We start from the raw sequence: 243,793 nt of genomic DNA on the forward strand, positions 1-243,793 counted from the left end.
ACATAGAACACTAAACCATCACATGAAGGGCATCACACATGACACACTGATTTTTCATGTGGAAACCCAACTAGGAAAAACCATGGTGGGGATGAGTACCCACAAGCTATTCTTGAACTCTTTTGAAGTCTGCTTTGTTAGGAGCCTAGTTCGGTTAGAGACTTTTACAATAGGTTCTGCTAGGAACCGATCCTGCTAGGGATCACCCAATTAAGGGATGGCTAAATACCCGATTAAAGGTTAGAACCCCGTTAAAGGTTACCTCACAAGAGGATTTGAAGAACTCATTAAGTTCAGTCACCCTATTAAAGGATTTACACAAAAGCTTGTTAAAGCTACCCGGTTAAGGGATTTTCCAATTGCTGAAATGGTTAGAAGTCAACAAGTAATACACCAATCTAATAACAGCACTCAATGCCAAGGCAGATCCACTTAAGCTCCTCTTCTTCTGCAATCACACTCTACAAGTATCAACACACTTCTCCGGTTTGACAAGAATCAAGTATCACTCACTAGGATACACACATACCATTTGCCAACAACTTCAAAATGAAAAACATCATCGACCTTATAGGAAATAGATAGGTCGGTAGCATAAACCCTAAACATTTAGGTTTTACAATCCAGTCGATTCAATTCTAACTGTTAATCACACTGCATTGAATACAACAGTCTTGAACAGATCTCAAGACGTTCTCCAATGTTCATTCTTTGCTGCTTAAAGAAGTTGATAACCCATCATGCGCTATCCACTGTTTACAGAGACTTCGCACATTCTCGAGGTAGATAGGATCAATCTCCATGCAAGATTCTCAAGGAAATCCTTCATGCGCATAAGGATGACGTGGCAACACTTATCTAATCTTTATTACAATGCTAACTCATCACAAGATGTCATCAATTCAATTGCACAATCTTGGAATACATCAACTGGAAACCCAGAAGCTGAGACTACCAACCGGTAGTCATGCCAAATGAAACCCTAATGCAAAACTTCCATTTACCAGTTCTCATACCAACATGCCGGTTCACTTTGAACAAACATACCGCTTTACTTTTTCACAAATACCGGTTTACATCATCATACCGGTTCTCTTGCCAGTTTGCGTACTACACCATACCAGTTCATACTTCAACATATTGACATCAATGACAACATACAATATCATCATGTCATCATACTCTACACATATGCTAATAAAGACAAGCTGGTACGTTTGCCATTCCAAGCCTTCTCGCAACATTATGAGCCCTATACTAGAACTCACCTATGCATGAGGTACATTATCTTAATTAATATTTATTCTACCCACCCCCTAATCAATTATTAGGTTATCACATTTTAACTTACTTTTGAGGGGTTATCGTGCCATCCACTTCGAGTGCGGCCCCTGCTTGAAAGCCACTCTCTCTCATAGGACACTAATAGGAAAGGTCTCTCTACGAGAACTCTATGGCGAAATAGACAACCATAACTAATCCTGACAAACCACAGGTGAAGGATACACAATTACTAACCCAAGATTGACCATTTGGAACAAAACACACAATGGCTCACATCAACAGGGTTAGACAACAACACCTGACCAAGGAGATATAACAACATATGACATAATGACAACTCAATCAAAATTGCAACGAAGTTAAGCTTGACTGCAAATACCATTTACATAAGATCCTAATACGTGCAATGTTTTCTTACAACAGCCAAAAGCATAAATAACTTGCAAATAAAGATTTTCCAGATAATAAGAAATTACAACTATTATAATACAAAGAAATCAATCTTGTCATTTGTCCAATAAGGTTAAAATCAATCACACAAAAATTAATCTCCTAATGTGTTTCCAAACATAAAATGTAAGGACTCGCTTGTCCTAACCCTAGTTAAACCAAACTTAAACTCACTGTTTTAATTAATTATTAAATTAACCATTATTACACATGCAAAAGCAATAATTATTAACATGCAAGTAATAGATAAGTAACTGAACAACCATGCAACTCATAAATAACATGTAGGAATTAAATGTGCATGCGAACAATAACAATCTAAAATTACGTATGAGGTCCAATAGAATGCAAACCATAATTAGTTATGATGTCGAGTTACGTGTGCACATGAGTAGCGTAAATCATATGCATGAAATTATTACGAATTAAATTAACATACAAAAACTCATAATTAAATAATCTACCAGATAATTAAATATGCGTGCATGCGTAAATGAAAACTAATCTAAGAAAGTAAATCATGCATGTTAGTGGGTTAGTATGTTAGTAGCCCTTTTTCTTCTTTTTTATTTGTCAGTTACATTGCATGGCGACTTCTTGTCGCTTTACATCATGTGACCTTTATAGGTCCTTTTTCATAACCTCTACATGTGACCATTCTGGTCTTTACAATGAAATAAAATATACATCTTTAATTATTACATAAAATTTTATCTAGAATCTCTGACTTCCTTTGTCTCCGAATGTGTCGCCTCCGTTTGACCTGGATAACCTCCTCTCGCAAACCGGATGATGGACATATGACCCAGGCATTTTATCCGCCCAACCAAATGAAGCATAAGCTTCCCAGTGCTCTTGATAAGCTCCTGTCCCTCACGACGGAGTATCCTAGCAAGCCGGTACCAACTGGTAGTAAAGGAATCCTATGCAATCATGTAGAACTAACAACCCATCTTGGTTGAACTAACTACATGTGTTATGGCAGGGAGAAAAATAAATAAATAAATATGATGGCCATCATTACCCTATTGGGGAGGTGAAGAAAATCACCCTTCCCTGGTTAGCCCATAAACAAGCACTCTCGTTCCATAATCATCCCTCATAGATAGAAAAATAATTAACCCTCCGCGGATTAATGTCAGAATAATATTATTATATGTTTTCTTTATAGATTTTTATAAATTTTCCCTTTATAATATAATTTCCTCAAATAAAAATTAAATTTTAATATTTTCAATAATTCTAAATTAAGAATCTCTATTTAAGTTAGAATTTATCACTATCAAGACTTTCCAAATACATTCGTAATGTTTCAGTATTTTCTTAAAAACTAAATCTTTAACAAATTGTAATTTAATAAAATCAATTAACTATTTTGTGAGTTCTAATTTTAATAATTAGTTTTATTTTAAGAATTTAATCATGCAAACAATTAAATTTTATTTTTAGAGAATTCAATGTTTATAAATATAGGAATAAGCCTGTTATTTGATCATTCCAATTCTTTTTGAGCTTCTTGATTCGTGTGATTGCTGTGAAGTCGACAAGGTAGATTGAAGAGATTGTTTAAAATTTGGGAAATGCCTGCGATTCTTCTTTCTTACAGCCAGGTTCATTTATTTTACATATTTTATTGAGTCTTTATTTGATCTTTTTCTTTTAAAATTGGGTATTGTGGATTTAATGCTAGTTTGTTTGATGTGTCAGTTGTGTTGTCAACACCTTCTTCTCGATTTATCATAAAAAGTAGAAACTAGGTTTTTAGGAAAGTTACTGGGTTTTTGTGTTTCCAATATTTTTAGTTACTGTGAAACCCAAACTTTAAATTAAATATATATATATATATACATTATATATTTCAACTCATAAATTAATTTTCATAGTATTAAAATAATACTAAAATAACATAATACCCATAATAAAATAAACCTAAATATGAATATATATATATATATATATATATATATATATATAATTTAATTTAAAAATTAACTTTTAACAACCCTGCACGGAAATCCGAAATATTAAATTTCGATCTGCACAAGAAAACCCAGGGAATAAATTACACACGGTAGCCCATGCTATGCACAGTAGTCTATGCTACTGCCAGTAGCAGTTGCTACCGTAGGTAGCATACTACCATTGGTAGTGCTACTACCGTACAGTAGTCGTACTACCGTCGGTAGTGACTACGGAGGTATATATATTTTTTATATTATTTTTTTATTTTTATTTTTATTTTTTTATCATTTTTTTTTTAATTATTGTTTTTAAAATACATTAACCTAAAACTAGTATATTCTAATTTCAACCAAAAATTTATTTCTAATTACATTATTTACAGGGAATTAATTAATACATATTTTCTTTCCAAAATAATGTAATAAAACAATTTCCCTTAACTTTTAATATCCTAATAAATCTATCTAATGATTAAATTTATTTCTATAATAACTAATAATATCACAAAGATACACAAATATTAAAAAGGACTGCCATAGCCAAATATCAAAACAAAAATCAAACAAGAGGAAATGATTTCTCTGGTAAATCCCATTCTTCCCAAATCTTGCAATTTTCATGCACAATAAAAATCTCGGCAAAATTTGTCATAATAAATTTTCCCAATCTTCTCAAAATTTTAATCTAAAAACACCCAGAAAATAACTTCTTTCCATAAACCAAAAATTAACTTCAGGAATAGACTTTAGCCAAGAACAAGAATTAATCAAACAGGATATGACAAACATCTTAACACACACATTATTTAGAAGACAGAAGAAATAAAAATATTTTCTTTAAAACAAACAATCAACAGAAGCCACCCAACTTGGCATAGCTTTTTTGGAAGAAACTTGTAGAAGAGCACCAACCCTTCAACAAGCTTTCAAATAAATTTCTTCACCTAAATCCCTAACCTATTTTCTGTGTCTCCCTAAAATAAAGACCTATTCCCCTTTTTAAAGTAAAATTCTAGGTTGAATATCTTTTTCCCCAAAAACCTAAATTTAGTAATAAAACCAATTTTCTTTTCTTTTCTAATTTTCTAACAAAGGGATAAGTTAACATGCAATAATTAAAAAAAAAAATTCTTTTTTTTTTCTTTTCTCATGCAACTCTAATTAATTTTCTAAATAAAGAAATTAAAGCAATGCTATAATTTTAATGAATTCTTTTATTCATTTATTTATTCTTTTATTCTATTATTTATTTAAAATTCTAGGAAACAATAAATGCAATTAATCTAATTTATTTTTCCACTAAAATTTAAATAAAATATATTTCTAATATCATGCAGCTTGCGACTTAATTTAACAACTTCTTTTAATTAATTAAATTTATTATCTCAATGCATACATAGTTCAACTATGAGATAACTTGTTAAACTTAATTAATTAACTAAATCCACTAAAACACACAAACTGAACAAACCTCAAGCAAATACTCATAAAAAGATCAAACGACAAAATACGAAGGTCGATCAACTGACAGGATGACCAACTGACGAGACTCACATGAGTGTAACTGAGTAAAAATAGGGTAAACTACTATCTCCTTCACTTCCATCGAAAAATATAAGGCACGCTCAGACCTATGAAGCTAGGTGGAGATGATGCCCCGTAGCTACCTGGTACTTGTACCTGCAATATCCTGCATCACCGAACCACACATGCATATATACAATAGAGAAAACACGGCATACACACTGATGAAGGAGAATCGCAATGTTTCCTGTCTCACCGAAATGAGTGAAGGAAAATCGTCCCCTTGCATCCAATACACTCATAGACACACAACATATAATTCTACATTGCATAGATAAAGTAAAGTGTTAGTACATAGCAATAATCCATAAAATGACATAAATCACAAGTACTAATATACTGTAAATAAATTATGCATCTCATATCCAGATAAAGCATGAAATAATGTTATATAAGTCTGAATAACACATCATGGTAATGTATCCACTGAAAGTAAATAATAATAAAATATGAGTCTAATGAGTTCAAACGAGTAGGGGTACTACATTCTTCCCCCAAAAACTAGGCTTACTCCTAGAAGCCTAAAACAAATAAGAATACAGCTCTCTCATTTTCACTGCATTCTCCCAAGTCACCGAGGTCTCATCATTTGGGTCCCATAGGACCCTTACCTAGTCGATGGTGCGACCCCTGAGGATCAAATCTTGACACTAAAGAATGTGCACAGGCTCCATGGAAAGTTGCCCATCCTCAACCTACAAAGAGTTCCAATCAAGAACACGTGTCACATCAGGATGATAAGGTCAAAGAGCTGAAACATGAAAGACATCGTGGATATGGGATAGACTTAGTGGCAAGGCAAGACGGTAGGAAACAGGTCCTATCCTCTTAAGGATCTCAAAAGGTCCAACAAACCGAGGTGCCAACTTAGAACCCTTTCCTTAACAGATTGGACTCTTCCGCAGATGCACTCTCAAAAACATAGTTGCCAACAGAAAACTGACGATCTATCCTATGAGCATCTGTATACTTCATCTACTTATCTTGTGCAGCTACCAAGTGCTCACAAATCTGCTCTACCTACTGCTCCATCTCCTGAAGAATATCCAGTCCTATAAGCACACTATCCTCTAGCCGATCCCAACTCAAAGGAGTGCGGCAAGGACAACCATACAATCCCTGAAAGGGGGACATACCTATGGAGCTAAGATATCCATTTTTACAAGAAAACTCGACTAGATAGATATAGTCCTCCCAGCGCGACTGTTGGTCCATCACATACATGTGAAGCATGTCCTCTAACACCTGATTCACTCATTCTATCTGACCATCTATCTTTGGGTGATAAGCTGAACTAAAATTCAATTGAGTCCCCAAAGCATGCTGAACTGAGGTCCACAATGCTGAGGTAAAAACAAGATCTCTATAAAATATGATTCGCCTCAGAATCCCATGCAATCTCACTACATCTTCCAAGAAGATGCGTGCCACCACTGCTGCCATATAGGAAGCTCGAATAGGAAAAAAATGAGCAACCTTAGTCAATCTTCAACAATAACCATGATAGCATCATGATGACGCGAAGAGATAGGCAAACAAACAATGAAATCCATGGAAATGATATCCCATTTCCAATCCGGCACCAAATTAGGTTGTAAAAGTTTTGTTAGGTGTAGATGCTCCGCCTTCACCCGCTCGCACTCTAAACACTTCGACACACAATCAGCAATGTCGCGTTTCACACTAGCCCAATGATAAATCTGTCTAAGATCTATGTGCATCTTCTTGACACCTAGATGTGCCGAATAAGGTGCATGGTGGGCCTCAGTCATGATCAAAACATGAAGACCCTCCAAAGGAGGTACATAAATCCATCCAAGGTGACAAAGAAGTCCATCTGCCTCAAGGTTATATCCATAAAATCTACTCTCTAAAGGCCTTCTGGACTCTATCATGGCTCTAACATCTTGATACCAAGTATCCTGAGGAAGAACTCCTAGAATCCTCTCTCTCAAGTCTACTCCAAGGGACAATGCTAAAACTTCATACTGCCTACGACTCAAAGCATCTGCCACTACGTTCTCTTTCCCCTGAATATAATGAACCTCAAAATCATACTTGCAGAAGAATTCCATCCATCTCCATTGTCGAGCATTCAAGTTCAGCTGCGTGAATATATAGTGCAGACTATGGTGATCACTATGCAGCTCAAACTGACTTCCTAACAGGAAATGCCGCCATCTAACTAAAGCATGAACTACAGTTGCCAACTCTAAATCATGAACTGGATAGTTCAACTCATGGTTCTTGAGTTTGCGAGATGCATAAGCAACCACACGTCCATCCTGCATAAGCACTGCACCTATACCTTCCAAAGAGGCATCTATGCATACCATAAAATCTCTAGATGGATTAGGAACTGCCAAAATTGGAGCACTGACAAGGAGTTCCTTCAAGGTCCTAAAAGTTATCTCACACTATTCTAACCAAACAAACTTCTTCCCTTTCCTTTGAAGAGAAGTAATCGGGTGTCCTATCCGGGAAAAGCCTTCAACAAAGTGACGGTAATATCCGGCCAAACCCATAAAACTCCTAACTTTTGAAATGTTGGTCGGCACAGGGCAATCAAAAATGGCTTGGATCTTTGAAGGATCCATGGATATACCTTCTCTCGAAACCACATGTCCAAGATAGTTCACCTTAGACTGGAAGAAGTCACACTTCACCAAATTGGCATAAAGTTGATTCTCCCTCAAGCACTACAATACCTTATGTAAGTGACCCTCATGCTCTTCCATAGATCTAGAATAAATCAGAATGTTGTCCAAGAATACAATGACGAAATGATCAAGATAGGTGTGAAAACCCCCATTCATGAGGCTCATGAAAACTGAAGGCACGTTCGTCAACCCAAATGGCACCACTATGAACTCATAGTGACCATAATGAGTACGAAATGTTGTCTTATGAATGTCTACATCCTGAATATGCAACTAATGGTATCCTGATTTCAAGTCAATCTTAGAGAACACCTTAGCTCCTTTAACCTGATAAAAAAGGTCATCTATACAAGGCAATGGATATCTATTCCGGATGGTTACCTTATTTAGTTGTCAATAATCAATGCATAACCGAAGAGAACCATCTTTCTTCTTAATGAAGATAGCAGGCGCACCCAAAGGAGAAACACTAGGATGAATGAATCCCTTGGCCAACAATTCTTCTATCTGCAATTTCAACTCACTCAACTCCTAAGTTGTCATCCAATATAGAGCTCTTGAAATAGGTTCTGCACCAAGAACCAAATCGACACGAAAGTCTATGTCTCGCTTTAGATGCATACCAAGAATATCCAATGGAAACACATTAGCATACTCTCTAAAAAGAGGGTGACTATCAAGAGTGATTTCTTGACTCTATGACTCATCCAAATCCTCAAGAGTAACTGCAAAAAGCTGACACCCTCTACGCATGCACCGCTTAAGTTGCATAGCGGAGATCATACGCAGGGATATCGACCTCTAGACTCCAACAATCTCCACTTCCCTGCCAAGGTTGACTAAACACTCCACTGTCTTCTTGCGATAGTCCACATGAGCACTGTGAGATGATAGCTAATCCATCCCCAACACCACTCCATAAGAACCCAAAGGAATGACTCGAAGGTCAACTGAAGTAACTATGGCTCCTAGGTTCAACTCACAACTCAGAATAAAGGCATCTACAGAGACACGGACACCTGTAGCCAACTCTACTTGCCACCTCTACTAGCTTTCCTAGCCATGACCTGGTACCATAAAAGAGAAATGGTTTAGATCTACAGCAGGGATAAGACAAGAGAGATACAAACATTAAGACCTAAGCAAGATGGTCAACTGAAAGGCACACTACAAACCCAGAGTACCCAGTGTTGAAACTTGGGCTCTGATACCAAATGTAATGCCCCACCAGGAACCCTAAAGGAAAACAACACAACTAAGCAACTAAAGGGTGAAATTTTTTTTTTTAAAGATTAAGTGCATTAATTATAGCAATTGCACATTTAATAATACAGCGGAAGCCTAACACATGATTTCCTAAGGGTTACCAACAAAGATTAATTCACAAATTATATTAACACTACGGTTAATCCAATTGTCCATTTAATTAGGTAAATTAAATGCTTATGATTAAAACTACACATACATCTAAATTCCAAAATGAAAGAATCAAAGTATTCCATGCATTCAATTTATCCATAAATCATTTATACATAAGATGAAAGCAACTGAATTAACATATATTCTACTGACATAATATTACAATATCCATAAATACATGGCTTCCAATAATACCATGGATTACAAAGTTACAATATCAAGGTTACATAAAAGTTTGATGCAATGACCACAAGGTCTCAACTAAATAATGATCACGAACATGAGCTGGTACATGAACCACGAACCAAGAAACACCAGCGAAGCCTTTCCTCACCTGAAGATACAATCAGGAAAATCCGATGGGAAGTGGCACTAACACCCGGTCATGTGATCTCGAAATGGAACCACCCCACCATGCTAGGAGATAGTAGAAAACCCTCAAGCAAGCAAAATAAGACAAGTATGAAAGAACTACATGACTCCGCAAACATCCATGTGACTCAACTCACAAACACTAGTGACTCTAAGGAGATAGTGTTATCGCATAGCTTACAGTGGTTACCATGGTAGGCATCCATAGGTCCCGGCCCCCATCCTGGGTTATCTTAGTAACCTCTCCCAAACCTCCGGCTCCATTCAAGTCTCATGCGGACCCTACCAATCCTTTCATGAAGACAAGCTGGTAAGTTTGCCATTCTAATCCTTCTTGCAAAATTATGAGCCCTGTAATAGCACTCACCTATGCACGAGGTACATTATCTTAATTAATATTTATTCTACCCACCCCCTAATCAATTATTAGGTTATCACTTTTTAACTGACTTTCGAGGGGTAATCCTACCATCCACTTCGGGCGCGGCCCCTGCTCGAAAGCCAGTCTCTCATAGGACACTAATAGGAAAGGCCTCTCTACGAGAACTCTATGGAGAAACAGACAGCCATAACTAATCCTGACAAACCACAAGTGAAGGATACACAATCACTAACCCAGGATTGACCATTTGGAACAAAACATACAATGGCTCACATCAATAGGGTTATACAACAACACCTGACCAAGGAGATATAACAACATATGACATAATTACAACTCAATAAAAAATACAACGAAATTAAGCTTGACTACAAATACCATTTACACAAGATCCTAATATAGGCAATATTTTCTTACAATAGCCAAAAGCATAAATAACTTGCAAATAAAGATTTTCTAGATAATAAGAAATTACAACTATTATAATACAAAGAAATCAATCTTGTCATTTGTCCAATAAAGTTTAAATCAATCACACAAAAATTAATCTCCCAATGTGTTTCCAAACATAAATTTAAAATCTAACAATTACAAGTTTTTTTCTGAAAACACCCAAACTTTAAATTAAATATATATATACATTATATATGTCAACTCATAAATTAATTTTCATAGTATTAAAATAATACTAAAATAACATAATACCCATAATAAAATAAATTCAAATATGAATATATATATATAATCATATATATTATTTAATTTAAAAATCAACTTTTAACAACCCTGCACGGAAATCCAAAATATTAAGTTTCGGTCTGCATGAGAAAACCCAGGGAAGAAATTACACGCGGTAGCCCATGCTACGCACAGTAGCCTATGCTACCGCTGATAGCACTGCTACCGTAGGTAGCATACTACCATCGGTAGTACTGCTATCATATGATAGTCATACTACCGTCAGTAGTGACTACCGAGGTATATATATATATATATATATATATATTTTTTTTAATATTTTTTTTATTTTTTATTTATTTTATTTTATTTTTTATTTATTTAAATTCTTTTTTTTGGTTTTTTAAATTATTATTTTTTTAAATACATTAACCTAAAACTAGTATATTCTAATTTCAACCAAAAATTCATTTCTAATTACATTATTTACAGGGAATTAATTAATACATATTTTCTTTCCAAAATAATGTAATAAAACAATTTCCCTTAACTTTTAATATCCTAATAAATTTATTTAATGATTAAATTTATTTCTATAATAACTAATAATATCACAAAGATACAAAAATATTAAAAAGGACTGTCATAGCCAAATATCAAAACAAAAATCAAACAAGAGGAAATGATTTCTCTGGTAAATCTCATTCCTCCCAAATCTTGCAATTTTCATGCACAATAAAAATCTTGGCAAAATTTGTTATAATAACTTTTCCCAATCTTCTCAAAATTTTAATCTAACAACACCCAAAAAATAACTTCTTTCCATAAACCAAAAATTAACTTCAGGAATGGACTTTAGCCAAGAACAAGAATTAATCAGACAGGATATGACAAACATCTTAACACACACATCCTTCAGAAGATAGAAGAAATAGCAATATTTTCTTTAAAACAAACAATCAATAGAAGCCGCATAGCTTTCCTAAAAGAAATTTGTAGAAGAGCACCAATCCTTCAACAAGCTTCCAAATAAATTTCTTCACCTAAATCCTTGACCTGTTTCCTGTGTCTCCCTAAAATAAAGACCTATTCTCCTTTTTAAAGTAAAATTCTAGGTTGAATATCTTTTTCCCCAAAAACCTAAATTTAGTAATAAAAGCAATTTTTTTTTATTTTCTAATTTTCTAACAAAAAGATAAGTTAACATGCAATAATTAAAAATTATTTTTCTTTTTCTTTTCTCATGCAACTCTAATTAATTTTCTAAATAAAGAAATTAAAGCAATGCTATAATTTTAATGAATTCTTATTCATTTATTTATTCTTTTATTCTTTTATTTATTTAAAATTCTAGGAAACAATAAATGCAATTAATCTAATTTATTTTTCCACTAAAATTTAAATAAAATATATTTCTAATATCATGCAGCTTGCGACTTAATTTAACAACTTCTTTTAATTGATTAAATTTATTATCTCAATGCATACATAATTCAACTATGAGATAACTCCAAAAACTTAATTAATTAATTAAATCCACTAAAACACACCAACTAAACAAACCTCAAGCAAATACTCATAAAAAATATCAAACAACAAAATACGAAGGCCGAACAAACTGACAAGACGACCAATTGACGGCAGTCACATGAGTGTAACTGAGTAAAAATAGGGTCAACTACTATCTCCTCCACTTTCATTGGAAAATATAAGGCACGCTCAGACCTATGAAACTAGGTGGAGAAGATACCTCGTACCTACCCAGTACTTGTACCTGCAATATCCTGCATCACCAAACCACACATGCATATATACAATATAGAAAACACGGCATACACATCGATGAAGGAGAATCGCGATGTTCCCTATCTCACCGAAATGAGTGAAGGAAAATCATCCCCTTGCATCCAATACACTCGAAGACACACAACATATAATTCCACATTGCATAGATAAAGTAAAATGTCAGTACATAGCAATAATCCATAAAATGCCATAAATCACAAATACTGATATAATACAAATAAATTATGCATCTCATATCCAGATAAAGCATGAAATAATGTCATATAAGTTGAATAACACATCATGGTAATGTATCCACTGAAAGTAAACAATAATAAAATATGATTCTAATGAGTTCAAACGAGTAGGGGTACTACAATGACACCATATGGTGTCCTAAGGGGTCATATGGTGTCTTAAGGGTTCATAGGACACCATATGACCCCTTAGGAGACCATATGACCTATAACAACATAATATGGTGTCCTAGAGGGTCATAGAACACCATATGACCCCTTATAACACCATACGACCCATAACGACACCATGTGGTGTCCTAAGGGGTCATAAGACACAATATGACCACTTAGGACATAATATGACCCCTAACAATGTCATATAGTGTCCTAAGGGGTCATACAAAACCATATGGCCCCATAGAACACCATATGATCACTTAAAACACCATACAACCTTTTACGACACCATATGGTGTCCTAAGGTGTCATAGGATACCATATGACCCCTTAACACACCATACGACCCCTAACGACACCATATGACCCCTTAGGACACCATAAGACTTATAACAAAATCATATGGTGTCATATGGTTTCCTAAAGGTTCATGAGACACCATATGACCCTTTAGGACACCATACGATGCATAATGACACCATATGGTGTCCTAAGGGGTCATATGGTGTCCTAATGGGTCATAGGACATCATATGACCCTTAGGAGACCATACGACCCATAACAACATAATATGGTATCTTAAGGGGTCATAGAACACCATATGACCCCTTAGAACACCACACGGCCCATAATGACACCATGTGGTGTCCTAAGAGGTTATAAGATACAATATGACCCCTTAGAACATAATATGACCCCTAATTACATCATATAGTGTCCTAAGGGGTCATAAGATACCATATAACCCCATAGGACACAATACGACCCCTTAGGACATAAAATAAACCCCAATGACACCTAAGGGGTCATAGGACACCATATGACTCCTTAGCACACCATACGACCCCTAATGACACCATAAGGTGTCCTAAGGGGTCATATGGTATCCTAAGGGGTCATAGAACATCATATGACCCCTTAAGACACCATACAACATATAACAATGCCAAATGGTGTCCTAAGGGGTCATAGGACACTTTATGACCACTTAAGACATTATATGATCCATAACACCATATAGTGTCCCAAGGGGTCATATGGTATCCTAAGGGGTCATAGGACACCATATGACCCATTAGAACACAATACGACCCCTGATGACACCTAAGGGGTCATATAGTACCCTAAGGGGTCATAGGACACCATATGAAACCTTAGGACACCATACAACCCCTTATGACACCATATGGTGTCCTAAGGGGTCATATGGTATCCTAAGGGGTCATATAACACTATATGACCCCTTAGAACACAAGAAGACCCATAACAACACGATATGGTGTCTTAAGAGATCACAAGGTGTCACGAGCCACCATATGACCCCTTAGGACACAATATGACCCCTAACAATACCTAAGGGATCATATGGTGTCTGAAGGGGTTATATGATGTCCTAGGAACCTTTAGGACACAATATGACCCCTTAGCACACCATACAACCCCTAACAACACCATATGGTGTCCTAAGGGGTCGTAGGACACCATATGATCCGTTAGGACACAATATGACCCCTAACAAGACCGAAGGGGCCATATTGTGTCTTATGGGGTCATAGGACACCATATGACCCCCAACGACACAAAATGATGCCTAACGATACCTAACGGGTCATGGGGTGTTCTAAGGGGTTATAGGACACCATATGACCCCTTATCACATCATATGACCCCTATGGGCATCATATGGTGTCCTAAGGGGTCATAGAACACCATATGACCTCTTAGGACACCATACAACGCATAATGACACCATATGGTGTCCTAAGGGGTCATATGTTGTCTTAAGGGGTCATAGGACACCATATCACCCCTTAGGAAACCATAAGACCCATAACAACATAATATGGTGTCCTAAGGGGTCATAGAATGCCATAGGACCCCTTAGAACACCATACAACCCATAACGACACCATGTGGTGTCCTAAGGGGTGGTAAGAAACAATATAACCCCTTAGGACATAATATGACCCATAACGATGTCATATAGTGTCCTAGGGGGTCATAGGACACCATATGACCCCTTAGGACACAATACGACCCCTTAGGACACAAAATAAACCCTAACAAAACCTAAGGGGAAATATAGTTTCCTAAGGGGTCATAGGACACCATATTACTCCTTAGCACACTATACAACCCCTAACGACACCAAATGGTGTCCTAAGGGATCATATAACACCATATGACCCCTTAGGACACCATTCCACACATAACAACACCAAATGGTGTCCTAAGAGGTCATATGGTGTCCTAAGGGGTCATAGGACACCATTTGACCCCTTAGGACATAATACAACCCCTTAGGACACAAAATAAACCCTAATGACACCTTAGGAGCATATAGTTTCCTAAGTGGGGCATATAGTTTCCTAAGGGGCCATAGGACACCATATGACTTCTTAGCACACCATACAACCCCTAATGACACCATATGGTGTCCTAATGGGTCATATGGTGTCCTAAGGGGTCATACAACACCATATGACCCCTGAGGACACTATACAACACATAACAACACCAAATGGTGTCCTAAGGGGTCATATGGTGTCTTAAGGGGTCATAGGACACCATATGACCCCTTAGGATACCATATGACCCATAACAACACCATATGGTGTCCTAAGGGGCTATAGAACACCATATGACCCCTTAGGAAACCCAGAACAATACCATATGGTGTCCTAAGGGATCATAAGACACCATATGACCCCTTAGAACACAATATGACCCCTAACAACATCATATGGTGTCCTAAGGGGTTATATAACACCATATGACTCTTTAGGACACCATAACAACACCATATGATGTCCTAAGGGGTCATATGGTGTCCTAAAGGGTCACGGGACACCATATGACCTCTTAGGACATAGTATGACCCCTAACAAAACCTAATGGATCATATGGTGTCTAAGGGGTCATATAATGTCTTGTGACCCCTTAGGACACAATATGACCCCTTAGCACACCATACAACCCCCAACGACACCATATGGTGTACTAAGGCATCATAGGACACCATATGACTCGTTCGGACACAATATGACCCCTAACAGTACCTAAGGGGTCATAGGATATCATATGACCCCTTAACACACCATACGACCCATAACAACACCATATGGTGTCCTAAAGGCTCATAGAACACCATATGATCCCTTAGGATACCATAAGACTTATAACAATATCATATGGTGTCCTAAGGTGTCATATGGTGTCCTAAAGGTTCATGAGACACCATATGACCCTTTAGGAAATAATATGACCCCTAACAACACCTGAGGGGTCATATGGTGTCCTAATGATTCATATGATTTCCTATGGCCCTTTAAGATATAATATGACCCCTTCGCGCACCATATAACCCCTAACAATGCCATATGGTATCCTAAGGGGTTATAAGATGCCATATGGTATCCTAAGGTGTTATAAGATACCATATGACCCGTTAGGACACAATATGACCCCTAACAACACCTAAGGGGTCATAGGACACCATATGAACCCTTAGGACACAATATAACCCCTAACGACACCTAATGGGTCATATGGTGTCCTAAGTGGTCATATGACATTCTATGACCCCTTAGCACACCATACAACCCCTAACGAGACCATATGGTGTCCTAAGGGGTCATAGGACACCATATGACATGTTAGGACATAATATGACCCCAAATGACACCTAAAGGATCATATGTTATCTTAAGGGGTCATAAGACACCATATGACCCCTTAGGACACCATACAATCCATGATGATACCATATGGTGTCCTAAGGGGTCATATGACACCATACATGACCCCTTAGGACACAATATGACCCCTAACGACACCTTAGGGGTCATATGGTGTCCTTAGTGGTCATATGATATCTTATGACCCCTTAGCACACCATACAAACCCTAACGACACCATATGGTGTCCTAAGGGGTCATAGGATACCATATGACCCCTTAGGACACCATACGACCCATAACAACACCATATAGTGTTTTAAGGAGTCATATGGTGTCCTAAGAGGTCGTAGGACACCATATGGCCCTTTAAGACACAATATGAACCCTTAGCACACCATATGACCCCTAACAACATCATATGGTATCCTAAGGGTTCATAGGATATCATATGACTGATTACGACACAATATGAACTGTAACGACACCTAAGGGGTCATATGGTAAAGTTAGAGGTAAGGATAGGTGTGACAGAGAGATGACATTTGGGGAAGAGAGAATTAGAGAGAGTTGGGGGTAATTGGGCATTGGGAGGAGAGGGAGGATGGGAAAGTATCAACAAAGGGAGAGAGGGAGAGATAAAGAGAGAGAGGTTAAAAGAGATAAGTCTAGAGAGAAGGTAATTACGGGAAGGGGAGCGGGGAGAGAGAAGGAGGGAGTATCAACAAAGGAAGAGGGGGAGAGATGGGGAGAGAGCCCCCTGATTACCCTCTCTCTAGTCCATCTCTTTGTTAATACTTCCCTCTTCCCCTCTGCTCACACTAATTATCATCTCTCTATCACTCTCTTCACCTCTATCCACATCTCTCCCTCTCTCCTTTTGTTGATACTTACTCTTCTCCCTCTCTTTTTATCTGATAATTACACCCAATTCTCGCTCGCATTATTTATTTCCCTCAATTACCCTCGATCACCTCTCTCCTCCTATGGGTTTATAGATAATTCCCTCTCCCCCTCTCCCCACTCCCTAATTACTCTTTGTCTCTCTTCACATTTGTCCCCATCTCTCTTCTCTCTTTGTTGATACTTTGCCCTCTCCCCCTCTCCTCCTACCCCTTAATAATCTCAAACTCTCCCTCTCATTCTCTCATCACCCCAATCATCCCCTCCCTCTCTCACTTCACCTTCCACCTAATTACCTATAGCTCTCTCTCAAACTATCTCTTCCCCACAATTAATCTCTCCTTCTCACCTCTCCCCCCTCTCCTTTTTTTGATACTTCCCTATGTCTCTCCTTGTCCCCTCTGAATTTTGTTGCTAGAGATGAGAAGAAAATGCAGAGAGACTAGTCTAGATCTTAGGGAAGAGAGAGTGACATAGAGGAGGAAATTATGAAGAGGTAGAAATATAATCACCTTGTAGAGCTTGAGAGATTGAATGACGTATTCATTAATAGTTAGAGATATAGGTCTAGAGAGAGATGTATAAATATGGACAAAAGAGAGGGAGGGAGAAACAAATAGGTGGAGTGATAGGTTTAGGAGAGAGAGGTGGAGAAAGGAACAAACATAGATAACATGGTTTATCAAAATTTATCGAACTTAATAAAATTCATTTATAAATTTTCTATTATTAATTAATTACTTATTTAGTTTATTTTGAGATGATTGTTACAAAAATTCCTGCAATAGGGAAATCATATGAAAAAGTTATGAGTTTTTTATGTTTTAAAAATCAAGGATGAATTTAAATGAATTATAATTATTTTTTTAAACAAATAATTGAAAATATACTTATTCCATAGCATAGAGCTCTTAATTACCTTTCCAATGCCTGTAAAAAATCAAAATTTTGATATAAAACACAAAAGTTATGCCCAATTTACTAAAATTTATTTTTTTATTTTTTCAAAAACGGATATCCGATTTTAAAACATATTTTTTTCCCTCCATCTTTTGGTTCGGGTTTGCTTTGGGATTTGGCTTGGAAGTGACAAGCCTGAAAAGTCAACTGAAAATATGTGTTTTTCAGTATTCCTTGATTTTCCAGACTTTACACTAGTGGTTGACGACTTTTTTTATAGCCAAAATTGATAAAACAAAAATAGTTTTTTAAGGACGTTCTCATATTTCCAACAATGTAAGGCTTGTCTTATTTCGACTTTAATAAATAATTATTATTTATTTTCTAATTGAATTCTGACAAAAGTCATGATTGATAGACTGATTGAAAAATACTCATAACTTTCAAACCACATAACATTTTTTGAATCTGAAACATGTGTCACATCCTATGCTTCGTCTAATATAAAGAAAAAATTTTAAAAATTGAATTTCATAAGGTTTTGACCAAGTTAAGGTGGTCAGACGTAGGAGTTTCTGAATTTCTTAAAAGTTGTAGTAAAAAATTCATAAATAATTATTTACTTTATAAAAATTATAAAAAAATATGTGTCACATCCAGACATGAGTCTAATACTTATATTATAAATCTTATAAAAAAATATTATGATTTGATTGTGATTAGGGTGGTCATACATACACCTACTTCTTATTTTTTTCCTGAAATTTTTGTACCATTGCATTGAAATTTGAAATTTGAAATTTTCATCAAATAGGATTTTTTTTTCAAAAAACAACTAGTAGCTTAGAAACTGCATTCAATTTTCTATAGATTCTCTTCTTACATATTTTAAAAATAATGTTCATAACTTATTCAATTTTTCATGTCAAGTTGCATAACTCTAATTTTTTTAAATTTCATTGTCACTTAAGGGCCTGTTTTGGCACACCATGATCCTATACATACCTTGTGGGTCAGTGCAACAAGATGAGTCCACTTTTTGGCCAAAAAGTGGAAGTGTTTTCCCTGTTTTTCAGATTTTGTCTCACTTGAGCTTAAATTTTGAAACACTTAGAGATTGAATCTTGGAAAAAGTCAGTAATATAAAAGATAGCTCTCTGAGTGTACTTTTCAAATATGTAATTTATTTTAATACCCACATAATAAAAAATAACTTTTTGAATGAAGTTCTAAAAACTATGTTTTAAAAATGCATGTTTCAGGACCATACCATGCATGTGTACAACCCACACTTTTTGACACAATTAAAATTATTTTCTCAAACCGTTTTGGGAAATGGTTTGTAACACACTGAAGATTGATGAGCATATTTTTCTGTATTTTTTTTTCAAATATTTTTTTTTTAATTAATTTTTTAATGGCCGTAATTATCTTTTTAAAAATTTGACGTGTACGACCCACATAATTTGACATAAACTTAGTATTTTTTGAATTTTTTTTTTTTAAATTGAAAATAATTTTGTGTAGATTGATGACATATAATTTTTTTTTCAAAATTCATTAAAATAAATAAGTTATTAAATTAAGAAAATTAGTTAATATTTCAAATTTATGACCCTGATTTAGTATAAATTAAATGAAAAATAGTTAAAATAATCAATTTTTAAATCAATTTACATATTTAGAATCTAGACAGTATAATCTGAAATGGGTTTCAATTCCGTATAAAAATTCTTTGATTAGAGGCACGTAAACTATTTCATTTCATCATATTTGTGCTTTCATTCATGGAGCTTTGAATTTGCAAGTTCATGTCTCAGGTGTGGCCATCCCAGGCCTATCCCGGGCCTAATCCCGAGGCAAGTGGCGGGTTGTGAATTCAAATTTTTCATAACGGGCCCCCATTTTATAAACGGGGGCCCGTTTCATTTTTTGCCCGTTGGATTTAACAACGGGCCCCCGTTTTTAAAACGGGGGCCCGTTATTTAAATAACGGGCCCCCGTTATTAAAATGGGGGCCCGTTGTTAAAATAACGGGCCCCCATTTCTAAATAACCGTTACTGTAAAAAAAAAACAGATTGCATCAATTTACCACACTATCATTGAAATCCGTACTGACAAAGATTTTTTACATCATTTGGCAGTACTTTTTAATATTTTTTACACGATTTTTTGAAGACAAGTTTGTAAAAATGGGTTCTAAGCAACGTCAAAAGAAAAAAAAGAGGACAATGACAGTGGATGAAATTCAAGCACAAAGAGAGAAGGAGGCAAAACGCCAAAGAGATCGAAGATCACAACAACGGCAATTGAATAACACTTCTGAAGCATCTAGTTCAGTGCCCGTTGTAGATGAGACCATTGAAGACATCATGATGGATGCAAGAAATGTAGAACCACACACGGGTATGACTGTTGATGCAAATGTTGATGTGGATGTGAATCCTAGTATGTTTTTAAATCCTGATGACTATGATGCCAATCAAATTGCTGATTTAAATGAAGCTGGATATAAATTTCATACACCAATACGAAAAGAAATAAAAATTGAAAATATTACACCACCATCTCTAAAAGAAAATGAATGTAATTTTTTTACTATTGATAGCAATGTACTAGATAATCTTAATGGGTTAGTTTCTTGGAGACAAATCAGAACACATGCAAACAGATTATATAAACAATTTTTCTATAATAAAAAGTTAGGATTCCAATGTCAATTAATGCTACAATTAATAAAAATGTTAAAAATGCGTAAAGTCATGAAAAAAATAGGTATTTATGCAAAACCAAAAAGAAAAGATGAATCATATAAGCAAGTTGTATCTACTGTTGCCAGTGCCATCGATTCTATAAGAAAAACAAGTCAATCTAAAGATAAGAATGCAGCACGTAGAGTTATAACGACTGCTATAGTTGACAAAATGATTGTTAATAAAAGAATGTTAAGTGATATAAGTGGCTATTTGAACTTACATCGTAGAACCTTGTCAAGAGTGGCCAAAAGAAGAGACACAATTGAAATTGATCCACTAAACCATTGTTGGAGTTTTAGTGGTAGACTTCAAAGGTCAGACATGAAATTAAATGATGAAACTAAACAATTAATTACAAAATTTTGGCATGATAACACTAGAGTTTCATCAAATGTTAGAGATGTTTTAAAGTTAAGGGTGGGATCAAAAATTCGTGATCCTCATCCAAAACATCTTCTTGACATGACTCAAACTGAATTCTTTAAAAAATTTAGTGATGAATCTGTGTTAATGAATTTACGAATTAGTCAAAGATCATTTGAAAAATGCAAACCCTGGTATGTTAAAATCAATAAACAAAGAATATCTTGTTGTTGTAAAACTCATGTCCAGTTTCGTTACTATTATGATGTTTTTTGATATATTCGTTGTATGTTGCATGGTAATGATCTTGTGCAGGATTGTGGTGTTTATGTTCCACCTGAAACTATAAAAGATTTTATTGGAAGTATTTTGTAAACCACCTAATGAACAATTATTTCTTTCCAGTTCATGCATTTATGGTCTTTGCAATTTATGTGGGAACTATTCTTCGATAGGTGAATGTTTGCATGAACATGTTTCATCTGAGTTTGGACAAAAAATGGTTGATGTTAGGAGATTTAAAAATATAGAATACCCTCTAAAGGATGGAAAGATGGGGAAACGTTTAGAATTGATTACAGAACAGAATAGTGTGAATGCATTTATTAGTGAGTTTAAAACTCATATTGTTCCAAAATATGTGAAACATTCCCAACATGCCCAATGGCTTGATGGACAGTTTCGCATATGCAAGAACACATTTCCAATTGGAACAATAGTATCAGTTGTGGATTTTGCAGAAAATTATACTCTAAAACCACAAGAGGAAACTCAATCACAATACTACAACTCAATGCAAGTGGCCATATTTGTGCACATTATATATAGACATGACCATGACAGTACAGAAGATAACAGAAATTTTTTGAGGGAGTATCATTTCTATGTTAGTGATAATCGATTACACTCTTCAGAGTTTATCCAACATTACTTTGAGGTATTTTATGATAATCTTAAGGAAAGAGAAATTGACATGAAACAACATATGATATGGTCAGATAACTGCACTGGACAATTAAAAAATGCAAGAATGTTTTATTGGCTATGCAAAGTTCACAAGATAACCAATGTCCAACATTTATGGAGTTTTTTTGAAGCGGGACATGGTAAGGGGGAACACGATGGAGCCGGTGCCTGTATAAAAAGAGCTCTTGCTAGAGAACAATTGAAATTTGAGGATGCAGTGAAATTCAGAGATGCTCGTGCAGTTGTAGATTGGTGCAATTCAAAGTTGTCAAAAGGATCAACTGAAAACTCTGCAATTCGACGTTTCTTCTGGTTGATAGAGGAAGATAGTATTCCTATTCGGCATGATTGTAATACCATCATTGGATCAGCTAAATGGCATTCGTTTAAGAGTTCTAATTCAAACGCATGGACTATATTCACAAGGCAACTTGCTTGCTTTTGTCAGTTTTGTGTTTTCGGAGATTGGGAATTTTGTGAGAATAAAGAATGGGTTGAAGAATGGCAACAAAGATCATTGACACCCATAGATGCAAATGATCCGCATGAAAGAACTGATGAAGATATGGATCAAATGTTTGCATCAAATGACTATGATCGCATTTCAGATCTTATACAACGAGGTAAAATTATTTTTGAAATTTGTTTTGATTTATTAAATTGTACATAAATTTATGAAATCTTACAGTGTATATTTTTGTTTTTATTTCTCATTAAATATTAAAATAAAATTGTTTTGTGCATAGGACATGTCTATGTTGTTGTTGCACCAGAGGACAATGAAGAGGGGACAGAGTATTGGTTGGCTCGATGTGTAGAGCCAAAACATAAGCTAACTACTCCTCGAGTAGATGATGATGGTTATGACTATCCAACAGGATCTGTGGTTGTTGTTGGCTCTTGGCTACGCAAATATCTAACAAGAAAGAATGGATTGCCCGCATTTGAAGATTATGAATTAGAGAAAAAGATTATACATTACTCGCATTTGGTAGTGGCAACTAATATAAAATTGGATAGATATCATGGCAGGCCTGCTAATAAACAATTATGGACTCTCTCTATGGAAGAGCACGAGACAATTATAGATGCTTTGCAAAAGAGAGAGGATGTAGATGGTATAACGGAATGAATCTAGTAAAATTTTGTTTCAGGTCTACCACAAGTAGAAGGCATCAATGAAAACAAAGTTATTTAAATAGACTGTTTATTTTATTTTAGATATGTCTTCTTGATTACATTTTGTGTACAATATACATAAATGAGAGACTACTGGTCAAATTTATGAATGAGATAATTATGTTTTAATCAAGTTCTATTCATTATATTTGTTAAATGATACTTTTTAATTTAGAATATGTTATAATTATAAGATATGTTTTAATACTTAGTTCATGATGTATGCACATGTAGTTTATCTAATCACAAGAACTATTTAAATGAAATTCCAAAAATAAAATTACAAGTCCACATAATGCCTATAAAGTTGTTTAAGCACAACTTCCATAAATAAAATTTCAAGTCCACATAATATATAAAGTATGCGCAAAATTTCAAGTCCACATAATTTCAAGTCAATATATATGATCTAATGTGCACATAATTTCAAGTCCACATAATATCTAATGTGCACAATACACATAAAGTATGCACATAATATATATGATCTAATCCTATTATGAAACTATCCATATATATAAAGTATGTGTGTGCACGTGTAAACAAATATGTAAAGCCCGTAAAATAGTACATATCAGAGCCAAATAAACAGTAAAATTTCAAGTCCACATAATCCATATAATATCTAATCCATATATATGTCTAGATGGTAACATGATGTTCACTCCACATAATATCTAACGTGAACAAAATATATAAAGTATGCACAAAATATATATGATCTAATCCTATTATGCAACTATCCATATATATAAAGTATGTGCACATGTAAACAAATGTGTAAAGTCCATAAAAAAGTACATATCAAAGCCAAATAAATAGTAAAATCTAAGTGCTATCATCAATAACATCTCGTGGTCTCTTGTCCCCAGGACGTGGTCTATGAAATTGATCTAATTGAGAATCAACAGATCTAACTGACTCGACAACAGTTTGCATTGATTTTGCAAACTCTACAAGATGGGGTGGCGTGACTTGCTCATTTTGGATAGCAGCAATGTTTTGTTCAATCACTTGTAGGTTTTCATTAATTCGTTCTCTTAAACGAATTTCATCCAATCTAGGGGGTTGTGGTGGTGGTGGTGGTGGTGGTGGTGGTGGAGGTGGAGGAGGAGGAGGAGGGGGTTGTGGTGGGGGATTTTCACCTAATAGTTCATCTATGTCAAAGACATCCATGATAGCAAAGAACTCCTGCATATATAAAGATATACATGAATTATATACAACTCTATGTCAACGAAGAATCTATTTTACTAAATTAAAAAAAAACATTTATAAATAGTGACATTTCTATGTTGTTGAATGAGATACACATGAAATATATAATATAATATTGAACTTAAAAAAATATACATGTACATACTATTGAATCTTGAAATATAAAATTTGCGCACAAAACTTAATAAAAACTTTCAATGAAACATCATAAATCTATTATATATTCAATTTAATAAATTCATTTCTTGTAAAATGCATCAACTATTAAAATCAATATAAAATATTTCATACATAAGATCAATAAAGAAGTGAGAAATAAGATGATCCTCCTTCTAGTGTAAGAATATATAGCATGGAAACAATATTACTAAGACAACATAATATTTTGTTAACTTTAACTTAAAGTTATTTTGAAAAATGCACGTGTGTGTTTGGATGCTCCATATTTCTAGTGTTTTAGTGTACACATGATAATTTATTAGAATTCAATTACATAGTTTTGAGATAATTGCCATCAATTCATATTACATTGATTAGTCTTCAGACAATCTTAAAAAAAAACTAATCTCCCATGACTATAAATGACATACTTAAAACATATTATATTCTAAGTGGTTGTCATGTAAAGACAAAACATCAAAACTTTTGAAGAGTTAAGCATATTTCACCATTAAATTTCTCCCATAATCAAATCTACACAAGATTATAATTTACAAAACCTTCAAAAAATATTATTTCCTATAAATCATTTATTATAAAACTCCGCAATCATTTGTTTTCATATATAATCTTTCTATAAAATTTAAGATATCAATCCATACACAAATTCTCTTACAAAGTTGAATAAGAAATGAAGGATAGAGGATTAAATACTAAGATTGTTTTGAGAGATCAATGGAGTAGATTGATTGAAAGGATTGTGTGCATTAGAAGCTTCCAAGTGGTAACTTAAATGTTTGGTGCACATGAGGAGTTCATGATCCAAGAAATTTTTGAGGAAAAGGTCTTCTTAGGGGCGTATACACCAAGATGTTGTAAAAAAAGGTAGCCAAATGACCAAAAAAAGATAAACACGAGTGCGTTATTGGGAAATTCATTTAACGCATTTGAGGTCTTTTTTGTAGTGTTTTTTTCTTACACTATCCTAGGCTTGTTTACACTATCGTAGGTTCATTAGGACTATCCTAGGTTCATTAGGATTGTCCCAAGTTCATTATTGCTTTCTTAGGCTCATTAGGACTTTCTTAGGTTCACTAAGACTGCCCTACATTCATTAGGATCATTTGAGGCTCATTGGGACTATCATATGTTCATTGTGATTGTCCTAGGTTCATTAATTTAATTCATGTGTTCATTAGGACTATCTCACGTTCTAAAATAGCTTCAACTAATATCTTAAATTAACTATTTTTAAAAAAAATAGCTCCTTAACAATTTAATAATATATACAATCGAATATGATTTCAACTTCAAACCTTGTGCACCTTTTAAAACCAAAAGATGTTGTTAAAACCATTCTTCTAATATTAGCTTAATCATAACATAATCTAATAAATCTTCCTCAAAATATCTACCAACTTCAAATCATATATTAAATCTTTTATAATATAAATTACATTCTAGATATACCAATATACTTCTAAAGATATTCAAAATACTTCTTGGGAATTATATTTTTCAAATCTTTCGGATGTATATATAATTAGCACCCCATTTAGAAAACTCATTATCAATCAACATTATAAATCAAGAATATTTTTTATTTTGTATTAATGAATTATATATTTGGCATATTAGCTTCCTTTATGAACCTATGTAAACCAAACTCCAATTTTAGTAACTTATCTAGTTTTGCTCTAAAATTGTGTCCATAATTGATCCTTTTATACCATCATATGACATAATAGGACCATAATAGGACCTTTATGCCTAGGCCTAAACTTTCATATCTAAAATTTGAAGAACTTAATGTTAATTACTTTTAAGGTTATACTAATTTAGTAGTAACTTTTGTATTGCCTAATGAGGATTAAGAACAATTTAGGTACATATGTTCGGTTTTATTTCAATTTCATTTTCGAACGTTTTTGTTTTTGTTTCCATTTCATTTTCGGTTTTTTGTTTGTGTCGATTTCATTTTCAAACGTTTTTGTTTTTGTTTCTATTTCATTTTCGGTTTTTTGTTTGTGTCGATTTCATTTTCGAACGTTTTTGTTTTTGTTTCCATTTCATTTTCGGTTTTTTGTTTGTGTCGATTTCATTTTCGAACGTTTTTGTTTTTGTTTCCATTTCATTTTTCGGTTTTTTGTTTGTGTCGATTTCATTTTGTTAATTATCTAGGTTTGGTTTTGGTTTCTAAATTTGTTGATTACGGTTTAGGGTTAACTGTTCAAAAATATTTTAGATCAAAATCAAGAATTTACAAATATAAAAAATAATTTATTTATATGCTACTATTAAAAAAAACTAAAATAATAAAAAAAAACTAAATAATATACAAAAAAAAAATATATATATACAAGAAAATTATGAAATGTGAAAATAGATGACTGAATGTGTACCTGGGATAGTGGTGGAGGCTTGAAGTGGAAACCACAGCACGGGGGCCCGTTTTTGATCTCCTCTTGTCAACTAACTGTAACGGTGAAAATGAAAAATTATCCAAAAAAAATGATAAAAATAGCATTTCAAAACAGGCCCCCGTTTTGTCCATAAACGAGGGCCCGTTTTATTTGGCTTTGGCACCCCGTGACCTTTCGGCTCGAGAGGCCGAACCATTAACGGGCCCTCATTTTTTATAACGGGCCCCGTTTTTTAAAAATGGGGGCCGTTTTGTGGAGCGCATTTTCCAATGCATAGACTTCCGCAAATTTGTGACTCATTAGCTTGCACATACCCCTGTACTATAGTCTCAACACAACTTGCATATCATTCAAACACAACTCTTCTTCACTTCTTACACTTCCCCTGATCTTCTTACACATTCGCTCTACTTCCTCTCATCACTTCTCTTCACCACTCTACTCTCACACAATTCACTCATACACATTTCTTATATACAAGATAGATCATCAAAACTTGAACCAAGTCAACCTGAACCAAAATATACCTTCTGAACCAAAAATACACACATTGATCCACTCCAGGAGAAAAAGGGGACCAAAACACATCTTCCAACGATCAATTCAGTGATCCGCAATCATCAGAACATAACCAACAACATATTCATACACTAGCATCCATATAAGCAATTAACGGTCAAAACATACTCTCCAATGCAAATAAATCAAATCCGATCTCCACACTATGGGGTGAGATCCTTAACACATCAAACAAACTCCCACAAATCATATCTAAACCTAACAATAGGTCTAACATAGAATATCACAACCAACAACGAAAAATGCCACAACACCAGAAGAACACAAAGATGTTTCTGGACCACAGAACTATCATATCCATGATACCAAAACTATGTCCATTGAAGATAACAATAATAATTAACATCAGCAACACTTTCGAGACCAAAACACTTCTGGAACAACCGATAGAACAATTGCATCACCAAAACAACAAGATAACTTTGCATCATAGACATTTCAGACCAATCCGGAACAACAAATTTGACATCAATGACAAACACAACAACACATATTGCCAACAATTGATAATGCAAATTGTTCTTGTTAAATACCATATACATATTCAAAATGCAGGTACATTCTCGTTCTTGTTAAATACCAAATACATATTTCAAATGCAAGTAATTAATAGAATCAATTGATTTATTAGAGCCATTTCGGACAACAAAGTAATAAAAGACAATAATAAAAGGAGCAAGGGCAAAACATCGTCTAGCATAACTTCTTCAAAATTAATAGCTTACTACAACACTCCGTCCAAGTTTATATGCACTAGTTGAAGCATTAGTGGCAAATATAGCAACAACATAGATAACAATTTAAAATATGGTCAATGACTTCATGCCTTATCTTGGTTGTGTCAAACCACTACTACGCTCAATTTGTCTAAATATCAAAAAATAAAACCATCCTACCAGCATTTGACAGGAACTTTTCAACAACATGACCTTGTTTAAATATGAACACCTAAAAAACTGCAATATTTTTTTATAAAAATAAAAAATATATTTTTAATATAATTAACTATTATAATAATATTTCCAAACTTAACAAAAATTATTTAAAATTATATATATTTCCATACTCTATATAATGAAATATAAATGTCCTTGCCACTATAAACTTTTTGTAGAGAGAGCAGACAAGGGAATCTATTAGAAGGGGAGAAGCCTGTATTGTACCATAAAAACATAAAAACTCAATTGGGATTCAACTTTGTTTTGTGTTGCACGGTTTTCTCTAGGTAAATTAAATCGGTTGTTTCATGGATTGTTTCATCTTAAATGATATCAAAGATATGATATAACAGAAGTTGGGCTTCTTTGCTGAGAAGAAGACTATGTAAAATTTTGCAAACCTGCGAACATTGAACAAATGTACTTAAGGATCTAGCTAGAAAATAAGAAAAGAAAACTTGCAGATAATAGTACACAAGAAGAAAATCAAAACTACAATGGATGAAAACCTTGTGTTAACCATTCATTTACAATATGTCAAAGCATTATTTATACAAATAGTAACCACCGTTTTCAAGGAAGAGAATACGATGGAAACAAATGCAGATGTGAAGAACCATAAGCGGCAACAACAATTCTCTTTAGTTAGCTTACATTCATGTTGTTTGCATGAATTACAAATTAGTTACTCTAGGAGAGAACAAAGGAGATCGATTATTCACGGAGAAAACGAATAGAGGATCATGCAAGTTGATAGTAAACTGACATGCAAACTAGCGCTAACACCCCCCCCCTCCCCCAAAAGTCTAACTAAGGAGACAAGCCTAATTAAAGGAAAGAGGAAAGAGGGAAAACCTAGTGGGAATCAAACCCCCCCTCAAAATTTACACTAACTCTGCATGACACTTAATATGGTATAGTGTTCTTCACCCAAGAAGATTTCATAGAAAGTGAAAATGAAAAGATATGTGGCATGGATGTACCAAGTATCCCCCCACAATATGCAAACAATGGTAGATGCTCGAATGCTCGAAACTTGGATGCAAATGATGGTCCCCGATTGTTGAACAACATTCCTCCCCTCAGGAAGAAACAAAACCAAAAATGTATGAATGGAGTCTCCCAAATCCTGAAAGGAATATGTTGATGTCTCTGAAGACCAATGTAGATCATATTCCAAAGACAATGATGATCCCTTGAAATGTTGCTCAAATGTCTTTAAGCCAATGCCAAAGTGTTACAAATGCTAATAAGATAAACCAGGTACCACAAAAGATTCAAGTACAGTGACCATGGATGTATGGTGATAGTTGGACCAATGCGAATCAGGTACTGCCACGATATAAGCAAATATAGGCAAAGAGAGAGAAAAAGGGTCTAAATATGTGCCCATATCATCAGTAGAAGATGAATCAACTCCATAAGAGCTATCAGAAAAGAGGATCTGAAGATCCACAATAGTGTCCTCCAAATCGACAATGTGGGATTCTACAAATAAGAAAGAAATGTCTGGTAGGCTTATATCTCACTCATCATGAGGACAAGAATTAACTTGCTAAAGAGAATCTGAAGGGGCATTCGAAGAAGCCAAGATCTCTGTCAAACTCGCAGGTGAAGATGAAGGTACATCAACTGTTTTCATAGGTGGAGAAGGAGCAGCTTGAGATTCTGATGCATTCCTATAAAAGAGTTGAAAGGCATTATGTGAGAAATGAGGACACCATTCATGCCCGTGTTGATTGCTCCCACAATACCTACATTTGCAACCCTTATACATATACATGATTCACTCTAAAATATATCTCCAAAACAGTACAAAAACAAAACCTTTCAATACAATGAATATTTCACTCTAAAACAGCTCAATCTTCAGTGCCTACCAATAAAAGTATTTTGATTTTTCTTCCTAACAACCTGCTTTGATACCATGTAAAATTTTACAAACATGCAAACAGAGTACAGATCTGCACAAGGATCTAGCTAGACAAGAAGAAAAGCAAACTTGCAGATAATAGCACACAAGAAGAAAATCAGAACTGCAAAGGATGAAAATCTTGTATTAACCATTCATTTACAATATGTCAAAAGTATTATTTATACAAATAGTAAACAAATGCAGATGTGAAGAACCATAAGCGCTAACAGCATTTCTTTTTAGTTAGCTTACATTCATGCTGTTTGCATGAATTACAAATTAGTTACTCTCGGAGAGAACAGAGGAGATCGATTATTCACGGAGAAAACGAATAGAGGATCATGCAAGCTGATAGCAAACTGACATGCAAACCAGCGCTAACAGACTTTACTCTTGAAATATTTTACAGGAAAGAAAAATACTCTTGAAATAATTTTCAGGAAAGAAAAATATGAAACCTTCTGGTTTGGCGTGAGGATTATTCTAATCATTAAAATCTTACTTGACGTTGAGTTGAAAACTAACAAATAAATTAAAAAGGAAAATAAATGAAAACAGCTGCAGAAAAAAAGAATGGTTGGTAATGGCATTAAAAAGATGGGTGTAGCAATTTGTTGATTGCAGGGTAGAGTATGATTTGATTTGGGATTCTTGTTTTGTTATAAATTGTAAGTTAAAGTTGTTCCTTCAAATTAATTGGGAAGTTGAATTATTGACTGAGATTAGACATATAGTTTGTTTTTAGTGTAATATTAATTTTTGGTTTTAATAAATCATCTTCAGTTTTTATGGTTAATGGGAATTTCTATAATATTGTAGATTGCTTAGCTAAATAGATATGTTTAAATGAAAAGTAAATGTATTTTATAATTTTGAAATTTGATCTCTTTTACTTAGATTTTGCTGTTAGGATTCAGCTGATAAAAAAATATGTATCCACTCTAATATGATGGCAAATGTCAAAGATCTACTAAATCCCACCTATCGTTTCCATAAAGCATTTTCTTAGCAATAAAGGTAGCCTCTAATAGTTAGTCTTAGTCAACTCTCTGTCAAAAAGAGTTCCGCTTTACAGTGTTCCCTGATTGCTTATCAATTCTATTTGTTTGAGAGATCTACTTTCTTGTACCCATTCCATGTTTTGGCTCATTCCTTGTAATAATCAGTCAATTATAGTTCTTATAGTGTCCATTTGCTAAACACTTGATTTTATGCCTATTTATGTTGTAGCTTGAGAATGAATGCTTAAGCATCAATCCTGTTTAATGTACAGAAAATTAGTAGTGTGTTTATTAGTTCCTGCCCTGCATGGAACTATTGTGGAGGGGCTGTCTTAAACAGTAATTAATCTGTGCCCAAACAACCAATCAAGAGTCATATTTGTTTCCCTTTGCTATTGCACTAAGTTAAAGCTGCACATTTTTTATGGAAATTTTTGTTGCATTCTTTTTTGGCACTCCCTCATTCGGTTTTCAGCTACTCCATAGATTACAAGACAAGAGAAGGTGTAAACATAGAGGTGTGGTACCAGATTGTCAGATAGTAATGCAGTAGGCACAGATAATTAGGACATAATTAGCCGATATACTGTGGGCATTTCCCACCTGAATTCAGTAGTCTCACGCCGGTTTTTTTCGTCGACAAATATTCCCGTCCAAAATGCGCATATAAGATCTGCCACGAATATGTCTGTCAATTGAATCAAGCGTTGGACGGAGCGTCAGAGTGGGTCCATGAGGGTGTTTTCCCTCCCACACTTTCCTGCCCGGCTAAGAGTACCGCCACTCAAGCAAGTGCATTAAAGAATACGAATTCATCGCCATCAGCATTGAATGCGAAACCTTTCTACAGCAGAACTAATAAAAATAATGATTGTTGTGAAATCAGAAGGACCATGAGATCTTCCACATTTGTTGCGTATCCATTCTCAATCAACTAAATCTGCAGTGCTGCCTTCTACTCCTGTCACTCACATACCCTTATAATTGCCTTGGTTATTGGTAGCGTATCGTATGTCCAGACTTGGTAGCACGTTGAATATACTATCAGAAACATTCAAATTTACTGTTTAGTGACCAAATTGTTCACCCAGCGATCTAATAATAGTGAGGACTTAGTAGAAGAAATATACAAAAGAAAGATAACATTTATCATATAACCTAATTGTAGAAGGTAACCAAATTTGTGTTTTAGTTTGACTAATGTTTAAATGGTTATTTAAATTATTGTTTTAATTTATAATACTCTAATTAATCATATATTTTGGTCTTGAGCATTGTTACACAAACATGGTGTTATGTTGTATACATACTTTAAAGTTCATGAAGACATCGATTACTCTCATTGTGGATGACCAGATTTTTGAATATGTCACAGATAGGTTGTCCATCAATAGACTTATTATGGATTATTGTGAAACATTTGATCAACATCTTGAAATGGAAAAACCAAAAATATTTTGGAGGACAAGAGAAAGAATGGTTAAGTCTACATATTGTTGAAGTTAATTGTACATTTAATTTTGTGTGTTTTTAAATTGTGAGGGTTGTAAAGAAAATATGTTAGCAATCAACAACAATGTATTAAATGTAATCAATTTTTTAAGTTAATTTTTTTTATAGAATGTAAAAAACATTTTGTATAACTTAGAGTTTTAAATTATTTAGCATTCATTTGTATTTAGTTTCTTACATTTTAAAATCAATTCCTTTATATTATAAATAATTATCACTAATAAAAAAAAATTACTTTTGTAATTTTTGTATTCTCTCATATATTATTCAAAGTATATTATATTATAGACTTAACCATTGCACCTTTTTTTTATTCAAGTGCTAGAATAAATCAGTGGACAACAAGTATTTTTTACACAAATCTGGGGGTCATTCAGGCACTGTCTGGTTAGCTCACTGATACATCTCTACAATCCATTATTGAATTTCAATTGGGACCAATGAACATAAAATGAATATAGTAATCGTTTGAGTCACAATCTGGTTGATCTTCCTTGATTTGTCATGAATTTATTTGCCACGTCTCAATCAGAATGAACACGAATGTATAACATTTTTCGGAAGATGTTGTTGTTTATAGCGGATAGGAACTATGCATCCAAATTGGTCTTCTTTTTCTAGTGATCAGGCATGTAGCTGGGTATAATCCTTGTGCAAGCTTCTACAACAACAAATGATTGGAAAGAGCGAGTAATAAAATATAGATCAATAAAAATTTGACCCAAAACAATGAATTTCAATGAGAAAAATCTATGGCAACGTCATTTTCCTACAACTATGCATGAGAAGTTTCTAGAAACCCTAGTAGATTGAATGGTTTCCCATCACTATCTTTGGCTCCCACATCCATATATTTACGCAGTCCATTTTGTCTATCCCAAACTAAGACGAAATTAGTATGTTGTGGGAAAAGTCTTTGAATAGTTTTTATGATGAATAGTGAGTACTTTTTTGGATTTTTTAATTTTCATTTATATATTTATATTTAAATATTTTTATATGTATTTTTGTATATGCATATATTTAAGGTTGAAATAAGAGAGAACCATTATTTATTGGAAAACAATTAAATTTTTATATTGTAGATTGCATTTAGCCTGAACATGCAATGCTCCCATCTAGAAAATTCTATGATCAGTAATTTTTACTTTAGTAGATTACTTCATAGTATGACAGAGTTTGAAAGAATTTTCGGGTTCTGCTGCATCAGAATGATACAATAGATATATGGTAAAGCTCTACTTTGGAATTTGTATGTACAAGTTTAATCAGCAGTCAATGTTAGTCCAACAATGTTTCCTTCTAAATTTGGCCCTAAACCTATATTTATTACAATGTCTTGCACTCGGATTGTTATAATTTACTACATTTTTATCTGAATAATTGTTTTATTTCTTTTGACTTCATCATTCTTGCGCCCTTCCTTTCCACTTTGGCTCTACTTTTGGTAGCATTCCCATCTAGCTAATCATCCAAGGATAGTAGAGTACACCACTACAAGGTGCACGTCTTGTCCATAAACATTTCAATTGAATAGAACCAATCTACAACCAATTTTGCAGCACTGGGTAGGAATTATGCTGCCCTGCACCCCTTGTTTCATTATGCCAATCTAATAGTATGCTTATTTCATTGAATCTATAGAATAGTATATTTGTATTTGTGTTGTATTTGTGTTCTGAGTATTGTAATATAATTCTAGAGTGATGTGAATTTTTAAAATATGTACTATTGTTAATGAAGGAACAAAATTAAATTGAAGAGTTTAATTACAATTATGTCCTTCTTTCTTATTGCAGTGAAAAATAGTTACAAGAATAAATTCAGCCATAGTTTTAATACTCAGATTCACCATGGGCTTGGCAAACCAAAAATTGGATTTGGACTCGGACTCGAACTCGAACTCGGACTCATGAAAGACTCGTGAAAGGATTTGACAAAAAAAAAAAAAACCGTAGTTTTACAAAAGAAACATAAAGAAACTAATGCATTTAGAGAACATAAGAGCCATAATTGCAACATTAGACATGCCATATGATCTTCAAACACTCAATATTTAAAATTTCATCATTCATACTCATAGTTTCAAACTCTAAAATGTATCATAGTAGCATAAGTTTATAAATGTTTACAAAATTACATATAATGATATGTCCAAATGTGAAAAACAACAATGAACAAACTAAAGAGAAGAGTACATCTTCCTCTTTGCACTTCTCCTAATATAGCTCAATTTTTCAGGCCTTGAGCTAGAAGTAGTAGCAGTAGGTGTTGAGGTATCTAAATGGTGAGATGATTCTTTTGTAATGTCCCCTTCTCAGTGATGAGAAGTTCAGTTGACTAGTAGTCTATTTTGGAGACCCGTAGGCTAACTAGAAGTAGAAATTAGGGTTTCCAACTTTTGTGGAGGTCTATGTGAGTTGTTTGACGATTGACTTGTTGGAATTCTACAATTCAAACTTTGGATTCCTTCTAGGTTTTCTGAGAGCTTCACAAATGTGTGGCATGCATTCAGTTCAAGGAAGTTTTCAAAACTTCCTTGAATTTTTAGTAAGTTGTTGGCAGTCGTCAGGGTTTCTAGGTTTTTTGAGCTAATCCATAGGGTTCGAAAAGCAATCTTTTTGGAGTTATTTTCAGAACTTACTATTTTTAGTAAGTGTTATTTCAGGTAGTGATATTTTTAGTAGTTCGGTGCAGAGCTCCAACCCAGTTCATTTTTGATGCTTTTCAGCACTTCAATTTCCGACTCAGTTTGGCATTAATCAGTTTTTGAATTAAAGGTGATTTATTATATATTAATACCTTAGCTTAAGGTTTTAATATTTAATTTTATTTCCGTAAGTCAGGTGGCGCCAAGAATGAAAAGTACTTCATGTTTTATAATGTTATTATGTTGCAACTTGTTGACCATAGAAAAGTTCGACTAGGGGACTTGAAGAGGGGATGTCAAGCCTTGAGGGTGTCATGTAATTAAATACAAATGAAATGAGAGAATTTTGGCACCATGTCAATTGGAATTTGAATATCTTGAGTCTATAAATAAGAGTGTTGGGTTCATGTTTTTCTTATGCTTGATGAATGATGATGTTATGCTACTGGAATGGTGCTAGATTGAGCTTTGAAGTTGAGAGCTTCCTAGCAACCATCAATTACATACTTGAAAGATAGCACCTAGCTAGTTTATTATGACTATCTTTCATCCAGAGAGATATTGTGCTATTAGAAGGGATTGTGAGATTTTCAATATTGTGTGTGTTGGGTGTGTTTCCAATTTGCTAGTTTTTGGAGTGGCTATAGGTGATTTTCAATCATAACTTTCTGCTCGAGTATCTGATTTTCCTAAGTAGTAGCTCATTGGAAGCCTCTTTGTTGGGTGATTATTCATCTAGAGGCTTGTGTCAAGTGGTTTTGTGTGTATTTTTTCCTTGCTGGCTGTACATTTTCAACCAACCCTTGGGCAGAGTGCAACACTTTCAGTGAAGTTTTGATGGGGTTGTTGAGTTGGGGGTTCAATTGCCTATCCCTTAGCTTTCTTTTACCGTCGGTTTGGAGCTGTTTGGTAGATTTTTGAGTGAGTTGTGATCATTTCTTTGCTATCGGTATGTTTTGGTGTTGTTGATAACTTCATTTCAGTTTTGGTTAAGTGTGTATTTGGTTGGAAATCTCAGTGTTATCTATTGAAATCCCTAGGAGAATTTTTCTTTAATTAGAATTTTTCTTTTACCATCGGTTTGGAGCTGTTTGGTAGATTTTTGAGTGAGTTGTGACCATTTCTTTGCTATCGGTATGTTTTGGTGTTGTTGATAACTTCATTTCAGTTTTGGTTAAGTGTGTATTTGGTTGGAAATCTCAGTGTTATCTATTGAAATCCCTAGGAGAATTTTTCTTTAATTAGAGTTTGAAAATCTCTTGTTCTGACAGTAGTTGCAAGTTAAATTATTGTAAGATTGTTTCAGTAGTATTGAACAATCCACTTCTCTGCAATTTATTTGTATCACCCATTGCATAAGTGGAAGAGGCTAGTCATGCCGCCTATCATTTGTTTGTAATATTTTCCTCTCGTTGAATAATTAGTTGAGTGATTGTAATTCAGTTTCTTAGCTTGTCCTTGGCCATTTTACTGCCAAGTGATTTTTAGTGTTTTTCAATATCCCGATGAATAAGCGGAAAGGGTTGGCTTGCTGCCCAAGCATTGTAATAATTTCCAGTGATTTGAAGCTAACAATCACCTCAACACTGTATGCTCTCACCTTCCCATATTGGGCGCTTGGTGATTAGAAAGTGGAAGGGTTGCATTTTCAGTATTGTTGTATTTTCATTTGCTAACCTTAACAGGTTCTTGTTGTGTTGTAAATTAAAAAAAAATTATGGAGATATTTCATCTTCTTCTAAATCAAAGTCCTTACCTGGATCTCTTTTGCTGATTTAATCTTGTTTCCTCTCCTCCTTCAATTCTTACAAACCTGTTTTGACCAAACAACAAACCCAAATGAATGAAAAAAGTTTTTAAAAAACACTTTATTAGCTTGTTGGGCGTGTTTTCTAGGTCACGCAAGTCCAATAAAAAAAATCGTGAGTCCAAGCAAAAGACTCCCGCGAATCCATGGGAAAGACTCATGAGTCTTGGGAAGGACTCGTCAAGACTCGTGAGCCCTTGGCGAGTCAACTCGGCCCGCCAAGGGATTGGCAAGTCCACGAGTTTTAAAACTATGAATCCAACAATATCTCAACATCTTTAAATTTGATAGATTTTAACCCTTAGCAATATCAGATTGAATTTGAAAAAGATTAAAAGTAAGTGCTAATATTAAGTTTATCTCAATGTTCAATTTTTTTTGCCATAGTCAATATAGATAGAATATAGATCTTTTAAAAAACAAGAACTTGCATTCACAAATAAGAAAAATAATAGAATATAATTTTCAATACTATCTCTAAAATTTCCTAAAGACAAATGTAATAGAATATAATTTTCAATACTATCTCTAAAATTAGAAAATGGATGTGATTCTTAAAAAATTGTCTAGACCAAAATCACCATATAATTCTCACTAATTAATTGTTAATTTTTTTTTTGTTTTTGCTAGCTTTCATTGGTTTGATTTGTATTTAAATGTGCTTTCAAGTTGAATGTCATATTAGACCGAGTTGAAGAAAATGCATTCAATTTTAACACACCTAAAAGTGTCAATATGCTAAGTTGGTAACGGTATGGAAGCAAAAAAGCAAAAATTGTAATGTTGTAGAGTTTGATGAACAATTGTACAAATTTGAAATGGATGTGAGTTTTGCATAATTGCATGTGTTTGTCGCTGTAATCTAATAGGTTAACCATGCAAATACTTATGCTTGCCCATGTATGGGTACACATGAAAATGTGTGGGTGTAGATGCATTCAAAAACAACCGCAAGCTCTGTATGTATACCAGAGATTCAGTAGGAAAATCTGTTCTGTATTTTTCAGTTCCGTTTTCCGTGATCATTTGTGGACACTAAAATCTTACAAAATCATGAAACAAAAGTGTTTTCAGTAATTACATATAGGGCAGAAGAAAATCTGAGCTCTAAGAAGAAAATTTATTCACAACACTCATCAATAAACTATCACATAACAAACATTCACATAAGAGCTTTCAGTTGTTCGGAGAGGTTTGGATTCAAATAGTCTTGGCTATTGTTTTGGCTGTCTCCCTGCTGTAGTTTTGCTTAAAAAATTATTATTTAATACAATAAAACACCAAACATAATAACCAACAATTGTATGCCTACTCTCAGGTTTCTAAATTAACTGACATCATAATCACTCGTAGATGTAGGATATGGTGAAGGTCAATTATAGAAATTGTATGTGAGTCGATATATAAGGGTGCAACTATACTGCATTAAATGTAGTCACTATGAGATGTAGGTCCCAAGTAGGGACAAGGTCTCCATATTTTGTTCTTGAGTTCAGTATTCATCAGCCATCTCCTAAAGGCTGGTGGATCATTGATGGAGTCATCTCTTCATTTTCAGGTGAGAACAATTCAGCAGGCAGCATTTTTTCTGTGCTTTTCCGCTGTGGTGTTATTGCAATTGATGCGCTTTCAGAATCTTGAGCAGCCAAATGGTTGTTGTACTGCCAATCTGTGATGTAACCAGGGCGAGAAGCAACAGGAATTTCCTCTACATCACCAGTCAGCATTGCGACCACTCGAGACATTGACGGGCGCATTGCAGGCAAGGCTTGTGTACAGAGAAGAGCTACTGCAATTACTCTAATGACTTCTTCTTCTACGTATGTTGTTCTCAGTTGAGGATCCATCAATTCCAGCAGTCTCTTTTGCTCATGCAGTTGCCAAGCCTGTGATTTGACCAGTAGGTGGTGGCCATTACTAATGGTTATGCAGCATGCTAGACTTAAATCAAAATTACTGCGTAATTGAGGAAACTTTACTACACTAGTACATACCCATTCCAGAAGATAGACACTCTCTTGTGGCAAGGTTGTCTCTGTATTACTCCTACCGCTCACCACTTCTAAAGCAACAACCCCAAAGCTGAAAACATCAGCTTTTTCTGTAAGGTGACCTCGCATTGCATACTCCGGAGCCAGATATCCTCTTCAGACACAAACACTTCCAATTAGATCATGCAAAAATATGCAGGTAAGTTCTAACTCTTTTTCAAAAGCTTCAAAATGTACAGTAGTTTTATTAATCAGACCCACAAAACAAAATTGCATTCATACATGTACAAGGAAAAGAAGATATTTATGAACAGATGAATAAGAAAAGCTTGTTCATATAGGATCTTACAACATTAGAACAATATATTGTTTTTCAACGTGTAAGGAAACTTCATCTCTGAAACGTTTCAGAAAATTGAAATCAAATACTTAAAAGTGATCTTACATCGTGCCAGCAACTCTGGTACTGATATGAGTTTTGGTATCGTCAAATAGCTTAGCCATCCCAAAATCTGCAATCTTAGGGTTCAAAGAATTATCCAGCAGGATGTTACTGGCTTTGATGTCTCGATGCACTATTCGCACACTGGATTCCTCATGAAGATAAGCAAGCCCACGTGCAGTTCCAATGCAGATGTTGTGCCGAGTAGGCCAGTCAAGTTGGATGTCAGATTTTGTATTGCCTGCGAGTTTCCATTGATATGATGTGAATAGGTACAAAACAATTCTTACAAATCAAGGTAAGTAGGGTGGCCATATATTGTTACCAAATAAAGCTTGTGCAAGACTGTTATTTTCCAGACATTCATAGACCAAAATACGATGATCTCCTTCCACACAGCATCCATGCAATTTAACAAGGTTCCTGTGTTGCACTGCAGATATTGCAGCTACTTCATTTATAAACTCGCGCTTTCCTTGCTTAGATTCAGATGACAGTTGCTTCACTGCTATTAATTTACCATCTGGAAGAATACCCTGTTATAATGCCATAGTCAAGCACAAGAAAAATCAGATAAACTTAAGGATAGAGAATGGTTTGTAATTGGCATGAACTATGAGAAAAATTTAGTAGAAAAGATAAATTATGGAAATGTTACGTCTGCTCTCTAGAATTTATTTATATGCACAAATCTAAAACAAGTAAATACAAAGACTGGAACGCATATTAACATACCTTATGAACTGTACCAAATCCTCCCTGGCCTAGCTTGTTTTCTTCATGAAAATCACTTGTTGCACTCTTCATGTCGGCATAGCTGAAAATGTTAGGTTTTGTGTGGATTCCTTTGAGTGCTGATAAAGAAGCAAGGTGTGATGGGTATCAATACCATTACCAAATTCCGCCCAATTAAAGTCAACCCAATTGGAAGAAAGGCATAACTGTAATTAATGAAATTTCCATTACCTTCTTGTTCCTGACTGCGTGCTTCTAAGGACTTTCTGACTTTCCTCCGCCAGAAAATGAAAAAACCAAGACATGTCAAAACAGCAACTATTCCACCAAAAACAATTCCGATTACTGCTCCACTCTTGTTTTTCTTTGAAGGGGAGTTAGAAAGTGGCTTATTCGAAACAGTAGGTTTGAACTCTACGCAAATAATAGAAAATTAGCACTAAAGATGTCTAGGTTTTCCACTGCAATGTTGTAAATTATGTAAATAAATTTGCAGATAACTGCTAAAGAATGCATTGTAGGAGTACGATGCTTGGTTTTATGTACTGTTTATATTTTCTTAGTTCTATAAGTTGAATAAAGTAAAGCTAAAAGTCCCAACATTTTCTTTACCAGGTGTAACACTAATAGCTGATATTAAAGGTCCATAGGTTCCTTGTTTTGTAATACAGCATGTTCCCTTCCCAGTCCAGAAAAAATGAATTTCAAGGAAATTTTCAGTCACGTTTGTGCTGAAATTACGATCAACTGCTATAAATGAACCTCCTGCTTCCTTTTTGATGTTGAAATTCGTTAATACTTTATTCCCCTACAGCATCAGAGGACAAAAAGTTGAAGTTGTGAGGTGCAATGCACTATGCAGAACTAGTATTTACCCAATGAGAAAATTAAAAATCCAAATGAGATTGCATGGAATGTGATTGCCAGACTAATGTTTTTGACGTTATTCACACTGATCATTTGCTAAAAGCGAAGGACCATGAAAGGGAAGAATGCGGAAAACAATCTTTAATCCCCTATCCACGAATCGAAAGAGGAAATAAATGAACACTCTTTTTAAGAGAAAAGAAATCAAACCATTAGAAAAGTGGGTTACACTTACCTGAACATAAACATCAAAAATGCGTTTTCCAACACTCTTCCAGCTTTCTGTGCCTAGAATATCTATTTCAGCAAATTGTACTTTTACTGTATATGGTCCATTTTCAAGCCCTAAACCATAGTACCTTAGTGAACTGGGAGATAAGCGTGCTGTTTGGTAGAGTTCGGTATCCAATGTATTTGTAAATTGAGATTGACTGGATTGTGTAAAACTATGTGCGGAATTGTCCGGAAAATTTCCAGTATTGCTGACTCCCCATTTTTGCGTATCACTCACATAAAATGAGGCAGCATCAAGCGTTTCGTTCTCACGTTCATAATCAATTCCTAGCTGGGAAGTCTTTTGTGAGCCACCACAGTTTATTGCGAATTGAGAATCTGAAAATTTAGAAGTCAAAATGTAAAATCAACAATATGTTCCAGCACTTTTTGGACAAGGAAGCAAAAGGCTATTGTTTCTTTCTTATAAGGAACAAACTTTATTACAATACCAAACTAAACTAAATTCTTACAGCTTCATTTACAGGAAGAAGAAACAAACTTTATTACAATACCAAACTAAACTAAATTCTTACAGCTTCATTTACAGGAAGCAACAGCACCATTGTCATCTTTTGAATTGTTCTTGATCATTCAGAAACGGTTGATTTTTATTTTGTTTCCCGGAAAGAACTTGCCAATTTCATCGTCAAATGTTTCTTTTTCTTCCTCCTATCCAGTCCTCTGGATAAGGAAGCAGTTGAAGAAAAGATGAAGATTTAAAGTGCATTTTCATTTTCTTTTGCCATCAAAAAATAAGTAATTGATCCTTGTGGTCACAAGCCTGAAGAGTTTGGCAGTATTATGCCCTATTTACTTGTAGTCTGTAGAAATCTGAAACATGAAGCCTCCATAGTATTACACTAACATACCCTGTTTCAGTCCTTGTAAGAATGAAATCCTAGCATGAGACCTAAAGTGTTCTCCAAAGAGAATTCTCTGGATAATTTTGCTGTTCACTGGTTCCAATCAGCAACGTTTTAGCCAAATGAAGAGGATGAGGAAAATGACAAAAATTAGAATAGCTTTAAATAAAAGTGTTCAGAACCCTTTTTGACGAGCTGTAGAATCATCAGGCTGAAATGAAAATGGATTTGTATATTATAAGGGTTTTTTACTCAGATATGACAAGTGAATTTGAAGACCTTTATGGTTTTATGACAAACATTGAGGAAGAAGTCCCTTGGACTGCCTCTCCATGTGTAAATTCTAATAACTCAGAAGACGCATTTGGGAATCTCAGCAACTTGTCCCAGTTTTCAGTTGAAGGAAAAGATGGAGTTTGGCAGGCATTATGCAGACTCAGACTTGTAATTGCATATGAAATTCTGAAAATAGCTTGTTTGTCCCTCTTGATAATCAAAATGAAAAATTCAAAGCAGCAGAAGATTGGAATGAGAGAATTTCATTCAATTCAAAGCAAAAGGAATGCAGAGCAACACTAATACACTCATGCTCGACCAAATATATAATATATTCTTCCAATATCTTCTATCGGGAACCCCTTCCCTGTTCCTACTTTTCTTTCTCTAAAAACTACCCTGAATAACCTACGATTACCTTTGTATCCCCTATTCTATCATGATCAGCCTTCACTTATTTTCTAAACCCAAAATAGAAATAACTGATCACTGTCCTTTGATTCCTCCACCAAAAAAACAGTGTAGTTGAACAAACTGATAAAATTTGTAAAACTAATTACTAAAAAGATTGAGCAGCCAACAAACGTGGAGGGGGTATTCAAGGCAGATGCTTTGCATCAAAGGGTTTTAGAGATGGGAATGAAAGACCATATAGAATCAAAATAATGTTTGTTCAGCTACAGTGGCAGTTCTTGATCTCCCCATACTTCAACTATAAATGGACCTTGGGTACTGGCTGTACAGTCTTCTAGGCACCCATCACTATTCTTCTTTCCAGTAACTTCATCGTTGCCAACAGCACATGTTTCAACTGCATGCCAAACAACTTCTTCTTAGCCTACTTCGAAATCTGATCCTTGCCTCAATGCTCGGAATTGTTTCTAGGGATGACAACTAAACATAGAGAAGATATATCTTGGTAGTCACTGCTAAAATTTGATATTTCAAGTTTTAGCTAGATATAATGAATAATGTATTTGTGATAATGAGGGAAATGCTCAGGAAACAGCTGGAGAGCCTTTAAAATGGTCTGGCATCCATAATGTCCCGGAAGATTTTCAAGATGTTTCTAGGCACGTCCTAATATTTCAGGGCACTTCTAAACAGTTTCCTTTGTCTTTGGAATATTACAATGGTGAAATGTGGACCCACAATGACATCTCTGCAAATTAGACGAAAAGATTTTAATGGAGAAGCACCGCACCATATTTTGGACCTCATGAGGTGCCAATTGTGTTAATTGGTTATTGAAGGATACTGATACACACAAATGAATTAAATATGTTCCAGATGCTGCACCCACATAATAAGATATATATATACAAAAGACTAGGAGCTTTTTCACCCAAACATCTTTGTACTTGCCTCAACAATTTTCTAACCTTGAGGAATACCCTTTCACATAAGATGAATTAAAAGCATTTTTTTAATGAGTAGAAAAGTAAAATCTTCCAAACATATTGACTTCATTGAGATATCAGACCTAATTTTTCTTGGGATATTTTGGAAGGATGTGTAGGGGGTTGTAGCAATTTTATAACCAATAGAAGTAATTTTGAGGATGGTTTATGGACAAAAATGGCAATTAGTTATTTATTGTTGCCTTTAGTCCATCTTCATTGGTAAATTAGTCATGTTTCAAAACCCATGTCGGTCCGTGAAGAGGTTCTTGCAACCCAACCAGCCCCCGACAAGGTACCTTGTTGGAACCCAATAGTACCATTGCAACCTCTTTGGTTTTAGAAATGGCAAAATTTGTGTCAAAGTTTGTCTAAGTTCTAAGATTTGTGTCAAATGCCAATGAAGTATTTTTTAACTCCTTTGAAGATAAGAAAGCTTTTTGAGGATGATATCAGCAATAACTGGTTTCAAAACTCATGTTAGCATCCAATGAGGTCGTCACAACCTTGTCAATACCTGACAAGATTTCCACAACCATGCTAGAATTCAAAGCACTATTTAGGATCTCTAAGAACGTAGCAGTATGAAGAATTTTGTGTTTGATCACAAAGATGTATGACTCGTCCTACTTGGAAAATGAAAAGATAAGTATTCAAAAAGATGTTTTGGCTCTCTCGAATAGTTCCAAAACTCACGTCGGCATCCAAAGAGGATGTCACAACCTTGTCGAAAGCTAACAAGCTATTCGTAACCATTACCAAGACAAGTGAAAGTTTCTAATGATAGCCCATGGATTATGTAAGAAGCAATTTTAAAAGGGAAAATCGACCCTGTTGGTTTCAAAAATTGTTTTTAAAACCATTGTTGGAGAACGACAAAGTTCTAGAAACCCTTTAAACTTCTAATGAGAAAATTGAAAGAGCCTTCATTTCAAATGGAACTAAAACTTGAATCGGTGGGACTTCACACACACGAACATTAAAAGAACCATTAATGCACTCTTGAAGCTAATGGAAATCAAATGTAGGCCAATATAAGACCATTGTAAAGCACAAACAAAGAATTTTAACAAGCAATTTTCAAAGAGTGGATGAAAAAAAGCAAGAGTGAGGTGCGGATTGCATCTAGAAGGTTGTGCAGAAAGGATTCCAAAGGCACTATACCATGAAGAGATTTTCAAATATAAAGGTACATAGTTACTCTTTGCTCCCATAGCTTGTGGAAGAAGGAATATTCAGTTATTAAAGTTAATTTCATGAAAACTTGCCTATTGCGAAATTGCTTGCTCAAAATCAAGATTTCTCTAGATTTGCTTGACTACATGTCGAAAGATTTAATTTGCCTCCTCTATAACTTGATTTTGGCATGAGTTTGGAGAACCCATTTCCCGAAATTGGAGACACAAAATTAGGGAACATAAATCTCAACGATTACTATAGGAGAATGGGTGACGAAAATAGGTCTCCATTCACACTGAAATTGGTGGATAGTGGACTATTGCAAACTACTAGATTTCCCATGGCTATGCAATTGCGTAGAACTAGTTCTAAAATGTATCAACCATTACAATCCCTAGACTTGAGAGGTGAAAACAACACATAACAGAATAATTGCTAAATTGGATGGGGAATCTTTTAGCACACTCCTCAAGTTACCTCAAAGGGAAGTCTTGCAAACATTGATACTATGGCATCTTATCAACATTTAATTGAGAAGAAAAGAACATGGTGCAACACCATTGCAAGGCATTGGTTGGCTATCTCTAAAAAGGGGAAATTGCAGCTACCAAACAATTTGCACATGTCACACTTTGTCGATGACATCTCAAACATCATTGTGCTTCTACAAAGAGTAATCAGAAATGAGGATGCCCACAATTTTGAAGAATGGACATATCTATTTATCATTATCATCATTCGTGGAGAACAATTCATAGACTAGGGTAGCATAATCAGCAATAAAATCCACAAGAAGATCACCCAATTCCAATTTAACAAATCCTTTTATATGTCCTCGTATCTATTCTACACCATTGTTAGTATGAGGGCTTGGTAGGGGATAGATGCTATTTGCAATTTTGATGAGGTAACTCAGATTTATGATCACTACCCACAACTCCAATTGGAGCATAGTTAGAAAAGCCCAAAAAGAATAAATGATGCATTGACAATTTATGTGGTCTAATAAATCCAAGGTGATATGAGTATGAAAATATCTTGAGAATCTATCTAGTTGCTCAAAACATATGGGAGCTACTTCATCTAATTCCAAGGGTTCACCTACATCACAATTGGATATTTTGATGGGCTTCCATACAAATTTCTTAGTTATTTAAGTAGCAAATTCATTCTAATTGAAACATTTACGCAATTAGGTGAAATGAGAAAAAGATGCAAATAAAGGAAGAAGGCACCAGTTCCTTTTCCTATTGGGCTAGCTCACTACCAATGCAAAACATTGCCTAATGCACTAAATATAGAAAAAGTCTTGGTACAATTCACCATGCATTTCTTTACCATAAGGTTACCATTTGACAACAAAGACTATGTCATAAAATAGTTTCATCTTGGACCTAGTTTTCACCACCTCCTTGGAATAAAAGATTATTGGGTTGACTATGACAATGACTATGAGGTTAGGAGGAGGCACTGGATAAGGTTGTCTTATTGATAAATTGAAGCTTTCAAATGAATTCGGGATATTCAAAGTTTAGAATATGATGAATCTGATTTAGTGGATCCCATATACTTTGATCACATCTAAACTTAGCCCATACGGCCTATCAACTGGGATGTTAGAGAGGTGAGGACTCTAGAAGAAATAACCGTCGTCACATGAAATTAGTATATCATTCCAAGACACAATGGAAACAACCTCAAAGTGTGGGACCTTTGCAAGATGAGGTTGAATCTTCGAAGAAGGCTAACTTGCTTTCTAATCTAAATGCACCAATGTTGGTCCAACCCATCACTATATAACCTATGAACAATCCTATTCTAATGATTCTAGGGAAAAGGGGAAGAAAATATGTATAAACTGGAAATGGATGGTGATGCACCTAAATTAGAATGTGGTTCTTCCTATCCAGTGTTGCACAAAATATCAACAAAGCTACTGAGAGACATACAAAACCCTTCCATTCCACTTATCAAAACATCAATATTTCATAGAGAGATTTTAAATCTTCACAATTTTAGAAGGAAAGAGTTTTTCCACATCTACAAAACTATTCAAACCAGAAACATGGTCTATAACCTGAATTGAATGTATGCGTTTTTTGTTTGAAGGTGCTAAGATATGGGACATATTACAAGGATCTATGCTTACATCACAAGATGATGCATCAAGCACTAATTATGCACACAACTGGACAAAAAACTAATAGAGAAAAGGTAAAGAACAAAAAAAATAATTGATAAAGAGGCATAGGCCAAGTTACAATAACAGAGTTGCAAAATACGTGAATCTCTATAGAGAACAAAAAGAAGAACCAACCCTTTACAATGAGTCTTAATAGCCTATTTAACATTTACCAAGATTAAGATAAGGCTAGAGCATGCAACAAACAAGAAACCTTAGCTCCACATACTCAAGGATGTCTAACAAAACCCTCCAACAAATCCAATTTTGAGTGACCAAAGCTACCTGAAAGGACATGTCTGCAACTCAACCGTGCCCTAGCATTGATGACTTTTGAGTTTGAGTGCAAGGCAAAAGAGAAAATTGCCCACAAAACCTAATCTGGGGAGGTTCGAGGCAACACAGACATCTGCAAGTATTGAGAGAGCATGGGTTTCATCTCCTTTTTGAATCCGTGTTAGAATGCATCAAGACATTCTTGCAACTCATAGGACTCAAGAAATGCTGGTTGGAGAAGTTGTTGGCCCTCAATGGTGATCAATGTTCTTTGAAAATGATATCGGGCTTATTTCTACAAACAACAGGTGTAATGTCCCCATTATTGAGGTAGAATAATTAATTAATTTAATTAATTAAATTTTCCCAATTAATTATATTTCTTAAGGATAGCTTAATTGATTATTTTAATTAAAAAGTATTAAGTTAATTATTTATAAATTTATCAAATAAATAAAAATTAAGAGGTAACTTTATATTTAATTAATTTAATAAAATGACTTAAATTAATATTATATCATAAAAGTCACTTAAGTGAAATAATATTATTTCTAGAAGCTTCTTGAAAGGTTGGAAAAAAAGTATAAAAGAAGGTCCAGTTAAGCTTCTAATTCATTCAAGATTTGATACTTGATTTGGAGTTCTTGTATGGAGAAGGAACCAGTTTGGGTTTTTGCCATTTTTGAGCCTTTGGGAATGGAAACTCTCATAGGTTAAGAAATTTTGTGGCTATGAAACTATCAGCTGAGATTATTGCAGCGATTGTGGTGGGAGATACTTCAGTCTTTCACATTGGGCATATTGAGATTTGCTTCACTCTTCATGGAGGTCAAATTAGGAGAACGCTTTAGATTCATGATCTTTGATATCCACATTCTAACCAGGAGTTAGGCAATTTCTTGGAGGTGTTTTTTGGTGGTGATTTGGAGGAGTTTGCAGTTGTTTTTCAGTCCCAATCGTGGTCTACCATGGAGGTCGATCAGACCTACTGCGCCACACATTTTCACTCATTACTCATTGCTGGTTGCTCAGAATTTTGTGGGTAATTGTTCATTCAATTTGCCTAGCATCGACAATCATTCCAATCATTACTTGGTGAGGAGAAAGTGCTGCATTTATTTGTTATTCATCGGCAACTCAAGGGTTTTTGGCACCATACTCCAAGTGGGGCGATTTCACTATTGGAGCCTTCAAAATTCATGTGACAGCTCCTACATGGTCGCTGGGATTTAGCCTTCCTTGTGGCATCAAATAACCAGGTTTTTGATCAGTATTTGCTATTGTAATGTCTAATTTTTTGAGGACTAGTATGCATAAATTGGAAGTCAACCATTAGAGTTCCTCAATAACATCTTGTACCTGCATAAATAATAGTTATTGTTTATTTATGAAGTCTGAAATAAGATCAGAAATTAGTTGCAGCAGTAGTATACTTAAAATTCATTATTTCTGAAGTTTGCATGTCAAGTGTTTGTGAAAATGTCTCTTGGCTGTAGGTACACATTTATCTTTTCAAATTCATATATGTGCCTTGGATAGATCAAAAGAATTCATTTATGCATTGAGTCTATAGTTTAGATATTATAGAAATCTTTTGAAAATGCATTCCTTGGTGTTAGTAACATGCAAAGTTATGCAAAGCCTTTTCTATATCAATAACACGCAAGGTTATCAGTCTGAAACTCAGAACAACAAGCCTAATGTTTGTATGTGAATTGTTTGATATAATACCTTGAGCCATAAAAAACAATCAGATTTTAGTAACAGCTGGTTTAAGGGTTGAAGGACAACTGTTTGACAATATTCCTTGAGCCTATTAATCAGCGAGGGATATTACAAAAGGATTGAAAGTAACCATTTTCTGACTTTGAATGTGGGTTGTCGATCTACATCTGGTGCAAGGGATCAACAGTGATCTTTCCTTGACTAGATTCAAATATTTTGGCTCAAAGAGTATGCTACGTCAATATTTATTGTCCAGTGGGGCCTACCATGAAGAAGTCGACTTTACACATCATCAAATAGGGCTCGCACAACAAGCAATCCTTTCTAAGAAATACATATATGTGTCACAATTGGATATTGTCGCAACCTTGACCTAACCCGACCCATTGCCCTCCACAGGGGTGTGCAAAGACACCATGTGGATCATACTATCACATCCACTTTGAATGAGTCTAGACATGTTTGTGGGCTTGAGACATGTGTCGCTATTTCATAGAAGTGTGGCCTTGAGGTAGGCCATCCTTTGAAGTCTTGTGGATGAATGCTAAAGCGCCATGTGGAAACTATTAGCAACGTCAATGTCTAAGGGAAGTGGATATAAATGGCGGGTCCAAATATGTGTCCTTGTACTACAACTTTGCAACTTGATGGTGGGCTGTCCTTTTCAGTCTCACAAGCATGTGGTGAGGTGGACAAGTGGGACTATTGTCAAGGGTGATCATGTGTAAATGCCAACAAGCAATCACTAGGGAAATGGGATCAATCACTCAACAAACATAAAGGACTTAACTTGTAACTTAGTGACTAGGAATGAATGACAAGAAGTCAACATCAAATTAGAACATAAGAGATGGGGCCAAAGGGATTTAGAACTTTGGCTAGCTTAAGGACATGAAACCCTCTTGTTAAGGATGACAAACCCTAGCTATGCAAGATTTTAGGTTAGGTGACATGAAATGCCAACAAGAACAATACTAATGCTTAGAATAATTTAAAAATGGTAATGAAGAAGACTATTGAAAAATCAAGTAAAAAGGCTTTAGAGGAAAAAGAAACTATAGAAAAAAGAGAAGAATGGCAAGAAATTCCTTCCTCCTCCCATCTGTTGATGTGTTTTTTATGCACTACACAACACGGAATAAAATACCAAAGGCGCTTTATCCTCTCTTGATCAAAATATCCTCGGATGCTAAATTATGTGATCAACTGAGAAGATTCCAAGGTTTCTATTGTTAGGTCTTGACGTGTGGATAGCTCAATGGTTGATATGATTTGTTGGAATCACAAGGGCGACTTACGTTGACACTTGAACTTTTGCTTGAATGCTACTAGAACTTGGATTCTAACTACTTGCTTGGAAAATAAAAGTCCAAAAGAGGTAGGGTTTTAGGGAATCTAATCTAATCCTAAGAATGTAGGAACTGATTGTTGATTAGGTGTGACCATACCAAGTTGTGTCTCACCATCAAGGAATGACTACACAAAACCGGTGCAATCTCCTAAGGATAAACGAAATATTTTCATAACATCAATGCACATCAACTACATGAACAATGAGCATGAAGTAATAGAAGTTAAGCTTTCACACAAGTTCAATCGACTACGCACTGCAATTTGTAATCAACAAATTACAAGTAGTATGAACATTAGGTACACCTTTTATCAACAATAATATCTTCCATTTATCTAATCAAATTTAAAGCAAATGAGAAGTAGAAACCATGCAACATGTTAAATTATCATAGAGAATTCACCATAACTTCAATGAAAACAATATGTCTCTTACAACAGGATCTTGGCAACAATCTTTGCATTCTCTTTTACTCTACTTTAATAGATAACTATTGATTGTTTCTGCTACTAACTATTATTTGTTCTCTATTTCTCTATTGTTGTTCACGCTTACAAATGAGAAAAATGAGCCTTATATAGATAGCTCTTCACAACGAATGACTCAAATTGATTCACAATCAATGGTCGAGATTGAAACCCTAATTAGGGTTTGTAACAACAAATCCCTTTGGCCAATGAGAAAATTTCATTTGATTTGACATGTGTCACACATTGAATGTGAACCAATAGAAAATGAATTTAGACATCTCAAAATTTGTGCCTCCATGGGTGAGTTAGGTGCATTGTATTTGGACATCTTGACTTGGAACCCTCCAATTGGTTGATTGATGACTGGGATGCCACCCTAGCTTGCATTGTAAACTTGATATTTCATCACAAGAAAGTTTGATGTAGAGAAACATCTCTTGATATTCAACATTTCCTAAGCTTGGTGTGATGACAATGAAGGCATCATGATGATTAAGCTTTCTAGCTTTGAATTCTTGAGGTTGTAGAATTATCTCCATGGGTGATTATAACCTTGAGGTTATGATGCTCAAGTCTCTATCTTGTCATTGATCCCCCTTTCTATGACTTAGCTTCTTCACGTTTTTGGATTATTCTTCATGCTATGATATCTTGATCTCTTTCTGCTATTGTAGAGTTCATTACCTTGTTAAATTCTGTTGGCATTTTTGATGATTATGTTGTGATTGTCATTGATGGACACACACTTGCATTGAGATCCTCTTTATATGTATGAGTTAGAGCACAACCGGTATTTGTTCCAACCGGTATGTTGTATTATAGTCTTTAGACTATTGATGTTTTGCAGAATGTGTTTCCCGGTCTGAAGCGGCATGTTGACCTCAAGCGGTATGAGGGATTAAAGTGGCATAACACATTTCTACCAGTCTTCATTTTTGTCAAACCAGCAACCGGCATTTTGTATGAACCGGTAATACTTTGTGATGAGTTACCACCCACCGATTGTTTGACAGTGTCGACACTGTAGCGATGCTTTTTGTGATGTATTACCTAGTATGTCTAGGTTCATTGAACCTAGGAAATTGTAATGTAATCCTATTGGACCGACATGAAATCAGTTTCCTTTATAAGGACATCATGTCTAGGGTTTTAGGTTGTTGTTGTTATTGTTGTTGCGATAGTTGATATTGTGGCTAGGGTTTAAGGTGGTTGAGGAGTTGGAGAGATTATGAATGTGTAGAAGACTGAAGTAATGCAATAGTGCATTAAGAACGAGCTATCAAGGATCTAACCGAGCAGTTTGTGCTATTAGCTAGATCAAACACTTGTTGATTACTCACATCTTTGACAAGTCTGTAGCCCTTAACCGGGTAGGCCCAAAAGCCTCTTGTAAATCCTCTAACAAGGTGGTTCACATATGTGGATCTAAAATCCTCTAGCAAGGTAGTCTTTAATCGGACTTATCTCCTAACAGAGATTGAGATTCCTAATAGGATCTGTTTTGGTAAAGAACATTGTAAGATCTTAACCGGTCTGACCTTAGCCGGTCTAGTTCTTATTCTGCAGATAGTTGCTTGTGAGTTCCATCTCACTATGGTTTTTCCCATTTGGGTTTCCACATCAAAATGTCTTGTGTTATGGTGTTTGTGCTGCTGTGGGTGAATGCATTATTAGCTATTTGGTTTGCATGTTTGTTAACCGGTTTGTCTATTAAACTGTTTTACCGGTTTACTGCTAGTGTTGCAAAGTGTTTAAGTGCAAAGTTTTTTGGCATACTAATTCACCCCCCCCCCTCTTAGTATTCATCAAATTCTTCATCTTTCTTTCCATCTCCCTTTATACGTAACTTCTTAAAAGAAGATTTTAAGCAGCATCATCAATGATTTGTAGATCTACCATTTGCTTCCTTCATGCTGCATGACTTGATCCTTGCAATCACCCCTTGGATGTCTTGATGAAGTGAAGATCTTGGTGATGTAAGTCCTGATGTGATGCACCTTTGAACTTATCTTTCAAGTTGTGAAATTCCTATTTCCATTCCTTGCACAATCTAAGCTTTATCATTTTGTAAAGCAATCCTTGAATTCTTCTTGATGTTGCAATGTTTGATGGTGTGAACCATGGATGTTTTTCTCCTCCTAGCTTATATAAGTGTTCATATTTCATGCCTCAGACCTGAAAAACAAAAGGATTTGAAATTATATCACATAGTTTAGATATCAATAAAGACAAAACCCTGACAAATATAGAATGCTAAGTTATATAGTTTAGATATCAATAAAGACAAAACCCTGACAAACACAAAATGTTAAGTTTGATTCTATATCTTCCCAAGGTCTGATCCTCAAATGATCTTGTCTTTGATGTTTCTATAGGTCTTATGTGTATGAAAAATCGCACAAGTTTTCCTAGATTTCCTTCCAAAGAGTGAGTAAAAAATATTTCCGGGTCGAGCTCAAGCCTTCTTAAACACAATCACTCCCCCTTGAGGTAAATTTTGATCAATAATTGATCAAGCTTTGCGACAAAAAATCATTGCCTTTAGCGTATTTCGTTCTACTTTTAGGTCTTAATCAGAATTGCTTTGCTTAACTTGTGCTTGATTGGGATGAAACACCCTCTCTTATAGGTGTGGTTGTGTGGAGTTGTGTCCCTTCATTCCCTAGCCGACTTGCTTAGGGAGCTATACTTTTAAAATTCAAAAGAAAGTTGTTCGAATAAGTTGATAACTTCTCCAACTGTTAGTTACATTTGTCGTTACAAATTGGGCATTTCAAGGTCATTGTAATATAAAATCAGTGGCAACAAATTTGTTAACCAACAATTATGAAGGGATGATATTGTGTAGGACTCTACTAAAAGTGAATATAAAGATGATGAATCCAAGTACATGTCATTTGGAACATCATTGACACGAGGTTCCATAGAGAATATTGCATGTTATCATGTACCACCTAAACCCATCTTTCACTTATGATGATCATTTTCAATCAATTCAAAGGTTCAAGGTCAAGGATTGCCTCTTTTAATTTATAGATTTTGCATAGATAAATTGATAATGCTGTGTGAAATCAAATAATTGAACTAGTGTAATTGTAGAAGGGGGCAATTGATTGAGATAAGGAATTCAATATCGTTAGGTTCTACTTATTTTACTGAATTAATGATTCTATATTATGTATTATGATTTATTTTCAATTTTGTCTTTATTATTTGAATTTTGAATTTGATAGCTTCTCATACTTCTTATAACATATTATGTTTGGTGCATATTGGGATGATTGTGGCACTCAAATAAATCTTCATTGGGTGAACATTTGAATTTTGACCTTGGAGTGCTTCCACTTATGAGCACCTTTGAAGTATGCTAAAACACATACACAGCAAGAAATACAACCTGTTACAATAAAAACATGGAATGATCTTGTTTTTGTGCACCACAACCTTTATCTCCATATAAAGAACTGAAAGCCTAAATTCATTTTTTTACTTTTTAGTGACTCCGATAGTTTTGATTTCTGTGCATTTGAATTTTATTTTCAATTTCTATCTAGATTTTAATGCAAACCTAAGGCAAATGAGCCTGAGGAAAATCCCTCCTATTCATGGGCCATCTATCTAGCACACGCTCTCATTTATTCATTCATTGGCTTGTGGAGTGCTTGAATGGAACTACTGCTTGAACTTGATCCAAGTCATTAATCCATAGATAAGAGTGCTTCTTGAAGCTCCACCACCTTTCTTCCAATTGTTAGCTCGGGGAAAAAAGACCAAGTGGTGCCATAAGCCCCCTTGATTCCGAGCCCCTCTTTCCCACTAGGCTATGTCAATGATGATCATGTGATTTGCCTCACTAGTATTGTTCCCAACTCAATTTAGATCTCTAAGAGGGAGAAAGCCTATGTTTTTGGAGGATTTTGTATCATTTGGGCGAGGAAATGATGTAAGTGAAGGGTCAAGATGCAGGAGCTTAATTTTCATATAACCAAGGCTAACAACATTATTTGAATTTGAATATACTTTGTGTAACTTTTACTTAATAGTTTTTTAGTGTTATCGGCACTCTAGCTTCTAGAGAATGCAGATATTTGATAGACTTTGGGAACTCTTTATAAAATTTGCAAATTGGTATTTTATGGAATTGAACCATTCATTGGCATGTTAATAATAAATTTTATCATTTTACTGTCCTTACATGTTCTATATTTGTTTTAATGTCTATGAAGTTATGAACTATATTCAGTATGAAATAACAAGATCTAATTTAAAGACTCAGTTTTCACAATCCATGGTATTAGTCATAAGGCTTTGCGAAAAACTTACAAAATGTATATTAAAAACATCAACATCTCAGACCACAATGTTGAGGGTATGAAATGTCAGTGAGATGGGGATCCAAATTGTTGTGGTTTAGAAAATCAATTCTTTTTCTGGGCATCCTTCTACTAATATCTATCTTTTGTAACAAAAGCTTTATTTTGAAAATTGCCAAAAAAATTCCAAGTACTCGTAAAACTTATTCTTATTCTAATCGTTAGTTTATGTGGTTATAAGGGAAGTAAGGAATTCTCAATGTATATTTGAGAGCAAGTGTTGAGGCTGTTTGATAAGATATTGGAAACAGATGCATGGACAAGCTTACTGTTAGAAATAGAATAACTTTTAGTTCAAATAAGAGTTTAGCTTACTGTTGGAAGGATTCACTTTTTTTAACAATCAAGTGTTAATGTATTTTCATTTTCTCTTCATTGTGTCGTATTTGCTTTACATTCTAAGGCAAACAGTATTTTATGCTTGATACCATCCTTCCAAGTGCATTAAAAATCATCAAGTTTAAGTGCTTACTAATTTAGTTAGTACTTACAAGTTTACCAATCAAAGGAAATTCAAAGATTTTCTAGTCTGTTGTAGTGGTCTTGTTTTTTCAAGAGATGAGAAGTTTTACTTTCTAATATGTTTTCTCTTTGGCCACGTATTTGGTTTGATTGAATTGTGATATCTGCTCTGCATTTTGTCTTTTGGGCCTTTGATCATATGTTCTCCAAGGAATGGTTTAAAGTCTGATATTATCGTCTTTTACTTACCACAGTACTTTAGCTCTCATTAATAGTAATTTTCTTACTGTTAATATTAAATCCTACTTTGAAAACTAATACCTCCACCTGGTAGTTGTAAGGTTCTATTTACCTCCTGAATTCAGTTGGCTGTACTTAAAATAAAACAAAATGAAAAACTTACAGAGTGGAGCTCCTCTATTGCAAGGAAAAGTCCGTTGGAGGCAAGCCAGTCTGCTTGAGGCAAGTCTGCAGTCAATAACATTTCCATTGACTTGAATGCATGGTGCTGCTTCATGCTAGTTTAAAGGAACAGTTTATACCTAGGAATATACTAGACAGATGCAGGCTTAAGCTTTAACTGCAACTGTTTTTGGATTCATATACAACATAACTTAATATATCAGATTAAAGAAGAACAAAGTAGCAATTTTCCTTTTATGGGTAGAATGTGAACTAGTGTGATTGTAATGTTTGCTCGATATTTCCTTCATCTTTTTTCTTTAATAAAAAATGACTAAAAAGAGGATATTCTTACCCATCATTTGTCTCATTTATGTCCAAGTAATTTCCAACCAGATTTCTGCACATGTAGAAAATTAAATTTCATATGTTCTACGATGAAACTGATAGAAAGAATACTGTTGAATATAGTTCCCAACAATAGATACATTTACTCAGCAAAATAAGCTGCATATATTAAACAAAGGTGATAGTAAAGAACTATATAATTAGAGGAGAAAAGGCAGAATAGTAGAGTTTTATTAAATCCATTTTTGAATATCTTTAAAAGTCCAATGATGACTTGGCTTCAATAGAGCTATTCACTCCCTCTTGACTTACGCTTTCAAAGTTGTGCCATTGAACCAAGTTGGAAGAGTTCCATTGAATTGATTATAAGATAGATCTCTGTGACATAGAACATCAAAATCATATTAAGTCAAAATTATAGGTAAAATTCAAAACTTAGATTCACAAAATGAAGGAACTCAGATGGTTTGAGATTTCTGCTCACACAAGCCCAATTTCGTTATAAATAGAGAAAATTCTCAGGTACATTGATATTCACTCAATGATCTAATTTCAAAACATAAAAATTAACAATTACCGATAGGAATAGAACAAAGCAGCAGATACATCTTCTATGAAAGCATAAAATATGAAAGAAAAGGTGTTTGACTGATTAATATATTGAAAATGTGAGGAAGAGCTCCTGATGCAAGATATGATGCTTTCAATAAAGGAAACAATTGCTATCAGAGGACTTAAATAGATTCGCACCAATATTAGTGAGTAGCCTTAACGTTACATAATAAAAAAATTTTATACATCATATGCTAGTTATATATTCTAAGAATAATCTATGATAGTTTTCATACAAAGACATGTTACTTATATTGGAGGTTTTATATAACTTTAAAATAATTTATGGTGATTTTCACCAAAAATCACGTTTCTTCCATTGGAGGTTTATATGTTTGATTTGAAATTTAAATAAGCATAGTACAGCCTAAATAGCTTGAGCATGGAGAATTTTCCATAGATAGAAATGGTGACAATTGACAAATAAATATGTTATTAAATGAGTCAATGGTGAAGGCTTTTACAAGCTCTAGTTAACACCTAAAACAATTCTATAAGAGTGTCAATGTCTTATTTTCTAGGAAATCGTTCCTAGTCCTTTTATTTTGTGGGTTTTAGTGTGTGTTTTGTCTCAATTTGTGAGTATTTATGATAGTGTGTGTGCTAATGTGTGTGAGAGAAGATGTCTTCAAGAAGGAAGATTGGAATGATCTTGAGAAAGATCATAAGATTTTTACTTATGGAGTAGAGAGAAAGGGTTTTAGAAGAAAGAAGTTGGAAAAGGATGGAAAGCGGGTGAGTAGAAATAGTTGGCAATGTTGGATGTTTTGAAGAAACAGAGCAAAAATTAGTAAGTGAAGAAAAGAAGAAAAGGAGATGGAGATGACGAAGCCCATGATTTATCTGATATTGTTGCTTTTACAGGTAGTGAGAAAGATGAAGTAGAGTGTCATGTAGGTGGCATAGGAGAAAATGAAGAGAGAGGTTGTACCAAAGGAGAAGGATGTAGTAGCATCAATGGTTTGTCATGTGGAGAACATAGAGATGGAGTTGATGCAAATAGCTATTGGTGAGAAAGGAGTGGATGTAAATGCATAATATGTGGAGTACGTTGATGAGGTACCGAGTGAAGAAGAAGAGGAAGATGAAAAGGCGGGATGTGTAGAGGGATAAGTTGTAGATTTTGAATTGAAATGTTTGTAGATGAGCGAGTTGGTGAGATGGATGAAGTAGCAGTGAGTGAGGAATGGTGTGACTTTAGGTGGAGATGGACATATAGTAGTGATTATTGGTGGGTTTAAATTTTAAATACATGAGAGGAGAAAGAAAATGGATTATTTTTTTTGGAGTAGGAGGTTAGGCTATGGTGGAGAGAGATCTGCAAGAGAAATAAAAAAGGAAAATCTTGGTGGAGGGGAATAAGACTTGTCACAGTCAAATGCTGAAAGAAGCAAAGGAATAAATCTTCCAATGTGCTATCACAAAAGTGGAAGTGGAGCATGCTAATGAATGTGCCTTTCTAAAAGGGTGGGTCTACTACTTTATATTTTGTGAGAATCATGTTCACAAAATTTAATATCCAATGTGTTTAATGCAGAAGCATTTCAGTCCATGAGGGTGAAATTTCAAAGCTATGCCCAACTCCAAGCCAACTTATTAGCACAAATGAACTTAAGTGTTTCTATTTCAATGTCAATTTTGGTTAACAATATGTTCTAAATGGATTCATTCTAGCTAAATTAAGTTTGGGCCACAAGTTTCTCAACTAGAAGTGTTCACTACATGTGCATGTGTAACATCACTTTGAGTCCAATTTATCAAAAAAATAAAAGTATTTAAAAAAATGTCTCACAACTAATACTCACACAAATAAAATTTTAAAATAATTTTGTAAATACCCATTTGTAGACCTATAAGTGTAGTTCCTAAAAATATATATTTAAATATTTAAATTAATTTTTTCTTTTATATTCACTAAAAGTATGTTATCAGCATCAAAATATGAGGTTGACTGGCTTCTCAAGGAAAAACAATAATTTTTTGTGAAAAATTAGATGCACTAGATGAGAGGTTCCATGTTGAGATAATATATTTTGTTTTCTATTTTAGATAAACAATTAAGACAAAACGTTACATTCTATCAAACATGTTGATAAGAATCTGGCTCAAGGTTGAATTCAACTACTATCCTAAAATATTCCACTTGGGTTGAACTTGTTGTTGAGAATAGGTATCAAGTTTGTTAAGTTCAACCTATGTGAAGGTTTACAATGATGTACATGAGATTAAATATGTTCATCCTAATGAGATGGTTGATGCTGGTAAAAACTAAATGCCCATTATGATGATCCATACTTATGGTTTGAAGATTGCCAACTATGTCATGAAGAGTTTTCCACAAAGATTACTTGGAAGAAGAGAGTCCTTTTTATGATATGGTCTAGCATTGTTTGTGTCTAATTTCGCACATGAAACTATTGACTAGTTTGATTGCAACAATGTTTCATAAATAGTTAGTTGCAATAGTAATGATTATGAAATAGAGAGGTAGATTAAAGAATTATAAGTGTCAATTTTTTTTACTTTTGTTTTAATAACTCTACTATATGTAGTGAAGATTTTTCTTGTCTAGATAACATGGGGACTCAAAATGAAGGAACTCATGCAAATAATCTAATTGTATCATGTTAACTTTATCATTATAACAAAAGTATCTTATATATAAGAATTCCTATCCAAATATACCTTATTGCATAATGACTATCAATATTACCAATTCAATCTTTATACAATATATTGATCATATACCAATCCATTACATTAAACGTATTACACTTTTTGTCATGTAAATAACTTTCACCATTATAAATAGAATAATGACCAAACCAATGGATGCTTGGTACTTCCATGGTAAATAAGAGCATCATAGTCAATATGTAACTAAAAAATTAGACCTATCAAAACGTAGGAACATATTACACATTTACAAGAATTCATAGCTCAAACTTGCTCATAGTATAGATAGGAACCTAAGTTCTCTTCAAGGATTTTCTATTAGTAAAACATTATCAAAGCTAATCAACAACCCCACATATTTCTTAAATAAATTTGTCTATAATGTCCCCTTTCTAGCACATATCGTATGATGTTGTTGTTAGCCTATTTCTCCTTGGTCTTGAAGGCTAACCAAGACATTTAAGGATTTTGAGGATATTTGGTCTAGACAGTTTCAGTTGTACGGGATTTTGAGGTGTTTTGGTGTGTTTTGGGGAAACTTACTATTTATAATAAGTCAGTTGGGCCAAGTTAGGATCACCAATGATTCATGGATAATATCCTATCGATGATAATTGTTGATATCAACTAGAGATTTTAATAATCATTTGTGATTATTAATTTATTTATCAATAAAGTTAACTTATAAAGTTAAAAGTAAAGTATTTAACATTATTGATATGGGGACTTAAGGGAAAGTTATTTAGATATTAAAAAGTTCCCCTTCATTAAAGGTAATTGGAGACTTAAATATTAAAAGGGAAGTATTTCTATGTATCCCACATTGGCTGGAAAAGTGTGTGGGCTCTCTTGGGAATGTTATAAAAGACTCTTAAGAGTTCATTTTTGGGCATGCTTGGTTGGAGATTTTTAGAGTTTGTTTGTTGGAAATTATTTCTTTGAAGTTTGTGAGGACAAAAACCCTTATAAGCAACATTCTTCATGCTGTTGCAAGATATAGTTTGAAGAATCACTTGGAGTTTTCACACAAGAAGATCAATTTGGATTAGCAAAGATTTATATTAATAGAGGAGTTGCAAATTACTGAAGAATTTGGAGTACAGATTTAGAGGAGGAACAAAGTGTTTTGTTTGTTGATTTGCTACCATTTGATGAAGCATCCCCTTTCAAGCTGGATATTCCTTTCTATGCTAGCCATCCCTTTCTAATTTGCTCATTTGGACTTCTAGAGGTGTGAAGCTGTTGCTGTTACTGTTTTCTAAGGCATTTAGGAGAAGAATGAATTATCTTCACCTTTCATTCATTTCTAATCAAGTTAGCTTTCTGTGGAGTTGGATGCCTAGGGTTTTGAGCTTGAAAAATGCAGATTTTGTGAACAAGGACATTTTTAGTGCTGCATTTTGTGGGTATGTAAGATTTAGATAATAAATGAAATATTATGATCTGGGTTATAATTACTTAGAAAAAAAATGAATATTTAAGTCTAAGTTTTAATGTGGAATTTTTAGCAGTGTTATTTTTGAAGTTTCTCCTTTCTAGTATATTTCATTCAATATAAATATAGCAATATTATCTTTGAAACCTACAATTTATTTGGCATAGTGGAAAATGTAAAAACAACAAACAAACTCCAAAAAAAATCAGACTGCAAATAGGGCTACATATTACGATGGTATCAAAGAACAAATCATCCTGCTAGCTTGTGGAGTTTAGTTGAAGTGTGCATTAGATTTTATGAAATTCACAAAGTTTAACTTAGAAAAAAAAAATGAAGCCAAGAGTAGATCATAAAAGTGATCTTTCTCATAAGAATTCAAGGATACATTTAATGGTGATGGGATTTGTAGGAAGAAAAGGAAGTGGGAAGTTGGCTATATACAATTGGATTAGAATTGGAGTCTTCGAAACTTTCAGATGATGTTCTCTCTATGTTGGAGGAATTAGACTCATATTTGTCCAAGGTAGACCAATCAGATTGGAGGATTTTAAATTGGGCTTTGAAGCCATCAATGCTTGCTTTGGTCCAACATAGGTTATTGGAACATCCTTCTGAAGAAGTGAGACTTGCAATTGATTCTTGTCACAATGAGATCATAAGAATAATAACTCTTGTAGCACCTTGTAATGATGATATATTAAGAAGGGTTCTACAACTAATTGTGGAGAGTCTTCATGGGTTATATGATATATCAAAGCCCCTACTTTTGGTAAGACGGCTAAGATCTTAGAAATTATGGCAAGAGCTAGATCATTTTTCATTATGTTGGATCTCAATTGTGATAAATTAATTCTTCAAATGTTTCAATGTTTTTTAATCCAAGTTAGAAAACAACATTCAAACAGTGCTTTTGCTTAGGATAAACAGGTTTTGAGGGGACCAGAAACCCCATACAACAGGTTTTGAAGGGACCTAAAACCCTCGGATTTTTGATGGATCCAGAACCAACAAAGTGATGTTGCATAAAAATAAATCAAAGACAACCAACAACACAACCACACACATACAAGAAGGATCAAAGATTACAAAACATGCGGCACTAGAAGCTGCAAAAAAGCAGAGCAACCTCAACCAAACCAACGCCAACCAATCCACAAAAGTGATCCAATACCAACCAGGCTGGCAAAAACAGTAGATCTAAACCAACTTTAAGATCTGAAAGACCAAAAACAAGGGTTTGTCAGGAACCCTTAGCCAAACAAAAGGGTTTTCCCAGGCCCCCTTAACCTGTAACAGAATCTATAAGACACCAAAAGCAAGACTTGAACCTAACCAAAAACAAAATCTAGCCAAACTGGGCCCTTGAAAATTGCCAATATCCAGCCTATCCATAACAAGGGCAAAAAACCTAGCATTATACTAGGCAATCACAACCATGAAAGTGGGTTTTAAAAGGCTCCCACAACCTAACAGGGTTTTAGCAAGGCACCCAGAACCTTCAGCAAAAGCACCCATGATAATATTAGGCTTCCAATTATAATTATCAGCATCTGACTCCACCTCAATAGGAGATTGGACTCCTCCAGCCACCTCCATCTCCACCTCCATAGAAGACAAGACCACCTCAATATGAATAACCAGAGAAACCCCAAGATGCAAATAAGGGAACATAAAAAACCAAGCCATGGAACCAAGAAAGATAAGGATAGTGAGGCCCTCATCAAAAAGGGATCTCAGAATAACCAGACAAAAACAAGGAAGATCAGATCCCAAGAGAATACAAAGAAATTTAAACGGGCTCCCTTAACCTTCAACTCGAACAAAATAGGGGTTACCATAAAGATCGTAAGGCCAAAATATCCACCCCATAGAGTTTTAGTAGGCTCCCCAAACCCAAATTTGTGGTTTTTAACATGGCTCCCAAAACCATGAAAGAAAAAAACCAAAGAGGTCAACGAAGGAAAGAAGCCATCCAATACATCTCCCTGCATCCACTCATGGGAGGAAAAGCAAGAGACAACTCCACCTCAATAGGTGTTGGGATCACCTCAATAGATACAAACACCCCATGAGAAAGAAAACAGAGAGAGAGGTTAGGAAAGCAAACAAACCCCTGAACAATCTTAGTCGAAGAAAAGACAAAACCACGAGGAGCACATTCATCCAACTCACCCACAAACAACCACGGCCCAGGCTGAACAAACACCTCAAAAAAGATGCATCCATCCAGAGAAAGGCTAGAGCCACCCAGCAAAACCTTCAGCTGGAACCCACAATGAAAGCCTAGTGCCAAACCCTCGCCAAGAGAAGCCAAGGACAGAGAAAAGAGGGGAGAGAAGGAGAAACCATCCTCCCCGAGGCAAACCGGAGCCACCAAACCCAAGGAGCTGCCAACAGGGCCCAAGATCTTCCAACAAACATCGTCCACCCCTCCACTTCCAACCCAAGCATACGCTAAACCTCAAACTGCGTGAAAAGTAGAGACAAAACACAAGTGAAAAAGATGAGACCCATGCCCACACCATCTACGTCACCGTTGTCCTCATCTTCGCCCAAGTCATCTGTCGTCAAAACCCTAATAGTATTGCATCCTCTCGCTCGCCCGTTCGCCTACATTCTCCCGCTCGAAAATAGATTTAACATTCAGATAGTGTTAAAGCAAGTATGCAAACTATAATGTGGTAACACAATCCTTTGATAGACATTAAAAAATTGTCATCTTTTACTTCTAAAGTCTCTAATGCATTTTTGACTAAGAGAGTTGAAAAATAAATCAGGGTGATAACTTCACTTCAACTCCATTTTCTAGTTTAACATAAAGAGGGGGAATGATTCTAGCTCCTTCATAGAACTATCCATTAAAGTATTTTTGGAGGAGCTGAATTAATGTGGGTTATAATTGAAATAAGATGACCAAACATTTTTCATCTAAAAGCCTAGAAAATTAGAATTGCTTCATTGGGAAATAAGGGACATTGTGGCTAGTAACTTAAAGTTGTTAAGGGCAGAATAATCAGATCTTTATACGTGTATATCCCTCAAAATTTAATATTTTTTAGGTATAGAAGTTGATGGATTACTTAATCACCCTATATTGTTTGCACTAGGTGTTGGACTATTATCACTACTAATGTAGAATTTGGTAAGGGCAACATAAGCAGGGCTTAATATGTTGTTATATCCCTCAATATTTATGTTGTTCATGTAGAGGGGCTAATGGAGTACTCGAATCCCTCAAATTGCTTGTGTCATGTGTTGAATTTCTATCCTTTCACATTTGCCTCTATTTTTTTCATCTCTCAAACTTTGTTGTTGAATTTTTTCTTCCTCACTCCTTCCTTTCTTCCATTGCCTTTTAAGCTTCTGCTCTTTCCTCATCTTTTTTATAATTTGATAGATTTTTTCAGCTCCGCCTACCATTTTTTCTTTGCTTTTCGTTCTTCAAGTTCTTTTTTCTATGCTTCTAATTGCTCATGCTAGAGTATAGAATCATTTGTGATAAGAATTTGAGATTGCCTACCCAATCTAAGTGAATTATCATCCAAGGTAGTGGGCCTCTTTCATGTAATGTTCCCTCTCTAGGCCTAGACAATTGGCAACTATTAGCCTATCCTTCCAATTCTCGTAGGCTAATGTGTTTGGTTAAGCAAAACCCTTGGGTTCTGGGAGCCATTGCAGTTATGTTCCTTCAACAATTTTAAGGTTGTTTTTGAGCTTGTACTTCAGTTTGTATCATGGTGATGCTTTCAGATGTGTTTTTAGACACCCTGCGCTCCATATTTCTTTGAGCTCATGTTTATTTATAGTATTTTCTAGTTTTTTGATTTTTTTTTTTTTTTAATATAACAAAGATCTAACATATCTCAGATATAGCATTCAAAAGGGCATAATAGACCCGTCTTGCTATAAAATCCTAATGGCCCTCCTTCTAGAGTTGATTATTTTGATGGCAAAAAGAGCTCTGCGCTTTTGGTCAACATAGAATAGAATGTCGAGTGTATCCTATTCTCTTTTGAATAAGGAAATCCCTAGTGTTGTTCAAACTGATCATAGGGGATAACCTCAAGGTTCCAACTATCAGGTCTTGACTAGCTAAGGATAACTCAATGTTGATGTGATTTTGTTGGTAAACACAAGGGAACTTATGTATTTTACAAGCTGGTTTGCATTTGCTATGGCTATCTAGTGATTCTTCAATTCTCAAACTGGGCGAAATAAATAACAAAAGGATTAGGGTTTAGAGATCCTAAGGACAATGATAGTAATAGTTGGTGCTATAGGTAGACAGATTTCAAATAGCTAATTCCTGGTTAGCCAAAGATAAAATCATAGCTCCATAGGAATAGTGCAAGCTCCAAGGGAATAAAAGGATTTTCAAACAATGGATATTCATTCAGATACCCAATTCTAGCGCAATATGAGACAAAAAATCACAATTGAACTAAGAGCATTAGTAGGCTCAGACTAACCATGCATAGAGACCTATAGTCAGCAAACCTCCAATGGTATGAACTTGAAATCAAATAAAATACCCTCACACTTCACCACTAAGATCGCTAAACTTTAACTAACTAGAAGAAGAGAAACCATGCAAACAAATTAGGGCAAATGGAAAAACACCATAATTCAATGCTTTATTTATTTGTTCTAACTACTATTACAACAACTTTTTTCCAACAATCCTACTCTATTCTACTTCTAACTGCTAATTGCAGCTACTTCTAAAATGCTAGCCTCCTAAAATCCTATCTCTCCAACCTCTTAGAATGAGAGAGGTATTGGTCTTTTATAGATTTAACATTTTGAATTAGTGGCCAGGATTCTATCAATCCAATGGCTTTGATTTTCCTTTTAGAAGTCCTGATAGCTTTCTGGTTAATGACCTCAACAACCATCAACCATCTTTTTCAATTACCTACAACTATTTTCAATTAATCCTAGTAGAAGAAAAAATTTCATTGGGCTTGAGCCTCAAAAAGGGGTAAATCGGATAGCTAGGAAATAATTGACTTGTGGCCCTCTTTTGAATTGCATTAAACTAATCCCACAAGCAGTCATCTTACAGTAAAGCAATTGCTTTTACAATAAATTCATTTTCTATTATCTCCAGTTGTTCATTTTCTATTTCTGCCTACTCCTGTAGGATTTTGTGCGTTCTGACAATACCTTCCAAAATTTTAGAGACATCACCAATTGGCTCTGCAACACATAGCTCTGTGATTCCTCCTTCAATCCCTCGCTTTGGCTTTCAACTTGTAGCCATGTTGATGGTGGTCCTTGCTTATCCAACCCTTCTTGCTTTGTCTTTTTCTCCACTCGCTGATTCTTTAGGATGCTGGCATGGAATTCTCTCTCCGGCTTTATCTTGGGAATCCTCCGAAGGGTAGTGCCACCTCCACATAACCTCCTTTGAATCTTCTACCCTGCATGAACACATAGTCAAAGATCGATCATCATTTCACACTTCACTCATTCCCTAAAGGATCTAAACATTATTGTGCTTGAAATGATCTTTTGGCTTTGAAGACGTGATGAACTTCATAAGCTTGGGATGGATGACAGAAACACTTCAGGAATGAAGACTATCCCTTATTTTGAGCTTCAATCATCACTAGTCTTGGAATGCTACTTAGTTTGTCTAGAAAAGGCCTTTGATGCCTCACAATCTCACCTTTGTTGCTGCAAAATCCAGCCTTGAGATGCCTGCTTGGATATGGACCTTAATATTTGAGGGATTGCTAAAGACGTCACCAAATGTTGGCCCAAACTATGAAAGTTTGGCCTTAATCTCGGCCTAGGAAGGATCATTGAAACAATGCTTACTCTCACCCCTTTACAAACACCAAAAGTTTGAACGATATGTACAAAAATTGGCCTTAACTTTGGCATTTACCTCAGCATTTTCCGACCTAAAGTTCAGAAAAGATCGAAATCCTTTATGCCTTAGTGAATTTTGGTGTTTTCTTCAGGATTTTCTAAGGGGTTTGTAGGTGAAAGGTTTCAAAATGCCAAACTTTCTTCAAATTTTGACCAACTTTGATATAAAGTTCAGGTTTGGCAAGTGTTTTGGAATGTTTTTGGTCTAGAAAACTCTAAACTTTCTTCAAACATTGGTCAATTTAGGTGCAAGTTTGGTGTTATTGTCCTCATTTTTGTTTTCAAAAAATGATGAACCATTACATAAAAATTTTGTCAGGAAAATAAAAATTTTACTTTGTGGCACACTTCCCGGGGCATAATTTCACCTTACCCTTTGACTAGACTAATCCTCAGTCCATCTACAAACCACGTTTCAAATTTCATCGCATTCTGGTTTCGTTTGCTATGTCAATTTCGGGTTTTTCCTCCTTGACTATAGGTGGGAAATTTTCCTTAAGTTGCAAGTTTTATGTTTTCCTTTGCTTTAGTCTTTGTAGGGAAAATTTTAGTTAATTACAAGTTCACTTTATGAAAAAAGAACTTGAAACCTACTTTTTATTTCCTCGATGCTTTTTGGCTTTTTCAAGTTATAATAGGAACTTTTTGGACATATTACAAGTTAATTTTAATAATTATAAATTTAAAAGAACTTGTAATTTTTTTTTAAAGTTCCTATTTAAGTGATTTTACTTGTAATAGGGATTTTATTTCCCTATTACATATTTTATTTTCAAGTCACTTGTAAAGGGAATTTTATTTCCCCATTACAAGTTCTTTTTAAGTTAAGTTATTAAAACTTGTTAAGGGGATTTTATTTTCCCCTTACAAGTTATTGTGACTTGTAAATCTCTCTCAAAAACCCGATTTGCCTTATGAATGAAAATAAAGGCATTTTAAACTTGCTAAAGGGTTTTAGAAACCTGATTGCATGTGTTTGGAGACATTTTTGAACTTGTTACTCCTTTCCAAGAACCCAACCACGTATTTTTTTCCTCTCCTAAATGGATTTTGCCACAAATTCTTCCCGATTTTTGTGCAGAAATTCATGGATCAAGGAGGCGATATGATAGCAAGGCGGTTTTTATGAGTTTGGGAACACATTGTCATTGATCTGGTAGCCATTTCATGCTCCATTAAACTGCATTTTACCTCTTCAAAGACGTTTTTGCATGCCACGATTTGGGGTTTGCTTGCAACGATTTCACTCCATGATTGGGCGTTTGGCATTGTTGTTCTCCTACGTGGTATTTCCTTTAATATTTGACCCATTCTACTTGCATTTTGTAACACGTTTTTTCCATTTATTTTTCAAATCTGAGTTTGGAAAAAACGTGGCAAGGATTTGATGTCTATTTCTATTTAAGAGATTGATTCTTCCTTCCAAAGATTGTTTCATCTCTTGATGAGGCATCTTGGTTAAGCAAGGTAAGATTTATTTTGCTTTTGCTTTCAATTTTCTTCTTGCTTTGTTTATCTTCTCTTCTTGTTTGATCTTTCTTTCTAGTTGTATATGTTGGAATAGAAGGAATTCAAGAACACTGAGAGGGAGGGGGGGCAGGGAGGGGGTGAATCAGTGTTCTGCCGGTGTTATAAGATTTTACCTTATTATAATATACACATAAACCGGTAAATGAAGAAACATATAACATGAAGTAAATAAACCAACCACATGAATGAACACCATAACACACATAATTTTTATACGTGAAAAACGTCAAAAAGGAAAAACCACAGTGGGATTTGTGACCCACAATATCAATTCACTGGCCGTATGAAAGATATTACATAGCATGGGGGCTGGCACATGTAGGAAGGCACATTTCCTAGAGCACACTGCTGAACACAAAAAGTCTCACTGACTACAAGCTTCTATTGAGATAAAACAATAATGGTGAACTCACAAAATGCATCTATAATGCCAAAAAGAGTTCAGGTTATAGCTTTGTTCTGTACCAGTTCATAAACCCTAAACCCTTTTATCGGTATCTCCTTTACTCTAAGAATGCTTTACAAACCGTCTACTGACCATTGCATGATATTACGACGTTACCCGGGGATGCATCCCCGACCTGAAAACCCCCGTCCCCATCCCGGGGATGTTTCGGGGAATTGGGGACGGCTAGGGGACGCTTCCCCTCGTCCCCAAATTGTCCTGCATTTTGAGGGGACGTCCCCGAAATGAGGGATGCCTGTCCTAGCTCTGGGGGATGTCCGTACATCTCGAGGATGGCTGGGGATGGCTGGAACGTCCCCAATCCATCCCAAGGATGGCCAGATGTCCCCCATATCTAAGGCCATTAAAAAATATTTAAAAAATAAAAAAAGTTGTATTTTCAAATTTTTTTAAAATTTTCTAATATAGGCCCCTTATTAATTCAAATTGTTATTAAAAATAAAAAAATTAAAAGATAACATTAATTAAATTTTAAATTTATTAATTTAATTCATAATTTTGACAATGAAACTATATGGCAGTAGTATAGCCTTTGGGCATTTTGACACAGAGATTAGAAAATCGCTCAAAAATTGCCATACTCAGCGAGTCAATAGAAAAATAACACCCAACGCTTTTATTAAAGAATAAGTTTTTTTGGCCTCACGGGGCATTGCCCCTCAAACCTGCCCTGTATCGCGATAGGGAGTGCACAAGGGGCAATGCTCCTTGACCCCACCTTGGGGGAGCTGCCCCCAAACCCCCGTTGAAAAATATGGGGGGAAATTGCATCAATAGAAGTAGGGAAAATTTAACCTCTTTGTTTTGACATTTTGTATGTTATTTCTTTAATATCTATTATGATATGCATATTGACATTGTGAATGCATTGAAATTCTGATTTATGAATGCATAATTGCATATTGTCTATTGAGTATTAACAGTGTTGTATGTTCAGAATTTACATTCTAAAATGTTTTCAACTTTTCATAGTATCATACACACGCTATATCCATGTTTTATTGTTTTCATATAAATATAATGTATGTATGCATGCTTTATCCATGTTTTCATATGAACATTTAGAATTTTGAAATTTTCCTATATATTTTAAATTTTTCCTATATTTTATATAGCCGTCCCCTTTGCCATCCCCCGCCGTCCCCAAATTTGGCCAAAAAATTTGCCGTCCCAGAAACGCCTCCCGCTGTCCCCTACTGTCCCTGTCCCAAAAACTCAGGGTAATGTAGTGATATTACCTTCACATACAAATGATCTACATACATATCCTTCGCATCATTTTTTTTCTCCACATTCATTATATATCAAATTGACCTAATAAACTGACTTATATACCCTTTACAAACAATATGCCTTATGTCGGCTTAAAACACGTTACAAAAGATATTCAATGTCGGCTCTATACAATAATTACAAAATGATTTTACAAATAAAACCTTTCCGGATCCCAGACTGATGTCGGCTTCACTGAAGCATTGGATGTCGATGTCGGTGCCAGTTATGACCCTAATTACTCCAATGCGGGTATCTATTGGTATCTGCCGGTTATAGAATATTGTTGCCAACAATGACAACATATGAATCCAATGAGTGTCAATTGCCAACAATCTCCCCCTTTGGCATTGATGGCAACACTCATGTGAAAAATGGATTCCTTGCCGGTTCAACTGAAACTGAAACATGCTCCCCTTGAGCTAATTGACTATGATTGCATTTATCTCCTCCTTTGATTCGTATACTCTTTGTCTGATACCCTCCCCCTAGGATTATATTTCATTGACTTTACCCATCATTAAGCTTATTTGTCAGGGTTTGCTACTAAAGATTGTTCCATTTTCAACTTCTATATATCTTTTCATTTCCTCATTAGTTATAGAACCACAAATGCTTTAAAGTTCAACTTCTTTAATCTCTCTATCCCTCTTGACTGCATCTAATCTCCTTGCATCCAACTTATTATACAAAGATAAAGGAATTTCCTTCAAAATTTCTACCAAAGCCTTCTTATATATGTCTAAATATAACAAAATTGCTTCTTCCATTTCATTTTGTTCATTGTCATCTAAATGCTCATAAAAATTTGACACATTCTTCAAAATTCCATCTTTAGTTATCTCATCAACTAATTCTGGACAAGTCATTGGGGGGATGATGGTAACATTACCAGATTCAATTGCTTCATCTATCTCACTCTTTTTCTTCTTCTTGCCGGGGGTTGTAGGGGTGGATGGAGCTGGCTTCCTCTTCTAGGTAGGTTTCCTTGCTGGAGGTGTGACTGTTGTTGTCACCTTTCTTACTAGCTTCCTCCTTGGTTCTATCTTCTTCTCTTCTACCGAAGGCTTGTCAACTTTCTTCCTCTGTACCCTTCTAAACGCAAGAGGTTGATTATCCTCTATATTAGAGTCAGAAGTGATAGGAGATATGAAGGTTTCTGGCTTCTTTACCTCTGGAGCACTTGTCACTTCAGTGGCTGTAGCTACCATTGCCAGTTGATCTACCAATTTAGATCCAGAACCTAGTTCTGTATCTATCTTGTGAATTAAATTCTTAGCGAAAGCAGACATTTTGTCTATTTTCTTTTCCCTCCTTTTCTTATTGAAGCCAATTTTAACTTCAAGTGCCTTCTCCTTTGCAGTACCAAAGTGTTTAGCCTTATCATCTAAAGGAGCATCAAGCAGCATTTTTGCATATAGTTTTAGAATGTTGTCATCAACTTCATAACCCAATTTAGTGACCCATATTGTTCTAGGTTCCACCGCTTCCATGAGAGTCTCATCTATTTTCACCATGAAGCAGATTTCTGTGGAGTATTTCTTCACAATGTGTTTGGAGATTCTCTCCTTTAGTCTCATTTTCTTTTGGAAAGATTTAAAGAAACCCCATAACTTCTCATCCCTGTTGCTGCCAAGACCGGTGATTGCATCTCTAATCTACCTGCCTACTAGAATGTCTCTTTCTTAACAGCTTTGATTTTTCCTAGATTTATCATCAATTCACTTCTTAACCATTCACACAAATCGTATTTTCCATCATTCTTTATCATTTGATATGCAGCATGGATATAGGAACTAGCAATAGAGTTTAATCGATTTGATTGTGCTACCTTGTAATTGATGATCATGCTGGCAAATTTTACATTTGAGTCCTTAATGGTGCTTATCCTCATCGACCTTCCATCATGGGTTGCACTAGTGAGCTTTTCCACCTCAGTGTTGGAGATCTTCTTGCCGGGTTCCTGCCCGACTTTGGGTAATTTGATGACCGCCTGAATTGCTTCTTTGGTGATCATATGAGGTCAATCCAGCTAGATGAATTCATTATGGACCTTGCTCAAAACATATCTAATCATTCCGTCCTCGAATTCCGGTATATACAGGATTCCGGATAACCCTAGGTATTCAATGATTTGGTATTTCGGCTTGATTGTTCCGGAGCTGCCCAGTATCACAGATTGATACATTCCCCTAATTTCCTGAGTGCCTAATTCCTCCAAGGTGCAGTGAATATAAGCTCTGACATCTTCCACATATACTATGCCATCGGGAACCCTTGAAAATGGGCCAATAGAGTCTTCATTGGTACTTGAGGAACTTCTTTGAAAACAGGTCTAAGCCTATCCTTAACCTCGACTACCGTGGCATTCACAATGAAAGTAGGAGTAGAGGATGATTCGGATGCCATTTCAAAGAAATACCTAGATAACAATTGCCATTTGAAAGATCTTGATGACTTCTAGAAATCTCTTTAGAATGCCTTTGCTCGCTTTTGATTGCCTATGATTCGCCTTTGCTTCTCTCTGGTTTTCTCGAGTGCTAGGCGAGTGAAAATGAGTCGATTTTCCCTTTTTATCAACAAGTAAACCCTAATTCTCCATTGTCATAAATGCTTACCAGTGTGCCCTACCGGATGCTGGTTTCACAGTTTTATGCCGGATAACCTCCATTATTGATCAATACAACTCTTTAGATCTCTTTCCAGATCTCTTTCGGGGAATATGCAAGATTTGTAATGAATTTGCCAACCCCTAAGGCGTCTGCCTCAGTTATTGGTTGAATTTCATGTTAGAGCAGGAATGCTCTGTTCTATCGGTGGAGTTACTGGTGCAGTTACCAGTGTAGTTGCATCTCCACTTGGTTCTTCAAACTTTCTAACCCATCTCTTGGTGTGATCTTGTTGTAATTCATCTACCTTCTGCTTTGCTTTCTCATTTGCTCTATCATTGCTAACCTATTTAGTCTTGCTTCTGCAGTACTTAGCAATATGACCTATTTTGTTGCATGCATAACATGTAACATTGTTCTTTTGAATTTCTTTGCCCTATCTGGTGTCATTCCTTGATCTGCATTGGTTAGCCAAATGTCCAAACTTTCCACATGCATGACACTTAACATTCATTCTACAATCTTCTGACTTACGACCATATTTCTTGCAATTTGTGCATTGACCGGGAACTGAATTGTAGTTTTGATTTGCCCTATTTCTACATTGTTTAGTGATATGGCCAAATTTATTAAAAACAAAGCATCTACCATTGAATTTGTAAGCATTAGATTGCCTTACCGGTTTCCTCTGGTGTCGGTCGTCTGATGGGTTCTACATATTGGTTGTCTGACCTTCATTTGCAGTACTGGAGCTTTCACCTTGCTCAAATCCAAGTCCTCTAGAATCTTCATTCTGCCTTTGTCTTTTCAATAAATCATCCAGCTGTGCAGCACTAATCCTGAATTTTTTTTATACTCACTTGCAGTAGTCAGATCATTTCTCAGAACCATTATTTGTCTTTCAAGCTCTTGTTCATTATTCTGTGATTGTACCAAATCAGTTTTCAACATATCATTCTCATAAGCCAATCTACCACATTCTTCAAAAAAATTCTTTAGAGATACAACAAGATTTTCTTCCTTCTTTTTTCTATCCTCAGTATTGTTTGACATCCTCATAGTCAGGTCTTGCATTTCATTCTTCATGAGCATGTTTTGTTGACTCAGTTTCTGACATTGTTCCTTAAGTGCATTTTTCTCTTCATCATCCTGGTTTTGCAAAAGTTCCTTCCTCCTAGCTTGAGCAGATGATAACCTTTCTTGTAGAACAAGAATGAATTCGTTAGTAGAATTCAATTCATCTTTCAGCTTTAAGTTCTTCAACCTTTCAGCATCATAATCCTCAAGTGCCATCTCAAGTTGCTTCTCTATAGCCATATTCAATGAATCCGATTTCAAGATCTTCCTCAAGTTGTTAAACTTCCTCCGAGGCACCAGGCTCTGATACCAATTGTTGGAATAGAAGGAATCCAAGAACACTGAGAGGGGGGGTGAATCAGTGTCCTGCTGATGTTATAAGATTTTACCTTATTATAACTGTTAAGGCCCAAAAGTGCACCTGATAACTAAGCTATTAAAACCTAGCACTTTGGGTTAACATGGGAACAATCACGAGTCTGTGGGTAAACTATTATTATGATTGAACCTCCGGATAGGCCGGTTCCTGAAAATGATGGATCACTTACTCTAACAAGACCTTAAGAAAAACCTTTAAGGAAAAGGGAGAGGGAATAAGAAAAAAGATGAAAGAACTGCTAACAACATAAATAGGGTGATACACCATATGATCTGAAAGATAACAGAAAAAATCTTCTAAATCAACCTGTTTTACACATATAACATATCTGAATTCATATCACAAAAAGTGTTTCATGCAAAGGATCATTGCTCAGAAAATTTGAAAGGAAATGACTCTCACAAACAATTAAATTGATAAACCACAATACATGACCTATGATTCATGCGTGAGATAGAAACTTCAAAGAAGGTTATTTGATAAATAACACAAAAATGAAAAATTACTCTCAATCACACAATGAAAAATAACTCAAAAATGAGAAGGCATAAACTGATATCTTTATTGAAATTTACTGTCAGAACTGCAAATTGGTTACAAGAAAGAAAACTCAGCTAGGCTTGAGAACAAATCTAGAACCCCCACCAATTGAAATCCTTCCTTCCTTTATACAAAAAGCCTTCCAAAGGCAAGGATAAGATGACTAGTGCTCAACTGAAAGTCTCCTTGAGTGATCTCCAAGTAAAAAATATCTCCAAATCCGAGTAGGGAAAGAAACCCCCACAAAAAGCCTTCAAACTCTACATAATTGTGTGAAAATAGGTGTAAAATCTTGGTCAACTGAAGGTTGACCCATGAAATACTCAAAATCAGGCTCTAACTGCTAGAGAACTAGCCCAAACTCATGAATAACTGTATTTCAAGCTCAAATTTGACCACAAATTCTTAAGATAACTTCCCTCTTTAGGATTCAATATTTTCCCTCTATACGCATATTGGGAATAATTTTAACAACAAATATTAATTGGATTTATAGATTACCCAATTAAAATATTCATTTTACATTTTCATGTGTATATGGAAGAAAGGTATTGAATCCTAAATTTAAAAGATGCAAAAAATTTCAATTTCCTTTTTTAGGATATTGCTAGGAAATTTAACATGTGCAAAATAATTAAGTTGAATATTTATTAATTATGTTAATGTTGCTAGGAAATTTTTTTTTTTTTCAACATTAATATAATGAATAAATATTCAAATTAATTTACATCCTTTAAATTTTATAAGTCTTTGAAAGACTTAAGGGTTTTAAAGCCTCCCCACGGCTAGGCAAAGTCATTATCTAACATATGAGTGGGAGTTTACAACTTGACCACCATATATTAAATTCCTTGTTTTTTTACAAAATGCAATCCCATTAAAATGGGGAAAAGAGAGATGAAGAAAGAATAAAGCGATGAAAACCTAAACATAATATTCATTTTTCATTGCACGTTTCCACCGCTGAAGAGATATTCCGCCGAGCTCCTAGGTTTTGGACAGGGAGATGTGGAATGTGGACTACGAATTGACTCTGCTCAATACATCAGTTATCTGGGACATAACTAGTCTGCTCCATGCATTGGAAATTATAGGGTTTACATCATACCACAGCATCACTCCATTTTTAAAGAAAATGAGGTATTTTCGAAGTTCTTTTTGCTGAAAAGATAGTTCGAAAACTCTCTGCATTTTTCTATACTCCGACTGTGAACTCGACATTTGTGTTTGGCATGAGCTCTGATAGTGGAATTTTCATTTGTATTTTCTGGAAAAATCTCTGCATACTTCTATAATTCTTCCTGGGTTATCTGCATTTCGAAAAGAATTTGGAGCCTTTTTTGGTATTTAATAGAAGAAAATCTTTCTGCAACCCTTTACGCACAGAATTCCTTGCAAATTTAAGAGGCACAAAAAAAACGTTGATGGTTTTTATTGTCTGTTCTTTCCGCACTTTTCTAAAAATGACATTCTGCAAATTTCTCTGTATCTCTGCTTTTTCGAAAAGGAAATTGTGGTTTTCCATTTTCTATGGAATTTCAAGAGAGAATATTTGTATTTTGATGTTTTGGGTTCATTGCATTTTGAAAAGAAAATTTGGGGTTTTTTCCTTGAGCTTGCATTTTAGCAAATTCTGCATTTGTACAAACTTCATGTGTGTCAATCTGTAGTTCATATTGGAGTAAGTACCCTTCAGGAACTATGTAAAAATTGCCACCCTCTTAGAATCATTTATGCCAGGGCATATGCCAACTTCCATGTTAGAAGTACCACATCTTGATAAAGACTGAGAATATTGGTGCTTCCTAGACAAAATGAATCTTACAGTGTGCAAACTCCATCTAATCTTTTCACCAACCAAGGCATGACTTATTGTATTTTGAAAATCTAACACATTGGTTTCCATTCCCATCTTTTACATATTTGAAACCACTAGTTGACAGCCTCCTTGAAGTGAATTTTTTTTTTGGGGTGCTGGTCATACACCTAGTATGCAAAGTGTCACTATTGCAATTACATCTTGTGAAACATTATCTTTATCCTCCCTTTTCCCTTTCTCTACTGCAGCAGTTGTCATAGTACTTTCTTCATTATCCTTTTCACAGTGTTTATCAATAAACTGATTCCATTTCAAGTTAGATCCTCCAAGACTTGAAACCGCTTGAGCGATGCAAAGAGGACCCATCAATTGATCTTGAGTAATGAGCTTGTTTGTTTTGAAAGCAATGTAACTTCCAGAATAACTATGGTTTTCTTTCCATTTACAATATTGATATTTTCATGGCATATCCCTTTAGACTCCAAAAACTTGGGCTCTCTTTTTCCCCTTTCTCTACTTGCATCTTCATGGCTGCTTTTACACCATCTTATGCTTCCTGTATATACTTGCAAGTACCCTTTGAACAATCACATGGTTTCTATGAGTTTGGCTCAGCCCTTGTGAGAGCCTCATTTAAGCTCACTCATAATAAATCCTCTGAAATTTGCAATTCTTTACTTGTCTCTGCACATTAAACAAATAGTCAGAAAACACTAATTCTCCAAGCAATGAAGATGACCTTTTCTTATTTGCCTTCCAAGATGTTTATTTTTTTTGTCAAGGGGATCTTGATTAAATGATGCAAATGTATAGGTAAGATCAGTAGGCATTTAGTCATTGCTTAGATCTTTTGATCTAACCCACTTCACCTTTTGACTTTTTCAGGACAAGGGGGAGACTAGAAGAGATCGGATTTAAAAAATGCAGACCTACGACTTCGAAAGCAGACTTATGCCAGCCATAAACCCCCAGGCAATGGCTGGTTCCTTTCTTATCTCATCTATGCATTTGCTTTGTTTAATTCAGTTCTTCTCCTTTGCATAGGAAAATAAGGATCACTCTCACGGTCTTGTGTGAGAGGAAATTAATTTGTAGATTACTTCTCGTAATCCTTTCTTTTGTTCTGTAGATTACTTCTCGTAATCCTTTCAGGTGTATAAAATATAATGAATTAAATAACAATAGAAAGATTTCACTTATGTGATTGTAATCTTTGCCTAGGTACTTAAATTTTCCATTGAATTGTAAATATCATGAAAGTTTCTATAACAATAACATACACATATAAACCGGTAAATGAAGAAAAATATAACATGAGGTAAATAAACCATCCACATGAATGAACACCATAACACACAAAAGCTTTATACGTGGAAAACCTCAAAGAGGAAAAACCACGGTGGGATTTGTGACCCACAATATCAAGTCATTGGCCATATGAAAGATATTACATAGCATGGGGGCCTACACATGTAGGAAGGCACACTTCCTAGAGCACAATGCTCAACACAAAAAGTCTCACTGACTACAAGCTTCTACTGAGATGAAACAATAATGGTGAACTCACAAAATGCATCTGTAATGCCAAAAAGAGGTCCGGTTATAGCTATGTTTTGTACTTGTTCATAAACCCTAAACCCTTTTACCAGTATCTCCTTTACTCTAAGAATGCTTTACAAACCGTCTACTAACCATTGCATGATATTACCTTCGCATACAAATGATCTACATACATATCCTTCGCATCTTTTTTTTTCTCCACATTCGTTATATATCAAACTAACCTAATAAACTCACTTATATACCCTTTACAAACAATATGCCTTATGTCAGCTTACAACACGTTACAAAAGATATTCAATGTTGGCTCCATACAATAATTACAAAATGATTTGACAAATAAAACCTTTCCCGGATCCCAAACTGATGTCGGCTTCACTGAAGTGTTGGATGTTGGTGTCAGTTATGACCCTAATTACTCCAATGATAGTATCTATCGATATCTTTTGGTATCTGCCTTCTACAGAATCTTGTTGCCATCAATGACAACATATGAATCCAATGAGTTTGAATTACCAACAGTATATATGTTTATTTTGATAGTTCTTGCCTAAAACGGTTTTGTGAGAGAAATTTTCTCCTTTGCAAAGCAATTTGTAAATTGCATTGATCTTCCCCATTTTCCCTCTTTACTTGCATTCGGGATTTTAAATCCCGATTGCAAGTAAGATGAAAACAATTGATCCACCCCTTTGGCTGGAAAATTTTAACCATCTTTTGGTGAAATTCCAAATTTGTAAGTTGAAAAATACCCATTCTTTCAAAATCGGGTTTTTAAAACTGGATTACATGTTGAAAAGTTCTTCCCATTTTCTTGAAAGTGATCTTCCCAAAATCCTTCCATTTTTGTTGATACTCATTGCCTTTATCCATACATATCATTCCCATCATTTCCCGCATTTCAAAATCTCATTTTCCACCCATTTCTCCATTTTCCTTTTTACAAGTATACTTGCATTCGGGTTTCAAAAATCCGATTGCATGTTTGTCCTTCCCCATACTTGTAAAACGTTCCCCAAGATCCAAAATTGGTCAAAGTCAAGTTTCAAATATCCCTTTTTATTTCCCATCTTCCTCTCACAAAATTGTGAAGTGCAAGGGTTAGAGTTTTTCCCAAAGATGATAGTTGCAGTTGATCTTGATGTTGCTTTGATACTTTTAAGTCTTCATCGTAGCATACCAGATTGTTCTTCAATGTCAGGTTTACCATCATCTTCCATTCCAAAGAAGATGAAATATAAATATGACGAATACCAGAATGAGGTTTCTCCTACACAAGTTTCCTCTCCTATGGATCATATCAAGGATACAAAAATTGGGCATGTTGACATGTCAGAATTCATCAAAAGGGTGGAGGATCTGTAGGATAGTAATATGTAGCATTTTTTGGACAACCACATTCATCATGCATCTTCTTTTCCAGTGGCTTCCCTAGAACCTAAATTTGTTCTTGTTTGCGCTCACCATTTCGACAAGGAGACAAGAACCATTAGAAATGATGATGTAGAGGCAATAATCCGCCTTGATGCGGATACTATTGAGAAAGTCTTCAGAATACCGTCAGCATCTATGTATATGGATATTTCCAAGGATAGTGCAGCTGAGTACTATGTCAAGAGGGAAAAGGACTGCAAATGTCACATTAACAGATGGATCTATGAGCCATGAGCCGCTTTTACAAGGTGGGCTAAGTTATATCATTGTGACTTCAAGTGGGAAATTGGAGACATTATTACTCTCCTTAGCAGAATGTTAGGTCTTGAGCATTCTAATGTTTTTGAGCCTTGGATGTATCAGTTTATCATGTTCATAAGGCAGTCCCATCACATCTCATGGAGAGAAATTATTAGTGATGCTTTGTGTGAACAACTTGCAGCAGTCCCTACCACTATGACATTTTACATAAACTCATACTTAGTGTATTTTGCAGCGTCACTTAGACAATTCCCTTGTCTTTCTACGAAGGGTGATCGCTCGCTTATACCAGTGTGGGAGTACTAGGATCAGCTGCCCTTGATACCCAGCAGATTACATTTCAGAAGGGTTCAAGATGCATTCTTTGGTTATTTCATGTGTCAGTTTGACAAGACTCTAAAGAATAGAATAATATTTGATGAGGCATGGGAAAGGGTGAATGAGTATGGTTGCTTGTTCCTTCAATTCCCGACTTTCACTTATATGAGAGTTGGACATTATAATGGGCAGCCATACATGCTCCCTCGATACTCAACTGATAAGATTATTCTTATGGAGTTGGGAAGAAAAATCATGGCGGTTCATGCACGTCAATCTATCAAGCATAAGGTTGGAATGGGGATTTCTACAACTAACCCATTGAAGATTGGTCGATACTCTCTCATCACATCCACCAAAGCCAAATCTATGGAGACTGAGATGCAGGAAATAAAACTCAAAAGGTTTAAGTCAAGGGAAGATTTTGATTACCGAGGTATGAAGGAGAGAATCAAAAAGTCCTTCATACATGTGCATCACATAGAGGATATCTGGGTGGATCTCCGTACAGAAAAGAAGGTTCTTAAGATCGACTATTGTCAGCTTACCCTTGAGATGATTATTGATTTGAACCTGGTGGAAATTCCGCAAGGGATGATTGATGATGGGATTGTGCTTGATCCAGAGTATATCTCACGGAGGGTTGATGAAGCCCCACTTCCTTTAATCCAGTGGTCACATAAAGAATGCACTTCCATTCTTGAAAGATTTCGGCCTATCCTAGCTAACACCAACACTTGGCTCAAAGGTAATGGTGTTAGACTCATCAAGATCAAGGTTGGAAAAGAAGATGATTGTACGGGGCCTCTTGGATATAAGTCTGAGATTGAGATTGACAACAAGGAAGGTGCATCATCTTCAGGCACAAAGATCAAATTGCAGGTTAGTCGGGCAATGGTGCTTCCTACTGAGGAGGCAACAGTTCGTGGGAAAGAAAAGTCCTAGATTCACATTCATGTGATTGATCCTGATGATCCGGAGGAAGGACAACAATCAGAGGATGCTCCTAAGTCACTGGCTTCGAAGTCACCTCATGAGATTCTTCCCTTAGTTTTCATGGAGTTGCCTCTATCTCCTCCTAACACAGTAGTGGATGAGTCTCCTCAGAATGTCGTTCCCATTTCAGCTGTTGAGCCACCTCTTGATCATCAACAAAAGAGTTTGTTGGAAATCTTCGAGGATACTCCTACATGTATTCATTTGTCAGAGATTGATACCTATACTTCCAACTCTGAGGAGTTTATGAAACAATCTTCATTCCCTTTGGTTATTGAACAAGCCATAGTTGCCATCCAAACAGATACTTCCCCCAGGTTGACCACAGTTGTTCAAACAAAAATTGCTTCTCCTTTGCTTTCAGCTGCTATTGAAGGAGTACTAGTCGTTTTACCTACATGGCTTAGTTCTTTCACTCCCAAGAGGAAGAAGCAGGAAATTTCTCCTGATGTCTTTGATTATCAGCAGCTTAAGCAAAGGTTGCTAAAAGAGCCAAGACGATCTCAAGGGTACCAATTGAGAGCAGCAAGATGAAAGTGGCAGAAATTGTTGAACCCCTTGTAGATAAGCCACACGTGGAAATGCAAACTTCTGATTATAGGGTCACAAGGATAGAATTGGGTAAACAAACGCATGAAGTGGTCAATCATGATGCCTAGCAATCCGTAGCTTCAGTAGTACAGTTGTATGATGAACATCTAGCAAAGAAAGACAAGCTAGAAGAGGAGAATAGGCAACTTGTTGCAGTTGTTCATAAAATCACAAAACTTGTTGGTGAAGGGAGTAATCCTTCAAGTTCTTCTGGTTCACAAGAATCAATTCAAGAAGTTGAAAGAGCTTCTCAGAAGGTATAAGCATTGGACTCTTGGGTGGATCAGCTTCATGATTTGTGTGCGCAAGTGCTGAAAGACATATTCTGAGTGATGGTTAAGTTGGAGACCATTGAAGAAAACTTGAATCATACCTCTGAGACTTTCAAATAAAACTTGGAAGGGGTTGAAGGTAGCCTGATGGTTTGGTGCAAGATGCCTCAAAAATAGTTGAATGTTCTTCAGGAGCATGACATTATTTCTTCCAGGGTCATCTATCTAGAATTTGAAGAGCTTCTAGAGAACAAAGCCCTCGTTCTCAAATCCCTCATTGAAGAGATTGATGACGCAATGAGATTGCGAGTTGAAGTATTCCAAGGTGTTGTTTCTCACTGTAAGAAGGCCTCTTGCAATATCATGGGTCAGAATGGGGAGTTGATACTAGAAGAAGAAGTTCTCACAGATCCACAAACGAAGATTCATAATGAGTCGAGCAGTGAGCAATTTTCAGCTGCCTCAATTCAAGTTTTAATGAAACATCAAATCTTCTTGCAGGAAATCCAATTTACTTTGGATAAGAACAATTCTATGCTTCTTCAATATCATGATACCATTGTGAAGACCATGATTGTTGCCAAGAACACCCACGAGCCAAATCCCACTGAGCTATGAACGATCATCCAGAAGTTCGAAGGATTCATGTCTTCACATGCTGCAACTTAAGTGTTTTTCAACACTTAGTTGCATTTTTCAGAATTGTAATCTCTTAGTTGTAGTTTTTCTTTTGACAAGTTTATTTGTAAAAACATTTTGTAAATTGCAAGTCAATTCATTACTTGCACTTTTGTAAGTACAAGTAGACGAGTAACAAGTCAATTTAGAATAGGACTTGTAACTTTGAGTAAGTCATAGTTAGTTATTGAATAAGTCTTGGTGGTTGAGAGAATTTCTCCAGTTAGTTAGAATCCTCCCACCTTTTTTTCAAAACTCCTCTCCTATAAATACTTGAGAGGGTCTATTGTAATCGATATCTTTTGTAAAGCAAGCAAAAACTCTGCCAAATTTGTAGCAAAGAAGACTTTGCACTTTTATGTGTAAATTGAAGAATTGAAAGGAATAGAAGAAAATTACTCAAGTATTGATACTTTGTGCTATATTCTTGAGTTTATATTCAATATTACCTTTCTTGCAAGTGTTTCTTAAAGGGCTTAATCAAATTTGATTTGCAGACTTTGTGTTGCAAGCAAAGAAACGGGACTCAAACTCGGCTCGGACTTGGCAAGGCCGAATCGGACTCAGACTCAGGACTCGGAGTCAGACTTAGCTTCAAACTCGGCTGGACTCGAGAAAGTGAAAAACTCAAGAAATTTAGAGATTTTTAAAGATTTAAAACTTGTTTCAGGCACCCTTTATTGAATACACCTTAAAGACACAATAACATCATCAAAGTTGGCTCATTTGATTACATACACAAGTATACATCAATCACATAAGCATAAACGCAAATTGTAGCTGAAGGAAATAACAAACATAGATATATAAATATTGTCAAATGTATACAATATTACAAAACTCATGGAATAAAAAATCCATGTCATCATCAAATGTTTCATACAAATACCAAAGGTAAATACAACTACAAGCCTATGGCTCAGAGGAGCTAGCATGGCTGCTCCCTCCGGCCCTGGCCCCCTGCGAAGGCGTCTAAGGTAGGTCCTGGATGATTTGACAGCCATAGCCGCTCCTTGTGATACCATGCCATGCTCACCAACATCAGGAACATCCGTGTCACTATCTGCCTCTGAATATCCTATCTGTGCTCGTGCTCTTCGCTCCTCCTCTGCCATGGCTACAATCTTAGGCTCTATATCTACCTAGTCGATCCAATCAATGTCAGACTTGGAAGTTAAATTTTCCCTACTTCTATTGACGCAGTTTGCCTCGATAGTTTTGTGTAGAAAGAAATAAGTTATTTTAGACTTTGTGCTGTCATAATTTGTTCTTGACATCATTAGAATAGAAAAGGGTAGATAGGACTTCACATGGTCAATGCTTTGAGCTTGGTATTGCTGTCCCGTCCCGAAGGGAGTGATGGAAGTCTTTGAACTTTCAAGAAACTTTATTTCTTTTCTCTCATTTCATTTCAAAAAGTTGTTATTGTTGTTTTATGTTAAATTGCTATCATTTTTCTATGAAGAGAAAAGGATATTGGTTTTCTTGAAAAAAGAAGAAAGACTGTTTGTTCCATCCTATTTTAGTTTTAGTATTAGATAGATAGGGGGAGCCTTCCCTTAATTAGGAGATTTTTACTCACACACTATGGTTGAAACCACAATTTTGTATATTTTCCCAAGTGTACAAAATTTTCAACCAAGAGGTATTTTCAAGTGCTTTGGAATTTGCAAGGTTTAGGGAATAAAGTTGGCTCTTTTGCAAACACCATAGCTTGGTATTCATTTCAGATCTACTCCTTGTTCTTATTTTACCTCTTAGCCTCCTAAACACATGGATCTTGTGCTACAATTCCTTTTCCCATGCTCATGAGAGGTGTTTAATGCCCTTGTCTGAAACTAGGTTGCATAAAATGACTGAAATCCATCTCTTTTCACTGCAAACCAATGAATTTGGAGGAAACCATGACCTCTAGCCCAAACTTCAGCCTTAACTTCATACTTTTCAGTCCAAAGAGTCTGCAAACACCAAAACCTTGTCATGAATAGTATGAACTTTGGTTATTTTTTTGGCATTTTCCAAGGGATCTTCAAGTAGAAAGTTCTGAAAATGATGAAATTTCAGAGGCAAAAAACTTCGAACTTGTCCCAAGTTAGCTATAAACTTTGGTCAATTTCAGTGTTTGTTTAGGCATTTTCTAGGGAGCTTGAAAAAGAAGAAATCAGACCTTTCCTTTGCATAAACCAAACTTTGAAGAGCTTTATAATGAATCTTGGTCATTGAGTAGGTATCTTTGAGAAACCCTTTGGGGAGCAGACCTAAGACAACCTTGGATGGTGGGAAAGACAAAAAGGGATAAGGCCTATTCCCATCCTTGATTGAAAATATCAAATCTAGGAGGTGTGAAGCTAGACACTAGGATTGACATTAGGATTTTCAATCTTTTCCCCCATAGTTTACTTAGTCTCTCACATGCTCAGACCGCATCTTCATTTTGGCACACCAAGCTCTTTGTCTCTCTCTCTCTCCCACACACAATTAGCAAGGCAATCAAGGAACCCCTATCCGAGACGGGGACTGTGTGCACAACACAACACAACCATTAGACCAACCTGCTTTGTTCCCATTGAAGATATAATATTACACATATGCCTATGGTACTTTTCTTAAAATTCCATTATTGACCTTCTTGAGACATGTATATCAATCAACAATGAGAAGATCTAAGATATTTATTTGGGTTTGGGCTTAGGCATAGGTTTAAAGTTTGGGTATGCAATACAATGAATTTTTTCCCCAAGTTCATGAACAGGTTTGTGTACACACACTCACACTCATGACTAAATGAATGAAAAATGGCAGCTCAAAGACAATTAGATTTTTGGTCTATTATATTTGTGAAATGAGTGCAACTTGAGGAGCTAAGGGATACACACACACACACACACACACACATAGAGAGAGATAAGTTACAATGAATGAAAAATAGTATAGAGAGAGATAAGTTACAATGAATGAAAAATAGTATCTTGAAGGTAAATAATATTTTGATCTATTCTATTTTTGAAATACGTGTAATTTGAGTGACTGTGAAATTAGGGTTAATTAAATATTTTTTGTTTTAATTTTAAGAAAGGTTTAAAATCATATATTTTATATAGAGAGAGATAAGTTACAATGAATGAAAAATAGTATCTTGAAGGTAAATAATATTTTGATCTATTCTATTTTTGAAATATGTGTAATTTGAGTGACTGTGAAATTAGGGTTAATTAAATATTTTTTGTTTTAATTTTAAGAAAGGTTTAAAATCATATATTTTATTTTAGGTTTGTCAAGGTCTAGCCTAGGTTCACCTAGGGTTATTCTTGAGCATCGTGGATATGTTGTAGATCCTTCTATACTTAGGTTGTTCAAAAAGAACCTTAGGCAAACCCAAACTAGACTTTTTATTTATTTTATAACAAAAAGAAACAAAAACAAACCCCTAAGCAAAACACAAGGCCTACCCTAGGTTGTCTTTTCCTAGAACTAGAACCCAATGGTATGCATGCATATTATATGCTCTAATTTACATTTATACTAGGTATCCATGTGCATATCTATGTATTTTTGTGTTTGTGTGTGGGAGAGAGGGAGAGAGAGAATATGTGTGTGTGTGCATTAGAGAGAGAGAGAGAGAGAGAGAGAGATCTTACATATATCTAAGGGATGAACTAATTTGCAAAGGAAGCATCCCAAATAGACTATTATTTGCAAGAAACCTGCAATTGGTGTAATACAAGTTGTGTTCAAATAGAACCACATTATCAACTACCTTAATGAGATCAGTAACATAATTTTGGAATAACAATTCTTGAGAATATATATTTGTGATTCAAACAAATATAGTGTTTTTAGGCAAGTCACTTACAAGAATACCAAAGAGCTCAAGTTTTGAAGTGAAGTAGGAAACTCCCCTGTAAAATTATTAAAACTCAAGTCCCTAACACAACAAATAGTTCAAAATAAGTATATAGACAAATAAAATCACTTAAGACACATCAAGCATGTGCCATAAACTAAACTATTTTTTCTTTAAATTTGTAGCCCTTGAAGTCTTGCATAAGAACACTATTGTTTATTAAAAATTGTAAACTCAATCCCTATAATTCTTGTTATGATGGCCATGTGAAGTTTTAGTCAATTAGTTGTAGGATATCCTAACTGGAAGTTGGCATGCATCATGAAATGCTAAAATTGCCAAAAGAATCTATCACAACCATAAATGGTAAGCAACTAACATATAGATCAAGAGAAGAGAATTCTTTTAATAACTAAGGAGATACATACAAACGAACTTCTTAATAAAAAGAACAACTGGAATCAATTCTCTAATTACAAGTTAGATACAATAATCTTATATAATTGACCATAAGAATTTCAAGTTATTTGAAATTTCAAACCATCCAGAACACACAATTTGATGGATTAAGTTATTTTTGCATATGTTTTATATCACTGTAAATGAATAACGTGGAAATAAAAATAAGCATAAGAGAGGATTTTTGGTAGTGCAATAATATCCTAAAAGTTACTTCAGATATATTTTTTTTATCATTTAGTGGGATTTCTTTTCAGACCCTTACACTTGAATTAAGAGCTTGTTCGTAGATCCACATCCAATACAACTCATTTGTGGAGATAATACTTTAACTGACACTCTACTAACAAGGATATACTTCAATAACACTTCAACCATCTCGTCTTGTAGGGAACAAATTCAATGTTGTCTTCCTGCAAACCACTAGTGTGCTTCTCTTGCTTGAATGCCTCACATCCTACCTACTTCAAGGAAACTTCTAGAGTGTGTATTTCACCATTAGTTTCCTCTTGCAAGGAACCTTCTCTTATCCCTCCATTCCTCAAACACACTCCACTAACATCATTTTTGAGAGTACCTCTCTATCAATCAATTGAAGCAAGACTACTGCTATGTTGTGATGTTTCCACACATCGCCCCGTTGCAAATGGGGACGCCTCTTTTCACTAGCTAGGTTAGGTGTTTTGTTAGTCTAGTATTCACTTGGAAACATTTTTGTGGCCTTTAGCCATAGAATGAGAGGGTTTCATCTTGACAAGTCCAAGAGTGAGTACAAGATTGAGAGAAAGGTCTTGAAAGATGAGGTTGCAAGATTTATTTCTTTAGTTATTACAAGGGTGGAATTGTAAGGTCTCCTTGCAATTTTGCCCAAATACTACATTTAACCTTTGTATCCCTGAGTTGCATTGCATAGTTGCTTAAAATCCTGAATGTCCAAACTGGTGAAGTGATGAAAATTGTGCATGAGCACTACACAAACTCGCCATCTCTACATGAGCATAATAAAATCCCCATTTCTTACATGAGAACCTCCAAACTCAAATTTCTTACATGGCAATGATGGAAACCCGAATTCTTTTATACAATGTCTAGAGGTCTGACTTTGTGCATATTGAGCTTGCAATTGCGATTTTGATGAATCAGTGGCTTGAGACCCCAAAACCTTGTACATATGCCTTATAGTTTTCAAATGATTGGATCAAAATATTTAAGTTTTCAAAGTGAGTTGAAGGAATGATCACAATCAACAATCCAACAATCAATGCATGATCAATCATGAAACCTGATTTCTTGCACAAACTCTTGAAAAATCTGCAATCCTACATAGCGTTTAGGGTTAGCAGTATTTTTGAGAAGAGGTTAGTGGTCCTATTCACTAAAGGACTTGAAGAACCTTTGAAAGGATGGGTTAAAGCCTTTGATTTGCCCACCTTGGCTGAAGCAACCAGGAAATGTTGGAGCATGGAGTTGGCTGCCTCTAAGTCTAAATTTCAGTCCAAGCCTTTCCCCTATTGAAAGGACAAGAAGAAATTTTCCAATCAGTCCAAGAAGTTTCCTCCTCGGATGGATGATGAGCTCTGCCAAGAGGTCCGAAGGAAGAACTTATGTTACTCCTGCAAAGAACCATGGGACCCGGGTCATAGGTGTTATGGAAAGGGCAATGCACGTTGGCTGGAAGCCTATTGTGCTGATGGATCAGATTCTGAATCTGAACAACGGAATGACATGGAGGAGAGTGAGTATGAAAAGGTTCCAGAAGGGCCTGAAAGTGATCAAGATAATGGGGGTATAGTAGTCCAACTCTCAATCTTTCTCAAGAATGAATCATTCAAAGTTCAAGGAGTTTTGGAACAGCATTGATTGGTTGCTCTAATTGACATTGAAGCAACTCACAACTTCATCGATGCTAGAATTTTTGCAAAGAGAGGCCTTGTCACTAGTGAAGTTGAAGACTTCAAGCTCATGGTGGCTGATGGGTCAACCATTTGTTGTAAATGGATGGTTTCCAATATGTCTACAAGGCTGGGTAACTATGAAGTCAAGGATAACTTCTATGTTGTTAACATTGGAGGAACAAATGATGTGGTTCTTGGCATATAGTGGCTGCGATCTCTTGGAGAGATCACTCTTATCTTGCAAACCATGGAGTTGAAATTCATATTTGAAGGAAAGAAGGTAGTATTGAGAGGGATGTCAAATGGAGGCCCTTGTATTGTGTCACTAAAAAGGATGGAAAAGCTGATTTTCCATGGACAAGTTGAGTGGGCAGCAAAGTGCATGATTATGCCATCCGATCCTGTTGAAGTAAAGAGGCAATATCCTTTAGATATTCAGGAGTTAATCACAACAATGAACAAAGTCTTTGAGGACTCACCACCTGGGAGACCTCCAGATAGAGGATTTGAACACATCATTGACTTGGAGGAAGGAGCAAAACCGGTTATTACCACTCCATATCAATATCCTAAGAAGCATAAAGATGAGATAGAGAAGGCCATCAAGGAACTCTTGGACATGGCGTTCATCCATCCAAGTAAGAGCCCATTTGCTTCAGCGGTGGTTTTGGTCAGGAAGAAAGATGGGACTATGCGTATGTGTGTGGATTACTGAGAACTAAAACAAAAAACTATCAAGAATCGGTACCCCATTCCCCAGATTGATGAGATCATTGATGAGCTACATGGAGTAGTTTTCTTCTCAAAAATTGATCTCAGATCGAGTTACTATCAGATTTGCATGAGGGAGTCAGATATTGAGAAGACTGCATCCAGGTGCCACTTTGGGCATTTTGAATTTCTAGTCATGCCCTTTGGCTTGACTAATGCTACTGCAACATTCCATTCTTGCATGAATAAGATCTTCCAAAATAGCTAATGAAGTTTGTGCTGATATTTTTTGATGACATCCTCATCTTCAGTAAGTCTTGGGAAGAGCACTTGCAACACTTAGATGAAGTGCTCAATATACTGGAGTCAAAACCCCTGTTTGCTAAGGAGTTCAAATGTGAATTTGGAATGAAAGAACTACTTTACCTTGGCCACATCATTAGTGCAGAGGGGGTCAAGGTTGACCTTGAAAAGATTAAGGCTATTGTTGATTGGCCTTCACCTGAGAACTTGACACATTTGAAGGGGTTCTTGGGTCTATGCGGGTTCTATAGGAGGTTTGTGAAGGGTTACTCACAACTTGCTTCTCCCCTCACCAATCTCACTAAAAAGGGGGCTTTCAGTTGGTCAGAAAAGGCACAAGGAGTGTTTGGTAAGTTTAAGGAGATTATGAGTACGTGCCCTATTTTGGCTATACCCGACTTCTCCAAACCTTTTGAGTTACAATGTGATGCATGAGGAGAAGGAGTTGGTGCTGTCTTGATGCAACAAAAACACCCAATAGTATTCGAGAGTAGGAAGTTAAGAGAAGCTGAAAGGACTTATTCCATCTATGACAAAGAGATGCTTGCAATTATGCAAGCATTAGCCAAGTTTAGACAATACTTGGTGGGGAGCAAATTTGTTGTCAAGACGGATCACAATAGCCTCAAGCACTTCATCCATCAAAAAGATTTGAATGAGAGACAACATGTTGATGTGTCTGAAATCGCATTGCTACAAACTCCATACGGCCAACGCAGAATAGAATAGCCGACTGATTATCCTACTCTCTCTTGAGATAAGGAAGTCTCTAATGCTGTTTTCTAAGTTTGATCAAAGGAGACAACCTCAAGGTTTCTTTTGTCAGGTCTTGACTGTGGGATCTCTCAGTGGCTTGATGTGTTTTTGCTGGAAACACAAGGGGACTTATGATTGACTAGCGATTCCATGGATAAGTTCCCTGGTACCTTTTACGATCTCTCCATCAGATGATATTGGTTAATTTGAAGTTGTTTTAGCAAGACTGCAGATTTTCCGAATAGATAAAAAGGGGAGAAAAGAAAGGAAGGATAGGGAGAGAGAGAGAGACATGAACTGTAAATTCTAACTAAGACAGCAGATTCAATCAAGCAGACAGACACCTCCAGGAAACTAGATTAGGCATCATCAGCCATTTAGACACAATGCTTGCATAAACTTAGTGCAATCTTCAAAGGAGAAACCAGATTTTCATATTACCAAATACAATATTAGAATTTCTACATTCATGATATATATTTGATAATCGAACTGAGCATGAAATGGTCCAGATCAACCATGTGGAAAGAAAAGCAATCAGCTATTCTCTAATGGTATGGACTATGAAGACTCTATTAGATGCTTGATTAAAAACTGCTATGTAAAATGAATAGACATAATTAAAAGCTTTCAAAATTAAGTGAAGAAGGAGACCATGCACTCACAAGGAAACTTGAAAATAGTCTTAATCCATTGTATTTATTCCTGCAAATTCCTTTAGAGCTTTCGCAACAATCCAAGAACTTCTTACAAAATGAGGGAAAACCAGTCCCTTAAATAGGCCTCAAAAAAGATGAATGGCCTAGATTAAATCTAAATAAGTGGCCCAGATTCATCCATAAAGCAGTGCTGCCCATACCCATAAATGGGAGGCAAATATCAACAACTACTCCAAAATGGGTAATAACTACCCAAAAAGGGATAATTACAACAATTTGGAATAATCCAAAAAGGTGTATAAAAAAGTTTTACAATTTGTTGACCAAAAGTCAACTATCACCCTTTTGGGACAAAAGTGCACTTTAAGATTTGGAGGGAAAAAAGCACTTTTGAGAAACTACTTTCTCTATTTCGGTTTCACACTCTTTCTTTAGAAACTAGTCCTCGCCATGCAGGTATTCCCGCCATAAATCATGACCTGCTGCTCGTTCCTTGCGAATGTATTCCTGAAATTTGATACATAACTGGAAGAGGAGACTGAAAGATGGCATGGGAGGGTGGCGAATTTTGCACTGCATGCCCTCGAGATATTGGTCTAGGTGCTTTAAACCGTCCTTCCAGCTGGAGCGATTACGCTCGAAGCACAATATGTCTAAATGGAACTGACCAGCAAAACTCAAGTCTCCAACGGAATAAGAAACCTTATCTGCTCCCAACCTTTCTTCCCAGTCTGGCCGGATTACACTGTCGGATAGGTCATTTATCCATCCTGAAACCATTGATCGGAGGATGGTCTTACCTAGTTCTTGCATGTTCCCGAGAATTACCTCACATGCGTCGCTTTCTTTGTCAATAATTTCCTGGGCGTCGTTCTTCATGGTGATGGTCCAGTACCATTCCTTGAGAACACTGATGCCATGGGGATCTAGGATGTCAGATAGTGTGGGAATTTGCGCATGTGTCCAGAAAAGAGCTCTCATGAGGGGAAGGGTAGAGGCCGCCACTTCGTGCATGTGAAGGGATTCCCTCTTTACCTCCAACAGCCTGACTAGAGTGAGCTCTCGATGGAGAGCCATTTCTTTCACCTCCCTAAGGATCTGTTCTCCCTTTTTCTTGATGTCCTGTATCCATTCCTTGATGGCCTTTGCGGTATCCCGAATTCCTTCAAATTCAGTCGTGGTCCTTTGTGCCAATGCCATTGGGGGAATGTGGGATTCAGAGGGGTTGTGCAATGGCCGTAGGAGCTTATCGATGTATCCCTCGGCCTGTTTAGCACGGGCCCGATACATATCCTTTTCCTCTGTGATCTCCTCAAGTTGTCTGAGTATGTTCTGCACTGAATTCTTAAATTCTTCCTTTTCCTGCTCTTTTGTAGCTCGTCCGATGGGGACAGTTGTAATGCTATAATCTGCCAGTGTTATCTGATCTGCTGGCTTGTCTACGGGCGAGGTGGCAATATGAAGAGTGCGGTTCCTTTGTTCGTCCCTGGTTACTTTAGAATATGCCCTTGGTTTCTTCTTCCCTTTAGCTTTTGCTTGATCCATTCATGAGAAGATATCCTCTAGATCGATGGGTGCTTTGGTGGCGGCCCTACGCTGAGCTCTGGCGATCAGCCACTCTTGAGGCACTGTTTGGGTCGATGATAGGGTCAAGTTAGCACCTTGTTCTCCTACGCTCTCAACTGGCTAACCACAAATTCGCAGCTGCCCCGCCATCGGAGGAGTGAAAGAGGGAGGAAGCTCCCTACTTGCAGCTGAGTTCTCCCCTATTTCGCTGAACAATTGTCTGACATCCTCCTATGAAGGTTGCTCCTTGGTTCTCTCGGGCTCATGAATTTCGTCTATCCTTTGTTCTCCTTCGACGGTCAAGTCATCCTTGGCTGTATTAAGGAGTAGCAATTCGTGACGGCTCTGTTGGGTAGGTTCATGCACTTCGACCCCCTGGGTGGATGGGATTTCTCCTCCTTTTATTTGGTCACCCAGTTTGGTCAACTCGGGGCCTTTTGGCTCAGTGTCTAGTACATCAGGTGCAGGAGGATCATTGGCCTCGAATGCATTGATGTCGCTCTGGGAAGGCGGAGCAGGGTACGCAATCCAACTCTATGGCATCATCGGACGAACTGGGGTCTTTTGAAGATGAAGTGGCCTCTGGCCTCTTTATGGGAATCTTCTCCCTTCTTGTTCTTTTGGACGTCTGAGTTCCTCTGCAAGCCTTAGCTTTCTTTCTTTTCTCTGGTTTCTCAGTGGATGTCCCTTCATCTTCGGAAGACTGAGAGTCAAGACTGCCCATCAAATGGTAAGTGAACTGGACCCCTTCATGGACTAGCGTCTCGATCTGATGATGTAACCATTGATCTGTGTATCTTGCTGGGGCTACCATAACTGCTTCGAAATCCATGATTGGGTCCTAAGACCAATCAACGCCTGGCAAGAGGTGTCTTACTGCTTTGAATTCTTGGACTTGGAGGCAATTTCCTGAGTCCGTGATCTGATCTGGGACCTGACGGTATTCAAAGAGTCGCATCTGCTGCACACTCAACCTAGAATATTCCCATCGCCTGACTTCGTAGTCATCGGAGCAATTTTTCCAATAGTCTTCAATTGACTCCTTTGCTCTGTATCTTCGACCATAGGCCCTTTTTGCCAAATTATCATGATCGAAGTATTTTCTTGGGAAATGGTCTTGGAGGCCATAAGAGGCCAGCTCTGCAAGGGACTCCTCTGCTAGGGTGGGGGTTCTCAATTGGACATCATGGTTGCCTATGATCATAGGAAATGTGAATCTAGCCTGCTTGCTCTCTCGAAGTAAGATGTCGGCGAGGCGTGATTGTCTTGCCACCTCCATAAGGATTACTTTATCGGTTGGGTACCGTGGAAGTCGAAGGGGGGCACCATTGAAGCCAACTATTCGGATGTAGGAAAACCTTGGGAATTGAATGAACCAGGCTCCATACCTCTACACTAAAGTGGTAGCTTGCTCCGAGAGCCTTATGTGTAACCCTCCCTGCATTAGCTCGACCAAGCGCATTGTGAAGGCGTCATTGATGCGGTCATACTGACCAACCGCATAAGCTGGGCTGTTCTTTTCCCTTTGAGCTATATCCTGGTAGTGTAGCTGCGGGTAGCAATCATAGACTTTCACCTGACCGGGCCCATTCCCGATCTCACCTTTCATTATCAATCCTGGCAGTGGCTGGTTCTTTGTGAATATATAGACCAAATAGGAGGTCATGGTGAAGTACTTCTTTGTTTCGAGCTCAATCAGCTAAGCGTGGATGTTATCGCTTATGATCTGGGCCCAGTCAAACTTAGACTTTCCGGCGAAGACCTGCTCTGTAAAATAGAACATCCACTCTTCAAAGTAGCTGGACTTAGGAAGTCCCATGACTCGGCTGAGTAAGGTGACCATATCCCCATGTTCATTATGAAAATCACTTTTGGGAGTCTTTTTCACAATCCTGGTGTTCAGAGGCCTTTTCTCCTTGAACCATTCTTCGTTAATCAGTGCCCTACATCAGGCCAGATTCATATCATATGCCCCTTGTGCTTCGTCTATGGTTGTAGCTGTGGGATTATTTGGAAAGGGGATATCAAATGCATCACTGATAGCCTCAGGGGAGAAGTCGGCGATAGTCATATTTTCCAGAAGCACTAATCTGGACTTTGGTTCGTAATGCCGAGCAGCCCCTACTACTAATTCATAGTTCTGGATTGCTGGAGGAAAACCTGCCGCTTGGGCGATGCCACTTTCCACCATCTGCCTAGGCCTGCCATATGCGTTGGGTGAGAAGACCCGATTCCTAAAGTCCTGAATATCAATATGGCCAAGGTCGGTGTCACCAATGTTGTCCCAGACGCTTTGAACCTTCGACTCCCTTAATCCTCCCCTTTGATATTGATACTTCATCCTTTCAACCTTACACGGGATGTCTGATTTGGATGCTCGTGAGGTTTCAGCTGCAGCGGGTGTTTTTGATGATTCCACCACCGATTTAGGCATCTATCCTGCACAGTCAGACGCGGATTACAAGGTGATACAAGAACGGTAATGCGGGTTAGATAACAAAAGAAGTGCTCCAACAGGCCGGGATTAATTTAGAGTTTAGTCTGGGCATGGAGCAATATCATTTTAGCTAACAACTTGATTATCTTTAACCGCAGCATATTCTTGAAGATTTGTGACTATGCATCTATACTTATCACTTTCGGATTTTGGATTAATTTTTAACAGAGGCAAAACATGGAAATTTTCTTGAGTTTGAAAAGAGATGCAATTTCTGGCTAAACCTTGGGAGTGAATTCTAAATTTCGAATGCATTAAACAATGCTTTATGAAAAAGAGATGCAGACTTCAAGAATTCAAGCATTGTGATCAAATTTCATGCATTTGTCTACTTGATTTAAGCATTTTCAAATGATCATACGCAATAAAGCGTACTTACCTGATGGGAGCGAATGGCGAGAGATTACCCGACCTTGTCACGTGAAGTGAACGGACGATCCTGCAAAGTTTGAATCCCAACGGTTATCCCTTTGATTTAAATTTTCGCGGTTTGGCGGATGAAAGAGAATTTATCAATTTTAAATGGTTTTACCCTTGGCAATCTGAATTTAAATGGTCGAGGGGGGGTTGATGCAGCGTCTTACCTTCCTATTTTTAGACCTTGGAGAGTTCTTTCAAATTTTGAATTGCATTTTCTCTCCAACTTTGGATTTTTGACGAATTTGGAGGTTTCGGAATTTAAACTTGGCTTCACCCAGCCTGCACGAAATTCAGAGCTTGAACGTTATTTGCAAACTTGGAGATTCTCAACCCGTTGGCAAATTTCGGAAGTCCCTAGGGTTTTAGGCGAGTTGGAGACGTTTTCGGAGCTCTTCAAAAACCTCAGACCTGAGCGCCCTTTTCGCATGCTCTCGCAACTTTGGAACTTCGGAGCTGGAGGCGGATTACAAACTTCGGCAAACCCTGGAGTCACGATGCCTGTTCAAACTTCGGCGTTCTGAGAAAAACTTCGGAGGACTCGCCGCCTACGTTGGGTGCTTTCGAAACCTCGGAAAGTTTTTAAAACATCTCACACTTCAATTTCACGATTTCGGACCTAGGGTCCGAAAATAGCATTTTGCGATTTAAACTTCGGACCTGAGGTCCGAAAATAAGCTTTGCATTTTACTTTTCTTCTTCTCAAGGGTCCGAAATTCGGACTTAAGTGTTATCGGGCTTTCGGACCGCAATGCGTTTTTAAAAGATTTCACGATTTAAACTTCGGACCTGGGGTCCGAAAATAACACTTTGCTTCGTTTTATCCTCAGGGGTCCAAAAAGAAGGATTTAAGTGATTTCGGGGGTTGGAGGCGCTTTCGAACCAAGGAGAGCTTTCTTTTTTAACTTCGCGTTTCACTTTTCCCAGGGGTCTGAAAATGGACTTTTCACGATTTAATCTTCGGAGCTGGAGGCACTTTTAAAAGATTTCGCACTTTAAACCTTATCCCCAGGGGTCCGAAAATCGGGACCTAAGTGCCTTTTTGGACTTTCAGACCTAGTGCGTCTGTTTTAAACTTTTTGCCTTTTATTTAAGCTTTTCTTCGGGGGTCCGAAAATCGTTTCTTTTTTTGCGTTTTAAACTTCGGACCTTAGGTGCGTTTTTAAAAGATTTCACAATTTAAACTTCGGACTTGGGGTCTGAAAATCGCACTTAAGTGATTTTCGGACTTTCGGACCTCATGCGTCCATTTTAAACTTTATGCTTTTCTTCTCTTTTGTGTTTTCCTTTTGACGTCTCTTACCCCAGGGGTCCGAAAATAACACTTTTGCCATATTAAGAAGACCTCGAACCATTTGGACGTTTTAGCGAAATCGAGGCACTTCCAAATTTCAGAATAGGGGTCCGAAAATGGACTTTTGAGTGATTTTCTGGTTTGAAGCGCTATCTTCGCAACATTTTAAAAGAACTTTGTATTGCTTTCGAACCGAGCAGGGAGCATCTGCTTTGAAATTTTCGCTCCAGGGCCCAAAATCTGCCCCTTAGACAATTTTGGAAACTTGCACGGAACATCGGACCTCCCACTAGCTTTGCCAGGTTCCACAAATCTAGATTTGGGAGGCATCAGAATACTAAGGCACTCGGCCGGGCAATTCGATCTTTCATCAGCAGGCGAAAATCATCTGTCGCCCAAACCTTGCAAAGGTTGGGTGACAAACTTCATGCAATCGGCCTCATAGCTCTGGCTTGGCGGGATTCATCAATTCCTACCATCTTACACCTATCCAAGGCGATTTTCAAAATTTTGGAACAAAGCTCTTAGCGTTCATGCTCGAGAGCTAGACTAGTCAGGAGGACTCATCGGCTCATTACTTCAACATCAATCAGTTTACGGATTGGTCATGAACTCGCTTGAAGAGACATGAGAAACTCTGCTTGGAACCTCAGGACAACGATTGAAAGCTCAAAACAGGAAAGGGGACCCTGTTGGTGACAGGGAGTGTGTGCAACGCACAACACAACAGAAGTGGGTAAGTAAGCTATAGGCTTACGACTTTGACATCGAGTATGTTAAAGGGAAAAATAACATTGTGGCTGATGCTCTTTCCAGAAGACCTCATTTGAACTCATTGTGTGAGCTTATGGATGATTTGAGGGACTTGTTGCTTGCTGATTATGCTAAAAATCAGTTTGCAACCAGCATCATAGAGTGTACTTTTCATGATGAAAAGTACAAATTGGTGGATGGGCTGATTTTGTACAAGGGACGAATTCTTCTAGTGCTCGAATCCAAGTTGAAAGGGAAGATTTAACAAACTTTTCATGACATTCCTCTTATTGGTCACCAAGGTTTTTTCAAGACATATAGGCAGATCCAAGAAAGATTCTCTTGGAAAACGTTGAAAAATGATGTCTTGAGAAACATCAAGGAGTGTCACACTTGCTAGATGAACAAGGATGAGCATACTACACCAATTGGTTTGTTGCAACTCCTACCTATTCCCAATCAGAAATGGGAAAGTATTTCCATGGACTTCATCACCGGGTTGCCCAAAGCCAATGGCAAGGATTGTATCTATGTGGTGGTGGACAGATTGACTAAATTTGCTCATTTCTTTGTCATTACCAACTCATTTACAACAGCTCAGGTTGTTGATGTGTTTTTCATGAGGTGTTTAGATTGCATGGGCTACCTAAAAACATTGTGAGTGATAGGGACAACAAGTTCCTAAGCACTTTTTGGCAGGAAATCTTTAGATTGTGTGGCACAGTTCTTACTCCAAGCATGAGTTATCACCCACAGACTGATGGGAAAATGAAAATTGTGAACAAATGGTTGGAAGGCTATCTCAAAAATTATGTCTTGGAGCAGCAAAAAGTATGGGTGAGGTGGCTACATTTGGGGAAATATTGCTACAATTCCTCCTATCATATGTCCATCAGGATATCCCCTTTCATGATGTTGTATGGTTACGAGGCTCCCAACTTTGCTGATTTGATATTTAGTGATAGCAAAGCCCCTCAAGGTAGGGACATGGTGCAACAGTCTCAAGATATTTTGAAGGCTTTGAAGAACAACTTCCAAATTGCATAGAATCAACAAAAGATGTACGCTGATCAACAATGTGTAGAGCGTTCATTTGAGGTTGGAGACATGGTCTATCGTAGACTTCAGCCTTTTAGATAGTCCACTCTCAAGTAGAGTGGAGCAGAGAAGCTTAAGCCGTGGTTCTATGGGCCATTCAGAGTCATCAAGAGAGTTGGAATAGTGGCTTATGAGTTAGAACTTCCGACAAGTAGCAAGGTGCATAATGTCTTCCATGTGTCTTGCCTCAACAAGGCACTTGGGAACAATGTTGTGGTCTCTTCAGATTTGCCTCCCTTGGATGAGGAAGGACAGTTGGTGTTGATTCCAGAAGAGATTATTGATTTTAGAGAGCACTCCTTGAGAAGATGGACAATCAAGGAGTATTTGTTGAAGTGGAAGAATTTACCTTTAGAGGATGCCACTTGGGACAATGAGGAGATTCTACAACATCCGAGCTTGTGATTGCTTGTGGCCAAGCAATCTTGGGGAGGGAAGATTGTAATGTGCCCTTCTCAGTGATGAGAAGTCCAGTTGACCATTAGCCTATTCCAGAGACCCCTAGGCCAACTGGAAGCAGAAATTAGGGTTTCCAACTTTTGTGGAGGTCTGCATGAGCTGTTTGATGATTGACTAGTTGGAATTCTACAATTCAAACTGTGGATTCCTTCTGAGTATTCTGAGAGCTTCGCAAAGGTGTGACATGTATTCAGTTCTGGGAAGTTTTCAAAACTTACTATTTTTAGTAAGCTGATGGCAACCATCAGGGTTTCTAGGTTTTTCTAGGTTTTCTGAGTTCATCCATGGATTTGCAGGGCAAACTTTTTGGAGTTGTTTTCAGGACTTACTAGTTTTCGTAAGTGCTATTTCAGGTAGTACTATTTTTAGCAGTTCAGTGCAGAGTTCCAACCCAGTTCTGTCTTGATGGTTTTCAGTACTTCAACTTCTGACTCAATTTGGCATTAATTAGTTTTTGAATTGAAGGTGATTTATTATATATTAAAACCGCATCCTAAGGTTTTAATATTTAATTTTATGGTGGACAACTTAGGAAGGGGAAAAACATTTTTTTGTTCAAAAGTCTTATTAATTCTCCTACGTCACATGGCGCCAAGGATGAAAAGTATTTCATGTTTATAATGTTTTTATGTTGTAACTGTTATCACTTGAACCTGCACCCCTATTTGGTAAGCTATCACCTCAGTGGGCTTGTGACACATGGGAACACTCCTATGCTTGTGGGTTGCCTAAAACTTGGAGTGAGCCTCTAGAGAAAGTTGGTTCTTAACTAGTTATCACCTAATTTTAACTATCCTAATGATTGCTGAGAAAAGAGAAGAAGAAAAACATAAACTGGAAATACTATCTAACAGGTGATGCACCAAATTGATAATTTGAAAATTTGGACAACTGATTAACACACAAGATGACCAGTTACAAAAGGAACTCTTGCACAACTCAAAAATCATAACCTTTGCATTCATACTTCATAAGAAGGCTAAAACATAAGAAGGCTAAAACATAAGAATCTCAATAGGAGAAAATATGCTTTCTCACAACTCGAGACTACTCTTATAATTGGCACAACCTATGACCTCCAAATAATTAGAAATTCTTGCATAAAGGTGCTGATAAAAGCACAATCACAAGGACAAAAGACATCACATGAAACTACATCAACACTCAGTACACAATATCAATAAATCTAAGCAGGCAAAATGTTTTATTACTATCAAAAGGTGTTACAAATCTGTCAAACTCTCTGAAAACTGAGTTACAAACTCCTTCCTTCTGCAAAAGAACTTAGACAATTACAGTCTTCCAAAAATAAACAAGAACCTGTTGATGTGTCTTCTGTACACAACCAAACACAGAATAAAATACCAAAAGGTACCTTATCCTCTCTTGAACAAAGTTTCCCGACTGCTGAAGATCACGCCGAAGGATCAGTCATAGTAACTCCAAGGTTCCTGTATGTAGGATCTCTACTTGTGGATAAGCTCTTTGCGGTACGATGTGATTTTGTTGGAATCACAAGGGGACTTACACTCGATGATTTGAATGTCTGATTTGCTTTAAATATTACTGGAACATAGGATTTCACTAGCATAGATTTTTGAGAAAAGGAAAAAAAGATGAGGGCGAGGGAAGGATCTAATTCTAACACTAAGAATGTAGGAGAAATGAATGACCTTTGATGAAATTCTAACTAAGTCTTGTTTTGACATCCCAGGACCATCTCCACAAGGTTAGTGCGATCTTGGGAGGAAAGGTTTATGATGTTCAGATCATTGCTACAGGCATAGACACCATCAGGCTGATGCATATCAGTGAAGAAGCGACAATTGAAGTTAGACTTAATATGAATGATTCCAGTTGACTACACAAGGCAAGTCTGCAATCAACAAACTGCTAGTAGTATGGATATACAAATTTCACCATCAATCGAACACATTTCTTCCACTCATCTAATAACATGAAATCAAATCTGAGAAGTATAGAGACCATGCAAATTGTTGAATCGACCCATAGATTTCACCATTTCTTCAATAAAGTTTATAAATCTTTTACAACAACATCTTGGCAACAATCTTTGCCTTCTCTTTCTATTCTACTCTAACTACTATTCTTTTTGCTATTAATCATTAGCTATTCTAACCTCTATGAACTAACTATTAACCTTCACAAATGAGGAGCTAGGGCTTATATAGTGCTCTCAATACAATTCAATAGCTTAGATCAATTTGAGCTCAATGGCCGAGATTTTACAATGAAAATCCTAATTAGGGTTTGTTACAACAAACTCAATTCTAGCCAATGAAATAATTGAATTATTTGGACACATGTCTTCTCTGGAATATTTGACCAATGGATAACCGGGGTAGGTACATTGAAGTTTGTGTCATCTTTGATGAGTTAGGTACATTGAATCTAGACACGTTGTGGTGGACCAATCCGACTGGAAGAGTGATGACTAGGATGCCACCTTGTCTGATCCTTGTAACTTGGTAGATGTTCAATTTGATGATGCTGAGAAGCTAACTTTAATTAACTCTTCTAAAACTATTGGCTTCTTCAACGGACCCTTGCTTTAACCTCCTTTGTCTTTGATGTGCAGGATGGATGGTGTACTTTTCCTTGAAATGCTGGACTGGAAGAGGTCGTCCTTGATGATGCTGGACTGGAGGAGGTCATCCTTGATCTGGCCTGGTCTTCTTTCATCTAACCAAAAGATGATTAAGGTCATATAATGAATTCATTTCAACATAGCATATTCTACCTTAAATCATCAACAAGAAGATATCAAAATGAAGCTTGCTCAAGATTCTTTCCAGGGACAAGCTCTATAAGAATTTCGCCCTAGACCCTTTGGAAGGGTCAAGAGAAAATTTTGCAATCCTATCTCAAATTCTTCTCTTTGTGACCGTACTTTCTTAGATACATGCCTAAGGATGCCCTCATTCTCAACCAACACCAAGCTTGATGTAAATTTGGGGCAAAATAGAGGTTTTAAGAATTTTGCTCTGGACCCTTTGGAAGGGTCAGGAGCGAAATTTGTATTTAAGGACAAAATCCATTATGTCTCTACTCCAAAATGCCTTCCAAGGAAAGCATACACTAGCCTTCTCTCCACCAAGGCCTGGGAATCCATCTTTTGATCTTCATCATGAGCAATTTAGGTGAAATTGGGAATTTCGCTCTGGACCCTTTGGAAGGGTCAAGAGCGAAATTCAAGTTTTGCTTGTTCTCCTTCACCAAGGTTTATCTTTTTCACTTTCTATACTTGGACTTTCATCCTTGGATCCCTCTCCCACACTTGCAACATTTTGCTTGACTTCAAAATGACCAAAAAAGAGGATTTCGCTAGAAATCATGGCCAGGGACAGGACTTATAATGGATTTCATCCTGGACCCTTTGGAAGGGTCAGGAGCGAATTTCTTCCTCTAGCCCAAAATCATCATTTTTGGAGACAACAATCAGGGCAATCTCAAGGGCATCCCTCACCTTGGTCTAGGCATGGCTTGGCACAAATTTTGGAGAAAATGATGGGTTTTAGGATTTTCGCTTTGGACCCTTTGGAAGGGTTAGGAGCAAAAATATTGTTTTAGGCTTCTTCCTCCATCCTTTCAACTTGAATCAACCTCAAAAGGCAAGAAAATGCTCCTACTCACTCATCCAAGCTATAAAAACCAAAAGCTTGATTTGATCCAAGGGGAAAATGACGGATTTGAAGATTTTCTCTCTGGACTCTTTGGAAGGGTCAGGAGAGAATTTATAGATTTGAGCTTACTCCTCCATCTTTCAACCTCAATCAACTTCAAAAGGGAAAGAACACCTCTCCTTACCTTCAACCATGCCATAGGTATCAAATTTTTAGCTTCACTCAAGGAGGAAAAGGGTGGTTTGAAGAATTTTGCTCTGGACCCTTTGGAAGGGTCAGGAGCAAAATTCTTTTTTAGCTCAAAATTTGCATTTTTAGTGATCAAAAATCTTTCCAAGGCATTCCAAATGGTTTCTCTCACCCTAGTCTAGGCCTGACTTCACTCAAAATTTGGAGAGAAGGATGGGTTTTAAAAATTTCGCTCTGGACCCTTTGGAAGGGTCAGGAGCGAATTTCTCTTTTTGAGCTTGTTCCTTCATATTTGATGACTCTTTGAAATTCAAAGACATACCTAAGGACACCTCTAATCTTGACCCACACTATACTTGGCATAAATATGAGGGAAAAGATAGGCTTTGCACAATTTCGCTCTGGACCCTTTGGAAGGGTCAAGAGCAATTTTCAAGTTTTTGAGCATGTTCCTCCATCCCTTCAACTTCAATTCACCTCCAAGACTAAGGACACATCTCCTCACTCCTATCTAGGCCATAAAAATCAAAATTTTAACTTGTCTTGCAAAGGAAGTAGGTGATCCTGGGATTTTCCCTCTGGACCCTTTAGAAGGGTCAGGAGCGAAATCCTTAATTTGGCTTAATTCCTTCAATTTCAATGATTTCTAGCAACTTGAAGTCACTCTTAGGGGCATCTCCTTCTTGATTTTACCTTAGCGAACACTTGATCTAGCACAAAGTTGAGAGCAAAGAGAGGTTTTGAGAAAATTTGCTCTGGAACCTTTGGAAGGGTCGGGAGTGAAAATCTCATTCTTGACTTGATATTTCATCTCTTCAACTCCAATCCTCTCTAGAAGGCAACTAAACATCATTCTTCACCCAAGTGACAAGGTCTTAAGCCTAAACAAGGTCAAAAGAATAGGTTTGCAATGAATTTTGCCCTGGGCCCTTTGGAAGGGTTAGGAGCGAAAATCCCTTTTTTGGTTAAAACCCTCATTCTCGAACGCTTTGAAACATCCCTAAGGGAAACAATATGTCCATTCTCTCTTTCAACATTCCTTGGACATCAAAATTTGGTCAAACTAGGGAGGAAATGAGTCTTAGGTAGATTTTCGCTCTGGACCCTTTGGAAGGGTTAGGAGCGAAAATCTTGATTTAGGCTATGATTGCTCATTTTTGAACTTCAATCTTCTCTGGGAGGCAAACATAGACTACTCTCCATCCATTTCCAGCTTGGTCTTGACTTTAGCTAAAGGAAAAATGAGTGTTTTCAAGAATTTCGCTCTGGACCCTTTGGAAGTGTCAGGAGCGAAATCCTTAATTTAGGCTAGAATTTGTTAGGTCCCGGAGACAACTCAGAGGGGGGTGTGAATCAGTTGTCTAATAAATTCAAACCAAAAACAACTCAACCAACTTAATGCTTGATACTGGTAAACCAGTTAAGTATGCCAGTAGACAGTGTTAACAGTTAATTGCTATATCGGTAAAGATTAATGCATGAAACATAAACATAAAGTCATCCACAACACATAACACCAATATTTGTACGTGGAAACCCTGTAAGGGGAAAAACCACGATGGGAAACCTTACCCACAATCAGATGATACTACTACAGATAGTAAGTGTACATAAATGGGGTCTGCACATGCAGAAAGGCCAACAGCCTGGAGCTCACTGCTCAATCATAAAAAGGGAGTCACACTGACTACAGTTGGATGGTTAATTCCAATAAGAATGTACTGCACAAAATAGCATCTTCATATGCTGGATTCAGTACCAGTGTAATGCTGATATGCTTCCACAAAAACCTAACTTCACCTTGAAATGATGTCTTCATGTATAGCTCTGCTTAATCTCGCATATACCTTCTCTCAATTCTTTTTTGCATTCCACATTCAATCTTACAAATAAGATCTTACATTTATACCATAACCTAAGACCAATTTTAGTAGGTCGGCTCTACAAGATATTACAATAAAAACATTTTACAAGCAATATAATATCCGATGCAATAACCGATTAAACATGTTGGCTTAATGCATTTACAACAATAATAAATCATCTCCATAGCGTGCCATGCTGATCTGGAAAAGATAAACCTGCCGGTGTAACCCTAGGTAACCCTGGACCTATTTGCCAGTAAAAGCAAATATGCAAATATGATTATACCAATGATTAGTTCTTCAAAACAAAGTGTCCACACGATGTCTTCGACATTACCAAGTGTCTTCCATATCATTCCAAGTGTCGGTGATCATTATATCCTGTCGGTGAACCATATACCAGTAACTGTGCAATAGTTACTTGCTTGCCGGTGAATGCTGCTGGATCTCCAGAGTGCTAATGCTTTAGTAGGTGTTGACATCAATGACAAAACCATACCAAAATACCAACAATCTCTCCCTTTGGCATTGATGGCAACACAAGATGGAAAAACCATCAAAGTGTCAAAACAAAAATGCCAAAAACCAAAAACCAACAATCTCTCAAAAAAGATCATAACCAGAATACAGAGAGTAATAGTCTCTCTCAAACAACAATCTTTCCCCCTGGGAGCAACATGTGTTATCCAAAGTTCTCTTAAAAGATAATGTGTTTTTCCATAGATATCTCTTCCCCTTTGACATCAAATGCCAAAGTTATAATAATAAAACGAAGTTCATATAAAAAATACCAATCAATTCAATATACCAACTACTCCCCCTGAGAAGTAGCTTCCTCATCAAAGACCGGAGTAAAAAGATTTGTCTTTTAATTCTGCTAGTTGATGACAATCATCAACTATCTAAGTCTCTACCGGTGGTGGTATGACTCCAAGATGATCTCTGAGATATTCAAAAGTCTCCTTAGGCAAAGGTTTTGTGAAAATATTTGCAAGCTGTTCTTTAGTATTCACATAAACCAGTTTTATCTCCTTTTCTTCAACTTTTTCCCTTAGAAAATTCAGTTTGATAGAAACATGTTTTGTTTTAGAATGTAATACCGGATTCTTAGATATATCAATTGCTGCAGTGTTATCACAATATATAGTAATAGGTTCCTTGCATTTTATCTTTATGTCTTTCAACATTTGCTTAAGCCATAGTACTTGTGTACAGTTAGTTGCTATTGCAACATATTCTGATTCTGCTATTGATAAAGATGTACAACTCTGTTTCTTACTCAACCAAGAAACTAATCTCTTTCCAAGAAAGAATGCTCCGCCGGTGGTACTTTTTCTATCATCTACATCTCCTGCCCAATTTGCATCTGTGTATGCACATAGATCAAAATTTTCATCTCTAGGATACCATAATCCAAGATTTGCAGTGCCTTGTAAGTACCGGAAAATCTTTTTTGCTGCTGATTCATGATTTTCTCTAGGATTACTTTGAAATCTAGAAACAATGCATACTGCATTCATAATATTAGGTCTGGTTTGTGTCAAATACAGTAAACCTCCTATCATAGATTTGTATCTAGTTGGATTAACAGGTGTAGATTCATCCCTTGGAGATAATTTGTCATTTGTAGTCATAGGTGTGCTTACCGGTTTAGAGTTCTCCATCCCAAATTTCTTTAGTAACTCTTTCAAGTACTTGGATTGACTCAAAAATATACCTTTGTCAGTCTGTGAAATCTGCAATCCTAAAAAGAATTTTATTTCTCCAATCATAGATATTTCAAATTCTTGTTGCATTTTAATAGAAAATTCTTTACATAATCCATCTTCTCCTCCAAAGATTATATCATCAACGAATACTTCTATAATCAAGATATCATCATTAGTTATTTTGTAATATAAATTGTTGTCTGCATTTCCTTTAGTAAAACCAATCTTTAAAAGATACTTATCCAATCTTGCATACCAAGCTCTTGGGGATTGTTTCAATCCATACAGAGCTTTTCTTAACCTACAAAACATATTATTGTCATCTGTCAAAGAAAATCCATCAGGTTGTTCAATATAGACTTCCTCTTCAAGATCTCCATTCAAGAATGCACATTTAATATCCATTTGATAAACTTTGTAGTTCTTGTGAGCTATAAAAGCCAAGAATAATCTGACTGCCTCAATTCTAGCTACCGGTGCAAAGGTCTCATTGTAATCAACTCCTTCTTTCTGAGAATATCCCTTACATACTAGTCTTGCTTTATTTCTGACAACCTTACCATCTTCATTAAGTTTGTTTCTAAATACCCATTTGGTTCTTGTTATCACTTGAACCTGCACCCTTGTTTGTTAAGCTATCAACTCAGCAGGCTTGTGACACATGGGAACCCTCCTAGGCCTGTGGGTTGCCTAAAACTTGGAGTGAACCTCCAGAGAAAGCTGGTTCTTAACTGGCTATCACCTAATTCTGACTACCTTGATGATTTTGTTGAGAAAAGAGAAGGAAAACATAAAAATGAACCTAATGTCTAATAGGTGATGCACCAAACTGAATATCTTGAGAAAGAACAGCACATAATAAAGAATATGACAATAACAATACTCACTTACACAACCCAGTTGATCATAACCCTTGCATAAATAATTTATAAGGTTGAAATCATAGTCCTTAGAAGAGAAAAACACTTCTCACAACTTAAGACTGTTATTTCACTCACAACTTATAACCTGCAAATAATTATGCTTTTGCATAAGGTACCCTCATGAAAATACAGTTTAAAGGACAAGACTATCACAAAAACCTGCATAAACACCAAGTACTCATAATGACAGAAGAATATGGGAATGCATGGACTGCTTGTCACTGCTCAAAGTTATTACAATGCTCTGTTATTCCTGAAAATGTGTTACAAAAACATTCCTTCTTGCAGATAGAACTCAGAAATTACAGTCTGCTAAAAAGATGAATGAAGAACCCCTACAAAAGTGAAGGAAGGTAGAATATATGATTTCCAAAAAGCAGATAATGAATAAAATATTCCACCTCCTCTTGGGCGAGCAGAACCTAAAAATCCACTTTTCAGGCCCTCAAACAGGTCTGAAATGGAACACATTTGAACCAAAGTCAAGACAACCCATACTTCAACCATAAAAGCCACTAAATGCATCATAAATGGTCTTAAAATATCTCCTGACAGGCCTACAAGCCTTCATTAATTGCAAAAATATCTCTTTGACTTCTTAAAAATAAAAATACATCTCATAAAGTGACCTTTTTAAATTTATTATTTAATTAAATATTTAGTTTTATTTTAGTTTTATATTTTAAACGCAAAATGCTAATAAATGAAATAATGATAAAAATATTAACAAAGTGACCGATTTCACTTTAATAACATTTTATTATTATTTTATTTGTTATTATTTTGATTTTAATTATATAAACTAAATTAAACAAATTATTTAATTAATAATAAAATTTTAGAAAATCACTTTAATTAAAATGTATTTTTTTAATTATGCTTATATAGAAGTCTTTACATACTTATTAAGTGATTTATAATATCACTTAATAAGATATTTAGATTGAAATAAAATATTAAGTGATATTATAAATCACTTAATAAGTATTAACAATGCAAATATTACATTTAATCGACCCCTTGGCAAAACATGAAAGGAAAATAAGGTAAGACAAAGGGTCTTAACCTATCGATACATATTAGGGAGAAAGAAAAACCCTAAGAGCTCATTTCACTTTTGACTTTGGCACTCGATAATCTCATTCCCTGCTGCCACTGGAAATGAAACTACAGTGCCACCATGGGGGTTTGGAGGTCGAAATGAAGGGCATTAGACGACTTTCTGTGTGTGTTGGGTGCCGAATTTGCGAATTTCTTCGCATCCCTTTGGCATTTGAGACTCCATCTTTCTGCTGTGATGCGAAGGAATTGCCGTGAAGGATTTTTGCAAGGCTTTTTCTTTGTACATTCTTTGCATCTTCTGAAAACTGGGCGTGGTTTTTTCTTTTTGCGAGTTGGGTGTATTGTGGCCGCCATGAGCTTTCGCAGGGGCTGCGAAATCTAAGCATTTGCCACAAGTCTCTTTGCATGAAATGCGAGGTAAGCTACAAAACTGGAAACCGACCCCATTTTTTGCAAATAGAAAGAGATTTCGGGCTATCTTTTGGTCACAACCTTGACTGGTTTTATGCATATTTCCACTTCTGTTTACATAGCGATTTGATTTTTTTGAACAATTAAATGGACTCAAAAATTGCAAGAAGTTGTAAACCCTCTTTTTGCTTCTTCCAAATTTGTACTATGCTGGCACGTTAAAAGATACACCTTTCTGAAAACTATAGATGCATTTTTTTGGGTTTGGATACTGAAAATCATGTTTGGGCTCAAATCCTGACTTCTTCTCCAACCTTTCCTTATCAAAACAAGAATTTTGCTTTCAAAAATGCCTGGGACAAGGATTAGTTCATAGTTTTGGGCAAGGTAGAATGCCTTATGGAAAAATTCACTCTAGACCCTTTGGAATTGTCAGGAGCGAAATTTCTCTTCTAGGCTCAGTTCACCTCAAATTGGACTTGGCTTTGCCTTAGACTTGATCCTAGATCCATTTCTTTCATATCTTAGCCAAACTTGCTCAACCACTCTCTGACTTCCTCGAACTCAAACGGGACACCACTAGCAAACTAAGCCTAAGGAAGACCTTGAAGGAAACCCTAACCCGGAGCATCCATTGACTCATCCTAGCTCAAGCAGAGCCTGCTATCCAGCGATACCCTTGACAACACTCAAAATGCAAAGGCTAACAAACAAAACCCTAGAAACCCAAAAAACAAACCTTAAAAAGCAAAAAGCAGGGGTCCCCATTTGCAATGGGGCGATGTGTGAATACGCCACAACAAAACCCCCCTCCAATAATTAAACTTGGAGATATATATGCTTTTACAAAAGCAGACAATGAATAAAATATCCCCACCTCCTCTTGGGCGAGTAGAAACAAAAATCCCACTTTTCAGGCCTAAAACCTAGATGAAAGGGAATACACTTGAGCAAAAGTCAAGTCAGCCCATGCCTTACCATAAAAGCTCTTAAATGCCCCAATAAATGACCCCTAAATATCCTGAGACAGGCCTTCAAGCCTCATCATTGCAAAAAATATCTTTGACTTGCCTATTAAATGAATAAAAAAAAAATCTCATATAGTGATTTGAAATTTATTAGTTAATTAAACATTTGTTTTATTTCATTTTTACATTTAAAGTCAAGATACTAATAAATGTAATAAGAAAACATATTTAATAAAGTGACTTATTATTATCACTTTAATAATCATTTTTATTACTCCATTTATTAGTATTTTGACTTTAAATGAAAAGATGAAATAAAACAAAGTTATATAATAAAGTGATATTAATAAGTCACTTTAATAAATGTGTTCTCTTATTTCATTTAAAAAAAACCTATGCTTTAATCTTCATAAAAAACATATTTATTAAGTGATTTATTAATATATCACTTAATAAATATTTATTACATTGAAAATCAATTATTAAGTGATATATTAATAAATCACTTAATAAATATGACAAAGGGATGTAACTATAGAATATCGCCCCCCTTAGGCATTTTCACGGGGCATGAAGTTTGAGGAGAAAAAAAAAATCAAAGGCCAAAAAAAAAGCCTTAGCAATTTGATGGATATTTTAGGGAAAGAAAACCCTAAAATGCTTCATTTCACTTTCATCGATATTTTTCATTCCTCTTTTGGTGGGAAGAGGTTGCCGCCATGAGGGTTTTCATGATCTTTTGGAAAAAATCCGAAATGTTGCCATGGTTAGATCTTTGAATCCTGAAGGTTTGTATTAGTTGGAAATGATTGAATAGACGTATTTTTGACGGCTTCCTGTACTGAGTGCTTCCATGAGAGTTTCTCTTCCTGAGGGTTCAAATTCTGGAAATGATATGCAGATATCTTGACCCCATTGTAGACCGTTTTAGGTGTGCATTCCCTTTACACAAAGCAAATTGAGTTTTCCATTTTGCTTGGAAAAAAAAATTGTGAATGATATGGCATCGCTATATGGTGTTTTTCCCTTGCATTTATTTGAATTTCTTGTATGGTATTCTAAAACATCTTAGCAAAAAACAAACAACAAACATGCACCCCTTAAAACTATAAAACTTAACCAGCTCCATGTGATTGAGCTCGAAAATAAAAATGGGTAACATTTCTGGCGACATCTATGTGGTGCTTGCATACTAAGTACCTAGACCAGCTGCCTAAAGCTATCTATTGGGCAGAGTCATTCAAACTAACAAAAACCTCTGAAACACATCAACTTGCACTGCTGAAACTCAAATTTACGCTCCTGTAACCTCTTATCCATTAGATATATGTGCATGGTTTGTAATAGTGAGTCTACGGACTTACTGTTATGAATGATAGATATCTATCTAATGAATTCCAAGAGGTTAACAACAGGAACACCTAAGAGAAATGTCGTAATTTATTACTGTTTTATGAGGCAGACATGCATGATGTGTGATAGTGAATTCATGATTCACTCTTTCATATGATGGGTGTCTACTTCAGAGAATTGTAGTACCTTAAAACAATTACAACCCTCCGGAAAACCAGAAACAACTAACAACTAACTAAGTTGTGCACAAAGCACTTAGGGAAAAGAAAACAACAACTAATCTATTGTGTGGTAGCACTTATTTAGAATAAAGAAAACCTACTCTAGTATATACAGGGTTGTTGATCATACCTCAAAAGCAATGCTTGAGGTGAATCCCATTGATTGGGATTGGCTCCATATTGCCATCCAACTTGTAGAGCTATAATGCGTTGTGTTGTTTACATTCAGAAATGATGTAAGGCCCACTCCAAAATGCATCGAATTTGGAATACTTTCCAGGCCTGCTTTTAAGAGTGTCCCACTTCAGCACTATGTCTCCTTCTTGGAAACCTCTTGGAGATGCCTTTTTGTCAAAAGATCTCTCCATTTGAGCTTGATGTTGTTCTATCTTCCTCATAGTATCATTCTTGGTTTCCTCTAGTTCAACTAACTGAGCTAATCTTATTATCAAAGGGCCTTCTTCTAGTGTGTCTAGTTGATTGAATAAATCAAGTGCTAGAAGCTCAAATGAGATAGGAAGCCTTGCTTTTTTACCATATACCAACATGGAAGGTGATTGCCCTATGGACCTTTTGGGAGTGATCCTATCATCCCATAAGGCTGATTTCAACTGAGTATGCCAAATCCTCTAATTACCTTCTATAGTCTTTTTAATGATTCTGATTAGATTTTTATTTGTAGACTCTACTTGGCCATTGCCTTGCAGATAATAATTGGAAGATGTACTCAAATAGATCCCCTTCTTGACAACCCATTCCGATATTCTAAAATAGACAAAAGCGAGGCCATTATCGGAAATGATTGACTCAGGGACCCCAAATCTAGCAATTAGATCTTCATAAAAGTTCAAAACAACAAACTCAGTGGCCTCTTTAACTGTCACTACTTCAATCCATTTGGTGAAATAGTCTGTGGCTGTGAGAACCCACTTATGGCCACCACTCGATGAGGGATTGATCACCCCAATAAAGTCCAAACCCCACTTCATAAAGGGTTGTTCAACTTGAATTGGCTACAAAGGTAAATCTGCCAACTTTCTTTTCCAACAAACAAGACACATTCTCTGCACTTCCTAATCCATAAGTGTGCATCTCTAAAAAGACTGGGCCAATAATAGCCACCCTTCATCACCTTAAGAGTTGTCTCCCTTGGTGAGAAGTGACCTTCAGCTGACCCCTCATATGCAGCACTTTCTCAACTTGGTTAGGCCCAATACACCTCAGTAATATGCCATTGAAATCTTTACGAAAAAGGACACCATTAAGAAGAGCATAAGGTATGGACTGCAATCTGAAATACCTCCTTTTAGCTCTGTCCAAAACCTTAGTACACTCACCAGTTTGCAGAAAATGAACCATTTCTTGCACCCAATCAGCAGTAGGGGCAAAAACATGTGTTTGCTCCTCATCTTGCAATGTTAGAACAACCTCTTGCTCATGCTCTATAGTGCTGGTAACACCATCAGCAAGTTGTTCGCACAGACCTTTGCCCCTAACCAACTTGGTAACCTGGATCTTGACATCATATTCCATTACCTTGGTTACCCAGCCAACTCTCTTATTATTGAGATCCTTACTTAATAGAAATTCTTTCACGCTCGGATGAGCAACCATTAGATTAATCCTATTCTTAGACAACATGTGCTTAAATTTCTTTAAGCTCCTGATAACAGCAAGTACATGTTTCTCTACAAAAGTGTACCTTAGCTCATAATCCTTCAATGCTTGACTGAAAAAAAGATAAAGACTTCTCCAAGCCCTCATCATTCTGCTGTACCAACATAGCAGAAATAGAATCAATATTACTGTAGGCATACAAAGTGAAATCCTTAGAAAAATCAGGATTCAAAAGTGTAGGAGTAGCAACCAATGCTTCTTTAATCAGCTCAAAGCTCCTCTTCCCCTCCTTAGTCCAGCTAAAAGACATGTTCTTCCTCAACATAGCAATTAGAGGATTTAACAAATCTGCAATGTCAGGGATAAATCTCTTGACAAAATTGATCCTTCCGATGAAACTTTGCAAACCTTTCTTGTGCTTTGGCAAGGGGATAGCTAAAATCGCATTGATTCTCTCAGGGTCAATGGTGATACCCTGTTTTGATACTATGTAACCAAGTAATGTGCCCTCATGGACATCAAATACACATTTTTTGGGGTTAAGTGATATGCCAAACTCTCTACATCTTTCAAGAATCTATCTCAAGTGGTTTAGATGATCCTTAGCCTCCCTGGAAAAAACAGTGATGTCATTAAGGTATACTAAGACAAACTTGTACATTAAGCCTTGAAGGGCCATATCCATGGCTTTCTGAAAGGTTTCTCTAGCGTTAGACAAACCGAAGGGCATCTTTTGGTAGGCCATGGTTCCCCATTTTGTAGTGAAAGCTGTCTTAAACTGATCTTCCTCCTTAACTAATATCTGGTTGTAACTAGAATAACCATCTAGCAAGGAAAACCTTTTTGATCTTGAAACTACTTGAAGTATCTCCTCCATGGAGGGAAAAGGATGACGGTCTTTCAAAGAAGCTCTATTGAGGTCACGAAATCTACGCATAGCCTAATCTCTCGATTTTTCTTCCTAACTGGCACAAGGTTGGAAACCCATGAGGTATGCTTAATAAGAAATATTATGCTACTCTCAATTAGTTTGTTCAGCTCTTTCATCATAAGAGGCTTTAACTTAGGATTCAATGGCATTTGCTTCTGCCTAACAAGTTTGGCATTAGGCTCAAGCTCTATAGTGTGTTGGGCAAGCTGAGGGTCAAATCCTTTTAAATCGCTCTATTCCCATGCAAAAACATCACTAAAATCTTGAAAAAGCTGAATAAATGCTTGTTGTTCTTTTGTTGTACATACCTTGCCCAGCTTAAGTAGCTTACCCTTGAAGATCTCACTCTCTTCATAATGATCTTGCTGAACTTGTATGTTGGCCTTAGGTTTTCTGGCTTCATCATCAGTATTGAAAATAGACTCTAAGGTGACCAAACCCTTTGGCATCTTGTTGTTCTTGAGCTGAATGATCTGCTCATTGTACTAGTGTTGTAGCCTCTCTTGGTTACCATGAGAGAATTCATCTTATTCTCTCAAGAAGTTTGCAATCTTTTGGTCACTTTCAAACACCTGCCAATGAATATTGTTATCTGGTACAGCAGGCCTAATAATAACCTTAACATGCTAATGGCTACTATTAGTACCAATTTCCTTGGGAATATCAAACTCAGCTCCTATAGTAGCTAACCTATCAGCATGTTTATTCTGATTTCTAGGTACGGATATCAAATTAAAAGCATCAAATCCCTCCAAGAGGTCCCATACCCTATGCTTATAAGATTTAAGCAAATCATTCTTTGTAACACAAATGTTTCTCACCTGATTAGCGACTAACTCACTTCCCCATATACCTTTAGACAGTTAATACCCCTCTTCTGTAATATTCCCACTTTTTTTTTTTGGATTTCAAGCACAACAACATTACAATGCACCCGTTAAAGTTAGGAAATATAATTCCAATGTCACTGAAAGGTAACCCTTCCACTTTCTGATCACCAAGAGCCCAGTGTGGGAAGGTGAGAGCATACAGTGATAAGGGGTTCATTAGTTTTTTAATCCACTGGAAATTATAATGCAATTACAAAACAGGGCGGAAAGCCAACCCCTTCCACTTTTTAGCAGGATGAAGAACACAAACTTGGCAGTAAACTAGCCAAGGCAACAAAGCATAATAGAACCAAATCACTCTACAACTTATGCAGTGGGAGGACTTTTAAATGAAACTATCACTCAACCGCATATCTTAGCAGGAGGACAATATCACTCAACCACTTGCTCAGTGGGAGGAAAAAACTGAATTACGAACATACAGGCGGCTAAGCCATCCTCTTCCACTTGTTCAGCGAGAAATACATCATAGAATGAATTGGTCAGTACTACTGGAGCAATTCTTACAATGATAGAAATGTGAAAGGAGATAGAGTGAAGTACATATCTTATGAATTCACTAACACATTCTAACCAATAATACTACTTGCTGTTCTGAAATCAAATACAAGGAAAACGCAGAACCAGCCATCCCGAAACCCACTAAATTGCTTGTAACTCACTCAAAACCCCATAGAATCATGCCAAATCAGAAGCAAATGAAGCGTATGACATAAGAAAACAAAACAATACCTCAAAACTGCAACTGAAGAGAAGCAACAGCAATGCATGCATCCCAATGCAATTCTGAAAATAGCCTTTTTGCTGAATAGTTCAATTTGCAACTAAAAATTGGAGAGTTCTCCAAATGCCACGCCAATATAGGAGACTTATCATCTCTCTGGTATGCTTCCAATGAGCCCTTACCCAGAATGATGCATTCAACACACAAGTAGCTACGAGCAAAATACACTTTCAACCAGCACACACCAGCAACACCAGAAAACCAGCAGCACACAAATCTTCACCAACACACCCAAAAATCACCAAAAAGCTCACAACTATGCACCGCAGCTAGGAGTGATGTCTCACACTCGAAACCGGAAGGAAGGATCTACGAGGTATTCACCCTCGAAGAATGTCTCAAGTCATTCCGACAGCATAACGATATATTTTCTCTGGATCCCAAAATGAGAGCCCAAGTCACTTATTTATAACTTTTTGCCAACCAAATTCAAATTCAAATGCACTCCAAATACACCCAAACCAAATGTCATTCCATTTCATCCACATTTAGCATTGCATTTCATTTCATTTCCTTGCACAAGTTCGCCCAAATAGACTTAGGATAAAATTAATATTTTCTCCCTTCCTAAGTCGTCCATCCATAAAATAATCAAATATTAATACCTCATGCCTAAGGTATTAATATATTAAAATACCTTCTCCTCAAATATTGATTATTGCCAAATTGAGCCGGAGACTGAAGTGCTGGAAATCACCAAAACTGAACCGAGTTGGGGCTCTGAACTGAACTGCCAAAAATAGTCATTTGAGCTGAGCTGCAGAATCCTTGCCAAGAATAGCACCAAAAAATGCTGGAAGACCAATTGCTCAAATTGACCTGTCGAAAATAGCCATTTGAATAGGCCAACTGACATCCTGCTAAAAATAGAACTGCTAAAAATAGTACTTACTAAAAATAGCATACTACTAAAAATAGTAAGTGTTTCTAAAGTGATTTTAACCACATTCTGAGCAGTCGTTGCACTTATTAAATATAGTAAGTCAGGAAAAAGTCACCCGATGCAGATACATGTCGAACCATCTTGAAGCTCTCTGAAAACCCAGAAGGAATCCAAAATCCAAATCATCAAACTCCCACATATACCCCCTGAAAACACCAAAGAATCCTCCTAAAAAATAGGAAACCCTAATTCTCCTTTCCAAATAGCCTACGAGTCTCTGGAATAGGCCAACAGACCACTGAATGCACATCACTGAGAAAGGGACATTACATCTTCCTTGCCCATTCCAAGCCATGGATAAGAGCCTTATATTTAGCAACATTGTTAGTACAGCTGAAACATAATCTAAAAGCTGAACAGTACCTCTCACCCTTCGGAGAAATAAGCATGCATCCACCATCGGCACCAATTCTACTCTTTGAGCCATTAAAATGCAACTCCCACAGCTCATTATCTTGCTATGCACACTGCTGTTCTGCACTCTTTTCAAGGTTAGGTAGAAATGAATCAGATTCATGCATTAAGTACACCCCCAAATTAGGCTCCTTCTATTGCTCACATGAACCAACCATATGAAACTGAGTTGCCCACTCATCAAGGAGGACATCTGTGATACTTTCAGTGGGTGTATTACCTTCTTGAACAACAGGTTGTTCCTCTTTTTCACTTGCAACCAAATTGACATTAATAGAGGGTCGATTATAAGGTTCTATGTGATCTTTGGCTATAGGTTCTAATCTTGCAATGCCCTTTGTGCCATACCTGGTCCTAAACAACATATGAGACCAGTTTGAGGACAAGTAACCTCCTATTTTTGTAGTAAAATCTCTCAATAAGAATATAGCGAAATAAGGAGGCAACTCTATAACATAGATGTCTTATGGGATAGAGAAGTTTGGGCAAGCATGAAGAGTTAACCTCAAGTTCTTAATAACTCCTACCATATTAACAACAGTCCCATCCAGATGAACAACTCCCTTCTCTAATGACTCATATTCAATCCCCAACTTATCTACAATCTGCTTAGGCATGACTGAACTACTAGCACCTGAGTCAATCATGCAGTTATGGACTAACTGATCCCCTATGATTAAAGATACATAAAAGGGTGGGGGCTTAACTTTTGAAGCTTGCTGTTCTTTATCATTCACAGTAGTGTTGGTCAACACAGTCTTGGCTTTATCTCTATTAAGCTCATTAGACATGCCTAAATTTGACAAGGCTGATTGGAGTAAGTCTTTTTGGCTAGGGATACTCAAAGAATCCCACATAGACATAGGTACACTTGCTTTCTTCATATGATCAAGAATGTTAAAAGGGGATGTTCCTGACTTAACTTGAACTTTAGGGGCAGCAACATCACCTTGAATAGCAGTTGTTTGAACTGATGCATTAAGTTGCTCCTTGCCTACCAAAGGCTGACTTGTTGGCAAAATTCTGACATTTCCAGCAGTTGATGGGCCAACAACACTCTGATCCAAGTTCGACACTCGATGCACCTGTGTTTGAATCTTATCAAACTTCTGCGCTTCATCTATGGCTCTTTTCTTGGACCCTGTGTAGACCATAGCTGTTGAATCAACTTGGTTGACACCATAATTTTTTCATCCTTGCCAATGAAGAAGAGTTGTCTCGGGTTGTTGACCCTCTTGCTGCTGCATAGAAACTTCAGAAGGTACATCTGACTGCACACTTGAACTATTTTGGACCATTAAAGCTTGGTTAATCACCCCATTTGCATAAGTACTTTGGTTATGGGGTTGATTATAGGGAAAATGCCAGTCAAAGTCCTGAACCATATTGTTCTGAGTGGGTACAAGCTCCTTCAAAGAGTTGGCAGCATTGGGGTTATAAGCTTGATAAGGTTTAGGATTGTAGGCTTGCCTTGGGCCTTGATTATTTGGCTGATAAGGTGGCCTGTTTGGCTGGTTCTACTGATAATTAGATTGAAATGGGGGCTGATAAGGCCTAAAACCTTGATTTTGCTACCTCTTCTAGTTTAAAATCTTGCTGCCAAACGTTTGCAGCAATCCCTTAATCTCTTGTAAATCATTGGACTGTGCTAGAAAGATAATCTCTTGTCTAGCAGACTAAAAATTTGGTGTTGGCAGTGCTAGTGCAGTTGGAATAAAAACTAAAGGAGGTACTTGCATTGGTATGGGTGGTTGAATAGAAGGAAAAATTGGTAGAATAGGTCTTGGGACAATTTTACCAGCCTGTATAAGGTTGTTCTTAACTTTAACAACTATAAAATAAGCTCGAGGTAAAGAAGTTCCTCTCGTGGATTGCACCATAACAAAAATGTCACTATTTAAAGCTCTCAAAGTATAAGAAAGCATGATCAGCAGTAGGCCTTATTATTTGTGGGATTCTATCCCAAGTCTTCTGAAAACGGTGGTTGAAATTTGACATAACCTCGTGAGGGGCCCTCTTTATTGTAGACAACTGCTCTATTAGTGACAAATGGTTTGATTTGTCCTCAAATAAATTGCACAACTCTTCTCCTAAACGATCCAATGAGTCTATGGAATTAACTGCTAGGCTTCCGAACTACTGCAAAGCCTTCCCTTTGAGGGAAGTTGCTAACAATCTAATCGCAACATTTTCTTCTATCACATGATGAACAACACACAGGTTTTCAACATCCTTTATATGTTCAGCTAGAGTAGTCTGATCTTCTCCATGAAAATATGGTAAACTCTTCAAGGCACCTATCGGAATGGCATCATATTGAGTTATATTCAATGGGCTGTCTTGCTTGAATGCCACAAATGGCTGATTTCTTCCTGCTGGAATCATTATCATTGGGATTCTTGGTAACACGATATGAGTCCTAACAGCAGGAGGAGTAGACTTGGATCTCCTGGAATAAACATAATTTTCCTTGGGTTTCTCAGCTACTCTCCCTCTTCCCCTAGGTGGGGATAACTGCAAATATTCAAAGGCTGAGGAAATACTTCTGGTTTGTATCCTTCTCATAAGTAAAAATGAACTGATTTTACTAAACCAAAGCTCAGAGTCACCAGGTATGCTGTAAAAATGTCTCTAAAAGACTAAAAATACTGCTACACACATCAAACAGTAGCATAAAAATTCTGATTTAGATTGAAATTCAACTCTCAGTCCCACTGGGCATGCCAAAAACTATTATCACTTGAACCTACACCCCTATTTGCTAAGTTATCAACTCAGTAGGCTTGTGACACATGGGAACACTCCTAGGCCTATGGGTTGCCTAAAACTTGGAGTGAGCCTCCAGATAAAGTTGGTTCTTAACTGGTTATCACCTAATTTTAACTATCCTAATGACTTTGCTGAGAAAAGAGAAGGAAAACATAAACTGAAAATACTATCCAATAGATGATGCACCAAACTGATAATCTGAAAATTTGGACAACTAATTAACACAGAAGATGACCAATAACAAATGGAACTCTTACGTAGAACAAAAATTCATAACCTGTGCATTAATACTTCATAAGAAGGCTAAAACATAAGAATCTCAATAGGAGAAAAGATGCTTTCTCACAACTTGAGGCTACTCTTATAGCTGACACAACCTATGACTTGCAAATAATCATAAATTCTTGCATAAATGTGCTAATAGAAGCACAATCACAAGAACAAAAGACATCACATGAAACTGCATCAACACTCAGTACACAATATCAAGAAATCTGAGCAGGCAAAATGTTCTATTATTGTCAAAAGGTGTTACAAAGATGTCAAACTCTTTGAAAACTGAGTTACAAACTCCTTCCTTCTGCAAAAGAACTCAAAAAATTAGAATTTGTTAGAAATGAACAAGTAAGAATCCCCCTCCAATTATGAAACTTGGAGATATATATGCTTTTACAAATGCAGTCAATGAATAAAATATCCCCATCTCCTCTTGAGCGACCAGAAACAAAAAACCCACTTTTCAGGGCCTAAAACCTGGATGAAAGGGAATACACTTGAGCAAAAGTCAAGTCAGCCCATGCCTGGCCTTAAAAGCTCTTAAATGCTTGAATAAATGACCCCTAAATATCCTCAGACAGGCCTGTAAGCCTCATCATTGCAAAAAATATCTTTGACTTGCCTATTAAATGAATTAAAAAAAATCTCATAAAGTGATTTGAAATTTATCACTTAATTAAATAGTTTTTTTATTTCATTTTTACATTTAAAGTGAAGATACTAATAAATGTAATAAGAAAACATATTTAATAAAGTGACTTATTATTATATCTTTAATAAACATTTTTATTACTCCATTTATTAGTATTTTTACTTTAAATGAAAAGATGAAATAAAACAAAGTTATTTAATAAAGTGATATTAATAAGTCACTTTAATAAATATGTTCTCTTATTTCATTTAAAAAACCCTATGCTTTAATCTTCATAAAAAACATATTTATTGAGTGATTTATTAATATATCACTTAATAAATATTTATTACATTGAAAATCAATTATTAAGTGATATATTAATAAATCACTTAATAAATATGACAAGGGAATGTAACTATAGAATATTGACCCCCTTAGGCATTTTCATGGGGCATGAAGCTTGAGGAGAAAAAATAAAAATCAAAGGCAAAAAAATGCGTTAGCAATTCGAAGGATATGTTAGGGAAAGAAAACCCTAAAATGCTTCATTTCACTTTTATCGATATTTTTTCATTCCTCTTTTGCTGGGAAGAGGTTGCCGCCATGAGGGTTTTCATGATCTTTTGGAAAAAATACGAAATGTTGCCATGGTTAGATCTTCAAATCCTAAAGGTTTGTATGAGTTGGAAATGATTGAAGGGCATATTTTGACTACTTCCTGTGTGCTGGGTGCTGCCATGAGAGTTTCTCCTCCTGAGGGTTCAAATTATGGAAATGATATGCAGATATCTTGACCCCATTGTAGGTCATTTCAGGCGTGCATTCCCTTTACACAAAGCAAATTGAGTTTTGCATTTTGTTTGGAAAAAAATCTGTGAATGATATGGCATCACTGTATGGTGTTTTTCTGAAATATCCCTAGCCAATTTTTTTTGAAATTTTTGATCAACTTAATTACAACAACTATATGAGTGATCAATTAGTTCTGAGAAAAAGTATTTGATTTGCTGAAACAACTCTAACCAGAATGGCACCGTGTGGATGAGCATTGGTCAGAGGATCTTAGTTGCTTATGAAAAGAACTCTAACCAGTATGGCGCCGGGATGGCGAGCATTGGTCAGAGGATCTTAAAACAGATGCTTATGCAGAAAACTCTAACCAGCATGGCGCCGAGATGGCGAGCATTGGTCAGAGGATCCCCTATTCTAAAACTGGAATGGGAACTCTACGCCAAGTATGTCCACTCCAAACGGACAGGGGCGACCATATGACGGAGTGAAAACTAAAATGCTTGATTGATTAGTAATGCAGAAACTGAAAACACTCAACACCCGGAATGTGCTTTCCGACCCAAGAAGGGAGAGTAGCTACCATAGGGTGGAGGATTAACTTATTACAACAACTTAAATGAGTTTGAGAACTACAACTAGAAATGAAGCATGATACCAAGACTGCCAGTACTACTGTCAGCCTTTACAAAGAGTGGATTCTTCTTGTTCAAATCTTGTAGAATTTATAAGGGATCACATTACATTATGGAGAGCCATTATGAACTTAAGTGGCAATACAAAATCCAATAGCTTCAAAGATCAATATACTGGATCTTCCGATTCCTGTTACAAATCTGCACATTAAATTCATAAACAGCAGTCTATAGGACTACTTCACATGCTCATATTCTTCTCATATAACCTCCAAATGACCAGAAATCAGATGCAATAACCCTTATTAATGGAGATGCTTAAGACAAGACAAAGAAACCAACCCAAAAACCATGCATACAACCTGCACTAATTCCAATGCACTCCCAAATGGTACGGTATAGCAGAAAGGTACGATTTGCTCTCAAAAATTAATGCAAGCTTCTAAAATGCTACAAACTTAGGAAATGCAACGCCTAGGACTAACAAATGCAATGGGCTGATACCCAGAATGATATTTTTGGTGTTTTCTGTTTTATGAATGAAAACATGCAGTCGCGGATTCCTGGATGCAGAAGACTGAATACACTACAATGCTTAAATGATTAATAATGCAATATTCTGAAGATAAACCACTATCAAATGCAATACATAGAGATTAAATCACCACTAGTTGTTGTCTTTCAAACAAGAAGCGATGCCTGTGCTAGAAGGCCTTCATTCCTTGAAGCAAATCCCAGAGCCAGACGGCAGCCAGACAAAATTCTGCAAAAAGATCCCTCCATGATGCACAAGACTCCAATATATAGATTCCTTGAACTCCACGAAACCCTAAATGCAACTTCCTCAAACCCTAATCTCACTTCAACATGGCGTCCCATCTTTCCTAGCGCAAAAGTCAAGGTATTTAATAAAGTCTTCACCTTGGTAAGTCACGCCTTGGTTTTGACTTTGGCTTAGGACAAAAAAGTATTAAATCTACTCCATGGAAGCGCCACCCTTAGAAACCCCCTTTTAAGTTGTCATTAAGTCATTTGACTAGGCCAAGGGGTAAAATAACATTATAATTATAATGTTATTTAAAATTGCAATTACTTGACTTCTCCACCTTGCATTCTGGAGCTCGAATCTGTCTACGCCCTTTTGAGTCGACTGAACAAGAAAAGGAGATTGTCTGATGTCACCTGGATACTGCCAAAAATAGAACTTACTAAAAATAGTAAATTCTAAGAATTGCCTCGAAAGCAGAAATGAATATACTGTTGCGAAGCTCTCTGAGCAACCAGAAAGAAGCCGCCAAGGAAAACACCCAACATGAACAAAGTCCTCCTCAAAAATAGGAAACCCTAGTTATACCTTCCGACTGGCCTCCGAGTTTCCAAACAAAAGACCAACGGTCGCAGAGAAAATCAGGTCCAAGAAGGGGACATTACAGTCCGCCCTCCCCAAGATTGCTTGTCCCCAAGCAATCGCAACCCAGGATGCTGCAATATCTCATCACTTTCCCAAGTTGCATCCTCCAAAGGCAGGTTCTTCCACTTCACTAAATATTCTCTGATGGTTCTTTTCCTCAAAGACCGTTCTCTGACATCAAGTATTTCCTCGGGAATTAAAACCAATTGTCCCTCTTCATCCAGGGGGGGTAATTGTGACGAAGGTACCACATTATGTCCAAGAGCCTTCTTGAGACGAGATACATGGAAGACATTATGGACTCTACTATTAGAAGGTAGCTCCAATTCATAAGCTACTGCCCCAATCTTTCTGATGACCTTGAATGGCCCATAGAAGCGAGGTTTGAGCTTCTCAGCTCCATTTTTTTTGAGAGTAGACTGTCTATAAGGCTGCAATCGCAGATAGACCATATCCCCAACTTCGAATGAGCGCTCACTACGCCTCTGATCAGCATACAACTTCTGCTGATTTTGGGCAATCTGCAAATTTTCTTTCAAAGATTTCATTATGTCTTGATTTTTCTGCAACATATCCTTGGCTAAGGGTGCTTTGCTATCACCAAAAACCAAATCAGCAAAACTAGGAGCTTCATATCCATAAAGTGCCAAGAAAGGAGACATCTTTATCGACATATGGAACGAGGAATTGTAGCAGTACTCCCCTAGGTGCAGCCACTTGACCCATGCTCTTTGCTGTTCTGACACATAATTTCTTAAGTAGCCTTCCAACCACTTGTTCACTACTTCAGTCTGACCATCTGTTTGGGGGTGATAACTAGTGCTTGGAGTGAGCACAGTACCACTCATTCTGAAAACTTCTTGCCAAAAAGTACTTAAGAACTTGCTGTCCCTATCACTTACAATGTTTTTGGGTACCCCATGCAGCCTAAACACTTCCCGAAAGAACAGGTCTGCAACTTGTGCTGCAGAAAAAGTACTGGTAATGGCGAAGAAATGAGCAAATTTGGTAAGCCTATCCACCACTACATAAATACAGTCCTTCCCTTGGGATTTGGGCAACCCGGTGATGAAATCCATCGAGATACTTTCCCATTTTTGATTAGGAATGGGGAGGGGTTGCAGCAACCCGGCAGGTAAAGTATTCTCATTCTTATTTACTTGACAAACAGGACATTCCTGGATGTAGCGTTGTACTTCGCCCTTCAACCCTTTCCAAGAAAACCTTTCTCGGATCTGCCTATATGTCTTGAAAAACCCTTGGTGACCAGCAACCGGAATATCATGAAAAGTCAGAAGAATCTTCTTCTTCAATTTAGAATCAGACACCAAAAAGATCCTTCCCTTGTAATGGATCAATCCCTCAACCACCCGATACTTCTCATCATGGAAGGTACCTTCTAAAATGCTGGTTGCAAACTGATTTTTAGCATAATCAGCAAGCAACATGTCTCTCCAATCTGCAGTAAGCTCACACAATGAGCTAAGATGAGGCCGTCGGGAGAGAGCATCGGCCACGACATTATTTTTCCCTTTGACATATTCAATGTCAAAGTCGTAAGCTTGCAGCTTACTCACCCATTTCTGTTGCCTCTCATTTAAATCCTTCTGGTGCATAAAATGCTTGAGGCTATTGTGGTCTGTTTTTACCACGAACTTGTTTCCCACCAAGTACTGCCTGAACTTGGCTAATGCATGCATAATGGCAAGCATTTCTTTGTCATAAATTGAATAGGATCTCTCCACACCCCTCAATTTTCTGCTCTCAAACACGATAGGGTGTTTGTCTTGCATCAGGACAGCGCCAACTCCTTCACCTGATGCGTCACACTGCAACTCAAATGGTTTGGAAAAGTCTGGAATGGCTAGAACTGGACACGAGCTCATGATTTTCTTAAATTTATCAAACACCTCTTGAGCTCTTTCGGACCAAACAAAGGCCCCCTTTTTGGTGAGATCAGTAAGGGGAGCTGCATTTTGTGAATACCCCTTAACAAACCTCCGGTAAAACCCACACAGACCTAAAAACCCTTTCAATTGAGTTAAATTCTCAGGGGGTGGCCAATCCATGACTGCTTTTATCTTTTCCGGGTCCACCTTCACTCCTCCAGCACTGATTATGTGACCCAGGTACAATAACTCCTCCATTCCAAATTCACATTTGGAAGCTTTAGCGAACAAACTCTCAGACTCCAAGATATTAAGCACTCCTTCCAAGTGCTTGAGATGATCATCCCAAGTCTTGCTGTAAATCAGAATATCATCAAAAAATATCAATACAAATTTCCTTAGCTGATTCTGAAAAACACGGTTCATGCAAGACTGAAAGGTGGCTGGAGCATTAGTCAACCCAAAGGGCATGACTAGGAATTCAAAATGACCATAGTGGCATCTGAAAGCTGTCTTTTCAACGTCAGACCCCCTCATCCGAATCTGATGGTAGCCCGACCTCAGATCGATCTTCGAGAAGAACTTGGCCCCATGTAACTCATCAATAAGTTCATCAATTCTGGGAATGGGGTATCTATTTTTGATGGTGCTTTGATTCAAAGCACGATAGTCCACGCACATGCGCATGGTCCCATCCTTCTTCTTCACCAAAACCACTGCAGAAGCGAAGGGACTCTTGCTTGGGCGAATGAAACCCATCTCCAAGAGTTCTTGAATATTCCTCTCTATTTCATCTTTCTGCCTCTTCGGATACCGATATGGAGTTGTGATCACCGGTTTAGCTCCTTCCTTAAGCTCTATAATGTGTTCTGAACCCCGTTCAGGTGGAGGTCCAGGAGGCAAGTCGGCAAAAACCGCACTTTTCTTTGTGAGAAGAGACTGGATGTCAGGAGGTTGATCACGCTTAGCCTCAATGGGACTTGCAGGGAGGATCATACATTCGGCAACCCATTCAACTTGATCATGATGGATCAGTCTTGCCATTCTTTTGAATGACACCACTCGCGGACCTCCATTAGACATTCCTCTTAGAACTATCTTCTTCCCATCTGATTGAAACTTCAACTCCATAGTCTGCAGATTCAAGGCAATCTCCCCAAGAGAACGCAGCCATTGAATACCAAGGACAGCATCAGTATCCCCAATGTGTACTACGTAGAAGTCATCCTTAACTTCGTAGTTTCCCAACTGCATGGTCATGTTTGAAATCTTCTTGGTGCAAGAGATATGGAATCCATCGGCAACCATGACCTTAAACCCTTCAAACTCTTCAGTTTGCAGCCCCTTCTTGGCTACCACAACTTCATCAATGAAGTTATGTGTTGCTCCAGTGTCGATCAAGGCTACAATTCGCTGCCCTTTGATCATCCCACGAACCTTGAATGATTCGTTTCTTTGAAAACTAGAGAGTTGGGCCAAGACTCCCCCACACTCCTTTTCATCTCCAGATTCTTCTGGGGCTCTATCTCCTTCACTTTCTTCAAAATCAGATTGCTGATCGGACAATTCAGAATCACTCTCACCAGCAGAATAATATTCAATCTGATTGAACTTAACCCCCTTTTGGCAAACATGATCTTGTGACCATTTTTCCCTACATCGGAAACATAACCCTTTCCTTCTAAGTTCATTCAGGGTTTCTGGATCCAACCTGGTAACATTTGGATTGCGGTTCTTGAACTCTTGGTGTTGAGGTCTCAAGGGTGGTCTATGCTGAGGCCTTTTTCCCTTATCCCTTTTCTGAAAGGGAGAATTTGACTGAAACTTGGCCTTAGGAGCAGCCCACTCCATGTTCCTTGCCTTTTTCATGGCTTCTTGCAGTGATGGAGGGTCAAAGGCTTTGATCCAACCTTTGAGAGGTTCTGTCAACCCTTCACTAAACAAAATCACCAGTCTCCTTTCCGTGATTCCAGTCACCATGACTGAGAGCCTTTGAAACTCTGCAATGTAAGCCTCTACCGTACTATATTGTCTCAGTTGAGCAAGCTCTCTGAAATGGATTTCAGGATCCTTCTTCTCAAACCTCTCGATGAGCCTAGTGGTGAACTCATCATACGTTGTGATAGATCGATGACCAAGAGTAATGAGGCCATGGTACCACCACTCGTGCGCTACTCCGTCCAGGTGCAGCGTAGCGAACTTAATCGCTTCTTCCTCTGCCATTGGCCTAAGAGCTAGATAGTTATCCAGCTTCTGAATCCAAGCTCGGGCTGAATTAGTCTCACTTCCGTCAAAGTGTGGAAGGATAACTTTGTTGACAGCTTGGTACAAATCCCCTTGATTGAATGATCTCCTTTGGTCATAATACCTCCCTTGTCCTTTGTTTTTCCTTTTATGATCCATAAAATCATTATAGGACATATCCATTTTGATGTCATCAGGCAGAGAATCATACTCTGCTCTACCGAGTCTCAACTGCTCCACAAATGAAGCATTCTCCTCGGGATCTGGCTGGTTGATTGTAGGTGCCAGGAAAGTGGGTTTAAAGGGCCTGGAAGATATGTTGGTATTATTAGGTACTACCCGGCCTGCATGTTCATCTTGGGGTTTGGAGGCACTATATTCTCCTCTATGGCCTGAGTTATTCTGAGGAGTGGTGTTCTGACCCACTCTTCCCATCATGAGGGATACCATGTCCATTAAAGCATCCATCTTCCTTTCAAATCTCTTCCCAGGACTCAAAGATCTTTCTCTTTCCTTTCCACTATCATCTCTGTTGCGGGTGAACCCCTCATTTCCCCCGATTGACCTTTCTCCTTCAGCCATGTTAGATTCCCCGGAAGATTCCCAGTGAGCCCTTAAGACTTCTGAGGCTGTCTGACCCTCAGGAGGTTGATGAAACTGGAATTGTTTCCCAACCTTCTTATCTTCTCTTGCCCAGTATCTTTTTTCTCTGTCACTCATATACAGACTTGCTCACAGGATGGCAGGATATTGGCTCTGATACCACTGAAATATCCCTAGCCAATTTTTTTTGAAATTTTTGATCAACTTAATTACAACAACTATATGAGTGATCAATTAGTTCTGAGAAAAAGTATTTGATTTGCTGAAACAACTCTAACCAGAATGGCACCGTGTGGATGAGCATTGGTCAGAGGATCTTAGTTGCTTATGAAAAGAACTCTAACCAGTATGGCGCCGGGATGGCGAGCATTGGTCAGAGGATCTTAAAACAGATGCTTATGCAGAAAACTCTAACCAGCATGGCGCCGAGATGGCGAGCATTGGTCAGAGGATCCCCTATTCTAAAACTGGAATGGGAACTCTACGCCAAGTATGTCCACTCCAAACGGACAGGGGCGACCATATGACGGAGTGAAAACTAAAATGCTTGATTGATTAGTAATGCAGAAACTGAAAACACTCAACACCCGGAATGTGCTTTCCGACCCAAGAAGGGAGAGTAGCTACCATAGGGTGGAGGATTAACTTATTACAACAACTTAAATGAGTTTGAGAACTACAACTAGAAATGAAGCATGATACCAAGACTGCCAGTACTACTGTCAGCCTTTACAAAGAGTGGATTCTTCTTGTTCAAATCTTGTAGAATTTATAAGGGATCACATTACATTATGGAGAGCCATTATGAACTTAAGTGGCAATACAAAATCCAATAGCTTCAAAGATCAATATACTGGATCTTCCGATTCCTGTTACAAATCTGCACATTAAATTCATAAACAGCAGTCTATAGGACTACTTCACATGCTCATATTCTTCTCATATAACCTCCAAATGACCAGAAATCAGATGCAATAACCCTTATTAATGGAGATGCTTAAGACAAGACAAAGAAACCAACCCAAAAACCATGCATACAACCTGCACTAATTCCAATGCACTCCCAAATGGTACGGTATAGCAGAAAGGTACGATTTGCTCTCAAAAATTAATGCAAGCTTCTAAAATGCTACAAACTTAGGAAATGCAACGCCTAGGACTAACAAATGCAATGGGCTGATACCCAGAATGATATTTTTGGTGTTTTCTGTTTTATGAATGAAAACATGCAGTCGCGGATTCCTGGATGCAGAAGACTGAATACACTACAATGCTTAAATGATTAATAATGCAATATTCTGAAGATAAACCACTATCAAATGCAATACATAGAGATTAAATCACCACTAGTTGTTGTCTTTCAAACAAGAAGCGATGCCTGTGCTAGAAGGCCTTCATTCCTTGAAGCAAATCCCAGAGCCAGACGGCAGCCAGACAAAATTCTGCAAAAAGATCCCTCCATGATGCACAAGACTCCAATATATAGATTCCTTGAACTCCACGAAACCCTAAATGCAACTTCCTCAAACCCTAATCTCACTTCAACATGGCGTCCCATCTTTCCTAGCGCAAAAGTCAAGGTATTTAATAAAGTCTTCACCTTGGTAAGTCACGCCTTGGTTTTGACTTTGGCTTAGGACAAAAAAGTATTAAATCTACTCCATGGAAGCGCCACCCTTAGAAACCCCCTTTTAAGTTGTCATTAAGTCATTTGACTAGGCCAAGGGGTAAAATAACATTATAATTATAATGTTATTTAAAATTGCAATTACTTGACTTCTCCACCTTGCATTCTGGAGCTCGAATCTGTCTACGCCCTTTTGAGTCGACTGAACAAGAAAAGGAGATTGTCTGATGTCACCTGGATACTGCCAAAAATAGAACTTACTAAAAATAGTAAATTCTAAGAATTGCCTCGAAAGCAGAAATGAATATACTGTTGCGAAGCTCTCTGAGCAACCAGAAAGAAGCCGCCAAGGAAAACACCCAACATGAACAAAGTCCTCCTCAAAAATAGGAAACCCTAGTTATACCTTCCGACTGGCCTCCGAGTTTCCAAACAAAAGACCAACGGTCGCAGAGAAAATCAGGTCCAAGAAGGGGACATTACATTTTCCTTGCATTTCTCTGAATTTCTTGTATGGTATTCTAGAATATCTTGGCAAAAAAGAAACAACAGACATGCACCCCTTAAAACTATAAAATTTAACCAGCTCCTTGTGATTGACCTGGAAAATAAAAATTGGTAACAGTAACATGTTGACCAAGGAAAAGTTTGACTAGAGGACTTAAGGAGGGGACGCCAAGTCTTGGAGTGCCATGAAATGAAATTCAAATGAAAAAAAGATTCTTTGGGCGTCATGTGAATTTGAATTTGAGCCTCTTGAGTTTATAAATATGAGTGTTGGGCTTCTCATTTTTCATCCATGGATAAATTATTACGAAGTGCTACCAAAATTTAGAATGAAGCTTCGAGGAATGCATACCTCCTAGCTACCGCTTGATTTCTTGCTTGCAATACAACAACTAGTTGATCTTGTGACCTCTCTTCATTCAGAGGAGTGGATTGAAGAACAATGTTGTAGATTTATGAATCAATTTCAGATGTTTGGAGTGTTTTTTGAGCATTCATGTTGTTGGTTTTTGTGTGTTCTTTAGTAGAAATCTATTTGTGGGTCTCCGTGTGTTCGCCAAAACATTCTGGGATTGGCTTTGATTATTTCTACCCCCTAGGAGATGGAGTCTACCAATTTCCAGATCTTAATTTGCACCCTTGAATTTAATAATGCAAATCAAACTTTCTTGCTGGGTCGTACCACTTCATGGCTGCCTTGGGATGCGTGCTGAAAGTATTTGGCATCTACATTGCAGGTTTGAGGTTCTAGTCTTGTCTCCTCTATCATATCTTTCATTCACTTCTATTCTTGTGTCATTCAATGGTGTTTTGGGCGAGTTGTGAGCATTTCAATGGTTTATGTGGTGGTTGTTTTCTGCATGTTATGCGTATTGAAAATTACTTTTTCAAAATAGGAGTCAATGGTGTGGTATTTTTCTATGGGTGTGTTTGAGTTTGTTAAGTGTGTTGATCTTGGAAGTATTGATCTGTAGTGTACAGTATCATCTCTCTATTCTAAGATTCATATCTCATCATTGTAAGGCTGGATAGTAGTACTATCAGCCATTTCTGGATTGTGAAGAAAATCCCGCTAAAAAGTGGAAGAGGTTGGCTTACCACCTACATTTGGATTTTGTAATGTTGTCCACTCGTTGCACAAGCGGTAGAGTGATTGGTAATTTCATCCCTGTCTTCCCGCTGGATAAGCGGTTGAGTGATTACTATTTTCAATTTCTTGGCTTGTCCTTGGTTGGTTTACCGCCAAGTGATTTTCAGTGTATAAGCGGAAGGGGATAGCTAGCGACCCAAGCATTGTAATAATTTTCAGTATTTTGCAACTAACGATCCCCTCAACATTGTATGCTCTCACCTTCCCAGATTGGGCACTTGGTGATCAGAAAGTGGAAGGGTTGCAGTTTTCTGAATTATTATATTTTCATTGCTAACCCTAATGGGTCCTTGTTGTGTTGTAAAATGCAAAATTTCAAAAAACAATTGTGGGAATATAGCACATTTCCTCTCTATTCGATATTTTTCATTTGCTAGAAACTTCTGCCTAGGCGCCGCCATGGGGTTTGGAAGTGATTCGAATCTGCAGATTTGTTGCTTGAGAGTCTCCATGGTTGGACTTTTGGAAAATTCAAAAGCATTCACAGCAAGGTGAAGGGAAGATTTTGACGTTTTCCCACGTGTTGAGTGCTGCCATGAGGAATTTTGTTCCTATGAAGGCTTGAATGGAGGTTTCTAGAAACAGTTCTGCAGATTTCTGGAAAAGTTTCAAGCCCATACGAAAGTTGTCATGGTGAAGTTCCATGGATTTTGTTTTTGAAGGGTTTTGGGAAGATTTTTTTTGGTGATCTTTGCTCCATTATCGACCACTTCAGGTGTGCATTTCCTGACTGAAAAAAATGTGAATGAACAGTGCTCTCTGTTTTTTATTTATTTATGTCTATCTCTACTCAACTCGAGCTCCATTTGACTGAAAAGAATTGATTGAAAATTATAAATGTTTGTGCGCTTTCATCTGAATTAATGTCGCTCTTAAAAAAAGTGTTCTGTGGCAACTTCATGGACTAAAATCCCTACTCTTTAACTCAGTTTTGACTATTATGATTTGCTTTTCGATAGTCGTTGGCAATCTTTTATACATTTTATCTTTGTACTTGATGAAGAACTTTAAAGATTTTGTCTGTTATTTCAGGATCCAGTCTTATGATAGCATTCCCATCTTCATCTCTGATTGTTCTTGTTTCTCGGTCAACGAGAGAAGCACATGTGAGAACAAACTCAGTTTGTAAGGCAGCCACTAGATGGATATGACTATTTGGGAGCAGCTACATCCCATGTGTTGGCAAACACTCAATTCTTTCCAAAAACTTAGACATGTCAACATGTTCGATCTCTGTATCTTGAATCTCATCAATTAGAGAGAACACCTGTGTGGGAGCAACCTCGTTCTGATATTTATCATACTTGTATTTCATCTTCTTGTTTGGTGGTGAAGATGGCTCTCCTAACATTGAACAAGAATCTGCAACACTATGATGAAAACTGAAAAGGGTAAGAACACCTTCAGCTGCAACCGGTGATTCCATAGCTTTCAAACTTTGAAAACCAAAACCCATACAAGAACCTGGGAGGGATAAAACTACTTGAAACTGACTCAACAATGCTTTATAGATGAGTTTGGACAGAGATGGTAGGAAAATCGGATATCATGAAGGTGTTTGCAAGTGGAAACCTTTCACTTTTGCACTTGTAGCTGGGTCTCCAAGACCCGACTGCAAGTATGGAAGTAGAGACTTGGAATGTTTGGAAATAATGAAATGGAAGGTTCAAAATCCGATTGCACATGGATGACAAAAGTGAGGAATATGGAAAGCATTGTGGAGCAGCTGCAAGTAGTATAAACTCATAAAAAATGGGGGAACCTGATTGCAAGTAAGCATTTACTTGTAATGTTGAAACTTGCAATGTCATGCTGCAAACCCGACCCGAGGGCAGTATTCCACTTGTAGCTTGGTTTTACAACCCTTACTACAAGTTAACAAATATGTGAATGCAAAGGATCATGCAAAGGGATTGTTAACTCTTGAAATGTTGGCTAAACATGGGAAAACCAACATTACTTACTTGTAGTCGGGTCTGAAAGACCCGAATGCAAGTAAGAATGTTTTACTTGCACTTGAGAAACTTGTAATAACATATGTGGAATCCAACTTGAATAAAGGACATTTCGCATATGATCACTTGTAGTCGAGTCTTAAAGACCCGATTGCAAGTAACCATATGCGAAATAAAACTTGCAATCAATGCTCAAAGATCCGATATAACTTGTAAGGCTAGGTAGAAGCTCATTCACTATTGACTTGTACTCGGGTTTCTAAAACCCAACTACAAGCAAATGTGAATAAACTTGCATTTGTAAACTTAAAACCCGGCTAAGCATTTAAATAACAAATTACAACTTGTAGTCAGGTCATCAAATCCCGACTACAAGCAACTAAAGCTTGCAAATAACAGCACAAGACTTGACTTAGAAATGGGTAAAAGACAAGGGAAAAACGCTTGTAATCTTGTGCATTGCAGATTATGATGCATCACACGACTACAAGCAAACTTTATTGGAAGGGATTCAAGGATGGGGTCCTTTGCTATATTACAAAGTGTCTGATCTGCCAACAAGACAAGAATGAGCACACTTTTCCAGCTGGTTTGTTGCAGCCTCTACCCATTCCCAATCAAAAATGGGAAAGTATATCAATGGATTTCATCATTGGGTTGCCAAGAATGCAAGGGAAAGATTGCATATATGTTTTTGTGGATAGATTGACTAAGTTTACACATTTCTTTCCCATTACTAGCTCATTTACAACGGCTTAGGTTTTTGATCTCCTCTTTAGAGAAGTGTTTAGATTGTATGGTTTGCCATAAACCATTGTGAGTGATAGGGACAACAAGTTCCTAAGCATCTTCTAGTAGGATATTTTTAGATTGAGTGGCATAGTACTCACTCGTAGAACCAGTTATCAGCCTCAGATTGATGGACAAACTGAGGTTGTGAACAAGTAGTTAGAAGGTTATCTTAGAAATTATGTGTCAGGGTAGTAGAAGGCTTGGGTGGGATGGCTTCATTTGGGAGAGTATTGTTACAACTATTCCTATCACATGTCGATTGAGATGTCTCCTTTCATAGCCCTGTATGGATATGAGGCACCTAGCTTTGTTGATATGACTTTCGGAGATAGAAGAGTCCCTCAAGTGAGGAATATGTTGCAGCAAAGTCAAGCCATTCTAAGATCTTTGAAGGACAACCTTCAAAATGCACAGAATCAACAGAAGATATATGCTGATTGGTAGTGAGTAAAGCGCACTTTTGAGGTTGGAGATATGGTCTACTTGAGGCTCCAGCCTTACCGACAGTTCACTCTCAATAATAGTGGAGCAGAGACGCTCAAGACCCATTTTTATGGACCATTCAAAGTCACTAGGAGGGTCGGGGAAGTGGTTTACAAGTTGGAGTTACCTGAGAATAGTAAGGTACACAATGTTTTCCATGTGTCATGCCTCAAGAAGGCACTTAAGAACAATGTGGTAGCTTCATCAAATTTACCTCCTTTGGATGAGGAGGGACAGTTGGTTATGATTCCATAGGACATCATTGACTCCAGGGAACGCTATTTGAGGAGGACTCTTAAAGAGTACTTGTTTAAATGGATTAGATTTTGTAGCATCCAGCCTTGCAATTTATTGAGGACAAGCAATCCTGGGGAGGGCGGACTGTAATGTCCCCTTTTTAGCTCTAGATTGTTAGATGGATCTTTAGCCTATTCTAGAAACCCGTAGGCTAATCAGAGACTAAATTAGGGTTTCCATCTTCTAGGTGGATTTCAGAGGGGTGTTTGTAGGAGTTTGACAGTTTGTTTTCTGGATTTTTCCAGGTTTCTTGAGAGCTTTAGAGTGGTATGATATGCATTTCCATCAGAGATGATTTTTAAACTTACTATTTTTAGTAATTTTTGACGGTTTCCTGGATTGTGCTTAAAAAGTGTTTAAGTCACTTACTATTTTTATCAGTACAATACAACACTTGGTTTCTATTTCTGCAAGTCTGGTCTGAGGGGTGGCTTATTTGGTTCTCTTCGAGTCCATTTTTGGAAGGTAATATCTAAAATGATTTTATAAAGTTTTTTTTTGACCCCCATGCCTAGGCTCAATGAATTTAAGTTGTTTTTAAATGATGTTCTCATGTGGTCCTCCAAGTTGGGAATTATTAATATTTTTTATTGTTATTGGTACACATGAAAAGGGAAATAAAATAAAGTTCAAACTTTTAATCCCACATGGCCTAAAGAAGAGGGTTGATTCCTTAAGAAAAGCTATAAAAGAAAGTTTGAGAGGCTCTTTTGGGCATGCTATTATTTTGATAATGAATTCCAAGACTCAGATTCAGCACGGACTCAGCAAGGATGACTGACTCAAGACTCAGCAAAAAATTGGGAAAAACTTGGTAGGACTTGACAAACAACCAATTTCTAGTGAGTCTTGCCTAGAGCGATTTCTTGGAGAGTTCTGAGTCCCTAAGACTCGGCTAGGATCACTTAGCTCAGAACTCGGAGAGTCTTGGCGAGTCCTGGAAATATGATTTTTAGAGACTCTTGCTTTGGGGTTGTGTGCCACCTAGCTTCTTCCAGTTTTGAGTTTGAAAGATAACTCCTAGCTAATTGCGGTGCAACTTCATCTAGAGGTTGCCAAGGTATTCCAATGGAGATTTCAGTTTTGAGTGGCTTTGATGTTTTCTAGTTGGTGTGTGAGTGGTGTTTGTTTTTGGAGTGTAAAAACCCTAGTTGTTGATTCAAGTTTATACTCATACTGTCTAGAGGTTTGGTCTGATTTTTGTGGGTATTAGCTCATTGTCTTCCAAATATTTGGGCACTCCTACGCCCAAGGTTTCATGATTTTTTATGAGGACATTGATTTTTGCTACTAGTCATACCTTTAGTTGGCTATACCATCTTACTTGGTCTGCATTGGGATTCATGCCATCTCCCTAGTTGTTGGTTGGAACTTGGGATTGGATGGAGGTTGGACGCCTAGCCTTTATGGTGTCTTTGCTTTCAGTTTGGGCTATTTTAGAGAAGAATTGAGAGAGATATGATCATTTGAAGCTTTCTTGGGTTTCTGGTTGAAAAAATCAGTTTGCAGCTGTTACATATTGGATTGGGTATCGCTGTCCTAAACTCCTGTTTTTCATCATAATTTATCAACATTGAGTTTGGATTTGTCTCTCTAACTTCTTGAATCATAGTAATAGTGTTTTCTCATGATGCTTCAATGTTCGCCTTATTGTAATTCGTTGATTTAGTAGTACTAAACAACATTCTTTAATTTTCAGATTTTGAAACTAATCTTGTTACTCACTAAACAAGTGGAAGGAACAGGTTCACTGCCAATTTCTTATTTCATTACTTTCCAAAATTTGATATTAGCACTCCCACTGAATAAGGGGTTGAGTTTAGTTTTTGTTTTGCCCACTAAGAAGTGGAAGTGGCTAGTTACACTATCAAGTTTTTCTTTCAATAAGCCTTCAGTTAATCTTTGTAATCTCCATTGAATAAGTGGAAGTGGTTGCTCATACCACCAAAATGTAGTGTTCTTTCCATGTTATATCATATCCTCCCACTGCACAAGTGGTCGAGATGGTTTACTTTTCTTATTGCTAACGCTAATGGATGATAATGTTGTGTTCAAAAATAGAAAAAACTAAGGGGGGTTATTTCAATCTATGATTGGGTTCCCAGCCTCCTTGCATGTGAAGCATAGTTTCTTCTTAGTTCTTGTCAAGTTGCTTTGTCTAGCTGGTTTCTTCTAGAGATTTCCCTTTGGAATGGTGTGTTGAGTTTCTCCTTGGGCTTTGGAATCTCCTTGTAGGGTTTCTTGCTTTTGTTTATTCCAAGGTCCATGTTCCTAGATTTATTTATTGCCTCTTGTAGGGTACTAGGACTGAGGGCCTTCATCCATCCTCTAAGTGGATCCATCAGTCCATCCATGAATAGGACTATGAGGCTCCTTTTGGAGATGTTGATGACAAGGACTGGCACCCTTTGGAACTCCATTATGTAATCATCTATGGATCCCTTTTGTTTGAGTTGTGCCAATTCTTTAAAATGCAGTTCGGGATCTTTTCTATCAAATCTTTCGATGAGTCTTTCCATAAACTCCATATAAGAGGTAATTCTTGCATGACCCATGGTGGTCATTCCATGGTACAACCATTCATGTGCTACTCCATCTAGGTGTAGGGCTGCATACTTGATGGCTTCTTCTTCTGTCATTGGATTTAGTTGGAAGCAGGTATCTAGTTTTTGTACCCATGCCTTGGCTATAGCATTCCCATCATAATATGGGATTTTGAGTTTTGCTACATTCCTCTTTAATTCAGAATAGTTGTCCCAATTGCCTTTCCTTGGTAAATGCCTTATCATCAAATCCATATAATATTTTAATGACATTTTTCTTTGGATCCCTCCGTCTACCCAATCTTGTTGGGATTGATCTTGGAGATCTACTAATGAAGGTCCATCTTCTTCTTGCAGTTCAACACTTGGTGTAAAGGTTGGTAAGATGGGTTGGTAACTCTTCATGGTTGTCCTATGGTTTGGGCTTCCAATGTTTGATTGTCCTTGGATCCCTCGTTGGTTATTACTATTATCATTATTATTTGTTGAGACACTGATAACTATTTGTGTGAGCATGTAAAGTACTTGGGCCATCCTTTGTTGAGTATTTCTATGTTTGATAAAGAATTGATCAATCTTCCTACCAAGATCTTCGTCACCCATGCTTGCTCCTTCTTGTTGTTTGTTTTTGTTGTCTTGGCCTAACTTCTTACGTTGATAAGTTTTTAATTCTTCCATTGAGGATTGGCTGGTATTCTCTTATCACATCTATCAAAGCCAAAGCAATGGAAACTGAAATGCAGGAGGTTAAGCTCAAAAGAATTAAGTCCAGGGCAAATCTTGATTACCGGGGTATGAAGGAAAAGATCAAAAATTCCTTCATACATGTGCATCGTATTGAGGATATATGGGTAGATTTACGTACAGAATTGGAGGTTCTCAAGATGGACTACTATAGGCTTACTGTTGAGCAGGTTATTGATTTGAACTTGGTGGACATTCCACAAGGGATGATTGATGATGGGAATGTGCTTGATCCAGAGTATATTGCACGAAGGGTTGAGGAAGCTCCACTTCCTTTAATCCAATGGTCACACAAAGAGTGCACTTCCATTCTCGAAAGGTTTCAACCTATCTTAGCTAACACCAACACTTGGCTTAAAGGTAATGGTGTTAGACTAACCAAAATCAAGGTTGGAAAAGAAGATGACTCTATGAGGCCTCTTGGACGTAAGTCTGAGATTCAGGTTGACAACAAGGAAGGTGCATCATCTTTAGGCACTAGGATCAAATTGCGGGTTAGTCGGGCGATAGTACTTCCTCCTGAGGAAGCGACAGTTTGTGGGAAAGAGAAGTCTTGACTTCACATTCATGTGATTGATCTTGATGATCCAGAAGAAGGACAACAATCAGACAATGCTCCTAGATCACTAGCTTCAGAGTCACCTTATGAGATTCCCTCCTCAGTTTCTATGGAGTTGCCTTTATCTCCTCCTGACATAGTGGTGGAGGAGTCTCCTTAGAATGTCATCCCCATTTCAATGGTTGAGCCTCCTATTGCTCATCAACAAGAGAGTCTGCTAGAAATCCTCGAGGATACTCCTGCATGCATTCATCTATCAAAGATTGATACCTCTACTTCCAGCTTTGAGCAGTTTATGAAACAAACTTCATGTCCTTTGGTTACTGAGCAAACCATGGTTGCTATCCAGACAGATACTTCCCCTAGGGTGACTATGGTTGTTCAAACAAAAACTACTTCTCCTTTGCTCACAGCTGCTACTGAAGGAGAGTTGATGGCTTTACGTCCATGGCTTAGTTCTTTTACCCAAAAAGGAAGAAGCAAGAAATCTCACCTGATGCCTTTGATTATCAACAACTTAAACAATCTAGGCCCAAGGTTGCTAAAAAGGCCAAGACTATCTCAAGAGTAACTGTTGACAACAACAAGATGAAGGTGGTTGAAATTGTTGAACCTCTTGCAGATAAGCCACTTGATTAAATGTCAGCTGCTGATTACAAAGTCACAAGGGTAGAATTGGGTAAACAAACGCATGAAGTGGTCAAACATGATACCCAGTATTCTGTAGCCTCACTAGTGCAACGGTATGACGAACTTATAGCAAGGAAAGAAAAGATAGAAGAGGAGAACCGACAACTTGTTGCAGCTGTTCATAAAATTACAAAACCTGCTGGTGAAGGGAGTAATCCTACAAGTTCTTCTAGTTCCCAAGAATATATTCTTGGAGTTGAAAGAGCTGCCCAAAAAGTACAAGCATTGGATTCTTGGGTGGATCAACTTCATGATCTATGTGCACAAGTGCTGAAAGACATTTTTCAAATGATGTCTAAGTTGGAGACCATTGAAGAGAAATTGAATCATACCTCCAACACTTTCAAACAGAATCTGGAAAGGGTTGAAGGTAGTTTAACAATCTGGCACACCATGCCCCAACAACAGTTGAGTGTTCTCTAGGAGCATGCCATTATTTCTTCCAGGGTCATGTACTTGGAATTTGAAAAACTTTTGGAGAATAAAGCCCTTGTTCTCAAATCTCTCATTGAGGAGATTGATGATGCAATGAGATTGTGGGGTGAAGTATTCCAAGGTATTGTTTCTCATTGTGAGAAGGCCTCTTGCAACATAATGAGTCAAAATGGAGAGCTGATACCAGAAGAAGAAGTTCTTGCAGATCTACAGATGAGGATTCATAATGAATGGAGGAGCGAACAATTCTCAGCTGCTTCAATTCAGGTTTTGATGAAACATCAAATCTTTTTGCACAAAATCCAGTCCATCTTGGAGAAGAAGGACTCTATGCTTCTCCGATGCCATGATACCATCGTGAAGACCATGATTGTTGCCAAGAACACCCACGAACTGAATCCCGTTGAGCTACGAATGATCATCTAGAAGTTCTAAGGATTCATATCTTCACGTGCTGCAGTAAGTGTTTCTCAACACTTAGTTGCATTTTTCCAGATTTGTAATCTCTTAGTTGTAGTTTTTCTTTTGACAAGTTACATGTAAAAACCTTTTTGTAAATTGCAAGTTAAGTCATTACTTGCACTTTTGTAATTACATGTAAGACAACTACAAGTTGTGTTCAGTTAAGATTGTACTTGGAATAAGTCATAGTTAGTTATTGAATAAGTCTTGGTGGTTGAGAGAATTTCTCAAGTTAGTTGGGATCCTCCCACCTTTTTCTCAAGGCTCCTCTCCTATAAATACTTGAGGGGTTTATTGTAATTTTTATCTTTTAGAAAGCAAGCAAAAACTCAGCTAAATTTGCAGCAAAGAAGTCTTTGAGCTTTTAAGTGTAAATTGAAGAATTGAAAGGAATAGAAGAAAATTGCTCAAGCTTTGAGTCTTTGTGCTACATTCTTGAGTTTGTGTTCCATATTACCTTTCGTGCAAGTGTTTCTTGAGAGCTTAATCGAATCTGATTTGCAGTCTTTGAGCTGCATGTATTGGAGATTAATTTATTTAAAGTGGAAGTTCTATTGAGAAAAACTGTAAGACTTTGTGTTTGCACTTATTCTTAAGAGAGTTTAGAAGTAGATTTTGTGAGATATAGTTGTGAGTCTTTGAGCTCACACTTGTTCTTGCTGTCTTGTGTAGAAAGAATAAGATATTTCAATCTTTGTGTTGTTATAATTTGTTCTTGAAAGCGTTAGTATAGAAAAGGGTAGATAGGACTTCACATAATCAAGACTTTGAGCTTGATATTGTTGTCCCATCCCGAAAGAAGTGATGGAAGTCTTTGAGCTTTCAAGAAATTTTATTTCCTTCCTCTCATTTCATTTCAAAAAGTTGTTACTACTGTTTTATATCAAATTGCTATCACTTTTCTGTGACGAGAAAAGGATATTGGCTTTCTTGAAAGAAGAAAGATTTATGTCCCATCCCATTTTATTTTTAAAGTTGTAGTTAGATAGGGGGAGCCTTCCCTTAATTAGGAGAGTTTTACTCACACACTGTGGTTGAAACCACAATTTTGTATATTTCCCCGAGTGTACAAAATTTTCAACCAACATGCTTCTTATTATGATGATACGCTTCCTTTGTGGATGATCTGCTCATGACCCAATCATCTTATGCATTGTTCTTTCAGAATTTATGTATAGAATGGTATGATTGTGAGCAGGTGTATAGATGGTTGTGGTCATCATACTTGGCAACTATAGAGAATGTGTATCTTCTCTTTTGATGGAAGATCACTTGCTTACTTCAAGGATGCTTGCAAATCTTTATTGTTTATGGTAGATGCTAACTAATTTATTGCAGGTATACAATGAACCATCAGTGAAGCTTTTCTCTTTGGAGGTAATCAATGCTAACATTCTTCTTGCCTATTATTTTGTTTCAATAGATAAGGAGGTTAATGATAAGGAAACCATCTTATTTATAAGACTTCATGGTTTCTAATCTTTATTAAACTATAACTACATAAGGGTTCAGGATTGTCAGCCCTGAACATATATTCATTAAAGGTTAGCTTATTAAGATGGAGACATCACAAAGGGGCATTATCATGTTGATATTCAAGATTTCAAAGGCAAGTATGAGAGTGTTGATGGATCAAAGGTACACAAAAGGTTTGACATTCCTAATGGATTTTCTAATTCTTGCTTCATGGAGACATTGCTATTTGTTGTCATATTGGAAGGCACACCCTTGAGATGGTTGTCATTCATTAATAGTCAGCGATTAAGTCTATCATATCCCTAGTTTTCTGAGTTGGCATAATTCCATCAATTTGCAGCAAGCGGGAGAATTTCCAGATTTGGTTCAAAGGTTTTCATCCTACACATTAATGAATAGTGACTGTTCTATGATGCTGATCATAGAATTATCAGATCTTGTATTGAAGACTGCAGCTGATTGCATGTGTTTGTGTGCACTGGATTGTCACACTAGCACTTGGAGGATGAGGGGAAACCTTGGAAATGTCCCTAAGCCAAACCTTTGCCCTAAAAACTCTTACAAAAGATTCAAGAAATGGTTTGTAAATAAACAAGAAATGTTGACAAAATTAAGTCATCCTTGGGATGGGCGGTCATACCCACTTGAAAAAAGTGAAAAATAAAAAATAAAAAACTCACATCCCTGTGATAAAATAATAAATTAAGACAGCTAGGGAACCCACAACACCCCCACATGCCTCCAATTGGAAATTACTTGTTTAGATTAATGGCATGCATCTAAAACAAAGGACGCGTCAATGTTAAGGCAGCTAGATTTTTTGGTATTTTTATCAGTCATTTTTTGACCAATCAGAACTATTAATAGAGGAATGCCTTTTTGAAAGGATGTCTTTATAAAAGAAAAATAATAATTGCTCTTTATAGGTTCAAACTGAGGCTGAAAGAAAAATAAAACAAAAAAAAATCAGTTCTAAAGTGTGAGCAGCTATTTTTAAAAAAACAGTGCCTAAAATTGGAAGCTTTTTTCCCTTTTAAAATAGTGTTTGTTGTTTATTATTCCAGGAGGATTTTTGGAGATATGATGATGTCTTTTCAAAAGAAGGTACAATGAAATTTTAGAGTAGAAACAATATTCTGAAGAAAGGATTTTTGCAGAATTTCAACTCAAAACAGCAGAATTCCATCATTTATAGCAAGCATGGAGTATCAATATCATAAAATTATGTTTTTTGGAGGCCTCTGTCAGCATGAACATTAGCTAAAAGAACTTGATCTCTCTCAGGATTCACAAAAATCAATTGGAACAAGGCAGAAATTGTCTTAAATCAGCATGTAACACATGCCTTTATCTTGTCCTTACCAAGCTGTTGGAAACATTCTTTTTGTCATATTATCCTTTCTTCCTTTGCTTTATTATACTATGGCGAATTGGTCTTATTGTGCTTTCAAAATGTGGCTTTTCTCCTTATTTGGAATCCAATGTGGACTCACTCTTTACCATATATGTTGTTGCATTTCTGCACTATTGATTTTTACATTATTATTGTAAATGACAGATTTCTTTGTAAACCATGAAAAATGTAGTTATTCTACCAGGTTAACCCTATAGGTAGAAACATTAAAATTTTTTGGTGTCTTATGGCATAAGCCAGTCTGTCTCAGCGATTTACTTATGTAGGTAGCTGAGTATATGTAGTAATTTTTTCCCTACCCCAGGTATACTGTAAGAAATCAGTCTAAATGTTCTTTTGAATGTAATGAAACTAAAGTTACTGTGTCTGAATTTTCAGATTATCAGTGAGAAAAAATGACCATGCTAAATAAAGGATAAAAAGAAAGAACAAATAAAACAATGTGGCATAATGCAACATTCGCTTACAAGTATGTCAATTTACTCAATTCTGCAACATATGAAGGGATTTCGCCAGAAATCTTGTTGTTTCTAAGGACTCTGCACAACAATAATATGTTAGCAAATACTATGTAATAAACAAATAGCAAAAAAAACAAAACTTTCCATTCAGGTGCGAGTTATTTTACTTACAGATCAGTTAAATCCTCTAAGCCTTTTAAGAATGTCAATGATGTGACACCTGAAGTTAAGTCACTTATTCTCCTGCTAGAATAAAAATACACAAAACGGCTTAAAAAAATGGAGTTATGAGTCCAATTCATGATTTTATTTACTTGTTGCATTTTAATATCAAGTAAACAAAGATAGGATGAGCACAAACACCAAAAATTAGACAAACCAACACATACAGCTTTTGCAAAGAGGTTAAGTTGGAGAAGCTTGAAGGAATTGGACCCTCAAGAGCAGTTCCCTGAAACTTCCTGTATAGATAATTGGTCAACATATTTACGCAAATCAATAGAATAGAAACAGATTGGACATTAAAAGAGTAGCCCCATCAAAATCCAAATGAAGTTGAGAACAGTTTCTTTTGTGCCCTCTTATGAAGCCTTCATTTCAAAATGCAATCCTCAGTATAATGCAAGGCAATTTTCTCATTCAGTTATATTATTACCTCAATGACAGGAAATTAATCTACAATCAAGTTCTTCCATAAATTAAAGGTTCTAAATTAGATTGGCAATTAAAATTTTAGTTAGGTTGTCACTAGATACAGACAAAATGTTAGGGTACAATGTACCAACAAATCACCATTTGAATTGCTAATACTTCCATAACAATTTTTTTCTAATCAAAGTAAGAAGTAGATAAATTTAAAGTCCCTTAAGCTAAATTGAAGAACAACACCAAGAAACCTTGTCTTCAAATGGGCAGAGGGTATACTTGCAAAAGGTATGTTTTTACTATTTAAGTTAAATTAAGAATAATATGTGCTCATTTTGTGGCATATTCACAAGTGAATGAGAAAACATGGTATTTTAAAAAATTTGGCACTCACTACCAGTTTGACATTATAGTAATTTTGTAGTTGGATCGCACAGCAGAAAACAAGGTTCACAATTACCGCAGAAAAATTGAGTCTAGGAGAACTCTAATATCTATAAACAAATGTTGATGAAGTTGTCACATCAAGGAAATAGTGTGTAATGTCCCCTTCCTTGTGATGTTGCATTTAGTGGTGCGTTGGCCTATCCCGGAGACCCATAGGCTATGTGGAAAGGTGAATTAAGGATGGGTTAGCCGCCTGTATGTTTGTAATTCAGTTTTGTCCTCCTACTGAGCAAGTGGTTGAGTGATATTGTCCTCCCGCTGAGATATGCGGTTGAGTGATAGTTTATTTAAAAGTCCTCTCGCTGCATAAGTAGTAGAGTGATTTGGTTCTAATATGCTTTGGTGCCTTGGTTGGTTTACCGCCAAGTTTGTGTTCTTCATCCCGCTGAAAAGTGGAAGGGGCTGGCTTGCCGCCCAATTTTGTAATTGCATTGTAATTTCCAGTGGATTAGAAAGCTAACGAACCCCTTATCACCGTATGCTCTCACCTTCCCACATTGGGCTCTTGGTGATTAGAAAGTGGAAGGGTTACCTTTCAGTGGCATTGGAATTATATTTCCTAACTTTAACGGATGCATTGTAGTGTTGTTATGCTTGAAATCCAAAAAAAAAAAGAGGGAATTTTACAATGGTATCATAGTTGGTTTATCTTGCCAGCCTATGAAGTTAAGGTAAACAGAGTTCTCCATGAGTGACAGAGACATCCGCTACTACAAGAAAGAACAAAGACGCCAACAGTATCAGATTCCTGCAATGCCTCCTGAAGAGACTTTTTCAGAAGTCTTGAGAAACGGAGATAAGGAAGTTGATTCAGTGGACTCAGCAGTTTCAATGGGGGAAGAATTTTTGGACAGAGTGAAACAGCTATGGCTGTAAAGAAAATAGAGAAGAAATTTGACACCAAATGATAGCCACCTTTAGGCAGAGTGCTGGAGGAGGGCATAATCAAGATCCAAATCAGAATATGAGTGGTAATAATGGTAGTACTTCCAGCAACTCCGGTGGTAATGGAAATGGTAGCAACAATGGCAGCCATGGTAATGGAATGCCTGTTGGATCGGTGACTAGACCATTGCAACTTGTTTTCCATCCAAGGGAAACACCGCCTCCTGAAGTAGAAGTTCCTGTAGCTGAGGAGATTCGGGCCAGCTTTGTGGAGTATGCAGCATTTCCCCAAGAGATTCGAAATGATATGTCTCTTGACCAATACATGAATCAAAAGAAGAGAAGGGAAGGGAGATATGATAATCGTTACTCCACTCCCAGGGATTTTCAACAGGCCCTTGGGAAGGTCACTCTAGCACACTTCGATGGAAGCAATGTGAGCACGGCTAGATCTTGGGTGCAGAATTTGGACAACTACTTGTCCTTGAGACCCATGCCCGAAGAAGAGGCCATCAAGTTCGCCACCTTGCACCTAGATGGAGTTGCTCATGAATGGCGGTATCATGGGTTGATCACCCTTGGTCACAACTTGATCCATACCTATGCTGAATTCACCGACAAGCTGATAGAAAGATTTGATACCAAGGATCTGGAGGCGAAGTTTAGAGAGCTATCACAACTCAAACAGCAGGGTTCTATGGACACCTTCATAACTAAATTTCAGAATCTTTCAGTTATGGTTAGTAGTATCTCAAAGAAAAGAATGGTGGTCCTGTTCACTGAAGGACTTGAAGAACCATTGAGAGGTTGGGTAAAAGCCTTTGACCCGCCCACCTTGGCTGATGCAATCAAGAAGGCTAGAAGCATGGAGTTGGCTGCCCCTAAGTCTAAATTTTAGTCAAAGCCTTTCCCATTTCATAAAGACAAGAAGAAATTTTCTAATTAGCCTAAGAAGTTCCCTCCCTAGATGGATGATGAGCTCCGTCAAGAACTTCGGAGGAAGAATTTGTGTTACTCATGTAAGGAACCTTAGGTTCCGGGTCATAGATGCCATGGAAAGGGTAATACTCGGCAAATGGAAGCATGTTCAGTTGATGGATCAGATTCTGAAAATTTAGAACAGCAGCTTGATTCAGAGGAAAGTGAGTATGAAGAGGCTCCAGAAGGACCTGGAAGTGATCAAGATGATAAGGGTATAGTTGCCCAACTCTCTAGCTTCCACAAGAATGAATCATTCGGAGTTCAAGGAGCATTGGGAGAGCATCGACTTGTTGCGCTAATTGATACAAGAGCAACTCACAACTTCATTGATGCTACGATTGTTGCCAAGAGAGGTCTTATCACGAATGATGTTGAAGACTTCAAGGTCATGGTGGCTGATGGATCAACAATTTGTTGTAAACGGATGGTGTTGAACATGTCAATGAAGCTTGGTAATTATGAAGTCAAGGATGACTTCTATGTTGTCAATATTGGAGGGACCGATGATGTGGTCCTAGGCACTCAGTGGCTGCGATCTCTTGGTGAGATCACTCTTAACTTGCAAACCATGGAGTTAAAGTTCATGGTTGAAGGGAAGAAGGTGGTTTTGCGAGGAATGTCTAATGGGGGTCCTTGGATTGTATCCTTGAAGAGGATGGAGAGGCTGATCCGTCATAACAAAGTAGAGTGGGCAGCAGAATGTGTGTTAATGCCATCAAACCCATTAGAAGACAAGGGCAGCTACACTACTAATATTCAAACTCTAATCACAGACAAGAGCAAGGTCTTTGGAAATCCACCACTTAAAAGATCTCCTGAGTATATGGTCATGCCATCCCACTAATCTGAAGAAAGGAGAAGCTATCCTTAAGACATTCAGGCTTTGATTTCAAAGAGGAGCATGGTGTTTGAGACTCCACCCTCAGGTAGGCCACCTGAGCGCGGTATTGAACACATCATTGAGTTGGAAGACGGTACTAAGCCTATCATGATTACTCCTTACCATTATCCAAAGAAGCAGAAGGATGAGATTGAGAAAGCCATTAAAGAGCTCCTAGACATGGGTTACATTAGGCCAAGCAAGAGCCCCTTTGCTTCAGCTGTTGTATTGGTGAAGAAGGATGGGACCATGCGTATGTGTGTGGATTACCGAGCCTTAAATCAGAAAACCATCAAGAATAGGTACCCCATTTCAAGGATTGATGATCTCATTGATGAGCTGCATGGTGTCGTGTACTTCTCCAAGCTAGATCTCAGATCGGGCTACCATCAAATGAGAATGAGGGCTTCTAATGTGGAGAAGACTGCTTTCACATGCCACTTTGGGCATTTCGAATTTCTAGTCATGCCTTTTGGTTTGACTAATGCTCCAACCACATTTCAGTCCTGCATGAACAGAATCTTTCAGAAGTAGTTGAGGAAGTTTGTGCTCATATTCTTCGATGACATTCTCATCTTCAGTAAGTCTTGGAAGGAGCACTTCCAACACTTAGATGAAATTCTTAGCATTCTGGAGTTTGAATCATTGTTTGCCAAAGAATCTAAGTGTGAGTTTGGAATGAGGGAGTTGCTCTACTTGGGGCACATCATCAGTGCAAAGGGTGTGAAGGTGGATCCCAAAAAGATTAGAGCTATCCTTGATTGGCCACCACCTAAGAACATAACTCATTTGAAAGGATTCTTGGGTCTATGCGGTTTTTACAGGAGGTTTGTTAAGGGTTATTCTTAGTTGGGTGCCCCCCTCACAGATCTCACTAAGAAAGGAGCCTTTGAGTGGTCTGCAAAGGCACAAATAGTGTTTGATCAGTTTAAGGAAATCATGAGCTCATGCTCGGTTTTGGCCTTACCAAATTTCACAAAGCCTTTTGAACTGCAATGTGATGCGTCAGGGGAAGGTGTTGGTGCAGTTTTTATGCAAGACAAGCACCCTATTGTCTTTGAAAGTAGAAAGCTGACAGGGCCTGAAAGACTATATTCAATCTATGACAAGGAGATTGTTGCCATAATGCATGCCCTTGCGAAATTCAAGCAGTACCTGGTGGGAAGTAGGTTCGTTGTTAAGATTGATCATAACAATCTTAAGCATTTCATGCACCAGAAAGATTTGAATGAAAGGCAACAGAAGTGGGTTAGTAAGCTTCAGGTTTATGACTTCAACATTGAGTATGTGAAAGGGAAGAACAACATAGTGGTAGATGCCCTTTCATAGAGACCCCACCTAAGCTCTATATGTGAGCTTACTGCTGATTGGAGGGACCTATTGCTTGCTAATTATGCCAAAAATCAGTTTGCAACCAGCATTGTTGAAGGCACTTTTCATGATGAAAAGTACAGTTTTGTTGATGGATTGATTTTGTATAAGGGAAGGATCCTTTTTCTACCTGAATCGAAGTTGAAGGAGAAGGTCTTGCAGACGTTTCACAACATTCCCCTTGCTGGCCACCAAGAGTTTTTCAAGATTTACAAGCAGATCTGAGAGAGATTCTCTTGGAAAGGGTTGAAGAGAGATGTCTTGAAGTGCCTTAGGGAATACCATACTTGTCAGAAGAATAAAGATGAACAAACAGCACCCACTGGTTTATTGCAACCATTGCCAATTCCCAGTCAAAAATGGGAAAGTGTCTCTATGGATTTCATCACTGGGTTGCCAAAGGCTAGTGGGAAGCATTATATTGTGAGTGATAGAGAAAACAAGTTTCTAAGCTCCTTCTGGCAAGAGATTTTCAGATTATGTGGTACTGTGCTAACCCCAAGCACGAGTTACCATCCCCAGACAGATGGACAAACAGAGATAGTAAATAAGTGGTTAGAGGGTTACTTGAGGAACTACGTTTCAGATTAGTAGAAGGCTTGGGTAAGATGGCTACATCTTGGTGAATACTGCTACAATTCCACTTATCACATGTCCATTAGGATGCCTCCTTTCATGGCAATTTACGGTTATGAGGCCCCTAGATTTGCTGATTTGGTGTTTGGACTGCATAGTTCCGTGACTCGCCATGACTCTCCAAAACTCGGCGAGTCACAGGCCGAGTCACCCTCGGCGAGTCCTAGGTGGCTCGGACTCAGCAAGCCTGACTCGAGACTCGCTCTAGGCAAAAACCACTAGAAATTGGTTTCCTTGCCGAGTTCTGCTGAGTTTTTGCCGAGTTGTGTCGATTTTTTGTCGAGTCCCGAGTCGGGTCAGCCTTGCCGAGTCCACGCCGAGTCTGAGTCTCGTTTCTTTGGTTTGGAGATAGTAGAGCACCTCAAGCTAGGGATATGGTTCAGCAGTGTCAGGACATTTTTAAGACATTGAAGGACAACCTCCAGATTGCACAGAATCGGTAGAAATTGAATGCTGATCAGCAGCATATTGAGCTCTCATTTGAGCATTTGAGGTATGGTCTACCTAATACTTCAGCCCTTCAGACAGTCTACTCTCAAGAGGAGTGGAGCGGAAAAACTCAAGCCACGTTTTTATGGTCCATTCAGGGTCATTAGGAGAGTGGGAGTTGTGTCTTACGAGTTGGAGCTACCAGTGAGTAGCCGAGTACATAATGTCTTCCACGTGTCACGCCTCAAAAAGGCGCTTGGGAACAATGTGATAGTCTCTCTTGATTTGCCTCCTTTGGATGAAGAGGGAGAATTGGTGTTAGTTCCCGAGGCCATCCTTGATGTTAGGGAACGATTGTTGAGGAGGAGAACCATCTGAGAGTATTTGGTTAAGTGGAAGGACTTACCGGTGGAGGATGCTACTTGGGAGAATGAGGAGGTTTTACAGCATCTTGTCTTGCGATTGATTGAGGACAAGCAATTTTGGCAAGGGCGGATTGTAATGTCCCCTTCCTTGTGATGTTGCATTCAGTGGTCCATTGGCCTATCCCGAAGACCCATAGGCTATGTGGAAAGGTGAATTAAGGGTTCCCATGTTCCTTGGAGTTCCGACCAGACTTGTTAGGGGTGGAATGTGAACTTACTATTTTTAGTAAGTTAGGGTTTGGCTGTCAGGATGGTACAGAGTTGCTAAGCTTGCCAGGCTCTTTCTCTGGTTGTGAAGAAAACTGTAATGTCCCCTTCTCATTGATGACTTTCCAGTGGTCCATTAGCCTATTCTGGATACCCATAGGCTAGGTGTAATGAAGAATGAGGGTCCAACATTGATGAGACGAGGACTTACTATTTTTAGTAAGTCAGGGAATGGCTATTTTAGTGATACTGTCCTACTGAGCTCTCCATGCTCTGTCACTGGGCACAATGATCATGCTTTTCAGAGCCTTAGTTTTTGACTTACTATTTTTAATAAGTGGCAGTGTGGCATAATTCTATTTCTGGCAGGGGACAAGGTCCTAATCCTGCAGCAGTTCAGTGGTCTTCCTGACTCAGTTTCATCCTAGTTTTGGCAGTAATCAGTATAGGAGTCATATGTGACACAATTAAATATTATTTCCTTATCCTAAGGTTTAATATTTAATTAATCTGATTAATTGCTACTGATTTATTGAATTTGGGATTAATGCCTATTTTATCCTAAGTATTTGGTGAAATTCATGTGTAATAAGGGATGTCGAAATTATCTAGAGGAATATTATTTTATATTGTATCTCTATTATTTGCCAAGTGATTAACCTAGCTCCATGCCTTTTTGGCATGAGGTTTGACTTAGGAGAATGGCGCTACACATGGGTCCACATGAGGTGAAATGAAATGCAAATGGAGGAACTGGTGTTTGGGGGAATTTGCATTTGAATTTGGTTGATGAGAAGTTATTAAAAAGAGCCTTGGGTTCTCATTTGAGACATCTTGAAAAATTGTAATGTTATGCTGCTGGTTTGGCGACCGAACTTGAGGCTTCGGAGTGCATCTCCCTAGTGCTTCCCGGTTTCGTACTTGAAACATAGTACCTAGCTACATGCTGTATTCTACTACATTCGCAGAGTTTGCTTAGACATTTTTGGTGTTGAAGTGATGCTGGAGACTTGCTGGTTTGCCTATGGCTGAAGTACCTGTTTAATCATACCTCTCTATTGAAGCGACTGACGATTATGGGTATCATCTCATTCTTCCTTCCCAGCACTGGCAATAAAATTTGTGAGTTTATAGCATGTTTGTTTGAGTTTTGAATTTATTATGCTAAATCGAAATTCCCAGGTATAGCATGGTTTTTTGTTTTGCATTGGGATGCATGCAAAATTAATAAGGGGTTGTTTGGGTTGTGGCTTTGATTGATTGTAGTTGCAAGTGAAATATTGTGGGTTTGGGACTGGTTTGAATTGATTTGAATGTATATTGAGGGAGTTATGAGCTTTTTAGTATTTTCATAGGCTGCTGATTTGTAATTCCAGCCTGCATATTGGATATAGCAGAAATTCATTGTTCTTAGTGTTATAATCTACGTTACTCCCCTTCTCTTATCTCTATTATTGTAAGGTTAAGTAGTAGTACTACTAACCAGTTCTGTTTGTAACTCTCATCCCACTGAAAAAGTGGAAGAGGCTGGCTTGTTGCCTAATATCAAGCAACTTGTAATTTTCAGTCCTCCCACTGCATAAGTGGTCGAGTGATAGCTATGTGTAATGGTCATCCCACTGCATAAGCAGTCGAGTTGAGGTTATTATATGATTGCAGTCCTCCCGCTGAAATATTGCGGTTGAGTGATTCTTATTTTGTGTATCTTACTTGGCTGGTTCACCGCCAAGTTTCCATGTTCTCCCACTGGATAAGCGGAAGGGGCTAGCTTGCCGCCCAAGCATTGCATTGTGTTTCATTTTTCTTAAGCTAATGATCCCCTCAACACCGTATGCTCTCACCTTCCCACATTGGGCACTTGGTGATCAGAAAGTGGAAGGGTTACTTTCCAGTATAGTTTCAATTATGTTTTCTAACCTTAACAGGTTAATTTCTTGTTGATGTTATTGCTAGCCTTAAAATAAAAAATAAAAAACTGGGATATTACAGTGGTATCAAAGCTGGTTTTCCTATCAGCTTGTGAGTTTCAGTGGGTTCTGAAGTCTCCATGAGTGATAGAGACATCAAATACTACAACAGAGAGCAGAAGAGACAACAGTTTCAGATTCCGATAGTGCCGGAAGAGGACACTTTCTCAAAAGTACTGAGAAACAGAGGAAAAGATCTAGATACTTCAGATTCAGTTAATTCAATGGAAGATAAGACCACAAAACCGAATGAGGCACCTGATAAGAGGGCAGAGAGACAATTCAGTGCCATGATGGACATGATGTCTCTACTGCTAGCCAAGCTTAACCAGAGCATTGTTGGGACCCCTAATCAACCCAACAATGGATCGGAAGCAAGCACCTCTAACGCTCCTATAGGAAATGGAAATGGGAGTAACAATGGAGGTTCAGCCCCAAGGCCTTTACAACCTGTATTTTTGCCATGAGAAGTACAACAAGCTAAAACAGAGATACCCACAGCTGAAATAAGAAACAGCTACATGGAGTATGCTTCCCTTCCTGGTGAGATCCGAGATATCCTAACTCTGGATCAGTTTATGAATCAGAAAATGAAGAGAGGGAGGAGGAATGACTACAAGTCTGCTGCCCCAAGAGATTATTAGCAAGCTCTTGGAAGAGTGACCTTAGCACACTTTGATGGAAGCGCTAAGAGTATAGCTAGAGCATAGGTACAGAAGTTGGACAATTACATGTCCTTGAGACCTATGCCGGAGGAGGATGCCATCTAGTTTGCTACCTTGCACTTGGATGGAGTGGCCCACGAATGGTGGTACCATGGGTTGGTCACCCTTGGTCACAATTTAATCACCACCTATGCTGATTTCACCAACAAGCAGATCAAGAGATTCGACACCAGGGATCCAAAGGTGAAGTTTAGAGAACTTGCACAACTTAGGCAGCAAGGTTCATTGGACACTTATGTGATTGAATTCCAAAACTTGTCAGTCATGGTGAGTAGCATCTCAGAGAAGCGGTTGGTTGTCCTTTTCACTGAAGGACTTGAAGAACCTTTGAGAGGTTGGGTCAAAGCTTTTGATCCACCCACCTTGGCAGAAGCTATCAAAAAATCTCGAAGCATGGAGTTGGCTGCCCCAAAGAGTAAAACTCAGTCCAAGCCTTTCCCTTTCAAAAAGGATAAGAAGAAGTTCACGAATCAGACCAAGAGGTTCCCTCCGTGTATGGATGATGAGCTCTGTCAAGAGCTTCGGAGAAAGAATCTATGTTATTCTTGTAGAGAACCTTGGGTTCCCGGACATAAGTGCCATGGAAAAGGGAATTTGCATCAAATGGAGTGCTATTCAGCAAATGGATCAGATTCTGAAATTTCAGAACAACAAACTAAAGTTGAGGACAGCGACTATGAAGAGGCTCCTGAAGGGCCTGAATTTGGGTCAGAAGATAGAGGGGTGGTTGCTCAACTCTTGAGCATTCATAAAAATGAATCCTTCAGAGTTCGGGGTGTGATTGGAGAGCATCATGTCATTTCTCTCATTGACACAGGTGCAACACACAATTTCATTGATGAGAGGAATGTTGCAAAAAAGGGACTAGTGGCGGAGGAAGTTGAGGGCTTCAAAGTCATGGTAGCAGATGGCTCCACTATATCTTGTAACCGAATGATTTCCAACATGTCTCTGAAGTTGGGGAATCATGAAATCAGAGATGATTTCTTTGTGGTGAGCATTGGAGGGACTGATGATGCAGTCCTCGGGATTCAATGGCTGAGATCTCTTGGTGAGATCACACTAAACCTACAAACCATGGAGTTGAAATTCATGTCAGAAGGGAAGAAGGTAGTGTTGAGAGGAATGTTGCATGGGGGACTTAAAGTGGTATCCTTGAAAAGAATGGAAAGGCTGATCTGCCATAATCAGGTGGAGTGGGCACCAGAGTGTTTGATAATGCCTTTCAATCCTTTGGTAGATAAGGGCAGCTATTCCTCAGATATTCCAGCAATGATCAAGGATAGAAGCAAGATCACGGTCATGCCCTTAGAGCCACAAAAAGAGCATAGGAACTATCCTGAAGATATTCAAGCTTTGATAACCAAGAGAAGCAAGGTGTTCGAAAACCCACCTCCTGGCAAACCTCTTGAAAGAGGTGCCGAACACATTATTGAGCTTGAAGAAGGAGCTAAGCCAGTCATGACTACTCCTTACCGATATCCTAAGAAGCAAAAGGATGAGATTGAGAAAGCAATTCAGGAATTGCTTGACATGGGTTACATACGGCCTAGCAAAAGCCCCTTTGCTTCGGCTATTGTTTTGGTGAGAAAGAAGGATGGGACCATGCGCATGTGTGTGGATTACAGAGCCCTGAATCAGAAAACCATCAAGAATCGGTATCCTATTCCGAGGATTGATGAGCTCATTAACGAGCTACATGGGGCAGTGTTCTTTTCCAAGATTGACCTTAGGTCGGGGTACTATCAGATTAGAATGAGAGCATCAGATGTGGAGAAGACCGCTTTCAAATAACACTTTGGGCATTTTGAGTTCCTAGTCATGCCCTTTGGCTTGACTAATGCACCTGCTACATTTCAGTCATGCACGAACAGAATCTTCCAAGAACAGCTAAGGAAGTTTGTTTTGATATTCTTTGATGACATACTTATATTCAACAAATCTTGGAAATAACATTTACAGTAATTGGATGAAGTGTTGAGCATATTAGAATCCGAATCCCTGTTTGCCAAGGAGTCCAAATGTGAGTTTGGGATGGAAGAGTTTCTCTACCTTGGTCACATTATCAGTGCAGGTGGTGTGAAGGTGGATCCTGAAAAGATTAGAGCCATCATTGATTGGCCTACTCCCGAAAACATAACACATTTGAGGGGATTTTTAGGATTGTGTGGATTTTATTGGAGGTTTGTGAAAGGATATTCTCAGTTGGCTGCCCCTCTCACAGATCTTACAAAGAAATGTGCTTTTGAATGGTTCGAAAAGGTATAGACAGTATTTGAGCAGTTTAAAAGGATCACAAGTTCCTGCCCTATTTTAGCATTGCCTGATTTCACCAAGCCATTTGAGCTATAGTGTGATGCATCTGGAGAAGGTGTTGGTGCAGTCCTCATGCAGGATAAGCATCCTATAGTCTTTGAGAGTCAGAAATTGAGAGGTCCTGAGAGACTGTATTCAATTTATGACAAGGAAATGCTTGCCATAATGCATGCTCTTGCGAAGTTCAGGCAGTATCTGGTGGGAAGTAAATTCATTGTTAAGACTGATCACAATAGTCTTAAACACTTCATGCATCTGAAAGATTTGAATGAGAGACAACAGAAATGGGTGAGTAAGCTGCAGGCTTATGATTTCGATATTGAGTATGTTAAGGGTAAAAACAATGTTGTGGCAGATGCCTTATCCAGAAGACCCCATTTAAGCTCACTTTGCGAGCTTATTGCTGATTAGAGAGAGTTGTTGCTTGCTGATTATGCCAAAAATCAGTTTGCAACCAGCCTTATAGAAGGTACTTTTCATGATGAAAGGTACAAATTGGTTGAGGGATTGATACTGTACAAGGGAAGAATCTTCATAGTGGCTGAATCTAAGTTGAAAGAGAAGATTTTGAAGACTTTCCACGACATCCCCCTTGCTGGTCACCAAGGTTATTTCAAAACATACAGGTAGATCCGGGAGAGGTTCTCTTAGAAGGGACTTAAAAGTGATGTTTTGAAGTATATTAAGGAGTGTCATACATGTCAGAGGAACAAAGATGAGCACACTCTACCAGCTGGTTTGTTACAACCCTTGCCTATTCCTGATAAAAAATGGGAAAGTATTTCCATGGATTTCATCATGGGGTTGCCTCAGGCTCAAGGGAAGGATAGTATCTGTGTGGCGGTGGACAAACTTACAAAGTTTGCTCATTTCTTTGCCATCACTAGCTCTTTTACAACAGCACAAGTTGCTGAAGTGTTCTTCCAGGAGGTGTTCAGATTACATGGGTTACCAAAGAACATTGTGAGTGATAGGGACAACAAATTCCTAAGTGCTTTTTGGCAGGAGATTTTTAGATTGTGTGGTCTTGGGCTCACTCCAAGCACCAGTTACCACCCTCAACCTGATGGGCAGATCAAGATAGTGAATAAGTGGTTGGAAGGTTATCTTAGAAACTATGTCTCAAAGTAGCAAAATACATGGGTGAGATGGCTTCACCTAGGGGAATATTGTTACAATTCCTCCTATCAAATGTCCATTTGGATGTCACCATTCATGGCACTATATGGTTATGAAGCTCCTAGCTTCGCGACTTGGTATTTGGTGATAGCAGAACCCCTCAGGCAAAAGATATGATGCAGCAAAGTCAAGATATTCTGGGGATTCTAAGGGACAAGCTCCAGTATGCACAGAATCAGCAGAAGTTATATGCTGATCAGCAGTGAATTGAGTGCACCTTTGAGGTGGGCGACATGGTTTATTCGAGGCTTCAACCCTACAGACAATCTACTCTCAAGAAGAGTGGGGTTGAGAAATTGAAGCCATGATTCTATAGGCCTTTCAGAGTCAGCAGAAGGGTTGGAGAAGTGGCGTATGAGTTGGAATTGTCAGCAAGCAACAGGATCCATAATGTATTTCATGTGTCTCGCCTCAAGAAGGCTCTAGGACATAATTTTGTTGCTTTAGCTGAGTTACCTCTACTTGATGAGGAGGGAGAGTTGGTTTTGGTTCTTGAAGCTCTCCTTGAATTCAGGGAATGATCTTTGAGGAGAAGAGTGATCAGGGAATACTTGATCAAATGGAAGAGTCTACCAGCAGAGGATGCTACGTGGGAAAATGAGGAGATTTTACTACATCCAACCTTACAGTTGCTTGAGGACAAACAATTTTGGGGAGGCCAGAATGTAATGTCCCCTTCTCATTGATGACTTTCCAGTGGTCCATTAGCCTATTCCGGATACCCGTAGGCTAGGTGTAATGAAGAATGAGGGTCCAACATTGATGAGACGAGGACTTACTATTTTTAGTAAGTCAGGGAATGGCTATTTTAGTGATACTGTCCTACTGAGCTCTCCATGCTCTGTCACTGGGCACAATGATCATGCTTTTCAGAGCCTTAGTTTTTGACTTACTATTTTTAATAAGTGGCAGTGTGGCATAATTCTATTTCTGGCAGGGGACAAGGTCCTAATCCTGCAGCAGTTCAGTGGTCTTCCTGACTCAGTTTCATCCTGGTTTTGGTAGTAATCAGTACAGGAGTCATATGTGACACAATTAAATATTATTTCCTTATCCTAAGGTTTAATATTTAATTAATCTGATTAATTGCTACTGATTTATTGAATTTGGGATTAATGCCTATTTTATCCTAAGTATTTGGCGAAATTCATGTGTAATAAGGGATGTCGAAATTATCTAGAGGAATATTATTTTATATTGTATCTCTATTATTTGCCAAGTGATTAACCTAGCTCCATGCCTTTTTGGCGTGAGGTTTGACTTAGGAGAATGGCGCTACACATGGGTCCACATGAGGTGAAATGAAATGCAAATGGAGGAACTGGTGTTTGGGGGAATTTGCATTTGAATTTGGTTGATGAGAAGTTATAAATAAGAGCCTTGGGTTCTCATTTGAGGCATCTCGAAAAATTGTAATGTTATGCTACCGGTTTGGCGACAAAACTTGAGGCTTCGGAGTGCGTCTCCCTAGTGCTTCCCGGTTTCGTACTTGAAACATAGTACCTAGTTGCGTGTTGTATTCTACTACATTCTCAGAGTTTTCTTAGACATTTTTGGTGTTGAAGTGATGTTGGAGACTTGCTGGTTTGCCTATGGCTGAAGTACCTTTTTGATCATACCTCTCTGCTGAAGCGACTGACGATTATGGGTATCATCTCATTCTTCCTTCCCAGCACTGGCGATAAACTTTGTGAGTTAATAGCATGTTTGTTTGAGTTTTGAATTTATTATGCTAAATCAAAATTCCCAAGTATAGCGTGGTTTTTTGTTTTGCATTGGGATGCGTGCAAAATTAATAAGGGGTTGTTTGGATTGTGGCTTTGATTGGTTGTAGTTGCAAGTGAAATATTGTGGGTTTGGGACTGGTTTGAATTGATTTGGATGTATATTGAGGGAGTTATGAGCTTTTTAGCATTTTCATAGGCTGCTGATTTGTAATTCCAGCCTGCAGATTGGATATAGCAGAAATTCATTGTTCTTAATGTTATAATCTGCATTACTTCTCTTCTCTTATCTCTATTATTGTAAGGTTAAGTAGTAGTACTACTAACTAGTTTTGTTTGTAACTCTCATCCCACTGAAAAAGTGGAAGAGGCTGGCTTGCCGCCTAATATTAAGCAACTTGTAATTTTCAGTCCTCCCACTGCATAAGTGGTCGAGTCATAGCTATGTGTAATGGTCCTCCCGCTGCATAAGCGGTCGAGTTGAGGTTATTATGTGATTGCAGTCCTCCTGCTGAAATATTGCGGTTGAGTGATTCTTATTTTGTGTATCTTACTTGGCTGGTTCACCACCAAGTTTTCTTGTTCTCCCGCTGGATAAGTAGAAGGGGCTGGGTTGCCGCCCAAGCATTGCATTGTGTTTCAGTTTTCTTAAGCTAATGATCCCCTCAACACCGTATGCTCTCACCTTCCCACATTGGGCACTTGGTGATCAGAAAGTAGAAGGGTTACTTTCCAGTATGGTTTCAGTTATGTTTTCTAACCTTAATAGGTTAATTTCTTGTTGATGTTATTGTTGGCCTTAAAATTTTAAAAAAATAACTGGTATATTACAAAAATGATTTTTGGAGCATTATTTCATGACTTACTAGTTTTAGTAAGTAGCAGTTTGGGGCATTCTATTTTTGGCAGTCTTGGATTTGGTCCTGTCCCAGCACAATTCAGTGATCCTCATTGCTCAGCCTCATCTGGATTCCATTAATAATCAATACTGGAACTATAAGCAATTTAATTAAATATTATTCCTTATCCTAAGGTTATTATTTAATTATTTAATTACTTATTGATACTATGGGAAATTGCGCAAAATATGAAATTTTTCCTAAGTCATGCCTGGGCGATTTATTTGGAGATTAAACAGAGACTTCATTCTTTATATTTAAAAAAAAATTATAATGCCAAAAATCGTGGCCCCTCTCCTTGGCATGATTTTGACTTAGGAAAGTGGGCACCACTTTGGGTCCACCATGAAATGAAATGCAATTTGAATAAGGCGAAAATGGGAGGCAGTTTCATTTGAATTTCAGATTGGAAAAGCTATATAAATAGAGGTTGGGCTCCTCATTTGGGTATCTAGAGAAAATATATCACTATGTTGTCGGAATGACTCCAGACATTCTTCGAGGGTGAATACCTCCTAGATCCTTCCTTCTGGTTTCGAGTGTGAGACATCACTCTTAGATGTGGTGCGTAGTTGTGAGCTTTTTGGTGATTTTTGGGTGTGTTGGTGAAGATTTGTGTGCTGCTGGTTTTCTGGTGTTGCTGGTGTGTGCCGGCTAAAAGTGTATTTTGCTCGTAGCTGCCTGTGTGTTGAATGCATCATTCTGGGTGAGGGCTCGTTTGAAGCGTACCATAGAGACAATAAGTCTCCTATATTGGTGTGGCATTTGGAGAAATCTCTAATTTTTAGTTGCAAATCGAACTATTTAGCAAAAATGCCATTTCCAGAATTGCATTGGGATGTGTGCATTGTTGTTGGTGCTCTTATGTTGCATTTCCGAGATATTGTTTTGTTTTCTTATGTCATATGCTTCATTTTCTTCTGATTTTGCATGATTCTATTGGGTTTTGTGTGAGTTACAAGCAATTTAGTGGGTTTCGGGATGGCTAGTTCTGCATTTTCCTTGTATTTGATTTCAGAACAGCAAGTAGTATTATTGGTTAGAATGTGTTAGTGAATTCATAAGATATGTGCTTCACTCTATCTCCTTTCACATTTCTATCATTGTAAGAATTGCTTCAGTAGTACTGACCAATTCATTCTATGTTGTATTTCCCGCTGATCAAGTGGAAGAGGATGGCTTAGCCGCCTCTATGTTTGTAATTCAGTTTTGTCCTCCCACTGAGCAAGTGGTTGAGTGATATTGTCCTCCCACTGAAATATGCGGTTGAGTGATAGTTCATTTAAAAGTCCTCCCGCTGCATAAGCAGTAGAGTGATTTGGTTCTATTATGCTTTGTTGCCTTGGCTGGTTTACCGCCAAGTTTGTGTTCTTCATCCTGCTGAAAAGTGGAAGGGGCTAGCTTGCCACCCAGTTTTGTAATTGCATTGTAATTTCCAGCAGATTAGAAAGCTAATGAACCCCTTGTCACCGTATGCTCTCAACTTCCCACATTGGGCTCTTGGTGATCAGAAAGTGGAAGGGTTACCTTTCAGTGGCATTGGAATTATATTTCCTAACTTTAACAGGTGCATTGTAATGTTGTTGTGTTTGAAATCCAAAAAAAAAATAAGAGGGAATTTTACATAGTGTCTACAATCACACACAAACAGATGCATATATATGTCTTTCTCTTTCCTTTTATGTATGTGTCATTGTATTGTATATATGTATCATACATTAATAATTTTCTTCTACAAGGTAAAGGTTGTAACTTCTATCCTTTTCCAACATAGATATAATGTCAATTTGATGTATATGGTAATTAAATCCAGACAATTGTGAGCACACACATGTTGACACACATACATATATTAAATGACAGTATAAACCAATAAGTGTACACTGGGCTGTATTAGACTGATTTCCAAATGATTTTACATATGCTTGAACCATAAATTCTAAATTGTGCTGAAAAAATATCTTACAATTCAATTAGATCAGTCCAGTTTCCAATGAAATCAGGTATTGCGCCTGTAAATAGATTGTCAGAAGCCCATCTGCAAGCCAAAACAAAAATAAGGACATCTACCCTCCTAACAGGTGGAACATAATAATAAAGATTGTAAATCTAACATAAAGAACATTGGCTGTGAAGAATTAGAGCAGAATCTTACACATTCTTCAATTTCCGTAGATTTTTGAAAGTGCTTGGAATCTCTCCAGTTACTCCAGCACTATCAATATACCTTTTCAATCAACAAGAGTAATAATTATTCTTGTAATCAAACAAAATTTGCCACATGATCAATAAATTCCTGCTAGAATATGGTAGACAAAATGTAGGAATTAATTATAAAAGATATTTTTCCCTAAGAGGTATGAGTGGAGAAATGTTATCATCAATCAAGATTCAATTTTCAGCACACATTTATATAGGAAACAAGGGGAACAAATTTAGAGACATTTCTCAACTGATAGCAAGTTGTTGTTTTGCTCAAAGAAAAAGGATGATGCTTCATTCAAATTTGTTATGAGGAATGAATATTGTACTTTCCATACAAAAACCTTTTTTGTAATTTTCTATGATAACAAATATATTAGAGAGAAGATTTATTGTTCTCTTCGTTGATGGATTATCAAATTATTTGAAAGGGTGGATAAAGGCATTAGATTCATCTACTTTACAAGATGCTATAAAAGGGCTAAGACATGGACTCCTCAACAATGAACAAAAATTGCAATACAAAGGTTTCCCTCAGAAGAGAGACAAAGACGAGAAATCATTCCTAAAAGATGGGCCACAAAAAAACAAGTCGGATAATGATGTTCACAGCGAACTTCGTAGGATGCAACTTTGTTTTAGTTGCAGAGAACCATGGGAGCCAGGCCATAGGTTCTTGGGAAAAGGAAAGATTCACTACATGAGGTTTTATCAGACAGTGAAGAGGAAGAAGACATAGAGAAAGGTCAAGACAGTAATCCTTGTGAGTTAGATGAGGAGAAATCACCGCCTATTGAAAAAAAAGGTGGAACCTATAATGTCCCTTCCTTAGGCCTCTTAGATTTTTGGTGGAGGTTGACCTATTATTGGGGTCTCGTAGGTCAACAGAGTGGTTTGGGACCCAGCCCAAGGTTGTGGGATCTAGTTTGGGAGTTTCACGGGTCTTCTAGTTTGGTATTTGGAAGTTATATCTATGATTAAAATTAAAATTCCAATGTTGGCCTTATGTGAATAGTGAAAAGTGAATAGTAACTAAAAAACATAAAGATGAATAGTGAAAAGTGCACCCCATCCTAGCAATTCAAGTTGTTTTTAAAAGGCGGCCAAATTTTCAATGAGGAAATAGACCCTCAAGGTTATTTTAGGTTTTAAAAGGCCAAATAGTAACTCCCAAATAGGGAAAACTTCTTGGGAGCTCATAAAAAACAATTTTCATATCATTTGCTCTCATTCTTACATCTCCATTTTCAGATCAGCAGCTTGCATGAGGGTTTCAACAGCTTTGGGCTTCCAGGAACACCAACTTTTGGAAGAATTGGGGGATTTGGATGAAAACCCGCCTCTACAAGTGTCAGTTTCCGTCGGAATTCAGCTTCAATGTGCATATGGCAGCCTTCTTTGGGAATTTTTGAGCAGATCTATCAGTTTGAGGGCAAGTTTTCTACAATTGGTTGCAAGTCAGACCTTCTAAAAGTCATTCCCATCTATTTCCAACTCTATTTCAGTCAGCTACTCCATTTTGGGAAGAAGGATTTCAGACTCTTGAGTGTATTTAGGGTTTTAATATTAATTGGAGCTGATTTCTATATTTCTATTGGCTGGAAATTTATTTCAGACCTATGAGTTCATGTCAATGGTATGTACATTGCTCTTTTAAGCAAATGAAAGTTTCTTGATTATATTCCTTATGTGTTATGCATCTTATTACATTAAATCAACAATCTCTTTACATAATATTCAAGAATCTTGCATAAAACTTCAAAACCAATCAAAAAAAAAAAAAAAGTCAAACCTCATCCAAATATACGCTGGCCAAAGACTTTATCAGCAAAACAAACAGTTGGTTTGGACTAGATTTGGTCAGAATTGGGTCGGGGATCTATCAGTGGTATCAGAGCCTTGATTCTGTCAGCCTGAGGGTAGAAATCAATTTACTTTAGTTGCTGATTACATCAATGGCCAGAATTAAGGATGGAAGATTATTACCTACCTTCCTTCCTGCTTCATCAGTGAAGGAAAAGGTAACTAGCTGGGAGAAAATAACGAAGGGCCCTGCAAAGTTAATAGAAAAACAACAACAAAACAATCAAGCACTGCAACATTTTTATGATTCACATTCAAGGAAATTTGGGTATTTGAAGGTTTCATCTCCATCTGCAAGGACAATTAAGAAACCTCATTCTATGGCAAAAAATGACAGAATTATGAGCAGCTACCATTAGTATTTCTCCCTTCCTAAGAAGATACGTGACCTCCTTTCTTTCACATTGTTCTAGGTTTACCAGATGAGAATGAAGATGGCTTGACTATTTCAAGTCCATATACAACAGCAAAGGATGAAAAATTATCAAAAGATAGTAAAAAAGCCATTGGAAAAAGTGAAGAGTATAATGTGCACAAACAAGGAAAGGAAGAAGTGTTGTGACGTTTTCACACATCGCCCCATTGCAAATGGGGACCCCCTTCTTTTTAGGCCCTCCCAATTTTTTGGCTTGCGTTTTTGTCGTCTTTTCGCAGCAATCTCTTCAATCTCTCCGCGTTATGGATGTTTGGGAGTCAGTTAAGGTTAATCTGCTTCTCTGTCAAGCAAATTCTATGAGGTCTAGGGCCTGTTTTGTCTTTTTTCTAGGGTTTTGCCTTTTGTCCTAGATTTTAGGGGTTCCTGTTAGGGTTTCGGGAAAACTAAGCATACGACTGGAATCAAGTCCCTTCAAGGGACCTCCCAGTGAAATTTGAGCCCAAACGGAGCAACTTTCTATTTTTAGAAAGTCCCTATTTTTTAGGGATTTTTTCGAGTCCTAGAATGTCACCATTTTGCCAAAAGTCAAACTTACTATTTTTAGTAATTTCTATTTTTAGTAAGTTTCTATTTATAGTAAGTCATTTCTTGCGTCCTGATCTGGGCTCTAACTCTGACATTTTGGAAAGTTTCCATTTCGGGAAAGTCTATTTGTGGCAGGATCAGGCTAGCAGACAGCGGAGAATCAACATGCACAATCACTTCTAAATCTGGAAAGTTGAAAGCAGACAGGCAGGGGTCTAAAATGGCTAAATGTGAGAATCATCCCTGAAGTGGAAGGTCAAAATGTTCTAAGTCTAGAAGCCCTTCACAAGTGCAAAAATCCACCTCTCCATGGACATGGCCAAAATGCGCTCCAGGAATGGGCTAGGGCGCTGAATTCATGAAGTCATTCACAAGTGCAAATATCCACCTCTCCATGGACATGTTGAAAATGCACCCAGGTCAGGGCTGGGGCACTGAATTCATGAAGTCGTTCACAAGTGCAAAAATCGACCTCTCCATGGACATCTCCAAAATGTGCCCAGGTCAGGGCTGGGGCGCCAAAACCAGAAATGCATTCACAAGTGGAAAATTCCACCTCTCCATGGACATGTTAAAAATGTGCCCAGGTCTGGGCTGGGGCACTGAATTGAGAAAGCCATTCACAGAAGGAAAATTCATGAATCCTTGGCGTGGTAAAAAGAAAATTTCACTCAAGCAAAAAAAATTTTGAAATTTTGCCTAAGGCACAGAATCCAAGGAGTCAAGGAGGAATAAAATGAAGAATTTCCCCTCGGGCGAATTTTCAGACATCAAATCCCGACCAAATATGGAAATTCCTTCCTTCAGGACATAATTCCAGGAAAGGTGAAAAATTGACTAAGTGTTGGAAATTCCTTCCTTCATGACAGAGTTCCTGAAAAAGGTGAATATTTGGCTAAGTGTTGGAATTCCTTCCTTCACGACGAAATTCTTGGAAATGTGAAAATTTGGCTAAGTGTTGGAAATTCCTTCCTTCAGGACAGAATTTCACGGAAGATGAAAATTTGGCTAAGTATTGGAAATTCCTTCCTTCGAGACAAAATTCCAAGCAAGGAAGAAATACACCCAAGGATGAATTGAACATAAAATTTCTAAGGCAAGAAAGGAATCAGGGATGAACTGAACAAGAAATTTCCCCTCCAGGGAAAAATTTGAAAAATCCATTCTCGAGCGTCAAATCACATCCAAATTTCAAAAGTTTTACAAATTTGGATTCGTAGGAGAATTTTCTCTCTCCTGGACCATGGAACCCTAATTTGGAAATGTTCCTAAAAAATAGGAAATGTGGAGAATTGATAAAAACCTTCTTCAAGCAAGGAAAGTTGAGGAGACTTCAAAAAAATTGTTCCTGAAATGAATTTTCCCCCTCCAACAATTCCAAATGTGCAGGAGCAGATATACGATGGCAGAGTCCATTTGCATGGCGAGGATCTATTGAACACATGGCAGTATGGTGGCGAATTCATTGCTGGAATATTTGACCAAATGGCAACTTGGTCATTGCATGTTGAATTTATGGCAGATTCCTTTTGCATGCAGCCGCCGCTTGTGGAAATGATGGAGCATTTATGACATAATGGGGTGATTTTTGCATGGATGAATATTCAACGCATGTTGGGCGAATTTGAAGGAGGTGGTGCATTTAATGTGTAGTGGATGCTATTTTGGGTACTTTTGAATATTGTATATGGACATGATGGGTTATTAATTGGAGATTCCCACCTTGTTGCATCGTGTGTGGAGAATCTTTTAGGGAAAACCCTAATTAGGGTTTGCATGTAATCATGGCCCGAGGCCTATATAAAGGGGTGACCCCCTCATTTGTAAGGGGGAAGCTTTGCATGAAATTGTTGCGATAAGTTTTTGAGAAAATAATAGTGAAACATTGTTCTCTGATGGTGTCCACTTAGGTTATTTTTTCAAAACTTGCATGGTTTCACCTTCCTCGCTTAGATTAGAAGTAGGAAAGTGCTTTGATTTCAATGGAGAATGTAATGGTGTCTGATGAATTTCCATGGTTCATACTTTTTGTATCTTGCTGATTGTAAGTTGCAGTGTAAAGTTAGCCTGAGCCACTAAACTTGTGCTAAGTTCGGTTGTGGATAGTCGTTTGGATTGTACCGTTTTGGGTATTCAAATGCACTTTCTCGATTTTAAAATCCTTCAATATCCTCAGAAGATTGCACCGGTTCTTGCGGAGTTGTAGTTGAACTTGGCGAAGCAGAGCTTGGTTTATTTGAAATTTGTCCACCAGAGCACTATTCATTGTTATCACTGCCCTTAGGAGTAGATTTAGATCCTTCTGAGCCCTTTCCCTTTTACTTTCAGTTCATTTTAGTCTGTTCGAAGCAATAGCATCATAGAATTGCCATATCCGATGATGGAGTTCCAGCCACAACAAAGAGGTGAAGGAATGATGCAAACGTAAGGCCCCTTGGATTACCAGCAATCACATCAGCCAACTAAGTCACGTCCATAGCATAAAGGAACCTTGGAGTCTATTGTTTGAACTTCTTGCAGTCTTAGCATACAATCATACTTTGATCAAGAGAGAGTGAAGTGACCGTTAGGCAACTTTATTCTATGTTGGACATTGTCATAAAAAACACGTCAACAAGAAGAATCTCTTGTTTGTAGTTTGCAGCCTACAAGTGATCACAATGAATGTGAAAATCAGTCATCATGTGGGAGTCCCAAAGAAGAGATAACTTTGGATTTAATGGAGATACATAACACACCATTGGGTCATCATGTTGATCACAAAGTGGAAGAAATTACAATCTTGGATCAACCCATTAGAGGTGTTGAAAGCCCGATTCCAAGGTTTGACACCTATTCTGATTTTTGCAACAGCAGTTCTAATCATGAGGTAGCATCCATTTCACATGAAGGTAATGATGTTGTTGATTCATCCTATGGTGGTACTCAAGTTGAGAGTGTTACACATGAAATATATATTGTGGACTCAAACCACGAAAGGCCTGATTTTGTACACCATGCTATGGAAGATGTCAAAAGGACACAAGAGTTGTGTGATAGGTGGTCACTAAGAGCTAAGAAGTCCAAGTTGCTTGCTGCCCAAGCAAGACAACACTTGCAAGAGGTCAAGGAAAGATGCAACCAGTTTGATATTGCAATAAGACAAAGAGAGTCATACATTAAATCATTATTTCTTCCAAGGAAAGAATGTATACAAGTTGAGTATGAAAGGGAAGATCTTCTTGAGGTGAGAAAACAAGGAGGACATGTTCATATGTATGAAAAGGAGAAAAGGTATGATTTAGGAAATTCAGTTTGGACTAGTTTGCATCATAAAGTTTATGACTTTCCTCATTTAGAGAACCCTTTGAAGGCTCAAAACAATGATGATATTAGATACACCCTCAATGGACCAGCCAGAAGTGACATATCCATTTGTGTGGAATGGAATGTATTTGATTTCATTTCAGTTACTCATGCATCATCTTCAATGGAAGGAAAATGGTTAAGATCATATGAAGCATTTTGCTTTAAAAAGATGAACACAGAGACTAAGAGGTTGCTTACTAACAAGATCTTGCATTTTGATAATGTTTGGTTTGTTGTGCATACTACGCCTTGGAATTTGCTAGTAATGGAAAACATATCAGTCATGGAGGTGATGGTATGGATTAGAAGATGGGACATAAATCTTTTGACATCACATGAGCATGAATCCAAGCTAGATGATGGTGACAAGAAATGTAGCATGGTAGACATTAACGAAAGAATAAATGAGAGCATGAGGCAATAGTGGGAGCTTCTACTTGCCAACAGCCTAATTTTATAACAGTAGCTAGAGAAGAACATAAATCAATTTGTATGTTGATGCCTCACCTTTATGATGTTGACACTTTGATTGAGTTTAAGGATGTCATAGTTTCAAGACTTGATATGCTACAAGATTGGTGTGATCACAATGAATGTGAAAATCAGTCATCATGTGGGAGTCCCAAAGAAGAAATAACTTTGGATCGAATGGAGATACATAGCACACCATTGGGTCATCATGTTGATCACAAAGTGGAAGAAAATACAATCTTGGATCAACCCATTAGAGGTGTTGAAAGTCTGATTCCAAGGTTTGAAACCTATTTTGATTTTTGCAACAACAGTTCTAATCATGAGGTAGCATCCATTTCACATGAAGGTAATGATGTTGTTGAGTCATCCTATGGTGGTACTCAAGTTGAGAGTGTTACACATGAAATATATATTGTGGATTCAAACCACAAAGGGTCTGATTTTGTTCACCATACAATGGAAGATGTCAAAAGGACACAAGGATTGTGTGATAGGTGGTCACTAAGAGCTAAGAACTCCAAGTTTATTGCTGCCTAAGAAAGACAGCACTTGCCAGAGGTCAAAGAAAGATGCAATCGGTATGATATTGCAAGAAGATAAAGAGAGTCGTCCATTAAATCATTATTTCTTCCAAGTAAAGAATGCATACAAGTTGAGCAAGGGAAGATCCTCTTGAGGTAAGAAAACAAGGAGGACATGTTGATGTGTATGAACAAGAGAAAAGGTATGACTTAGGAAATTCAATTCGCACTAGTTTGCATCATAAAGTTTATGAGTTTCCTCATTTAGAGAGCCCTTTGAAGGCTCAAAACATTGATGATATTAGATACACCCTCAATGGACCAGCCCCAAGTGATATATCCATTTGTGTGGAATGGAACATATTTGATTTCAGTTCAGTTACTCATGCATCATCTTCAATGGAAGAACAATGGTTAAGATCATATGAAGCATTTTGTTTCAAAAGATGAACACAAAGACTAAGAGGTTGCTTACTAAGAAGATTTTGCATTTTGATAATGTTTGTTTTTTTGTGCATACTACACCTTGGAATTTGCTAGTAATGGAAAACATATCAGTCATGCAGATGATGGTATGGATTAGAAGATGGGACAGCAATTATTTGACATCACATGAGCATGAATACAAGCTAGATGGTGGTGACAAGAAATTTAGCATGGTAGACATTCATTAGAGAATAAATGAGCATGAGGCAATAGTGGGAACTTCTACTTGCCAACAGCCTAATTTTATAACAGCAGTCAGAGAAGAACATATATCAATTTGTATGTCGATGCCTCACCTTTATGATGTTGACACTTTAATTGAGTATAAGGATGTCATAGTTTCAAGACTTGATATGCTACAAGATTGGTGTGATCACAATGAATGTGAATATCAGTCATCATGTGGGAGTCCAAAAGAAGAAATAACTTTGGATTGAATGGAGATACATAGAAAACCATTGGGTCATCATGTTGATCACAAAGTTGAAGAAATTACAATCTTGGATCAACCCATTAGAGGTGTTGAAAGCCTGATTCCAAGGTTTGACGCCTATTCTGAGTTTTGCAACTGCAGTTCTAATCATGAGGTAGCATCCATTTCAAATGAAGGTAATGATGTTGTTTAGTCATCCTATGGTGGTACTCAAGTTGAGAGTGTTACACATGAAATATATATTGTGGATTTAAACCATGAAGGGCCTGATTTTGTTCACCACACTATGGAAGATGTCAAAAGGACACAACGATTGTGTGATAGGTGTACACTAAGAGCTAAGAAGTCCAATTTGCTTTCTGCCCAAGCAAGACAGCACTTGCAAGAGGTCAAGGAAAGATGCTATCAGTTTGACATTGCAAGAAGACAAAAAGAGTCATACATTAAATAATTATTTCTTCCAAGGAAAGAATGTATACAAGTTGAGCATGCAAGGGAAGATCTTCTTGAGGTAAGAAAATGAGGACATGTTGATATGTATGAACAAGAGAATAGGTATGATTTAGGAAATTCATTTTTCACTAGTTTGCATCATAAAGTTTATGACTTTCCTCATTTAGAGAGCCCTTTGAAGGCTCAAAACAATGATGATATTAGATACACCCTCAATGGACCAGCCACAATTGATATATCCATTTGTGTTGAATGGAACATATTTGATTTCATTTTGGTTACTCATGCATCATCTTCAGTGGAAGGACAATGGTTAAGATTATATGAAGCATTTTGTTTTAAAAAGATGAACACAGAGACTGAGAGGTTTCTTACTAAGAAGATCTAGCATTTTGATAATGTTTGGTTTGTGGTGCATACTACACCTTGGAATTTGCTAGTAATGGAAAACATATCAGTCATGGAGGTGATGGTATCGATTAGAAGATGGGACAGCAATCTTTTGACATCACATGAGCATGAATCCAAGCTAGATGGTGGTGAATAGAAATCTAGCATGGTAGACATTCATTAGAGAATAAATGACCATGAGGCAATCGTGGGAACTTCTACTTGCCAACAGCCTAATTTTATAACAGCAGTTAGAGAAGAACATAAATCAATTTGTATGTTGATGCCTCACCTTCATGATGTTGACACTTTGATTCAGTATAAGTAAGTCATAGTTTCAAGACTTGATATGCTACAAGATTGGTGTGATCACAATGAATGTGAAAATCAGTCATCGTGTGGGAGGCCCAAAGAAGAAATAACTTTGGATCAAATAGAGATACATAGCACACCATTGGGTCATCATGTTGATCACAAAGTGGCAGAAATTACAATCTTGGATCAACCCATTAGAGGTGTTGAAAGTCTGATTCCAAGGTTTGACACCTATTTTGATTTTTTCAACTGCATTTCTAATCATCACGTAGCATCCGTTTCACATGAAGGTAATGATGTTGTTGAGTCGTCCTATGGTTGTACTCAAGTTTAGAGTGTTACACGTGAAATATATATTGTGGATTCAAACCATAAAGGGCCTGATTTTTTTCACCATACTATGGAAGATGTCAATAGGACACAAGGTTGTGTGATAGGTGGTCACTAAGAGCTAAGAAGCCCAAGTTGCTTGCTGCCCAAGAAAGACAGCACTTGCAAGAGGTCAAGGAAAGATGCAATCAGTTTGACATTGCAAGAAGACAAAAAGACTCATACATTAAATAATTATTTCTTCCAAGGAAAGAATGTATACAAGTTGAGCATGCAAGGGAAGATATTCTTGAGGTAAGAAAACAAGGAGGACATGTTGATGTGTATGAACAAGAGAAAAGGTATGATTTAGGAAATTCAGTTTGCATGAGTTTGCATCATAAAGCTTATGGCTTTCCTCATTTAGAGAGCCCTTTGAAGGCTCAAAACAATGATGATATTAGATACACCCTCAATGGATAAAGCATTTTGTTTTAAAAAGATGAACACAAAGTCTGAGAGATTGCTTACTAAGAAGATATTGCATTTTGATGATGTTTGGTTTTTTGTGCATACTACACCTTGGAATTTGCAAGTAATGGAAAACATATAGTGATGTAGGTGATGGTATCGATTAGAAGATGGGACAACAATCTTTTGACATCACATGAGCATGCATCCAAGCTAGATGGTGGTGACAAGAAATGTAGCATGGTAGACATTCATGAGAGAATAAATGAGCATGAGGCAATAGTGGGAACTTCTACTTGCCAACAGCCTAATTTTATAACAGCAGTTAGAGAAGAACATAAATCAGTTTGTATGTTGATGCCTCACCTTTATGATGTTGGCACTTTAATTGAGTATAAGGATGTCATAGTTTCAAGACTTGATATGCTACAAGATTGGTGTGATCACAATGAATGTGAAAATCAGTCATCATGTGGGAGTCCCAAAGAAGAAATAACTTTGGATCGAATGGAGATACATAGCACACCATTGGGTCATCATGTTGATCACAAAGTGGAAGAAATTACAATCTTGGATCAACCGATTAGAGGTGTTGAAAGTCTGATTCCAAGGTTTGACACCTATTCTGATTTTTGCAACAGCAGTTCTAATCATGAGGTAGCATCCATTTCACATTAAGGTAATGATGTTGTTGAGTCATCCTATGGTGGTACTCAAGTTGAGAGTGTTACACAAGAAATATATATTGTGGATTGAAACCACGAAGGGTCTGATTTTGTTCACCATACTATGGAAGATGTCAAAAGGACAGAAGGGTTGTGTGATAGGTGGTCACTAAGAGCTAAGAAGTCCAAGTTGCTTGCTGCCCAAGCAAGACAGCACTTGCAAGAGGTCAAGGAAAGATGCAATCAGTTTGATATTGCAAGAAGACAAAAAGAGTCGTACATTAAATCATTATTTCTTCTGAGGAAAGAAAGTATACAAGTTGAGCATGCAAGGGAAGATCTTCTTGAGGTAAGAAAACAAGGAGGACATGTTGATGTGTATGAACAAGAGAAAAGGTATGATTTAGGAAATTCAGTTTGCACTAGTTTGCATCATAAAGTTTATGACTTTCCTCATTTAGAGAGCCCTTTGAAGGCTCAAAACAATGATGATATTAGATACACCCTCAATGGACCAGCCAGAAGTGATACATCAATTTGTGTGGAATGGAACATATTTGATTTCATTTCAGTTCCTCATGCATCATCTTCAATGGAAGGACAATGGTTAAGATCATATGAAGCATTTTGTTTTAAGAAGATGAACATAGAGACTAAGAGGTTGCTTACTAAGAAGATATTGCATTTTGATAATGTTTGGTTTGTTATGCATACTACACTTTGGAATTTGCTAGTAATGTAAAACATATCAGTCATGGAGGTGATGGTATGGATTAGAAGATGGGACAGAAATCTTTTGACATCAGATGAGCATGAATCCAAGCTAGATGGTGGTGACAAGAAATGTAGCACGATAGACATTCATGAGAGAATATATGAGCATGAGGCAGTAGTGGGAACTTCTACTTGCCAACAGCCTAATTTTCTAACAGCAGTTAGAGAAGAACGTAAATCATTTTTTATGTTGATGCCTCACCTTTATGATGTTGACACTTTGATTGAGTATAAGGATGGCATAGTTTCAAGACTTGATATGCTACAAGATTGGTGTGCCAAGACTATGCAAGTGAGCCCATGCAATCAAGTTTCCCAAGGTAATGAAAGAAAGGGCACAATCAGTCCTAAATCTCTGATTAAGGATAGAAGCGTTATACTCTTTCCTTTACATGAATTTGCAGCTCCTATTCATGGAGTAATTAGTGAAATTGAGTTTTCAAATGTTGGCATACATGATGCATTGGCTAAGCATGGCTATTTTTATGATGCTTCTTCCTAGAGGATTGAATTTGTTTATTTTAAAACAACAGTAATAAATTGGTGCAAAGAAGTTCGCGACATACACCATTCCATACATAATGAGAAGCAAGAATTCTCTGATTCTGAGTTTATAGTTAATGTTGACAACGATATGAGTGAGCATAGTGATTTTATGGGTGTTACTCTTTGTGGATCAGCCACTCATGAATATATTTTGGGTGTTAAGGAAGACATCTGCACCTAATTCTTATAAATGTACAACTGCTTATTGGTTGGCATTAGAGCCAAATGACGGGTTATTCAATGACAAGTGGTTGTACTACATGGTTGTTCACTATATTTTCAGAATTGTTTGTATCTACATCAGTTTATGGGTTGGATTGGAGTGTGTGGAGAAACATTTACTTGATAGATAAGGAGTATGAGATGGGTTTCTTTCTTATGCATGGGTATACGGACATCATTGGCGTCACTTTAGTAGTTGGTCTAATTTATAACAGCAGCCTTAAGGTGATAAATTTGACAGCTCATGAGGGGAGTTTTCAGTATTTCACACACCTTTGGACAGAAGGCTATGAAAACAAACTTGGAAGGTACAAAATAAAGGCAGGTCTCATGTTGATGATTAACCATCTCCCATTTTTACATGGTTTCATTCATCTGTTATGCAAGAGCATGTGATAAGAATTAAAGAACCCATTGCATGCAAGGTTCGACATTGTGCCTTTGTTTCATAACAATATCATTCCTTGATCACACTTGGAAGGCATATTTGGTTAGGGAAGAAGACAATATGGAGCTTGAGTTTACCCATGGAGGTAAACAAATTGTGTTGAAGGCTACCAATAATGATAACCCAAAAAATTGTGGCAGCCAAGTGTATGCAAGAATACCTTGATGATGATAATACCAATTGGAGGTATGGGGATAAATCAGATTATTCTCTTTATGACAGCAGCAACATATCTCCTTATACTCATGAAATGGCAACCTTGGTACATGGTGCTAGCGGTGATGAAATATCTTCATGTGATGATACTTCATTCTTGGCAATGAGACTTAATAAAGGTATACATTCAGAAAATTCACTGGTAGCAAAGGAATTGCATCATCATTTGGTAACAATGGGTACATCTTTAAAACTAGCCCTTGATTTAGTCAATATGCTTGACGACTCCAAAAATATGAATACTAGGGAATTCAGTCCTCGTTCTTTGATTTATAACAGCAGTGATTCATCCTCCCCTTTTCATGACATTGGTGTTTCTAATCATTGGAAAATAAGACATGATAATTCTATTATGGTGGGTACTCATGAAGAATGCTTTGGTCATGATAAGTCACATGGTATATCTCATTTTAGGACTGGGTTTAGACACTTTAGAGCAGCTGATATAACTCAGTCCCAAATGATGAATGATTATTGGCTAGAAAGGGCAAGGCAAGCCAAGTTGTTGGCTCAACAAGCCAAGATCAATCTTCAACATGTTCGTGATGTTCACCATTCATTTGATGATGAGAGACATGAATTGCTTAATTCAAAACTACCAGTTGAGGTATTTGATCATTCTCTCGATGATGATAGTGATTTAGTTGATGGCTTTCTTAGTGGGCCAGCCACTCAAGAGTTGTCTATGTGGAGTAGTGATGGCATAGATACTTCATTTTTGAGTTTGTCGCATATTTCACTTGGTATGGCAGCGGTATCTTTGTTGATTGGTGACTTCATATTCTTTGATTCCCTATGGACTAGTGGCTGTCCTAGTTGGAATCAAATGGCATATCCAGACTTTTCATTGTCTACATCAGTTTCCGAGCAGTATGGGAGTGTTTGGAGGTATAACTTTGTGATAGAGTTGGAGTGTGGAGTGATTTTTGTTGATTGGCATTGGTTTGTTGACATGTTTGATATCACATATACTTCTGATCAGAGTTATAACATCAAAGCTAGGTGGCCATTTATGTTGGTTCATTGGGATGTGGGGGTTCACATTCATATTGTTTTGATGTTCTACATGCTTGTATGGCTACTTCATGGTGATCATTTGACATTCCCCTACTTCATCTTCTACAACAGATTTTTCATTTTGATATGGGATCCAGGTATTGATTTGCTTGGTACATTATTCCACATGGATTCCAATATGTTGCTTCATGGTTTGTGGTGCTTGAGCATTTTAATCAGAGTGGAGCAGTGGGTTGTTTGGTGTTTGCTTGAGGGCAAGCAATCCCGAGAAGGGAGGATTGTAATGTCCCTTCCTTAGGCCTCTCAGATTTTTGGTGGAGGTTGACCTACTATTGGGGTCTCGTAGGTCAGTAGGGTGGTTTGGGACCCAGCCCAGGGTTGTGGGATTCAGTTTGGGAGCTTCACAGTTCTTCTAGTTTGGTATTTGGGAGTTATATATATGATTAAAATTGAAATTCTAATGTTGGCCTTATGTGAATCGTGCAAAGTGAATAGTAATTGAAAAACATAAAGATGAATAGTGAACAATGAGATCTAGAATGTGCTGGATAAGCACAATGTGGTGTTTAGTGACATTCCACTAGGCAAACTATTAGATAGAGGATTCAAACATACTATTGAACTACAAGAAGGGTCTAAGCTGGTCATCATAACTCCATATAGACATCCAAAGAAATTCAAAGATAGAATTGAGAAGGCAATTAGGGAGTTGGATATGGGACATATCAGAACTAATTCGAGTCCCTTCAGTTTGTCCGCGGTCTTGGTGAAAAAGAAGGATGAGACAATGTCAATGTGTATCAATTACAGAGCCCTCAATAAGAAATCTATCAAAAAAAAGTATCCTATCCATAGAATTGATGACTTATTGGATGAGTTAAATGGCACCATATATTTTTCTAAAATTGATCTTCAATCAAATTACCATCAAATTAGATTGAGGGAATAGGATATACATAAGACAAATTTCAGATGTCACCGTGGGCATTACGAGTTCCTAGTTATACCCTTTGGATTGACTAATGCACCCGCAACTTTTCTGTTGGCATATGTGTAGAGTTTGATGACATGATGATATTGTATGTTGTCATTGATGTCAATATGATGTGAACTAGTATATGTGAAAAAGTGAAGCGGTATGTTGATGATGTGAACCGGTATATGTGAAAAGGTGAACCAGTATATGCAAAGTTTGTATCGGGGTTTCATTTGATATGACTACCGGTTGGTAGTCTCAGCTTCAGGGTTTCCGGTTGATGCATTACAAGTCTGTGTGATTCGACCGACGACATTCTGTGATCAGTTAGCATTGAAATGAAGATCAGATCGTGTTGCCACGTAAGCCTTGTGCTCATGAAGAATTTCCTTGAGGATCTTGCATGAAGAAGATTAATCCTATCTACCTCGGGAATTGTGCAAAGTCTCAGTAAACTGTGGAGAATGAGTGATGGGTTATTAGCTTTCAAAAGCGACAAAGAACGAACAATGGAGAACGTCTTGAGATTAGTTCAAGATTGTTTTACCCTATGCACTGTGATTGAACGGTCAGGATTGGACCGATTGTTTTGATAGCCTAGATGTTTAGGGTTTAGGGTTTATGCCACCGACCTATCTGTTTCCTATAAGGTCAATGATGGTTTGCATTGTGAAGTTGTTGGCAAATGTTATGTGTGTATCCAAGTGAATAGATACTTGATTCTTGCTAGATCAGAGAAGTGTGTTGATACCTGCAAAGTGTGATTGTAGAAGTAAAGGAATCAAAGTGGATCTGCCTTGGCATTTAGTGTTATTATCATATCAGTGTATTACCTGTTGATTTCTAATCATTTCAGCAGTTGGAAAATCCCTTAACCGGGTATCTTTAACAGGCTTTGTGCAAATCCTTTAATAGGGTGACTCAAATCAATGAGTTCTTCAAATCCTCTTGCAAGGTAACCTCTAATAGGGTTCTAACCTTTAACTGGGTATTTAGCCATCCCTTAACCGGGTGATCCCTAGCAGGATCGGTTCCTAGCACATCCTATTGTAAAGTCCTTAACTGGATTAGGCTCCTAATAGAGCGAACTTCAGAAGAGTTCAAGAACAACTTGTGGGTATTCATCCCCACCGTGGTTTTTCCTAGTTGGGTTTCCATGTGAAAAATCAGTGTCATGTGTGATGCTTTTTCATGTGATGATTAGCATTTTTTGTTAAGTGGTAATGCATGCTGATCCAGTGGTCTTTATATTTCTGATGTATTACTTGTTTATGCATATGAGTGAAGTGGTAAGGAGACATTAGGTGTGGTGAAGATCTAAGTGTAACCGGTTTATGTCTTTCACAGTCATACTGTGGTTCACCAGTAGTGCTCTGTTTTAGATCGGTGAGACTGTTTATCAGTTAAGTTCAGTCTTTGCAGTCTAAGTGGTTTTGGGAAGTTTTTGTCTATACTGATTCACCCCCCCTCTCAGAATCTGCTAAGTATTTACTATTCATCATTATTCATCAATTGGTATTAGAGCATCCTCTAGGTCCTCTGTGCTATAAGCTTAACCGCTTGAGGAAAAAATCCTATTATAATGATGAAGAGGGAAGGTCCTGTTAAGGCCCAAAAGTGCACCCAAAAACTAAGCTATTAAAACCTAGCACTTTTGGTTAACATGGGAACAATCACCCGTCTGTGGGTAAACTATTATTATGATTGAACCTTTGGATTAGGCCGGTTCCTGATATTGATGGATCATCTACTCTAACAAGACCTTAAGAAAACTTTTGAGGAAAAGGGAGAGGGAATAAGAAAAATGAGGATGAAAGAAATGCTACAACATAAACAAGGTGATACACCAAATTATCTGAAAGATAATAGAAAAACTCTTTTAAAAGCACCTGTTCTACACATATGACATCTCTGAGTTCATATCACAAAAAGTGTTTCATACAAAGGGTTCTTGCTCAAAAAGTTGAAAGGAAATGACTTTCACAAACAATTTTTTGATAAACTACAATGCATGACCTGTGATTCATGCACGAGATAGAAAAATTCAAGAATGGTTATTTCACAAATAACACAAAAATGAAAGTTGCTCTCAATCACACAATAAAAAATAACTCAAAAAATGATAAGGCATGAACTGATATTTTTATTCAAATATTCTGTCAAAACTACAAAATGGGTTACAAGATACAATAACTCAGCTAGGCTTGAGAAAAAATCCAGAACCTCCTTAAACTGAAAACCTTTCTTCCTTTATGCAAAAAGCCTTCCAAAGGCAATGAAGAGATGACTAGTGCTCAACTGAAAGTCTCCATGAGTAGTCTGCAAGTGAAAAATATCTCCATTTCCGAATAGGGAAAGAAACCCCCACAAAAAGGCTTCAAACTTTGCATATTTGTGTGAAATCAGGTGTAAACACTTGGTCAACTGAAGGTTGACCCATAAAATACTCAAAATCAGGCTCTAACTGCAAATAGACTGGCCCAAACTCATGAATAACTGCATCCCAAGCCCAAATTCAACCCCAAATTCTTGTAATAACTTCACCTATCTAAGGTTTAATATTTTCCTTCCATGTGCATATTAGGAATGATTTTAAAGACACAATTATAATGAATATTAATTGGATTTATAAGTCATCCAATTAAATATTCATTTTACATTATACATGTGTTTATGGATGGAAGGTGTTGAATCTTAGAGAGGTGAAATATGCACAAAATTCAATTCCCCTTTAAGAATATTGACAGGAAAATCTACTACATGCAAATAAATTAATTTGAATATTTATTAATTATAGTAATGTTGCTAGAATAATTTTCTTTAACATTAATATAATTAACAAATATAAAAATTAATTATCACTTTTTAAAATTTAATAAGTCTTAAAAGACTTAGGGGTTTTAAGCCTCCCCACGACTAGGCAAAGTTTATTGTTAACATCTAAGTGGGAGTTTATAGAAACTTCAACCACCATGCATTATTTTTCTTGTTTTACAAAATGCAATCCCATTAAAATGGGAAAAAGAAGATGAAGACAAAATATAGCGATCAAAACCTAAGAATAATCTTCATTTTGCACTTTGAAACTTTGCCGAGGAAGAACTACCGAGCTGCTAGGGTTTTCGGACTGCAAATGGAAAATGGAAATTGCGTGTTTACTTCTCTTCGACCTGCAGCTATCTAGAACATCACTCGGTCTGCTCCAGCTAGAAATCAAAAGGGTTTTTCTCTAAAACCTACAGCATTCCTTCATTCGCAGATATGAAAGGTATCTTCAAAGATTCAAACTGCGAACTTGATCTTTTATGAGTTTCGCCTATCTTTTTCTTCTTAGAAAAATCTGCTATTTTTTGCACTCCAAAATTCTGTGAACTCGACATTTGTTTTTGGCGTGAGCTCTGACAGTGGGGTTTTAGCATTTTTGCATTTTCTGGAAAAAGAAATCTCTGAACTTCACTTTTGCTTTGAAAATCAGTGAATGTACATTTACCTACCAGCTTTTCTTGCATTTTGAAACTTGAAGAAAAACCCTTTGAAACATTTTGCACAAGAAACATTATTTGCAAATTTCAAAAAAAGGAACAAAAACGCTGATGGTTTTATTGTCCGTTCTTTCTGCACTTTTCTGGGTTTTTCATTTTGCAAATCTCTTTGAATCTCTTCTTTTTATACTGAATTTGTGGGTTTTTTCCTTGCATTTTCTGAAAAAAGAATTATGTAACTCGACATTTGTATGTTTTCTGCATTTTTCTTAAAAGTTTTTTCTGAGAATTCATTTCCTATTCTTTTAAAAGGAATTTTGGGGTTTTTAAACAGCTTGAATTTCAGTCTTAAAGGAAAAATGCCTTGTCTCTTTGTAAGATCTTATCTTCAGTTTCAAAGGAAGAAACCTCTGCATTTTATGAAACCCTCTCTGTTATTTCTGCATGAAAATTATGCAAATCTTCACAACACAAAATGTAAAAATGGTTTTCTATTATTTCTGCACTTCTGAAAAGAATTCTGTAAATTTCCTTTGGATATAAAAATCGCTAATAGTCTCTTTAACGCACTAATTTTTGCAAATTTCCTGTTTCCCTTTCTTCTGGAAAAGTAAATGAGGAAATAGATGGTTTCATTGAACAAAATTTCTGCAAATTTTAAAAGAAACCCTCTCTGCAAACTTTTTTTAGTTTTATGTGGTATCTTTGAAGAAGGAATCTCTGAAATTTTGAATGGTAAACTCTGAAATTCCTTTATATTTCTGAGAAACAGGTAGAAACTGTAAAATCTGCACTTTCTGAAGATGACATTCTTGAATGAAAATCTGTTGATAAATATTGTTTAAGCCCAGCTTGCTATGTACGTCTCACCTTCTTCACGCCTTTGATTGAAAAGATTTTGAAAGCATTCTAATGCCCTTTTACCTTTTGCATTAGAATTAGTTATCACAGCTTCAGCTTTACTTGTGCTTGCAATATAGATATGGTCTTCCTTTCCTTCTGTACATTAGCAATTGCTTGGCATATTCCTTCAGACTCCAAAAACTTGGGCTTTTGTTTCCTTTTTGTCTTTTTCACCACAGTAATCTGCATCTTCATGGCTGCCCATACACCTGCAAATACCCTCTGAAACAATCACATAGTTTTCATGAGCTGGGCTCAACCCTTGTGGGAGCCTCATTTAACCCCACTCATAATAAACCCTCTGAAATTTGCAATTCTTTACCTGTATCTGCACATTAAACAAACAGTTAGAAAAACACTAATTCTTCAAGGAATGAAGATGAACTTTTCTTTTGTTGCAGTCAAAGATGTTTATTTTTCTGTGATGAGGGGATCTTGATTAATGATGCAAATGTAAAGGTAAGATAAGTAGACATCTAGTCATTGCTTAGATCTTTTGATCTAACCCACTTCGCCATTTAACTTTTTCAGGACAAGGAGGAAACTGGAGGAATACGGATTTCAAAAATGCAGACCTACGACGTCGAGAGCAAATTTACACCAGCCATATACCCCCAGGCAATGGCTGGTTCCTTTCTTATTTTATCTATGCATTTGCTTTATTAATTCAGTTTTCTCCTTTGCATAGGAAAGTAAGGATTACTCTCACGGTCTTGTGTGAGAGAGAATTTATTTTAGATTACTTCTCGTAATCATTTCCTCCTTTCTGTAGATTACTTCTCGTAATCATTTCAACTGTATAAAATATAATACATTAAATAACAATTGAAAGATTTCAATTATGTGACTGTAATCTTTGCCTAGGTACTAAAATTTTCCATTGAATTGTAAATATAATGAAAAATTTCAGTAGCAGGTCCTAAGTTCAACAGAGACAACTTTAAGATATGGAAGGATAGAATGAAAATATACATCAAAAGCATGGGTTCTCAACACTGAAGCTATTTTGAGAATACTTATGTTGTCCCTACTGGTACTCTCACCAATGATCAAAGAAGAGAAATTCAGGAGAATGGGCAAGTAATAGCTCTTATCAGCAACTTATCTGATGTTGAGTTTATAGATGTTCAGGATAAAGACAATCCCAAAGATGTATGGCATACTCTGGAGTCTATCTATGGCAGTGATGAGCATGTAAAGCAGGCTAAGGAAGAAAGCCTTAGAGGAAAGTTTGAAGATATGCGAATGGTTGAAGGAGTGACCATTCAACAGTATGGGATAAGAGTCAAAACTATTGTAGAAGACATCAAGAGTGCAGGAGGCAAAATAGATGATCCCACCGTTGTGAGCAAAGTCTTGAGAACCTTATTACCGGTCTATGCAATAAGGGTTGCCGCTATTCAGGAGTTGAGATCTATTGACAAGACAAAGGTGTCCCTTGATTCTATCATTACTAAGTTGACCACTTATGAGCTAAACAGTTATGATGGTAGTGTTCAGAAGACTAATTCAGCCTTTAAAGCATCTGCTACACTATCTAGAAAGGGTAAAGAAGTTAGTACCAGTTGTGAACCTAGACAAAGAAGAGATATGGATGATGAAGAAATCCTAAAGGAATTTGAAGCTCCTCTGCCCAAGAGACTTCCTAAGGCAACTGGTAAATACAGAGGTAAGCTCCCTTTGAAATGCTTTTCTTGCAATAGGATTGGACACATAGTTGTTAACTGTCCTAATGGTGATAATAAGGACAAACCGGAGAGGTTCAAAAATCTCAAAGGAGGAAATAGGAGAAACTATCTTGTTGCAGTTGATGAAGGTGTCATTGATGATGAATCAAAAGATGAAGAAAGTGAAGACATATTTGTAGTTGTCAAGGAAGATGTGTCAGACAAGAAGGCTCTTGTCTCTCGCTTTGATAATTCTAATGAATGGATTATTGACAGTGGTTGTTCTCATCATATGACTGGTGAGTGGAGAAAGTTTCTGTCTCTGGAAGAATATGATGGAGGTGAAGTCCGATTTGGTAATGATGCACCTTGTATGGTAAAAGGAAAAGGGTCCATCTCTCTAAATGGAAAAAGCAGTGTTGATAATGTGTATTGGGTAGAAGGTCTCAAGAATAACCTTCTAAGTGTTGCTCAGTTGAATGATAATGGACTCACTCTGGAATTCAAAGATGGAGTGTGCAAAATAAAAGGAAAGAGGGGTGAACTGATGTCCATCAGTATGCAGACCAAAGGTAACTTATTTCAGTTGAATGCAAATATCAGTCAATGTCTAATGGCTAAGTATGATGACAGTTGGATATGGCATAGGATACTCTGCCATGTAAATTTTGATAACATTGTGAAGGCCAGTAAGATCAGGGTAGTCGGAGGATTGTTTGTTCTGAACAAACCGGAGAATCCTCTGTGTAGAGAATGTCAACTGGGGAAAATGTCTTCCTCAACCTTCAAAGGTAAATCCTTCACAGTAGAAAATTTACTTGATCTTGTGCATACTGATTTTTGTTGTCCTATGAAGACTAGGAGTGTTCAAGGAGATAGGTACTTTATGATCCTTACTGATGATTGCTCAAGAATGATGTGGGTCACATTCTTGAAAGACAAGTCTGAAGCTTTTGGAAAGTTCAAAGCCTTCAGAGCACTGGCTGAAAAAGAAAGTGGTAAGAGAATCAAATGCCCTTAGAACTGACCAAGGAGGTGAGTTCACTTCTAGTGAGTTCAATAAGTACTGTGAATAAAATGGTATCAAGAGGCAACTGTCTGCTCCCCGGACTCCACAACATAATGGCCTAGCAAAAAGGAATAATCGGACTATAGTTGAAGCAGCCAGAACCATGCTGATTCAAGGAAAGGTTGCTCACACTTTTTAGAGAGAAGCGATGAGCTTTGCAGTTTACACAATGAACTGGGTACTCATCAAGAAAGGTAAAGATAAAACACCTTATGAGTATTGGACCGGTAAGACTCCTGTAGTAAGCTACTTTAGAGTGTTTGGTAGCAAGTGTTATATCAAGAGGAGTGAACATCGGAGCAAGTTTGATGCAAAATGTGATGAGGGAATATTCCTAGGGTATTCCACCAAGAGCAAAGCTCTCAAGTGTTTCAACAGTAGGACTCAGAGAATTGTTGAAAGTATCAATGTTAGAGTTGATGAAACTTCTGAGAAACCTGAGGAAATCGGCAATGAGCAAGTGGTAGATGAACCGGTTGTAACCTTCTGGGAACCGGTTGCAAATCAGCCGAGTACCAGTAACAGGGCTCCTACACCAGTAGATGCTGATGTTGATGAAGATGAGGATGAAGAAGAAAAGCAAGAGGAATTTGTTAAGATCATCCCTAGGTATGTAAAGCTGAATCATGATCCAAAGCAGATCAGAGGAGATAAGGATGCAGGAATTCTTACAAGAAGAAAGGTTAGAGAAAACTCTTGCATGATCTTTGAATTTAAGCCTAAAACATTTAAAGAGGCACATAAAGATGAAGACTGGATCAAGGCAATGGAAGAGGAACTTGACCAAATAGAAAAGAATGTTACATGGTCTTTGGTACCCAGACTTGAGTATAAAAATGTCATTGGCAACAAATAGGTTTTCAGAAATAAGTTGAATGAAGATAGCACAGTGGTAAGAAACAAAGCTAGACTGGTGTTTAAGGGATATGCTCAAGAAGAAGGAGAAGACTATGGAGAAACCTTTGATCCAGTAGCTAGATTGGAAGGAGTTCGAATGCTTCTTGCATATGCAGCCTTCAAGGGATTCAAAGTGTATCAGATGGATGTAAAATATGCATTCCTAAATGGAATACTTGAAGAGGAAGTGTATATAGAGCAACTAGATGGGTTTGCCCTATCAGAAAACAGTGACATGGTGTGTAGGCTACATAAAGCCTTGTATGGATTGAAGCACGCACCTAGAGCATGGTATGAACGTTTACATTGTCATCTTGTGAAAATTGGATTTGAAAGAACTAGTGAAGATAGCAATATCTATCTGAAGTCAGAAAGAGATCAGATCTTGATCTGTGAAGTGTTTGTTGATGACATAATTTTTGGTGGAGAAGACAAGATGAGTCATGATTTTGCAGATGAGATGAAGAAGGAATTTGAAATGTCACTAATTGGAGAGATTAAGTTCTTCATTGGACTACAAATTCAACAAATGAAAGATGGTATCTTTATCACTTAGTCCAAGTATGTCAAAGAGGTGTTGAAGACCTTTGGCATGGAAGACAGCAAACCGGTTGGTACACCGATGGTGAACGGTTGTAAATTGTCAAAAGAGGATGACTCAGTGTTGGTGAATGAGAAAGATTACCGATCAATGATTGGTAAGCTACACTATGTAGTACATAGCAGACTGGACATTGCTCATGCAGTGGGCATTACTACACAGTTCCAAAAAAGTCCAAGAGAATCCCACTTGGTAGTAGTCAAGCAGATTCTTAGATATCTGAAGGGAACTGTTGACTATGTATTGTGGTATCCATACAATAATGATTTCAATCTCAAAGTGTTTACAAATGCCGATTGGGCTGGTAATGTGGACGACCGGAAGAGCACAACCGGTGGTGCATTCTTTCTCGGTGGTAGACTAGTTTCATGGTTGAGTAAGAAGCAGAGTTGTATCTCTCAGTCTACAGCAGAAGTAGAATATGTAGTAGCATTTATGAACTGCACTCAAACAATTTGGATGAAACATGTATTAAGTGGTTTCAAAGTCCCTATATCTGAACCAGTGAGTATATTTTGTGACAACACAAATGCAATTAATATTTCCAAGAATTTGGTATTACATGCTAGAACCAAGCACTTCGAGCTCAAGTATCATTTCTTGAGAGAGAATGTTCAGAACAAAGAGGTTGTATTGGAACATGTTTCCAGTAAGCAACAGTTAGCAAATATATTCACCAAGCCTTTACCGAAGACCACATTTACCTATTCAAGAGGTGAATTAGGGGTGCTGTCCCTTCAAGAGGTGAACTAAAGGTATGTGCTCCACATCAGTCAGGTATTGCATTGTCAAATCTTTTCAAGATTGATGTGTTGAAGGATGCTACTCCTCAGCGGGAACAACATAGTGGAACATGCGTGTCCGTGCCTCCACTTTGGCATTGTTGTCAAAGGGGGAGAAGATGTGAAGCGGAGAGATATCTTTGTATATTTCCATCAATCCCAAAGGGGGAGATTGTTGGCATATGTGCAGAGTTTGATGACATGATGATATTGTATGTTGTCATTGATGTCAATATGATGTGAACCGGTATATGTGAAAAAGTGAAGCGGTATGTTGATGATGTGAACCGGTATATATGAAAAGGTGAACTGGTATGAGAACCAGTATATGCAAATTTTGTATCCGGGTTTCATTTGATATGACTACCGGTTGGTAGTCTCAGCTTCAGGGTTTCCGATTGAAACATTTCAAGTCTGTGTGATTCGACCGACGACATTTTGTGATGAGTTAGCATTGAAATGAAGATCAGATCGTGTTGCCACGTAAGCCTTGTGCGCGTGAAAAATTTCCTTGAGGATCTTGCATGAAGAAGATTAATCCTATCTACCTCGGGAATGTGCGAAGTCTCAGTAAACGATGGAGAACGCGTGATGGGTTATCAGCTTCCAGAAGCAGCAAAGAACGAATGATGGAGAATGTCTTGAGATTAGTTCAAGATTGTTTTACCCTATGCAATGTGATTGAACAGTCAGGATTGGACTGATTGTTTTGATAACCTAGATGTTTAGGGTTTAGGGTTTATGCCACCGACCTATCTGTTTCCTATAAGGTCAATGATGGTTTGCATTGTGAAGTTGTTGGCAAATGTTATGTGTGTATCCAAGTGAAGAGATACTTGATTCTTGTCAGACCAGAGAAGTGTGTTGATAGCTGCAGAGTGTGATTGCAGAAGTAAAGGAACCAAAGTGGATCTTCCTTAGCATTTAGTGTTGTTATCATATTAGTGTATTACCTGTTGATTTTTAATCATTTCAGCAGTTGGAAAATCCCTTAACCAGGTAGCTTTAATAGGCTTTGTGCAAATCCTTTGACAGGGTGACTCAAATCAACAAGTTCTTCAAATCCTCTTGCGAGGTAACCTCTAACAGGGTTCTAACCTTTAACCAGGTATTTAGCCATCCCTTAACTGGGTGATCCCTAGCAGGATCGGTTCCTAGCAGAACCTATTGTAAAGTCCTTAATCGGATTAGGCTCCTAACAGAGCGGACTTCAGAAGAGTTCAAGAACAACTTGTGGGTATTCATCCCCACCGTGATTTTTCCCAGTTGGGTTTCCACGTGCAAAATTAGTGTGTCATGTGTGATGCTTTTTCATGTGATGATTATTATTTTCTGTTAAGTGGTAATGCATGCTGATCCAGTGGTCTTTATATTTCTGATGTATTACTTGTTTATGCATATGAGTGAAGTGGTAAGGAGACATTAGGTGTGGTGAAGATCTAAGTGTGACCGGTTTATGTCTTTCACAGTCATACTGTGGTTCACCGGTGGTGCTCTGTTTTAGATCGGTGAGACCATTTATCAGTTAAGTTCAGTCTTTGCAGTCTAAGTGGTTTTGGGAAGTTTTTGTCTATACTGATTCACCCCCCCCTCTTAGTATCTGTTGACTATTTACTATTCATCATTATTCATCATTTTCAATCATGCATGAATCACATTTTTAATAAACAACTGCAGAAGTTTTTGCTTGTATTTTTCAATGACAAAAGGGTTTTCACATTGTGAGGAACCCTTAACAAAAATCACAAAGAGAGGATCTTTCAAATGGATAGATAAGGCTTAGTGAGTTTTTGATAAACTCAAGAAGGTGATGAGCTCTTGCCAAGTCTTGGAATTACCATATTTTACCTAGCCATCTGTGTTGGAATGTGATGCATCTGGTGAGAGCATTAGAGTTGTGTTGATGCAAAAGAGGCATCCCTTTGCCTATGAGAGTAAAAAATTTAGGATTAAAAGAATTTAATCCATATATGATGAAGAGATGCTTCCATAATGCATGTGTTAGTGAAGTTTCGATAGTATTTAGTAGGAGGAAGATTTGTAGTTAAAACACATCATAACATCCTTAAGCACTTCTTGGAACAAAAAGATCTTAATGAGAGAAAACAAAAGTGTGTCAGTAAAATTCACGTGTACAACTTTTTGATATTGAATATGTTTAAGGTTAAGAAAAATGTTGTTGTTGATGCCCTTTCCTGGAGACCCATGGTTTTCTCTTTGACCAAAGTAGCAGCTGACTGGAAAGCTCATCTTTTGGTTGAGTATTCCAAAAGTTCTTTTGTATGCAACATGTTGGATGACAAAATTACAAATGACAAATTTAAGGTAGTGGATGATACCATCTACTAAAAATATAGAATATATTTAGTTCCTGGATAAGTTGACGTAGAAAAATTTGAAGGCTATCCATGATACTCCTTTAGCAAGTCACCTTAGATATTTCAAACCTTACAGGTAGGTTAGAGAGAGGCTCTCATGGAAGGGTCTCAAGGATGATGTGTTGTGGCATGTCAAGGAGTGCATGACCTGCCAATAGAATAAGGCAAAGCATACTTTCCTTGTGGGACTATTATAGCCACTACCGATTTCAGAATAGAAATGGGAGATTATTGCCATGGACTTTAATACTGGGTTATTGAAAGTACAAGGAAGGGAATGCATTTTTTTTGGTGGTTGACAGGTTAACTAAGTTTTCTCATTTCTTTTCCATACTACCAGAGTACAAAGCATCATAGGTGGCAGATCTATTTTTTAGAGAAGTGTTCCAACGTCATGGACAACCTAGGAACATTGTCAATGACCGAGTCATAGATTTATAAACACATTTTGGTAGAAGTTATTCTGATTGGTTGGCACCAAAATAACTCCTAGCACCAATTATCATCCCCAAATGGATGGTCAAATGGAAATAGTGAAAAAATGGGTTGAGGAGGTTTTGCACAACTATTCTGCAAGGTAGAGAAAGGCATAGATTCGATGGTTGCACTTTGGAGAAGACTACTACAATACTACCTATCATATGTCAATAGGAATATCTCCTTTCAAATCTCTATATGGATATGATGCCTCTTCATTTATCAATATGGCATTTGGTCATAGCAGGGCCCCCAAGGCCAAGGATTGGTTATAGGAAAGCCAAGATATCCTCAAATCACTTAAGGATATCTCCATCATGCTCAAAACCAGCAAAAGATGTTTGTAGATAAGTATAGGATTGAGCGTTGTTTTGATGTTGGTCATATGGTTTTCTTGCACCCACAACCCTATAGACAATATTCATTGAAAAGGAGTGGTGGTGAAAAATTGAAACCATGTTACGACAAGCCTTACAAAATAAAACAAAGAGTGGGGGAAGTGGCATATGAATGAAAGTTACCAAAAGGCAGTAAGATACATGATGTGTTTCAAGTATCATGCCTTAAAAAAATCCCTAGGACAGCATAGTACAACATCTCCAGAGCTTCCTTCGTTGGACGAAGAAGGCAAACTAGTGTTGGAACCCTACAAAATTCTAGATATTCGCAAAAGGAAAATTAGGAGAAGAACCATTAAGGAATATTTGGTCAAGCGGAAATATTTCCCTATATAGGATGCTACTTGGGAAGGAGATCAAATTTTACAACACCCGCAATTATAGTTGCTTGAGGACAAGCAAAATGGGGAAGGGGAGACTATAATGTCCCTTCTCACAAGCTAAGTTTAGAAAGAAAAATTATATTAGTATAAAATATTATTTCTTTAAATGAAAATTAGAAGTATATTGAATAACTAATTAATGTGACTTTAAGGATAAGTTAATTAAAGTCACATAAAAATCATAATCATACGGGAAACTATTGAAAGTAAAAATTATTATGATAACAATAGTTTTGAGATTGGTGCAAGATATGCAATGAATAACTTTTTGTATTGATTTGAGAGTTATATGAAACTTGAATTCTTGAAGTTGGTTCCAAGAGAACCATTTTCGACAATGCGAGATCTGTCCTAAGTGAACTTGGAAGAATCAGCCGGATTCTTCAATTGGACTTATAATAGAATTTATTAGAGGTCAGGGAAGATAGGATATAATTGAACCGATTGGCAGTTTTCTATAGCCAGTTTGTAATCTCATATCAAAGATTTCCTAAAGGATGCATTTCATTTCACTTTCAGTCTACATGATTGAAATGTACACAATGAGAAAAATTCAAATATTGATATACTGAGATGCAACTCTCGGTTGGTCGGAGTCTATACCCAATATTGGGAAAGAGCGATAGAACTTCATAAGCATAGTGTACGGAATGTGAATCCCAATAGTCACATGAGCTTTCGCATTCACTTGACCCTTTATTGATAGCTGAATACTTTTATAAATAGTTGAGCACAGGCCATGTAACATAGAACGATTAAATAGATGATATTTCCCTGGTTTCTCGTGGATGTAGCCAATCTTGGTGAACCACGTATATAGATGTGTTATGTGTTGTTTGTCTTAGTATTTAGTTTTTGTTGTTTTCTATTGTTTGATTATTATTTTCTCTCCTCGTTTTAAATTAACAATTGGTATTAGAGTCGTGGTTGGATGATGCAAGAGCATCCCCAGTTCTTGGCAATCTTGCATCAACCCAAATATTTATTTTCTGTTTTTTTTTTTTTCTGTTTTGCAGTTTCAGCATTTCTTTATGGATTTTCTTGCATTGGCTCACCAGATCTTGTGGAGCTGGAATTTTCTTAAGGATATGATCATCTTCCTTATTTCCAAACCGCGGAGCATTTGGATGATTTTATGGCAAGTTATCGATTCCCGATTCTGAGACAGTGTTCTGGCATTGGAACCGCTTGGACCTGTTTGCATTGGTGAATCTACCCGATCCCTTTCGTAGCTTGTGAACCCTTGTGTAATGTCCCCTTATCAATGATGTGCTTTCAATGGTCCATTGGCCTATTCTTGAGACTCGTAGGCTCTGTGGAATGAAGAATTAGGGTTTCAAACATTGGTGAGGCGAGAACTTACTATTTTTAGTAAGTCAGGCGTTGGCTGTTTGGATGATGTTGTCCTACTGAGCTTTCCATTCTCTGTCACTGGGTGCAAAGATCATGCTTTTTGGAGCAGTAATTCATAACTTACTATTTTTAGTAAGTGGCAGTATGGAGTATTTCTATTTTTGGTAGTGGATAGGATCTTGGTCTTGCAACAGTTCTTTGGTCTTCTTTATTCCGCTTCATCCTAGTTTCTATTAATGATGAGTATGGGAGTCATAAGTAATTTAATTAAATGTTATTTCCTTATCAAAGGTTTAATATTTAAATATTTGCAGTTACTAATTAATTGTGGAGATGACTTAGGAAAAATAATTAATTAATATTCATATGATTATTTCCTAAGTCAAAGGGCGAATTTGTTGGTGGCCATTTAGGAGGATTAAACATCTTTGGTTTAATATTTATTATTGCAAAAAAAGCCACCATTAGGAAAGTTTGAACTTGCCTAGGAAAGGTAAGTGGGGCGCCGTGTTAGTGGGGAGACGTAAGGCGAAATGAAGGTGAATTTGAATGGAGTTTGGCGCCATTTGCATTTGCATTTGGAGAGGCGTGGAGTTATAAATATGAGCCTTGGGCTCTCATTTTGGTTATCTTGAAAATTTGCATTGTTATGTTGCTGGATTGGTGTCAGAACTTTGAAGCTTCGGAGTGCGGCTCCCTAGTGCTTTCCAGTTTCGTACTTGAAATATAGTACCTAGCTGCATGCTGTAATCTATGATACTTCCATTGCATATCTCAGTCTTTTTGGTGTTTGGAGTGATTTCTGGAGTTGTTGGTTTCCCTGTGGCTGAAGCACATTTTTTATCACACCTCTCTGCCTGAGTGTCTGGTCATTCTGGGTACTGGTTCAATCATCCTTCTTGTTGCTGGCGATTCATATTGTAAGTTTGTGGCTGATTTCATTGAGTATTGAATTTATTAAAGCAAATCAAAATTCCCTAGCTAGGCGTGGGTTTTTTAGGGTGCATTGGGATGCATGCCAAAATAATGTGGGGGGTTTTGATGGCTTCCATTTGGTTTGTTTTAGTCGTTGTTGTTGTAATGTTAGTTTGGGAGTGATTTGGGGTGGTTTGAGTGAGTATTGAGAGAGATATGAGTGTTTTAGTGGGTTCATAGGCTGCTGGTTATGCATTTCTAGCTTGCTATTTTTGATGTTAGAACAGTTTCATGATCACTATCTTTTATGTTCAGCATTATTCTTCTACTCTCACTCTTCTTTTTATTGTAAGGTTAAGTAGTAGTACTACTAGCCCATTCTGGATTGTAATTTCTCATCCCGATGAAAAGTGGAAGAGGCTGGCTTGCTGCCTACATCTGTTAAATTGTAATTCAGTCCTCTCGGTGAAATATTGCAGTTGAGTGATTTGTGTCTACTGTATGGTTCTCTTGGCTGGTTCACTGCCAAGTTTCTTGCCTTCCCGCTGGATAAGCAGAAGGGGTTGGCTTGTCGCCCAGTATTGTATTTACTTTATCATTCCCGAAGATTTGTGATCTAATGATCCCCTCATCACCGTATGCTCTCACCTTCCCACATTGGGCACTTGGTGATCAGAAAGTGGAAGGGTTACATTTTCAACAAGCTTTGAGTTTATGTTTTCTAACCTTAATGGGTTATGGGTTGGTTGGTAATTCTTATTGCTCCTAAAAAAAATAAAAATTATCCGAGATACTATAGTGGTATTAGAGCTGGTTTTCTTGCTAGCCTATGAGTTGCAGAGGAGTTAGAATTCTCCATGAGTGATAGAGACGTCTGATACTCTAACCGAGAACAGAAGAGACAACAGTTTCAGATTCCAATAGTGTCGAAAGAGGATACTTTTTCAGAAATATTGAGAAACAGAGGGAAGGATTTGGATTCTACAGATTCAATGGCAAGCAAGGCTACAAAACAAAATGAGGCACCTGATAAGAAGGTTTAGAGACAATTCAATGCTATGATGGACATGATGTCTCTATTGCTGGCCAAACTTAACCAGAACGTTGTTAAGACCCCTAATCAACCCAACAATGCATCGGAAGCCAGCACTTCTAATGCTCCTGTAGGCAATGGAAATGGGAGTAACAACGGGAGCAATAGTGGAGGTTTAGCCCCAAGACCTCTACAACTTGTACTCCTGCCAAGAGAAGCACAGCAAGCTGAATGGAGATACCTACAGCTGATGAAATAAGGAACACCTATATGGAGTATGCTTCTCTCCCTGGAGAGATCTGAGATATCCTCACTTTGGACCAATTCATGAATCAGAAAATGAAGCGAGGAAGGAGGAATGACAATAGATTTTCTGCCCCAAGAGATTATCAGCAAGCTCTTGGAAGAGTGACTTTAGCACACTTTGATGGAAACACTAAAAGCACAGCTAGAGCATGGGTGCAGAAGTTGGACAATTACTTGTCCTTGAGGCCTATGCTGGAAGAAGAAAGTTTGCTACCTTGCACTTGGATGGAGTGGTCCACGAATGGTGGTACCATGGGTTGGCCACCCTTGGTCATAACCTAATCACCACCAATGCTGATTTCACCAACAAGCTGATTGAGATATTTGACACCAAGGATCCAGAGGTGAAATTTAGAGAACTTTCTCAACTCAAACATCAAGGTTCGTTAGACACTTACGTAACTGAAATCCAAAATCTATCAGTTATGGTAAGTAGCATCTCTGAGAAGCGGTTAGTTTTCATTTTCACTGAAGGACTTGAGGAACCTTTGAAAGGTTGGGTTAAAGCATTTGATCCACCCACCTTGGCTGAAGCTATTAAGAAATCTTGAAGCATGGAGTTGGCTGCCCCAAGGAACAAAATTCAGTGCAAGCCTTTTCCTTTCAAAAAGGATAAGAAGAAATTTACAAATCAGACCAAGAGGTTCCCTTCGCGAATGGATGATGAGATCCACCAAGAGCTTCGAAGGAAGAATATTTGTTAATCTTGCAAAGAACCTTGGGCACTAGGACATAAGTGTCATAGAAAGGGCAATTTGCATCAAATGGAGTGCTATTCTGCGGATGGGTCAGATTCTGAAATTTCAGAACAGCAAACTGAAGTTGAGGATAGCGAGTATGAAGAGGCTCCTAAAGGGCCAGAAATTGGGTCAGAAGATAGAGGAGTGGTTGCTCAACTCTCGAGCATTCACAAGAATGAGTTCTTTAGAGTTCGGGGTGTGATTGGAGACCATCGTGTCATTTCTCTCATTGACATAGAAGCAACTCATAATTTCATTGATGAAGGGATTGATGCAAAGAGGGGGCTAGTGGAAGAGGAAGTTGAGGGCTTCAAAGTCATGGTAGCAGATGGCTCCACTATATCCTACAATCGGATGATTTCCAACATGTCTCTGAAGTTGGGAAATCATGAAATCAGAGATAGTTCCTTTGTGGTTAGCATTGGTGGGACTGATGATGCAGTCCTCGGGATTCAATGGCTGAGATCTCTTGGAGAGATTACGTTAAACTTGCAAACCATGGAGCTGAAATTCATGTCTGAAGGGAAGAAGGTAGTATTGAGAGGAATGTCGCATGGTGGACTTAGAGTTGTATCTTTGAAAAGGATGGAGAGGCTAATCTGCCATAACCAGGTGTAGTGGGCAACAAAGTGTTTGATTATTGCATCAAAACCATTGGTAGACAAGGACTATTCCGCAGATATTCAAGCATTGATCACGGATAGAAGTAAGGTCATGAAGATATTTAGGACTTGATAACCAAGAGGAGTAAGGTGTTTGAGAACCCACCTCCTGGTAGACCCCCTGAGAGAGGTGCAAAACACATCATTGAGCTTGAAAAAGGAGCTAAACCGGTTTTGACTACTCCTTATCGATATCCTAAGAAGCAGAAGGATGAGATTGAGAAAGCAATCTAGGAATTAGAAAACTATTAAGAATAGGTATCCTATCCCGAGAATTGATGAGCTACATGGTGCAGTGTTCTTCTCTAAGATTGACCTCAGGTCAAGGTATCATCAGATTAGGATGAGAGCTTCAGATGTGGAGAAGACCGCTTTCAGATGCCACTTTGGGCATTTTGAGTTCCTAGTCATGCCCTTTGGCTTGATGAATGTACCTGCCACCTTTCAGTCATGCATGAACAAGATCTTCCAAAAACAGCTAAGGAAGTTCGTATTGATATTCTTTGATGACATTACTCATATTCAACAAATCTTGGAAGGAGCATTTACAACACTTGGATGAAGTGCTAAGCATACTGGAATTCGAATCCCTGTTTGCCAAAGAGTCTAAATGTGAATTTGGAATGGAAGAATTTCTATACCTTGGTCACATTATCAATGTAGGTGGTGTGAAGGTAGACCCTGAAAAGATTAGAGCCATCATTGATTGGCCTCCCCCTGAAAACATAACACACTTGAAGGGATTCTTAGGTCTGTGTGGCTTTTATCGGAGGTTTGTGAGGGGATACTCTCAGTTGGCTGCCCCCTCACAAATCTTACAAGGAAAGGAGCTTTTGAATGGTCCGAAAAGGCACAATTAGTTTTTGATCAGTTTAAGGGGATCATGAGTTCCTACCCCGTTTTGGCTTTACCTGATTTCACCAAACCTTTTGAACTGCAAGTGATGCATCTGGAGAAGGTGTTGATGTAGTCCTCATGCAGGATAAGCATCCTATAGTCTTCGAGAGTAGAAAGCTGAGAGGGCCGGAGAGGTTGTATTCGATATATGACAAGGAAATGCTTGCCATAATGCATGCCTTGCAAAGTTCAGGCAATACCTTGTGGGGAGTAAGTTCATTGTTAAGATTGATCATAATAGTCTTAAACACTTCATGCATCAGAAGGATTTGAATGAAAGGTAGCAAAAGTGGGTGAGTAAGCTATAGGCTTATGACTTCGATATTGAGTATGTAAAGGGAAAGAATAACATCGTGGCTGATGCCTTGTCCAGAAGGCCCCATTTGAGCTCATTGTGCGAGCTTACTGCTAATTGGAGGGAGTTCTTGCTTGCTAATTATGCCAAAAATCAGTTTGCAACCAACATTATAGAAGTTACTTTTCATGATAAAAGGTACAAATTGGTTGAGGGGTTGATTCTATACAAAGGAAGGATCTTCATTGTGGCTAAATCTAATCTGAAGGAGAAGATTTTGAAGACTTTCCATGATATTCTCCTTGCTGGTCACCAAGATTACTTCAAAACATATCGGTCGATACGAGAGAGATTTTCTTGGAAGGGACTTAAAAATGATGTCTTGAAGTACACCAAGGAGTGTCACACATGCCAGAGAAACAAAGATGAGCACACTCTGTTAGATGGTTTGTTACAACCCTTGCCCATTCCCGGTCAAAAATGGGAAAGTATATCCATGGATTTCATCATTGGGTTGCCACGAGCCCAAGGGAAGGATAGTATTTATGTGGTGGTGGACAAACTAACCAAGTTTTCTCATTTTTTTGCCATCACCAGCTCTTTTACAGCAGCTCAGGTTGCTGAAGTGTTCTTTCAGGAGGTGTTCAGATTACATGGGTTATCGAAGAACATTGTGAGTGATAGAGACATCAAGTTCTTAAGTGATTTTTGGTAGGAGATTTTCAGATTATGTGGTACTGTGCTCACTCCAAACACAAGTTATCACCCACAAATTGATAGGCAGACCGAGATAGTGAATAAGTGGTTGGAAGGATATCTTAGAAACTATGTCTCAGAGCAGCATAATGCATGGATGAGATGGCTTCACAAAGGAGAGCATTTCTACAATTCCTCCTATCACATGTCCATCCAAATGTCACCATTCATGGCACTATATGGTTATGAAGCTCCTAGCTTCGCTGACTTAGTATTTGGTGATAGTAGAACCCCTTAGGCGAAGGATATGATGAAACAGAATCAAGATATTTTGAGGATTCTGAGAGACAATCTCCAACATGCATTGAATCAACCGAAGTTGTATGTTGATCAATAGCAAATAGAGTGCACCTTTGAGGTGGGTAACATGGTTTACTTGAGGCTCCAACCCTACAGACAGTCTACTCTCAAGAAGAGTGGAGTTGAGAAATTGAATCTACGATTCTATGGGCCTTTCAAAGTCAACAGGAGAATTGGAGAAGTGGCATATGAGCTAGAATTATCGGCAAGCAGTAGGATTCATAATGTATTTCATGTGTCTCGCCTCAAGAAGGCTCTGGGACACAATGTTGTTGCTTCAGCTAAGTTACCCCCACTTGATGAGGAGGGAGAGTTGGTTTTGGTTCCTAAAGCTATCCTTGATTTTAGGGAACGTTCCTTGAGGAGAAGCGTGATCAAGGAATACTTGATCAAATGGAAAAATTTGCCAGCAGAGGATGCTACATGGGAAAATGAGGAGATTTCGTTGCATCCAGCCTTACAGTTGCTTGAGGACAAGCAATTTGGGGAGGGTGGACTGTAATGTCCCCTTCTCAATGATGTGCTTTCAGTGTTCCATTGTCATATTCCTGAGACCCATAGGCTATGTGGAATGAAGAATTAGGGTTTCAAACGTTGGTGAGGTGAGAACTTATTATTTTTAGTAAGTCAAGGGATGGTTGTTTGGATGATGTTGTCCTACTGAGCTTTCCATGCTTTGTCACTGGGTGTGAAGATCATGCTTTTCGGAGCAGTGATTCATAACTTACTATTTTTAGTAAGTGGCAATATGGAGTAATTCTATTTTGGGCAGTGGACAGGATCCCAGTCTTGCAGCAGTTCTTTGGTCTTATTTACTCCGCTTCATCCTAGAATCTGTTAATGATCAGTATGGGAGTCATAAGTAATATTAATAGTCATATGATTATTTCCTAAGTCAAAGGGCAAATTTGTTGGTGGCCATTTAGGAGGATTAAACATCTTTGGTTTAATGTTTAATATTGCAAAAAAAGCCACCATTAGGAAAGTTCGAACTTGCCTAGGAAAGGTAAGTGGGGCGCCATGTTAGTGGGGAGACATAAGGCGAAATGAAGGTGAATTTGAATGGAGTTTGGTGCCATTTGCATTTGCATTTGGAGAGGTGTGGAGTTATAAATATGAGCCTTGGGCTCTCATTTTGGTTATCTTGAAAATTTGCATTGTTATGTTGCCAGATTGGCGTCAAAACTTTGAAGCTTCGGAGTGTGACTCCCTAGTGCTTTCCAGTTTCGTATTTGAAATATAGTACCTAGCTACGTGCTGTAATCTATGATACTTCCATTGCATATCTCAGTCTTTTTGGTGTTTGGAGTGATTTCTGGAGTTGCTAGTTTCCCTATGGCTGAAGCATGTTTTTTATTACACCTCTCTGCCTGAGTGTCTGGTCATTCTGGCTACCAGTTCAATCATCCTTCCTACTATTGGTGATTCATATTGTAAGTTTGTGGCTCCTTTCATTGAGTATTGAATTTATTAAAGCAAATCGAAATTCCCTAGCTAGGCGTGGGTTTTTGAGGGTGCATTGGGATGCGTTCCAAATAATGTGGGAGGTTTTGATGGCTTCCATTTGGTTTTTTTTAGTCGCTGCTGTTGTAGTGTTAGTTTGGGAGTGATTTGGGGTGGTTTGAGTGAGTATTGAGAGAGATATGAGTGTTTTAGTGGGTTCATAGGCTGCCGGTTGTGCATTTCCAGCATGTTGTTTTTGATGTTAGAAGAGTTTCATGATCACTATCTTTTATGTTCAGCATTATTCTTTTACTCTCACTCTCCCTTTTATTGTAAAGTTAAGTAGTAGTACTACTAACCCATTCTGGATTGTAATTTCTCATCCCGCTGAAAAGTGAAAGAGGCTGGCTTGCCGCATACATCTATTAAATTGTAATTCAGTCCTCCCCCGCTGCATAAGCGGTCGAGTGATGATTGGTTGTAATGGTCCTCCTGCTACATAAGAGGTTGAGTTGAGTATTTTGTAATTCAGTCCTCCTGCTGAAATATTGCGGTTGAGTGATTTGTGTCTGCTGTATGGTTCTCTTGGCTGGTTCACCGCCAAGTTTCTTGCTTTCCTGCTAGATAAGCGGAAGGGGCTGGCTTGCCGCCCAGTATTGTATTTACTTTATCATTCCAGAAGATTTGTGATCTAACGATCCCCTCATCACCGTATGCTCACCTTCCCACATTGGGCACTTGGTGATTAGAAAGTGGAAGGGTTACATTTTCAGCAAGCTTTGAGTTTATGTTGTCTAACCTTAATGGGTTATGTGTTGATTGGTAATTCTTATTGCTCCTAAAAACAAAACAAAAAAATTATCCGGGATACTACACCCTATGCGTTGATTCCGATGTTTCTTGGCGTGCGGCCGAATTTTTTGGAGGAATCTCTTTGGCAGAGGCCGACCAATTGGTTTTACACGTTTGATCTTGTTCTTCGACATTTGATCCTTTTTTGGACCGATCGGATCTTCTTGGATCATATAAATCATTTTAATTGAGCCTTATAATGAGATTCAAGAGAGGTTAGAAGATAGATCTCAAGATCTAGAGGTCCACCGACGATTGATCCAGATGAAGAAAGGTTCTTGAGGGTTTTGAGTAGGGCGAATAGTAAACCACATTTTACCCCACCGGAGTATGATGGTAAGTTGGATTCAAATGAATTAATGGATTGGATCTCCAAAATGGAGAAGTATTTTGATTTTGAGAACATCGTAGAGGAAAGAAAGGTGAAATATGTCTGTACCCGATTGAAAGGTCATGCATCTCTTTGGTGGGAGCATTTACAGGTTGATAGATAGAGAAGAGGGAAGGAGAAGATCAAATCATGGGAGAGGATGATTGCCAAGTTAAAATCAAAATTTTTGCCAGCCGATTATCAAGTAAATCTATTCTGGAAGTTACAGAACTTGAAGCAGAAGGAATGTAGTGTGAAAGAGTATACCAAAGCATTCTACAAGCTAAATATTAGGCCCAGACATGTCGATGATGAGGTTGAACAAGTTGCAAGATATTTGAATGGATTGTGAAGGTCTATACAAGATGAACTCAGTTTGATCAAGTTGTAGAGTGTTGAAGAGGCTTATCAATATGCCTTGAAAGCATAAGAGAAGTTGAACAAAAGACATGAGCAGAGACAGAGAGGTAGAGGTGGAAGGTTTTCTGGAGGAAGAGGATATTCTGGAGGAAGAGGAACCTATACAGATTAGAACAAGGACAAGGAAGTAAGCAATATGGCAGTTCATATCGAAAGGATGATAGAAATTTCTACCAGAGGAGAGAACCTGATGGCTACCATAATGAGGGTTTTGGAAAAGTTGATAGAAGACAAGACAAGAGAGTGTTTAGAGGAACTTTCTTTAAGTGTGGAGGAGAAGGACATCATGCTTTCGAATGTAAGAAGACAAAGAACACTTGGAGAACAACATTGGTAGAAGAGAGCCCCACCGGATCAACTAACAAACCGAAAGATAGAGAACTGTTAATGATGAGGAGAGTTTTGTGTCATGCCAAAGAAGATGAGGAGCCCTTGTAGAGGAGAAATTTGTTCAAAACCAGATTTAAGGTATCCGGTAAGTGCTGTAAAGTTATTGATAGTGGTATTTCAAATAATCTTGTTTCAGAAGAGATAGTGAATAAATTGAAGTTGGAAAGATTGAAACACCCTAAGCCTTATTAGATAGCACGGATTCAGGATGATCATAAGTTGTTAGTAAGTGATCAATGTTTGGTGAAATTGAAAATTGGAAATTATCATGATGAAGTCTTGTGTGATATTATGCCTATGGATATTTGTCACCCTTGTTGGGTAGACCTCGACAGTTTGATAGATAGGCAATACATGATGGGAAAAAGAACATATAAACTATTGTAGCAAATGGGATGAAACAAACCTTGTTACCCTTGGAGGAGCCCCTAAAGAGTGAAGTCTGTAGGAATGCTAGAATCTATTTAGTGGATGGAAGGAAATTCCTGGATGGAATGAGACATGAGAATGTGTGTTTTGCCTTAGTTCCTAAAAAGACTGAGAACCTATGGCATGAAGAACAATCCGAAGAGATAAAGCAGTTACTGACAGAGTATGAAGACATAATTTCAAATAATGTGCTTGATGGATTACCACCGGTGAGAAGTATTAGTCATTGCATGGACCTAATTCTCGGAGCTAGTTTGCCTAACAAAGTTGCACACCGGTTGACACCAGCAGAAAATGAAGAGTTGAATAGACAAGTGCAGGAATTGCTGAAGAAAGGTTTGATCAGAGAAAGTTTGAGTCCTTGTGTAGTACCAGTAGTATTAGCACCTAAGAAGAATGGAGAATGGAAGATGTGTATCGATTCCAGAGCAATAAAGAAGATCACAGTGAAATACCAGTTTCCTTTACCTAGGATGGATGACATATGGACTGTTTGAGTGGAGCCAAATACTACACAAAGATAGACTTGAAGAGTGGATATCATCAGATCAGAATCAAATAAGGAGATGAGTAGAAGACAATGTTCAAGACAAATGAAGGATTGTATGAATGGTTGGTGTTGCCTTTTGGGTTAACTAATGCACCAAGTACTTTCATGAGATTGATGAAATGAGGTATTGCACAAATTATTGGGTAACTTTGTTATTGTATATTTGGATGGCATTCTGATTTTCAGTAAGACAAAAGAGGAACATTTGTTGCATTTAAGACAAGTTTTACAGAGGTTGAGAGAAGAGAAGTTGCCGATAAATCTTAAGAAGTGTACTTTCATGAAGGAAGAGTTAGTCTATTTGGGATTTGTGATATCTGCAGATGGATTGAAGATGGACCCTGAGAAAGTAAAAGCAATTGTTGAATGGCCTACATCGGAAAGCATTAGAGAGGTAAGATCATTTCATGAATTGGCTAGTTTCTACCGAAAGTTCATCAGAAATTTCAGTTCAGTTTGTAGCCCTATGACTTAGACAATGAGGGGAGATAAGAAGGAATTCAAGTGGACCACCAGAGGAAACAAAAGTTTTGAACTGTTGAAGCAGTAAGTGTTGAAGCAGAAAGTGACTTAGTAGCCGGTTTTAGCTTTACCAGATTTCAACAAAGTATTTCAAGTAGATTGTGATGCAAGTGGAACTGCAATTAGAGCCGTATTGAGTCAGGAAGGGAGAGCAGTAGATTATTTCAGTGAGAAGTTGAATGATGCCCGGAGGAGATATTCGATGTATGATTAGGAAATTTATGCCATAGTTCAAGCCTTGAAGAAATGGAGACATTACCTATTGCCTAAGAAGTTTGTGTTGTATATTGACCATCAAGCCTTGCAGTATTTCAACAGTTAGAGTAAGTTGTAGAGTTACACCTTTGTGTTGAAGCATAGGAGTGGGAAGTCAAACAAAGTTGTTGATGCATTAAGTAGAAGGAGGAATTTTTTGATAGAAATGAGAGTGACAGTACTAGGATTTGAGGAGTTGAAGACTTTGTATGATGATGACCTGGATTTTGTAGAACCTTGAAGGGCATGTAGAGAACCGGTTATGGTAGATAGGAGGAATTGGTTGAATTAATTCATTCAGGATGGGATGTTATTCAGAGGAGTTCAGTTCTGCATAACTAAGAGTTCTATGAGGGAGAATCTGATAAAAGAGAAGCATAGTGGAGGATTAGCCAAACACTTTGGTAATGATAAGACAATAGCATTGGTGAGTAAGCATTACTTTTGGCCTCAGATTCATGAGGATGTTAGGAAATTTGTGCAGAGTTGTAGAGTTTGTCAAGATGCAAAAGGTAGTAGTCAGAATGTGGGATTGTATAAGCCTTTGACAATACCGGAGAGACCTTGGGATGATATAAGCATGGATTTCATATTTGGTGTTGATTTTTGACAATCAGAGATGTAAGTAATCAGACATATTAATTGGGTGCTCGTTTAACCACGGGCAATGACTCAGATCATTGTTACCCTCGCAACCATAGATGATAAATAGGTATCATCACCCCCGAGCACATTTCCTTTTAAAAGACCTACTTGTCTTAGAAATGATTAATAGTGAAGTAAATGAAATCCTACCTCATATATACATGGGTGATACCCTTTCACAAAGGGTCGGCCCTCATGACTCAAGAAAATTAATTAAATTCATTTCATATTTAATATATGAATTGCTTCATCAAGGTCGGCTCATCTAGCAAATATGAAACATAGTGTATTAATAGCTTTGGGATATATCCCGCTAGTAGCCACATACATCAACACTCCCTCTTTAGCTAGGGAGATATCTTTCTTGATATCTACAAGTCATATCACCTCATCATAATGACTAACACAATGACTACACTCATGTGTATGAAAGAAGCTTATCATCTCATCGTGATATTTGACCACAATGGCTACTCCCATATGTGGAAAGGAAAGATATCACCTCATCGTGATATCAACCATTATTGTGAGATCGTCACCTCACAATGATGGTAAAATGCACAAGTGTTCATCATTGTGAGAATGTCACCTCACAATGACATTCACCATGGCTCATCCTAGAGGGTGAATACACAAGTACAAGAAAATCATCACGGGCTCTCTCACATCATGTTGTCATGGTGTCACACAGATGAAATACACTATAACTCATCCCAAAGGGTGGGTCCACCATGGCTCATCCCAAAGGGTGGAAATACACATGAACACAGCCACCATGGCTAATCCCAGAGGGTGGGTCCATCATGGCTATTCTCATGAATGGAAATACAAAAGAACACAAGTGCCCATCACTGAATTCTCAACGTGATGTTGTCATCTCATCATGACATTCACCGTGGCTACTTCCAGAGGGTAAATAAACACAAGTGCTAAGTCATGGAGTCTCTCACATGACATCCACCATGCCTACTCGTAGAGGGTGGATCCACCATACCTACTCGTAGAGGGTGGAACAAGGGTTGGAACCTCAAACTTCTCTCACAGAGAAGAATGCACAACAAGGGTTGATACCTCAAACTTCTTCACAGAGAAGAATGCATAACAAGGGCTAATACCTCAAACTTCTCTCACAGAGAAGAATGCACAACAAGGGTTGATACCTGTTGTGACGTTTTCACACATCGCCCCATTGCAAATGGGGACCCATGTTTTTTTTGCTTTTTAGGGTTTGTTTTTTTTAGGTCTTTTAGGGTTTTGTCAGTTGGCTTTTGCATTTTTGAGTGCTATTGGGGAGATCAATAGGATAGCAAGTCCGGCTTGAGTGATGTCTTGATCCTGAAATTTGGCTAAGTCTGAATGACCTGATCCTGAAATTTGACTAAGTCTGGAAACTGAAAAACCTTCAAAAACTAGATTTTGCTATATAACTCCTGGAGGTCTGAAACCACTCTCAACCACCCTGAAAGTATATATGGAATATAACTTAAAGTATAAGTGACATTTCCTTCTATCTTTCTTCTCACTTATACTTAAATGTTGTATTCCATAAAAATTATCCTGATAGAGAGTTCAAAAAGTCAAATTTCGCTCCTGTCCTTCACTGAGGATCCAGAGTGAATTTCGCTTCTGTCCCTCTCCAAGGAACCAAGGCAAAGCGCTCCTGTCTCTCACCAAGGGTCCAGGGCAAAAAGGCTTATTTGAGTCATTCCTGACCTTGTTTGGTCAAATTGGAACATCAAAGGCATGGCGGAGGACGAAATGAGCATGATAGAGCATCCAGACTTGATCAAAGACAATGAAATGATGGAGTTTTTGTCTACAAAGGTAAAAGCGCTCCTGTCCCTCACCAAGGGACCAGAGCGATTTTCTTTATATACACATTTTTAGACCTTTCTTAGACTTGAACTCTTATTCATGGCGTGTAACAAGATGATATCTTCCTTAGCCAAGACATTTCATGGTGAAAAGTGAAACGATTTGGCCTAGAGGGCAAAATTCGCCCCTGTCCCTCACTGAAGGACCGGAGCTTGAATTTCAAATTTGCACTGTTCTTGTAGGATCAAGACCATTTTATGATTTGAAGAGACCAAGGAAAACATGATTTATCCATTGAATATAATTTGGAAGGCTAACAAAGGACGGATAAGCTTGGATTTGCAAAATCGCTCCTGTCCCTTTCCAAGGGACCAGGGCAAAAAACCTAATATACAGTCCTTCTCGCCAAGTTTGGACAAATCTAAGCCAAGGCACGAGCGATTTTTATAAAATCAACAATTTCCCTCTGAGATTATGCTAAGGCAAAGTTGAGCAAGATTGGAAAGGTCTTCTAAATCATGATGAACAAAGGTTTGACTCCAAAAAACTTGATGATACTAGGCCAAATGCAAAAGGCGCTCTTGTCCCTCACTGAAGGACCAGGGCGAAAATCTCTAGAACATCAATTTTGCCTTGCAAAAAACGAGTTGAACATGCACTGAAGGGACAAAAGGGATCATTGCTAGCCCCACAATGTGAATTGGCAATTAAAAAATGAAGGATTGAGGACAAAAGTGAAAAGGCGCTCCTATCCCTCTCCAAGGGACCAGAGAGAAGTTATTGGCATTTACTATTTTCTACTTGGACGTTAATATCCTCCAAATTGCATGAAATGCCAAAATCATCAACTTCAAAATATTTGAAAAAATTAATTAAATTGGCATTTAATAAATTAATTTTGGGCCTCAAAAAATCGAATTTCTATTATAAAGGCATTTAAAATTAATTTTTGTGAAATAAAAAATTAAAAGTTGAGTGCACAAGGCATTATTTTGTCTTTATTTATCAAGTCGGCCTTCTTCTTAGTGTTTTTTTATATTTTATTTTTTGGCTTATTTTGTCAAGTCGGCCTATGGGGAGGTAAAATGGTGAGCGCTCTATATATTTGGGTGTGTTTGTTCATTATTCAAATCATTCACTCATTATTTCAAGTGCGATTTGGAGGGCAAAGAAGAAGTGCGAAAGCTGGCCTATTTGGAGCGAATTTTCCTCAAGTGTTGAAGACTTAAGGTGGTGGAGTTGATGCTTGTGAAGACTAAAGGAGGCGCATTTTGCTAAAGGGAGTCTTGATCTACATTTTGCCTAGCGAATTCTCCTATTTTTGTATCATTTTTTAGAATTAATTCTCAAGTGGAGGTATGGCGAGATCATCCTAGTCCCAATGTTGAAATTTTGAATTTTGAACTTCAAGTTTTGAGAATTGTGTAGTTAATTAGGAAATGATAACTCAAGATTTATCATGAAGTTTCCTAAATTAGAATCTTGAATCTTCCTTTCTACACTTCAAGATATATTATTAATTGTGAAATGTTGTGTAGGTATCAAGATGGCGACTCCCAATCTCGAAAGATATACGAGTCGGAAGACTCTCCTCAAGGAAAATCAAGCCAGATCAAGGACGATCAAGCAAGGACAAGGGTGACCTCCTCCAGCCTAGCATCGACAAGAACGGCCTTCTTTGGACTAACGTCATCAAGGGCGACTTCTCCAATCTAGTATTCCAAGGCAAGGTACATCAATCATCCTGCACATCAAGGACACAAGAAGTTAGAACAAGGGTTCGTTGAAGAAGCAAATAGTTCTAGATGAATTAATTAAAGCTAGCTTCTCAACAACATCAAGTTGAATATTTACCAAGTTACAAGTGTCAGACGAGGTGGCATCCTAGTCATCACTTCTCCAGTTAGTGTGGTCCACCTCAGCATTTCCAGATTCAATGTACCTAACTCATGGAAGGTGGCACAAACTCCGATGTACCTACCTCGGCTATCCATTGGTCGATTTTTCTAGAGAGGACATGTGTCCAAGCAATACAATTTTATCATTGGTTAACCATTAAATGTTATGTAATGGTTGTAACAAACCCTAATTAGGGTTTTCATTGTTGAATCTTGGCCATTGATCTCGAATTGATCTAAGCCATCGAATTGTATTATGGGCACTATATAAACCCCGATTCTTCATTTTGTAAAGGCAATAGATAGAAAGCAATAGAATAGAGTTAGTGAATAGAGAGTAGTTGGAATGTGATTAGCTAGTTGATAGAATAGCAATTAGAGTAGAGTAGAGAGAGAAGGAAAAGATTGTTGCCAAGATGTTGTTGTAAAAGACTTGTAACTTCATTGAAGAAATGGTGAAATTTATGGGTCGATTCGACAATTTGCATGGTCTTTATACTTCTCATATTTGATTTCATGTTATTAGATGAGTGGAAGAAATGTGCTTGATTGATGGTGAAATTCGTATATCCATACTACTAGCAGTTTGTTGATTGCAGACTTGCCTTGCGTAGTCAACTGGAATCATTCAGCTTAAGCTTAACTTCAATTGTCGCTTCTTCATTGATATGCATCAACTTGATGGTGTCTATGCCTACAGTGATGATTTGAACATCATAAAGCTTTCCTTCGAAGATCGCACTAACCTTGTGGAGATGGTCCTGGGATGTCAAAACAAGACTTAGTTAGAATTTCATCAAAGATCATTCATTGCTCCTACATTCTTAGTGTTAGGATTAGATCCTTTCCTCGCCCTCATCTTTTTTCCTTTTTTTTCAAAGCTAGTAAGAGCCTGTGTTCTAGCAATATTCAAAGTAGATCAGACGTTCAATCATCAAATGTAAGTTCCCTTGTGATTCCAGCAAATCACATCATACCACAGAGAGCTTATCCACACGTAGAGATCCTACATCGAAGAACCTTGGAGTCATCCTGATTGATCCTTTTTTGCGATATCTTCAGCAATCAGAGGCTTTGTTCAAGAGAGGATAAGGCACCCTTGGGTATTTTATTCTATGTTTGATTGTGTACAAAATACACGTCAACAATACCTCAAACTTCTCTCACAGAGAAGAATGAATAATAAAGGTTGATACCTCAAACTTCTCTCACAGAGAAGAATGCATAACAAGGGCCGATACCTTAAGTCTCTCTTAAAGAGAATTGCATTAACAAAAGTTTACACTTTAAACATCTTTTAAAGGTAAGAATACATATATAAAAAAATATAAACAAATTAATGATCCTTAGACTCAATCTCAGATAGGGCTTCATTCTCCACCGTATCAAGCTTACCTCGAAAGTACACAAACTTTATTCTAAAGAGAGGCTTGGTGAGAATGTCTATTGTTTGCTCATCAATATTAATGTATCTCAATTGAATAGTGTTTCTTTCCACCATGTCTCTAACATAGTGATACTTGATCTCCACATGTTTTGATATATCATAAAATGCAAGGTTGGAGCCTGCAACACTCCAAGCTCACAAAGTATCATGACACTCCATTCCATGAATATCATGTCTTAGATGTCAACATAGAGGCCTTTCAATCTACATGCATGGGGCTCCATCCCATGAATCATAGTCCTCTGACTGTTGATCATTAGAGAAACCATCTTGACGTGGTCCACTCCCTTTGAACCAATGTGACCAAGATCCTTGGAAATCAAATAAAGCAGATCCTCTGGCTGCTCCCTTTGAAGCTCCAAGCACTAACATCAACCTCTTGTCCTTCTCGTCCAAGGTTGTCTCAGTTGGTTTGTCAGACTCCCTCTGAATGTTGATTCTTCCTCTGCGAAGAATTGTAAGCAATCTTCCTTCCTTGAATGCAATCTCAAAGCATCTAGCAAAGATTTGATGGTTGTGTGGCCTTTGGCCCTCACCATCCCTCATCATCTATCTTCAGCTCAACGACCACATATACGGATCACTCAGAGCTATCAACACAGTAGACTGAAATATTTTGTGACCATCCACAAAGAATTTGCTCAGTTTTTCACTAAAGAGGATAAACCTTAAGGCCATCAGCCCAGAAAGAAGGATTCTCAAAGAACTCTCTGAAGCTCTCCATATATTGATCCACACCAAACTTATTCCATGCGGTCAACATATGGAAAGCTGCTAACACAAAGGATCCGATGTCTTGATATATTGGAGCCTAAGGAATTTCTTTGATTTAGACAATTCAAATTTGCCGTCGGATTTTTGAGGAGAGCCTGTTGCTCTATGTAGATCGCGTTGCTACCTCTGTATGTTCTCTATCACTGTTGAGGGGTATCATGACATGGATGACACATGACCGCAGGGTGGCTAAGCATACCAAGGGGTGTCGCTTGAGTGTTATAGACCACCACTCGTCACCGCTCTGCAAAGGCCATGCGAAGGAGCCCCCATAGACCCCATTCGCCTCTCTATGCAGCCCGCATGGAGGAGGTGAGATGCATTGTTGCATAGAGCCGCCAACTAAGACGTAGACCTTGCCTAGAGGGTGAGCGATGGCAAAGACGAAGGTGAGGGTCGAGGGTCGAGGGTGAATGCGCACAATCGAAGTCAAATGCATAGCGTGAATGCCCAACACCGTCTGTTGATCACCAAGGGCATAGGTGGGAGGGTCATGGATGGATGCCAATCCACTCTTCAAAACCCTTCGCATGGATGATGGAATGTAGGTCTGATGCAGGGTCCAAGATACAATTTGATTATCATTCATGACTCCCAAACATCCATGATTCCCACTCGATGAAGGATACTGACACCACAGAAGCTCCAACTTAGATGAGGAGATGTCTAGATTGCTTCAACAAATCCGATCAAATTTCACAACCTGGCTCTGACACCATGTTGAGTTTTGACGATCAAAGATGTAAGTAATTAGACATATTAATTGGGTGCTTGTTTAACCACAGGCAATGACGCAGATCATTGTTTCCCTCCCAACCATAGATGATAAACTGGTATCATCACCCCTAAGCACATTTCCTTTGAAAAGAACTACTTGTCTTCGAAATGATTAATAGTGAAGTGAATGAAATCATACCTCATATATACATGGGTGATATCCTTTCACAAAGGGCCGGCCCTCATGACTCAAGAAATAATTAATTAAACTCATTTCATATTTAATATATGAATTGCTTCATCAAGGTCGACTCATCTAGCAAATATAAAACATAGTGTATTAATAGCTTTGGGATATCTCCCACTGCTAACCACATACATCAACATTTGGATTACCTAAGACACAAAGAGGGAATGATTGTATATTTGTGGTAGTGGATAGATTCTTGAAGATGGCTCATTTCATACCTTGTAAGAAAACATCAGATGCAGTGCATATAGCTGACCTATTTTTCAAGGAAGTGGTGAGATTGCATGGACTACCTAAGAGCATAGTTTCAGACAAAGACACTAAGTTTATTGGTTATTTTTGGAGAACACTTTGGAAGAAGATGAAGACAGTTTTGAAGTTCAGTTCTACTTTCCACCCACAGATTGATGGACAAGCGGAGGTAGTAAACCGGAGCTTGGGAAATTTGTTGAGATGTTTGGTTGGAGAAAAGATCGGAAGTTGGGATTTGATTCTTGCACAAGCAAAGTTTGCCTACAATAATTTAGTGAACAAGAGTACCGAAAGAACACCTTTTGAGATTGTTACCGGAGCACACCCTAGAGGTATATCAGAATTGAGAGATATCAGTAATGAAGACAAGAGGAGTGCAGAAGTAGAAGAGTTTGCAGATCACATTAAGGCCTTGCATATTCAGGTTAAGCAGCATTTGGAGGACATGAACAGTAAGTATAAGGAGCAAATAGATGAGAAGAGAAGACATACAGAATTTGAAGTTGGTGATGAAGTGATGGTGTATCTGAGAAAAGAAAGATTTCCAGTTGGAACCTATAACAAGTTATAGATGAGGAAGTTTGGACCTTGTAATATCTTGAGGAAGTTCAGTTCCAGAAATTCATATGAAGTGGAGTTACCGGATAGTTTGAGTATTTCACATATATTTAACATTGCAGATCTACATCAGTATCATGAACCAAAATTCAGTGAGCACAGTATTGGAGACTTGGAGAAACAGTTTCCCTAAAAAGAGCCAGATCAGATTGAAGACATTTTGGATAGTAGGATTGGTGAAGTACTCGGAGTAGTCAGTATAAGGAGTATCTTGTGAAGTGGAAGGACAAACCAATTGAAGATTCGTCTTGGATTTCTCGGGCAAAGGTGGACCGCCTTGGTTTTCCTCTGACTCCAACAAAGTGAGAGACTCACTTTTTCAACAACCCTGGATGTTTGGTGCAAGAGCATCCCTGGTTCTTGGCAATCTTGCATCAACCAAAATATTTCTTTTTGTTTGTCTTCTGTTTTGCAATTTCAGCATTTCTTTCTACATTTTCTTGCATTGGCTCACTAGAGCTTGTGGAGCTGGATTTTTCTTAAGGACATGATCATCTTCCTTATTTCCAAACCGCAGAGCATTTGGATCATTTTCTGGCAAGTTATCGATTCCGGATTCCAAGACAGTTTTATGGCATCGAAACCACTTGGACCTATTTGCATTGGTGAATCTACCAGATCCCTTCCATATCTTGCAAAGCCCTCTGCATTGATTCCAATGTTCCTTGGCATGTGGCCGACCTTCCCTTTGATCCATACTTCATCCTTTGGATTTTCCAAAGGAATCTCTTTGGCAGAGGCCAACCTATAGGTTTTACAAGTTTGATCTTGTCCTTTGGCATTTGATCCTTTTTTGGGCCGATCAGATCTTCTTGGATCATATAAATCATTGTAATTAAGCATTATAATGAGATTCAAGAGAGGTTAGAAGATAGATCTTAAGATTTAGAGGTCTGGAGTTGACAGCATGTATGTAATAGGTCAGTGAACCGAATCTTGTAACCCAAATATTACTGGTTATCTATAATTAGTTTTCATGATCTAAATCATTCAGTTCTACATTGCCTCCATCATATCCTCTTGTTTCTGTTGTGTTTACTCTTGCTAGCCGATCCAGATTGATCTCTTTGAGGTCCCTTCTAACTGGTGATTGCACCATTTGATTGAGTAGAGATGGAAGAAGATGATTTCATCATCGAAGAATTTCTTGATAATTTAGAATCCCCTGAGAGTGATATTGTGCAAGCGAAAGCTGAGATGAAACGTCATGTACATTGGTGGGATAGCTGGAAAAAAAAGGAGGATTTAGGTGAAGAGAAGGAAGACGTTGGGTTAGTTTCTTTATCCAATCTTGATGCAGCTATGGCCTGTATTGAAAAGAAAATGAGGTAGTGAGATGGTACCTAGCCAATCGTAACAAGAAGAATAGATATGAGAGTTTTGATAGCATGGATGGGCAGATGCGTAGACATGGGAGTGATGTGGAGGAACACATGGAGATGATATTGTTGGAGCATGTGAAGGCTTTACTAAATGCTTGCAATAATTCGATGAAGTTGGTGAGTGAAGGGAATCATTACAGAGTTATTGTTGTTGAAAATGACCAAGATGTGGAAGGTCTGTTACAAAGTGTATGCGTCATTTGTGGGCAGTACCTTTCATTCAAGGTTCCATGATTGAGCATTTGCAGTGACATTTACACAGCTTGGTTGCAAGTTTTCATGGAAAACCAAGAGCGCCTCAACCTGTGGGAGGAGAAGAATGAGGAAGATGGTAGGTTTTTAGATGTTCTATCAAGGGGAGCACAGGTGACCAGGATGGAGAAATGTATTTTAAACTAGAAGAAAGTGGTATTCCTGATTATGGATTAATGAGTGAAGTGGTAGGAGAAGATGTTTTTGACTCCAATTTGATTTGGAGAAGATTCATTCAGAGTGTGCTGGAAGAGAGTCTTGCAAAATTAAAATCTTCTCAAGGTTTGGTTGGAATGTAAGATTAGAAATGGAATGCAGGGAATGTTACAGTGCATGGTTGTGCCAGTTGGACTTCAAGGGGGAGATTGTTAGGAATGTGAAGCCCAATGGTCACATGACCTTTCACATTCACTTGACTCTTCATTGATAGTTGAATACTTGTATAAATAGTTGAGCACAGGCCATGTAACATAGAACGAATAGATGATATTTCCCTGGTTTCCCGTGGATGTAGCGAATCTTGGTGAACCATGTATATAGCTGTGTTATGTGTTGTTTGTCTCAGTATTTAGTTTTTTCTATTTTGTATTGTTTGAATATTATTTTCTCCGCCTGTTTTAAATTAACACATAGAACCTAATCGCATTAAGAAATGGAGAGGTTTGGTCTATTGTCCTCAAGCTAGGCCTGCATCCACAACAGTCCTGTAGAAGAATATGACCTCGATAGCGTGAATGGAGAGCACATGAACGAGAAGTATTTTATTCTCATTTGAAGTGGACATCACACAAAGTTGGTAAATAATATTTATATTGGCAAGCATGACTATGCATCACAAATAAAATATATATTATTGGTTGATGTGATTGCTACTTTCTGATAGTTGAATTGCTCATTAGCAAGGCAACCATTAATGGGTTACAAAGCCTACATAGCCGTGGCATTATATCTGACTATCCTGAGACTTGGCATTTGAGTGGGAATATTTCTCCATCCTGGAAATGTCAATACTTATCCATCTTCCTTGGAGTCGGGGATCTATCTTAGCAACTTTAGAAAACAATAGCATGGGAGATATTCACGTTTTCATCCTTATTGTAAAGAAAAATAATTGTTGAAGGTTCTCAATTCATATATGTCTCTAGTCTCAATCACGTGACGGCATTCATATTTATAACAGGCGCATCTGTCTTTGTAATTGTCAGAAATCAATCTATAGACTCTGCAATCTCTTAGCTTTATCAATTGGATAGTGAATAAAAGGTCAGCTTCTTGCCTTGTGTATGCCTGTGTAGTCATTCCAATATTATATTCTATTCCTGCTGTCTTTAATTGTTGTTGTCACTCGAGCTTATTAAACGTGTTGCACTACAAAACTGGAAACATCTAAACAGCAACAAACAGCAAATAGGGTTTCCATAAATATAACCTGCAAGTTGTTTGATAAAAATGCTTAGGGAAAAAACTGTGGAAATTGAGTTAGGAAATAGTAGGGATTTTACATTTGTTTTGGGGAGTTCTTTGGACAATAGTTTTACTCTTGACGAGATATAAACATAGTTCAACTGTTAATGTCAGTAGACAAAACAACTTAAGAGCTCTAATGGACTGTTTCTAAAATATTGTCTCTTGAAATCCTAATTATCAAGTGAAGGTTGGTATTTGAGGAATTGGAAATGTAGCACCAAAAAATCATTCTTCAATTATGAAAAATGACCTTTATAACCTAATTAGAACCTAATAATATTTCCCCTCAATTGAACAAGCAAAGAGTAAGTCATTTGAATAGAAGAACCTCCCTCAAAAATAGTGTGATGGAATGTCTAGTAATGCATAAGTGTTATCTTTCAAAGCATGATTAAATAAAGTGACATTGCAAAGAAGAAACCACAACAAAAATTTCTTAACATGTTTAACAGATGGAAAGTTTGTGGATGGTTACATGCTAAAGCCAATTTCCTTTTCATTGCCCCTCCCTTGGAGAACAGCTCTTGTAGGGGACTCTTTATTGGTCATGCGGATGCCTTACTGCAAAATCCTATGGCATACAATTTGGTTGATAGTGATCAATTTTCTTTAGGGGACAAGCTTCAAAGCCACTTTTATGGAATATATTTCCTTTCTCAATTTTTGGATGAGATTTTATTTAGAAAACCAGATAGAAAGCTACTTTCCAAGTTGTAAAGCTACTTTTTATGAAGATACTCCACTTTTTAAGAGTATAACAGACCATATAAGTGTCAAAGCATTCTTTTCTGAACGTTTTAATATTTTTTGCTGGTCTATTTCCACAATTTAAAATCACGACCTTAAGTTCATGTTATACTTATGGAATTTAGTTTTTAGTTTTTACTTGACAATACAGCTTACTAGTTCATAGTTTTCCATCAAATCAAGGGATGATGAAACCAAAGTTGTAGATAGCACCTTTTTTCATATCTTATATGTGCATAATCATGATTATTCATGCACGTGAGATGAAAGCTTGCTATTCATTAAATGCTCTTACAATTATGCTTTGCATCTCCTCATTCGACATGGCCCATTTCATAGATCTTAATTTCATCCCATTTCAAGTAGTGTATCATACAATGTGATCATATTTGGAAAGCCAACAGTATTTACAGCATCTTTATAAGTAAATATTTCATTAGTGAATTTAAAGGTAGAAGACAAGAAGGTACTGTTGTATATTGTTTCCTGCAAAAAAAATTAACAAAGATAAATTATTCCTCCCATAAGTATTATATTTTAACTTATTTATGGTGGTTTGCTTCATATTTGCTGAATTGTCTAGACAATGATTTATGAGTTGATTTGAACTGTGTTTCTCCTTTATTCTTTTCTCAAATATTCATGTGCAAAAGAATATTAAGAATAATACTTATTCTAAAAACCATGGTGTGGACTTGAACATTGTAGAACGGAAAATCTATTATGATATTATACACATTTGAAAATTCAAATATTCAACACTTGGCTTAGATGATAGAATTCCTTCCCAACTGAAAGATACAAGTTTATTCAAACAAATAGTTGCATTTTGGTGTGCTAGAAAATGTTATAATTTTAATATTCATAGATGAAAGAAAGAACCAAAATATAAAAAATAAACTATCAATATGAGAATAACTGCATTCACAAATTTTATGAAGCCTGTATTTGTTCATTATTATATTTAAAAATTAGCAGTTTCAAGGTGCAATACATCAAACTTACAGTTGTTCCAACTTGGTCAGGTTACCAAGCTCTGGTGGTAATGTTCCATTAAGACTGTTTGATGAAAAACTCCTAAATTAGGAAAAAACAATCATGAGAAATATTTGGAGTCTTCCCCATTTAGATACTACTTTGAATAATTGTAAAGCTATAAATGAATGAAAAGGATAAGCATACATAGATTCAATTAATATTTTCAACTTCAACAGACCACAGTTTATGATATTTCTTCCAAAACAAACCGGGATAGAATATATACGATTCACACAAAGAAACATTAGTTGGAATAAATTATTCAAATTGGATCTAGGTGGGATATAATTTTCTTCAACATTGTTGTAGCAAATCTAAGAGGCTTTTATGATCCCTGACAAATCATCCTTGCGTAGTTTGATCACTGTTAACTTATATTAGATTGATGAAGAATTGTAAAGGTATCTATTATGTGTCGGAACAGGTGCCAGTTATCTAGGAAGTAGTATAGAAGCTGAACAATTTTTTCTACAAATTCTATTTCGGATTTTTGTTTGGAAAAATAGGCCTTAGAAATGGTATTCTGCTGGACTGACCCCATTCTAATTAGCACATGATGGATTCAATGATGATTGAAACTGTCCTAGAAAACTAGAAATGTTTTTGTTCAGAACACAAACTGTCCTGAATAAGACAAACTAGAATAATCAACCATATCGGAAGATAGACCAATTTATATGTTGAATATTGGGTTGTTATGTTGTTTGGAGGTTTATATGTTGAAGATAGACCAATTTATATGTTGAATATTTTAAAAGGTATCTTTTTATATATTTATATTTTGAGAGACAATAATTATCAAAGGCCCGATTCGTAGCACATATAGAAGACAAAGCTAGCACCTTCCTTCGAGGATTCACTTTTGTCTTTGCAAGTTTAAATTTTCAAATTTGAAGCAATCAAGGAAAAAATTCCTTGGCTTACAAGTTCAGCGAATGAAAACCCTCACAAATTATTTGTGGATTTGGGGATGAAAACACTCTCATCTGATTGGGGTGATTCTATATCAAGGAACAAAATTGTACTCATTGATTCAACTGAAACTGTCATGTCCCCTTCTCAGAAGTGAGTGTAAGAGAAGACACTTAGCCCATTTAATTCATGTAGGCTAACTGGGATGTTGGTAAGGGAATATTTAATTAATCAAATTGTCGATTCCTAACAAGATCGCTCAACCAACTAATTCCTAACACAAGAAGGAAGACCTGAATGTAATAATCCCAAAATTTTCCATGGGTCAATCCTAAACCATCAGACCATCATATGTATGATAAATTGTATCCATTTGTACAAAAGTAAAAAATGGATGCTCTACTTGTTGAATAAGGAAACAATCATTTACACACCACCAACCTCTCTAGCATTTGTATGTACAAACAAAATTACAGCAAGTGAAACATTATTAATGAATGAGTTTACTTCAAATTTTTCATTTAGTCATAAGTATAAGAAAGATGTCACTAACAAGCTGATTGATATTTTGCAAGACCATCTTCAAAGAAAACTTTGGCAGTTATATCTAAATTAGATGCATTCCTACATGTGGCCAAGGGGAATGAATAACGCACTTGATGCAGATTTTGGGCATATGCATAACATATTTTGATGCAAAATAACACTACCACCTAAAACAGGGACTTCTCTACAAGAAAAAATTTTGACTACCTAAAAGTGCATGAGAGGAACTCACAATGAAAAGAAAGTGGACACTTTTGTCATGTTCCCTCCTTGATCATTATTTATATCCTAAATGAAACAATTACTATTATTAATAAATATATCTATCAACGAATAATTATTTAGAAGTATTAACTATTTATTTATATATTATTATTTAATTAATATTTATTTAAATAATAATAATATTCTTGAAATATTCAATTCAAATAAATTTATATTATATTATAATCACTTGAAAATATTACAAAAGAATATTACATATTAATAAATTAATGATATTATTAATAAAACAATCATTAATGAAACAATAATATCTGTAATAGCCCTACATCTAAATATTAATCCACTAAATGTCTAAATATTTAATAAATTAATTTAATGATTAATTTATTAAAAAACCCCAAAGCATGGATGATGAAATATTTATATTTGAAAGGGCACGAGGAATCGACTTACCTTGTTATGAAGAGAGGAAAGAAATGTCACTTTTGAAGGAACCATTCCAACGTGGAAGGTATAAGAGGAAGGGGACTTGTTTTATAAAAGTAGAGAGAGTAGGGGAGAGGATAGATATTTTTCAGAACTGTTATTAAGTTTACAGACAGCAATATCCTTATCCTTGGCGGAATGCACGAAGATATGTTCAATATGTATGCTTAATATATGAAGTCCGATAATATTCTTATGCGGAATTGTAATAATTATATAAATATTAATAAAATATAATAATTATAATTATTATAATAATTTATGGAAACTGCTCTGCAGTAATATATAATAAATCATATAATAGGTAATTAATATATATATATATATATATATATATGATTTATAATATGATATAATTCATTTATTTGTTTATTTATATGTTCAAATCAGAATAAGGATAATATATTTATATATATAATAATGATGTAAATCAATAAGATTATATACATATGCATATACACATACATATAAATATACATATATACATACAAATATATATATATATATAGAAATAGTAATTTGAATGAACAAGGAAGGCTGAGATTATAAATCAGATTGGACTATCAATTCAATATCAGAAAGAAGATTATGTTATCACTGATTGGATTCATGTCAAGATAGTTTTGTCTCCTAATCAACTTAATTTAAGTCATAAATATGTTGAGTTGTATTAATTATGGTTAAAACAAGACAAAACTTAGTAAGGGACATTACAACTTTGAACTGGTAAAAACATTAGCAAAATGAAAAGGTATTTATATCGAACAAAGACACAAAGATGAGGTTTCTAAGTTTATAGTGGGATGCATGTTATGTAGCAGAAGTAAACCAAACAGTAAAAGTTGAGGTTGTATACGCCTAATTCCTTCTAAAATATGGAAAAGAATGTCCACAGATCTTGTGGGAAAGTTTTCTCTGTCAAAGAAAGGGCATGACCACTTGTTACATTTGGTCAGCTTTGTAAAATATGCGTTCTTTATTCCATCTAAAAAAATCGAGGGGCACAAATCATCTGAATTAGTTTTTCACTATTCTTTTTGTGCATTTTATTTTTCCTAACTCCAATGTTTCCAATAGAGATGCAAAGTTTTTTTTTGGAAGTTTTGGACCACTTTGTGGGAAAATATATACACCAAGTTGAAGAGGTTGATAACATTACATTGACAAACCAGTTGTCTTACCAATGTGAAGAATAGGAGATTGGTGTATCTCTTGAGAGTTAATAATATGGATTCAACGTGTCTATATATAGGGTTATGCATACATCAACTATTAAGTCTCTCTTAAAACATGCTTTAGGTATTTACCACTTTATCATTTTGATGTTGTGAGATTATAGACAAGATGAAAAAAACTAATGACAAGATTCAGAAATTCAAAGAGTAAATCCATTTGCAAATGAAAGATAAATTCAAGGAGTCATAAGTCAGGTACAAGGCAAGAAAGGAATAATCAACATAGGACTGAGTATAAGTTCTAAGTTGGGGACTAGGTATGGTTGTATTTGAGCAAAGATTAAACTTCAAGGACAGGGAAGAAAGCTTAACCCCTCATAATATGTTCCTTTGAGACTTACAAAAGAATGAAAGTTCTCTTAGATTATACTTGCAGCCATCCATGAAGATGTATATCATATTATCACTATTAATATAGAAATATAATGCCTTTTTGATCCTTCTATGCTAGATGAAGAAGAAACATTTTTCCTGCCATCTAAACTTAAAGAATTGGCACCTTGTGCATTAGAAGAGTCCCATGGTGCTGCAGCAAAAAGTGAGGAAAGGGTAAGAATATTGATAAGATGCTTAGTTGCTAAGAAAAGACGAATTGTACTCCAAGGATGTAAGAACACCCCTTGTTCTAAACTGATTTTTGTACTTTTTCACTCAATGTAATTTTGTCAAACAGTTGGCTTGCAAGATGACTACTGGTTTTTTGAATTGGTTCTTAATTTGCAATAAAATTAATATTTGTTGAGTGGCTTTCAGATTTCATTTAATATAGAAAAATCATACATAACAAATACTAATAACGAGAAGATTAATGTTGATAACAATTATTTAATTCCAACTCCAAGCATACAAATCAGATTCGAACAATATTAGACCTGGGAATGTCTTCAAACTCACAATGACACTCAAATATGCTTCAAACTTATGTGGAAGACTATATGATAGTGAAACAAATTCAAATTTGAGCTCCACAAGTCTGAAATCTGCCCAAAACACTGTTCACGACATTGTTCATAGAACTGTAGCAACTCACAAATCTTCACTATCGCCTTCGAATCTGCTCCTAATATCTTCTCCAAATCTTCCCTTTGAAAATCTAGTAAGCCCAATGTGTTTCCTGAATAAAAACACCATAAATTCTCCTGACTTTATCTTGCAACAGCGAGAAGAATGTTGGCAAAGAGGGATTTCGTCCTCCAAGCCCAATAATCAGATTCCTGAGAAATCCAATAGCATAACTTTCATCTCATCCAAGCATACTAAAAATCTCTCACAACCTCTATGTTGTCCTCATTTTTGTTTTCAAAAATGAAGGACCATTACATAAAAATTTTGTCAAAAAATAAAATTTTTATTCTATGGCATGCTTCCCAAGGCAAAATTTCGCCTAATCCTTGGGCTGGCTTAATCGTCAGTCATTTCCTTCAATTTTGGGTTTTTTCTCCTTGACTGCAGGTGGGAAATTTTTCTTGAATTGCAAGTTTTAATGATTTCCTTTGTTTTGGTCTTTGTAGGAAAATTTTTGGCTAATTACAAGTGCACTTTATTGAAAAAAGAACTTGTAACTTACTTTTTATTTCCCCCTTGATGCTTTTTGGCTTTTTAAGTTAAAATAGGGTTTTTTTGGATAAGTTACAAGTAAACTTGTAATTCTTTTCTAAAACCCCTACTTTAATGTCTTTTGCTTGTAATAGAGATTTTAAACCCCTATTACATATGTGCAAGTTATTAAAACTTGTTGGAGGGATTTTATTTTCCCTTTACAAGTAATTTTAAACTTACACATCTCTCTCCAAAACCCGATTTTGCCTAGATATGAAATAAAGTGACATTTTAAACTTGCTATTTTGCCCAAAAAACCCGGTTTTCTCCATAAAGTGCAAATTGGGGAATTTTAAACTTGTAATTGCATTTTTTAAAACCTGATTTTACCTTGTTTATTGAAAAAGTGACATTTTAAACTTGCAATTGGATTTCTAAAACCCGATTTTCTCCATAAAGTGCAAATTGGGGAATTTTAAACTTGTAATTGCATTTTTTAAAACCCGATTTTACCTTATTGATGGAAAAAGTGACATTTTAAACTTGCAATTGGATTTCTAAAACCCGATTTTGCCTTGTTGAAACTTGAGAGAAAAGTAACATTTTAAACTTGTTGTTTGCTCTCAAAAACCCGATTTTCCTTATTGCATGCAATTTTAAACAACTTGTTCTTTCCCAAAAATCCGACCAGCAATATTGGTGGATTTTGTTGACAATTTCCACCGATTTTTGTGGAGAAATCTTAGGAGGAGGAAGATATTTTGGATTCCTTGCTATTTTCATGTATTTTACAACTCTCTTCATGCCACTTGGAAGATATTATCGCTGGTTTTATGGGGTTTAACAGCAAAAACGTTTTTGAAAAATGCCACGATTTGCCTCATTCAAGTGCCACGAATCTTGTCTTTCCTAAATAGTTTTGGATTTTCTTGCCTAGGCGTGGAGGTTGGGTGCTTTACTTGATCAATTCTTCATGCTTTTAATGGGCATTTTGATACATATGGCATTTTTTTCAAAAACGTGGCTAGGCTTTGAATCTTCTTCTTTTATCTATAAGAGATTCTTTCTCTTCATGATAGTTATATGTTTTGTTTTGTTCTTGGCTAAAATCGGTTTTGTGAGAGATTTTCCCCTTTGTTCCTTGTTTGCAAAGCAATTTGTGAATTGCATTGATCTTCCCCATTTTCCCTCTTTACTTGTATTTGAGATTTTAAATCCCAATTACAAGTAGGATGAAAATAATTAATCTTCCCAAAATCCTTCCATTTTCATCCATGTTCATTTCCATCATCCGTACATACCATTCCCACCATTTCATCCACTCATTTCATGCCTTCATTCATTTATCCCATTTAAAGTCTACCTGCAATCAGCCATCCAGAACCCGAAATTGGTCCAAAATGCACTCAAAAAACACTTGAAAATGAGTTTTAAAGGTCCAATTACAAGTGCAAACTTGTAGTTACCCATTACACATATGAAGTTGCATGTTTGTTCTCCACAATTGCAAGTTAATGCTCTTGTTTTCCCCACACATGTAATGCAGCTTCCAGAACCCGAAATTCACTTGTGAGCCCATTTTTGCATCAATTTATCTCTTCCCTTGTCAGTTTAGTTTGCAAACACAATCTACCAAATCAATGGATTAAGGCATGGGCCTTATTTTGCAAGCATATTTCAAGAATGGAGGATGATACAAAGAAGAGATACAACAACAATTCATGGTTGAGAGCATAGAATACTTTCAAAACAAAGATGGTCATGACATGAAAAGAGGAAGGCAACCCTTTCCCTCCTGAAAAGATAGTACTACCCCAAGCAAGAAGACAAGGATGCAAGTTCTCGTTCCAGTTCAAGATGTCTTTACCAATCCAAAATACTTCAAGTTCTAGCATCCTGAAGCAACATGAAAATCATCACATACAAAGGATGATGCAGTTAGAGTCGCGTCTTTAGACACATGGAATAGTTTTAGTTATGCATTTGTAATTTTGTTTTGACAAGTTACATGTAAAAAAAAAATAAAAAAATTTGTAATTGCAATTTAACTCATTACTTGCACTTTTGTAATTACATGTAAAGCAACTACAAGTTGTGTTTTATTAGGACCGTAGTTGGAATAAGTCATAGTTAGTTATTGATTAAGTCTTGGTGGTTGAGAGAATTTCTCAAGTTAGTTGGGATCCTCCCACCTTTTTCTCATGACTCCTCTCCTATAAATACTTGAGGGGGTCTATTGTAATCTTTATCTTTTTGGAAAGTAAGCAAAAACTCTGCCAAATTTATAGCAAAGAAGTCTTTGAGCTTTCTTGTGTAAATTCAAGAATTGAAAGGAATAGAAGGAAATTGCTCGAGCTTTGGGTCTTTGTGCTACATTCTTGAGTTAGTGTCCTATATTATCTTTCTTGCAAGTGTTTCTTAAAGAGCTTAATCAATTTTGATTTGTAGTCTTTGTGCTGCAAGTATTTGAGGTTAATATAGATTAAAATAAGTATTATGTTGAGAGAAGTTGTAAGTCTTTGTGCTTTCACTTGTTCTTAAGAGAATTTAGGAGCAAATTTTGTGAGAAATAGCTGTGAGTCCTTGAGCTTATACTACTTCCCATTGTTTTATGTAGAAAAGAATAAGACATTGCAATCTTTGAGCTGTTATAATTTGTTCTTGATAGTGTTAGTATAGAAAAGGGTAGATAAGACTTCACATAATCAAGTCTTTGAGCTTGATATTGATGTCCCATCCCGAAGGAAGTGACGAAAGTTTTTGAGCTTTCAGGAAACTTCATTTCCTTTTTCTCATTTCATTTCGAAAGTTGTTATTGCTGTTTTATATCGAATCACTATCACTTTTCTGTGAAGAGAAAAGGATATTGTCTTTCTTGAAAGAAGAAGAAAGATTGTTGTCCCATCCTATTTTATTTTTAAATTTGTAGTTAGATAGGGGGATCCTTTCCTTAATTAGAAGAGTTTTACTTGCACACTATGGTTTAAACCATAATTTTGTATATTTCCCCAAGTGTACAAAAATTTTAACCAACACTCTATTTATCCATTTTTCCAAGAAGCTAATCCAACTCATAAGCAATGTGGGATAATACAAATCACTTTTATTTTAATATTATAATCCCCTCATTAAGTTGCCCATGTAGCTTTTAAAAGAAAGGGGACATTTAATACTTTTAACACGACTTTATAGTCTCATTGAAGTTATTAAATAACGATAAAGTTAAATATTTTAATTTAACTTTATAACTTAAACTTATCGTTGAATAATAAATATCTCATATTAGAAGTAAATTACCCAGTCGGCATTCAACTATCATCACCAACTTTGTTGCTATTCAATAATGCACCGAAATGCTGAGTCACTGCTCTAGCCAACTGCCTTACTAAAAATAGTGAGCTCCCCAAAATTGCATCAAATTAGCTCGAATTGTGGCCTATAACTGGAAATGCCTAGGCCAAAGATCCCCTAGATCCTTTTTGTGTCATGGTTAGCCTATGGGACCATGAGAAAATAGGCTAACGACATCATCATGCTATGAATGCTAGAAAGGGGACATTACAGTCCGCCCTTCCCAAGATTGCTTGTCCTCACGCAATTTCATCTTTGAGTGTTGCAAGATCTGATCACTCTCCCATGTAGCATCCTCAACTAGCAGGTTCTTCCACTTAACTAGATATTCCTTAATCGTCCTTCTCTGAAGTGTCCTCTCCCTGGTATCAATAATCGCTATTGGAACCAATATCAAATTTCCCTCCTCATCCAGGGGTGACAATTCTGTTGATTGTACTACATTATGGCCTAAATCCTTTTTGAGTCTGGAGACATGAAATACATTTTGGCTGGCAACTCTTCTTCAAAGAAGACTGTCTATAAGGCTAAAGTCTCAGATAAACCATATCACCAACCTCAAAACTGTGCTCAACCCTATGCTGATTAGCATACAACTTTTGTTGGTTCTATGCCTATTGTATGTTCTCCTTCATTTCCCTTTAGATGTCTTGACACTCTTGCAACAAATCTTTTGCCTTAGGCACCCTGTTGTCCCCAAAGAGTAAATCCATAAATTTTGGGGCTTCATACCCATAGTGCCATAAATGGAGCCATCCTAATAGTCATGTGGTAGGTGGTATTATAGCAATACTCGCCCATATGTTTCCATCTGACCCAAGCCTTTTGCTACCCATTTGTTTACTATCTATGTTTGGCCAATAGTCTACAGGTGGTAGTTGGTGCCAGGAGTGAGCTTCGTACCACTCAATGTGAAATGTTCCAACCAAAATAAACTCAGGAACTTGTTGTCCCTGTCACTCACAATGTTCTTGGGCAACCCATGCAACCTGAACACCTCCCTGAAAAACAAGTCAGCCACTTGGGCTACTGTATAGGTGGCTACGATAGCGAAGAAATGTGCAAACTTTGTCAACCACCACATAAATGCAGTCCTTACCCTGTACCCTAAGTAATCCTGTAATGAAATCCATTGATATGCTTTCCCATTTTTTATCCGGGATCGGTAAGGGCTGAAGTGGACGAGCTGGAAAGGTATGCTCATTCTTATTCTGTTGGCAAACTGGACATTCCCCAACATACTTTTGGACTTAATTCTTAAGTCCCTTCCATGTGAATCTCTCTTGGATCTTCCTGTAAGTCTTGAAGAAACCTAGGTGACCAGCCTAGAGCATCCTGGAAATTCCTCAAAATTACCCCTTTAAGGTGTGAAGTAGGCACTAAGTAAATTTTGTCCTTATAAAAAATGAGGTCACCCTTCACTGTATACCTATCATCTTGATTGGTGCCCTCAATCAAACCAGTTGCCCACAAATCCTTTGCATATTTTGCTACAATCATCTCTCTCCAATCAGCTGGTATCTCCACCAAAGAACATATATGAGGTCTCCGTGAAAGTGCATCTGCCACCACATTTTTTTTCCCTTTGACATATAAAATGTCAAAGTCATAGGCTTGTAGCTTAGTGATCCATTTTTGTTGTCTATCACCGAGATCTCTCTAGCTCATGAAGTACTTAATGTTGTTATGATCTGTTTGTATCACAAATCTGCTTCCCATCAGATAAGACCTGAATTTGGCCATCGCATGCATGATAGCCAACATCTTGTTGACGTGTCTGAAATCGCATTGCTGCAAACTCCATACGGCCAACGCAGAATAGAATAGCCGACTGATTATCCTACTCTCTCTTGAGATAAGAAAGTCTCTAATGCTGTTTTCTAAGTTTGATCAAAGGAGACTACCTCAAGGTTTCTTTTGTCAGGTCTTGACTGCGGGATCTCTCAGTGGCTTTATGTTTTTATGCTGGAAACACAAGGGGGCTTACGTTTGATTAGTAATTTCATATGCGAATTCCCAGGGACCTCTTTTGGCTTTCTTTCAGGTGATGTTGATTTATTTGAAGCTGATTTAGCAAGACTGGATTTCTAAAAAAAAGGGATAAAATTGGGAGGAAAGAAAGGAAGGGTAGAGAGAGAGAACAGTAAATATTAACTAGGACAACAGATTTACCCAAGCAGACAGACACCTCCAGGAAACCAGGTTAAGCATCATCAGTCATTCAGACACAATGTTTGCATAAACTTAGTGCAATCTTCAAAGGAGAAACCAGATTTTCATATTACCAAATACAATATTAGAACTTCTATATTCATGGTATGTGTACTTTTGATAATCGAACTGAATCATAAAATAGCCCAGATTAACCATGCAGAAAGGAAAAAAAGCAATCAGCTATCCTCTAATGGTATGGACTGTGGAGATTCTATCAGATGCTTGGTAAGAACTCCTGTGTAAAATGAACGGACATAATTAAAAGCTTTCTAATTTAAATGAAGAAGGAGACCATGCACTCACAAGGAAATTTGAAGGTAATTTCAATCCATTGTATTAATTCCTGCAAAATTTCTTCAGAGCTTTCGCAACAATTCAAGAACTTCCTCCCAAATGAGGGAAAACCAGTCCCCTTAAATAGGTTTCCAAAAATGGATGAATGGCCAAGATCTAATCTAAACAAGTGGCCCAGATTCATCCTTACAAAAAGAGGGACCCACACTCATAAATAGGGAGATAAATATCTACAACTACCCCAAAAGGAGCAATAACTACCAAAGGATAATTACAACTTTGAAATAATCCAAAAAGGGGAGGTGCACAAAAAACTTTACAATATGTTGACCAAAAGTCAACTGTCACCCTTTTGGGACAAAAGGGCACTTTTTAAGACTTGGAGGGAACAAAGCATTTTTGAGAAACTGCTTTCTCTATTCTGGTTTCACATTCCTTTTGCAGAAACTGGTCTTCGCCATGCAGGTATTCTCGCCATAAATCACGACCTGCTGCTCGTTCCTCGCGGACATATTCCTGAAACTTGATGCATAATTGGAAGAGGGGATTGAAAGGGGGCATGGGAGGGTGGCGAATTTTGTATTGCATGCCTTCGAGATACTGGTCCACGTGTCTTAAACCGTCCTTCCAGCTGGAGCGATTACGCTCGAAGCATAATATGTCTGAATGGAACTGACCAGCAAAACTCAAGTCTTCAATGGAATAAGAAGCCTTATCTGCTCCCAATCTTCCCTCCCAATCCGGCCGGATTACACTGTCGGACAGGTCATTTATCCACCCCGAAACCATTGATCGGAGGATGGTCTTGCCTAGTTCTTGCATGTTCCCCAGAATCGCCTCACACGCGTCATTTTCTTTGTCAATAATTTCCTGGGCGTCGTTCTTCATGGTGACGGTCCAATACCATTCCTTGAGAACACTGATGCTATGGGGATTCAAGATGTCAGGCAGTGTGGGAATTTGTGTATGTGTCCAGAAAAGAGCTCTTAGGAGGGGAAGGGTAGAGGCCGCTACTTCATGCATGTGAAGGGATTCTCTCTTTACTTCCAACAGCTTGACGAGAGTGAGCTCTCGATGGAGAGCCATTTCCTTTACTTCTTTGAGGATCTGTTCTCCCTTTTTCTTGATGTCTTGCACCCATTCCTTAACGGCCTTTGCGGTATCCCGGATTCCTTCAAATTCAGTTGTGGTCCTCTGCGCCAATGCCATTGGGGGAATATGGGATTCAGAGGGGTTGTGTAGTGGCCGTAGGAGCTTATCGATGTATCCCTCGGCTTGTTCAGCACGGGCCCGATACATGTCCTTTTCAGCCGTGATTTCCTCGAGCTGTCTGAGTATGTTTTGCACCGAGTCCTTAAATTCCTCCTTTTCTTGCTCTTTTGTAGCTCGTCCGATGGGGACAGTCGTAATGCTATAATCTGCCAGGGTTATTTGATCTGCTAGCTTGTTTACGGGCGGGGTAGCAATATGAAGAGTGCGGTTCCTTTGCCCATCCTTGGTTATCTTAGAGTATGTTCTCGGTTTCTTCTTCCCTTTTGCTTTTGTTTGATCCATTCGTGAGAAGATGTCTTCAAGGTCGATGGGCGCCTTGGTGGCGGCCCTGCGCTGAGCTCTGGCGATCAGCCACTCTTGAGGCACCGTCTGGGTTGAGGATAGGGTTAAGTTAGCACCTTGTGCTCCCATACTTCCAACTGGCTGATCACAAATTAACAGCTGTCCCGCCATCGGAGGGGTGGAAGAAGGAGGAAGCTCTTTGTTTGCATCTGAGTTCTCCCCTATCTCACTGAATAATTGTCTGACATCTTCCTGTGATGGTGGCTCCTTGGTTCCCTCGAGCTCATGGATCTCGTCTGTTCTTTGTTCCCCTTCGACAGTTGAGTCGTCCTTGGCTGCATGGAGGAGTAGTAATTCATGGCGGCTCTGCTGGGTAGGTTCATGCACTTCGATCCCCTGGGTGGATGGGATTTCTCCTTCCTCTATCTGGTCACCCGGCTTAGTCGGATTGGGGCCCTTTTGCTCGGTGTCCGGCATATCTGGAGCAGGAGGATCGTTGGCTTGGAATGCCTCTATGTCGCTCTGGGAAGGCGGAGCAGGTATGCAATCCAAATCTATGGCACCATCGGGCGAACTGGGGTCTGAAGATGAAGTGGTCTCTGGCCTTCTTATGGGAATCTTCTCCCTCCTTGTTCTCTTGGACGTCCGAGTCCCTCTGCAAGCCTTAGTTTTCTTCCTTTTCTCTGGTTTTTCAGCTGATGTCCTTTCATCTTCGGAAGACTGAGAGTCGAAATTGCCCATCAGATGGTAAGTAAACTGGACCCCTTCATGGACTAGCCTCTCGATCTGGTGTTGTAACCATTGATCTGTGTATCTTGCCGGGGCTGCCATGACTGCTTCGAAATCCGTGATTGGGTCTTGAGACCAATCAACGCCTGGCAAGAGATGCCTCACTGCTTCGAATTCCCGGACTTGGAGACAGTTCCCCGAGTCTGTGAGCTGATCCGGGACCCGACGGTACTCAAAGAGTCGCATTTGCTGCACACTCAATCTAGAATATTCCCGTCGCCTGACTTCGTAGTCATCGGAGCAATTTTTCCAGTAATCTTCAATTGACTCCTTTGCTCTGTAGCGCCTACCGTAAGCTCTCTTTGCCAAATTGTCATGATCAAAACATTTTCTTGGGAAATGTTCCTGTAGGCCATAAGAGGCTAGCTCTGCAAGGGACTCTTCTGCTAGGGTGGGAGTTCTCAATTGGACATCATGGTTGCCTATGATCATTGGAAATGCGAATCCAGCCTGCTTGCTTTCTCGTAATAATATGCCGGCAAGGCGTGATTGCCTTGCCACTTCCATGAGGACTACTTTATCGGTTGGGTACCGCGGAAGTCGAAGGGGGGCACCTTCAAAGCCAGCAATTCGGATGTAGGAGAATCTTGGGAACTGAATAAACCAGGCCCCATACCTCTGCACTAAAATGGTAGCTTGCTCCGAGAGCCTTATGTGTAACCCTCCCTGCATTAGCCTGACTAGACGCATTGTGAAGGCGTCATTGACACGTTCGTACTGTCCAACCGCGTAAGCCGGGCTGCTCTTTTCCCTTTGATCTATATCCTGGTAGTGCAGCTGCGGGTAGCAATCATAAACCTTTACCTGACCAGGCCCATTCCCGATCTCACCTTTCATTATTAATCCTAGCAGTGGCTGGTTCTTTGCGAACATATAGACCAAATAGGAGGTCATGGTGAAATACTTCTTTGTCTCAAGCTCAATCAGCTGAGCGTGGATGTTATCACTTATGATCTGAGCCCAGTCAAACTTAGACTTTCCGGCAAAGACCTGTTCTGTAAAATAGAACATCCATTCTTCAAAGTAGTTGGACTTAGGGAGTCCCATGACTCGGCTAAGTAAGGTGACCATATCGCCATGTTCATTATGAAAGTCACTTTTGGGGGTCTTTTTCACAATCCTGGTGCTTGAAGGCCTTTTTTCTTTGAACCATTCTTCGTTAATTAGTGCCCTACATCGAGCTGGGTTCATATCATACGCCCCCTGTGCCTCGTCCATTGTTGTAGCTATGGGATTATTTGGAAAGGGGATATCAAATGCATCGCCGATAGCCTCAGGGGAGAAGTCGGCAATAGTGATATCTTCCAGAAGCACTAATCTGGACTTTGGCTCGTAATGCCGAGCAGCTTCCACTACTAATTCATAGTTCTGGATTGCTGGAGGAAAACCTGCTGCTTGGGCGATGCCACTTTCCAGCATTTGCCTAGGCCTGCCATATGCATTGGGTGAGAAGACCCGATCCCTGAAATCCTGAATATCAATGTGGCCAAGGTCGGTGTCACCAATGTTGTCCCAGATACTCTGGACCTTTGACTCTCTTAACCCTCCCCTCTGATACTGATACTTCATTCTTTCAACTTTCCGTGGGATGTCTGATTTGGATGCTCGTGAGGTTTCTGCTGCAGCGGGTGTTTTTGATGATTCTGCCGCTGATTTAGGCATTTATCCTGCACAGCCAGACATGGATTACAAGGTGACACGAGAATGACGATGCGGGCTAGATAATAACAGAAGTGTTTCAACAGACCGAGATTAGTTTAAATATCACTCTGGGCTAACAATCTGATTAACTTCTACAGCATCATATTCCTGAAGATTTATGACTAAGCATTCTTACTCTCGAATTTTTTGGATTAATTTTAACAAAGGCAAAACATGAGAATTTTGAAAAGAGATGCAGTTTTCGGCCAAACTCCGGGAATAAGTCCTAAATTTTGGATGCTCGAATGATGGAGATGCAGACTCTAAGCATTTCAAATTTTGCATATTTGCGTATTTGATCCACACATTTTAAATGACCGTACGCGATAAGGCGTACTTACCTGATCGGAGCGAATGATGGGTGATTGCTCGACCTTGCGGGGGGGGCGAGCGGATGACCCTGCAAAATTTGAATCCCAACGGTTATCCTTCCTGTTTAAATTTTCGCAGTTTGGAAGATGAAAGAGGATTTATTAATTTCACATGGTTCTGTGTCTAGCAACCTGAATTTTAAATGGTCGATGGGAGGATGATGCAGTGTCTTACCTCCTTGCTTTCGGATTTAAGAGTTCCTTTCGAATTTCGAATTGGAGGTTTTCGAATCTAACCTTCGCGGGTGTGCTCGTCCTGACCTCCGCGTTACACACTGTGCCTTCTGCGTTTAATGTTTTGCTTGCTTTTGGACTTCGTTTTTAAACTTTCACCTTGGAATTTCGGACGCTTAGGGTCCGAAAACGCTGTTTGCCCGATGATGTTGAAGCTCGAATGCGGGGGTCCGAAGTGCGTTTTGATGTTGTTTTAGAAGCTTATACTGTCTTTGTTATTCGGACGCGGGGGTCCGAAGTGCGTCTCGACGTTGCTTTTGAAACACCACACTTTCCCTTTCGGAGCTTAGGGTCCGAAGAATGTTATTTGATATGTTTTAAAACTTACACTTCGTCCTTTTTCATTCGAACGCGAGGGTCTGAAGTGTGCCATGCGCTGCGTTTTTAAAACCTCAGTTCGCCCTTTTCATTCGGAGCTTAGGGCCCGAAGTATGCATTTCGATGCTGGAGAAATGCCTTTAAAAACTTACTTCGCCCTTGGTCATTCGGACGCGGGGGTCCGAAAACGCTGTTTATGTTGCTTTTATAAAAAAACTTTAACTTTGTCCCTTTTCGGACCCTAGGGTCCGAAGTATGTATGATGTGTTTTTTTTTTTAAAACTTCAACTTCGCCTTTTTCGGAGCTTAGGGTCCGAAGTATGTATGATGTGCGTTTTTTTTTAAAACTTCAACTTCGCCTTTTTCGGAGCTTAGGGTCCGAAGTATGTATGATGTGCGTTTTTTTTTAAAACTTCAACTTCGCCTTTTTCGGAGCTTAGGGTCCAAAGTATGTATGATGTGCGTTTTTTTTTTAAAACTTCAACTTCACCTTTTTCGGAGCTTAGGGTCCGAAGTATGTATGATGTGCGTTTTTTTTTTAAACTTCAACTTCGCCTTTTTCGGAGCTTAGGGTCCGAAGTATGTATGATGTGCGTTTTTTTTTTTAAAACTTCAACTTCGCCCTTGGTCGATATTCGGACGCGGGGGTCCGAAACGTGGTTTTTTGATGTTGCTTAAAAAAAACTTTAACTTTGTCTCTTTTCGGAGCCTAGGGTCCGAAGACGCTGTTTGATATGTTTTTTAGAACTCAACAGCTTGTGTTATTCGGACACGGGGGTCCGAAGTATGCTATTGCACTGTGTTTTAAACTTAACCTTCACTAACATTCGGACCTAAGGTCCGAAAACGTTGTTGGGCAGTGTTGTGTTTTGAAACTTTAATTTTTTGGAAATTTCGGACCTAGGGTCCGGAATGCGATTGCCACCTTATGCTTTCAAATTTTGAATTTTCACCTTCGGATGCTTACATCAAAAAAGGGGGGGAGCGCACAACGTTTTAAACTTAACGGCTCATCTTGACTTTCGCCAAGTTCGGACCTGGAGTCCGAAAAGATGCTTGCATTGCGTTAAGTTTTGAAATTTTGGAACAAACTCCCGGTATTTACGCCCGAAAGCCAGATCAGTCAAAAGGGCTCATTGGTTCATTACTCCAACGTTGATCAGCTTACGGACTGATCACGAACTCGCTCGAGGAGATACGAGAAACTCTGATTCGATTCTCGGGATGACGATCAAAAAACTCAAACCATGGAAAGGGGGACCCTGTCGGCGACAGGGGGGCGTGTGCAACGCACAACACATCTCCAGATCATAAATGGAATAGCTCTTCTCCACCCCTCTCAACTTCCTGCTTTCATATGCTATGGGGTGTTTTTCCTGCATTAGAACTGCACCAATCCCATCCTCTGAAGCATCACATTGTACCTCAAATGGGTTGGTGAAATCTGGAAGGGCTAACACTAGCTAAGATGACATCACCTACTTGAAAGGCTCAAAAAACTATTGTGTTGTCTCTGAACACTCAAAGGCTTCCTTCTTCATAAGATCTATCAACTGAGCTGTTGTCTGGGAAAACCTTTGCACAAACCTCCTATAGAAGCCACACAACCCAAGGAGCCCCTTCAACTGTGTGAGGTTAGTCGGAGTTGGCCATTCAATGATGTCTCTAATCTTCTCTATATCCACTCTCACTCCCTCCGCACTAATGTTGTGTCCAAGGTATAAAAGCTCTATCATGCCGAATTCACATTTTGATTCCTTGGCAAATAGTGACTCACTTCCAGCATACTTAGGATCTCTTCCAAATGCTGCAAATGCTCCTCCCAAGATCTACTAAAAATCAAGATGACATCAAAGAAAACTAATACAAACTTCACAATTGCTTCTTGAACACTTAGTTCATACAATTTTGAAATGTGGTAAGAGCATTGGTAAACCCAAATGGCATTACCAAGAACTCAAAGTGGTAGTAATGGCATCTGAATCTTGTCTTCTCTATGTCATCGGCTCTCATCCTAATTTGATGATATCCTAACCATAAGTCAATCTTGGTGAAATAACACACTCCATGTAGCTCATCTATCCATAGTATGGGGTATCTATTCTTGATAGTCCTTTTATTCAAATCCCTATAGCCAATACACATTCATATAGTCCCATCTTTTTTCTTCACCAAAACTACTGTCGATGCAAAGGGACTCTTACTAGGCCTAATGTGTCCCATTTTCAACAACTCCTTAATTGCTTTCTCAATCTCATCCTTCTGTTTCTTTGGATACCTATATGGAGTGGTGATCACTGGTTTTGCCCTTTCCTCTAACTCAATCACATGCTCAATTCCCCTCTCAGGTGGAACTCCATAAGGGATGCTATCAAACATCTTAGTGTGTCGGGAGATTACCTCCTGTATGTCTGGATGGTAGCTCTTAACTTACTGCTTCATAATAGTAGGCATAATGAGACACTTTTCTGCCCACTCCATCTAGTCGTGCCTAAATGGATGCTCCATCCTCTTGAGTGACACTATTCTAAGTCTCCCATCTGAGAGTCCTCTAAGGAGCACATTCCTGGCTTGATGTCTAAACTTCATTTCCAATCTTTCCAAATTGAAGGTGAACTCTACTAATGATGACATCCATGTCATGCCAAGTATAACATCATAGTCCCCTATATCACCATGTATAACTCATCTTGCAGTCGATAGTCACCAATCTGCATAGTCAGATTTGAAATTTTGTGAGTGCAAGAGATTTTGCGCCCAGCACCAGCCATTACCTTAAACCCATCATGCTCTTTTGTTTGAAGTCCCCTCCTAGACACAAGCCTCTCGTCAATAAAATTATGTGTTACACCTGTATCAATTAAGGCTACTACACGCTGCCCCTGTATAACACCCCTTACCTTGAAGGTAATAGTCTTTTGAGTTCCTCATAGTTGTGCTAGGGCCTTATCCTCCCTAGGCTCTTCCTCCTTTTCAGATTCTTCTGATGATTCTTCTTCTCCTAAATCAGATTGCTGGTCTAATTTTTCTAAAGTAGTTTCCTCAGTTGAATAGTATTCTATCCGATGTGCCTTCCCTTTTATTGCACATTTATGACCTAGGGCCCAAGGTTCTCTACATGTAAAGCATAAATTTCTCTTCCTTAAGTCATTGAGTGTCTCACTGTCAATTCTAGTAACTGATTTCTTTTGCTGATCAGATTCCTTTGTGATTTGTTTTTTGTCTTTGTCCTTGTTATGTGAGAACCCTTTTGATTGAAATCTATTCTTTGAAGTGGATGTCCCCATGTCCCTTGCCTTCTTAATGGTTTCTTACAATATAAAGGGATTGAGAGCCTTAATCCATCCTCTCAACGGATTAGCAAACCCATCCATAAACAACACCATGAGCCTCCTCTATGAAATATCAGTAACCAATATTGAGAGCCTTTGAAATTCTGAGATGTAATTCTCCAATGATCTCCATTGTTTCAACTGTGCCAACTCCTTGAAATGTAGTTCTGGATCCTTCCTATCAAATCTTTCTATCAATCATTCTATAAACTCAACATAGGAAGTGATTTGGTCATATCCCACAGTCACCATGCCATGGTGCCACCACTCATGTGTAACTCCATCTATGTGTATAGTAGCATATTTAATGGCTTCTTCTTCAGGCATAGGATTAAGAGGAAGGTAAGTATCCACCTTTTGAACCCAAGCTCGTGTTGTAGTCTTCCCAGAAGCATCAAAATATGATAGAGACAACTTCCCTACTTTCTTCCGTAACTTGAAGTTTTGGTTCTTGTCTCCTGCATGAGGCATGTGTCTCCTCCTCACATCAATGTAATCTCATAGAGAGATAGCTGCCTGAAAATCGGGTCCTCCACTCTCCTAGTCTTTTTTTAATTGATCTTGTAATTCGGTGATTTGAGGCTCATTCATGAGTTGTGCTAGTGCCCTAGGTGGGAAGGTAGGTAGAAGAGGTTTGGAACTCACCGCTCTAGTTGGCTAAGCTACATGCCCAAAGTTATCATCCACATTTCCTCTTTCGAGCCCCCATTACCACTTTGTCCACCGTTGTGTCCATTATTACCTCCATTGTTTCCCCCATTATTTCCACCATTGTTTCCGCCACCTAAGTTATTAACATCAATACCCAACTGGCGAGCCATCATCTATGTCAAAATATCTAACTACTGATTTTGTTGATAAGCTCTCTGCTCTGCTAGCTACTGCCCCTGAACTAGTGTGTCCAATATTTGTAGAAACCTCTCCTCTCCTAGATCCTTGACATTCCTATCTCCCATGTTTCCTGTATTTTTCTCTTCAATAGCGCTTTGTTATTTCGGATTTAAGTTCGCAACTGCTCTATTTCTGCAAGTATTATAGTGATGTGTAAAAGTTGTTGATCAAATCCAGACATATCACTATTTACTCATATTGTACCCTTTAGGATGGAAGGATACACTACTCTGATACCACTGTAAGAACACCCCCTGTTCTAGACTAATTTTTGTGCTTTTTCACTCAATGTAATTTTGTCAAATAGTTGGCTTGCAAGTTGATTACTGGTTTTTTGAATCAGTTCTTAATTTACAATAAAATAAGTTGGATAAATTGATATTTGTTGAGTGGCTTTCAGATTTCATTCAATATAGAAAAATCATACATAACAAATGCTAATAACAAGAAGATTAATGCTGATAACACTTATTTAATTCCAACTCCAAGCATACAAATCAGATTCGAACAATATTATAGACCTGGGAATGTCTTCAAACTCTTAATGACACTCAAATATGCTTCAAACTTATGTGAAAGACTATTTGATAATGAAACAAATTCAAATCTTAACTCCACAAGTCTGAAATCTGCCCAAAACACTGTTTATGCACTGTAGCAGAACTGTTCATGGCACTGTTTACAGCACTGTAGCAACTCACAAATCTTCACTATCGCCTTTGAATCTGCTCCTAATATCTTCTCCAAAACTTCCCTTTAAAAATCTAATAAGTCCAATATGTGTTTCCTAAATGAAAACACCATAAATTCTCCTGACTGTATCTTGCAACAGCAAGAAGAATGTTGACAAAGAGGAATTTTGTCCTCCAACCCCAATAATCAGATTCCTGAGAAATCCAATAGCATAACTTTCATCTTATCCAAGCATACTAAAAAACTCTCACAGCCTCTATTTATCCATTTCTCCAAGAAGCTAATCCAACTCACAGGCAATGTGGGATAATACAAATCACTTTTATTTTAGTATTATAATCCCCTCATTAAGTTGCCCATGTACCTTTTAAAAGAAAGGGGACATTTAATACTTTTAACACTTAACTTTATAGTCCCACTGAAGTTATTAAATAACGATAAAGTTAAATATTTTAATTTATTGATAAAAAAAAAAAAAAAATTAATTTAACTTTATAACTTAAACTTATCGTTAAATAATAAATATCTCGGATTAGAAGTAAATTACTTAGTTGGCATTGAACTATCATCACCAACATTGTTGCCATTCAGGAATGCACTGAAATGTTGAGTCATTTCCCTAGCCAACCGACTTACTAAAAATAGCAAGTTCCTTAAAATTGCATCAAATCAGCTCGAACTGGCCTATAACTAGAAATGCCTAGGCCAAACATCCCTCGGATCTTTTTTGTGTCTAGGATAGCCTATGGGACCATGAGAAAATAGGCTAATGACATCATCATGCTATGAATGCTAGAAAGGGGACATTACCAAGGAAGAAATGGGCTACTTTAAACCTCATCTATTTTGGAGACCAATAGTCTCTTATGAGATATGATCTAAATCAGCTTTGAATATAAATCATATCACATTGTTAAATCTATTTTTTTTAAGAATTCATAGTTTTGTTTGACCCTTAAAGAATCATTCTTATGCAACTTGACCGCTCCAAGACATGTAATATGCTAAGGCAGAATTGCACATGTATATGGAATGTGTTGGAATGATCTCCAAAGTATCTAGAAAGGAGTAGGGAGGCCTAAAAAAATTCAAGACATTTTATTTTCAAAATACAGCCTAAAAGATTGAATTGTAGTAGATTGAACCTGACATAATGGATATGGTCAAGACCAGAACTGCAACTGAAAATCCACACACATGAAGGAGCTTGTATAGGACTCGACTCATCACAAGAAAACTAGCAATGGATTCTTCCAGATTGGAAGACTGATTAGGAAGACTGATTAGTATGTATCTATTGTGCAGGCATGTTGTTTGGAAGTTTTTTTTTGCTGTTGGAAATGCTACCTGTAGGACCAATGCTTCTTTTTAAGGAACAATCCTTCATAACTACAATTTGATTACACTACCAAGCTGACCATTAATTTACAACAAAATAAGTCACTTACAAAAAAGACAATTTATTAATAATAACAATCTACAATTGTGTTAATGTTCACGATGCTTTGGTTAGAAAGAATCATAGAGGAGAACAGAATAGTGATCTAAGATTTGAATTGATTGCAGAGCATATAGGAAAATCATTAACAAATAACAGATTGGTGAATGCAAAACAAGAAAGATGGATTGTTGTTTGTATGTCAGTCTTGTGAACTTGTAACCTTAAATTCCCTAGTGATAGTGAATTGGAGAAGCAATCCTACTTGCTAGATTTTTTTACTCAATTTCTCCAGGGTAAATCTTGTGTTACTCTTACATATGTTCTGTGGATCTTCATTTTCCACGTTTACATGACCACTTTCAATTCTTCATGTTATTCATGCAATATGACTACCCTAGGAATTTATCTAACTACTAATTTATGCACATAATCACATTACACAGTCATAAGACTAATATTTTCTTAAAGGAATTAGACATAACTCTAACCGGGCCATTCATGAATTTATAACCTACGAAAGTATGAATGAAAAAATAAGTTTAAAAATCGTTACTCTTTTCCTGCTTGATATTCTATTCTGAATGATTACAGAGCAGCTTGCGCTCTTCTCAAGTATGTATATATATATATAGATAGATAGATAGGTAGGGAGAGAGAGAGAGAGATTGATCTTACAAGACTATCAAGTTCTGAAGATTTCCAAGCTCCTTTGGTACAGGGCCAGAAAAATTATTAATGCCAAAGGCCCTGAAAAAATGAATGTTTTTTATTCTTTGAACATTGCATGTTGCAAGCTATCTTTGAGATACAATTCAAAGATCTGCTAGTAAATAAATTTGAATGACCTGACCCATTTGACAGGAATAAATAAAAGAAATTTAATGCAATAAATTAACACAAACAAAGGACTAGAGGAAGAGCCTCACAAGTATTGCATGTTGGTGAGGTTCCCCAAGAAAGCAGGAATGCGACCATTCAAATAGTTCTGGTTCAGGTTCCTACCAACAAAATTCACAGATCCATCCCACAGGATAATAGAGAATAACAGAGATATGTCGAAGTATTACTCTTTTAAGTGGCATCAAAAGAACAAGGTAATCTTTCTAAGACAATATAATCAATTTATTTAACTTTTGTTTTCTGATACAGGATTTTAATCTGTCCAGTAAGTTAGTATTTCCGCATGGGTAATATCATTTTTATTATCCCAATAAGTGGAAGATAAACTTTAAAAAAAAAAAGATTTAGACTTACAGATTTGTGAGGTGAGTCAGATTAGCTAATTCTTCTGGAAGCTCCCCTGTTATATCTATATCATAGACCTTCCTGAAAGAACAAAAGTCCTCGATGGCTTAGTATGGAGCACACTTTAAATTTTGTATTCCACTTTGTAAAAATGTTCTCAACCTTCCTCTAAAAAAATTAGAATAAATAACTACTAACCAACCATTAATCTTCATGTTTTAACGGCATAATGTTGAAAAAAAATTTCAAGTGTAAGTGAATTCAGCAAATCTGGACAGAGATATGAAGAATTTTTCAAGTCGAAGTAGTAGCTGGATTAAAAGTTGAGGAATTTTCAAGATTGAAACAAATTCATCACAGCTGAGCTGATGTAAGAGAATGTTTATAAAGCTGAACAGATATTTCACCAATTCTTAATCTGTCTTAGGATTCAGTCTAGGAAAATTGAGGTAACTTACCACGGTTTATGGTGTGGGAACATATTTAAATCTTCTTACTCCAATTTATCAGCCAACACAACATTAACTTAATTCTTGTTAGATACAAAATCTAATTGCTGACCATCGACTTCTGTATGAAGACTTGGAAGCTCGTTTTTAAAAATACTTATGTAGCAAGATTTAGTCAACTTTTTACAAAGTTTGTTAAGATATTGGAGTTCAAAGTGCAATAAACACGTCAAATACTAATTGAATATGATTTCGTTCTATCTGACAGACTAACACTTAACATATAACTTAACATATAGTCCTTATTATGCCTAGGGTCTCTTTCATACAACCTTACATCTTCAACCTATATGAATAGTTACAAAGATTTTAAGCTTGCACAGTCCGTAATGTTTAGGAAAAAAGGTTTTTTTGGAGATTAATGTGTACAAAAAGAAAGAAAATTGATGTTTCGGTTCTCCTTCAAAATCCATCATGTAAATGAGAACCAGTTATTTCCAGATAGATTGAGGTATCTGACTCTTTTTAAAAACTCTAAAGCTCTCGAATCTTAAATTAACAAACTAATTCGGCCAACTTTTAAAAATTAAAAGAACTGCCCATTTTGCTTTCGTTCTTCAGTTGAATCACTAAAAAGCCACACTAAAATGGAATAAATGTAGATAACAGTCAAACGAATAATGGTCAATTTTATTCAGTTTTCATATGTATTAGTTTGTAAGCAAACAATAAGAGATAGGACCAGGGCTCTGCATCAAGAGTTCTCTTAAGAACTAAGCTTGGCTTCAAATCCCCAAACCCCTACAATTTGTAAGGGTATGGAGAGGTTGTGGTGTAACTTTCAGTATGAAACCTACGCCTCCTGTCACACTGTATTCTAGTTTTCCATTGAAATCCACTCAGGATGAAGTAGGTAGAATTTTTATGACTACATGCATCCGTTTCTATTAAGTTAAAATAATGTCTACATGTTAAAGAAAAATATAGAGAGACACAAGGTCACCCCTCAGAGTCACATGGGCAGCATTCATAAAGTTAAAACAGAGTCGCACGGACAGAATACAAAAAGAAAAACACCAACTACACAAAATAACAGTCACACAAGCAGAACCCAAATAACAGATAACCATGAAAAATAAGCCACTTAAGTGGCAAAAACAATCTCGATTTGGAGTCACATTGGACAAGGACCACCCCTCATTAGCAGTAGCTTCTCCTTCCTCCTTATCTTTAATATCACAATCAGACAATATAGCTAGAGCCAACCTGAGAAATCCCTTAGAAAAATCAGGTCAGCCACCACTACTACCAAAAGCCGACCACCCACTGTGACCACCAGAAACTGACCCCGCACCCCAAAATCCCACCCAAAGGCAAAGCCTCCGTGTGAAGGAGACGCAGAGCACCACGAGCAGTTAGAAGCTATTAAGCTATTAACTTGAAGTTTATAACCAGAGTTAGTCATGAAGATAGAACCAAGAATACAAAACTTGAATAATGTATAAAATAAATTGAAAACAAACCCTTCTCTTTTTATTCTACAACGAAGTCTCAGAGACGAAGTCAGCCTACCCGTTGGCGGTGAGTCACCACCCAAAAGCCCATTTTTTTCTTAGTTTTACAACTTCAACCACGATTTATCATATAAAACGTTAGTTACATATGTTCTATGTTGTTTGAAGAATTGGGAGAACACTTGCTTTGTTGGAAGAAAAAGGGACCAGTAGAGCCTTATCTTCCTAACAGGAGGTCCTAAGTAAGTTTTAGTTGTTTCGTGGAATTTAATAAATTATAACTTAAAATTCAATCCATTGAGCAACAAGGTTACTGTAAACATTACATTTCTGTAACATGACAGAGGGTGCCTGTGCAGTCACACTTGATGCCAAGATTTATATTATCAAGAGTAGAATTGGCTCTGCCAAAGCATGGGTCTGTGCGGTTCCATTCTGCAGATGACTCAATATTCCACTTATCAGAAAGTGACCTTACTGCAGCAACTGTTATTTCAAACAACACAACATGACAGAAAGTTAAGGAATGGTCGATAAACAACATGCTATTAAACAAAACAAAATCTTTCATAAGCTAAACTTGCCTTCAATGGGATCTGTGACTGCTATCACTTGAGCTGCCTGTAGCAAACATCCAATGCTGTAAACACTACAGAGAAACCAAAAGGATGAAGCTGGGACTTCAATCTTTGACATGATGGAAGCAAAACTGATGTTGGGTTTTAGTGCTTCCCAAGATGACAGAGCTTGTGTGAACTCCCCAGTACTTGAAATATATGAACAGGATTCATAAGGGAAATACTTGAGATGAATATGAGTTCAGATTTTTAAGCATGGATGATCACATACTTTGATTTTTTAGTTTTAGCTCCTTGATGACGAAATTTGATGGAAAAGTCGAAAGAGAAATTTTTATCTTTGTTCTTTTCATCAACTTTGAAAGAACATAGTTAGTTCTGTTGGATTGGGTAATGTTTTGTCAACTTGGGCCATCACAGGTTGACAAGTCGGGAGGAATGCGGAGCATTACTCACACTAACAATCAAACTCTTACGCCTATGTGAATTGTTCCTCTCTATTACAACCGTATATTATTATTTATTGTGATCGGTATACGGTTCCCTTATTTTGTTTGTATTTTTAAGCACTGTCATTATGTAAAGGATTACTTGTTATTTAATAACTTACTGTCTAATAAGTGTGCATGGATTGAAAGGTTAGAGTTCGATCATTTTTTAGCATAAATTGTTCTTTTCAAAGGGAAATAGTGAAGAAAATAGCAGATTAAATTTAAATATTAATAAAAAATTAAGATATGAAAATTAGGATGAATAATTGTAGAGTTAAAATTCAAATAAATTAAATATGGATGTTCAAATTTGAAA

The 243,793-nt window shown here is 37.3% G+C and overlaps 1 protein-coding gene across 1 annotated transcript; it reads right to left on the reverse strand.

Annotated features, from left to right (window-relative positions):
- Positions 1-39,039: 39,039 nt before the first annotated feature.
- LOC131063943 (probable LRR receptor-like serine/threonine-protein kinase At1g56130) lies at positions 39,040-243,450 on the reverse strand. The gene is made up of 24 exons (XM_059213963.1): positions 242,993-243,450; positions 242,735-242,894; positions 240,455-240,526; positions 240,127-240,198; positions 239,876-239,947; positions 217,042-217,113; positions 163,313-163,384; positions 163,124-163,195; positions 145,831-145,902; positions 145,613-145,684; positions 145,448-145,519; positions 87,815-87,886; positions 87,600-87,665; positions 57,869-57,934; positions 57,564-57,608; positions 57,210-57,274; positions 42,209-42,585; positions 41,719-41,914; positions 41,338-41,520; positions 41,107-41,225; positions 40,697-40,907; positions 40,375-40,612; positions 39,933-40,083; positions 39,040-39,824 (listed from the first exon to the last, which is right to left on the reverse strand). The coding sequence occupies exons 1-24, from the start codon at positions 243,102-243,104 to the stop codon at positions 39,441-39,443; spliced, it is 3,093 nt and encodes a 1,030-aa protein (XP_059069946.1). The 5' UTR covers positions 243,105-243,450; the 3' UTR covers positions 39,040-39,440.
- Between the last annotated feature and the right edge of the window lie 343 nt (positions 243,451-243,793).

Source organism: Cryptomeria japonica, chromosome 11 (assembly GCF_030272615.1).
Source record: "Cryptomeria japonica chromosome 11, Sugi_1.0, whole genome shotgun sequence".
NCBI classification, from domain to species: Eukaryota; Viridiplantae; Streptophyta; class Pinopsida; order Cupressales; family Cupressaceae; genus Cryptomeria; species Cryptomeria japonica.

Excerpts from the sequence above, each read along its gene's own strand:
- LOC131063943 (XM_059213963.1), bottom strand. The coding sequence starts at position 243,104 with ATGTCAAAGATTGAAGTCCCAGCTTCATCCTTTTGGTTTCTCTGTAGT. Across the intron at positions 145,903-163,123 it reads TGGACTGATCTAATTGAATT|GAAGTTTCAGGGAACTGCTC; the intron begins GTAAGATATTTT and ends TTATCTATACAG. Across the intron at positions 87,887-145,447 it reads TTGAGTAAATTGACATACTT|GGACTTGAGTTTTAATAATT; the intron begins GTAAGCGAATGT and ends TTGTTGTGTTAG.